This window comes from Rhamphochromis sp. 'chilingali' (genome assembly GCF_963969265.1).
Source record: "Rhamphochromis sp. 'chilingali' genome assembly, chromosome: 22".
In the NCBI taxonomy this organism is placed as follows: domain Eukaryota; kingdom Metazoa; phylum Chordata; class Actinopteri; order Cichliformes; family Cichlidae; genus Rhamphochromis; species Rhamphochromis sp. 'chilingali'.
The window spans coordinates 17967170-18254631 of record NC_137950.1 but is presented as its reverse complement, the minus strand read 5'-3'; the positions used below and the strand labels follow the sequence as shown (position 1 = coordinate 18254631).

The 287462-nt window shown below is 40.1% G+C and overlaps 14 protein-coding genes across 29 annotated transcripts; 10 read left to right on the top strand and 4 right to left on the bottom strand.

Moving 5' to 3' along the window:
• Positions 1-14646: 14646 nt before the first annotated feature.
• On the top strand, positions 14647-20963 carry ghdc (GH3 domain containing). Its single transcript, XM_080873445.1, has 11 exons — positions 14647-14860; positions 15041-15316; positions 16599-16795; positions 16889-17083; positions 17158-17277; positions 17667-17964; positions 18085-18274; positions 19744-19815; positions 20005-20138; positions 20250-20338; positions 20447-20963. The coding sequence occupies exons 1-11, from the start codon at positions 14767-14769 to the stop codon at positions 20666-20668; spliced, it is 1887 nt and encodes a 628-aa protein (XP_080729571.1). The 5' UTR covers positions 14647-14766; the 3' UTR covers positions 20669-20963.
• A 3083-nt stretch (positions 20964-24046) lies between these two features.
• On the top strand, positions 24047-62496 carry LOC308390913 (voltage-gated delayed rectifier potassium channel KCNH4-like). The gene is made up of 16 exons (XM_080873274.1): positions 24047-25253; positions 35299-35532; positions 37800-37931; positions 38409-38542; positions 47642-47882; positions 49425-49582; positions 49841-50042; positions 50701-50895; positions 51751-51950; positions 52240-52489; positions 52598-52812; positions 56196-56234; positions 57564-57946; positions 58588-58682; positions 60282-60358; positions 61241-62496. Exons 1-16 carry the CDS (start codon positions 25178-25180, stop codon positions 62276-62278), a joined length of 3669 nt encoding a protein of 1222 aa, XP_080729400.1. The 5' UTR covers positions 24047-25177; the 3' UTR covers positions 62279-62496.
• A 7755-nt stretch (positions 62497-70251) lies between these two features.
• Positions 70252-78903, top strand: LOC308391216 (ras-related protein Rab-5C-like). 3 transcript variants are annotated; one of them, XM_080873737.1, is made up of 6 exons: positions 70252-70365; positions 71207-71507; positions 72321-72472; positions 77066-77188; positions 77293-77386; positions 77559-78903. In XM_080873737.1, the coding sequence occupies exons 2-6, from the start codon at positions 71336-71338 to the stop codon at positions 77684-77686; spliced, it is 669 nt and encodes a 222-aa protein (XP_080729863.1). In that variant the 5' UTR covers positions 70252-70365; positions 71207-71335; the 3' UTR covers positions 77687-78903. The 3 variants fall into 3 exon arrangements, with proteins under 3 accessions (XP_080729863.1, XP_080729864.1, XP_080729862.1); XM_080873738.1 differs by having other exon boundaries at positions 70259-70394; positions 71312-71507; XM_080873736.1 differs by having other exon boundaries at positions 70259-70394.
• A 4730-nt stretch (positions 78904-83633) lies between these two features.
• Positions 83634-88760, top strand: LOC308391148 (uncharacterized protein; the record flags this gene model as incomplete). Its single annotated transcript, XM_080873616.1, has 5 exons — positions 83634-83637; positions 84076-84580; positions 85343-85387; positions 85555-85647; positions 87088-88760. The coding sequence occupies 5 exons, from the start codon at positions 83634-83636 to the stop codon at positions 87158-87160; spliced, it is 720 nt and encodes a 239-aa protein (XP_080729742.1). The 3' UTR covers positions 87161-88760.
• A 379-nt stretch (positions 88761-89139) lies between these two features.
• On the top strand, positions 89140-176411 carry LOC308390957 (zinc finger protein 385B-like). 10 transcript variants are annotated; one of them, XM_080873346.1, is made up of 12 exons: positions 89240-89282; positions 113494-113526; positions 113982-114050; positions 114959-115043; positions 128290-128565; positions 163740-163894; positions 165993-166100; positions 170276-170459; positions 173152-173523; positions 173632-173840; positions 174025-174123; positions 174402-176411. In XM_080873346.1, the coding sequence occupies exons 5-12, from the start codon at positions 128292-128294 to the stop codon at positions 174630-174632; spliced, it is 1632 nt and encodes a 543-aa protein (XP_080729472.1). In that variant the 5' UTR covers positions 89240-89282; positions 113494-113526; positions 113982-114050; positions 114959-115043; positions 128290-128291; the 3' UTR covers positions 174633-176411. The 10 variants fall into 10 exon arrangements, with proteins under 10 accessions (XP_080729465.1, XP_080729469.1, XP_080729466.1 ...); XM_080873338.1 differs by having other exon boundaries at positions 89260-89282; positions 113497-113526; positions 174402-176410; XM_080873340.1 differs by lacking the exons at positions 113494-113526; positions 113982-114050 and having other exon boundaries at positions 89172-89282; positions 174402-176409.
• A 1123-nt stretch (positions 176412-177534) lies between these two features.
• Positions 177535-188354, top strand: LOC308391397 (dnaJ homolog subfamily C member 7-like). Its single transcript, XM_080874024.1, has 14 exons — positions 177535-177635; positions 180609-180697; positions 181109-181233; positions 181343-181456; positions 181583-181657; positions 182706-182824; positions 182907-183060; positions 183769-183933; positions 184071-184162; positions 184257-184330; positions 184418-184564; positions 184845-185000; positions 186922-186996; positions 187083-188354. Exons 1-14 carry the CDS (start codon positions 177565-177567, stop codon positions 187118-187120), a joined length of 1494 nt encoding a protein of 497 aa, XP_080730150.1. The 5' UTR covers positions 177535-177564; the 3' UTR covers positions 187121-188354.
• A 676-nt stretch (positions 188355-189030) lies between these two features.
• On the top strand, positions 189031-206279 carry aclyb (ATP citrate lyase b). Of its 3 annotated transcripts, XM_080873851.1 has the most exons (30): positions 189031-189187; positions 190731-190912; positions 191465-191587; positions 192398-192460; positions 193761-193951; positions 194549-194628; positions 194790-194920; positions 195119-195237; positions 195429-195565; positions 195857-195918; positions 196375-196492; positions 196618-196772; positions 197218-197311; positions 197544-197600; positions 198215-198244; positions 199171-199312; positions 200151-200319; positions 200402-200506; positions 201107-201303; positions 201441-201522; positions 201613-201723; positions 201819-201946; positions 202036-202129; positions 202223-202377; positions 202465-202615; positions 202813-202956; positions 203113-203226; positions 203983-204065; positions 204871-204947; positions 205029-206279. In XM_080873851.1, exons 2-30 carry the CDS (start codon positions 190754-190756, stop codon positions 205121-205123), a joined length of 3366 nt encoding a protein of 1121 aa, XP_080729977.1. In that variant the 5' UTR covers positions 189031-189187; positions 190731-190753; the 3' UTR covers positions 205124-206279. The 3 variants fall into 3 exon arrangements, with proteins under 3 accessions (XP_080729977.1, XP_080729978.1, XP_080729979.1); XM_080873852.1 differs by lacking the exon at positions 197544-197600; XM_080873853.1 differs by lacking the exons at positions 197544-197600; positions 198215-198244.
• Positions 206280-208444: 2165 nt separating this feature from the next.
• klhl11 (kelch-like family member 11) lies at positions 208445-213976 on the top strand. Its single transcript, XM_080872935.1, has 2 exons — positions 208445-209214; positions 211299-213976. The coding sequence occupies exons 1-2, from the start codon at positions 208655-208657 to the stop codon at positions 212881-212883; spliced, it is 2145 nt and encodes a 714-aa protein (XP_080729061.1). The 5' UTR covers positions 208445-208654; the 3' UTR covers positions 212884-213976.
• A 1252-nt stretch (positions 213977-215228) lies between these two features.
• LOC308390956 (7-methylguanosine phosphate-specific 5'-nucleotidase-like) lies at positions 215229-223393 on the top strand. Its single transcript, XM_080873336.1, has 10 exons — positions 215229-215416; positions 216808-216882; positions 217118-217216; positions 217785-217854; positions 217971-218017; positions 218124-218209; positions 218359-218448; positions 218835-218997; positions 221540-221740; positions 221826-223393. The coding sequence occupies exons 1-10, from the start codon at positions 215414-215416 to the stop codon at positions 221943-221945; spliced, it is 954 nt and encodes a 317-aa protein (XP_080729462.1). The 5' UTR covers positions 215229-215413; the 3' UTR covers positions 221946-223393.
• A 141-nt stretch (positions 223394-223534) lies between these two features.
• Positions 223535-229275, bottom strand: fkbp10b (FKBP prolyl isomerase 10b). Its single transcript, XM_080873333.1, has 10 exons — positions 228933-229275; positions 228534-228679; positions 227152-227341; positions 226771-226916; positions 226222-226411; positions 225939-226084; positions 225451-225640; positions 225201-225343; positions 224935-225098; positions 223535-224003 (listed from the first exon to the last, which is right to left on the bottom strand). The coding sequence occupies exons 1-10, from the start codon at positions 229127-229129 to the stop codon at positions 223809-223811; spliced, it is 1707 nt and encodes a 568-aa protein (XP_080729459.1). The 5' UTR covers positions 229130-229275; the 3' UTR covers positions 223535-223808.
• A 620-nt stretch (positions 229276-229895) lies between these two features.
• LOC308390954 (cartilage-associated protein-like) lies at positions 229896-237163 on the top strand. Its single transcript, XM_080873334.1, has 8 exons — positions 229896-229950; positions 231565-232254; positions 232650-232799; positions 233396-233567; positions 233773-233901; positions 233998-234143; positions 234230-234313; positions 234520-237163. The coding sequence occupies exons 2-8, from the start codon at positions 231793-231795 to the stop codon at positions 234664-234666; spliced, it is 1290 nt and encodes a 429-aa protein (XP_080729460.1). The 5' UTR covers positions 229896-229950; positions 231565-231792; the 3' UTR covers positions 234667-237163.
• Positions 237164-237167: 4 nt separating this feature from the next.
• Positions 237168-263424, bottom strand: adam11 (ADAM metallopeptidase domain 11). Of its 2 annotated transcripts, XM_080873332.1 has the most exons (27): positions 263085-263424; positions 262781-262932; positions 259091-259167; positions 258609-258675; positions 251560-251642; positions 250104-250161; positions 248016-248079; positions 247247-247386; positions 246120-246194; positions 245939-246010; positions 243419-243585; positions 243257-243341; positions 243074-243164; positions 242714-242765; positions 242484-242583; positions 242253-242324; positions 242029-242121; positions 241561-241641; positions 241424-241474; positions 241267-241330; positions 240988-241093; positions 240752-240871; positions 240430-240598; positions 240199-240313; positions 239251-239341; positions 238197-238214; positions 237168-237471 (listed from the first exon to the last, which is right to left on the bottom strand). In XM_080873332.1, exons 1-27 carry the CDS (start codon positions 263140-263142, stop codon positions 237456-237458), a joined length of 2337 nt encoding a protein of 778 aa, XP_080729458.1. In that variant the 5' UTR covers positions 263143-263424; the 3' UTR covers positions 237168-237455. The 2 variants fall into 2 exon arrangements, with proteins under 2 accessions (XP_080729458.1, XP_080729457.1); XM_080873331.1 differs by having other exon boundaries at positions 237169-238214.
• Positions 263425-264025: 601 nt separating this feature from the next.
• On the bottom strand, positions 264026-270507 carry dbf4b (DBF4B-CDC7 kinase regulatory subunit). Its single transcript, XM_080873086.1, has 12 exons — positions 270357-270507; positions 269834-270028; positions 269210-269383; positions 268946-268996; positions 268778-268847; positions 268314-268378; positions 268084-268123; positions 267946-267991; positions 266968-267099; positions 266521-266662; positions 266278-266405; positions 264026-266187 (listed from the first exon to the last, which is right to left on the bottom strand). Exons 1-12 carry the CDS (start codon positions 270474-270476, stop codon positions 264762-264764), a joined length of 2589 nt encoding a protein of 862 aa, XP_080729212.1. The 5' UTR covers positions 270477-270507; the 3' UTR covers positions 264026-264761.
• Positions 270508-271200: 693 nt separating this feature from the next.
• LOC308390490 (gap junction gamma-1 protein-like) lies at positions 271201-282951 on the bottom strand. Of its 2 annotated transcripts, XM_080872554.1 has the most exons (4): positions 282885-282951; positions 282723-282785; positions 281882-281962; positions 271201-273867 (listed from the first exon to the last, which is right to left on the bottom strand). In XM_080872554.1, the coding sequence occupies exon 4, from the start codon at positions 273813-273815 to the stop codon at positions 272445-272447; it is 1371 nt and encodes a 456-aa protein (XP_080728680.1). In that variant the 5' UTR covers positions 273816-273867; positions 281882-281962; positions 282723-282785; positions 282885-282951; the 3' UTR covers positions 271201-272444. The 2 variants fall into 2 exon arrangements, with proteins under 2 accessions (XP_080728680.1, XP_080728681.1); XM_080872555.1 differs by having other exon boundaries at positions 282723-282940.
• Between the last annotated feature and the right edge of the window lie 4511 nt (positions 282952-287462).

Here is a 287462-nt window from a genome sequence, read left to right as displayed (position 1 = left end):
TAAGATGGTGGGAAGCCGAGTTAGCTTAAAGCACATTGGCTACTAGCATATTAGCTAAATAAATAACGGAGGCTTGTATTTTTTGTATATACTTCTATGGTGCTGTAACCAATGACTGTATACAGTCATTGGCTGTAACCCAGTGTTAAGTTACTTGTTTAGCTAAACAAATAACGGAGGACTTAACGGCAGCGACTTTGTCGCTACATCTAGCGAGTTTTCAGACCCCCTTATTGACTTTTTTCTCTAAAAAGCAACAAATCTGGTGACTTTTTCTGGTGTTATTGGAGTCTTATTACGACTTTTTTGACGTGAAAGCACGTATCGCTCTTACAAGCAGCGGGAGCTGCCGTGGGCACCTCGCCCGTGCCAAAGCACTCACAGGCGGCGGTCCTAACGCAGCAGTTGCCCCCAGCTGCTGTCAGAGCAGGTGTTTACACCTACGCGTCCAAACTGCAAATTAATTGCGCATGAGCGAAGCCGCTGCTCCCGCACTGACTATAACGCAGGTCGGGAGAAGCGGTAGTTGTACATTGCTTTGTTTAAAATAAATCAATGCACTAAAATACACCATTCCAATCATCTGTTCAACCTGAGCCTGTCGCTGGGGAAAAATCCACAGCTGTGGAAGACCTCCTGTGTGGTACTGGTACCAAAGACCTCCCATCCTAAGGACCTCAGCAGCTTCAGGTAGGTAGCCCTGACATCACATCTGATGAAGACCCTCCAGAGGCTGCTTCTAAGCCATCTGCACCCCCTGGTGAGGTCTTCATTGGATCCGCTGCAGTTTTCTTACCAGCTTGGCATTGGGGTGGAGGACGCCATCATCTACCTCCTGCACCGAGCTCTGACTTACCTGGAGAAGCCTGGAAGCACTGTAAGGATCATGTTCTTTGATTTCTCCAGTGCTTTCAACACCAGCCAGCCACGACTTCTGAGGGACAAGCTGGAGCTATCGGGAGTGGACCACCACATGTCCCAGTGGATACTGGAGTACCTCACAGAACACCCACAGTATGTGAGGACACAGGGCTGTGTCTCTGATACGCTGGTCTGCAGTATGAAGGCCCCACAGGGAACTGTGCTAGCCACTTACAGAAGTTCTCTGACGACTGCCATAGCTGGCCTCATCACAGGTGAGGACGACTCAGAGTACAGACAGTACACTCTGGACTTTGCGGACTGGTGCCAGCAGAACCACCTGCTGATCAATGCCGGGAAAACCAAGGAGTTGGTGGTGGACTTCCGGAGACGCAGACCCACCACACTGACACCGGTGAACATCCAGGGAGTGGACATTGAGATAGTGGACTCTTATAGTGTTAAAAGTCTGCTTGTTTACTGTAGCTGTTTTATACTACGTTACCCATGATGCACCTCGGTATCTGTACTTCCGGTTGGGAACGTGTTCAGCGCAGTTCTGCACAGATGAGAGGGGTGTCGGAGGAGTAACGTATTTACTTGCATTCCCGTGTGAGTTAATACTGTGTGCGTGCTTACCATGTGAGTATTGTAAGATGAGAGTGATGCTTGTTTGACTTTATTTGTGTAATTTGCTACGTAAGAAGCTAGTCCCGTTGCTATCGCTAAGATGCGTTTTTTTGGCCTACTACAGGCAGCCTTGTGTTCAGCCCATATTTCATTCCATATACGACTTACTGTCAAGCATTGTGGTTGTAGGTGGATGTAACTATTTACTATGTTTATTCTCTGAATCGTTGTAATCTGCAGAGGTCTGGTTTGCCAATGTATATACGAGCCAGAAATTCATTTATGGTCTTAGGGTGCCATCTAGTGGCCATGAGGTTATGGCAGATTGTATAACATTACGCTGGAAACCCACAGTACTGTATAAGGGGTACACTGCTATCCATAGTGGTTAATACAAATGTTTGTTCTTTCTGTTTACAGATGACCACACACACCCATATACATACTCACACCCCCTTTACCTGCATGTGAATACTGTGATGCAATTGCCTCCCTACCAACGCTGTACATCCTGTTGATGTCATCTGCCACCTCCTTATTAAAGTTATTTGAACTACATCACTGTGGAGTACCATTCCTTCTGACCGAGGAGGACTCAGTTGAAGCGTGATCGGCAATCAGTGCAAACATACATTACAATTGGTCCTTCGAGCCGGATTCGCCTTGGCTGAGTTAATGAGATGGCAAACCCTCAGGATAGAGGTGCATCGAGTAGCCCCCGTCCAACGCGGGAGAAGAAACTTCCAGGACATCTGGTGGACTATGAGCACAACCTAACTGAGCCACCCGAGCCATCTAGAGCTCCAAGTAGTTCAAGCAGCTCCGACTATGAAGAGGATGAGAGATTGCAGAAGATGGAATCAGTTTGGAGCAGTGTCCTCCAACACATGACTCAACTGCAAGTGTCTGTGGAGGAAACTCGTGGGTCATTACTAAAGCGGGTGGAGCGTTTGGAGCAAGCTTCTAAACCTGGCAGTCCTCTTCCCCCAGAAACAGGAGCGTTAGAACAACCCCAACATATTTCCTCCATAACAGAAGTTGCACCACTACAACCTAGCAGTGAGGTGTTACATGATACCACAGAGCCACTAACTGTGCCAGTAATACCCTCAGAGCAGGGCACCACAACACCTGCGAACATGCCAACGCCAGTGGAAACATCTGCTCCATCACCTCCCCGTAAAGTGAGCCTTCACATTCAGCCAGTGCTGCACCCTGCCACTTATGTAGCTGCATCGACGCCACTCAGGAGACCTGGACGATGCACTGCTGAACCCTTCTCATATCAGCGATCGGAACATCAGCTCCTGATAAACAGGCCAGGCCAGGTGCAGCTATTACATCCTGCATCCCTAGCTGATCAGCCACTACAACATGCTCATCTTTCAGTGCACCAGCTATCACAGGCTGTGGACCCAATGAGTCTGCAGCAGATGTCACCTCCCGCTGCTCCTGTCTTCCAAGTCAGACATCCAGCTAATCCTGTGTACTTGCAGCAACCTTCACGTCCACCAGCGCCTGTGACCCAGCCATCACAGTGGGCAGAAGCTCATCGCCCTGTGCCCACCATACTGCATCCAGAAGCTTTGCCTGATCCAGCTGGCAAGTACTATGTTCCTTATCCCTCAGGAAGTAACTATTCATCATCTTCTTCTGCTGAACACCATAATCCACAGGTTGCCACAACTTACCCAGCAGGAACGCCTCTACCAAACCTGATAGAGATGATGGTGGCGTCTTCATATGGCATCCGAAAGCCTAAGCTGGTGATCTTATGGTCGGGGAGAGAGAGTGACTTCGCCTTATTAAAGAAAGGGCTGGACAGCACCTTAGGGCCACATTCTCATCTGGGAGAAGATTACAAGTATCAGGTCCTACTAGATCATCTAGAGCATCCCAGCGCCTTACAGGTAGCCAAGCGCTACATTCACGACCACACTCCCTACACTAGTGCGATGAGGGCGCTAGAGCAGAGGTATGGACAGCCAAGGCAGTTAGTCCAAAGTGAGCTTAACACTATATTAAACTGCCCCCCTATTAGAGCCGGAGACTCTCAAGCTATTGAAGACCTCTCCCTGTCGGTGTCCAGCCTGGTCGGGGTTCTCAGTACCATGGATGAAGTAGCAGCCAGTGAGCTTCATTGTGGTTCATATGTGGACAGACTGATTACCAAGCTCCCTCTGAACTACAGGGACAACTTCATCGAGTACTGTATCACCCGGGGGATCATCCGCAGTGGCAGCAGCCGAACATGCAATATGTACGACTTCTCAGAATCGCTCGAACGGAAATCCCAAGTCTTTCAGCTATCCAGACAAGCCTCTCAAATTCCCCCGGACAAGCCACGTCCAGAGAAGAACCTACTCAAAGCCTCAGCAGGGCTCAAGCCACACAACAGATCTGCTTCCATCTACTACCGCCCAAATCCAGCTAAAGCCAAGCTAAAACAGGAGGGAGAATCTACAGCTCCAGATCCGACAGTCCAACCTAAGAAGAAACAGAAGTTCAAACCTTATTGTCCATACTGCGAAGGGACAGAGCATTAACTGAATGGCTGTGATGGATTCAAAAGGCTAGACCTCAAAGCTATGGCTACCTGGATTACCGAGAAGGCCAAATGCTGGCGCTGTGGCCGTAAACATTCTCCAGAGCAGTGTACTCTGAAGAAGCCGTGCAGCACCTGTGGTGACCAGCATTTGTCGGTGCTCCATGACCTGGTTGAGGCCAAGAAGCGGGACCCTAACATACTAACTGTGAGTACTAGTATGGTCTACCTAGACTATTCAAGTCACTCAGGTCGTGTTATGCTTAAGGTAGTACCAATCCAACTACATCATGGAGGCAAATCACTGGATACATTTGCTGTGCTCGATGACGGCTCAGAGAAGACTGTTGTGCTTCCAGCGGCAGTTAAATCTCTAGGTTTGGAACAGGAGGAAGCAACACTCTCACTGAGAACTATCCGTCGAGATGTAATCCAGATGAAGGGAGGCTTTGTCTCATTTCAGGTGTCACCAAGGGCTAAGCCCAAAGTGAGGTACAAAGTAACACATGCCTTCACAGCCCAACAACTGAGCCTAGCTACACAATCATGTCCAGCTGAACAGCTAAAGAAGAAGTATCTTCACTTACAGAAAGTCCAGATTGAGGGATTTAATCAGATCCAACCTTTGGTGCTGATTGGCTCACATAACGCTCATCTCATCACCCCTGTCCGCCCTGTCCTTCGGGGGTCGTCCAAAGGGCCAGTAGCTATCTGCACCAAGCTCGGATGGGCCATCCAGGGGCCGGCCAGTAGTATGCCTACATCTGAGGGGGACCTGCAGTGCCTGAACATGTGCCTTTCTCCTGCAGAGGCCCTGCATCAAGATGTGAAGCGTTTGTGGCAACTAGATGCTCCCCCCTACAGGACAGAGAAGGAGGTCACACGGTCAAAGGAGGACAGAGAGGCGGTAGCTATGTTGGAAACAAAGACCATCAGAGTCCCAGTAGACGGTGTCGAGAGATACGCCTCTCCGCTGCTGAGAAGGGACTTTCCGCGGATGTGTCTCTCCTGAAGCAGTAAAAGGCCTCCTCAGATCTACCGAACGTAAGCTGGCCAAGAATCCTGATCTGACCCTCACGTACAGCCAGGAGATCCACAGGTTAGTAGATTCTGGTTATGTTGTTAAGCTGAGCCCAGATGAGATACATAGCTCTTCCGAGTCATGGTATGTACCCCACCACATGGTACATCACAATAATAAGGCTAGGGTGGTCTTCAACTGTTCGTTTGAGTTTCAGGGGGCCGTCCTGAACCACTACCTCTTACCAGGACCTCCCTTGGGGCCCACTCTGCTGGGGCTATTACTCCGCTTCCGCCAACACCCTGTAGCAGTGAGTGGAGATATCAAAGCCATGTTTCACCACATTCGGCTGCTCCCAGAGGATTGTCCTCTGCTACGGTTTCTGTGGAGGGATTGTGAAACTGACCGGCCACCAGACGTATATGAGTGGAGAGTTTTGCCCTTCGGAACAACATGTAGCCCCTGTTGTGCTATTTTCGCCCTACAGAGACATGCAAGGGAGCACGAAGACACCCACAAGGACATCTGTGACTCTGTCCACACAGCCTTCTATGTGGATAACTGTTTACAGTCCCTGTCCAACCCAGAAGAGGCAAAGCAGCTCATTGACCGAATGAGAGATTTACTCATTCAAGGAGGATTCGAGATACGTCAGTGGGCGAGCAACGTGCCCGAAGTAGTTGCTCACCTGCCCGCTTCAGCTAGATCAGAGAGCTGCGAGCTTTGGCTGAACTTCAAATGTCTCGACCCACAAGAGTCAATATTAGGACTCAGCTGGCAGTGCCCGACAGATGTCCTGGGATATAAGCACCGCCCTATAACCTACTCCACGGTCATGCTGCGCAACGTGTACAAGGTACTAGCTACCCAGTATGACCCCCTAGGTTATATTTGTCCCTACACTACAAGGGCCAAGCTGATTGTACAGGCCCTGTGGAGCACAGAGAGAGGATGGGATGAACCCATCGAAGGGAATCTACTTCAGTCCTGGCTTGAGTGGGAAGGTGAACTGTCACACCTTCAGCATGTCACCATTCCCCGCTGCTACGCTCCTCCTCACAACTCCAGCAATGTGACATATGAGGCTCACATATTCTGTGACGCATCAGAAAAGGCGTATGGGGCTGTGGCTTATGTCCGAGTAATCGAGCAGCAACTGCCCATCGCCACATCATTCCTGATGGCTTGCTCCAGAGTGGCCCCACGCAAACAGGTGTCAATGCCCCGGCTGGAGCTTTGCGCAGCACTCACAGGAGCCCAATTGGCCAAATTACTCCAGACAGCGCTCACCATTCTCCTGCAATCGATCTACCTGTGGACAGACTCTACAACGGTGCTGCAGTGGATCCAGTCTAGTTCCTGTCGCTATAAGGTATTTGTGGGGACTAGAATCTGTGAAATACAGGAGCTGACATCTCCTGAACAGTGGCGGTATGTGACCTCTGACCTCAATCCCGCTGATGACATCACCAGAGGGAAACATCTCGCTGACCTAACTGTCCGCAATCGTTGGTCACATGGTCCACCCTTTCTGTCACAAACTGCTGACACTTGGCCTAAGTTGCCAACAGAGTTCTCGGCATGCAGTGAGGCAGAGCTCAGGAAGACTGCATTCTGTGGGTACGCTTCTGCATCCCCGACCTTACTGGATCCAACACAGTATGCCACGCTAGATGAGCTGATTGCTGCTACATACCAGACCCAACACGGGCCGGCTGACGCTCCTATTACAGCAGCGGAGCAACTAGAAACCAAGACCATGCTGCTTCGCTCGGCTCAGACTGACAGCTTCCCAGAGGAGGCCCGAGCCCTCCAGATTGGTCACCCAGTCCGCTCAGACAGCCGTCTTAGCGTGCTGTCCCCTGAATATGACAGTCTTACCGGTCTCATCAGAGTCGGAGGCCGCCTCCGTTGAGCCGCCGACTTAGATCCAGACAGTATTCATCCCATCGTATTAGCAGCTGAACATCCCCTGACCAAGCTCATCATAAAAACTTATGATGACCAGCTCCTTCATCCAGGTGCAGAGAGGCTGTTTGCGGAAATACGGCGCACCTATTGGATTCTCAGAGGACGTCAAGCCATTAAGAAGCATCAGCACCAGTGTGTGGACTGTAGGAGATGGCGCGCCTCACCTTCTACACCCAAAATGGCTCACTTACCTTCATCACGGCTGAGACTCTATAAGCCGCTGTTCTGGTCAACGGGCGTAGACTGTTTTGGGCCATACACGATAAAGATAGGTCGTAGAAGAGAGAAACACTGGGGAATTATCTACAAGTGTCTTACAACCAGATGCGTGCACCTTGATCTCCTCCCTAGTCTTGACACCGATTCCTTCCTTATGTCATTACGCAGATTTATTGCACGCCGAGGAAAGCCATACGAGATGTGGTCTGATCGAGGGACCAATTTCAGAGGTGGGCACAGAGAACTCCAAACGGCGTTTGAAAACATGGAGCCGGACCTCAAGCAGCAACTGGCCAAGCAGACTATCAATTTCTGCTTCAATCCCCCACACTCTCCTCATTTCGGAGGAGCCTGGGAAAGGGAAATCAGAGCAGTGAAGTCAGCTCTGCAAGTAGTCCTGAAGGACCAAGTTGTGGCGGAAGAAGTCCTACTCACTGCCCTCATAGAGGTTGAGGGCATTTTGAACTCAAAGCCGCTCGGCTATGCATCGGCTGACATAGCTGACCCAGATCCCATCACACCAAATCTTCTCTTGATGGGGCGGCATGATTCGGCACTACCCCAGGCAGTTTACGGCCCCTCAGGCACTCTTTCAAACAGAAGATGGAGGCACAGTCAGGTCATCAGCGACCACTTCTGGAAGCGGTTCATACAGAACTACCTCCCAGGACTGCAACTCCGACAGAAATGGAGGAAGTCCACTGACAACATGGCTGTGGGACGGGCTGTTATGATTGTGGACTGTAACTTGCCTAGAGGCCTTTGGCCTGTGGGTACCATTGCCAAAGTTTTCCCAGGGATTGATGGCATTGTTCGAGCTGCCGAGGTCAAAGTTAAAGACAGTACCTATGTTCGCCCGGTAACTAAGCTAGTGGAACTTCCCAAAGTTCCTGAGGACTCAAATGACACTGTTTCAAAATAGACGGACTTTAGCGGGAGTGTATTTGCCTACAAATGCAGGGGCGGCTGTTAAAAGTCCGCTTGTTCACTGTAGCTGTTTTATACTACGTTACCCATGATGCACCTCGGTATATGTACTTCCGGTTGGGAACGTGTTCAGCGCAGTTCTGCACAGATGAGAGGTGTCAAATCAAATCAAATCAAATCACTTTTATTGTCACATCACATGTGCAGGTACATTGGTACAGCACATGTGAGTGAAATTCTTGTGTGCGAGCTTCACAAGCAACAGAGTTGTGCAAAATACAATAATGTAAACAAAAAATACAAGAATGGCTACATCTGAAACTAATAAATATATGTACAATATATAATAGTATATGCATTTCTGGATGTGTATACTAAATATTTTTCTACGTGTGTGTGTGTGTGTGTGTGTGTGTGTGTGTGTGTACACATATTTTACAAATTAAATAGAGTAAACAATAAATAAAATATATAAAATAAAATATACAGAGTGAGACATGTGCAAAACAGTGGCATTACTGTACAGTATGGAGTGCATAATGTTAAAGTTCCAGTAGTGAAGCTGAGGTGTCTATGACGTGTTCAGCAGTCTGATGGCCTGATGGAAGAAGCTGTCTCTCAGTCTGCTGGTACGGGACCGGATGCTGCAGAACCTCCTTCCTGATGGAAGTAGTCTGAACAGTTTATGGCTGGGGTGACTGGAGTCCTTGATGATCCTCCCCGCTTTCCTCAGGCACCGCTTCCTGTAGATGTCTTGGAGGGAGGGAAGCTCACCTCCAATTATCCGTTCAGAGCACCGCACTACTCGCTGGAGAGCTTTGCAGTTGTAGGCGGTGCTGTTGCCATACCAGGTGGTGATGCATCCAGTGAGGATGCTCTCAATGGCACAGTGATAGAAGGTCCTGAGGATGCGGGGGCTCATGCCGAATCTTTTCAGTCTCCTGAGAAAGAAGAGGCGCTGCTGCGCCTTCTTCACTGTTTTGTTTGTGTGTACTGACCACGTAAGATCCTCAGCCAGATGTACACCAAGGAACCGGAAGCTGCTCACTCTCTCCACAGCAGCGCCGTTGATGGTGATGGGGGTGTGTACTTCTCTGCACCTCCGGAAGTCCACTATCAACTCCTTTGTCTTTGCGACGTTGAGGGTGAGATGGTTGTCTTGACACCAGTGGGTCAGGGCGCTGACCTCCTCCCTGTAAGCTGTCTCATCACTGTTGGTGATAAGACCCACCACTGTAGTGTCGTCCGCAAACTTCATAATGATGTTGGAGTTGTTAGTGGCCGTGCAGTCGTAGGTGTAGAGTGAGTACAGGAGAGGGCTCAGTACACACCCCTGTGGAGCGCCAGTGTTCAGTGTGACGGGGGATGAGGTGATGCTGCCCAGTCTGACCACTTGGCGTCTGTCAGACAGGAAGCTAAGGATCCAGCTGCAGAGGGAGCTGCTCAGTCCTAGATCCTGCAGTTTCCTGTCCAGCTTCGAGGGAACGATGGTATTGAATGCTGAGCTGTAATCTACAAACAGCATCCTCACATACGTGTCTCTCTTCTCCAGGTGTGACAGGGCAGTGTGTAGTGTCAGGGCTATGGCATCATCAGTGGACCTGTTGTGGCGGTATGCGAACTGTAGAGGGTCCAGTGAGTCGGGTAGTGCAGAGCAGATGAAGTCCCTGACCAGCTTCTCGAAGCATTTGCTTACGATGGTGGTCAGGGCTACAGGTCGCCAGTCGTTCAATGAGGAGATGGTGGAGGATTTGGGTACAGGGACGATGGTGGCCATTTTGAAGCAGGCTGGGACTACAGACAGAGAGAGGGAAAGGTTGAAGATGTGCGTGAACACTCCAGCCAGCTGAGCCGCGCATGACTTGAGGACGCGGCCGGGAATCCCGTCCGGACCAGTAGCTTTGCGTGCGTTCACCTTCCTGAAGCACTTCCGCACATCCTCCTCAGACACAGTGTGCGCACTGACGTCATCCGCGGTGCGCACACTGTCCGGTCTCATGGTGTTCGCTGTGTCGAATCTAGCGTAGAATACGTTTAGATCCTCACACAGAGAGGCCGTGGTCTGCGGTGTGCTGGTTTTCCCTCTAAAGTCTGTGATCGTGTTTAGTCCCTGCCACATACTCCGAGGGTTGTCAAACTGTTGCTCCACCCTGTCCCTGTACTCACGTTTGGCTGCTTTGATCGGCTTCCGGAGTTGGTAATGTGCGTGTTTGTAGTCCGATGTGTTCGCGGAGGCAAAGGCGGTGCTCCGTGCCGCCAGTGCCGCGCGAACATCTCCGTTAATCCAGGGTTTTTGATTTGGGAAGGATTTAACTGTTCTGGATGGGACGACATCTTCCACGCATTTCCTGATAAATCCGCAGACTGAGTCTGTGTATTCATCAATGTCCCTAGCAGCCACGTGAAACATTTCCCAGTCCGCGTGATCAAAACAGTTCCGCAGCGCAGACTCCGAATGGTCCGTCCAACAGTGCACCGCCCTCCGGGTTGGAGCTTCCTGTTTCAGCTTCTGCCTGTAGGCGGGCAGGAGCAGGATGGAGCGGTGATCTGATTGGCCGAATGGGGTGCAGGGGAGGGCTTTGTACGCATCCCGGAAAGAGGTGTAGCAGTGGTCGAGTAGCCGATCTCCACGAGTGTTAAAATGGATGTGTTGGTGGAGTTTGGGTGAGACTTTCTTCAGGTTTCCCTTATTAAAGTCTCCGGCTGTGATAAACGCCGCCTCTGGGTGTGCGGTTTCCTCGCTGCTGATCGTGCTGTACAGTTCCCTGAGTGCTCGGTCAGTGTCGGCTTGTGGGGGAATGTAAACAGCCGTAATAATCACTGCTGTAAATTCCCTCGGTAGCCAGAATGGCCGGCACTTAATCATCAGGTACTCCAGGTCCGGTGAGCAGAAGGATTTGACCGGGTGCACGTTCGCATAATCACACCAGCTGTTGTTGATCATGAAACACACACCACCGCCTCTGCTTTTCCCAGTAAGATCCTGTGACCTGTCTGCGCGATGCATGGAGAACCCCGGTAGTTGTATTGCGGAGTCCGGTACCTTGTCCGATAGCCAGGTTTCTGTGAGGCAGATCACGCAGCAGTCCCGCATCTCTCGCTGGAATGAGATCCGTGCCCGAAGCTCGCACAGCTTGTTCTCCAGAGACTGCACATTAGCCAGTAATAAACTGGGTAACGGTGGTCTGTTAGTGCGCCGTCTCAGTCGAACCAGAACGCCAGATCTTCTCCCTCTGCGTCGGCGTTTGCGGCCTCCAGGGCCAGAGAACAAAGGCGTCTCAGGTGAGATGAATGGGGGGTCTGCAAACGGAGCGTCCGTGTTGCAAAACTTGAACTCCGGAAAGTTATAAGAAAGACCGTCTTTTATGTCCAGTAAGGTTTGTCGGTCGTACACAAGGAGACATGTGCTACTCGCGAAAAAATGAAGGAAAAGTAAAATTAAACACAGAAAAAAGCTGTTGCTTGGGGGAGCTCGCGACAAGGCTGCCATACTCGGCGCCATCTTGTTCCTCTTTTGGTGTGTCGGAGGAGTAACGTATTTACTTGCATTCCTGTGTGAGTTAATACTGTGTGCGTGCTTACCATGTGAGTATTGTAAGATGAGAGTGATGCTTGTTTGACTTTATCTGTGTAATTTGCTACGTGAGAAGCTAGTCCCGTTGCTATCGCTAAGATGCGTTTTTTTGGCCTACTACAGGCAGCCTTGTGTTCAGCCCATATTTCATTCCATATACGACTTACTGTCAAGCATTGTGGTTGTAGGTGGATGTAACTATTTACTATGTTTATTCTCTGAATCGTTGTAATCTGTAGAGGTCTGGTTTGCCAATGTATATACGAGCCAGAAATTCATTTATGGTCTTAGGGTGCCATCTAGTGGCCATGAGGTTATGGCAGATTGTATAACATTACGCTGGAAACCCACAGTACTGTATAAGGGGTACACTGCTATCCATAGTGGTTAATACAAATGTTTGTTCTTTCTGTTTACAGATGACCACACACACCCATATACATACTCACACCCCCTTTACCTGCATGTGAATACTGTGATGCAATTGCCTCCCTACCGTAATGAGGTGGCAGATGACATCAACAGGATGTACAGCGTTGTACATCCTGTTGATGTCATCTGCCACCTCCTTATTAAAGTTATTTGAACTACATCACTGTGGAGTACCATTCCTTCTGACCGAGGAGGACTCAGTTGAAGCGTGATCGGCAATCAGTGCAAACATACATTACATATAGGTACCTGGGTGTTCACCTGAATAATAAACTAGACTGGAGCCACAACACTGATGCTCTCTACAGGAAGGGACAGACCAGACTCTACCTGCTGAGGCGGCTGAGGTCATTTGGAGTCCAGCTAGCGCTTTTAAAGACCTTCTATGACTCTGTGGTGGCATCTGTCATTTTTTACAGTGTTATATGTTGGAGCAGCAGTTTATCGGCAGCTGAGAGGAAGAGGTTGGATAAACTCATTTGGAAGACCAGCTCTGTTCTGGGACCCAGTGCAGTTGGTGGGAGACAGAAGGACTCTGGCCAAAATAACATCTCTGATGGACAGAGTCTCCCACCCCATGCATGTAAATGTTGCTGAACTGCAGAGCTCCTTCAGTGACAGACTGCTACATCCTAGATGCATGAAGGAGCGTTTCCGCAGGTCCTTCCTCCCTGCAGCTGTCAGACTGTACAATCAAAACTGCTCCCAACAAACATAGAGTTTTACATCAGCGCTGTAACTTGCTCTATTTTATCAACCCATTCACACTATAAGCAGGGTTTGCCTCTTATCTGTATTTAATTTTATTTAATTTAATAACGGTACAGTACTCTGTTTTTGGTAACCCTTGTCCTTGATGTAAATATGTAAAAATTGTGTATGTTTCTGTTCTGTGTCTTGTGTACTGTTTGTTTGTATGTGTCTTTCTTGCTGCTGTTACACCCAAATTTCCCCTTGTGGGACAATTAAAGGATTATTCTATTCTATTCTATTCTATTCTATTCTATTCTATTCTATTGCTAACTTAGAAATCGGATGTCCTTGCAGAGCCTTACCTCCATCTTCTACATCCAAAATCGACTGAAGCTGTCTGGTGATGCTTGCTATGTCCATTTTTGATTAATGTAGTTTGTTAACAACGTTAAGTCCGGATAAAGAAATTTAATGTGTGGTTTTAAATATATACTAAATGGTTTTAGGGTGTTTTTACTGACTTTATGTCTCTTCCATGATGTTATTTCTCTCTCCTACAGGGTCCTTTATAATTACATGACCAATTATGCAAATTAGGCGAAGACGTCATCTAGCGACTGAGTCCTCCAGCTTCACTGTTTATATTATGCTAACATAGCTGTGTCGCTAGCGATCACATAGCACAGGGGTGTCAAACTCAAATACACAGTGGGCCAAAATTCAAAAATGGAACAAAGTCGCGGGCTAACGTTAATATTTATTTAAAAAAATACTTCCTCCAGATATAAGAATGAATCTTTTCTTATGAACTCAAACACGTTTTGCTGAAAAACTGAATATGGAACAAGCAAAGCTTAATACTAAACAATATATATATTAGCTGTGTAATACCAGTAGGCCAGCTCTGATAGTAATTTGGCATGGCTTCGCGGGCCAAATGTAATTAAGCTGCGGGCCAAATTTGGCCCACGGGCCAGAGTTTGACACCTATGACATAGCACATCATTATATACCAGCTAACCAAACTTCAGTAACCCCACAAACCTCACTGCTGTTTACGTTCCTGTACGACGTTGGGCACTGGAACCAGCAGGAGGCAGACACCTGACATTGGGGTGTCATCCCAGGGTCCTTTTTTTGTATATTTTTTGTGTAACATATCTGACATACATAAGCACGTTAGACTGAAAGATGCAAAATCCTGACAGTCAGAAAATGCTGTTTTATGCTGAAGCACAGATAAGACATTTTTGAAAATCATGGACTTCTTCACAGTTTTCTGAAACTATTTTACAGTGTGTAGGTGTGCCCCCCTTCCCCCATGTGACTGTTTCAGGGACTGAAACAGTGGTGGCTGTTTGGAAGAATCTAAAATATAAAACAGTTTTTTGTTTACTACATAGTTCTATATGTGTTCATTCATAGTTTGATGCCTTAAGTGAGAATCTACAATGTAAATAGCCATGAAAATAAAGAAAAACATTAAATGAGGTGTGGTCAAACTTTTGACTGGTAGTATATATGTCCACAAACCCTCACACTTCCGTGTTTTATGTAAGAAATATTTAATAAGAATCGAACTTGCAGATTGATTGTCTTTGTTGTGCAATCACAACCACGGACGCTATAGCATTATCCAGGCAGTGGTGCTACATTTAAAGCAAAAACAGATAAATAAAATATAAGTTGTTGTTTTTTTTAGTTGGTATTTCCAGGTTTATTACGTCATTATTTAGTCAAACCAATCAGCGTCTAGTTCTGACCCAAATACGGAAGCAGCACAGACAGCGGCGAAAGTAAAAGTTGACATGCTTTCTTGGGCGTGGAAATGCAGTCCAAAGGCTTTTTATAGACATTAATTATTATAACCACGGGGACGTCACATCTTATTTAATGCTCAAGATGTCTTCCTCTTGGTTTCGCGTTGCACTTCCGCTTTGTTTTGCGGTTTCATCGGTCGCCCTGGCCATCAGCGGACAGATTCCCGGTAAGCGGTGAATGAGTGCGCGAAATAGCGAAATAAAAACCATCTTGTCTCGACAGGATTGCGCACTTTCACGGTAGACTGCGTACTCTTGTTTGTAAATGAGAGGAAAAGTAACGGTCTAATGCTGACTAACAGCGCCCCACCTGGCTCCTCTGTGTTTTTGTGTGTCTTGTGTAACAGCCATGCCGACCCCTCTCCCCGCTGTCATCGGTTTGTGCTCTGTGGCCGGGATGGCATTAATCTTGAAGATAAAGGTTGAAAACCGGACGTTAAGCAGCCTTCTGAGCCAGCATGTAGCGGTGAAGGTTGTAGGCTGGCTGGGCAGGCGGCAGAGAAGGAAACTTGAAGCAGACACACTCAAAGTCAAAGAAGTCCAACAGGAGACTCTGCTGAAGCGCTTGCGTAAAAGCGCAGATACGTATTATGGAAGACAGTACGACTTCAGCTCAATAAAAGGTAAGCAGCGAAGTAGATGGCGTTAGTTTAGCAAGCAGGTAGTGTGAAGACATTTGTGCTTATTCAGTGTTAACGCTTGGGAAGACCGGGGTGACACATTAAAGGAAAAAACTCGTGCCACCAGCTGCCACCAGACCCCAGAGTCCTTAAATAACGGCAACAAATCACAATTTCATATTGATTTGATTCCTATTTTAAACGTGTTGCTTTCCAAATATAATCAAAGCTGCATTTATCTGTTCACAATTTTTATTGTTTTGTGAGCAAGTCAAGCTTTTTTAAAATTTCTTTTTATTTTGTTTTAAACCTGTGTCATCAAATTTATTGTTTTCAATGAACAAATGTCCCCGAGACATTTTCAGCGTACAGGTGACTGAAACAGCATTTCATGCATTGAGTGGAATTTGGCTCGTTTTGTAGACTTAACTCCATGTGCTGATTTGTTATTTAGTTGTGCCAAAGGGTTTCCAAATGAATTCATTTTATGTTATTACAGTAATATTTGTAGGAAATATTGGAGGGAAGAATAATAATGCTGTAAGTCAAAATCTGTTTATTTTTCTCATGTTTTTTTCATTTTTTTGTCAGATAATTGACACTGAAAACACATGTAGCCTGTACACCTGTAGCCAGATGCAATCAAATACAACTACCATCATTTATGTTTATATGTGTATTATTAACGTTACATTCATATTTTTTTTAGTATCACTCCTTTCATTCCTGTACTACAACACCTTTAGTATAGATGTAAAAAGTACTACACTATTTCTATGATCATCTGAGATGAAAATTATCCTGACTACCACAGAGTTAAGATGCTTCCTTGTGACTTTCTCTTTCTCTTCCCCTCCACAATTTCATTGCTTCACTTAAATAGTTTTGATATAGAAGCTGCTGCGTGCTGTGTGTCTTGCTGGAGTGTGCATTTACTTGTGTCCATGGTTCACCTGCCTATGCCCTGTGCACATATAGCAGCAGTATCATATAGTCTGTGGATGAGAATGTGGTTTCTGAGAGTACCACCAACTCATTTCTGCTTGTTGTAATGTTGCTGTTTAAACTATTCACAGCAGGCCAGGGTATTAAATGACCCTGAGTATACTGGGAAATGTCCCAGTGTTCCTGATGGGCACGGACAATGCAGCAGGTCCTGAGAATTGCGATGCTGAAATTGGGGACTGTTTGATACTTGTGCTTAAAATAAGCTCAAATGATGAAAGATAAATTAGAGGTGTCAATACAGTTTTGATTTAAATCATGAAATCTGTTTATTTTCTAGATATTAAAGAATTTCAGGCATACCATCCTATTACTACATACACGCACTATCAAGACCTAATCAACCGCATCGCAGCTGGAGAAGAGAAGCTCATCATTGCAGAGAAGCCATTAATTCTGGCCATGACCTCCGGGACATCAGGATCCAGTGCCATGCTGCTCAGCACTAAGGACACCAACACTGAGTTCTTCCTGCAGGTGAAGTCACTGCTTGATGATGATGATGACGGTGTAGCCCATGCGCTGCGCAAGGAAATTTTACTAATAATACTCGCTGTGTGTTTCCATCAGGGAGTGACTGTGTGCTTAGATGCCATGCAGCAGGCATTCCCTGAGACCAAGAGCCTTCAACGCACCACCAAGTTCTTTTACACTCCTACTTTTCGGCAGTCTGAGGCTGGAATTCCCATCGGACCAAACTCCTCGACACCAGCCTCCTCACGCCACATCCTAAACCTGTACACGACTCCAGCACCTGCCTTCAAGGTACAATCAGCAAGCCTAACAAGTGGTCAGCCTTTGTGTGACCGATTCGGTAATAAAATCTTATGTTTCTTCAGGTTCCCGGTGAGAAGGACACGCTCTATTTGCATCTTCTTTTTGCGCTGAAAGATCCTAATGTGGGAACTCTGGAGTCCAACTTCGCCTCCACAGTTTTCTATGCCTTCAGTGCCCTACAGGTACCCAGTTGTTTGTCAGGAATGAGTTACTTTTGTTGTTTTTGTGTTTTTCTTTCTTTTTTATGTGAGTAGAGGCATAAAAACAGGACTTAATGGGAAACCGTAAAGTATGTAAAGTAATTCATCCATTCCATCCTTCAAAGAAAAGCATTAGCAATGTTATTTCTTGTCTATTTTAAGAGACAACATTTCATTGAGCAGTAGCAGGCTGTTGTTGTCCTTCACATGTGCCTCATTTCGTTCTCACTGGGACATCATTTAGTAAAACAAGATGAAATCTTGAGTCAGGTGTTTAGCTCCCACTGACTGATTAAAACATTTGTGTTAATTGCTTTATGAATAAAGGCTTGGGCAAGTCATTTCTCCCTAATATGCTCTCGATCTCATAGGAGCGTTGGCAGGAACTTGTGGAGGACATTGAACGGGGGAAAATCAGCACTGCTCTGTCTCTGGAGCCCAAAGTGAGGGCCAAGCTTGAAGCGCTAATGAAGCCAGACCCACAGAGAGCTGCCCAGCTCCGGGCCCACTTCCAGGACGGCTTCAGGGGGATTGCCAAGCGCCTGTGGCCTCATCTGAACCTGGTCCTGGCAGTGGACTCAGGCTCCAATCAGATCTACGGTGAAATGTTGAGGGAGAGTTACTGCAAAGGAGTGCCTTTCTACTCGCCCTTCTATGCTGCTACTGAAGGTAAGAGCCTTCATTTACATTTTTAAGCTGTTTAATTAAAAACCGTTGCAGTTGGGCATTTGTAGGGTTTCTATATGTGGATGAGGTCAGCATTTGCTCTCATTATCTGTGCCCCTGCAGGTTTAATTGGGGTGAACCTGTGGCCTCAGGAGTCAGAAAGACGTTACTTGCTGTGCCCTCGCTCAATGTTCTGCGAGTTCCTCCCAGAGAGCAGCCTGGATGAGGAGGCCCCTCACACTCTGCTGATGGAGGAGGTGAAGGAGGGAGAAAACTATGAGCTGCTTGTCACAAATGCTTCAGGACTTTACAGGTTCGATTTCATCTACAAACAAATATAAATAACTGCAGCTGTATGTTTACGTCCTCATGATTGTGATGGGTCACACTGCATTTTAACATGTTCTAAATCTGTTTAAGAATCAAATGGAAGTGTTCATGTTTGATATGTAACACTTTATTAGGTACACTTCACTACTTTTAGGTTGGACATCCTTTTTTCTTAATTCTTCACAGCAAAGATTCAACACGGTACTGGAAACATTCCAGAGAGAATTTGGTCAGTGTTGACATGATGGGAATCTCCCGTTCCACAAATGCTCTATTGGACTGAGACTTCTGTGACTGTGGAGGTCATCTGAGTACAATGAACTCATTGGTCAAGAAACCATTTTGAGACTTGATTGAGCTTTGTGACATGGTGTGGTATCCTACCGGAAGCAACCATCAGAAGATGGGTACACTGTGGTCATAAAGGGATGGACATGGTCAGCATCACTATTCAGTTGGAGGCTGTGGAGTTTAAAAGGATCTTGGTACCAAGGAAACAAAGAAAATATCCCTGACACCATTATGCTACCACCACCATCTGCCTGAACGATTGTTACAACAAGGCTTTCATGTTGTTTATGCCAAATTCTGATCCTCTCTCCAAATGGTGGAGCAAAAAATGAAACTCTAGGCAACTTTTTCCAATCTTGTCCAAATTTGGTGACCCTATGTGAATCAGAATCAGATTACTTGTGGGAATAAATGTGGATTACAGTTGCTCCAAGTCGGTAACAGTAACAGACTAAACAATACAGTATGTTACAGATTTTACAAATTTAAGAAACAGCACTAATATATACAAATCACTCAATTATAAATATCAAGAATTAACAGAGGTGATTCTAAATAAATATCAAGAATATTGCAGAGTATGAGTGGCAGCTGATGTGGTCTTCTGCTGCTGTACCCATCTGCTTCATAGTTCAATGCACTGTGATTATAGAAATGCTCTTCTTGATAATTTGGTTGCAACAAGTCATTATCTGAGTTTCTGTTGCCTTCCTATAGGCTCAACTCAGTCTGGCCACCCTCCTTTGAGCTCTGACATCAGCAAAGCATTTCTACCAGAGATCTGCCGCTCACTGGATATTTTCTCTTTTCCGTGCCATTCTCTGGAAACCCTAGACATGATTGTGTGGTGAAATCCCAGCAGACACCAACAACCATGCCACATTTAGTCACTTAGATCAACTTTCTGACCCATTTTAACACCTGGTATGAACTTCAGTGGGTTATCTTGACCATGGCTACATCTCTGTGTGCACCAAGTTTCTGAGTGGCTCATTAGATATTTGTGTTAATGAGCAGTTGAACAGGTGTACTTAACAAAGTTGCTAATGAGTGTAAAATCAGATTTGTCCGATGGCTCTTTATGACCATCACTGCAATTAAAATGTGATATTACAACTATAACAAACTCTCATATTTACCTGTATATTTCCCTTGTTACAGATATCGCATCGGAGACATTGTAAAAGTTGTTGGATTTCACAACCAGTGTCCCATCGTGGAGTTTCAGTACAGGTACAGCACTGGACAGCAGTACAGTTTTTCTTATGCTGTGTGTGTGTGTGTGTGTGTGTGTGTGTGTGTGTGTGTGTGTGTGTGTGTGTGTGTGTGTGTGTGTGTGTGTGTGTGTGTGTGTGTGTGTGTGTGTGTGTGTGTGTATAAAGCATGACACGATACTTTCTCCTTGCTTCCATGCTCCATTAGACGAGGTCAGATGCTGAATGTTCGAGGAGAGAAAGTGTCAGAAGCGTTGTTCCTCAGTGCTTTGAAGAAGGCCGTCGCTCAGTGGCCAGGAGCTCAGCTGGTTGACTACTGCTGTGCTGAGAGCGGCATCCTGGGTAATATTTGTTCTTGTTTATACCCTTAAATCATAGAAGAAAGTTGAATATGATGCGAAAACTATTGAACCCTTTGCAGCATATTTTATTTTATTTATTGTGGCATTGCAGGAGATACAATTGGTGGCTCGGACCCTCACTACCAGGTGTTCTTAGAGCTGAAAGGTGTGAGGAGGCTTACAGAGGAACAACGACATAAGGTAAGAGAAATCCTAATGAAGGTTCACCAACAGGCAGCATGTTTACAGTCTGTCATTAAATCACTCTACCTTGTCTTTTTGTTTGGTGTTTCCTCTCTTGCTTCCCAGCTGGACATTTCTCTCCAGCAGGATTCGGCCGTCTACAAATCCTTCCGTATCAAAGGCAGCATCGGGCCAATGAGAGTGCAGCTGGTGGCAGAGGGAGCGTTTAACAAACTTCGTAAGCAGATGATGGCGTACTCGAGCACCTCACCCAATACGTTCAAAATGCAGCGAGTGCTGCGCAGGAAAGAATATGCTGAATTCCTTCTGGGCAAAACGATTTCCTGAGATCACTTACAGACTGATGATATTGGATGTTTTTTATTTATGACTGACTTAATGAAGTGTGCCTGTGGGAGATGTTAACCACGATGCATTAACTCTTATTTTTAAACAATAAAAATGCACTTTTGACTTTTGACAAAATATCCCCGAAGTCTCATCTGTACAAAACCCCCAATTTAGAAGTTTCCCGAGTATTTCCAGTGGAAATTTTCTGGTGACACCAGCACGAGAAAATCTTTGAGCTGTATTTAAATGTAAGCTTCAGTTGCCATTCCTCAATAAATTTCACTTTACTTTTCTCCAATGTTTTTTTTTTTTTCTGGGCAGTTAAAGGAAAAGCAAAAGAACATGCTGTTAATATCTTGCATTTTTTAATGGAGTTGCTTAAGCTTTCATTTTATACCATCTGTTACTAAATGTTGCACCATCTAATGATCCCATTTTGTGAAATTACCTGTGATGACTAAAGCAGCATTTGGCAAGATTTAAATCTAGTACGCTACTGTTATGTGGCTGAATTTTGTGTTTTTGGTCCCTTTAGTATTGTTAGACAGCAGTCACAGCATGTCCTGGTGAAGGTAATTATGCTATTTTTAGCTTAGTTAATTATCTGACATCATATGGTTGTTGGTGGAAGTCGTGTTTTTTAGCTGGTTCTCTTTCAGATTGTGCAGATTTGGCCAGCTTCTAGTTTCATCTTAGAGTCAAGTGGATCCATCAGACCAGAAGAGCTGATTACTGGTAAGCATCCTTGGCCTCTAGACTGTAACTGATGATGCTTATGAAATCAAGATAGCCTTCAGTATCTGCCTGCTCGCATTGTTCACCACCTGTACAGCTTATTTCTTCAGTTACATCATAAACAATAGTGCAATAGGAGTGTCAGGACTTTGTTGTTACCACCAGAGGGAGCTAGTCTAATATTTAAGACATGCAGCATAATGCTATCTCCCACAGGTCCAGCATTTAACTGCTTGTCAGCCTTGACTGAAGCAGTGAATTCTTGTTGATAGCTCTGACTGTGAGGGCTCTCGTCTGAATTAATATCATCTTCTTATAAATAATCAAGGTTTTGGAAAAAAGGGGAGCAGACAAAGAAGACGGAGAAAGCGCATATTTATATGTATGTTGACTAGACTAATCCTCACATCCTTATTTGATTCTGTGAGATTTTCCTGTTGCCATCTTTAGCCTCAAAGAAAGTCTGAGTCTGAATAAGCCCCGGTCTGAGCCGACTGCTTCTCTCCTGTAGGTCGATTCGTTCACAAAGTGGGCTAATATTTTTAGAAACGCCCCATTTCAGCAGAGATTTGACATCGTTCTCGCTTTATTTTGGCTTCATAATGCCTCAACTGTATATACAAGTGTTACATTTTGGCTTAAGAAAGCTGGCAAACAGCACTGCATGGAAGAACTTAAAACAATATGGCACTAGTTTGATTTCAGGCCTTTTTCTTAAGTATCCACCTAAAAAAAAAAAAAAAAAAAAGGTTAGTTTGTTTGTATTTCACAGTTGTGTATATGAACAGCATTATTGGGGTGGTTTCACATTAAAATGTATTTCTTGGCAGGTACTTTCATTCTTCCCTTTGCTGTTTATTCATTCCAGATTGCCTTCTATCTCTTCTTGGTTGTTTAGTTAGATGGCTTGTGTCTTCCTCTGCCTGCCGTCCTCATACGCCCAGAGGATTTACAGACACACAAACGCTCAGAGCCCGCGATCACACATCTGTTCTCTCACAAGTTAATTCATTGTAAACAGACAGATTTGAGAAAGGCAGGCTTGACTTCTCAATGGGATGCAGGGGGGAAGTGTGTTGAAGTGAGAGAAGGGATGCTGCGGGATGTGTGAATCGGCCTGGCTGCTGAGTTTATCTGGCATACAATTTAAATCAGGATTAGGGTTGTGGATTTTCATTCAAGTTTAGTAAATTACAGTCAGTTCAATCAGCAGAATATTCAAGGAATTGATTTTCAGATGTTATTATGTGCATAATTAAGGGGCCAAAGTGAATTTTACAAGCACGCCAGCAGTTCCCTTAAAACTGAGAACTATGGGAAATGTAGTTGGGGATAATATTTCACCTGACCCTGTGTGCGTCACTCTGTCACATTAGACCGAGGAGATGATCGTGAGCATGTTTAATGTATTAGCCTCTTTATTAGTGACAAGCAGCGACGGATGAACTACAAGAAGAAGGGACAATGAGATGTCATTAAAAATAGAAAACAGTGAATGGCTGCCAAGGCTTGAATAGGATCCGAGAGAGGAAACAATCCTCTCTTAAAAGCCTCCAAGCTTCTCTTTTACTTTCACTGTCTTTTTTTTTCTCCACCTTTTTTGTTTCTCCTCCAAATCCAGCTCACCTCTGCTCCCAGCAATTAACATTTAATGTGTTTGTGGTTTTGTTTAATTATCCCCTAAAATACCCACCTTCGGTGGACGTAACAGCTTTCATCTCTTCTCTGAGGTGGCTATTCTCAGAAGTCTGCAGCTGCTTTCAGAAATGTTAGTCAAGATAAAAACAAATGTACTTTTTTTTTTCACTGAGAAGATTAAAAATGCAATTTCTGGTGAGAGGAAACACCCACACTGCTGCTGAATCTGCTAAATCTTTCCAAGATTACCAACCCCCACAAGAAATTTCTATTATATTTCTTTCCTCATCATTTTTGTTTACTTGACTCCCAATCTGCATAGAGACACATTTGATGGATGGAACAGAAAATATGTAGGGAAGATCTCATTCTTTTTATCTTATTTTGCTATATTAGTGGGTATTATCGTGTGTGTTGTACGTCTTTTGAGTCACAAAACAGCCATAATAAAACATTCTTGAGGCCTATTGACTTCTAATTGGAATATGGAGGATTGTAGGATTTATTCTAGGTCTTTCTCTTACTTCTTGACAAAACAAAGCAACTGTAGGTTTTCATTCAGCACCTCATACATATACCAGTGATTTAAAATGTACTGATGAATGTGCTAGTTAAGTAAAAATGCTGAAAACCTCCTTCTAAATTAATAACATACCGATCAAAATACAATAATACAGGCTTATAATATTAGCTGCATGACCCCCCAAATAACCCCTAATATTAGGTTTCACGTTCAACATTTAATATTGATCACATTAATTAATAGCAATGGATCGTCTTTCCCCGATTACTACAATTTTAATGAGATTGATTTTGACAGGATTCTTCGAACACGGAGGGGAGATGATTTATCTTCCCGATGAGAACGTTCACTGTCTAGAGGTATTTCCCCTCGTTGGCTAAGCCGTATTGCTTTCTTGGGTCAAAGTGAGTTAGGTTTGGGGGTTTTGTCCTTCGCGTTGTCACGAAAAACATCTCCAGGCTTATCCTTTTAATCCGCTCTTAGCGGCTTTTATCCCAGAGTCTTAACTCGCTCATTGATACTCCACAGGGGGTGACAGGGCAAAGGCAACCAGCCTCATTTTTAATAGTCAAGATGGAAATTAACAAAAAAAAAAAAAAAACTCTAGGAACGGTGTTTTGAAGCTGTGCCTCCTTTACTCTGCAACTTGGATAAAATAAATAAATTAGAGGACTTTGACAGTCTCCCTTTAGCCAGGCTCCTTTGACAATACAGCACACAGTCCAACAGAATACAAAAGGCTTCGTTAACCGATGTGCAGGTAATCCATCTTTCCTTGCTTTGCAGACATGCCCACAAAAGCCATGTGCTGATAGTACCACTGCTGGGTGTGATGGTGCTGTCAGATGCTCCCAAAGCCTCACCCCTCCCTCTTTCCTCTACCTCTCCCTTTCTTCCCTTACTCTCTTTCTCCCCCTCTCTCTCTCTATACCCCCACCACAGATGAAAACAGGTCCCTACAGAGGATGCCTGTATCTCATTGGCTGATGTATCACCGGCGCGGATGGGAGCAGGAGTGAGGGAGAGGGAGAGTAGCGAGGAGGGGAGAACGCTCAAGAAGATGCAACTACTCCCCCACAGCATCCTGACACATCACTGAGCATCACTGAAAAGAGGTGTAGACACATGCTGTTATTTTTCGTCGCACAGATTTGCGGTCCTCTTTTAAATGGAAAGCGCAGCGCACTTGGAGGATAACTTCCTCCACACTGCTGCCGGGATCGGCGCTCCGACTGAAAGGTGCAGACAAGCAACAGCTGGGCTCACTGTTTTGAAGCTCTTTGGATCTCAGAGTCAGTTGCACTTGATCCCTTCTTCAGCTGCTCGTGACCGTGACTCTTAATTTCTCCTTTTCGAGACTGCACCCAAACCTCTGCATTGTTGGAGTGAGCTATTTTAGTCCTCCCAAAGCCACGCTGTTGATTTACTGAGAAGGCATCGCTCGGGGAAGGGTGGCAGCATTTACTGTAAATGTGCATCCCTGCGGCTGGTGCCAGAGAGTCACCCTCAAAGTCTCACGCACCTGCTGAGACTCCCTGGAAGCTACCTGCTGTGCCTTTGGGATGGTGTGACCTCAAGCTAGCAGGTGACCTTCCTAAATCGGGGTCAAGATGCCGGTGATGAAGGGCCTCCTGGCCCCACAGAACACCTTTCTAGACACCATCGCCACACGCTTCGATGGCACACGTAAGTGTCCTGTGAGGCTGAGCTTCTCTGATAAATCCTCACTCAGTGAAAAAAAAAAAAACCTGGTAGTTTAGGTTGCTGACTTGGACTTTGCCTCATTTAAATCTATTGTGTGGTCATTTGTCTCCTCTTTTCTTGTCAGTTTTTAAAATACAGCTAATAAACTAAAGTAATGGAAGTTTTGTGGCTGGCATCAAATCAAATACAGACTCCTGTGCTGTGTTTTCACTGTGAGAGACCCCACTGCCTGAATTAAAATTTGTTTCTCTTCATCCTCTGCTTTAAACTTGGGCAGAACTTGGATTCAGCTCTTCTCAGGTCATCACAATCAGTACAAATGTCCTGACTAAAATAGCATCTGCTGCTGGTTCCACTTGAATAAAAAAAAAGAAAAGAAAAAGTTCTCTTGCACTCAACATCTCACATTTGTTTCACACATTTAGCCTCACAGTAGCCGAGCAGCCATTAGGCAGCACTGCCATTTTTGCTTAGCTCGTGCCTCTTGTTTTGCACCTTGTGCCCCTCTCAGGGGAGGTTGCGGCTCGTTGTAAATAAATGCCACGGGGACGTCTGTGTTTTGTTTGTTTGTCGATTCAGCCTGTCCTCCCTCGCCTGGTTTCAGCAGCCAGATTGAACGGATGGCTCGCTGTGATTCTTAGAGCTCGGTCTCCGTTCCACTTGGGGAAATATAAACACAGTGGAATGGGAGACATTACCGTGTAAGTGATGTGCAGGGTATGCAATTATAGCTTCAATTTGCGAGCCGGGTATTCTAATGAGATATCTCTCAATTTCTTAAAGCACACTTGCACTCACCTCGTCGCGAATTGTTCTTGTATCTGGGCACTAAAGGAGCTGAAAATACAAAAGTGGAGTTTTGTGAGCCGAGAGGATTCGCACTCAGTCTAGAGATGATGTGACTACTGCACAGTTCAGCTGGAGGGCCAGGAGGTCAGACAGGTCCCTGTGTGCCCTTGAGCTAAACATTTCAATGTTGACAGTAATGTTGAGAAACATTCAGTGCTCTTTAGGGTGTTTCAGGGTGTCATAGGACTCTTCCACATTTACTTGTTGTATTTTGGTCGTACAGCCATTAGATCTGGAGCTGAGCCCACTTCTAAAACTTCAGAATAAAATACAAATGACAGTAAACAGGTGACAAATTAAAGGAAAAATATTGTCTTAGTAGGATGGTGGACCACTGAGTGCCCTCAGATCAACCTCATTGTTCATTAGCTTTAATTCTACAAGTCTTACAGTCGCCCTATAGATTTTTCTCATTTAATAGATATTTCCTTACTTGCTGAGAGTACAACAACTTTGTATTGATTTGACACTTCTTTCTAAGTCAGCAGCCACATACAGCTCATTTTGATCTTAAGTGGGCTGGATCAGTGAAACTTCCCTTTCTGTGAGCGTGAAGAAGTTTAGCTACAACTTTAATCCCTGAGATGTATAAAAATAAGAAAAAGAAGTGCAATTTCCACAGCACGTCTCTAATTTACTTTAAAATAGTATGAATAGCCATAGGAAAGGACTTTATCAGTAGCCAGAGCTGTGAAACGTATGAAAATATGGTTAAAAGCCCAAACTTTATGCACTTCACATTTTCCAAAGCCGTTCAGTGAACCAGAATGAAGTCTGTGTTGGGCTGAATCTAATCCCCAGGCCTTATTTATGATCACCCTTTCTCTAAGTGAACCCAAACCACTCAAGAGGATACCTCCCATGGGTTAACTAACCCACCAGATGCCCTTGCTGTTAGTTAAGTGTTCAGGTTTTCCTTTAATTTGTCATTTGTTTATATATACTGTAGTGCCGGTTTTGAGTGTGTAACGTTCATTCAGAATAAAAGATAAATCAATAAAAACATGTAGCCATTAGCGAGACGTGCATCTAAAAAATTTTTTCCCCAACTCATTCTCATCCCTGCCATAAGGCTGTGGCTCCTACAGGAGTGGCAGAGTGCCCACTGCTCAAAATAGCTTCCTTCCTGTTGCCCGGGTGACAGGGTCCTGCCACTTGACATGGATGATGCTCGAACACTTTGGACTCGGAGAAAAAGATGGTCGACTAAAGAGAAAACACTTGAACTTGCTTTCTAATTAAGGACTTGTAAGCAGCTGGTCTCTTGTTCCAGGAAAGAGCATCTTAAAACAAGTGGCATTGTGGGTCGTGCACCTGCAGTCTCTCTTCTGTGTCGCCCCCAACTGCCGTCGGTCTGGTGCATGCAGCATTCATTAGAGTGTTTGTTTTTGTGGGTTTCACTTGGATGTTTGAGCTTCACTGGATAGAATTTAGACACAGGGAACCTGCATTCATATTTTCAGGATGGAAGAAAAAAATTGTCTGATTTGTGATACTCCAGTTCGCTTTGCTGGAAAATCAGTATTAGGAGTCCTAAAATATGCCTGGAGAAGATTCTTAATTATTTTTACAAGACTTATTTTAATGTTAAATTACTGCAAATTAATTGTATTAATTAAAAAAATTAAGTCAAGTCAAACTCAAGATTCAGTTAAATTTGAAAATGAATCTTCATGCGCAGGAAACATGTAAAAAGTAGCAGGTCTCAGTTTAAATCAGCCAACACATCATCACTAAATGTGCAGTTACACAAAGACAACAGACCATCAATTAAACCTGCTACATCATTTACTAACTGTTCAATATTGAAAATAAAGTCAAAGAAGTTCAATTAGATCACAAAAAAAAACTCTTCATGAAAACATAACCCTTGGCTTGACTCACCAATTACAGTTTATATTAGCTCATCAGCCACTTCAATAGGTACACGTTGCTAGTTCCAGGTTGGACTCCCTGCTGCTGGAAACCTTGTTTGAATATTTTGGTCCATATTGATGTGGCAGCTGCGCATCCATGATGAGAATCTGACGTTCTACGGCATCCCAAAGGTGCTCATTTGACTGTGATCTGATGACTGTGGAGACCCTCTGAGTACAGTGAACTCATCGTCATGTTCAAGAAGCCAATTAGAGAGTTGTGAGATGGTGCGTTATCCTCTGGAAGAAGAAAGTCAGAAAATGGGTACGCTGTGGTCATAAAGAAATAGACATGGTCAGCATCAATAATCAGGTAGATTGTGGAGTTCAAATTATGCTCAGGTAGTATTAAGGGACCAAACTATGCCAAGAAAATATTCCCCACACCATTACATCACCACTGCCAGCCTGAAACTTTGATACAAGGCAGGATGAATCCATATTTTCATGTCGTTTACGTCAAAGTCTGACCCTACCATCTGAATGCTCCAGCAGAATCAGCACTCATCAGACCAGGCAGTGTTTTTCCAGTCTTATGATCCAGTTTTTGTGACCCTGTGTGAAGTGCAGCCTTAGTTTCCTGTTTTTAGCTGACAGAGGTGGCTACAGGTGTGGTCTTCTGCTGCTACAGCTCATCTGCTTCGAGGTTCATTTAGAGATGCTCTTCTGCATACCCTGGTTACAGCGAGTGGTATTTAAGTTTCTGTTGCCTTCCTATCAGCTCAAACCACTCTGGCCATTCTTCTCATTTCCTTTAGAGAACTACTGCACAATGGATACTTTCTCTTTTTCACACCATTATCTGTAAAACTGTAGAGATGAATTTCTGAACAATTCAAATCAGCCCGTCTTTCACCAGCACCATGTCACATTCAAAGTCCCCTTTAATCCCTATTCTGATGCTCAGTTTAACCTTCAGCAGGTTGTCTTGAACATGTCTGCACAAAATGCTTTGAGTTGCTGCTAATGAATTGGCTGGCTAGATATTTGCCCTAACAAGCAGTTGAACAGTTGTGCTTAATGATGTGACTGATTGTATTATGTGTTATTTATGCATTATTTACACAAGGAAAATTATTTGTAGATTTCTATATGAAACCTGTGCAGTCTTTTACTTTTACAATTTCTATTATGTTAAATAAGTTAATAGTATCACATCATTGTACACTGAACACCAGTTTCTTCTCAAATCTAATATTTTTACAAGCAATATGCAATGCAGTTTAAAACATAAACTGATGACGAGGTAAAAGTTTCTTACAGCAAAAATGGCTAAGTCCATCAGTCTGAGTAAAGAATGTATTTAGATCAGCGGAACCAAAAGAAGCTCCCCTGCTGAGTGAGCAGCCTCGCAGTCAAACATTGTCCAAAAATTTTATTTAATGTGCCACTCCAACTAAGCCCCTGCCTTGACTGCCATATATAATAAGAGCAGCATCTGAGACAGTTATTTCATCATTACATTCCTGCATGTCCATGTAATTATTTCCACTATGCAAAACAAGGCTACGTTGTGCTTTTGTGCATCTGTTTGCTCTGACGGACCAAATAATACATTATCTTAAAAGCCCCAAATCTTACAGTCATTATCTATTGTGCAGCTTCACGTTGAGCATTTTCCGGGTGTTTCAGGGTAATTTCTCCACCAAGAGTTTTTTTTGCGTGTTTATCCTCGTAAATATTGATGTGGCTGTGCTTGACCTTAAGAATAACAGTTATTAAAGCGAAAGCAATTTTAAGTTGCTTATAATTTAACGGTTCCTGGTCTGAGACAATTACCCAGCTGAACAGCCCTGCGGTAAGCAAAATGTCAGGGCAGCTTAGGTCGGATAACCTTTGACACACACAGCACAGTATTTGGCTCACAGCAATGTCAGCGTCCATGTTTCCCAAAAGGAGATGTCTCCCTGTGTGTATCTGAGTGCCTGTGCTCAAGGCAACAAAACCACATCACGCTCTTTCAAAAAAAAAAAAAATCTCTTTGTTGGTTTGAATAGTCTTTCTTTTTTTATTATTATTATTATTTCTGAAGGGCAATTATAAAGGATCAAAGGTCAGGGTGAAGTTACAATTGCAGTTCTGGCTGTAGATTTGTTTTGCACGTCAGCAGTCTGGATGCTCATCCTCAACACTGCCTAAAAACCAGAGTTTCCATTATACTGGTGGCACTGTGCTCTGCCTGTGTGTGTTACAGTATAGCTGCCCATCCTTTATACCCAACTCCACCTCCCTGAGCTCTTGTACACGACCTCCCCAGCAGCATTTTTACACTGACAGCAGTGCTCACCCTGCAGGGCAGCGTAACCACGGGGCAGCTGCCGGCAAAGATAAGAAGTGGGTTTATTTTCCCCCTAAACACTTTTCTAATAAAAGGCAGCTAAAGAACCAAAGAGGAGCCAGGAAAGAATGTCAGGCTGACGCTCACGGAGCTCATTGTTACCCAGCTGATGAGCGGGTCTTAATAGGCAGCTGCAGAAACCAACACCAAATAGAAGCCAGATAATAGCTGAGACTCTTTTGTGGCTGTATCCTTTGCTGCTCTTTTTGTTTTGTTTTTTTAAAAGTCAGTGGTAACAGCTGGCAAAGTTTGATCTGTACATTTGGAATAGGCTCTGCTGTAATTGTTCAGGTTGGTGGTTGAGTCCCCAGGTGGCTTACTCCATGCATGTCGGTGTTTTCAAGCAAGACACCGAAATAAATCTGCTTCTAATGTGCAGGTCTGCACCTTACATTGCAGCTCCGCCTCCATCGGTGTGTGAATTTAGGTGTGAGTGGGTGTGAGGCTTTGTAAAGCACTTTGCACTGTTCTTGATATAAAGGCGCTACGGAGCTGCAGTCTTTTTACCTTTAACGGGAGTTAGATCATGACTGCACAGATACTTTTTTCTGTCTTTGCGTTTAATTCAAACATCTTTATTAATCGTTGACATCAAAGTGACTGATTTTCCCACGTGCCTCTTTGTCAAACCAGTGACCCTTTCCCCCTGCAAGCCCACTCCTTCTTGTGCTCTCACCCATCTGCCCCAATAAGTAATTACATGCTACTGAGTGGTAATTAGCTTCTGAGGAAGTGGCCAGGCCTCTTGGGTTTCATCAGTCTTTTATGCACAGAAGAACTCTTATATGGACACGAGGCCGGCTGCTTGATGTTAGCAGTAGCATGTAGTGTCATCATGTCAGATTACAGTTGTAGCGAGTCAGCACACAGATGTGTAATTAAGGAAGCCGGAGCAGCTGAGCGGCTACTGGAAGCAATATCCCTCAGAGGATTACAGACTAAGAATTGAGGCATTGTCACAGCCACACAAACGCATGCACAGACAAAACTGTTTACAGTGCGGTTCATGTGGTTGCTGTATAGCTTAACTTATTAATGAAGAAATAAACATGCGACTGTAGAACTGAAATAAATAAGGTGAAAGGTCTTTATTCAGGAAATAAAATGGTTATCGTTGACCAAAAGCCAGTAGGATTTTGGATTAATTTGCATAAAATAATATCTGTGGGAAATAAAAGTTTATGAGACTTGCACATGTTATTCAGCAAGTTAGTCCTTTTCACCTGCAGTAACAAAATAATTTCCCAAATTTAGGATAAATAAAGCATATATTTTCTTAATGAAGGTGACAGCACCTCATTTAAAAATCATTTAAAACATCTTTGACAGCTGTAAATATTTAAAACCTTTTACCACATGACTACTCTGCAGTGGGTTATTTATGATTATTTGACATTTTAAATGACAAGAACGTCATATTTTTATTTTGTTTGGTTTGGTTTTTTTGCATTTGTGAAATAGCTATTTTTTAAATTACAAACAAAACTGGACAATAATGAAGTGGAGGAAAAACTATCCAATAGCATGTATAGTATACAACTACTTAGTAAAGCAGCTTTGAAGGTCTGCACCTCTCAGAGCCTACTTTGATAATAAAATAAAATAATTAGCAGCCTATTAGCTTTATACAGTAAAAGTAAACAAAAAATAGTAAAGTTTCAATTTGATTTTGACAAAAGTCCAGCAGCAGATCAAACATACCAGGAAGCCAGCAGCGTTGGTGGTGAAAGCAAACAAATCTGTCCACACGCTGTTAAATTCTCCATTTTCTTCTGTGTTTTTAATTTTTAAAAATTTTGAAATCCATAACTAGATACTGTACTTTTTTTGTTCTATATCACTGCATACCACCTTAACTGAGGTTCACAGGGAGTCAGTAGAGATGGGCAAAAGCCACAGGTTCAACACCCCTTATCTCACACCACCAGCAACAACAATTGCTTGACTTAATCATCAATTAGTGAATGAATACAAAAACCTACATGATGACTGAAAGAGTGGAACTTGAAATAAAATGCTAACTCATTTAAAAGTTTTAGTGCACTTTAAGAAAACCTTTCCATTTGCCCATCCATGAAACTTTGCACACCTCCAAACACAGCATAAAAGTTTTTCCCTTCATGGCCCGTTGGTTCTAATGTTTCCTTATAAAGTGATTAATGACTACCCCTGCCCTTGACCTATTTAGAGGACCGATTTAGGGATGCTGAGTAGAGATGTACCTATTCTTAGGTAAACATTACATAAACCAGAGATGAATGCGGTTGCTCTCTGACACTTGCTGGCTCACTGAGTTAGAGTGTTAGGAATTTATAGAACATGAAAAACAGGCCATGTTTCTTTTTTTTTCCAGCTGGATAGGCAATCACATCTTGTTCCGCCATTGTTTCTCAGGTGAAGGGTTTTTTTAAGATGTGAAACCGGGTGTGTGTGTGTGTGGGGGGGGGGGGGGGGACGACTGAGTTTTTTAGGATGCTTTCTATTCAGAGTTGTGACTTTACCTGCAGAAAAAAAACCTGAATATACAGTATCATAAAAAAATAACAGGTGTGAATCTTTGTTCACAAAGATCTGCAGCAGAATATGGAACAGAAATAGTACAATTTCTCCTTGCTGAGCACCATCAAGCCATAGCATAGACTGGCATAAAACTTCCTCTGCCTGCTGATGGATCAGACTAATGCCTGTCTCCTTCTATAATTCCACAGTGACAGTTTAGTTGCTGCTCGCTGCACACCCAAGAAAGGTTGTCACCGCTCAGAAAAGACATCCCCTGTGGACTGCTTTCTGTTCAGCCCGGCCAATTAAAGTGCTAGATTGTGGAAAGTGCAGCAGCAGCTGTTTAATACTCCTTCTTAGACTTTCTCTCTGTGGAATCGTGAGCATACAGAGCAGTCTATCGGTCTGTCTGTCTGTCTGTGTGCTGCCTCTTACTCTCTGGGCACAAATTCTGCAGTCTGATGTTTTCAATTTGACAGCAGAGACAAGTCAGTTACTTTGCTGAGGCCTCAATGGTAACTTGTTCAAAGAAATAATGAGCAAATATGCATAAATACTTCCTGGATTATTACAGCAAATTCAGTATAAAGATGAATGACCTTTTCAGTAAAGCAGATTTCAAACCACAAATATTTTTACATACCCTTAAAGTCAAAGTAGTGTGTTTTCTAACATCTGAAGCATCTATTCTATGAGATCCACGCTGTATCTACTGCTTATGAACAACATAATGCAATCTAAAGTAGTAAAGCCATACTTTTTGTGCTGACAGGTTCAGCTACAGTATCTGTTAATGTTTCTAGCTTCAGGCTGTTTATTTTGTCTGCAGAAGTCATTTTCTACCAGACTATGTTTCACTCACCACATTCTGCCTGGAAGCCTGTAGGTGAGGAGTCACAAATCTAGTGTAAGCTGGTGGTTGTTTGACACTCGCTGAGCATTTGTAAGGATACAAAAACTGGAGACTGATGATTGTTTTCTCTTCTTTGTTGCAAAGTTGTGAAAAGAGACTGAAATATGGGTTTGACTGTGTGTCCTAAAGAGGAAATGAATCAGGAAAACAAAGTGGTAATATCAGCTCAGTGACTGAAAATACCCAGCATTATCCAGATTAAATAAACATTATATAATATGGTTACTTTTTTATCATCGCAACAATGTGTATGCTTCTATGTATTGCATTTAGAAAATGTGGGATGTAATGCAACACACTAAAAAAAAACCCAAGTCATTCTGGTATACACATAACCAAAATGTTTGCCATACAAAGGAACCTCACTGCAGCAAGGTCACATGCTTGTAGCAAGCGAGGGAACATGTGACATCAAACTCTATCCTGTCATCAAGATTAACATATGTAGATATGCAGAAGAAATGTAGAGCCTTTGAATACTACAGCCTTGAGTTACTGGGATAAGATCTCAGACCGACGAACGTGCTTTGTGGCTTTATGTCCTGCAGAAATAACTAAACAAGAGCTGTCCGTGGTGCTGAAATGGAACCAAAGCAAAGCTGTTTTGTTGCAGAATTAAACAAGTGCAGAGGCAATAACCACATCATACGATCCACATGTAAACTAAAGCAAATATTCCACCACGTCAATGTCACATTTGCATGCTTAGATGTTCTGCAGCTTTCACTGAAGTACACTGTATTTTCTAATCTGCAGCTCCATAAATGTGGCATCACATCAGTCAAACATAGAACAAACAGGTAAATGAACCTGTTCAGTCAAATTAAACTGAGTCACTCACTCTGGCACCTTATGAGATGAAATTGAAAAGGTGAAATTGAGTGTGGTTTTATACTGGTCATTCTTAAAGCATTTGCTTGCTTTCTCCAGTCATACTTCATATTTATGTTTATATTCCACTGGCACATTTCCATTTTCCTCCATCTCTCTATTATCCACTCGATTTTTAAATTGAAGAGTCAAGACTCTTCGCGGTTCATATCCTCAAATTAGCAGTAAGCCTAAAGCTCAGTGGGAAAATCGGTCACTAACCTTTGTGGTGCTCATAAACCCCAGTCGACTGTTTTATGTCATACTGTCTGCAGTGCATGATGCCAATTTCTTTCAGTATCATTCAACATTCCTAATAACCACCATCAAAGATCTGAAATGACCTGATGAAGGCTTGGGGAAATAAATTTCAGCTGAAAATGAATCCACACTAAACTCTGATTCATGTTTTCTTTGAAAAGCTTTGACGTAAATTCAAAGAACTAACTGGACTTTGATTCCCTGTGTGAAGAAGAGATAATGTATTAAACACCAGGCTAAACATGATGCATGAAGCTCGGCCTTGCTTGTTACTGACATTCATATCAAAAACCTCTCTGTTTCACAAACGCATGTAAAAAAAATCTACCTCTGCTTCTATACTTCTAACACATCTTTACCTTCTCATGTTCCACATCACAGACAGTAATTTCCTGCTGGGTAATGCCCAGGGTCACCGTGGGTACCCCATTGTGTACTGCTCAGATGGCTTCTGCGAATTGACGGGCTTTACAAGAACTGAGGTGATGCAGAAGAACTGCAGCTGCCGCTTCCTGTACGGGGCCGACACCAGCGAGCAAGTGGCCCAACAGATGGAGAAGGCTCTGGAGAGCCGAGAAGAGTACCAGGCTGAGGTCCACTTTTACAAGAAGAACGGTGGGTGCATACTGCAGAAGCTGTAGAAATAAAGTAGATCCCAGCTGCTCCAATATTATTAACTACATTATTTTGTTTTGATCAACCAGCAGCCTGATCAAAATGAAAAAAACATTTTTTTCAACATTTTGAAGAGTGCATTTATTTTTAGATGAGAGCTCAATGTTCTGGTTGAATTATGAATGCAGAATTTAAAAGAGCGGTTAAGCAGTGCCCTACGTGCTTTTTAGAGAGTTGGTGTTCCTCAATTTTCATTATAATTAATACAAAACAATAAGATTAAGGCAGAGTAAGAGGTTCTGAGAGGAGTTGTGTACCCTATTTCCACAGCTAATGCAGGATAAGGTACTGTACGTAGTGTCTTGAATTACCTCCTTCCTTCTAACTTCTGGCTAATCCTTCTGACTCAGAATATGATGTCATGCATTAGGAGAGAACATACAACACTGTTTAAGCCTCATTGATTGGCACGCAGGATTATACTCATTCGACAGAGGCTCAAACCTGCTTCCTCAGGGTGTGTGAACTGCTTATTATACAATTGGATTGTCAAATCTGGACTTTAACAAAAACACGACTGCTTTTAATCTTTTTATTTCTTATTTTTTTAGAGTAAAGCAAGTAAAAGTAAGGAACTGCTGCTAAAACTGATTTTTAATTCACCACAGTTAATAAAAAGTAGACACCAAAAAAGCAGAAGGCTAGAACAAAGACTGTGAAAGTTAAAAAGGAAAATGCAGTTTGAAAGCTAGAATCTCACTTGGCAAATGTTCACGACTGGTAGAGTATATAAAGAAGTCTGTCACCGAAGGAATTCACTACACGTAAACTCCTCTAGTGTGTACAATTTGCAAGCACAAACACTCACAAATGGCTTGCTGCCTGTTGTATTTACACTGACAGGCTTGCACTAAAACACCACCATCTACAATGTTTTCTTCCCCCTTCTTTCCTCCCTGTCTGTGTTTGACACACGAACAAGCACACTATAAAGACACTAAAGAAGATGTGAAACATCTGTTTGGTGGCAGAGCACAATTTCTACAGAGTCTGCTAATGAGCATACTGGTTTCTGGTGGGGTCTTGGATCTGTGCTGTTCCTTCCCTCTCTTACTTGTTATATCCAACCCTCTAACTTTCTCTTTCACTTTGTGTTCTATCCTGCAGATCACTGTCTACAGCTAATTTGGGGCATATTTATAGAAAGGCTATGCCATATGCCAAGGATATGACAAGTAGCCACAGTTCAGCGATGGTGACATGATGTGAAATTGCACAACCTTGGCTTGAGAAACTGATGCCATTAAGGCAATGGGGTGCACAAGACCCCACGTGAATTTGATTGCCAATCAGGACCTCTAGACCACAAAGGTTTGGCGTAATTAAATTCAAATCAACCAGAGAATCACCACAAAACAACCAACAGGATACAAAGGGATCACAAATATAGAAAAAACCAGTGTGATGAGCCATAAAGAGATTTTAAAGAAAGACAGGAAGAATGCACACTTTCCAAAATAAATAAATAAATACCAAGGACACAGTGACTAAATAAGGCCCCAAATACACAGAAAACAATCAGTTGTGAGCCTCACTGAGACTGAAAACAAGTACAAAGAGAAAGTCCACAGAGAGTCTAACCACACAAATGCCACAAAGTAAAGACAACCAGCAAAAACAACTCAACTAATCTCAGGGAATACAACATATAAAGAGTATGCCAACATCTTTCAGTTTACCAATGGGACTCAAACTGATATCTGGTCTGGATTAAAGTCATCAAAAGGTGGAAGGAGTCTGGGTCAGCTACACAATAGGCTGTACGACATTAAATCAATAAAGAGAACGAAAACTAAACAAGCAAAGCTTCAATAAACAGGACAACTATCCCCCCAAATGAAATAAATAAAAGGGAAGCAGGGACCCGAGGATGCTGGAGAGTAAAGGAAGGAGAGAGGGTGGAGCAGAACAAAGAAGGAAGCAGGAAAGAGGAATTAAAGACAAACAGCCAAACAAACTCTCCAACTAAATGTTGTACCTCTTCCATCTCTTTTCTCCAGTGGGCACATTGTTTCATAAAGTTTATTTGGAGGTACAAACAGGTTTTTTCTTTAATTAATATGCCATCATATTATTCAAATCCCTTTTTATGCTACACCAGCTTTTCTTTAAAGCTCTACACGGCACAGGATGAGCATTTGTCTCCATTCTCCAAATGAGGTGAAAGGAAAACTATTACTAAATGATCATTTCTGCTTCTGTTGCAGGTGTGGCCTTCTGGTGTCTGTTGGACATTGTGCCCATAAAAAACGAGAAGGGCGAAATGGTTCTCTTTCTCTTCTCATTCAAAGACATCACTGACACCTACGAAAAGGGCCGCCTCAACAGCAAGAAGGAATGTAAGTTGAAAGGTTTGTTTTTAGGGGGGGGGAAAAACTGCTTTTATTTGCTTACTAAGAGCATGATTTACGAGCGGGTCATGCTCGAGCCCCTAGCTTTCATTTTCTCTGTGTGTTCTTGTTCATCACTGTCACATCCTACACAGCAGTTTTGTTTGGGCTGGCAGTTGTTCATTGAACTCAGACAGTTGTTTCTAATTGGGAGTTTGATTCAAGCCGCAATGTGTCTTCAAGTGGAACCTGAACACAGTCTGCCACAAATACCAATGCCAGGGGAAATACGCCCTTGTTTTGGCAACATGAATTTGGATAAGAGTCTTAGGATAGTGGAGCTTGTGTTTTTGTGTCTTAGTTGTGTAACTACACCAGAGAAAAACTTCAGATATTGAGTTGGATGGCACTGGGTTTTTTTTCTCATATATCGCCATCTCACAACAAAGTTTACAGCCTTGCGACTTAACTGAATCTGTGTGACAGTTTCAGAGGACAAGATGCACAGGGGGAAGAGTACTTCTCACTTCAGTGAGGCCAGGAAGCATGGACACACCATGCTGTACCAGCTGACCAGCCAATTCTCCAGTGGAGGCAAAGGAGAGGTCAACCTGGGTGGAGTGAGTATACCTCTATCACTCATATTTGACTGGATGTGATGGGGTTTTTTTCTATTTTTCCCTGCATGTCATCTAAAAAGATAAGCAGAAGTTGCTTAGACATGCAGCACCTTCACACCTGAGCTTAAATTATTAATTCTGACATCTAAAACATGAGATTTTAAGAGGACATTATCAGGGAAGTCTTGGTCCAGATTCCAAGAGTGTGGCCTAGCTCTGTTAAAAATTAAACTTATGACTTTGCTATTTTTGGTGCTGTTTTAATCCTACTTTTTTGTATGCAAGCTGTTGTTTGGTGGATTTAAATGGACAAAGAGCAAGGTCAGTGCAACAACTGTGGTTGATTGCAAGATGGCTCTCACTGCTGGTGAGGGGCTATTGGTCATAGATTAAGCTGAATGCATCGTTCTAATAATTTTTTTAAAAACATGCCGACACCTCCCAAACCTTTGGGTTATAGGTTATTATGGCAAAGGTCTGTTCTCATAAATAACCTCTACTCTCAGCTTCAAATAAGGCTGCTCTGTGTAACACTAAAGTATCATACAGAGTCCTGGGAAAGTTATTTTCACATTTATTTAACTACCTAAAGTTGGGTAGCTGACCCTCTAATTCATTTATTAGCAGGTTCTAGCAATGCACAGTCAATTGTATTCTCACCTGTAGTCTTTTTAGTCGCTCACCTGAAAGTTTGTTGTGCGCCCCATCCTCTTCATATCACCAGCAGTTACTTCCACTCATTTTTGCTTCACGTCACCAGATATAATTCACTTTCAAAGGTTTCATGTTGCCACAAATCACTTTCAGTGTCATGATTTTTTTCCCCTTCCTTTTATTTCTCATAATATCAAGTGGACAAAATTATACAATTCTATGTGAATTTATGTTTTGTTTTTTTGTTTTGTTTTTTTAACTTTGGTTTCTTTATTCGAAGTAATCTGTCAGTTGAAAGCAGCATCAGGAAAGGCACTCTATACCTTCTCTGTTCTCCAAAGCATTAAATAAATGAAAAATAGCTACATAACAATTACATAAAGGTTAAGTAATCAACAGAGAATAAGCTTCATACATATATACAATACTGGAAATAAATAATTAGTTAAAAATAGTCAAAAAATGTCTGCAGGTGGAAAATCTTTAACAGTTTAGTGGTTAGACAGCAAGCTAGCTATTATGTCTAAGATGCTAATAAGCTTAGCAAAAGCCACAACTTTTAATTTTCCTGGTTCCAGTTTGTGTCATACTTTTCACACTTACAGTCCATCTACAGTAGCTGCCAGTAGTTTGTAGATTAGTCCATCACTTCCAGGAAAATACAGTTAGCAATATTATCTGCCAACATTAGCCATTAGAAATATGGCGATCACTGACTGGTCACTAGAGCTGTGTGACTAAGGCCTTATTCACTTGATTCTTTCATTGTCACCATGATTGTGACGTACAAAATGTCACTTGACTGAAAAACCTTAATGTGGGTGAGTGCTCACCAAGCTGACCAGCTAAGCTAGGTTAGAAAGCTGCATTCACAAACTATACAGGTGCACTGCACATAGCCACAAATGAAGGCTACGTATTGCACAAATTTGTTGGACAACAAGCCATAATATGATCAGGTAATCCATTAAAAATGCTTCAGTATGCTCCAACAGGATCCAGAGTAAGGCCCAGCAGATCGCTGTGGGCTTCAGCTGCCTGTTCACAACACCTGTCAATCAATGTGGCACAGCCTAATTCAGCTGGATAAAAAAAAAACCCCAGTCAGAGTTTGGTTGGCCAGATCCCAGTAAACTAAATGTGGGCCAAACACTGTCTTTCTGTATGACAAAACAGGCCATGTCAACAACAGTGAGAGGCTGAATTCAAATTTTTATATGTAACTTAAAGATAAAAATACAACAAATAATTAATGTTCTCTGATTTTCTTTTAGCATGTACATCCCAAATATATTACTTGTCCAATTCTCAGTCTAAACAAATAAGGATTAAAGGATGCTTAAGTTTGCTTCGTTAGCTTAATTTTTGGTGATTTCACAGTGCCTACATCCATTTTTAATTTAAAGTCTATGGAGGCTGCTATACACCAGCATGCATTCACTTAAATTGCAACTAGGCCATTAATGTAATCTATAAATTTAAATAGAATGTAAATGGATTAGAAGAGCAACCTGGCTGATATGTTAATGTAACTAAATAAATTCCCTGTTTTCTGTTTTAGGATAATTTTGGATCATTTGGATATCATATGTTTTGCCAGCCCTTTGTAGATAGGAATACCACTATTTTGTCTATTTTTTTTTTCCGTGTATGTGTGTGTTTCAAGGGCCTTTAGAGACCTTTAGCTGTGGTTATTATTTCTACATAAAAAAGGCTTTTATAGGCTTGAATAAAAAGTCATGCCTCGCTCCATGCTGTGATATTCATGAGAACAAGCTTCTGTTTTGCCCTCAGATCCAAACGGGAGCAGTTTTTCTGACAGAGCACCATTTTGAGATAATCCCACTCATTCCCCACAGAGGTTCGGTTACTGACCGAGTCTGCACTCAAACCTGTCCTTCAAATATGTGTTTGATCACAAGGGACTAAAAGCAATTCAAAACTTTTCAGGGATAAAGGTTTTGGTTTTTTTCGAGTGAACCTGTGAGACATCTGCGTCTGGTTCAGGCAGAAAACATTCAAAATACATTTTTTGAATAAAAAGTGGTGCGTGTTTTTAGAGGATCATTTAGCTGTTAAGTGCCTGAAACCAAAGCACTTGTTAATTTTAGTCCAGAAATTGAGTGGCCCAGTAAAACTTTACAGCTGAATATCATTATTTTTAAAGTGTTTCTGCCATTTTTACACTATGTCGCTCACCTGACACTGAATTTTAAGCTCCCACAGCAGTGACACACGGCCAACCTTTAAAAGAAACGAGAATCTCACACAGGATTGCCCTTTTTTAATTTCACCGCACATAATTTTGCAGGTATATACTGCTCAAATATAAGAAGTTACAGTAAAAGTCAGAATAACTGACTACTGAAAGCTCATTTATATTAGAAAATAAAATAAACTGTTACTAAGAACCCAAGAGACAAGACATTTACTTCACATTGCAGGTAGTAGTGTCGACTTTTAAATAATTATGACCAATCAGAGCGTGGATAAGACAATGCCAGCACTTTGAAAGGGTCACATTGGTATTTAATTGAGAAATCAAGCATGTTTACACTCAGTTGAAACAGCACCAAAACTGCGGGCTTTAAGAAAAATAGGAAAAAACGAAGTGATAATACTCTGCTGCATGCAGCTGACCCGCATCTTGTTAATACTTCCAAAATCAAAATCTCGACTGCTGCTTTCAAACCTGACCTGCGGGTGCCTTCATTGGAATCGGTGTGCTACACCTCCCTCCATCTGCCAAGCCTCCTGCTGCACTCCTTTTCCACCTACTTACAGATGCCAGTGCTGATACCATACGCGCACCGATCACACACACATTTGAAAGTGCACACACATTTCACAAAAACATCCAAACAAAGGAAGAGAGCAACATATGACCATAAAATCAACATTCAGATTCTATGCCAGCTCTCGAGGATGTATTTTTAAGTCATTTCTCAGGGATATTAATACAAATTCAACACATTTCTGTCTCTCATGTCCTCCCCTTCTCACACATGCACACACTTTTTACAAACCTCCGTTATTCCCCTACTCCACCTCTACTACCAGAATAATCGTTTTAAAGTGTTGAGCAAATTCCCAGAGAGATTAGATTATTCTTTTCCTATGAACACCGAGCCAAGGGCAACTTCACTAGGGACAAAATAGTTGCAGAGAAACAATCGATAGCTCACGATCTGATATGTAACTCCTATTGCAGCGAAGGGAAGACAGGTGTGTATGAAAAGTAGCACATCAGCAGACCAGTGAATGCAACACGTTTAAAATCCACAGCAAAGCCAAAGACGGAGGCTGAATTTTAGTTTATTTTTTTTAAACTTTTGAGTTAAAATGTGACTTCAGTGCACAATAAAAGCCCACACAAGCCAGTGCTCTTGCCTAATTTATTCGTGACCTCAGGGACTGATAGTTGCATAAAAAGGCAATTTCTAGCAGCATCATATCTTTCTGAGCCAACATGTGATGATGCAGTCTTATAAACGCGGAAGCAACGAGCATGTGTTGATGCAAAGCAGAAACATCTGCTGTTTAGAATAAAAGCGACATTTTATTTGTTTTGTGTTTCTTTGACAGCTCATTGGATGGTGTCTGCGCGAGTCTTTCAGTCACTTTTATCTTTCAGACATCACCAGTGTCAAAAACAAAGCAAAAAAGCAGTTTGTAAAGGGATTATTTTCAAAGCAGTAATAATAAAATGCAACAGACCAGATGAAATGTGTCTGCTTGTTTATTTGCATGAGCAGACTTTTTTCATCTCAGCATTGAGTGCATGTTCGGTTAATTTTATTTGGGTTTTGCACAGTTTGGCACATATTGTATTTGTATGTAAGTTTTATTAATTGACTGGCTTCACAAACAGACTTTATAACTACAATTTTGTAGGCACTGGGGTTCATTTTAGAGACCTGTTAATGCACCCGCCTGAACATTTACATAACACTGCTGCACATTAACTAACATTTTAATAAGTGAATGTGCTTCTCTGAATGACAAAATAAACAAATAATACATTAAGAAGTGATTGGATGGAATATTCTAGATGCTGCTTTCTGTTTTGTTCATGCAGTTATTTTAGTGTTTGGCAATGCTTAATTTTAAAACCCAAGTGCTGTCAAATTTTTTGTTTGTTTCTTTTTTCTTTTTGTACTTTCGTACTTATTTTTTTTACGTACATTTGCCTGATGGTAAATGTTAGAAAAATAAATTTAAAAATGGGAGAAAAATATATGAAAAAAACAATACAGAAGATTATTTAATACACTGTACTGTATTTTCTTACAGTCCTGTTTCCTAAATAGCTAAATGTTCTATCTATCTATCTATCTATCTATCTATCTATCTATCTATCTATCTATCTATCTATCTATCTATCTATCTATCTTAAATATATATTTTATATATATGTTTTGGAGGCAGTGTTTTTGGCCTCAGCTACATTTGAATATGTGCTAAAAGGAAAAAATGGAAAAGGTGGGAAACAAAATCCAAAACATAACCACTGATGAGTACAGCGAACTCTACATTTGTGCAGATGTTATGTGAAAATTCAGGCACCATAGCAAAAGTACTTAAGGGCAGTGAATTCACTATAAAAGAAAAAAGTTTAAAAAAAAATGAAGACACTGAAACCAGTTTTGCTTGACTTGAAAAAGTCAACATAACATAGCCGTGTGAACTACATCGGTTCATTTATATTGAATAAGTGGATCAAATGCACGTCTTACCCCAAACCATCACCCATCCTACTCCCCCTTCTTTTTTAGCTTTAACCACCGTTCTCTGCATTTCTTCTTCCTCTCCATCTGTCACTCTAACCCATGCTCTAACCTCATCTCGTTTTGGCTTCATCCTGCTGTCTTTCTGCATATACTCCCATTTTCTTCTACTTAAATTGTCTCGCCCTTCTTTGCTAGTGCAGCTTACATACTGAACTTTGCTTTTAAAACTTTTTTTTATGTAATGCTTACATTTTGAGTATGTACACTTAACTCAAACACTTCCATTTTCTGTGAGGTTAGCAGCAGTTTAAAGGGCACTATTCCAGAATGATACAACAGCTGAAATAACAGAAAAATGTGATTTATAATACTAATGAAGTCTAATAATAATAAGATATATTTTTTTGATATTGGCTCCTTTTTCACTAATTTTCAGCCCAGCTCTTGTACTGGACCATTTTCAGAGTAATGTTAACATTTACCTTTAGCTCATTCAAGCATCAAAAAGGCACCGAAACCAAGGGATACACCAGTGTTGTGAGTACAGCTAACAAACAACTTAGCAAACAAACAATTTTAAATTGAATTCTTAGGCACTTTATTAGAAAACACATTTAAAAATTTTCATTTTAATTTGTTTAGTCAAATCTATGAAAAGGACCAAATGTAGCACAGGCATAAAACAGTTTTTCTGCTCTATCAAGATTAGCTATTAGCCAAAAGAGTTGGCGTTTTTCAGAATACATGAGGAAACCGGACAAGTGCCAGGACTTCAGTTGATCCATCTACTATTCACTAAGGCTTAATCAAAAAAGCCATTCTTAAGGAAGAGAAATGAGGAGAAAAGACTGAGGTGTGCTAAATTACACTAGAAGTAAACAACAGCTCTTATAGAGTAATGGATCCAAATGTGAAATTCTGGGTTCAAAGGACTTCAGAAAAGTAAAGGAACCATCTTTAATACACAGTGGAGACTCTGTCATGTTTTGGGTCTGCATTTCAGCCAGTGGTGTTAGGGATCTGATGATATGATGAATGCAAAAAACCCACATCCCAAACACACTGCCAATGCAGTAAAAGCATAGCTGGATTGAAAAACACACACAGTGGAACACAATCAGTCATGGACTGGCCTCCCCAGAGTTCAGACCTCAATAGCAGTGTGAGATCATCTTGACAGAGAACAGAACAAAAGGTCGCCAGCATCCACAGAAGAGCTTTGAATGTCCTTCAAGAAGCCTGGAGAACTAATCCTGAAGACTACTTAAAGAAATTACAAGAAAGCTTGACTAAGAGAGTTGAGTATGTGTAGAAGAATAACTAATAATAATTCCATGTGTGTTTGCACATTTCACCAAACAAAGTTTAAAGAAATGAGGAGTGGGTCAAGACTTTTGCACAGTCCTGTATTTCTGCGTATGGTACTGTTGATCCTTAAGGCATGTTGATACTTTTCATATTTTGAATGCAGGGCTTACTTATTGTGATATTGATGTTTCTCCTTAAGTAAAGAATCAATATCCTTCCTCCACTGCTTTACTCTGACTATTAATACATTTTCTTTTTTTTCCTCCTTCACTGTCTGTATCTTAGTAGCTGTTAGCTAACAATGGTGTGCTCTGCCTCCACATCAAGCCAGCCATATCTATTTTGACTAGATCTCTATTTGTAGCTCATCGACCTGTCAGGCAAGGATCCGTAGCTTTGCTCAAACACACTCCAGATCTTTAAATGGGACCACAGCCAGAAAGCCGAAGCAGAGGTGGCAACTTGCTGCTTAAAGAATTGTGATTTTGAAACAGAAAGTTTACAAATCTGTTATATTTGTAGTGTGTAATAAAACTGAAGCACACTGACAAGCAAATCAGACTTGATTTCAGGCAGCTCCACGTCCCAGGGGAGAGATGTTGCCACTTTTCACATAATTGGAAAAATAGTGCCGTCTGGAGCCTCCTGAAGTTGTGAAGCAAACACAAAAACTGACCTGAGCTTTCACATCTTACTTTCTCTCTTTCTTTTTTTACTTATTATTTCTTTACTCACCGTGAATGTTTATCTCCAGTCTCTTGTTGTTACACAGTTAAGTAGACGACACCTTGATTGCTGATTTTGCCAAGCTGAACATAATATTGCAAAGTCCATTACGCGCAGTTATCCAGGATTTGCACAATAAGTTCAGACTCAATCAGAATGCATAATCTAGACAGTATAATGCCCTGTTGTGACATTTGAATTATGTTTGTGGCCATTTCAACACTAAGTTTGCTATGTAGTAGTTTGTGGTTGAGGGTGAAGGGGGTTGCATATTAAGCCATGTGTATCTCCTAAGCCCAAAGACCTCTGGGAGATGTAGTTGGAACAGTAGCCCCAACGGCTACAGTTTGAGTTAATGATGTGTGAAGACCAGCTGTAGCTGTGTGACATGCACTCCCATGCGTGCCTGCAAATGCTAGGCTTTTCTTTCCTAATCACTGCGATGTGGCTCGACTCCCTGCATCGAGAACCAAAAGTCTGGTGGGCTTTGCGACCTCTGTGATGTAAGGCAAATGAAAAAAAAGAAAAAAGGAAACAGTCAGGGTTTCGCTGACATTGCTTGAACTGTCATCAGAGTGGACACAGCTGTTGATGATAGAAAAGGATTTAGACAGAGACCAGAAAACCCACTGATAGTGTGATAATAAAATCTTTTGCACAATCTTTTAATACGTGGTTTCTGAGGGAACACTTGGATCATCCTTTTTTTCCTTGGAAACACTGGAGTATGTCATCTCTCTGATGTTTCTCCTTTTTTTTTTAAGTAAACGTTGCCTGTTGTCTTCCAATTACTCAAATAGAATCTGTCATTTTCCTCTGAGGTGCCCAGGCAGCATCAGGGCCCAAACACGAAATCTCCCATTAAGCCTTAATTAACCAGCTTCTTCTTTTGGGTTCACCTGTTCCCAAAGTGCTCACACTGTTTTTAGATGGGATTACTGCTCATTTATCTCGCCTTTTCTTTCCCCTCTCACCGCTGTCATAGGTAACAGCTTCTCCTCATGTCTCCCAAACACGGTTAAGGCTATTATGTGGCAAGTGCATGGCCCCATTTGGAGAGTTGCAGTCTCATTATGCTTTGAATGGCTTCCCATTTCATCTGCAATACTTTTCACCACTGGATTTTCAAAATGTGAGAAAAGATAACTGCAATGCACGGTCAATCTAGTGGTATGCCGCGTTTTTCTCATAACAACATAACTACCACGACACTTGGATACCTGAGATTTGAAGCATGAATGACATTTGGAAGTGTGAAGCCGAGCCACGTGTGAAATTATAGACACTCACTGTGTTGTTACTGCCCAGACATTGTAGAGGTCTTATCACTGGGTACAGGAGAAGAGATAACCAGCAGCATTACCATATCTGTTTCACTTGAGTTGCCTACCACGGTGAATCATCAGCGGTCAGCGCACAAGAGAGGGTGTTGACATTTACATTGTCTGTTTCTGCTAAATCTTGGCACCGTGGTGTCCATCACAATACTCCACCTCGTGACCATCTGGTTATCCAGTTATTCATTTATGCAGCTCCTCAAGTGCACTTTGTGTGTTTTGGTTATTTATCAAGTAAAGCTTCAAATTCATGAGGCTGTGGTTTCCCTTTATCGTACATGTTTGAAGGAATATTAGAGGTTGTGCTTGAAAGTTTGAAACTTTATTCACCTGTTTGTTTACAGAGAATGATGGACAAACCTGCAATACCGGAGTACAAGGTGGCAGCGGTGCAGAAGTCACGCTTCATCCTGCTCCACTACAGTGTTTCGAAAGCGCTGTGGGACTGGCTCATTCTGCTGGCTACCTTCTACGTGGCTGTCACCGTGCCCTACAATGTCAGCTTCACGCCACACGATGATGCCATCACAGCTGCACGCTCCACTATTGTCAGTGACATTGCAGTGGAAATGCTTTTTATTATAGGTAAGTTTTTAAAGACGTAATTGGGAAAGATGATTAGATTAAAAACATATCAATTATGAAACTCTAGAGAGATTCCAGTGTAACAATTTGGTCAATATCTAATGACAGTATTGATGTTTTTTTTTGTCCTTTTTGGTGTTTTGTTATTATTTACTCTCCTTTTCTTCCAGGAAAACAAATAAATATTCTTTATTAAACATAACTAACATGTTTTAAAGGCTTTTAGGTATTCTTAACACTGTTTTTCAACATTTACCCAATGCAAAATTGATGTGACACAACAAATATTGGTCCATAACACTGGTTTGTCAAAATTAGACTTTATCAGTATTCCAAAGATGTCCCCGTATCCCTGCTCAAGATAAAACATGATCACATTTCGGTGTTTTCGAAGCATTTTTCAACATGCTGACGTAAGGTTTTACTCCAACATCTATCCATTTGTGCCATCTATGGCACCATGGAAACCAAAACAATCCAAGCAGCCTTTTCTTAGAAATGTCCCCTCTTATTCAGGTTACCTGGGTTTAGGAGTCCCTTCAGGATGTACTTGGTCTCTTTGAGGGACTCTTCTTAGTTCAATAAAGCACCCAAGGGATAAATTAAGGTGGCTGGCTTGCAACACGCTCCTCTGAGCATGGGTTTGGAGTTTATGTCAGATTCCTGATGCCATCAACTTGGCACAAACGGGCATGAGATTGCTTGTTTCTGAAAGCTCATTTACTTAGAGTCTACCCATTTCTAGTTAAATGAATAATTAATGAATTCCATATTAAAGCTGAAAGGGGCATGAAAGGGGCTCAATTCGCTCCAGGAACATGGTGTAATGAAACATCTTTTTAATGCTGATGTATTTGTTTGTGTTTTTTTTTTTAAATTATTTAATTATTTATTGTGTTCCCATAAATGCTAAATATTCAATGAAAAATAAAATGTGCATCCAACGATGAGCTTTCATCTCAACTGAGGTGTTGCTAATTCAAATAGTTTGCATGTTACATGCTTGCCATGTGGTGACGTCAAGGTTATATGTTTCTTGCATACAGACCCTGAAATTGTAAAGTAACTATGAAGCATCCCAGATGTTTAATAATTTTCCCACCGTTTCGTTTAGACCTGCCTTAATTCTTTGTGGCATAGATTAAACAAGGAACTTTAGACATTCCTGAAAGATTTCGCTCAACATTGACACGATAGGATCACACAGTTACTGCAGATTTGTTCCACCAGGTAGGTTCTCTGTTGGATTGAGATCTTAGGACTGTGGAGGCCATTTGAGCACATGTTCAAGAAATCAGTTTGTGATGATTCCAGTTTTGAGACATGGTGTGTTATTGTATCAGAAGATGGGTACATTGTGGTCATACGGGGACCGACATGGTCAGCAGCAGTGTTCACGTAGGCTGTGGTGCTTGACTTTTTACCCCTTGAAAGGCTTCTAGTGGCAATCCTTGAAGCTCTTTATGAACTGAGTGTTTTCTGTCATATTTCAGGCCTGCTTATTTGTTTTATTTTATTTTTTTTATAATTACATATTTTCAGACATCATCATGAACTTTCGCACAACCTATGTGAGCCAGTCAGGCCAGGTGGTGTATGAGCCACGCTCTATTTGCATCCACTACGCCACCACCTGGTTCTTTGTGGATCTGGTGGCTGCCCTGCCCTTTGACCTGCTGTACGCATTCAATATCACAGTGGTGAGTACTACTGGACAATCATATGTCCAGCCTTCTTTTTTGTCCCCGCATCCATCTGTGGCTGTCAGCATTACCATTAAACTGATAACTTGCTGCCCTGTTGTTGCAGTTTGGCTGCCTATGTGACAAGTAAACCATATGTACTACATTTCACAAACAATACAAAGTGTTTGAGTGTTGATATTTTGATATTTAGCTTTCTACTCTCTTTCCTTTCTCTCCTTTTCTCTGTCACCTCTCCTCCCATATTTGCCTCAGACCTCCTTAGTCCACCTGCTTAAGACAGTACGCCTCCTGCGCCTCCTTCGTCTGCTCCAGAAGCTTGACCGCTACTCCCAGTACAGCGCCATGGTGCTAACCTTGCTGATGTCTGTGTTTGCCCTGCTGGCTCACTGGATGGCCTGCATCTGGTACATGATTGGGCGCAAAGAACTAGAGACCAATGATAATTGGGACATAGGTGAGTCTAGTTGTGGCCTTGCTGAAGTCCGATCTGTTGAATTTTTGGTGTTTCATCTAGCAAGGGCGAAACATTAAGACATTTCAACATTTTCTCAGAACATAAGCGAAGCCTGTTCTGATTTGATTCAGTTTTAATAGGTGTGTAAGTCGGCTGTTTCCTGCAAAAACTGAGTAGGCATTTGTTTTGTCCCTACTATGCTATAAATAGTAATTGCTTACTTATTGGGTGTCTAGCTCTGCTCTGTGGTGAGACAGTACTCTGCTGCTCTAATAAGAACAGCCTGAAACCAGATCAAAAGCTTTTACAAAAAAGTGGCTGGTAGCAAGCAGCACGCTGATGTGTCAATGAATGATGCATGCTTTTGTATGTACATTTTGGCTGAAGGGAGGTGAAGTCACAGCTGCTAATTAAGGCTTAGCACTATTTATCCCTGGAGGAGTAGGTCTAATTATAGCCAACATACCTGGCTCCTGACGCTGTTGATCATCTCTTTCTAATACACAGAAAGACACCCACATGCAGGCACAAACATACATTTCTGTATTTCTCTCACATTGCACTCCGATCTTGCCACTACCATCCACATAAAAATAACAAGAGGTTAAACTTCTGGACGTTGCTCTGTCAACGCTACTCTCTAACCTTCTCTTTCAAGGGTGGCTCCATGAGCTGGGCAAACGTCTGGAGACGCCCTACGTTAACAGCACAGTGGGCGGCCCAACAGTGCACAGCTCCTACATCGCTGCCCTCTATTTTACCCTCAGCAGCCTGACCAGTGTGGGCTTTGGCAACGTCTGTGCCAACACCGATGCTGAGAAGATCTTCTCCATCTGCATCATGCTCATCGGCGGTACGTCTGACACCGGGCTACATTCTCCCTCTGGCATCCTGGCATAACGCTGCTTCTGTTTGGCATGCAAGTACAACAAATTCAGCAGGAATCGAGTTGAATGGCTTGGCTGGCCTTTAAGACACAGCTTGCCGTCGTCTTCATAACCCAGAAACAGCTGAAATGGCAATTATTGGTGCAGCATATCAGAAGATACATAATAAGTGTTTGTTTTACTGCTTTTCTGATCGGTGATGAAAGCAGAATTGTAACTTGTGGCTTCTTTGTGGATCAAAAGTAGATCATGACTGGGCAATGAGCCATATAATATACACTTTATGAGAAAAAAACAAAGTATTAAACCACATGTTTCTATCCTTGAATTCAGTTTTTTCAGTCTCATTGCCACATGTGTATAAACTCAAGCATGTAGTAATGCAGTCTGCCTTTACAAATGTGTGAAAGAATGGGGATCATGGAATATTAGATGTGTAAAAGTCACCAATGCTCTGCAAACCTCTTCATCTGGCATTAACATCAACACAAAACTGTGCAGTGGGAGCTTCATTGCATGGGTATCCATGACCAAGAAACTCATGTAGGTATAATCTGTAGGTAACCCTGTGCTTTTATCCACTTAATGTATTTCAATATGTTAAAAAACAAACATTTTATAAAGGATCAATAGACTTAAATCTTTTATTTCTTTCGTTTTTATTTAATATTGTTAACCTTTTTTGTAATCAGGAGGTAAAACTTAAGAATTTAAGAATATCTTTGGGCCCACACTTCAAAATAGGATTTGAAATTGTAATATGTTACATCTTTACACATCCCACCTTTATATTTACACCTTTGTTTCTGTCCTTATTACAGCACTGATGCATGCGCTGGTCTTTGGTAATGTTACCGCCATCATCCAGCGTATGTACTCGCGCCGCTCTCTCTACCACACACGTATGAAGGACCTGAAGGACTTTATTCGTGTCCACCGTCTGTCCCAGCAGCTTAAACAGCGCATGCTGGAGTACTTCCAGACCACATGGTCTGTCAACAATGGTATAGATGCCAACGAGGTAGGAGTCCCTTTCTTGTTGCTGTCATGTAATATCTTTGTACATGCTGTTATCTGCCTTCAAGGAACTTCACAGCACTGTTTTCGATGGCAATTGAACAATGAACTCTGCTCTAAAATTCATTGCCAGCCCTTTGAAGCTGTAATTGTTTGTGCACAGCACATGGTTCCCTATACTCCATCAATTGATATCCTATTGAAATTCAAAAGCGGGTGACTGGTGGCAACACAGTCCATTCACTAATTACTTATCAGTGTCACACCTCGTTACATCTGTCACAAATCCCCAGCTCCTGCATGACTTCCCTGATGAGCTGCGGGCCGATATCGCCATGCATCTGAATAAGGACATCCTCCAGCTGCCGGTCTTTAAGGGGGCCAGCCGCGGCTGCCTGCGCTCACTCTCTCTTCATATAAAAACCTCATTCTGTGTCCCGGGAGAGTATCTCATCCGTCAGGGTGATGCGCTGCATGCCAACTACTTCGTCTGCTCTGGCTCTCTAGAGGTGCTGAAGGATGGCATGGTGCTGGCTATATTAGGTCTGTATTGTTGTCAGATTGCATTTTTTGCATCATGTTTTTTCTATTTATTTGATATTTTTTGTACTTTAAAGTGTAACAGGGAATTTATCATCTTTTGGATTTTAGGGAAAGGAGATTTGATTGGCTCCGACCTGCCTGGAACAGACCAGGTAATCAAAACCAATGCTGATGTGAAGGCGCTTACCTACTGCGATCTCCAGTACATCAGTGTGCGTGGCCTGAAGGAGGTGCTGGAACTATACCCCGAGTATGGCAGCGTGTTTACCTCCGACATCCACAACAACCTCACCTATAACCTTCGTGAAGGCAGCCAGGACGAGGTACCAAATACACACAACATACTGGTGTTGATTCGGTGCCTTCAAACCTGAAAAACCAGCATGCCTAAATTGGGATGTCATTCTATGCCATGAAGAATTAAGACATTAATGAAGATAAAAGCAGCTACAAGTTGGAACTAGCAAGTAGCAAATGCTGCCATTGCCAATCCACATGGGTCCATATCTTCAGCTACTATTCTGTAATCGTTTTAACAATCCAAACTTAAGCATTGAACGATTTTAACCTTGGAGAAAAAAGTAATTGGCTTCATTGGATATTTAATTGAACTCTACAAACAAAACTGATTTAGTTTTTCATGTGTGACTGACAAAACTGACAAAGATCTCCAAGGACATCCGCAACCTCCCCCTCTCAAACATTATGTTTTTTGCTTCAAGCATTTCTCTTTTTCGAATCTGACTTTTCTCGTTGGCCTTAATCATTTCTTTTTCTCTTTTTTCTTAGGTTGATTTGTTTAGTTTGGGACGCGATAGGCATCTGTGCTGGTTGTGTTAATTAGCAGATGTCTTTTTGTCAGTCAGGCTCAGGGAAAACAACTTTAATTGTATTAATCAGCACTTCAAAGCAGACTGATTGTGTTTGGTAGACTTGTTCCATGAGGCAACATCAAAGAGCAAAATCCCACCTTTAAGTAACCATTGCATATATTGGTATATATATATATATATATATATATATATATATATATATATATATATATATATATATATATATATATATATATATATATATATATATATATATATATATATATATATATATATATATATATATATATATATATATATATATATATAGCAGAAGTACCTGTGACCTAAGAATGAATGTTTAGTTATGCAGAAACTGTGTATGTGTTTAAACATAAGTTATGTTTTCTAAATTAGATAGGCTTCTCTGAAGCATGGCTGATCGTGAGTACTAGCACTTCTCTCATGCCATCTGTTCAGGGTTTTTGCTCAAACACAAAGCCAGGGGACAGCCACCCCCCTGCAAGGATGAAGGAATTATTTTGCTACCTGATTTCCAGACCACACACACACACACACACACACACACACTCACAGTTGTACTGGTCTCATCGGCATCCTCACAGTGGGTCTTTTTAAGATGGGAATTCCTCTAGGAAGGGAAGTCCTTTAACTCCTGAGACTAACTTGAGTATTATATACTGACAGCACAGTAATCAGTCAGTCGCAGTGAAACAGTGCCAAAGAAACAGATTGTAGGAATACTTATTACAATATAAGGTATCCACAAGGGACTACTTTATCTTCTGTAAATGGAGAAAAAGCAGAATGCCAGATGGAAAAAGACTTTTCTTTTTCTGTCAATTCTATAATTTAATTTCAGCTTTTGTTGCTTTGCTGTCAGTGAAATTATTTTTAGCAGTTTGGGGAGAAAATGTAACATTTTTTTACTCAGCAAACCAAGCTGAGTGTCTCAGCTGGAGAAACTAAAAACATCAACTGCAAGTCAGATACACTGAAATTGTAAGCATCAGCCAATTATGTAAAAAACACTCTATACTGGTATTATTATAAGTTTGCTATTACATAAATCACTCCAAAGCACTCGCTGTGAACCCGCAGCTCTCACTGGCTTTATGGAGGATTACACTGCGTAGTTACTTTAGTTACTTAAAGCTCATCAGTTATTTGTCCAGCCTGGATCTTGCTTCACTTCATAGCAAATGCTGTGCACTCTACCAACTCAACACCCAATGGCAGACTTACTTTCAAAACATTAACAGTAAAAGTAATGATGTGTCAGAGTTGTCAGGTTTAAGGTCACGTTGAATGGTTTGTTGTAATTGGGGTCTAGGACCCAGGAGTGTTGCTTATTTCTTAAGGGAGGTGAGCTTTGAAAGATCAGGGATGATTGCGCTGTACTGGGCAGAGTGGGAAGGTCACTCCACCACCAGGGATCCAGCAGAGTGTCAAAATTTGTTGGGCTATAATGACCGTGTCGCCACAGGGAGGGTTAAGTAGTCTGTAGTCATGGCGTGTGAAGAACAAGCCGGTCGGTCTGAGTTATGGGGATGTGGCTCCCTTTGGAGCCTCAAATTGACAAAAACAGTTTAACAAAGTTGACAAAGATACCCGCTGCTAAGCAGTGATGACAGTATACAAAAATGATATTAGTTATATATAGCTACCACAGCTTTATTTGCCACCCGAACTTTGAGTTTTTAGCATGACGATTCTAACCTGGAGAGTGCAGCTCGCAGAGACGACTACTATCTCAGATGACCCGCCCACAGACCACATTAATGTCTCTGGAAGTGCATCTTCCACTGTGAGAGCTCATAGACAGCTCTATTTGGGATAACTCTGTTTCAACTTGTTGGACCCAGTAGATCCAGTTTGAGATTTTCTAGACTCTAGAAGTAAAAAGAAAAGCTCTCTACTATGCAAAACCCTCTCTACTTACTTGATAATCAGATACGGTGTGTAATTTTATAAGTCAGTCAGGCATAATTTGCTGCTTCCGTCCCTTTTTGTGCAAGATAGCATACTTGTGACTGAAATTCCCAGAATCCCCTGTCCCTGCAAACCTACTTTGCTATGTGGGACACTTGTTGCATTAGTGCTCCTTTAATTGACTTGACATTTAATGTAAGTTGAAACCAATGTTTCTCACTGGCTGGTTAATCATCCCATTTTGCTCCAGGGTTAGTTTCCTTATGAGGAGTGTTTGCCCCTGTTTTCAACAGATTCATGCACGTTTTCCCTTCGCCTCCCACATAGCACCACTTTTTTTTTTTAACCTCAGCATTGTGCTTTAACAAAAGATTAAATTTAATTCACGTCCTCGCTGGTTTCCCTCGTCAAAGTGCATCGCTGGCATGATGTTGCTAGAATGGCAGGCTGTGGCTTGTGCTGTCACATTAGCCATGTTGTCAGAAGCACATTTTTGACACACAAGGGAAGGACTCACGCTACCACAGCTTTATTTGCCACCCAGCTGGTGATTGCTAAGTTGCTAAAACTTTCTAGCCATAGACACACACACATACACACATACATACACACACACACACCAGGGAAAGACAAACTTCCCCTGGAATTCTGGCGCAATCGAGCGTAGAAAGAAGATTGAGCATGTAATTCAGCTCATGTGGCTGCATCGCTGGCCAAGTTCATTTAATTAGTGGCACCAGTGGATGAAAGAGAGACTAACAAATTTGAATTTAGACACTTTTGCTACAGAAAAGGAACCAGTGAAATGTATTCATTTTTTGGGATTTCACGGCAACAGTTAATCTAAAATGTTCAGGGTTTGATACACAGGAGGCTGAATGAATAAATTAAGGTATTATGCCTTACTTTCTTTCTTGTGTCTTTCTTTTTTGTCAACGCAGGGCCTCCGAAGATTTTCAAAGTCACCGAGGCTTCCACACGTGAGTTCAGTGCAAATTCAGTATCCTTCTAGTCAGGTTTCACATTTTCAGATTTCCTTAACATACTGCTGGTATTGAATTTTAATCTACAGCTGGCAGTGCCTTGGAACAGCTGTTGTCATTACGTGTGCTGTGTATTTTTGAGATTTCATCCACCATTTTTTTCTGGAACTTACTGCAATGCTAGTGAGTACTTTGGGGGGACTTGTGTAAGGACTTCCCCTACATGAAAGCAGCTCAGTCTCTCAAGCTGGCACACTAACTGGGTCAATAGCTCCTTTAATGGGAACTCTTATGAGCTACTTTGCTTACTGTGTACTGAACTTATCAGTCTGCTTTATTGCTGTATCATTAAAACACTATTTACAGTGCTCACTTTGTCTGTTTTAAACGGCTGTGTAATACAGTTCTGTTGGCAGAAGCACAGCACATTTCTAACATTAGTAAATTAATGATGGACATACTGTCAGCTGTAAATACATAATTGTCCTCATCGGCAGCTTTAAACCATATTAGATGTTTTAAACTTGACAGATAGTTTGAACAGAACAGTTTTTAAGATATGTTTTAGTTCTTTTTTGTTTTTTCATTAAAAAAGATAAAACAAAAAAGTCTTCTTTGGTGTTTGTTATGCATAAATATATAAAGAGATAAATATAAGAGCTGAATCTTAAGTCTGGATCTGAATTTATTCTTGCTTTAATTTAAGATGAATTTTCCAAGATATGCACATTTTATCTATATTACATACAGTAGAAGCTTTTTTTCCTCTCACTGAGAAAAAAATAAATTCTTATGGGTCTGAAAAAAGTTTTTTTTTTCCCCCCATTCTCAAGTTACAATTTTTAATTATTATCTCAAAATCTGGTAATGTGAAATTTCAAGATTTTTGTCAATTTTTAGTTATTTTCTAACACCATCTGTAGCCCAGACCCTGACCCTTACCCTAAACCTACCCCTAAGGTCAAATTATTGACTTGACTTAAAAATAAACTGAGATTTTGACTCACAAGTAGCAGATTTTTTTTTCCAGTTGCAAAAATAAGCTCCTATAATCTTTCAATAGTTAAGAAGCCTTCGAAAAAGTTCATGGATCCAGATCCAGATGTGACTCAAAGAGTTAACCATTTAACTAAATCAAGACAAAGTCCCATTTCAGTTAAAATTATAATGCAAGTCCAAATACACCATCCAAAAGCAAATAGGTCTTCTTACTGATCTTGCTAACAAGCAGAGCTAACTATCATCACTTTACTGTTTTTATCTTACTATTTTGAGAGTGTACAGTTTAGTTGCTAACTCTCCATACTGTACTTTCTTTTTGTGCAGCAATCCAGGCTTCCTTCTATTGTGGAAACCAAGACTGATGACCCTGACGACTCCTTCCACCTGTCGCCAGCCACGCGCTCCCGCCGCAACCTCCTGCTGCCCAACTTCACCAGCCCCGTTCGCCGCACCTCCCTGGGGAACCTCCTGGGGGACGAGTTACGGCAGTTCAACGCCCTGCGACGCTGCCGTTCGCCGAACCTTAGCCGTGGCTTCCTAGGACAGAGCTCCCCTCAGCCACCTTCGAAAAAAGAGCACACGACTCCTGTCTCAGCCCCGAGCACGGCATCAACTGCAGCTGAGGGAGAGTCAGGAGCTGAGCAAAAGCCTACAAAGCTGCTCATTCCAACTGTCACTTGTTTTGGGCCACCGGATCTTAGTCCCAGGTAGTCATATTTAATTTCAGGCCTCAGCCAGAACATAAGTAAAAACGCAAAGGCTAAATTAATGTCATACAATTCCATGCGGTTTAATAATAATATGTACTCAGGAACTATAATACTAACTAAAGTACTTTACGGCTGTTCTATGTGTGTTTTGATGATACATAAGGAGCATAATTTTTTCTTTCTACTTCAAAACAATTTCACACGTATTTCTTGAATGTTTATATAGTCACCTTGATTTTAATACAGTCATAGTATCTCCAAGAGCATCTGAATGAGGCTTTGCAGTAATGGACTGAGCAGAAAGCTGCAGATGGAGTGTATTTGCATTGCATATTTCAACAGATGTTACTGCATTTCATAACCATCATACCTTATACTCCCGATCCCGCTATCTGTATTCATAATGCATCCCTAAGTCACCCAGTAAGTTCTAGGTATGGGTAAGTGCTGGTTCACAGAGCTCAGGTGTCTGCCCCTCCAGACTTGTGCTGCTGTCTTCATGTTCAAACCCACATGGGCGTCTGCCAGCAGCAGCTCTCATGGCACATCGCTCGGTCGTCTCTTGGCTCCAGTGATAATTGAAAAAGCTCTACTGTTACATTAACTCCGGTCTCCCTCCTCTTCACCCCTCTCGCCAGGGTTGTAGATGGCATCGAAGACAACGGGAGTACGTTCCATTTCAACGTTGAGCACAGCAGGCCTAATGCCAGCTCAGAGAGCAGCAGCACCCAAGGTAAGTCAAACCACCCACGAGCTGCTAGGGTCACCTGGGTGCCAGATGGCTGGAGGTAAACTCAGGAGTTCAAATAGTGGATACCACAAGGCAGGTCTGCCTGCTTTAGGGGGAATATGAGAGCGCAGCAGAATGAAATGACAGCCAGGTGTCCACAGAGTCAGAGAACATGTTAAAGGACAACTGAGGTCAAAGCAGGGCTCTGGCCATCTGACCTCAATCTCCACGCATGGTTGCTTTCCTCCTAGGATTACTATCAGTTTCAGTTCAGTAGAGATTCAGCTAATTTGCTTATTAAGGGGAGTGCTTTGGTAGCATAGTCTTGCAACTTGCATCTCTTTAGCTCCTCTCTGGCGATCTCCAGTTTCTGTTTTGATTGCAGACAGTTATTCCTGTCTGCCTATCATCATCTGCTTGCTTGTGGACACTATGATACTAGACCAAGGTTATATAGAAAGCCAAAGCACTTTCTACAAAGACTGCAAAACCAGTCTTTGTAAAGTTAAACACTATGTAACACAGTGCAATGTGCAGCTGTATTAGATTGCATAATATAAAGAAATTTTCAAATATGTGTTGCATTATGCACTCCAGCAGAAAAGCAAATTAAACTCTCTATACAGCTCACAAAACTGCTGTTACAACTAACACATCCCACCCACCTCAGACAGATAAATTAATGCATGTACAGTTTGTGAATTTTCTGTATTTGTGTAAAACTATAGCCTAAAATATCATCCTTTTTTCTTGCAAGTCATAAAAGAAGAAAAGAAGGACTAAATTAAATGAAAAATAAATCACGTGGTCTCTTTTTTTTAGGAAGAATAAGGAAACGTTAGATACCTGTTGACGGGAAAATGTGAACCTCTAAGAATAGTTGGAAATTTGCATGTGAAATTAGAGTGAGGTTCTTTCAGTCAGTAGAATGACAATCATGACTCGGCTCCCCTTTAGTATTTTTTAAAAAGAGATTTAGAGCTCTGTCCTCCCCGGTGTTTCAGTCTCAACATGGGAACAACGAGGAGCCACTGGTCAGTCGAGTCGAGATCTTTGTCCGGTGTACAGATAGAGGATGCTCACAAAGAAACCATGGGTAACATCTAAGTAGCTGAAGTCCCTTCTAATAATGATGTTCATGTTTATGAGCCCACCATCAAGAGAACAGTGAACAACAACGGTGTGCATGCAGGACTGTAAGGAAAGAGAACTGTCTGTGTGCACCACAAAGCTGTTTAAAACTATGTTTTGTGGATGAAAGAAAAGCTTAAATTTCCTCCAGGTAGATTCCTCATCAAAAGTTACCAAAAGCATTGAATGGCAATGACTCCTGGGAGTCAGAGGGTCACACCAGACACTCAAAGCGAAGGATCACTTATTTTTGTCCATCATAAAAAAATATGTTTCTATTTTGGGGATTTAAGTGAAATTTGGATGACGTTTCATTTATAGAGAAATTTAAACATACATAGTTACACATGCATGTATAACTTCTATCGGCACATACTGGGGTCATGCAACATAATTTTTCTTTATATTAAAATTGATCAATCCTCCTGGGAGCTAAAACTCCTCCTATTTTTCTTCCCCTCGTTTCCCAAGACACCACACAAAATAATCCTGCTCTGCTCCTGGAGACGGAGGAGGTCAGGCAGAGCATCAGTCAACTCAACCTTCAGGTGAGCTACAGCCCCTTAGCCCAAATTAAAATTGATAGCACAGAGGATAATGTAGCCCTGAGTGTGAATTCTCACAGATCCAGAGCAGTTTGCTCAGTGCTCTCCTTCTTATTATCATACATTCTGTCTTTGGTAGTGACTGAATATGAAACACAGGAATAATTAAGAAACAAAAATCCATCTTATTCTATGTTGTATGTAAAAAGCAAAAATATAGAATCACAAGCTTCACTTTTTTTTGTCACACAGATAAATTTGTAGCATCTCATCTACTATCGGCCTGCTTGGTGTATGTAAAGGGAAAATATAAAGTGAGATGAAGCAGACTTGATGCCGGCCTATACCTCAGTCTCCCCCTGCTCTCTTAATCTGAATGTAAATAGAGAGAAAGCAGGTGCAGCAGGAGTATCCAGATGGGTGCTGTCTGAAGTCAATATTAATTAATCAGCAGGGCACTTCTGCAATGCAGAGGATGGCTGGTAGTGCTGACTCTGCAATTTAAAAAATAGTTGACAACCTCTCTCTACTTGTGGCCCTTTTGGCCCCCATCTGCATTTTGTATATCCTTAGCTTTCTGTCTGCTTTATTCTCTGCTAGGGTCACTTACCTGCTCTTCTTCCTTGATTTCACAAGTGCTTTAGAAGACATCTCTTCAAGAGGGGATTTCAACTTTTTTACAGTCCTCGGAAGGTCATCAGAAAGTTATAGCTGGACATCAGCCCGAGAGTAAACTTTAAAGAGAGAAGCTGATTAATTCATTAATTAAGCAGCGATAGAACCTTATCATTTGTTACCTTAATGTTTCCCTTGAAAATTTACCTACATTGAATATGTTGGAAGTCTTTAAATGTCACATGTAAACTGTAAGTGCTCTCTCCACAGATGGGCACGTTAAACCAGGAAGTCTCTGAGCTCACCAAGAGCCTTCACCACATGATGCACATCCTCCAGGCTCACGCATCTTTTCATCACTACAATGCCTCTTTCCCCTCCCATCCGTGTGGTGTCCAAATGGCGTCCAACTCTCCCAGAGCCTCCAACAGCGGCATGCCTTTTAGTCATAGTTCAGCTTTCCACCTCCATAATGTTCCCGGGAGCCACTATTCCCACCAAAGTGCCCCAGCCGCTGGCCACTGGAGCTGCAGTGGAACTACTGAAACCCCAACAGAGAGCCACCAGCGGCCTCAGTCCTGTAGTCCGCCTGCTAACCACTGTCCAACACTCTCTCCAAAATCTTCTCCTAAATCTGTCCCGTGTCATAGCTCTGAGAGCATGACTGCACATCTGTGGACCAGCCCATCACTTCTTAGCATCAGCCCAGGCTTCCATGGAGGAAGTCCAGGCCTTCCACCTCATGCTGGACATGAAGACAACAGACCCCTCGGTGCTAGCTCAATTACCATCAGTCAGTCCCAGCCCACTTTGTGCCTGCAGCCTCCCAGTGATAATGATGAATACTCTTGCCTTTTGTCCAGTGTCCCTACAGGAATGTCCACACACAGCCTGCTGGACACATCACCCAGTCATTATGCCAACCTTAATCCTTTAAAAGCCTCAAATGAGGCCATGTGTGTCCTGATGTCCACCCCGCCATCTCACCCTCTGATCCAGGATACCTCAATCTTCCAAATTAAGGATTCAAACTCCTCTCTCCACCCTGTCTCTTCCTCTCCACCCACATTACCATGCCAGCCTTTTGGGAGTTCTGTGGATTCAGGATCATTACAATCTGATGTTATTGAGCCCCATCTCCCACTAGGTGACCCATCTGCGGTGGAGCACACCAGTCTGGAATGCCTACTGGGAAACACAGGCTCTTTGGAAAGCAGGGACAGTGGAAGTGCATCTTCACGACGGTCCAGCATCGGCGTTCAGACTCAGAGCACAGAGCAGTCGTGGTGCCTGGACCTCACGGATTAATATTTCCACATCTCAGCAGCAGACTGGAACAAAGCAGAACCCAACACGAAATTTCTAACATGCAACTTCTTCATGCAACAGTGTTTTCTGAGACTCTGGCAGAGACTGTCGATGTGTGCTCTGTTTCCCCACCTTTTACTTCCCATGCTCCCTTATTACTCAAACTCCACGCAATTTACACTATTTCTATGCAAAAGCATGTATTTTGTGCTTCATTTTGGCTTTACTGAAGTGTGTCTAAAAAAGAAAAAAGCTCACGACAGTGGGTTCCAGTATATATATTGTATATTTTTTCCAACATCTTCAGAACAACTTGCAGTTGATAATACCTGTTACCTCCTTGCATGGTAAAGTAATTTATTCTTTTTCCTACGGAAAAGGTTTCCAAATTAATGTGTAAGCATTCTACATGACAACCAGTTGATTGTGTACACAGGCGCTGTATTTATGTGCAGACAGGTGAGGATGATTTGCTGTTTTAAGAATACAGAGGAACAAAAATGAAACATGCCTCACTTTGCATGTAGAAAGTAGAGTATGTGCATCACACGGCATAGATTGTTTATTGTTTTTAATTGAATGTCTTTCTCAGTTCAGCCTTCTGGGTTGTTTTGTGAATATTTGGACAATAAATATCTAATATTTAAACTCCACCAACCAGTACACAGTACTTACTTATGATTTCAGTTATAATTATGTTAGTATCTCCTTTTAAAGCAGTCTTAAAACATCAAAATTTCCTATTTTTCCTCACTAAAGCGTTAAATAGAGCAAAACAATGCAAAAGAAAATCTTCCTCAAGCATTTATAATAAACACACCATAGCTGCTCATAATTTAAACATAAATAAAAAGATTTAGCTTCAAAGAAAAAAAATAAAGTGGGTCCCATTAAATATTTAAACTGGTCTTAATTTATGAAATAAAAATGCCTCCGAGGGACAAAAAGATGAACTTATGACACTTATAGAATTTTCAGAGTATTCAGGAACTTTTGAATGATTTCTCTCTGGCTGACAAAATAAATATGCAGAAAATGTGCAACTGTGTCCTTTGCTGTTGTGTCACACTTACCACTGTTTATGCAAATGATATTTCAGAGACAGAAAACATGTCAGAATAACCAGCATACTGTGTGCTATATATGACTGCTTAGTTGCAATAAGCCATCAGCAGTCAGGAGACCGGCATAAGCTTTGGAAAATTGCTTTGGAATTATTTAAGGAGAAAATGCAGTTACCGGTTATTTGTGTCAAAGCTTGAGAAAAAAGAAAAAGACAGAAACTGGATTATTTTTCACTGAGGCAAAGCTCTGAATTTTCTTGGATTTGGATTACGATGCTTTGCTGTTATTTGACAGGTTATTTGTGGTTTTCAAATCTCATGGTATTGCTTACATATATCAGTATAAAGACTTTTATATGCCAAGAAAAGTCGTGTTTTTGCGTTTTTTCCTAAAACGTTTTCTGTTTAGTTATTAGGTGATTAGTACTGATGCCTGAAAAAGACCAAAACTCACAATTATTAGACATCACTGTATTTGTTTAGTTTACTTTATTATTACTCTGGAAATTTGATGATTGTCTTGTCTGATTATTTCTTAATAATTAAGTTAAATTTGCAACCCCGAGTTTAACAAAATGAGAAACGAGAGGGCTGCAGCAGTTCAGCTTTGAAATAAATGGCTTCATTTTTGATATCTTTGAAGAAAGGATTAAAGAGGAAAAAAGATGTTTTTTAGAAACATGAATGTGTCCACAAGTTGAATAAAATTTCAGACGACCACAGAAGAACACAAAGTCAGCACCGTGCTTTCTTAAATGAAGAGGATTTGCAGCTGCTCTGCGTCTCATTAGGGCCTTTGAATGCAACGGGTTTTTGGTGAGCGCTGGTTTATCCTCGTCCTTACTCGCCACTCAATCTGATTATATAAGTCAATGTACAATAATTGTGTTTTTTTAAAAGCTGTTGATGAAACTTCCCAGACAAGAAAATAAGCAAACAAATGATCTTCTTTGCTGATTGGAACAGAGTAATTCTTCATATCTACATTTTTATGTAAATTTGGTTCATTATTAACTCATTATTTACACTTTCTAACAGAAGCAAAGGTTGTTTAACTGGAAAATCTGTTGGAAAACATCGGAATATGACGCTATTCCTTCAACAGCATATTGTGCATTCCCTGTAAGTTGTGTCAGTGTGTGTTTTCCAAGACCCACCATGTGGGTGTTTCAGGTGTTCAAGGTAATATTACACTGAGCATGCAAAAGCAATGCAAATATTACACAACAGGTCAGAAGAATTGGTTGATTGCGCTTTATACGTGTCCTCACATCATGTTGTTACTTTGTGCTGCATATGTTGCTTATACAAACAGAACAACTGGTGTGCAAATATATTTGCACATTCTCTTGATGAGTCAAGTGGTGTCACGGTGTGTTTTTGCAGCATCACAGTCTGATCTTGATATTTCACTCTGTGTTTGTGCAAAAACCCACATGAAGTTTTGAGTTAATGATACACTAGATTCGCATCAATTGCACAAGACCAAATTAAAAAAAAGGAGGATGGAAACCAAGCTGACACACATTTGAGGAATCACTCTCCAGAAGGATCGTTCATCAGGTGGGATGTGTTTGTCCTTCAATATGTGGATTATGGTGGAGCTTAAAGAGTTTGATCTTCTCACATTTATTCCCTTTTTTCATGCAGAGATTGGTGCAGTGAGGCGAGGCATCCTGAAGACATGAAGACTGTGATTGTTGCTGTTTTGGTTTTGCTGGTCATCAGCCAGAGTGAGTTAAGCTGCAGCCTGTTTATATATGCATCATTTTCCATATCTGTCAATGAGGCACATTTGGGAGACTCTGCTACTGTTCTATTTACTGTATTTAAATTATTGGCTGTGAAAATGCTTTGCTACAGTGATTAAACCTGATTTATTTTTTTTCCCAGGTGATGCTCTGAAGTGTTACTGTGGAGGTCTGCGACACTGCCCAAACTCTGTGGAGACCTGCCATGGCTTTAACAATGTCTGCACCAGTGCCATCATTTATGCAGGATCTAGTAAGTCAAAACCCTCATTTGGTTTAGTGTGCAGGAAAAAAAAAAGAACAAAATTAAATCAGTTACAACAGATGATTTCATACCACCTTGTTTTCCTTGTTTCCACAGCTCCCAGATATTTCAAAGGTTGCATGAAGTCAAATGACTGCAGGATAATGAATCAGCCCAGTGTATCATCTGCCACTTGCTGCTCAGCTGATCTGTGCAACAGATACTAATGCCTGTAAACATGTTTACTGTCATGTAGTGTGCATTCTGGTGTTCTCATAATAAAGAGCAGTTTATTTTATCTTTGGCTTTTATATCAGTTCTTATTTGTATTATTTTCTATTCTCTAGAGAATTAATTGGGGGTTTTTCTTAAATGACAACATCACTTCATTACATTAATGTTTTTGAACTATTAGTTATTTATTGAACACTAACTAGGTTTGTTATGGCCAATTTAGAAAGGTGCTCATCATGAAATATGGTTTGTCAGTGGTTTGTTAAAGTAATAATTTCTGATTTTACATACAAAAAGCTGTTATAGGAAACTAACCAAAAAACTGAAACACTGAGGACATTAAAATGTGACTTAAAATTGTCAGTCAGTCAAAAGGTTATGCTTTAGCCAGAAACGGAAGCTATATTTAGATTATTATTAATATCCTTTTGTTATTCATTTATTGGGAAAATGCATCAAAGCGTTGTTACATGGGTGTTAGAAAATTAAATAATCCGCAGCCCTCTGAAAGGCTGGAACGACTAAACAAAGAAAATGATCAAAACAGACACAAACACAAAGAGACTGTTTACAGATGTTTGTATATATGTTTTTAAATAAATACATACAAAAAAAAACACTGATATAAAAGATCTGATATTTACAGTGCAACATAATGAGTTGGTATGATGTACTGACCCCAATACTATACCTCATGCACAGTATGTTATATTCCTGAATTAGTCTTATGTGTAAGAGGTATGGTAAAAGTAAGGACACAGGTTATATGTTTGTATTTAATTAGCCAACACTAGAGGATTTCATTTGGTTTCATTACTTGACAGAAATTACATTATGAGTTAAGTGGGATAGAAATTGCAAAGAACAGACAAGACCAGATGTAAGCTTGTACTTAATGCTGACTATGAATCATAAAAAGGCAGTATACCTAACAGACAACTTACCAAAAAATCCATTTCACACAAACATAGAATTTGTTCCCATTTCTTTAGTAGAATCTATGAAAAATGTCAAAGTTAATGCAAACTAACTAGAATTTTCCCATCAACAAAGCAAATCCCAAAGAGCTATTAGCTGAAAACGTGACATATCTCAGCACGGTGTCCAGTGTGTCCTTAAAATAGAGGGAAATTGGACAAATAGAGAAGACCGAACAAGTTCCAGGCCTAAAAAATATCTACAGCAGGTGAACAGTATCTGAAGGACATTAAGAAGTAAGAAAAAATCCAGCAGACCTGACACATACATCAGGCCCTTCAGTTGATCCATCTACTGTTTGCTGAGACCTTGTCAGAAATGGTCCCAGTGGATGGTTGGCTGTCAAAAAGCCTTTCTTAACCAAGGCAAACAGGAAGAACAGGTTGAGGTGTGCCACGTTACATAAGAACTGGACTGAAAATCAACAAATCCAGATGAATCCAAATTACAAATTTTTTTGTTCAAATCATCATCACTATGCCCAGAGGAGGTCAGGGGAGATGTGTTGTAGTGAGAGTGTCTACAGCAATCTTTAAACCTTTGAAACTCAGTCGAGACTCTGTCATGGTTTGTGGCTGCAATTCAGCCAGTGGTGTTGGGAAGTGTAACACTGTCAGTCATTGATTGAGCTCCCCAGAGTCTGCACCTCAATATTTTTGAAGCAGTTTTGGATCATTTTAACAGAGAAAAGAACAAAAGGCAACCAACATCCAAAGAAAAGCTTTGAATGTCCTTCAAGAAGCCTGGAGAGCTAGACTATTTAAAGAAATTACAAGAACGCTTGCCTAAAAGAGTTCAGAATGTGTTAAAGAATAAAGGTGATCATACCAAATATTGATTTTCAAGCTCGTTAGAATTGTACAAACTCTGTTTTTCCCTTAAATGCTGCATTTTAATTTATCTTTTCAGATGTTTCAATAAATCGCTGCACCAAATTCCAATTTTCCAAGAAAACATAAAGTAATGAGGGGTGACGTGACACTGCTTCTATTTTTCATTTTATATTATGCCAACACTCAGTAAATAAACGCTCTGTTTTTTTAGTGACACCAGCCTTTGAGAAGTGGTTCCATGGTGTAATGGTTAGCACTCTGGACTTTGAATCCAGTGATCTGAGTTCGAATCTCAGTGGAACCTGCTGTCAAATTAAACTCTTTATAAATGGATACTGGATTTCCATATATGTCTGCATTTATTTCACATTTTCCTGACAAAACATAAACAAAGAGAAGTGACTTGAGACTTTTGCACAGCTCTATATGTATGCTAAGACCTTTTGGGTTTATGCTGATTGTCTTGTTACAAAGACTCCATGGGCTTATTTGGCAGTTTTCAACTTTGATGTTCGTGTTTTAAAAGGTTATGTTTTTTTTTTAAATCTCTTCTCAGTTCTACATTAACACTTTATGATTATTTTTAAAACCCTTTTTTGTTATTTTTCAGGGTTTTTTTTTATTAGTATTCAAAAGATTGGTTTTTCAGACATTTTTCATCTGTTTGTTTATGTTGTAAAACAGCTTCTCTTCTTGATTTCTTACTGGAAATCTTCAGGGACACACTGATCTGAAAATGTCCCTTATGATTGCACTCTGGTATTTCCAAGATCAATAACAAATCTTCAAACTAAACAATTCTCTGTATTTGACGAGGTTTTATCATGTTCTTTATACCCTGTTACAATTTGCTCACCTATTTATTTATTTATTTGCAGTGTTGGTCCAAATTGGCTGATTGCGCTTTATACGTGTCCTCACATCATGTTGTTACTTTGCGCTGCATATGTTGCTTATACAAACAGAACAATTGGTGTGCAAATATATTTACACATTCTCTTGATGAGTCAAGTGGTGTCACGGTGTGTTTTTGCAGCATCACAGTCTGATCTTGATATTTCACTCTGCACGCTTGCACAACAAGACCAAATAAAAAAGGAGGATGGAAACCCAGCTGTCACACATTTGAGGAATCACTCTCCAGAAGAATCATTCATCAGGTGGGATGTGTTTGTCCTTCAATATGTGGATTATGGTGGAGCTTAAAGAGTTTGATCTTCTCACATTTATTCCCTTTTTTCATACAGAGATTGGTGCAGTGAGGCGGGGCATCCTGAAGACATGAAGACTGTGATTGTTGCTGTTTTGGTTTTGCTGGTCATCAGCCAGAGTGAGTTAAGCTGCAGCCTGTTTCTATATGCATCATTTTCCATATCTGTCAATGAGGCACATTTGGGAGACTCTGCTACTGTTCTATTTACTGTATTTAAATTATTGGCTGTGAAAATGCTTTGCTACAGTGATTAAACCTGATTTATTTTTTTTCCCAGGTGATGCTCTGAAGTGTTACTGTGGAGGTCTGCGACACTGCCCAAACTCTGTGGAGACCTGCCATGGCTTTAACAATGTCTGCACCAGTGCCATCATTTATGCAGGATCTAGTAAGTCAAAACCCTCATTTGGTTTAGTGTGCAGGGAAAAAAAAGAACAAAATTAAATCAGTTACAACAGATGATTTCATACCACCTTGTTTTCCTTGTTTCCACAGCTCCCAGATATTTCAAAGGTTGCATGAAGTCAAATGACTGCAGGATAATGAATCAGCCCGGTGTATCATCTGCCACTTGCTGCTCAGCTGATCTGTGCAACAGATAAATGGCTATCATACACAATATTTTCCAGCGAATAAATAATCCAATCCCACACATTGTGTAATACAATTTTCACAATAAAATCAACTAATTATACACATACAATGTTTTATGGCCATCAATAACTGCAAATCCTTTGTTAGTCTGGTGTTCCTTAGAATAGATTACTTCACTTTATTGTAATACAACTATAATTCAGGGGAGAAAAGAAAGCAAAATCAGACAATAACTTACATTTTCTGCAAAACAAAATACGGTTGTATCTTTGAGTGTGTTCCAAATCCCTCCGAATGTTATTTGCTTTCCAATTGCACCACCATGTGGCATTTAACCATGTGTTGTTTCTGCATAGAGATGACCTTTGTTACTAAAGAGTCACAGGAAAAATGTTTTTGTTTTTCAAAATGTGAGAAAGGTTTTGGAGTGACTGAGTCAAAGTCTGGACATAAATCCGACTGAAATGATTTGGCATGACTTTAAAGGCCATTCATGCTCAAGAAACCGCCAGTGTAGCTGAATTAAAACAATTCTGCAAAGCAGAGTTGGCCAAAATTTCTCTACGGAGTTGTGAAAGAATCATTACCAGTTATTGCAAAAGCTTGACTGCAATTTGTGCTGCCAAGGGTGGCACAACCAGTTATTAGGAAAGAAGAAAATACTTCGTTAATTGTGTAAGTATCTCTGAAAATATAAATAGAATTAATGAATCCCTTGGCTACACAAATGTGTCTTTTAAATCGCATAACATCTAATTGTATTTCTAGCTTACTAAACATCCAGAAGGATATAATAATAATAATAATAAATAATGTCAATTATGTCATGAAAAGTTGGATCAAGTCTTTTTTTTTTGGAGTATGAGTTTTTGAATTTAAACCTTTGTTGCAAATTACCCAAGCACTGCGAAATAATCTTCCTCTAAAAGTCATTGCAAGTGTTTCTGTCATTGATCATTTTAAAAATAGTACAGGACTGAGCTAGCTCCTGCTGACGTTCTGCAATCTCCGTATTTGATTGGCTGTGACATCACATCACATGACAAGCGAATCCAGGAAGTATTTTTGTTACTGAAGGCGGAAGCATATATTCCACAGAAGCTGGAAGTCTTTTAGTGGAACGGGAGAAAACGCTGTTAACGATAAATAACATCGTTATAAGTCACTCTACACACGGTACAGCGAATCTTGTTTTTTCGTTTTCGGTAAGAAACCCAAAACTTCCTGTTAGCTGATTAGCATTATGAACTGATTTGATCGTCGTTAATACAGACGAGCTTTAGCTTCCGAGCTAACTGTCTGACTGATGGTGTTTTTGTCCGTATAGACGGTCAAAGTTAAACGACTAGCGGGTTCACCCGGTGCTTTTGGACTTATAACTACAAATACGCACACTTAAATTGTTTGTTAGTGTCCTGTTGACTACAGAAGCATTTCAGCTTGTGAGACAGCATTAAAAACAGAATGGAGCCATTTCTAGGTTGTTTTAGCTTAACTCGTCAGCTGTTACTAACATGCCAGACTAGGTCTTTCAGGCCGATATCGATATCAGTGTTTGAGAGTTCAAGGCTGTATGTGGTGCCCTTTTCCATTTTATCATTTAAGTGTTTATTTTTTTTAACCAAACAACATTTGCTGCTGCTAACAAATAATTTCAGATAACTGTGGCGGAGACCTGCTCAGCTGTACTTTTAGCAGTTAAAAAAGTGAACAGACTGCATGTAGAGCTATGGTTATGAACTTCACATGACAGCGACTGATCTGAATCTTTTGTGTCAGTTCGGTATTGTCTGATAGAAGAGCTGACAGGCTTTATAACGTAATTAATAATAACTTATATGATGGATACTGCGTTGTTTCTACGCTATAATCGGGGATAAACAAACGTTAGTCTAGCAGAGATATGAAAAAACAAGTGTTATCTACAAGCTAACGTAAAAATCAGTCACTTATAGATATGTATTCCTAAAATGTACCCACAAAAAAGGTTCAGTTTATTTTTCTAAAAATGTTTCAGGCTTGCCTGGATCGCCGCTGTTTTTGTCGCCCCGGAGTGTGATTTCTGACCTCGCTCACAATCGGTGCGTGGACTTCCAACCCTTCTCAAACTCCGAGTATTTAGTTTGTTTCCTAACAGTCTCTGTCAATGGCTGGACGTGGTGGTGGAGGAGCAAACAGGCCTAATGGTGCTGCAGCAGCAAATAAAATCTGCCAGTTCAAGCTGGTCCTGCTGGGGGAGTCAGCGGTGGGGAAGTCGAGCTTAGTGCTGCGCTTTGTCAAAGGGCAGTTCCACGAATTCCAGGAGAGCACCATTGGAGGTGAGAAACACGTTTCTAAATGAAGGAAACTGATTTTGTTTGGAAGCTGTAGGTGTTTCTCTAGGTAGATTATGTTGCTGTCTGCATGTTAAGTGAATATTGTTTGAAATTTAGGAATCTTAGTGCTGTATCAGGTTTGATAACTCACATGGGTAAATGTGCCTTTCATATTCCTCTCAAGTATTCCCAAATGTTAAATGTCATTTAAAAACAAGCATCTGTAGAAGAGCTTTCCTTAAATAACATTGCTGACATTTGGCAAATGTTTCATCAAAATAAAAGCTGTTCACATAAAGAACATGCATTCACTGGTCAGTATGTTAGGCGCATCTTGCTAGTACCAAGTTGGGCCTCGTTTTACCTTCAGAACTGTCTTAGTTCTTCATGGCATAGATTCTACTAGTGCCGAAAACATTACTCTGAGATTTTGGTCCATATTGACATGATAGTATCACACAGGTGATGCATATTTCTCAGCTGCATATGTATGATGCAAACCCCTGTTCAGCCACATCCAGAAGGTGCCCTGTTGAATTCAGATTTGTGACTGTGATGACCATTTAAGTACAGTGAACTGATCGTTGAAGAAACCAGTTTGAGATGATACGAGTCTTGTGATGTGGCGTGTTATCCTACACAGAGGTCATGCACCTATAGATGTGGCATTTAGAATTATATAAATTTGTGCCCAAGCTAATCTGAAGTGATGCAATGCCTCCTAACTTATCTTCAGATCAGATGTGAACAGGATAGTCTTCTAGGAAGATTGAGTGTTTCATTTATTTATTGTTTACGTTTTCATTCTCTCTGCAGCTGCTTTCCTCACTCAGACTGTCTGCCTTGACGACACCACTGTGAAGTTTGAGATCTGGGACACAGCGGGTCAGGAGCGCTACCACAGCCTGGCTCCAATGTACTACAGAGGGGCTCAAGCAGCGATTGTGGTCTATGACATTACCAACACAGTAGGTTTCACCCACAGGGTAACAGTTACAGTATCTCAGAAAACTGAGTACACCCCTCCAATTTTTGTAAATATTTAGTTATATCTTTTCATGGGACAACACTGAAGATATGACACTTTGATACAATGTACAGCTTATACAACAGTGAAAATTTGCTGTCCCCTCTAAATGACTCAACACACAGCCATTATTGCTTAAACCGCTGGCAACAAAAGTGAGTACGCCCCTAAGTGAAAATGTCCAAATTGTGCCCAATTAGCCATTTTCCCTCCCTGGTGTCATGTGACTCATTAGTTTCACAAGGTCTCAGGTGTAAATGGGAAACAGGTTGTTGAATTTGGTGTTATTGTTCTCACACTCTCTCATACTGGTCACTGGAAGTTTATTAGGCACCTCATGGTAAAGAACTGTCTGGGGATCTGAAAAAAAGAATTGTTACTCTACATAAAGATGGCTCAGGCTATAAGAATATTGCCAATAGGGCTGGGCCATATTATACCGTTCACGGTAATACCGGTATAATGTTAGGCAACGATAGGAAAATGAAATATCGCGATAGAATGGGAGTAAAACGCGCATGCGCAGTGCCTTTGTTTTCATACGCACATGGCCGATTGTTGAGTGAAACAGATGAACCAGAATTGGTTTGTAAAAATGGTGCAACTTCCGTGATGTGGAACTGGTTTGGTGTTTGTCCGTCAGATACACAACAAAGCACATTTTTTTGCAGAACATGCAAGCGGGCCGTCGTTATTGTCGTATTTGTCGGACTAAGATGCTCTTAAATCTGAGAGTAATCTGGGTCCTAAACTCCGTATGCTTCAGGTCAAACAACACTGCAGCATCACTTAGAGTTAAAAACTGTCTAAATTCTTTCATCTTTAATAAAACGATCAGCATTGCTGCTTTACCAGGTGTAACTATAAAGTTTAACTTCCAGGCATCCATGAAAACAAAAGTTATTACATTTAACGGAGTTAGAAGTTAGCAGGAAGCTAGCGGAAGTTAGCTCGCTAGTTTCGCTAGTTACCTAAGCATGATATTGCATGTTCTGACTGAGAGATTTCTGAAAAAAATCAAACGTACAGCTCTACTATCACTTCCAACATAAATGAAGACAGGAAACTAAACAGCAGTGACGTTTGTAGGGTTACTGAAGTTGGGCTAGCTGGTATATAATGATGTGCTACGTGATCGCTAGCGACACAGCTATGTTAGCATAACATAAACAGTGAAGCTGGAGGACGAACACTAACACTTTTCCACTTATAAAAGTTAACGTGAAGGTTCTTCATGGTTAGAGACAAATGCAATCGCATGGCAGGATGCTGTAAACGGACCAAACTTCAGTCAGGAGAACAACTGAGATAATCCATCCACAATACGAGGTTAGTCATTAATATACTGCAACAACATGGGAATAGAGCAGCTGCCAGAGAATTCAACATTAATGAATCAATGGTACAGAAGTGGAGGAAGCAAGAAGAATGAGTTTAATAAAGTTTGATTTATCTGACTGCTTTGTTTCGCTTAATGTGCCTTATAATCCTGTGCACCTTATGGTCCGAAAAATACGTACTGCACACTGCAGTTTAATGTTACAAAGCACCTCTTTTTAACTTCAGTGGATATTATACATGGTTATGCTCAGGATGTGTCAGCCCATTTCTACTGGAAATGCCTTTTGGTTAAACTTTCAGCAAGGAATTTGCATTTGCACTGTTACATTTTTATAAAGCTTTAATGTACATAAAAACCAGCTTCTTGTTTAAGTGAAAATAAATGGAAGGTTGTCTTTTTGCGCTAGTAATGTTGTGGAGTTGTATTTTGTCTCGCATCAATTATATCGTCGGTTATATCGTTATCGCAAATTTTCAAATATATATCGTGATAAATATTTTTGGCCATATCGCCCTGCTCTAATTGCCAACACCCTGAAACTGAGCTGCAGCACGGTGGCCAAGACCATACATCAGTTTAACAGGACAGGTTCCACTCATAACAAACCTCGCCATGGTTGATCAAAGAAGTTGAGTGCACATGCTCAACGTCATACCCAGTGGTCTTTTGAAAATAGATGTACGAGTGCTGCCAGAATTGCTGGAGAAGTTGAAGGCATTAAGGCCTGTCAGTGCTTAGACCATACGCCTCACACTGCATCAAATGGATGTCCTCACAGAAGGAAGCTTCTTCTTCTTCTAAAGATAATGCATAAGAAAGTCGGCAAACAGTTTGCTGAAGACAAGCAGACTAAGGACAAGGATAAGACCAAGATTAAGTTATTTGGTTCAGATTGTGTCAAGGGTGTGTGGCAGCAACCAGGTGAGGAGTACAAAGACAAGTTTGTCTTGCCTACAGTCAAGCATGGTGGATGGTGGTGGGAGTGTCATTGTTTGGGGCTGTATCAGTGCTGCTGGCACTGAGGAACGCATAATTGAGGGAACCCTGAATGCCAACATGTACTGTGACATACTGAAGCAGAGCATGATCCCCTCCCTTCAGAAACTATCCCACAGGGCAGGATTCCAACATGATAACAAACCCAAACACACCTCCAAAAACTGAGGGTAAAGCTGCTTGACAGACCTAGCATGTCTCCAGACTTAAACCCTATTGAGCATCTGTGGGGCATCCTCTAATGGAAAGTGGAGGAGCGCAAGGTCTCTAACATCCACCTGCTCCATGATGTCATTATGAAGGAGTGGAAGAGGATTTCCATGGCAACCTGTGAAGCTCTAGTGAACTCCACGCTCAATAGAGTTAAGGCAGTGTTAGTGCCACACAAAATCTATCTTGACACTTTGGGCACAGTTTGGACATTTTCACTTAGGGGTTTACTCATTTTTGTTGCCAGTGGTTTAGGTAATAATGGCAAAAATGTGAGGGGTGTACTCAGTTTCGTGACATACTGTATGATGCTTGCAGATACTGCTTTGTTTAATTCATTTGTTTCATTGTTTTGTTGCTCCCAAAAGTGGAAGAATGCAAAATATGCTGATAATCAGTGATCATTTTTAAAAAATCACTGAAAAAACAGTTACAATTGTTAAGGTGTGTTTTGGCTTTTACTGAAGGATTCAAGATCCTCACTTATTTTTGTTTGGTTTTTTGCAATTAACCTGTAACTATGATTTAGATACAACCTCAGATAAATAGCAAAACATGATACATTCATTTAACTAAAACTAAGCCAAAATGAAAAAGCAATGTGTGAAAAACTAAGTACATCCTCACTGTTTCCATAGGAATTAAGAGTGTAAATAGCGGCACTTTAGTTGATCATTAGTAAGTGTGAGCACGTCTGTAAAAGCAGGTGCTTTTCAATTTTCTGGTCTGGAGCATTCGGGTGTGTGTTTACAATGCCAAGGAGGAAAGACATCAGCGATGATTTTAAAGGGTCATAATGTCATTTCCAAACAAATTACATTTATTATTCTCAGTAAAACTAATATTCACATGTGGAAAACATTAAACACAGTTTCTAATCTTCCAGCAAATGCACTGAACAAACCACAAGATGTGTGGAACAATGTCCTTTGAATAGATAAAACCAAAGTGGAGATGCTTGTCCATAATGCACAGCACCACTTTTGTGAAAACCAAACACAGCATATCAGCAGAAACGTCTCATACCAAGTGAGAGCACAGGGGTGATTTGGGCTTTTGGCGGCTACAGGAGCTGGACACCTTGCGGTTCTTTATTCAACTATGATCTCATCAGTATACCAAATTATTCTAGAGCAGGGGTCCCCAATCCCAGTCCACGAGGGCCGGCGTTCCTGCAGGTTTTAGGTGTGTCCTTGATCCACCACAGCTGATTTAAATGGATAAATTACCTTCTCAACATGTCTTGAAGTTCTCTAGAGGCCTGATAATGAACTAATCATGTGATTCAGGTGTGTTGACCCAGGGTGAGATCTAAAACCTGCAGGGACACCGTCCCTCGTGGACTGGGATTGGGGACCCCTGTTCTAGAGTCCTATGTGAGGCCATCTTTCTGACAGTTAAAAAAATAGCTAAAATTGGGTCATGGAACAGGACAATGATTCCCAGCACAACAGCAGATCTATAATAATGATGTCTGGAAAAAGAAAAGAACTCAGATGCCTCGATGGCCCAGTCAAAGTCAGGACCTCAACCTCATTGAATGTTGTGGTAGGGGCTTAAAAAGCATTGCATATGCAAAGCAATATAGACTGGGCCAGAATTCCTCCACAGTGATGTGAGAGACTGATAACATCATAGAGAAGATGAGGTGTGCTTAATTTTTTTACACACTGCTTCTGCATTTTAGTTAAATAAATAATAACACGGTGTAACATGTTGTGTGTTGTTTCTCACCTGCAGTTGTATTTACCTAATATTTAAGATTATTTTTACATACATGACAGAGGGTGTGCTTTGACTCAGTGTAAGTTAATTTTAAACATATGCGTGTGTGTGTGTGTGTTCATGGGCTTGTGGGCTTTTTGAGGTCACATCAGCTATGCTAGTATGAAATTTAAAAAAAGAAAACATGTTTGACCAACATTAAAGATAGCTGTAGTGCTAAATACTTTGGGGAAATGCAAATTAAGTTTGTTGGTTTTTCAGGACACTTTTGATCGTGCGAAAAATTGGGTGAAGGAGCTTCAAAGGCAGGCCAGTCCCAACATAGTGATCGCTCTGGCTGGCAACAAAGCGGACATCGCAAACAAAAGAGCTGTCGAGTTTCAGGTATAAAGATGCATATAGAGGACTTAATATAAGCAAAAAATCTGATATTTAGAGGTTTCATTTGAATTTGTTGATTAACTTTTATATCTAAATCGTGTTCTCAGGAGGCACAAGCCTATGCCGATGACAACAGTCTGCTTTTTATGGAGACCTCAGCCAAGACCGCTATGAATGTCAATGAAATTTTCATGGCTATAGGTAAGTAATGCATTTAGTCACATATTCCAGTTGACCAGTTTGGAATCACAAATTAACCTAACATATGTGATAGATTAAAAAAACAAACCTGTATTGTTTTATTGTCACCTTTTGGTGCTGTTTTGGTGTTTCGTAGCTTTATTTTGAAATATCTGTTCCCCTGTCCCTGTAGCGAAGAAGCTACCAAAGAGCGAGCCCCAGGGTACAGCTGGACAAGGTGGGCGGACAAGGACAGGAGTAGATCTAGAACAAACTAACCCTCAGGGCAGCAGCAGCAGCCGGTGCTGCGGCGGCAACTAAGAAGCAAGAAAAAACGAACTTGGTGAACGAGCCCTGAACATCATTTTAAGGACAGCATGTAGCAAAAAGCCAGAGAGGCAGGAGAGGGCAGAACCACTCGCCACTTCCACACTGAGATTACAGATGAGATTATCTGCATCCCGTTTGATTAAAGGAACTTTTGTAAAGCAAATCATAAGCTAGAGGGAATTCCCAAGATCCCTCACTACTTCTTCTCTGTCTTTCCCTTCTGTGTCTGTCCGCCTCCCTGTTGATCTTTAGCATCTCTCTGATGATCGAATGCTGTTATAAATGATTTTGAAGCATGATGCTGAGGTTGTTGGAATTGTTGGAGTGTGTGTGTGCGCGCGTGTGTTTGTGTGTGTGTGTAGAATATGTATATTTATATATGCACACACGTTTTCTACTCCTGTCATTTGCCTATATTCAGTGGGGGAAAAAAAAGTACCCAAAAATATTAATCCTTAAATTACAAATGGTAGAGCGATTTAATCTTTTTGTCGTAATGCAGCATAAGCACCTGACATTAGCATGTGTAAGTTATCTTGATAGTGACAGGTGACATTTTGGAGTTAGCAGTTAGCCCTTGTATAAAATCATCTGACCGTGTCCTGACGTTGTCTCTATATGCAGGTTGGTTGGTTAGTTCCCAAGTTAAAGATGGATCTTTTATCTTTGCAAGTTGGCCATCTTTGTGTCCAGAAATTAATATTATCTATTTCTGGAAAGAGGAGATAGAAGACTTTGAAGGTTCTGCTTAACATTTCAGTTTAATGATGTGAGCAGGAAGAGGCAGAACTTGAAGGGTAGATGATTTTGTTTAACTTAATGTTGTTAGGCTGCTCTAACTGCATTTACACTAACAGATCTAATCAGAGTGCAAGCCAAGCACCTCTAAATGTGCCCTGGATTGTCTGATTACATACCAATCACAGTGCATAAAATTACACCTGCATTCCTTATACTTTCCCATCATTAAATTATCTAGTTGCAGATCACATTGTAATGCCAGGTGTAGAGGTGGCTTTGGTTATTCTTAATAGGGAGTTGGGTGAGACTGTTATAATAAAAGCTCAAGACTTTGCTTGCTGAGGGTGGTCGTGATTGGAGAGGCTACACTTCTGAAGAGGCTGTACCATAAATGCAGTTGTTTTCTTGCATTGTTTTATTGCTAACTGTAACACCGGAGAGTTGCTAGCCTTTTTTTTTTTTTTTTTTTAAAGAAATGTGAAATAACTTGTAAATCTGAAATGAAATAAATAACATACAAGATTCACTTTGTTTTGAGTTGTTTTGGAGTGTACTTCTCCCCCACCCCCAAAATACAGACCGGCCAGTAAGTTGTTGTTTTTTGTTTTTTTTCTCCCAATACTTTGTGCCGTGTGACCTGAATAGCACAAGTGGTTAATAAAATGGATCGATTGTGCTGGAGTTACAGTGAAAAGTATTCGCAGCGCTTCACTTGTTCCACATTTGCCTTAATTTTTGTTACATTTATTCCATTTTTGGAATAAGAATGTATTATTTTATCTCAAAACTCCTACACAAAATATATACCATAATAACAAAGTGAAAAAAAAGTTTGACTGAGATCCTTGCAAATGTATTAAAAAGAAAGTTGGTTTGACATAGTTTGGAAAGGCCTATACCTGTCTATATGACCTCCCATAGCAAACAGTGGATATCAGAGCACAACCCAAGACATGAAGTCCAAGGAATTGTCAGTAGACCTCCAAGACAGGATTGTATCAAGGAACAGATTCAGTGGGAAAGGGTACAGAAAAACCTGTGCAGCATTGAAGGTTCCAAAGACCACAAATGCCTCCATCATCTGTAAATCGAAGAAGTTTAAAACAAACAGGACTCTTCCTACATCTGAGTGACTGAGGTAGAAGGGATCAGGGAGGTGATCAACAACAGAGCTCCAGTGTTGCTCTGTGAAGACAGGAGGACCTTCCAGAAGTACAACCAGTTCTGAAGCACTCCACCAATCAGGCCTGTATGGTAAACTAGTGAGATGAAAGAGCACACCTGGGGTTTGCCAAATGGCAGCTGAAGGACTCTCAGACCATGAGAAACAACATTCTCTGGTCGGTTGAAACAAAGATTGAACTCTTTGACCTGAATCCCAAGCGTCATGTCTGGAAGAAACCAGGCACAGCTCATCCATTGGCCAATACTTTCCCTACAGTGAAGCGGGGTGGTGGAAGCATCATCTTGTGGGATGTTCTTCGCCAGCAGGAAGCGGTAGATGAGTCAGAGTTGAGGGAAAGATAAATGCAGCAATGCACAAAGACATCCTTGATGATAACCTGCCACACAGACCGGACCTTGAACTAGGGTGATTGTTCAACTTCCTACATGACACTGACCCTAAGCAAGCAGCCAAGATAACAAAGGAGTGGCTTCGCAACCACTCTGTCAATGTCCTTGAGTGGAGTGGAGTGCCCACTCTGGGTCAGAGACCAGTTACTGACCCAAGTGGAAGAGTTTAAGTATCTAGGTCTTGTTCATGAGTGAGGGGAGAAGGGAGGAGGAGATTGACAGACAGATTGGTACAGCATCTGCAGTGATGCAGATGCTGTACTTGTCCATCGTGGTGAAGAGAGAGCTGAGCATAAAAGTGAAGCTCTCAATTTACCGGTCAATCTACATCCCTACCCTCACCAATGGTCACGAGCTTTGGGTAGTGACCAAAAGAACGAGATCGCAGATACAAGCAACAGAAAGGCGCTTTCTCAGAAGGCTGGCTGGCCTCTCCCTTAGAAATAGGTTGAGGGGTTTGGACAACCGGTAGGGGCTCAGAGTGGAGCTGCTGCTCCTCCACATCCCAAGTAGTTGAGAGGGTTTTGGGCATCTGACAAGGATGCCTCCTGGGTGAGGTGTCCTAGCCATGTCCCACCAGGAGGACGCCCCGGGGCAGAGCCAGAACACAGTGGAAGGATTATATTTCTCGACTGGCCTGGGAATGCAGGTGGACACGGAGAGGGAGATCTGGGCTTGTTTGATCTGGGCTTGTTTGCTTAGTCTGCTGCCCCTGTGACCTGGCCCTGGATAGGCAGAAGAAACTGGATTGTTTTTTATTTTTAACAAATTTACAAGAATCTCAAGCAAACTTTTTCTGTTTTGTAATTATGGGGTATTGTATGTAGAATTTCGAGGTGAAACATTTATTTAATCCACTTTGGAATAAGGTTTTAAAAAAGCATATGCAGTATACTTTTTCAAAACAAATATAAAAACCTCCTCATGGGCCACATTTTGCAATGCAAAGAGAGTTTTAAAAATGATTAGAAGTCTAAAAAATACACCTGTAAAAACTTCACCACAGACATGGCATAGTAAAGATTTCTGAACACTAGATGGCAGCATTGCACTTAAAAAAAAGCTAAACTATCTTTAAACAATCAGAATTAAAGAACTATTGTTAAAATCTATTCAATATTAACGTAATATTTCTTGCAGAGCTACTAAGTTTACCTGAAGGAAAGGATGAACTCTCACCTGCTGTTCACAAGGTGAAGAAATTTGCCATTGTCTGCATTTGTCTGCATATTATACAGTATATATATCGGCCATGCAAAAAGCCATTAATGGCAAAGTGAGGAAAAGTCTGTCCTGCAGAGGAAGGGCACAGTATTGGTCTGCTTTAGCTGTGTTCACCTCTTTACTCCACAGCTACTTCAAAGCTTTGGGTTAATGCTGCAGTTCACTTTGTTGTTATGATTTCTGCCCTTTAACAGGGGGTGCCTAGTGCTCTTTGAGGTTTTAAAACTATTAGCAAAATATAGATGCAGTAAATGGAACAAGCAGGTCAGAACATATGACACTATAATATCTGATAAAATAAATTTTTTTGTTATTTTTATTTTATCCCAAAAAAGTACTGTCATAGTCTAGAGCCAATATGTACTAAAGCATTGACTGAAATGTTGTGTTCAGTTGCTGTCAGCTGAGCACAACACAGATTTTTTGTTTTTGTTTTTTTAGCTGTAGAGTTTTGATTCTTGAATTCGAAGCTTTTATTTTGATAGGACAGTAGAAAGGAAAATCGGGGGAGAGTGAGGATGTTGTGAGATATTGTTCTGACGCAAGTCAGAGCAATATCTCATGCTGGGTCAAAGGCCAAATCAGTATAATTGAGTTTTAAAATGACTTTTTTAAATGGACAATGTAGGGGACTGTCTAGCATGCAAAGGTAACTCAGACAGTATTGCAGGGGTAAAGCAGCTCAGAGGTAAGGTGGGGTAAGATCATTTCAGGATTTAAAAACAACAAGTGAAGCCAGAATAGGTGTATAATTATAATAAAATGCATCCTTTATCAGGTAAATATTTTGAGGGCACTGGCTAGCAGGTGACTTTGTTGGTTTGTAGCTAATTATCTATTATTAAAATATATTTTAATAATTCCTGCATTTTTTCTGCTGTCACCTTTTCAGTTTTTCTAATTATCTTCTAAATATCCTTCTGTCAGCACAGAAATTGTGACGATGGCATCTTTGTTGTCCTCTCACACAACGTTAAACTACAGCTATGTAAAGAATTGTATTGTAAAGTGTCTTTTTTGTTCCCTGACCTGCTATTGTGGTTTTGATGCCAGTGAGAACCTTACATAAAATGTACTTTCAAGCTCGTGTGCACACACACACACGCAGTCGTGCACTCGCCTCAGCATTTCTGCCAAAAGCAGGCGTCTGCTCTGTTCACAGTAAATGATTTCTCATTTGTTGAGCTGTCAGTCAAGATGTGTCTGTCAAAAAAGAAACTAATTTCATGCTCGGCCTCTGTGAATCATAATGGCCTGAGAGCCGGGCTGAAATTGACTGTGTTTATAGGAGGAGATTCACAGAATAAAGGAAATGTGCCCTGAAAATAAATTCCCCCCCCCCTCGTATCTGTTATGTTTGCACAACAAATGAAAACAGGTAATGTGTCCAAAAAGGTGTGGTTGTCATAACAACATTTTTTGGTAGGTTTCCCCCCCCCCCCCCTTTTTTTTTTAAATAATAAAAAAAAACAGTGCCCCAAATCTATAGCAGAGCCCAGCTTAAAAAATACAGAAAACATTCACTCTGATGGATCCCCTCTATCTCCGTGGACAGAGAGAAATGTCATTAAATACCAAGGGCACGGGGATGTGGTATCTGGACTGCATTCTGTGGTGAGGTTTGAGATTTTAGGTGATAGCGATAGTGCGTGTGATGTGCTACAATAATTGTGTCTTATCTAAAATGGAGCATCTAGCTGTGTTGCCACTGGAAAGGATGCTAGTGAGGAGATGACTTAGGAAAGCACAGAAAATGCCCTATAATAGGGTGATTTTTAAATGATCTTTGTGTTGCATTATTTAACATGCTGAACATTCACATTTTCTCAGTAACACCCATGTATTTTTAGATTACTGCTTTCAAAGTATAAATACAACAATTTCAGTTGGGCATTTGATTCCTTATCAGCTAGGAGCTGTGTCTCCCCAATGGTTCCCAACCAAAAAGTAAAGTGTAAATGTAAAGTGCCTTATTTCTTTGTATGTCTAAAACAATCAAGATATACAGTGGTATTTTGTGAGTTCAGGCTGGTGGTTTAGATTGATTTTGTTCCATTTGGATAGAAGCAGGTTAGCTGTTTCACCCTGGTTGTAGTCATTATGCTAAGCTTTGCTAATGGCATGCTGGCTGTAGCTTCAGCCAAGGGACGACCTCCAGGGCTGAAAAATGAAGCCAGTGTGGGAGTGAAAAATCTGAAACTTCCTCTAATGGCCACTTCTCTGCTGGAGTAAGTCCTCATAGAGTCCAGTGTTAAAATGCCCAGCATTACAATGTAAAAAATAAGAATAAAATAAAAACAATTCTGGACAGTGTGGAATTTTTATATTACTCAAGCATTCAAATGGGCTTTAAGAGACCTAAATTTATAGTGGTTAGTTCAGGGCGTTTACATGGCACATGGGTAAAATTTTATAATCTAAAACAGCATAAAGCAGGAGTGGGCAATTAACTACCTAAATAAATAAATAAACTGTAAAAATAAATGTACATGCTTTTGAAAATGCATCTCAAACTTCAATGCTAGTATATCTTTGGTGGCTAGCGTGTTGAGCCGCCATTGTGGTTACAAAAAAGGGGGGAAAGAGTCAGTTGGAGTGAACGGAGATGAGGGGACTCTTCCGTTCAATGGTTCTGGCTATGACAAGCAAGAATTAACTTTCCTTTTAAGTTAACAGTAAATTATGACTTGCTAACCGTCGTGGTGGGCCTGATCTCTGATAACAATGAGACGGCCTACCTGAAGGAGATTAGGAATCTGGAGAACTGGTGCCAGAGGAACAACCTCCTTCTAAACGTTAGTAAGACAAAGGAGCTGATAGTGGACTTCAGCACTAAGCAGGAGAGGAACTACCAGACCCCGTCATCAACGAGTGCCCAGTGGAGAGAGTGGACAGCTTCAAATACCTCGGAGTTCACATCACGCAGGACCTGTCATGGTCCTGTCACATCAACACCGTGGTGAAAAAGGCCCGTCAGCGTCTCTACCACCTCAGACGCTTGAGAGACTTCCAACTGCCCTCCAAGGTGCTCAGGAACTTTTATTCGTGCACCATAGAGAGCATCCTGGCGGGAAACATCTTAACCTGGTTCGGGAACAGCACCATGCAGGACAGACGAGCTCTACAGAGGGTTGTGCGGTCAGCTGAGCGCACCATCCGCTCCGAGCTCCCTGACCTGCACTCAATCTACAGCAGGCGGTGCTGGACCAAAGCCAGGAAGATCGTGAAGGACCTCAGCCATCCCAACAACAGACTGTTCTCTCTGTTGAGGTCAGGAAAGCGATTCCGCTCCCTGAAGACCAACACAGAGAGACTGAGGAGGAGCTTCTTCCCGCAGGCAATACGGTCTCTCAATCACACCACCACACAGTACTGACCCACACATATAGTTCTTACACACACACTGGACTTTCTGGACATTGTTTTCACTTCATCACTTAAATCACTTTAAGCATATTTGCACTGCACAAGACATAATGTCGATTGCACAACACTGGTCACTATATTCTTCATTTCCAGTTAATACTTGTACAGCTGCTGTTATTGTGTATATATTTATTTATTTAGATTTCTTCATACATTCTTATATAGTTCTATACTGTGTATTGTGTATTTTGTTGTACAGTTATTTTATTTTCAACTTTAATTTATATATTTTATCTTATTCTTTCCCAGTTAAATTTACCCTTCATTCTAATTTGTGTTGTACAGTTATTTCATTTTTAACCTTAATTTATATTTCATTCCTTCCTAGTTAAATTTACCCTTTTTAATTTTTCATATTTATTTCCTATCTTATTCATAGCCTTTTCCTTTTTTTTTTTCTTTAGGTCATGAGCAGTTGTCCAAGCATTTCACTGCATATCGTACTGTGTATGACTGTGTACGTAACAAATAAAATTTGAATTTGAATTGAATTTGAACCAAGCTAGTCCGTAATAGCATTAGCTAACAGCTAATCGATTTTACCTTTTTCTTCAAATATGGTCTTAAATAGGCTACTAAAAAAATAATAATAATAATCTTGAAATCAATGGATGACATCACTTATCTAAATTGGATATATATGGTTAAATAGCCTTAATAGTAATTATTTCCTTTTAATAGATCATCCTCACAATTCTCCAGGGATCAGGAGGACAAAGGAAGACGGTATAAAAACATATTGATGCACATATTCTTGGTTCACATTTCTATACCGAGACCTTCAAATCTTCACAACATTGTCTGTGGTGTTTCCATTAACCATGAAATCAACATACTAACTTTTGTATTACTCCAGCAGTGAATATCTTGTCTTCTCTTTTGCACTCCTTCAGTAAATCATCACCATCAAGACTCAAGTGGACTTCAAGGCAGTGTGTACAAGAAAAAACGGTCACAAGTCGCAGCCACATGCAGTCATCGGGTGGGTAAGATTTGCTCCTCTTACCCAGAATGCACCCTGATCTAATTTTTGATTGGACTCTTTTCTAAAAGGATTTCACCATCTTTCATTCTCAGTTTAAATGCTCCAATCTCTCCCTGAAAATGTTTATGTATGATGTGGGAGAGGAGTGAAGCCATGCCTATTAAATTAGCACTGGGACATACATGTCTTTAATGCCTAGATAGGAGGTTTTCAAAGTAAAAGAAGAAAATACAGTAAGTCAAAGTCAAAGAAATGCTTATAATCAAGTGAACTAAATTAATTTCTTCTGATATACATTTTTTTTTAAAGTAAATATATACTGCATGTGAAGTAGCTTTACACTGAAGCCAAGTTTGAAATGACCAGCTTAAGCCTAAATCTCCAAAATAAATAAATAAATAAATAAAAAGATTAAGATAAGATTTTAAATGAATAGAGCAAAAACCACAAGGGGGAATTGTACATAATAATTCTAAGTTTGGATAATATTGGCTACCCTCCAGCTCAAAGTAAACTCAATACCCACTCTCCTTCCTTTTGTGGGTCATAGTTTTACACACACACCCCAGCACACATTCAAATAGGCCATTAATCTATTTGAAAGCGTGATGGATCCTTTCATACTTTTGTAAGATATCAGCAGTGACGATCTCATAAAAAGTCATTTAAGAAGACTCATGTCTTTTTCATTTGTCTCACATTTGTCACATAGTTTACATTTATAGCTGGCTTCAGGCCAACAGCTGACATGAATTCATGTTTGAATTCATATTTTCAGTAAGTCACATGCAAAGACAAAAAAAAAAAATCACTTACATGGTTGGAAAAATGATCAAAACGCTACTTGCTGCAGCTGCAGCATTGGATTAATAACTAGACCTGCTGAGTGTCAAATTGAGTCAGAGGGTGGATATTGTTGTCACGCTCAAATACTCCTCACCGCTGAGGGTTACACTGTGAACTGCAGCCTTTATGTGACTCGAGCCTTCACAATGATGCCATTCTTTTCAATCGCATTTTCCCTCCCATCTTTTTTAAACCAACTACTCACGTCTGTCAATTCCAATATTTCAATGAGACTTTAAAGTCAAAAGTCAAAGTCGAGTTTTTCTTTTTAAACGCATTGCCATGGTGACCAGGTTCAGCCAAAACATGTGGCTGCGACTTGTGGCCAGTTTTTCTCTGTGATTCTGGACGCAGCAGAATAAAAATGTCCTTTAATGAAAGCACTCAAGATAATGATGGAGCTGAGCACTGGCATTAACTTTGATGCTGGGAGCATGTTGATTGGGCTTGAGCTTCATGGAAATCGAGGACCTGAATATAACTTTCTTGTAATCCAACAGGCTGTGTATTGTTTTCCTTTGTATTTGCACGCAGATATGAAGACACGAGAAGCATGATATCTTACACCCTTGTTTCTGCGTCTATGTGCATCAAGCACATGTGCTTCTTTATTTTTAGAGCGGCTGACTTGCGCTGGGGTCAAGCAGGGTGTCAAAGGACTTCAGTGAGAAGGACATACCTTGAACATGCATCCATCACCCTCCAGCTGACAGCTGATCCGAACGCACACAGCGAGGACGGCCACAGCGCACGAAGGCATGTGCCTGTGTCACTATATGCTCAAATTCATCTGCAGGGATCTGCTTTTGAACAAAGCCCAACTATGTTAATGAAAGGGTCTACAGGGGGAAAGATTGGGGGATGATGCCTGATGATAGGCCCTGCTGCACACAGAGGTAGTGATGATTTGACATGTCAGAGGGTTACAAGATTTTCCTTTGACCTCTCAAACATTTAATCTTATTATAAGTGGCCATTATGTGGAAGCAGGTTTTTTAATAGAAGTGTTTATGGAAATACATTATCGTTGTTTCAAGGCTGTAAAAACACCAGCAGGTGTCTCAGTGTTGCAAAATATGACTTTTCTCTTTTAATTTCATCATACCGAAGCTGCCTTTAGGTAAAATGCACAACATTGAATTGATTTGTCTTTTATGTATGTTGTGCCAAATCACAAAAGCAGTCTTTATGGTAGTTTCTACTGGCATTGGCTTTATACTGTAAGGTAAGAAAACCCCAACAATCAGGAGACCCCATATAAGCAAGCACTTAGCAACTGTGGGAAGGAAAAACTCAATTTTACAGGAAGAAACCCCAGAAGAACCACACTCAGGGAGGTGCAGCCATCTGTTACAACTGGTTGGAGAGTAAGACATACTCATTCATTGCAGCCTTGAACTTTGACCTTCTTTTCTGCTCTACATATAGATGACACAGGCTTGAGGGTTAGCATGATCTCCAAAGTATGCTTGGTTGCATGTTACAAATTTCAATGCAATACAATAGGATATGGTCATGTTTTAACATGCTGCTTTTGAGTGCAGTATATTCGGATATGGTAAATCGTTTTGTGTATTGAAAGTCCATCTTTATTTTAAATGTCCTCAATGATGATATAAGATCTTTTATGAGTGCACTTCTGTATGACAGTCACACCGGCCTCTGTGAAAATAAAACAAATTAACTTGTAAAAGCAATTTGCAATGCAGAAAATACCACACTAATGAGACATTTCATTAGTTTTATTGTCTGCTCTTATTTCCACTTTTATAGAGCAAAGTCTCTGTCACGATTTAAAAGTTACATTTTTGACTACACACTATGATGTAGGCCACATGTATAAGACTATTGTATTTACATTTTATATATAAAGAAGGTGCTTATTCATGTAAATACAATTAATGAACATAACCAACTATTTCTACTACTCTGATATGATTCATAAATCCAACTAAAAGCTCAGGATATGCCCCCTATAAGCTCTTCTCTCTCAGTACACCATTAATCACAACCACTGGACAGGTTACCAGACTTCTGTTAAATAATAAAACAATGCAAATACAGCTGTTGGCCCCAAGTTTTGTTATGTAACTGTATACTGCTATAATGTAAGGGTTGTCTAATTGTCCTATGAAGACACATTAAACATCAAGTGTATAGTGTATTACTATGGTGTACCTTCTCTTATGGTTGTCTGATGTAAGCGTTACAGTTGTGCACATGTATTTGCTGATGTTTATGTTTACATTTGATTTATTCTTGACTTTGTATCTTGTAGGACAACTTGAGGAAAGTTTTTGTTGTGGTTGTGTAAAAAGATGGCTATACTGAGTTTGTTTGAATAAGGCCCTATTAAATAAAATCTGTTATCAGCCAATCAGTTAAGCTAATCAGTCACAGAGTAGAATAAGTAGAAATGTCTGGGGAAAAAAACGCTCTACACTTTCATTGAAATTCTTTGGGTTGCTTCATAAAGTAATAAGAGTAGCCCGCTCTTATTAACATTTTACATTTCAAACAGTCCCGTGCCACTGCTGCTCCAACCCTGTTTTCACGTCGACTGATTTCATATGGCCCTTTTTTCTTTTCCCTCACATCCTCGCGCGCAGTGATTCGGTATCTCTGTCGCGCAGGCGGCGGTGCCACAGCGCGCGCGCATTACCCTCGTGGTTTTATCTTTTCTGGACTCGGTCGCGGGACTGAAACGCCTGCTGCTGAGCTCGCGCTGTAATCTGTGACAGCTGGAAATGGACAGTAGCGACACAGGAGCTGTGCAACCGTCTTACACAGGTAGGAATGTTGTTTAAATGTTGTATTCCGAGGCTGTTTGTGTGTGAACGTCGCTTTGGACACCTGCGGACTGCGCTTTCATGTCGACTAAATGTTTCTACAGTGTCTTTCTTTTGCGTTTGATAGAAATGCATTTGCTATTTTTTCTATTTAAAATTATAGTAAGTAAGTAAGTAAGTAAGTAAGTAAGTAAGTAAGTAGTAGTTAAAACATTCTATATCAATTTAAAAAAACATGGATATTTTATTTCTTTTCCTGGTGGATAAGGGTTCCAGTTTTGTGTTTGGTTTGTCGGTGTGTATGAAAAAGTGCTAGTATTTGACAAAAAAAATCATGTTCTAACTTTTAAAATCTGAGTGTTTTGGAGGCACAAATATCACATGTATTAATTGTCGTTGGTTATAGTAGTTGCCTTAGTCATATTTAAGAAGAAATAATATCCTGACACATACCTGGTGGTGTTGATGGAGGTCAGAGGCATACCTGGGTTTGTGAATAAAGTTATTTAAACCCTGGAGCTCAGGGATTTTTTTTTAGGCATTTCGAGTGTCTCAGTGCACATCGCTGAATCCCTGTGTGTGTGTTTCATACCGTAGTTGTGTGTGTGCAGACCCTTAAGGATGTCGGCCACTATTCTGTGGAATAATTTTAACATTAAATGAAGATGTATATGAAAGAAAAAAGAGTCAACCCCATATGCGTCTTTTCTTCCTATGCCCTATGGCTATCCTATATTTGGAGCTAACCCAAATATGCTTTCTCTTTTCAAACTTTTTTCTTTTAGTACTAGCAGGTGTAGTGCAGGTGGTCCTGGCTCAATCATCTTTGAATAAGACTGAACCCCAAATCTAAAATCTCCATCTGTTAGTATATGTGGAGGGGCCAAAAACGCAAATCACTGTGGATGAAAGGTTCTGGAAAATACATGTGTTGTATTGTTTTCCCAAGATGAAAATTGAATTCGCTGATTACTGGCTGTTTTCTCAATCAGTGGACTCATTTTTTCTTGTGTGAAATACAAAAAAAACTAGTTTTCAAAATGCCATTTGCTGTTTTTTGTTTTTCATCCAAAGCATTATCACAAGTGGCGAATATTCATCTGCAGCTGACACCAAAACAGATGATTTTTATTTATTTATTTTTGAGTACTCCCTGTTAAATTTAGGGTCTAATCAAACGATAAACTTGCTGGCTCTATACTGACACGTGTGTGTGCTCATCGTGTCATTTACTGTGTTGAAACCTCAGCTGTGCTGCTTGAGGTTCACTTCAGTCTTCCTATAGATGTGAGCGTCTCACTCCATCATTACCGTGAGTGCGGCCCTGGCATACTCAGCTGCTGCTCAATTCAAGCAGAGTAGACACACTTAAACACCCAGCACTGGCCACATCATCACGTTCTGCATCCTCTTTCAGTGACCTTGCGCGCCTCCGTCCCCCTCTGCGTCAGCTTCAAACATAAATGGCTCCAAATGACGCTGCATCCCTGCCAAGCTCTGGCGAGGAGATGCTCTTTCCAACTGCATGGAAGCCAGTCATTTTCGCTGTGAACAAAAGGTCCTTGATTCATCAAATCCCACACCTTCTACTGCCCGCTCCCCTGAGTGATGCTGTAATTTTCACTAGCACTCCTCCGGTGTGAGGCTGGTAGAGTTTCTTTTTTTTAAACTTTTTTTTAACACCAAGTGCGATTCTGTTGGGTTCTTAGGTGTGTATACAGCTGGGCCAGACTCGCTCTCTCCAGTCTCAGCATGAAAGCAGTCATTTAGCTAAATTTGTATGTAGGTTAGTTCATCCAGAGACAAACTCAGTGCACATTATGTTAAATATACATGTGGGAAATGGACTGGCAGCAGTTTCTAATGACAAGCAGTACTTACAGTACAGAAAGGCAAAAGGGTAATTGTTATTCGATTTCTTTTAGAAAAGAAGAAAGTCTGAAATTATCATAAGGGTAATTTCAGTAATGAGGAGCAAAGGTAATGAGAAGTTTGGTAAGTTAGCAGCTTTTAAGACAATTCAACATATTATGGTGCAAGGCCTCCCAATGCAAAAGCCATTTGTGGAAGAGGGGAAAAGTGTTTTGCACAATAAATGTGGTAAGCTTGGAGAGAAGAGCTGCTCTTTAATTCACCTTTTGTTTGTCTTATATGATGGTAAACTCAATAATTTGGAGTTTTGGATCTTAATTGCTTAATTGAAATAATAATAAAAAGCTATTAATAAATAATTGAACTCATTATAAGCTAATTTTAACAAAACAACATGTGCAACTAGGGACAAATGCTGCTCTATGAATTTAATAGATGGGGTAAAGATTTTTTAGATTCCCACAGAATCTTCATTTCTTTGGTCTCTACCTGCACTGGCACCTCATCACTAGTGCATGTTTCCCCCTCGCTTCTTCAGGTTCAGATTAGCACCCCGTCTGTATATTCAAACCCAAGAGCATCTACCGAGACACCACATCTCTCACCATCCTGCACGGTGGAGAAAGGTCACATTCACAGATTGCTACCATTCCAAACATTGGTGATGAAGTTGAGTGACCAGCTTATCTCCCTACCCCCTTCTTTAACTTTTTCTCCTACCTCGGAGCTTTCTCTTCTGTACTTTGGCATTTGGCCGGCGCCATCTGTCTCAGTAAAAACCATCAGCTGTGAAATTGAGAATAATCATGTGGAACGAGATTGGGATGGGAGCAGCTTGAGCTCCAGCCCTTAGCTGTCAATGGACTCATGGCTCCTGCTGATAAAGTCCAACAAAGATTGAACACTCATCCACAAATCATTCTTTGTTGATATGTTGGCAATATTGCTTTTCTTTTTTCTTCCCGTTGGTGTGACAGAAGATTTTTTTAATGCAGGGAGACGCCACTCTCGGGCCTTTAGAGTCAGGGTGGTAAAATGAACAGTGTTTTTCCCTGTGCTGTAAACAGAGATTGATGAGATATCCCATTGGTACTCCTGAATACTATACAGCTGCCATGGGGTGTGGCTTTCCTAATGTGTTTTATGACTAATGGCTTTGACAGCCAACTGACAGGCAGAGCTCGCTGCCTTTATTTGAAGAGCCTCTGGAGCCTGAGAGTTAAAATGCAAATAAAGTAGGAGAAGACACTAGCATCAACATGAAACAGTTCCTCGTACACTCTAATGAAATGCATTAAAGCATATAAAAATGACTGGTGAGTAGCTACAACAGAGGTACTGTCAGAATACGGTGATGTGTAATTCCACAGTCTGGACTGAGAAACATCAGTCATCACAGAATATTTATAGTATAAAGTATGTAGTATAAAGTACATAAAAGAGCTTTTCAGAGAAAAAAAAAGTTAGGAGTATTGTGTTGATATTATTAACATGTCACCAAACTCCTTGTAAGGATAATGCGGTAAGAATATGACTCATAAAACCTTTTTGTTTTAATTAAATTATTTCAGTGCTTCTGACAATTTTTCCCCAATGAAACTAAATAATTAGGGCGTCAGGTCTATTTAAGAAACAAACATGGTTTCTTATTTTGACAATAAACATTAAGATAAAAAAAAAAATCCAAAATAATAACAAACAGACAAAGGTTAAATTGTCAATGCGAGAATTTTAATTTCAAAACATTTCAGCCATAGACAGTATAAATATGGATGACATCATTCACTGATTGTGGAGTGAGCATTCTGAAGCCTCAGCGTTAGCATGTTGACTATTTCAAGTTGTCAGCTATTGCTAACTAGTGTAGCTGGCAGGCTGCGGTCATAACTGACTGCATGGGTGCAATGCAGGGAGGTGTTGTGTGAAGCTGTGTGTCAACTGGAGGACAAGAAGACAGGACTGTTGGTATCAATACTACTGTAAGTCAATACCTAATGAGATAGTATTTTTTTTATTGCTACCAATTATTACCAATTGCTATCACAGTAACAAGTTTTTTAGCCTACTCTGTACATTGTCCAAATCTTGTAAAATATTTAAATAAACAAACAGAACCTTATTATTAGTCTAATTAAATAAGTAATTAATAAAAAGTAGGATACAATGTCACCATTACATTATGCTTTTGTTCAGAAGAGGTGCAAATAATGATTGGTTTTGTTAATAATCTTTTCAGATTTTCTCAGTAACGCTTAGAAAATAAAAAATTTTTGAAAAACTATTAATAATAACGAAATTAAACAACTGTTTTTTTAAAGCAGTTTTTTCTGTGAACTACATCTTAAGGATGTTTATAATTAAAGGGAGTATACATCAAATTGAAAGGTGAGTATTGTAGTAACATCATATAGTTTTTGCTGCTTTTGTTTGGAATTGCTTAAGAAAATTTAAACGGGGAGTACTAATGTGGAGAAAAGCGCTGTATGCAGTCCACATTGCCAAAGCCACAACACTATAGTCTATCAGCTGTGTGGCAGCCATTTTCTGCCCTGGATTTCATTGTTGCAGCGGCTGCTTGTGGTGTTAACACACATTCTCCCTGCAGATGTCCAATAGCAGCATGAAAAAAGACTGCAAATGTTTAAACAAAACACTTCTGTCTTCATTCGGTGTGACTAATCGCACAGAAAAAAAACCCTCTGTGAAGCATCGGTAATAATTTGAAATGGACTGTCGCTGAAATGACTAACCACAGTTATCGTCAAAACGAAGCTTCCACTAGCAAATTGCAGGTGCAGTCTACACCTTATCACAATAGACTCACAATAGATTGCTCTTCCCAACCCCCAACCCCCCTCCCATCCGAGCCTGCTTTTCCTCAGACCCTCCGAAATGGATTTCTGCTTAAATCTCCCATCAAAGACGTAATGGCTCTTTGGCTGTGTCATTACAAATCAGATGACAGTCTCCTTCACAGACTGGCAGCTTAAACCTGCCTCTGGACTGATAACAGTGATCTTTATTTGGCTGCTCAGAGGTGAAGACAGGGCAGAGCCACCTCCCCGATTGTCGAGCGAACCCCATAACAAATTTCTATCTGGGTGAAAATGCAGTCCTTCAGAGCTTGTACAAAATGTCAAAACACCCACAAATGATCGATAGAAGGCACATTATGACAACAAGGTGGTCAATACTCTTGTGATAAACTGAAAGCTGAAAAAAGATAAACCCTGTGCTTACGATGAAGTCAAATGGTCGGTACATCTTAAATTGTTTGCAGCTCATATAGAGCATTACCACATGTATACTATGGTATGCATTTTCTTGCATGTGGCTGGATCATCTGCTTCCCTGGTGTTTAAAAAAAATTGAATCGCTGTCAGAAACATTCACTGAAAAACAAGGTGCAAACTTTCCTCTTTTTCACATGGAGCAGGCTAGTTTTTAACAAAAATGCCTCCTGTCATCATGTCATGTAATCACATGGCAAGGTGTACACAGAAAGTGTGAATAGTGATTTCTTAGCGTCCCCTCCTTGTTTTTGAAAGCAAACACGCTGCTGCCGCAGTGCTTAAAAAATGTTCTTTGAGCAATTTTGCCTCCACATGCACCTTTTATTTCCATTTAAAAACACAAACATGTGTTTCTAGACGCAAACGGAGCCAAATGTTAAACCAGCTCAGATGGATAGTAGCTCCTCGAGTCCCCTTCATCTGGACAGAGGGATGCACAGACATATTAAGGGCTGTGTGGGAAGTTGAATTTTCGCACGGCCCATTACCTCTCCATTCCCCCGTGGCTGCATTGCAGGTACAGATTCAGCACAGCAAGAAGCTGTGTGAAAACGCTTTTCTTTGTGTGTGTGTGTGTGTGTGTGTGTGTGTGTGTGTGTGTGTGTGTGTGTGTGTGTGTGTGTGTGTGTGTGTGTGTGTGTGTGCTTTGTGTATATGTGGGTGTTTACGCCCATATGTGTGTGATGACAGAAATTATTCTTCATAATGGGCTGAAGGTCATTCACAAGAAAGACTGGTCTCCATGTTTGAATAATTTTGCACCATTTAATCCATAAAAGGTTACACTTGGTCATGTTGCCGATCGTCACATAAAATTCATCAGGATGTGGCCTTCAGTTGACTTTTTACTAAAACTGTGTGGATTTTGGTTACATTTTATTTATATAATGCTAGATCACAACAAGAGTCAGATTTTTTGTTTTCAGTACCGATATTGGTATAGTCCAGTTTTTAGTGTCATGGTTTAATTCAGAGTTAATAATCTGTTGAATTAACAGTAAATGACAAAAATTTATATTTAATCTAACTGCAGCTAGCTGTGTTATGTTGCAGTTGCAGGTTAGACCTGAGATTTGAAGTTTAAGACAGTGTATTGATTGGGTAGTTTTCAGGTTTACTGGAATTGGCTGTGGCTAAGTTGGCCTGTGGCACACAAATCATTCACAAATATTTTGCAGAGCTAATTCCCAAGGTTCCCAAGTTCCTGCCTGAATTGAATGACAACATGAAACAAACCTTGAGTTTATGTGTTGGTGTGTGTCCTTGTGGGGGAGCACATTTGTTGATGAAATACAAATGTTACTGACTACTCCTACGTGCAGAGCAGTGTCGTTGGTTTGTCTTCTTATACTGTAGTTCTCAGAACTAAACCCCAGTTACCAGTGTGGGAAATTGAACTTAAAGAATAAACATGAAATGCATTTTCTCCTTTTGTGTTTCTTACTTACATCACGTTTTGTGTGTGTGTGTGTCTACGTGTGTGTTTTTGTCACTACACTGTAAGCTGGGATAATTACTAAAGGCACCATCTGACCAAACAGCTTGATTTTAGGTATTGTCATGTCTAAGATTCTCTATAGTTCAGCTCAGAATCGACTACATTTTTGCTGTCATACATTCTCTGCAGTCCCTCTGTGCTGTTTTACTGTATGTGTGTGTGTGTGTGTGTGTGTGTGTGTGTGTGGCAGTGAATGGACAGAGCGAAGACAATGTTAGATGAGCTGACAACAAATCGTTATGTTACTGTAAGTGCAATTAAAGCTGCTGATAGTAGTGAAGCTAGTCCTGGCCAGAGCACTTGGAGCCCTCCTGCTGATAATGTTACAGCTGCACCCCCCCTCTTACATGCACAGGGGGACATGACTTGATCCAACACTCCTCCTGGCATTACAAGGCCAATATTGGTAGGGTTAGATGCAAGAGTAAACACTCTGTACAACCTTGTAGCACTCAATCAGACTCAATTTTTATGGTAAATTGAACTGTTTTTTATGGTGCTTTTCTAATCTTACTAACTACTTAGAGTGCTTTTACAATACAAACCACCTTCACTCATACAAACACATTTATAAAGGCTTTCTCTATCAAGCACAGACACAGTTATGGACCTCTAAGGGGCAAATTGTGACTCACTATCTTGCCTAAGGAAACTTGGACATGCGGACTATACGAGTTGGGATCAAACCATGCTGTATCTCTGAATGTATTTGTATGGAATGACCAAACTAAGCAAAACACAATAAAGAGAAAAAGCAGATAAGGAAAATTGCCACCGTTGTTCTAGCTTTGGCCTGTCCAGATCCTCAACGCAGTCTGCAGATGTGTTTTTAGTCTAGTTGGTACATTTATCCTTTCTATAGGAATGCACGAGGACAGCCTCTGCTCTATACAGCCTGACAAAATATAGGCTTTGAATAATCGTGTTAATGAGAAAATGCCCCGGCCTTACAACTCTTGTAGTTGTAGTAGATTCAGTCGGAAAATAAAGCTGATGAAATTTTTGCCAAGGAGGTAGCACTTCATCCATTTGAAATAGGGCTGAACGATATATCGCATTTGCGATAATATCGCGACATGATCAAGTGCAATTTTCTAACCGCAAAGGCTGCGATTATACTGCGATTATATTATACAATTCATGGGCTGCATCCTCCTGAGGCCGCATTTGTAGACCGATTACGTCACAGCGACGCGCCGAAGGCTGTCCAAATTACTACCATATCCCAGAATTCATAGCGCGGCCCAGCCAAACTCCAGTTTCCAGCAATGGCGGCCGCTACTAAGTTTTAAAATTACTCATACTAATCTTTCTGGGTCACAAAATAAACTTTTAACATATTTTCAGGCGAGAAAGTAGTTGTGTAAACATCAAATATCTGCTCGGTTTATCAAGATATCCCATATTTGCAAAAGTGCTTCGACGTTTTCAGAGGCGTCTGCTACCCACCAGCTCGACAGCTAGCCGGGAGCTCGAGGGTTACTGATGCGGCCGAGAACGGCACAACTCCCGGCACATCATTTTCAGATCACCGCGGAGTTTCGCTGCTCGGGTTAAACGTAATATATAAGTCACTTAGACAACCTAAAAATGTTATTGTTGGGCTTTTTTCAGTGTTTTGTTTGTTCGTGAGTAAATCGGTTTGGCTGAGATTAAAGTTATTAGATTAGATAAAATAAAACTTTATTAATCCCCCGGGTGGGTTCCTCCTTGGTTTTCACACAGCTGACTAAACGTCAAACAGAAAACTTATTAAACAGAAGTATGAGACAGTCGAGAATTTACACCAGTGTCTGGTTATATTTTAGATAGCAAGAAGCAGACGGCCGAGTTTATTAAACTCCACCGAGACAGCGGTGACGCTAATCAGAACTAGACCGTCCAATTTCACGCCTTTAAATTTTAAAGGCGTGTTTGTGTGTGTGTTTATACAATTGCTATTATGTTTGCACTTTATGTGTAATGTTACTGACTGCAGAGATCAGTAAGATGTGTGTATTTTTTATTTATTAGTTTTATTTATTTAATATTATTTTTTAATTGAATGACTGTCTAGTAGTTCACAGATGTCGAAAAACTGAGTGTGGTAAAGCCACTGATTTTTTTTATGTATATTTCTGCAATCTGCACATTGTACTGACTTTCATTTTAATGTTTACACCAGGGTTCCTTGTCAGCACTTTATGCTCAGATGTTTGTAAGCTAAAAATAAACTATTGTGTATGTTCAAATATACTGTTGTGATTGAAGAAGTTAAATAAAAATGTCAGTCATCAATTCATGCATCACCTCATGTCATCATAACAGAGGTCTGTCTTCCAGGAAAGAACAGTTTAAAATTAATGTAATATAGTATTGGCCATACTATATGATGTATTGCTTGTCTTTGTTTAATAATACAGAAGACAAATACCTTAAAAAATAATCGCATATCGCATCGCAATCGCAATATTGGGGCAAAAAATCGCAATTAGATTATTTTCCATAATCGTTCAGCCCTAATTTGAAACATTTTCGGTCTTTGCTGTTTCTCCTGAGATCAAAGGGCTTTTGCTTCTCGCCTGACTTGTCATGCAGCTTCTTATACTGAAATAATTTTGCTCTTTGTTCCTCTATTAAATGCCGTGTTATATTCTCTCCAATGGCTATTGCTACTGTGCACAAAAGACCACTCAAGCAGCCAAAATTAAATGGCCGTTAATTGAAAGAGGGCATGTCTCTGCTGCTCGGGCTGTCTGGTTTCAATCATGACTGAATCATAGAGAGTTGATAGTGAAGCTCTTGGGCTGTTATGTCTACTAAGTTATGATCATTAGGCTCATGTGACTCAATTTCATGATGATAAATTACTCTTGTTTACAGGTTTTATGGAGTGAATAGTAGAGGAAGAATGCTTTGCACTCTACTGCTCAATCTCATGTGGAGAATTTAGCTCAGGTGACAGATGAATATTTCAGAGTAACAGCTGATGAACATGTTTCATAACGTAAGTGGTCACAGTTACATGGTCAAGGCAATTTTTTGAAAATTATTTGGTTGCAGTGATCAGTTCAGAGTCATTTATGAAAAAGAAATCTGTAATTTATCTTGAATTATCATCTATAATTAATAAAGTAGCAACTAATAGGTAACGTGTTGCGTGCTCAGTCTTAACAAATACAACACAAACTGCATATGGGAGCAGGCACAGACTGGATACATTAACACTAGCATCCCCAGGCTTCTACCTTTCTACCTATAAAACCCGAGAGCAGTCAAATGGTGGAAGTGGAAGCTAAATTGGCTAAATTGACCGCGGAGTCATCATTTTGCGTTTCTACCTTTAAAAGCCGGAGAGCAGTCAGTCAAATGCTGGAGTCGTTCATATGTATATTAGGTCGTTACCTAGGAATTCTGGAGGGAGGGGAGTGGGGGTGAGTGATTGAGGGGGTGGGGGAGTGGAGTGTTTCAGTTTGCCATCTTAGGGAGAAATCAACACATGTCCTTTGTATGTCCTTTGTTGCTGACATTTATTGATGAAAACAGTACAAAAAACCAACCATTTGTACACATATTTACAAATAATGATAAAAAGTGAGTGAGTACATTTCAACATTTTCAGCAATCACTCACAATCCTGGCACTGCCACGGTATCTGTCGTCTGCATTTACCACATGTGTACCTGTAGCAGTGAACACATCGCACAGTGGCCTGATTTTTTTTGCATCTGTGTACTTGGATTTTAGGTCGCAAGCCACCCAAAACTTGCTCCATGCACCACTCAGCAGGCCATTTGTAAATATGTGTACAAATGGTTGGTTTTTTGTACTGTTTTTATCAATAAATGTCAGCAACAAAGGACATACACCCATGTGTTGATTTCTCCCTAAGATGGCAAACTGAAACACTCCAAGTTGGTGACTTTTGGAGATTTGTTTCCCTGGATGATTGAGAATGCATCAAGATGAAACACAAAAGGAAGCTCACCGCTTTTAGCAGCTCCCCCACCCCCTCAATCACTCAGTGAGTGATTGAGGGGGTGGGGGAGTGGAGTGTTGCATGATGTCTTGGAAGCGGTTTCGTGCCATAGTTCCAATTATCTGTGGGTTTCCCAGGTTTGCTGACCAGCAGTCATTTACCGATGGAACCCTGTAAACCCCCCGCAAGATGACAATTGCAATAAATGCCATTAGTTCAGGGAGGTCCATGAACCAATGAACATGCTCCATGCACCACTCAGCAGGCCATTTGTAAATATGTGTACAAATGGTTGGTTTTTTGTACTGTTTTCATCAATAAATGTCAGCAACAAAGGACATACACCCATGTGTGTTGATTTCTCCCTAAGACGGCAAACTGAAACACTCCAAGTTGGTGACTTTTGGAGATTTGTTTCCCTGGATGATTGAGAATGCATCAAGATGAAACACAAAAGGAAGCTCACCGCTTTTAGCAGCTCCCCCACCCCCTCAATCACTCAGTGAGTGATTGAGGGGGTGGGGGAGTGGAGTGTTTCAGTGTTTCAGTTTGCCATCTTAGGGAGAAATCAACACATGTCCTTTGTATGTCCTTTGTTGCTGACATTTATTGATAAAAACAGTACAAAAAACCAACCATTTGTACACATATTTACAAATGGCCTGCTGAGTGGTGCATGGAGCATGTTCATTGGTTCATGGACCTCCCTGAACTAATGGCATTTATGGCAGCAACAAAAGCGGTGAGCTTCCTTTTGTGTTTCATCTTGATGCATTCTCAATCATCCAGGGAAACAAATCTCCAAAAGTCACCAACTTGGAGTGTTTCAGTTTGCCATCTTAGGGAGAAATCAACACACATGGGTGTATGTCCTTTGTTGCTGACATTTATTGATGAAAACAGTACAAAAAACCAACCATTTGTACACATATTTACAAATGGCCTGCTGAGTGGTGCATGGAGCATGTTCATTGGTTCATGGACCTCCCTGAACTAATGGCATTTATTGCAATTGTCATCTTGCGGGGGGTTTACAGGGTTCCATCGGTAAATGACTGCTGGTCAGCAAACCTGGGAAACCCACAGATAATTGGAACTATGGCACGAAACCGCTTCCAAGACATCATGCAACACTCCACTCCCCCACCCCCTCAATCACTCACCCCCACTCCCCTCCCTCCAGAATTCCTAGGTAACGACCTAATATACATATGAACGACTCCAGCATTTGACTGACTGCTCTCCGGCTTTTAAAGGTAGAAACGCAAAATGATGACTCCGCAGGGGTCTAAGGTAGAAAACCAAAATGACTGCTCTCCGGGGGTCTAAAAACCACCAAAATTACCTGCCTTTTCAGTGACACATATACGCATGGACAACTTAGCCAAATGAGTAGATGTAAGAGTGTATGCCTGACAATGCAACTGTGTTGGGGGTTTTCTCACTGACCTTTCTTACATTAATGAAAATAACATCAAGCAAACCTACTCAGTGTGGTCTCCTAGTTAGGACTGAGCAAAAATGCAATGTTTCATAAATACTTCAGCATTATTTCATTGGGTTTTAGAGGTAGGTGAACACCTTTACCTCAACTGGCTTACGCCTCTTAGACTTTTCGTAAACATAATTTTTTAGACCAAACTTGTGAGACTTTTAAAGTTCTATAAAATGAGAAAAGTGAGATCTAATGGTGCAAAGGGTTAAGCCCATAGCTGTCATCTGGAATGATGGCATTACAATCACATGTGAATCCAAAACAGTGACTTGTTCTTAGCTCCTATGTATTCTTTTTGTTTTTCTGTATGGTTTTTCTCACTTTGAGTAGATTTCCCCTACTGGGCTCATCACATTATATGAGCAACATACTAAGCCGCATACAGATAACAACTACAGGAGTTCTCGGCACACAGTTTTTATGCTGATGTTAATGCCAGAGGAGGTGCTGCAATTACTGAGTCAGCAGAGGCAAGGCAAGGCAAGTTTATTTATATAGCACAATTCAACAACAAGGTGATTCAAAGTGCTTTACAGAGACATTAAAAAACAAAAACAAATAAAAAGCATGTTTTAAAATTGATTAAAAAACAGTAGATAAAATCAGAACAGTAGATAAAATCAGAACAGTAGATAAAATCAGTAGTTAAAATGTAAGTTTTGAAATTTAAGCTTAAAAGTGTGGATTTGGTGTTTTATTCAAATGCAGCTGAGAATAGGTGAGTCTTCAACCTGGATTTAAATAAACTGAGTGTTTCAGCTGATCTGAGGCTTTCTGGGAGTTTGTTCCAGATATAAGGAGCATAAAAGCTGAATGCAGCTTCTCCGTGTCTGGTTCTGACTCTGGGAACTGATAAAAAACCGGATCCAGATGACCTGAGGGATCTGGAAGGTTCATACTGGGTCAGGAGGTCACTGATGTATTTTGGTCCTAAACCATTCAGAGCTATCTATCAAGTCTATCCTTTGACAGACAGGCAGCCACTGTAAAGACCTCAGAGCTGGACTGATGTGGTCCACTTTTTTGGTTTTAGTGAGGACTCGAGCAGCAGAGTTCTGAATTCACGCACGATGCCCCTCAGAAACTTGGCAGTCTGTAACTTTATGTGGTCTCGCACTTAGCTGTGTTGCTTTGTGTCTTAAACACTTAAATTCTGTAATAATACCATTTATGATTGATCAGAAATATATTTTTTCCCATGTTGCAACAGTCACACCCTACACTACCACACTCGTATTCAGTGAGCTCTGAAGATCCACTCATTTTTTTTCACTAATGTTTGTAATGACAGACTGCATGGCTAAGTAGCGCGGATCAAAACACCTGAATTCAAATATTAAGAGGTGTGGCCCAATACTTTTTGTCAGCAGGTGAAATCTGCAGATGATATCAGAACATTCAGGGCTAAGCCCTGGGGCAGAACTGCCACATTTGTAAATGTAGCTTATTCTAGTAATCATAATCCTCTGGTAAGCACAATTATTGACTTATTCATCAATTAAAGCCATGAATGACATTGTGTTTGCTATATTGTATCAGCCTATTTAGAGAATGTGATTAAAACTAGATTTAGCTAGCTGGTTTATTTGTCAGAATGAACAAGTCTAGACGAGTTTCCTAACCAGACAGCATTAATGGGATAACAGGATCATTCAGCGAATCAAACCCATTTTACCTAGGGAGTGCTTCTAATTAAAAGTCAATCCAATTTGGTCTGTCAGGCTTCCAGCATGAGTCAACACAGATAGTAACTTGGAGGATGGATGATTAGAGCAGAAAGGGAACAGTGATCTTATCTGCAGTCATCTGTCAACATTGGACAGTGGGCTCTAGAAATTAAACACTGCTCAATTCCTGCAGTCTGCGTTTAGATTTACATCATCCATTCTAGCCGATGACTCAAGGTTATTTAACCTAAAGTTTGGCTGGATAGTTATTTATGCAGGTAGCTATTTTGTTCATTTATTTTGATGGTGGTTATGGATTCGCCAGTCAAATCTGATAAAAGCAACTTCAAAAGTTTGGTAATTTTTACCCTAAAAGAAAGTTTTAAAAAGCCACCAACCACCATCTTTGCTTTGCTGAAATTAGTCTTATAGAATCTCTGATATTACAAATTATTTACATTATAAACTCTAATTTGCTACTTCTGTGCCAACTGCTGCACATTTGATTAGCACTTGGATTTTTTTTTATCCATCTTATTTTATGTTCATTTTTTGTAAGTTATAACATACAGGCTATTTAATAATAGTTTAAATTAAATGCCTATGACATTCAGATCTACTTTGAGTTAAATGATGACCTAGCTTTGTCCTTGAATTTTTTTCGAGAGTGCATGTGTGAGGTCAAGCAATGGCTCCTGGCAAATACTCTTATCCTCAATGATAAGAAAACTGAAATTGTGGTCTTTGGCAGTAACGCTCTCCGTGCCAAACTTCGTGATGCTTTTGGTTTTCTCACTAGTTCCTTTTCCGACACTATTAGGAATCTGGGCGTGTTACTTGACAGCTCTTTTAAACTTGATAAACAAGTGTCTGCTGTTGTTAGATCCAGTTTTTACCAACTCCGCCTTATTTCTAAGGCCAGGCAGTATATCCCACATAAAGACCTGGAAAAGCTCATCCATGCCTTTGTAACTTCGAGACTGGATTACTGCAATTCACTCTATTTTGGTCTCCACTCTGCCCTCCTTCATAGATTACAGACAGTCCAAAATGCTGCTGCACGCATTCTAACCAAAACTAGGAAGTTTGCCCACATTACTCCCGTCCTAGCTGATTTGCACTGGTTGCCTGTGAAATACCGTATCCAATTTAAAATTCTGCTGTTTACTTTTAAAATCACTAACAACATAGCACCGAGCTATCTTAAGGAACTCCTAGGCTCATATGTTCCTGCTAGGGCTTTAAGATCATCCTCACAGTTACTGTTGGTGCAGCCTAGATCTCGGCTGAAGTCTAGAGGTGATCGAGCGTTTGCTCTGGCTGCACCAGAGTTGTGGAACAACCTTCCGATTGGCATCCGGGCGTCTGACTCTATTCAATCTTTTAAATCACGGCTCAAAGCGTATTTGTTTAATCTTGCTTTTTCTACTGGTTAAATGCTGGCCTTGTTTGCAGTGATTTATTCTATTAATTTTCCTATCATGCTTTTATTTGCGCTGTGCATGTCATATCGCCATTGTGTTTTGATGGCATAGTTATATTGTGCTATAGTTATGTGCTATAGTTATACTTTTTTCTATTGGTGGGTTTTTCCTGTGAACATAATTTTACACTTTTATTTTTTGTTTTTATGACTTTGATTATACTTGTGTTAATTTGTTTTATGTTAAGCACTTTGGCATGCCGTTGGTTTTTAAATGTGCTCTATAAATAAAGATTGTTGTTGTTGTTGTTGTTGTTGTTGTTGTAAATTTACAATATGAGATGATTGTAGAGATAATTCTTTGTCAACCATAAGTGCTAATGTGCGCATTTTAAATATCTCCTGCATATTTTGAATCAGCAGTTGTTACACAGGGGTCTCACGATCGACTCCACTCAGTGTATATTTATCAACTTATGGGCCAGACATGGGCTAGACAAATGAAACGGAAAACCACCCTGAAAACATCTTAGTCATCCTCATTAGTCATCCATACATCCCTCCTCCCACCCTCTGCTATTACTCCACATGGAAAGCATATGTCACTCCTACGAATGGAAGTATTTTATTTGCTTGGCAGGCGATCAGTTAGCATAAACATTTTTTTTAATGTTTGCTCAAGTTCTAAAAGCACTGAGTGTGTAACTTGGAGCCAAAGATAAAAAGATAGAAATAAGGTGCATGTGTCTATGATTTTTAATGTTCTTAGTCGCAGCTTCGGCCTGCATTACCATTGTTGTGAGAAATTCCTGGAACACAAAGTGAAAACTGTTCAGGGGTCTTTTCCAAATGTAAACTTGTGAAAAGTTAATTTAATTTTGCTCTTCCCCAAGTCGCTTTTTGTTACTTTTAATCCTACACCTCTATCCTAGTTTATTTTCAGAATTTAAAATGTGAAAGTAATAATCCAGCCAGCTTCAACCTACAGATCAAAACACACATTTGGCATGCCAAACCGATTCCTGGAGGAGTTGAGCTAAGTTGGAAATCTAAGTTAAAGGTGAAACGGTTACTTAAAGACTAGATACACTTGTAGGGCAGAGTGTTGTAAAGCCTGAAGGCAGATTGAATCTTTGAAGACAGTGTATCAGACATTGAAACCTTTAAATGATTGAAGACAGTTCCTCCTCCTCCATGAAGACTGCACGGGTTATAGAAAAGTGCTTTTAATTTTAGACTCCAAAAACATTTGCTGGAGTCAGAAAAAACAAAAAGGCTACCAGCTGAAACTGGCCACAGACATTTTATTCTCTAAGCCTCCCGAATATCTCCCTTAAATCAGGCAAAACTGCAGGAGCTTGCCATTGGCTGCTGCAAGACTCAGCAACTGGGATCTGTGTATCCAGAGCTTAATAACGAAAGTAAATGATACGTTGAGGAAAAGTGTCGCCCGTCAGTCCTGTTATAAAACATCCACAGCATCTTTAGTCAAGTACAGTACTTATGATACTGATCTCACACATTTCATATAAAATAAGAGCTCATAAAATCTTTTGGATTCACTTGCAGTAAGTAAGCGTGCAGGGTTTTTTTGGGGTTTTTTTTATATCGGAGATACATTCATCTTGGCTGCACTGCTAAGCAAGTTAGCCAAGTGTTATGCAGAAAAAAACACAGTGATGTCGGCATTCCATTAATATCTTCCAACAATTCTTTATAAATTCCCACTTTGTTGGCATCGTGCAGTAGGCGCCCATGGTTAAACATATCTAAAACTGTTAACGAGAATTTAGGTCAAGTCTTGTTTTGAGTGTGAAGGGAAGGAAGAGGCGGATTTACAGTTGACTGCAGGCCAATCCCTTCCAACAGCCCACATCTAACACAGTTGTCCAAACTAATCTATCTCTTTATAATCAGCAGTTCCTCTCCACATTTTACTGGATGCCTCTCAATCTGCCAAAAATAAGCGGTTAAATATATGGTGACATGTTAGTTAGTAAATGTCAACTCGTCAAAATTATTTTAATTTAGCATCAGATTTTAACCTGAAGCATTTTAAAGATTCTTTTTGAGTTCATGCAGTCTTATAAAATATGCTTATTATTTATTATATCTGGATTTAGTGGTTTGTGTGTAGGAACTGTACCAAGTAGCATCATATTTGGAAAAAATACATAACAAAAACAAAATAGTTTAACTCTTTAAAGTCGGAACCATGAAACAATTGCCAGAAAAATATTGAAACTTATTGTTTCAAAATGCTGTGTTTATTGAACCTGTAATTAATGTTAATTTGCACTATATTTGCTACATCTGGTGTGTTCTTTAAAAATGTATTATGCAAATCATTTAGCTTTTTCAGGTGCAGAAGTCTCAAAAACTCACAAAAAGGGATACAAATATCATCAAATATGACGCATTTGGCTTTAAAGGGTTAAAGGAATATTCTGTATTGTTTCTATTGAGAATAAGAAGAACAATAACATCATCTCACCTGTAATCTTATTGCCCTATACATTAAATGTAATTATGATTAGGTCTGCGTTTAACTTTTTCAGTCAAAACTGAGATATAGAATTTTAATTCTCACACTTTATAAGATAAAAAGGACTTCATGTTTCTTCTGTTCCCTGTCCAAAGTAAAGAGTGTGTTATCAAGTCTTACATCCAGCTCTCTTCATGAAAGCTGTTCCTCTCAGAAACTAAACAACCATAAACAGTATTTTAAAAACACCTCATGAATTGTTTAATTTACTTGGTACATTTTCATCATGATTTGAATGCTGCAACATATTTTTGCATCAAATGTTTTGACTCATTGGATTGTTACCAAGTTCTAATTTTGTACTTAAAAAAAAAAAAATCCCTGTTTGCAGTGCGACTGCATTTTCTGTACTCTGCCTTCGTGGTCAGGTCACATTTGCTTTGGTGCCTACAGTAGCCTTGGGGCTCTCCCAGATGGCCCATGACAGATGCCCACAATTGCTGTTGCCCTTGGTTGAAGAGCGGTCCCTCCCCCAGATTTAAAAAAAAAAAAAAAAAAAAAAAAGTTATTCCTAAGTTCCCAAACATCACAGTTTTCCCATTTGGCTTACCCTGCTTTTACTCATGATTTACTTCCCATTATATTCTGTCATTTACTGTCTGCTGCCCTTATTTTTATTTAAATAGCTCTGTTTGTTTGACCTCCCATTTAGGGTTTCACATCTCCTCTCCTCTCCTCTCACTGCACCATTCTTTGTCCTTAACTTAATCCCATGTCCTCTGCTGCTTTTTCATAGAATACCTGAATGCATACGAAACATGTCAATGAGATTTTTATATCCATTATTGTCGCTCATGATTATGTACATACCAAAAACATTTTTAACCTTTCATGCAGATGTGGCAATAAATGACCTGATAAATCTCTGCAACAAAGTAATACTAATGCTTTATACACTGGGTTGCATTATATGGTTAAGCTGTAACATTTTGCTTTACATATATATTTCTAGTAAGTTTTTCGTCAGATCCATATACTCAAATGTAGCTCCAAAAGCCGTTAATGGATAAAACAAAATAATACACAAAACAGTGAATACATTTGGGGTCTGAAAGCACCAAAAAGGCAACAATAAAGTAGGAAAATGACTCACAATAGTTTAACACTTTGCCGCTATCAGGAATTTAACTGGTAAAATCATAAAACAAATGTACATCTGCTGGATTACTATTGTTGGGAACAAGCATCCCATTTGTTCTCTTATCCATATTTGGCCAGGAACACATCGTCACTCTATCAATTATGTTTCCTGGAAGTATTACCGGTGTTGACATTAACTCTGTCTAAAATCTAAGATGAACAGACTAAAAGGAGAGAGGAATAAAGGAAAAACTCAGTGGTACCCACAGCCGATTCCTCTCCACTGTCTTTTTTTCAATGAACACCTTGATCTGTTTTCCCTTTACAAGCTCAACTTAGCTTAGGCCTCGGTCACACAGGCCTAGACCCAAGTTGGGGACAGCATGGCAACCTGTGGTCACTAGGAATGTGCAAACCCAACCAGTTTTGATGCCTGGAGATGTGCAATTAGTTGCAAAGATGGTACTACACCAAAACCCTCATTGTCATTGCTTTGTTTGTTAGCAGATTGGCACACTTGCCTGGAGTTTGCATGAAAGATCCTGACTTATCTGCAAACACTTGCCAACTACTGGCTGAGTGTTGACACTTGAAAAGCTGGACAGAAATGTAAAATATTTGCCTTGAAAGTAGAATTTATGCCTTAATGCTGAAACCAACATGCTGCAAAAGGCACAGTTGTTTCTTTACTGGTCATTTGGCCAGTGGTTGCCAAGTGGTTGGCAACTGGCCTCATGGCTCGTGCGACTGGGGCCTAAGACAGCTACTGTCATATCTTTATGACACACCCTCTATAACCTGTAGATCTGTTCAAAGGGCAGATCTGCAGATATCTTGTAGGTGATGGAAGAAAGATGTAGAGTCTACATTTAAGTTAATAGTAAATGTATTGAAAGATACAATAAACTTGTGTACTACCTTGAGGACAAAACACTGTAACTGTGAAATATAGTAGGGCACATGGAAAAGAATACATTTTTCTGTGCTAATTGGGTTCTCTGGCCCGTCACAGTTTCTCCGTATTACAGGAAACACACACGCGCGCACGCGCGCGCGCGCACACACACACACACTGACTGCCTGGCCATGTACTGGTAAGCACTTCAGTTTGAGAGACTCCACCTTGGCGACAGAGATTACATTTTGTCATTCCTGGCTGTGGCCTACCTCAGCAGTATTTGCACAGAGCACAAATGATCTTTGTGTGAATGTGTCAAGGCTGAAGGAAGATTAAGTGCAAGGACGGGGATTTGTTGTAATAGGCATGGGCACTGGGTCCCTCCGATTATGGAAATCTTTAAGAGTTTGTGCCAAGATGTGGATTATATTTACATTGCTTCTGTTTCCCTCCCACAAAGTAAACGTATTTAAGAAAATTGGCAAAATGCTAAAAATTTAAACAGTGCAGTATTCAAAAATTATTAAAGTTTAAAACAGTTACATTTTTATGATGGATATGTTATAAATCAAATAACCAAAAAGTCAGTAATAACAGACTTCCAAATCTTGTTCTACCATACTGAGAACAGGATCTTTGCTTTCCAGTGAGCTACTTTTCTAAAGTTCACAGGTCACAGAAGGACACCTGCTCGCTTGCACGATTCTTTAGTAAAGTGTTGACATAGTGTCTATGTCACTGCATAGACAGTTGCCCACACCTCATCAATCAAATCCGTCGTGTATGGAAGTTAAAACAGGCAGAAGTGTGATATGATTAGGCTGAGCATGTTGAGTGTCCAGCAGTAGTGTGTTTTTATTTTTCTGGTGGGTAAATAATGCACAATTTAGGTGATTGAGAAGCTAAATTGGCTACAGATGAGGATGTGTGTCATCCTTCTGACTGAACAAGTAACCAGTAAATGTAGAGATTGATTACATTACCTATTGCATAACTTCTCACATACCCACAACCACAATTTCACTTTGTAATCCAATACTAAAACCATACCAGATTATCTTAATTTAATGGCTTACGGCACAGAAAAAGCTAAGGAAAAAAAAAGACATTTCCAAGCAACTACAGCTATTTCTTTTCTTCTTTTTTTCACAGTTATGCTCTGGAACCTGTAAGGTTTGTCTTCAACAGCTCCGTGCAAAAGATCCAAGGGTTTTTATATCAGCAGCATTTTTACAGAGAATGTGGATACCATTGCTATATCTGCGACTATTGCAGATATTCAATCCAAACAGATTTTTTTTAAAGAGAGCTGCAAGATCAAGGATTTGCCACAGCTTGTGAGTTACTTTGAATTAGGAGAGGAGACTGAAAACCTGACGACTCTACTTTTGTAGGCCTAGTCATTTATGTTCTTTGTAAATCTGAATGCTTTCTAAGAACGAGCAGTGGGCAGCTCCTATTGTGACGATATAGAAAATGACCTCACAGCTCAGTTGATGTGTGACCCAATAACTATTTCCCTGAAGATTTTGTGGTGTTGATTGTTAGTTTCAAATCTTGTATTTTTGTTTTGTTTTGTTATGTTTGTTTTTTTTTAAGAAAAGTGCTTAAAATAAGGTATGCTTTGGGGCGACCAATACCATATGGTGTGCAGTGTTCCTCAGTCAGATACATATGTAACTCATCCTGTCCAGTTTCAAAATGCCAGAATGGAAATGATAAAAATATTAATCTCGAGGCTTTGAAGCTTTTTTTTTTATACCCCTGTCCTTTATGCCCCAGTTTATCAGTGACTCATTATTTTCACTAACCGTAAACATTTTAGTAAATTTTATGAGTCAGAGTCCACTCAAGGAGAACATTTCAACAGTGGAAAATTAAGTACTGACCCCAGATCTAAACATTTTTTTAGTGTTCTCTAGATGCTACTGCACTATACTGGATGATGTGACCGATTCGTAGATTTCAAGAAACAATAGAGTCACACACAAAGGGTTGTTCATCTGGACGTAGCGTTTTCAGTGGCAGAAATGTTTTGTCACTCATCTAAATAACCCAAAATGTGATGTCCACATAGCTGGACGCCAGGTCCTAGGAGGTTAATATGCAAATTGTCATGACCATTGATCAACAACCACTGATCAAACCCCATTGATCAAAGACCAATGATCAGTGATCACAGAATCACGCCACCAACTCAATACACATTACCAAATATTTATTACATTATTTTTGTAAGTCTGTATCAGTGATGTAAAGGGGTGCATTGATGAGTTGGCAAGGGTATGTCAGAAACAAATTATGATAACTAAAAAACAAAAACAAATGGGGATGCTGTGACAAAGAGATGAAGCAAAGGTACGATTTAAATGGCTCTGGAGAACACTGGCCGGTCTTTTGCATTTCCTACAATTTCCTGTATAGACAGGTAACCACAACACAAAGTACACCCACACACAGCAAACCCTGCAACAAGGCCTGGGATAAAATTTTGTTGATAAAAATAAATGAAGCACAATTTTCAACATTTTCTGCCCAGCATTACTTCTGTTTATATAAAATCATGTTTTGTTTTGTTTTGTTTTTTTTAAAGGAAAAAGCTCATGTGTTTTAAATTCTCCATGAAGGAATATCTCCTGATCTGTTGGCTTTGTTATTAAACCCGTAACAGTGTGCTATGCTGAGATGAAATTTAATATACTACAGTATGTGGATGATAATGCTTTAAAGTTTATACATTTTTGTTGTTGACCATCTTATGAATTTAAGATGTGTTAAATCTTAAATTCATAAGATTTAGATAGTTAGTTGAATTGGCCATGTCTTCAAATGCGGTGCAATACTTGGATAAAGAGATGGCATGCCGGGCTGTCTAGTCACTTGGAGCCTCTGAATACATCAGTGAAGGTGACAGCTGATTGGCTCATATCTCTTCGTGGCAGTGTTTCACTGTGAGAAACACTAGACAGACAACTCTGATTACATTTAACACATAACGTGTGTGTGTGTGTGTGTGTATAATTCTTATCTTGTGGGGACATAAATACATTTATATTTACACTGTGGGGACCCACCTTCCTTGAAGGAAGTCGTCATCAATCATTAAGTTTTTGTGCAGACTTGCAACAAAGGTTAGAATAAGGTAAAAGATGCATTTTGGATTGGTTTTTGGTTAACCTTCTGTAAGTCAGTGTAATGTCCTCTAAAATTATGGCTGAGTGCAAGTTTGTGTGTCTGTGTGCGTGTGTGTGTGCGTGTGTGTGTGTGTGTGCGTGCGTGCGTGTGTGTGTGTGTGTGTGTGTGTGAGTGAGTGAGTATATCCTCAGATACCAGTGGTCTAATTAAAGAGCTGGCATGTCAGAAACCTGCTCTGCCTCTTTGTTTAACACTGAACCTAATCTCGCACCACAGACAGTAGCATGTGGGCGCATGTGTATGTGTGTGTGGTCCTTGCTGTGAGGTGTGAACAAGATCGATGCCAAACACGTACATTTGTTGGGAATCTGGCAAAGCCGCCTTAGAGAAGCATGTGTTTTTATTTGTTTCTATTTAATTCTCTCTGACTTTATAGTTTGACTACGTCTAATGATGCTGTTATATTCATTAATACTTCATACTTCATAAATACTTACCCATCCATCAGTTTTCTTCCCCTTATCCAATTCAGGGTCATGGAGTGGCTAGCACCTATACCAGCTGTCACAGGGCAACAGACAGTGTAAACGCTGGTCCAGGCTTTATTCCATTACTATTATTTCACACTCTATTGATACCCAGAAAAGTAGTTAATGTTATTTTGATATCGCAGCAGAAAATGGTGCTGATAGACTGCTCTCAGTTTCAATCTGGGACTGTGAGGGGAAAAAATGTCATACTGTTAAACATTGTCTAACATAACAGATGAGCAAGACTGATGGCAGTGTATGCTGCTTAGCTTCTGCACTGACATTATGATTTCATTATTACCTGCTGCCCACTACCTTAACCCTTGTGTGGTGTTCGTATTTTTGTTACTCAGCCAGTGTTCATGGGTCTGGTGGACCCGCTAGAGTTTTGGCTTTCCAAATTAACACTATCAAACAATTTTATGTTAAATTACTCAACAGATGTTTACTTCATCCCAATAACAAGACATATGAACAGCAAACATGGTTAATTTTTTCCCTTTACCTTTGTTAGATCACATTTATGAATTAATGTGCTTCTCGTTTTTCTTTTATATAAAATGTTATAAATAAATCAGTTATAATCAAGTGGAGTGAGTGGAAAGACACAACACATTTACACGTGAAAAAATAATTAATTGTTTAATTTTTCTTTTGAAAAAAACTGAACACGGGTCTCACAGACCCGAACACCATACAAGGGTTAATAATAGCATATGGCTAATGTGATTATCAGATAATTGCTAATATATAAATAACTAATAATAATGTTTGTGCAAGTCAGATTACAACGCTTATGATAACCTTTTTAATACTAGCAGAGGTGTGGACTCGAGTCACATGACTTGGACTCGAGTCAGACTCGAGTCATTAATTTTATGACTTTAGACTTGACTTGAAAAAATGTTCTAAGACTTGTGACTTGACTTGGACTTTTACACCAATGACTTGGGACTTGAATTGGACTTGAACCGGTTTACTTGAAAAGACTTGATATTTTACCCCAAATATAAAATTTAACATGCATATTATATAGAGATTGAAAATGTGACGTCATTCACGGGTAGAACCGCAAAGGATTCTGGGAACTCGTGGCAAGCGGTACTAGCGCACGCAGGCTTTCAATTGAAATCAGTCACACAGCGATAAAAAGAAACACAAAAATGTCAAGAAGCTGTTGTATTATTAACTGCAATAGCCGGTCACATGACAGCCACGGGAAGCCGACGGGTAAAGAGATCGGTTGTTATCGGATTACGTCGTTGAAGAGAAATTGTTCGAGCCATGTTTCCGAAGTAACAAAGACGCGACGGATGGCCTGGATTGCAGCCATTCAAAGATCAAATATAACATCCCAGAACACTCCAGCTCACAGGTTAGTCTGCTCCAAGCATTTACACAAAGGTCAGTGTCTTTTAGTAGTTAATACGTCATTTTCATAACATAATTAGTGATATAGGTTACAAGCAAGTCTGGCGCTGAACAGAAATTGTCGCGCTATGCTCCTTTATTTATTGTGCATAAATAGTGAATTGTCCTGACACAATATTGCGTTTCGCTTCTGTTATTATGGTACATTGACAAAAACATATACTTTTATTCACAGGATAAAACAGGTTTTTTGTATCACTAATTGCCCAGTACGATTACAGCATACAATATTGTTGTCACTGCTACATTTCTGTGATGGGTACTGTTAGGTATTTTAGTACCATGGGAGCATTTACTGGATATTGTTTTATAGTGACATTATACAGGAAAACTCTGTCATTCAATAAGGCCCCTTTGTTTTAGTTATTTTTCTCTTTGACCCAAGAATTGATGTGTGAGAATCACAGGCTGGTACAAGGTTGAAATACCACAGAGATCACTCCCTCAGCTACATTAGTTTCTTAATCTTTTAGACGCCTGTTGAAGGCCAAATGGTTTGTTTCAGATTTCACTAATGAAAGAACTCTTCGTTTTGTGCCTTGAAAATATGTCGCTGAGATAATCACAATTGTAGCTGAACTGATACACTACACAAAGGATGCTTCTTCACCCAAGGGCAGGAAGACGCTGCCTTATCTTGGTCTGTACTGGTTTAAACTGATAAATCTGCTGTCTCATGAATTTTACCCTCTATATAAACTGTTGTACTTGTGAATAAAGTTGAGTCACTTTGGGAAGACAATCTAAAGCAGTCTCTGTTTTCTTGTTCTCCCAAGCTGCTCCCGAGCTCGTACTAACACGCTGAATGGCATGCTTGAATATTACTTGAGAATATATTTGACTGTGTTACAGACTAAGGTACATTCTCTGCTGATAGACGTCCACGCCTCGAAGGAAGTCGATCCACGGATTAGGCCCTGGAAACCGTTTCCTTCAGGTACCAGAAATTATTTCCACTACAAATTAATTACCGTTGATCTCAAAGGTCCTATTAATAAACGGTTAAGGAATGTGTATTTATGACGACGATTTGTGAGACTGGTAAACTTATGATACGTACGATGGTCTTTCGTTCTACACGGTGCATTTCAAGGTCCTGCACCCATCCGTCGGTAAACTGTACCTGGGCTTGTTGCAGTGACCGGAAGTTACTAAACTTCATGAGTGTATGCACTCACTCCAAGAACCGTATGATTATAAATATGCATATAAATATGCTACGATGAGATAGCTGACTTCATCTAACTAGCAAATGTTGTCCAGGCTACGTTGGTGATTCAGTTTTTTTTAATATGTATGATATTTTTGTCATGCGATTTTTAAAGCCGGTCCTACAACCGCATCCAAGAATAACATGCAGCTTATCTCAGAACTGTCGGTGAAAATTATTCTTGGAGCTAGGTTTAATTGAGCTGCATTTTAAAGAGGTGCAATTTCACAATTTGTGTATATTTTCTAAGTTCACTATTTTGTCATGTGTTGAGAAAAACACAGATTTTAAAATTACATGGTCTAATATTTACATTTAGCATAACTGCAACATTATTTTTTCGTTTTTTTTTTTTAAAGACTCGAAAGGACTTGAAATTCAAAGTTTCAGACTTGTGACTTGACTCGGACTTTTACACCAGTGACTTGAGACTCGACTCTGACTTGCCTGACATTACTTGAGACTTGACTTGAGACTTGAGGATAAAGACTTGAGACTTACTTGAGACTTGCAAAACAATGACTTGGTCCCACCTCTGAATACTAAAATGTTGAAACGGGAGCTTTACTGACTGCTCATAATTGCTCTTAAGAGTGGAGTGTCAGTCCTTTAGACACTTGGGCAAGTTTGTTATTCTACTGTTCAGCTGCTAGTGTGGGTGCGCGGCTGTGTTTAGCTGCCAGTGAGGGGAGGGGCTGTGTTCAGCTAAAGCTGGGCATACACTGTGCAATTTTCTTATTCAGCTCCTGCTCAAACTGTACGATTGAATCTCAGGGGTGAGAAGTTCATAGGTCACGATCCAGGGTCTCACACTATACAGGCCTCACAAAATTATTATACTGATAATTTTGTGAGGCCACATCGAGCTTGCCAAAGTTCTACAAGTTGTGCCTCCATCGCTTGTGTCCAGATCACACGCTGCACTTCCATGCTACTCCATCTTTCTACTTCCATTTCTGTTTGAGTGTGCGCTTTGTGAGAGGCTGCGTTGACACCCTCACGACGGCCGACAGGATTTCAAACAGGTTTGATTTTCTTGCGACCATACAATTGATGATTGGGAGCTGGTCGTGAAGTGTTAATCGCTTCTCGTTACCCCATGTATACTACACGATGCACGCCATAGATTAAGGCGAAACTTGGGCCGATCCCCAAAACGGTCGCACAACTGAAAAATCTCCTCAAAATGGGCCAAAAATCGCACAGTGTATGCCCAGCTTAACAGAGAGGGGAGGGGCAGTGTACCTGTCTATGTGCAGCAGTACCGTGTGAAGCTGTGGAGGCAAAGATAGCACTGTTGGTATCAATTCAATTTTAAATAAGTATCCAATATTTATTTATTTATTTTTTTGTGCAACCTTATGTTGGACAGACCGCAGTTCTGTTGCATTAGCATTCACATCTATGGCCAATTTAGAATCACCCATTAACCTAAAATTCATGTCTTTGGACTGTGGGAGAACCATAGCTGAGAACCCACATGCACAGGCAACACATGTGAAGACACAGAAACATAGAAAGGTCCCAGTCAGGATTAGAAACCAAAAAACTTTGAAACATTTGTATATTTTGTTAATAATCAGACTTCACATGCGGTACACTAAAATATTTTGTGTTGCATCAAAATTTGGGTGGGAACAACACTGTCAATTACACTTAACCTGAGTCTTAGTAAGTAAGTATCTTCCTGTAAAAATAATAAGTTAAATGTTTGATGATGATTTTTGAAGTCAACAGATTTTATTCAGATGATATATACTGTTTAAATCTGTTCTTATAATTTACTGCGTGTCATCTCCTGCCAAGAGTAGGGAAACGGTATGATGAGGTAACCATTTTTCTGTAAGTTAAACTGAAACCAAAATTTGGAAAAATTTAAATTTTGAATTCATATTACAACCAAAATACTACATTTATATTTTTATCCACACAAAAAAAGTTTATGGCTTCATTTTGGTTGAAGTGCGATAAGAGATCCGTTCCAGTTTTATTACATCATAGTTGTCCCCAGTAGAACATTATATTTTACAGTTTTAATGTTGCGTACAGCAATATGCACGTGCTCATCATCAGTGTCCCAAGTTCCCAGTACCAGCTGAGTCTAAAGGGAAATGTAGAGACTAAAAATATGCATCCTACTAACAGCTCCCACTCACTTACCTAACAGAGTGAATCACTGCATTATATGAGTGGAACATTTGCAAATGACCTTGTCACAGAGATCTGACACATACCACTCATGCTCTGGGATTATGTACGCCAACACAGTTGTGTCTGTATGGCATACATACATACATACATATGGTAAATGGTGTGTACACTTTGCTGGTGTTTCTTTGTGTGCGATGCCCACTGTGTTTTTTCAGTGGTGTGTTTGTGTAACTTCACTGCATTTAAACTTTGAGTCTACCAGGTGAGTCATGTATATCTTTAGACTCCTTTCTTAATAAAGACCTCACTGTCAAGGTTTGTTATATTTTATGATAAATGTATCATTTTATTAACCTTTTTAACTTTTATTCTAATCGCAAACCTTAACTAATTTGTTAGTTGACTTGTAATTGGTTCAGCTTTGACATAAACTGATATACTGACTACAAGTAGTTATAATTTATTAGATCCCTTACTTTACCATCATACTGAGGTCAGTTAGTTCATCCTTCGTCTTCATCTACTTACCATAAACAAAATTTAAAATACCTTTTTTTTTTTTTAACTTACTCTCCCTACCTTGGTCTCAAATCAGTTGGTTAAGATTAGATTGGGGAATTGGTTTAATATATAAAAATAAATACAAATATTGACTTAGAGGGAGGGGTAATCGAGCTAAAACTACTCGCTTCAGGCAGGTGAACTAAGGGACAATGTAAGTAAAATAAGCAGTTTGAACCATCAGTCATTGAAAGGTACTCTATTAGAATCCTACAAAAAAATACACAGAGCTGAAAATCAGCATGATAACTTCCCTTTAGTCTGTCTAGACAGTAAGCAAATCCTGGTCCTCAGCATCATGTCCTTTAATGCACCTTTAATGCCCATAGTACAAAGCAATTACCACACAAGGACCACAATACAGTTAACAGTTTCATTCCTCTATTAAACAGTTAGTATTATATAAATGCAATTCTGAAAAGACTGCACTGGTTCCTGAGTTTAGGTTTTGAGGTTCAGCTTACAAAAAACAGTTGACAGCTTCCTTCCACAGACTTCAACAGCACTGAATTAAAATACTGATCCCACTATTTTGACTCAGTATCTCAGTTTTCTCTTTATCTTTTGGGGCACAAACTGGAACCAGAAGATGGACTTTCAGTGTCAGAGTTGTAAGATGTAAGGGGAAACTGGCTGAAAGTGGTGACCAATCATAAAATTTCCCCATTGTACCAAAGCTGAGGTAATGTTGTTTTGTAATCTGATGTATCCAGATTCAGCACAGTGATCAATAGATTGCATGCAATCAACGGCTCCCCTCTGACTCCAGCTGGATTCTGAGTGTGGGTTACATTTGGTTTCTCACTCCTCGTTCAGAAAGTCCTCTCTAAATCTTTCATCCTCAGTCTCAAAGCTACAGTTTGCTGGAAGGTATGCAAAGATATGGTAGCTCAGTCATCCGTGAGTGTAGCTCACTAGAGCTATCATAGCAAAATAAAATCACTACATATTTCTTTGAGCAAATAAAAACCAGATCTCTGATAATAGATGTGTCTGTGGTTTGCAAGAATAAATAATTGACAGCCTCTCAATGTTGCATTATCCATGCTATTTAAGCATATGTTGCATGAACATTTCTACCAATTTATTTTAATACATTCAACAGGAAAATCCTGCTGCTTTCCAACGCTTTAGTGTTTGTGGTTGCATTTGTTTTTAATTCTTATTTATTTTATTATTACCTCTTGATTCAGTCCAGCTGATACCAATTCCAAACTGGATTCAGATTCATGAAAATCCCATTCCTACCTCCAGCTCTTGGAAAAATTTACTGTGTTGCTCATGCTTTTTCATGTGCTTTTCTGCAGAATGTGGGTTTTTACCAATTTTTTTTTTTTTTTGGCCTTTTCAGCACAAATTACAGCATAATTGACCTGCACTTTGTGTGGAAATGGTTCAAAGTCATATTCACACAGGATGAGCATGGTTGCCTAGCGACACAACTGTAATTGTAGTCCCTCTGTTATTCATTTACTTAATATTTATTCTGAGTGTCAGGACTGAAAAAATGTGTCTGATGGTAGAAGTAAGTTATGAGAAAGCTGTGTAGCTCTGGAGGCTTCACAGGGTACAGTACACACCCCTGAAAATGATTCTCTCATCAGATATATTGTATGTAGTGATTATTAGAAACATCATATTCCGCCACGGTCCAATTTTTCCATTGCAGGCCAAGTGCTTCGTCTGCTGACGTCTGCTTTTGATGTAATGGAACAGTGACAGGTGCTGCAGTGAGAGAAGGCATCTTGGCATCAGTGTCTGGTTTAATGCCATTTTTAAAGAGCATATGCATGCACCAAAACATCCCATTCACAGCTGCCTTGCGTAAAATAGCTAAAGGCCTTTGTCCACCTCTCAACACATCTCGGTTAGGTTGCTTATTCCAAGAAGTTTCCTTGATCGCAGACTAAAAAGAGTGCCCAGAAGTTCAGGAGGATTAGCTGCCTGGAGGGGTGTTGCATTTGTTCTGTCTTAATGTTTAAAGGCCAGTCTAAATAGGGGACTTAGTTCCCTGGAAGATATTCCTATGCCACCTTGTAGTTCTATGCGATTATTATAGATTTAGCTGTATATTGACAGATATGTGGAGGATACAGTCGAGGAATAAAAGCATATCACCACATAGCCTTTATAATGTAATAGATATACAGCATAATTGCAGGGAATTAAGTGCAGCTTTATAGAGAGAATAGCCACGCTATACAGTGACACACTGGGAAAACACGCTGTTATAACACACATGCTGATGATGAACTCTTTTAAAAAAATTAAACATTAGTCAAAATGAAAAATTGTTCTCTGCAAGCTAACTGAAAAGCCCTCATTTGTCAGAGCTCAGTAATAAACATGTTCACCCCTGGTGTGAAACAACGGCACATCATACAGACGGAGAGAGCAGCTTGAGGGAAACAGGCTTAACAGGTTGCCAGTTTTATAGCAGTCTGTCAGCTCGGGATCCACCTGGCCGGAGTTTGTACAAATGCTGCTGTTAGCTTTTAGGCTCTGTGTAACACCCCACAAAGCCCCTTTAACCTTTCAGAAGCACTGATACTATACTATATTTTCCATAAAAAATAAGTCAAATATACTAAAATTGTGTCTTACGTATACTTTTAGCACTCTTTTGGATTTGTCACAAATAAGAGCTTCAAGCAGGGACTTGTAAAGAGCCATTTACATGTCAGGTTGAAATGAATGATCCCTTGTTTATGTAGGCACCCATGTGGAGAACGTTACATTGCAGCTACAAGTGTGTCCCTTGATGGAGTAGTTTATGAACCTGACAGGTCATTTCCATGCAGCTGTCTCAGGCCATAAAACAAAGACACTAAGCATGAGTGTTAGACAAAGGGATGCAGGGGAACTATTTTTTACATGTGGTCTATTGATTGAGTGGTGACAGAAGTCATTAGGTGGAATTCTTTAACAACAGTCAGGCATGACAGCAATGTAGTATTTAATATTTGAGATTATGTTTTTTATCCTTTATTTAAATAAGTTAGCCAAGCAAAGTTGTTCCGGGTGGCCACATCAAGTCAGGGTCAAACGAATAAAACATTCATCCATTAATATTCTTAACTGCTTACTCAGGATGCAGTTGTTGTGGTCAGAGGTTTATATACACCCATGTGTCACCCATTGTCCTGTTGAAACACCCAGCTGTGTTCAAGTTTTAACCATTTAGCTTTTGATTTTAGGTAAATGTGAAGAATGTATTGGTGGTCCTCCTCCTTCATTATTCCATCAGATTTGTGCAGTGTACCAGTGTCATTGGCAGCAAAACAGCCTCAGAGCATGATGGTACCACCACCATGATTGACAACTGGCACACTCTTCTCAGGTTTGAAAGCCTCAGCATTACTCATTCAAACATACCTCATCCCATTGTGGCAACAGCATCTCAATGTTTGTCTCGTCTGACCATAAAACCTTTATCCAAAAGGTATTTGGCTTGTCCATGTGGGCAGCTGCAAATTTCGGTTGAGCTTGAAGGTGTCGATTTTGGAGCAGAGGCTTTTTTTTTTATTGGTCAGCGTCCTCTTGGTCCATGGCAAAGTATAACTCATTTTACTGTGAACAGTAATGCTGGTGTTCCTGCAGTTTCCAGTTTATGACCATCTTGAGCTTTGGTGGTTCCTAGATTGTTTCTGAACATCCTAACCACGTTCCTCTCATCTGAGGGTGACAGTTTGTGTCCTCTTTCATAACTTAGCAAAATGGTGCCACATCCAAATAACTTGTACTTTCATAACATTATTTGAACAGATGTTTAGAAATTGCCCATTAAGCTTCTGGAATGACCTTGCCAAAGCCCTCACCTCAGCCCTTTTGAAATCTCTGGACTATTGGTCCTTGCCAGAAAACCAGCCGATTTAAATGAACTTGTGACAAGAACAGTCGTCTAATATTCAGCTATAATTGTGCCAGAAAGTTGATGGTGTCTACCAAGAAGGGACATGTAACCAATTATTAGTTTGGATGTATATATGTGAGCCTGTATATGTACGTTTGTGGATCTGAAAAAAATGAAGACGCAGATGGTGAAGCAGGTGATGAATGATAAATGGAAAAACAACTCTCAGTATTGAGAAAGCTAAAATGAGCTAAAAATCAGGAGAATACAGGCTAAGAGAAAATACAATAGCCTGGGTTACCAACAGTTACTTCATTTATTTCCCTCTTTCAGAGTATTGGTTAGAACACAAAAATGAAGGCCCTTTTTTTTTTTTTTTTTTTAACCTCAGGGACATTTGAGGTCCTAATAACTTCAAACTGCAGCTTGCAGCTATTTAGCATCAACTTAAGAGTATAAAATGGCTTTTATGATCAGCCATGACATTAAAACCACTGACAGGTGAGATGGATAATGTTGAACATCTCATTATAATGCAGTGTTCCCGCCAATGAGGATGGTGCTCCCTTCTATGCGTCAAAAAGTACTTGGGAGTTGTTCAGGGAACAAAGTGCACAAACCACTGACCTGACCTCCAAACTTCCCAGACTCCAACCTGACCAAGCAGCCATGAGATCTGACCCCACATTTCACAGAGACCACTGGAAACCCTCTGGACCTGCTGCCAATATCCTGGTGCCAGACACCACAGGACACCCCCAGAGGCCCTGTATCCACGCCCTGGCAGGTCCGATACACCCCCAGAGGTCCTGTATCCACGCCCTGGCAGGTCCGATAGCCGTTTTATTATTTCGTTTTTAATGGTGTGGCTGATCGGTGTGTATTCTTGGCTTCTATTAAATCCTCATCCTGGAACAACAACCAAGCAAGCTGATGAGTGCTGGTATGTAAAGAGCTGTTGGGGGAGATAGTTTACACTGCTAAAAGGATAACAGATACTATGATCATAGATAAAAGGACTAAGTTTCGGGTGCTTAAACTCCTCTCAGGGTACAGTGATACTCTAAGATGATGCTATTGGCTCCCTGGGACTTATCAGTAGCTTCTAGAGTACTACCGGAAAGTCAGCCCCAAGTGTCCAAGTGCTTAAAAATATGTTAAGAAGCCTAATAAATATGGCTATTTATTGCTATGCCAGAATGGGAAAGAAATTTCTTTATGATTTCTATTTATAATGTTACGTTGACTTTTATCATCACACCTCCCACTCATTTAAATCTGTTCTTAAATCACAGGGTCTCAGCCATAGTGTGGATTTTTAAGTAAATGTCAACATAACTTAGTAATAGACATAATACATATAATCTATGTAGTGGATCCAAATGAACATCTACAGGACAGTGAACTTTGCATCCTTTTTACAGCTCCATCATGAAAGGGCAGGAAATCCAACACGTTTTATTTGGCTCAGAAGTTTTAATCTTTTAGCAGTAGTGGAGTTTTGCTAAATCACATCATAGCACATCATAAATGTCTTTTATTATTTTTAGAGTAAATATTATGGAAAGTGATGTGATGCAATGTTGTTTAGTGCTCTGACATTAATTAATGTTGTAATGTCATAGAAATGTATGCAACAATCGTATCCCTGTTGAAGGGACGCTATTCTGTTTTCTATGCTAAGACCAACTATTACAGTCTTTATTAATTCACTAATCAGATAAGAATTTGTAAAAGTAGTCTGCTGAGTTTGTAAACTTTCTATAAAATAGGTTTTAAATCAGTTGTCCCAATTGTTTGTTCTTTCATGAATCATAAAGGACTTAGAGTGAGTGAAAGGTGATTCAATTGTAGAATGAATCATTTATACGTGATGTTGTAATAATAGCTACCACATGTATCTAATCAGGCCCACAGGTGTAACAACTCTATGACAGAACCCGAGGCAGATATTTCGGGTTTACCATCTAAGATTCTGTCTTTGTCTCTCTGTAACACAGAGACAAGTGGAACAGATAATATCATATAACAATAATCAATACCAATATAATCATCCCAGCTTTTGACCAGAACTACAGACAATAACTGCAGTCAGAGGTTGGGGGAAGAGACATATTTATTTGACCTTATGCTATAAACACTCGTTTTCATCTTTAGCTAGCATAACTACCACAAGCCCAAAACAGATTAATCCTTGTTAAAGGAGCCCGCTAACCACAGGTGCTCACAGATTGACTGGATGAAACTGTATAAAAAACAAAACAAAAAACCCAACCACACTGTTGAATGAACAATTTACAGAATTCTTCATCTAACACTCATTTCCAACTGACCAGCTTCTAGATGTGTCACATACACATATATATGGCAGTAGTCATATTTACAGTATAGAAGCTGTAACAGTGTTTCAGTACTTTACAAAAACTTGCACATACTACTACTACGTCATCTTTCGTGCACTTGGCAAAGTCACTGTCCTTTCTCTCCTTGCTATGTTTGCTAAAAACTAATTTAAAATGCTCATTTACCGATACTCTCTGATAAACTGTTGCACTGTTGACCGTCAGAAAGTACAAGTAATGTATGGAAACATGCCTTTTTCAATCACAACTTTCCAAGAGGTGCCTTTTCTTGCACCAATTTTTGCACTTAACACTCAGTTCATAAGGAAAATAAAGCTGGACTTCTAGGATTTAATGTAGCACATCAGACGTACATTCTGTATGAGGGGTCATCTGATGCTCTGGGATTTTGTCCCAACTGTCCCATTCCAAGTTACATCTTTGATGGGGCTTAACCACATCGCCAGAAATTAGTATTTTATGGTAAATAGCAGCTCAAAGTTTTTATGTTGGGTTGCCACTTTCAGCTGCAGGTGCCACAGCTTGTGCTGTGGAGCACTGGTCACTTCAGCCATTTGGTCCCCAGTAGAAGACTGGGCTGTTTGTAGCTGCCATCTCTGGTGCCAGACAGGCAGAGCAGCCCAAACTCAAGTGCCAGCAGGAACCAGCAGCTGCTGGCCGGCAGGCAACCTGTTCAAAGTTGTTTGTTTTAATGGGGCTGTTGGTGCTAAGTCCAGCTGACCACATCAAGTTGAGTAAGAGGAACTGCTAATGTAGTTCCAGGGTCCTGGAGGGTAAAAACACAGACTAGTGGCATCAGTGTACACTATTAGACATTAGCAAACATGAGCATCTGAGCCATGCTTGACTTGTGTCAGTACTTTAAACCAGCAGTTTGAATAGCATTCCCATTCAGCTTTTTGGTAAATGACCCTCTAGGGGACTGTAATTTATGAATCTTTTGTATGACCTTTTGTATATATTAGGAAGGAGTATGAAAAATGTTAGAGTTCACTTTAAATGTTGTTTGTTTTTAGACAACTCATTTATCATTACTGACACTAAGTGTACCATTGTAAATGTGCTGTGGTTAGCTCAGCAGCCTAAAGAAGTAGCAAAGTGACTTCTGGCGCTTGCGTTTTGCTTTTAATTCCTGTATTTGACAAAACAAAACCATTAAAGTGACTTAGCTGGTGCAGCCCTCCCCCGGACTGACCGCGTCAAATGTCGTCATGTCAGTACTGACTTTCAAGGTGAAACTAACATCTGAGCGCTTATCCAGCAGCACTCAGAACAGTAGAGACATATTGTACCTCAGACACGCAGAGAACAGCAACTATGTACCTGAGGTTAGGTGAAAGCAAACAAGTACTACATCATGACATTTTTAACGTGATGCATTTAGTGTTATAAACAAATAGAAATTTAAAAAAGCTGAATAATTAAATAAAATCTATATGTAGAGTTTCCATTTTATAAATCACTTTTTGGGGGGAAGAGTCATTCTAGTGTCTCACTTTGCACAGTTCAATTTTAGTCCCCACCTAAATTTCTGGATCTAAAATTAAAGGACTGAAAGTGGGAAATTTAAATATTTGGCTGTGCCAATTATGCAGGGTGGGTTTTTTTAGTTTTTAGTTTTTTTTTCCCAGAACAAGCTTTTTTCTTTGTTTATCTTTATGTCCATTATTTGCATCTCTGTATTTTATGGCTTTTTAGCCCATCAAGCAGCAGCAGGAGGTCTGATTGGCCTGCTGCTTTTTGGCAGGAGTCTGGTCCTGTCAGCACACTGGTGAATTATTATTCAAACTGCTCTAAAATGCTATGAAGGGGTTGTTCTCAGTCCCTCTGTTTTAATTTATGCACATACCTTTTTCAATTTGAAATGTCCTTCTGTCTTTTGCAGGCGAGTAAAGTAAAACCAGAGTAAAACACAATTACTGGACAATTCAGCAAAGCCAGGACTTGTTTTGAAATACATAGTTTAACACTTAAAATATGAAACCAACAAGAATAAGAATAATCATTATCATGTTTTCTTTTGCATGAATTTTTTTGTTCTTTATTATTAAAAAATATTACCTCTGTATTGTTTATGCTATGATCTTTTTTTTCTTTTTCTTTTTTTGGAAGTAATCCAAGTGCTGTGGTTAGTTGAGCTCAAAGAAGTAGTAAACTGACTTCTGGTGCTTTTACTTTCCTTTTAATTCCTGTATTGGTAAATAAAATGCCCTTACAGTGAGTTAGCTGGTGCATCCTCTGATGACTCTTATTTTAATTACTCCTATTGTCGTCATATCAGTGCTGATTTTCAAGGTGAAAACAAGAGTCTGAGCACTTATCCAGCAGCACTCAGAGCAGAATAGTTCATCATTTTTACTAAAAAATAATCTTTGTTTAGTTTATATTCATATTTTATGCTCTCTTTTTTTTGGAATAACTTAAGTCCTTCACCAGATTTGCAGAGTTGGGAGGTATACACTTAACCTAATGCAAAGTGCTGCTGCTGTATAAACAAAAGCAAAACAATTGTTTGGCTACGTTATAGTCACTGTAAGTAGATACTGTATCATATAAGCAGACATTAAGAAGAAAGGAAGCATTTCTCTGATTAATTTCTCCATTACAACACCAGCAGACAAGAGCAGATAGATTTATTCTATAGTTTTATATATATATATATGTATGTATGTATGTATGTATGTATGTATGTATGTATGTATGTATGTATGTATGTATGTATGTATGTATGTATGTATGTATGTATGTATATATATGTATGTATGTATATATATATGTATATATATATGTATATATATATGTATGTCCTTCATCAACCCTATGACGAATAGGGCTGTTTCCGATTACCATGTCAGTTAGGATGAAAATTTCCCTCAGAAGTCTAAATCAAGCTTCAGACTGACTTCAGAGGGTCAGAGTGTTTGGAACAGTTTTGCATAACAAACTGTGTAAAATATACATATAAATGCATATTTTGTTGTGAGGAGGGAGAAATAAAACACTTTAACAGCCTGGCCAGAAATCACACGGCATTCCTGTTCTACATGTTCCCTTTTTTAAAATCAGTCTGTGCGTGCCGTTTAGCGATTGTAATGGCACTGAGTGTAACGCTTTCTATGTTTTAATCGTGTTTTGAGACACTTTATTCTAGTCACCGTCTTCACCAGTTACTCATGTGCCAGCCCGTTGTCACACTTTTATTCAAATAATTGCGGTGATGGGCTGCAGCTTTGAAGTCCGTGTTGCTGGTTGGAAACTGATGACTTCCACTCAACGCATTTCCATTCCACTTTCATGTTGTCAAGTTGAATTTTTAGTGGGGCAGCTACCATTTTTATTGCAAATGGTAGCTGCCTTGGGGGGTGGGGTAGATTCAGGCAAGGCAGCGGATAAAATGCCTGACATCACGAGGGCTTAATTGATGCCATTAACATATGAACAGAGGCAAAACAAAGAATTCACTCAGGCTTTGGGTGACATTTCCACATTCATAGCATGGCTTGTGTTTAGCTGCAGCTTGATTTATGCTGTCAGTCTGTCATAATCGCTAAGCCATTACAGGTATTAGGGCTGCGTGCTCTCACAAAGCAGCATGTCGCTTTGTGTTTCCCCTGGGAATCTGCTTTTATTATCTGATAAATAGAGAGATGTTGGAACAAGATACTTATCTACGGAGTGTTTTGAGTCCTTTAATGCGATGTCAAAGATTTTTAACACATGCATCTGTTCATATTGACAAATTGTACAAAGGATGTAGATAAGTCCAAGTGAAAAGTGTCCTTTGTAAGCTGGAAAAATCCCTTTGTGCATTTAAGAATCAACCAGTACAATAGCAATGCACATAAAATTGCATAAAACTGAAAAAGATCACTAGTCATCTCCTCTGATGAAGTCACGCTGCTCTGTTGCCCCCCTGTGGAGGCTTGTACAACATACACATAAAAAGAAAAATATTTAAGCATTTCACATTCAGACAATTGTTTCTAATTTATATAAGTCATTACCTCTTTTGATTAATTACCTCAAATCTTTATTCTATTGCCAGATATGAAGCGTCCAAAAACCAGTGACTGGATGGAGAGCAGCCCTCCTCCGAAGAGCCATGAGGGACAGGAGGAGGAAGAAGACGAAGAAGACGAAGAAGAGAGGAGGATGGGGGCTGGGCTCAAGGCCAAACGGGAGCGGCGACAGGGCAGCGGCAGTGCCACTGTGTGTCAGGTGTGCAACATACAGCTGAACTCCAGTGCCCAGGCACAGATCCACTACAGAGGGAAGACTCATCAGAGAAGACTCCGCCGACTGGCAAAAGCTGTCAGTGCAGGTAGGAAAGATTCAAGACTCGAAGAAAACACTGACATGTCCTTTTTGAGGCCATTACAGAATATCTAAATTTCACATTTGAAAAGCAAATATCTACCCAGCTCGGTATTTGAATGGTAAATTGTAAGGGCCCAGCCTTTTCAGTTTAAAAGTTAGCTCAGACTTTTATACATCAGCATTTCAGTGTTTAGCTTCAAAAATGGGCTCATGCAGCTCACACAGGTTGTCTCCACAGCAATAGACCACAACAGAGATTCTAACTTTGTCATAGCAGGAAAGCCACAGGTTCGGCTAATGAAATGAATGATGACTTTATTACATTTAATGGTCCCAGCAAGCCATGCCAGTGGGACATCATGCAGAAAACCACAGCCCTGGAACTGGAGCACCTAAATAGGACAGAGCCATCAACAGTTTCAGTTACACTTGAGGTTGTTTTTTTTGTTTTTCAATGACAGGTTGAAATGTGCTTTATTTTTTTATTTATTTTTTTTAAAAAGGGTAATTTCACAATTGTGAGAAAGTGACTGAAAATTTTGATTAAAGAGGATAATAATGGATTGCATTTATATAGCGCTTTTCGAGAACCTCAAAGCGCTGTACAATTCCACTATTCATTCACTCTCACATTCACACACTGGTGGAGGCAAGCTGCAGTTGTAGCCACAGCTGCCCTGGGGCAGACTGACAGAAGCAAGGCTGCCATATCGCACCATCGGCCCCTCTGGCCAACACCAGTAGGTGAAGTCTCTTGCCCAAGGACACAACGACCGAGGCTGTCCAAGCTGGGGCTCGAACCGGCAACCTTCCGATTGCAGGACGAACTGCCAACTCTTGAGCCACGCTCGCCCTTAGCGCCCTTAGGATTAGCATGTAGACGCTGCAAAACTATGAAAAACTGAGTGAAAATCTCATATCTTCCACCTGCACGACAAACTCTTTTAAATTTATTACACTTTGATCACCAACTGTTAAACAAAAACAGTAAAGAAAATCATTTTTTAATCCATTTTTACTGCAAGGCTGTTGTATTTCCAGTGATTATTTTCTTTCAATCAGATCTCCCAGTGTAGTGCGTCTGGCTAACAGAAAAGAAGGCACGGCTTAGTTTGTGAGTCTTATGCATTGTTTTTCTTTGACAAGTATCTGCTAACACGATACTGTTGCATCTCCTGGCATAATAAGTTTGATATAGTTTTCTTTCTTTTGCAGTTCATTGCTAATTATGAGGTTTTGAGCTACTCTGATGTTCAGCATCTTTTCCATAAAAGTTGCTCTGTTTGGTGCTTTGTGGTTAATGTTCACATCTGCAAACCATGAGCTGCTTTGCATTGAGAAATATATTTATTATTCCAGTGGAGCTCCCCACCATTTCCAAGTATTTTCTCCACACCTGTTTTGATGAAGGGCCATTAATCACCTTCACTCACCAACACCTGTGTCACTCTGCTGCGCTGACCAGCTTGATCAATCAGTACTCAGCCTCTAATGAACAACTGGCCAATAAAATGACGCTTTTATATGTTGATTTATGAGACTCGTTCTGGCTGGTGGCATGTCACACACATTTAACTGTACCAGTCTAATACAGAATATTAAATTTAAAAAAATTATATCCATTGTTCCATCAGAACGGTATTGACTTTTTCTATATCAGATAATAGCCTCTGCAGGTCATCATTCATACTTAAGAGTGTGTGACTGATCCAGTGCAAAAGGTGATTATGAAACATTTCTTGGCCTCTTCTATTTTCTGTAGTTTCTTTTTCTTTACTTTCCAGTGTCCAGAAACAAACTATTATTTCCTGATTCACTCAGGAATCAGTTAAACCTCCAACTTGGTTGCTTAACAGCCTCTGACGTGACTTGTATGATAAGGACTTGGGACAAGTGCCTTTCCTCAGTGTTTGTCTTCTGCTCCCAGAGTTGAACAACACTGTGTAATATTAGCTTAAAAACTGAGTGCACTAATCATTATTGTCAACAAATGACTGGTTCAGAACACACAGGCTGCACATAAGGACAATAAACAATGAAATGTTGTGACTTTAGGTATATCTTTTTGAGGGACAACTGCAGCAAGAACATAAACTAAGGTTAGCCAGCTTGCTTCTAAGCTAGGTATCAAGCATCTTATCTAGCAATTTTCATTACTAGCAAAGTCAGTTTTATTAAAGGACCCAGTCTCACAGACCTAGAGACTGGTTAGTGATCATCCGTAAAAGTGTTTATTCCAGGACTGGCCTGCAAATCATTTTTGGAAGTTGCTGGGTGATATTGGTCACAAAAAAGGTGCTAAGCTAAAAACCTTGCAGTTGTTTGCTATGTTTTCTGATGGAAAGAAACACGTGCAAACAACTCACAAGGTGGCAGTGAAAGTGTGAAGAGTACGATGCAAACCAGCAACAGAGACTGCCAACTTTCAAAGTAAAAGTTGCAACTTTGAAAAAGTTGGGCATGTTGGTTACAATGGGAAGGCACAACTTTTACTGTGAAGACAAATATTCCAGTTTATGTGACACTTTTTCCAGACAACCAGAGGTTGCCAGGATATCGCCAGTCATAGTATGCATTTGTGACTGAGGCCTAAAAAAGCCCAACTGGCCAAGCAGCTATCAGGGGGAAATGGACTTAATGTCAGCAGGGCGTTCAGTTATCGTTGATTTTTTATTTTTTTTTGGATTCAGATTTGATTCTGAGCTCTCTTTCTTCTGACTAATGTTGCCTAATGTTCACCGTCCTGCTAACACTGAAGAACTGCAACTCAATTCATTCATTCAACATCATCTTACTTGCTACGGTTTAACTACACAACGTGTATCTGGTGAAGTGGTTGCTTTGTTGGATTATCAAACAGGGATGTCTGTCTGGCCAAAACTTATGAAGGATTCAAATTTGGCCCAGTGGATAGTTTTGCACAGTGTAGAATTTTTGGGATTTGCAGATTAAAGATACATTTAACTTTGATATTGTTTACTATGACAGATGATGAATGCTGAGTCATTATTGGTAAATGTTTTGTGCTTTTCCTGTAAAGATAAATCAACTATTTTAAAACGTGAACAAGAGGCTTGTTTGTGGTGCACTATTAGATGTGGTTTGTCGTTTTGTCACAACCATCTCATCCACTAATTGATGGATAAGATGAGAGTCACTCATCAGTCCCTCCGGGTAGAGGCCCTCTCGATTTTTCACAAGGGGCACAGGCTGATTTCACACCTGCCATGTTTGAACGACTTAAATGAACCCCACAGCATCTGACCTCATTTTGTTTGAGCTGCTGTGAATTGAGCAGTAAACAGCGAACAGTTTCTCCACCTAAAATTATTTATGAAACTGTTTATTTAGGACAAATCTGCAGGATCTTTTAATGTTTTAAGTTGAACTTAAACCATTAAAAGATCCTGCAGATTAAAATATATAGCAATTAATGTCTTCCATTGCCAATTTTCCCCTCAGATAATTGATATTGTATGGTCAATAAAATGTCTGAAAACAATTAAAAAATGCAATCTGTATTCAAAAGGCATCGTCTCCAACTGCTTTGCAATGTCCAGTGAACCAAGTTATATTTAATGTATCCTCAGAAGACAAGGAAAAGCAAAAATGTTTGTATTTAAAATGCTACAAGCAAAATATATGAACAATAACGAACACAAAAAATCCATCATAAGAATAGTTGATATTCTGTGGATGAAACAACTGATCATTGGAGTTTTACTACAAAATAAATGTGGCACATGCACATACCTTAAAAATAATAGCAAAAAAGAATAGTGAAAAATTAGTGAAGCAATAAAAATTCAACCCCATAAAGGGATTTGTATGATCTCTCTCACACACCTGTGTCAGGAAGCCATTCTCTCTGTTGCCTTTCCTGCAGAAAAGAGGAGAAAAAGAGGACGGTCGAGTCAATTAAGGTGACTGTTACTATAATTCGGTCTGCACTGCAATGAAACCAACCTAATAATACCCGTTCCCTTCTCGCAGCTGAACTGTCTTTGCCTTTATTTAGCTTCATGAAGCGATTTGCTCAAATGAAAAGAGATTTTAATCGGGTGTTTCTCACTGGGGGCCGTTTGAAAAGGGAACAGAGCAAAGCACTTTCCACTTGCTACACTGAACTACAGGACAACAGTGGACTCGTTTCAATTCAAGGTTATCGTTTTAGGATTTCCGATATAACGTGTGTGCTGGTGAGATATAAGTCCCTTCAGACAAGCTCATTATGTTAATCTGACAGCAATTTACATGTCGGCCTCAAGCAAAAATATGCACAATGGTCAGTTTGAGGTGTTGTGACAGTCTTACCAGGTCAGGTTAAATGTGAAGGAAGAGAAAACTGTGGGCATCTTGTGCTATTAGTTATTACTTCTTATGCATCATATCTGTTAAATACACCAGCAAAACTGAGGAAAGGTGCTGCAGAGCATTGATCTTGTTATATCAGATCTGTCTGTCCCCCCACCACGATGTTGCCATAAAGGACCAAGGGCGTTCAGTTTCTGTTTGCATATTTTCAAGCCAGCTGTGGGGACGAATCAGCAAAGGTTCCCCAAAACACTTTAAATGCAGCATGTGAATCCTGACTTTACAGGGATTGTGCACTGTTGGATATTTAAAGAAAAAAAACCATGCAGCATAGACAGAACATCCTGAAATTGAATAGAAAATTGATTTGTACATTTAAGATGTGGAAGGAAGCATTTCTGCTACAAAGGTTTGTCTGTGTTTAGAGGTAAATGGTACAAAACAGCGTTTATACTGCTCTTTAAAATTTCAACATGAATTATTCTGCTTTATTGCTTTCACACACAGCTCACAGAGTTTGGTGCTTGATCACTTTGGTTGTTCAAAAAGTTTCTCTCATTTTCTCCCCACTGTCATTTTTTGTCATTTTATCTTTGTTGAGAAAAACAAGAATAAAAGAATTCAAACTATGTTCAGTTTATCTGCCTCATGTTTATAGTTGCAGATGGAGGCAGGAATGGTCAGGTACAGACCAAAACAACCACAACGAGACCCTTTGACTTTGTTTATGATGACAACTTGATTTAACCCTGATCTGAATCAACTATGTGGTGTTTCTGGAATATTGTAGCGTACCAAACTATAGCCACTAGCAGCTGTTAGGAGTAAACGCTCCATCTTATCCACTAGACTGGAGCACAGCACCTTCTTCTTGTATTTACTTTTGTTGTCCCACCTCCGAGACATGATTTACAATGATGCATTTTGGTTCTGCTGTTTGGAGTTTTCTCTGTTAAAAGAAACCAAACCACAGGAAGAAGCTACAAGTTTACAATATCAACAACTGATTTGGGCTGGATTAAATTAACTCTAGTCCTGAAAACAAACCCAAATGACACCCTAAGTCAGAAATCTAAAAGAAAAACACATAAAAAATGTATGTGCACTGGCTCATATATTACCTGTATATAAATGTCCCTTCTGTGTGTAAGCTAAATTGCACCTTTTGCTAAAAAGTTACTGTTTCAAACTGTACATGGATTTCTAGTCTAATTTATTAAAAATCTTTTCAAGTATGTGTGTTTAAAGCAAAGACAAATGATTTTCAGAGTTTTTCAGAGACGTGACCTCCAACATTTCCTGCACCGTTTATAACAATTTAGCCAGTGAAAGGAAAGATGAAGCTTTTTGTCTTCCATGAGCAAAATTCCCCCTCACTAATGGAAAATCTCTAATTTTCTCAGACGGGGCTCCACTGGGGATTGACTTGGCTTAATGCTTTTCTGAAGGTTGAATTATTCCTGTTATTGTATACCAACATATGTTAGAGACACCATCACAATAAATACAGGGAGTATCATCTATATTTACTACACACAGTCTGCTGAAACAAGCTTTATCACCTGCAGTTTTTCACGGTTTGACCTCATTTCTTACAAAAGAGGCTGCTGAGCAAATGCAGCCATTTTTTTCAGATGTCACTTGATCTGTCGTAAGCTACTATTCGCCACGCCGTGAAAGCCTGGACAGGCAGCAGGGGAGGGGGGCATTTTGGCTTGGTTTTTGACTCGGTGTCTGGCAGATGAAGCATCACAACCCTCAGGGACTGATAGTGTTAGAGGAGACACCTGTTTTACAGTATTCCCAATAGCTTTGAGGTTCCAAACCCGAATAAAACAAGTGAGTAGTTTCCTGTTTGATATTCTAGATGGTAGTAGATTGGTGTGTTTGCGAATGCATGAGTCATTTTTCTGCATGTGTTGAATAGTCAGTGAATATATCTGAATAAATGAAATTCAATATAAGGCATGCTGAATTTGTGTTATTTGAACAACTGTCACTATTTCAGATAGCTTGGATTGATAAATAAGTATAAGCTAGTAATTAAATGGTATTATAGAAATTACAACCTGTGTATGTGGTGAGCTTTGCTGTTTTGTAAACCTTTTGTTTCTCTCCCCTGCTTCCCCCCAAACCCTTTCCAAGTCTATGATTTCCATAAGTAACGTGGCATGTCAGTCACACACACTGAGACCATAAATAGAGGCATACACAGCCAATGTTCAGTAGGTCCATGGCGAGCTGAAAGCATAATGCGCGTAGCCGACATACGATCATTGTGCTCGAGGCCGTCTCCCTGCACTTTCATTTGAATGCTGCAGCCTGAAATCAAGTGTAAAACTGTCAGGATTTGTCAGTGTTGTGCTTCCACGCCACACTTATTTGAGTGGACAAGGAGCCAGCAAGGAGCACACGGGGCAGACACAAGCTCTGTGTGTGTGGTTGTAATACTCATGTTGTGGGGACATAGATCTGTTCACACACTGACATTGTGATGACCCAGAGACAAAAAGCAGGACATCGTAATGTTTTCATTAACCCGAAGACTGAAAATTTGATTCAAGGCTAGATATAGTTTTGGGTAGACAGGTAGTGGTTATGGTCAGGTTTAGAGTAAGTCTATAGGACATGAATGCAAGCCACTGAGGTGATGGAAGTGTGTGTGTGTGTGTGTGTGTGTGTGTGTGTGTGTGTGTGTGTGTGTGTGTGTGTGTGTGTGTTTTAACACTTGTGTAACACTGGAGGCCACAGTTTCAGGCTAGAGACTGTGAGAATAATCGTGTTTATCTGAAGTGATTGTGGTGACTGCTGAATGAATAACAATGCAGTGTGTACAAGCCATTGTGTTGCTTCTGCAAACATTCAGTAGAGTCAGATTTTCACTGAAACGACGCCCCTCTGTCCAACTTAAATCACTCAGTGGCCAAACTTAAGGCTAATGCATACTCTCTAAAGAGGGATTAATATTTAAAATCACAGTAAAACATCCCAGCAACATGGATAGTTCTTACAGCCTATTGAAAGCTGTTATAGGTACCTAGAGTGGGATGGAATTTGCAGTGCCATATTCAAAGGTGCTGTTACAAGTATTATTTCATTTATTGCTGCAGAGGTACTATATAGGTTGGTGTAGTAAAAGTTGCAATATTATTAAGAGATGTAATGAAAGAAAAGGCACTTGAGGACAAGTTCAAGTAGAGACAGGACGTATTATGCAGACATAAACAGACTTTAGAAGTGTGAAATAGAATAGGAGATAAAAATAAGCTCAGCTAGACGAAAGGCAGATTTAACCGAAGAACGAAAACTACTATTCACCAGTGTCGACAGTGGTAATGCCAAGATTGGGCTGTGGCTGATACAGCGCAACTCAAAAGAACCATTTGAGGTAAATATCGCATAGAAAGCATATAAAGTGCTTCATTCAAGCTATAAGAATCGCAGCGGAGCATGACAGAGCAGCGCTGGATTCAGCTCTGCTCTACAGTGTGTCAATAGAGTAATCATCAGAAGATTAGGCAGGAAAATTAGCCAGCTATTCGTTGAGCAATAATCTATCCCACCTGCTCATTAAAATAAACACTGAATCTCAAATAGTTTAAATCAGCGCTGAGTGGAGAAAGAGCTGCACCATCAATATGCTAAGTGAGCATCTCGACTTCTCAAGCAGAGTTTTAAGTCGTTTTGGAAAACTGGGGTGTTTTTTGTAATGGATCAAAATATGCAAATGAATTATACCTTTGCATAATTATATTGAAATACAGTACATTTGCATGGCTACAATTTATTATCCCTCATATCGTCATTTACCCCGTCTCAATTTTCTGAAGAAATTTGCATTAACTCATGCTTAATTTTTTTCTGTCTTTCAAATTAATAACTTTATTTGTAAAGCAGTTAAACATGGCTTTGCTCAGTTCGCCAGGGTGTTCGCTGCAATAGTATTTGTTATGGTAAGTCAAACGAAGTAGCATGTGGTGGCTAATGTTGATGTGTCGATTTTAGATGAGATTCGATTTTTAGATTTGGCTGCGGAGCTGTTTGTGTAGTGTTGTGAAGCAGCGTCCTGTCACACACACACAAGTGCAGGGATGTCAACTCATACAGCCTACCTTTATCTTAAGTGTGACCAACCAATAAAACTCCCCTTTCTGTCAGTGTAAAAAAAATAACTTTACATTTACTCCATGAGATATTTTAATGTAAGAAAAGAAGTGTCACGGCTGCCGAGGCGAGCCGTGTGGATTTAGAAGGAGGACCCAAGATGCAGGCAGTGGATGAGATACCGGTGGTTTTATTTACAGAGGTGTAGTGGCAAACAAACAGTGGGGCATAACAAACAACTAAAGACACCTAAACTAAAAATAACAGACCTGGGAGCATATGACAACGGATGATGAATAGCAGAGAGACGCAGACGAGGAACAGGACACCGTGGAACACAGGGTAACAGACTGACACGGAGGAACACAGACGAACCGGCAACAGGCAGGAGAACACACAGGGCTTAAATACACACACCAGTAATCAGGGGATGAGAGACAGGAGGGCAACACAGCTGGGAGGAATCTGGGCTGACGGGACAGGGGAAACGTAAACTGATCACACTCGCATACGACACGGACCTTCACAATAAAACAGGAAACTCAGATACATGGAACCAGACAAGACATTGAACTAAACAGACAGATTCACAAACAGATGGGGAGACACCATAGACAGACAGATACAGACGCAGACTCAGAGGCAGATCGAAAATAACACAGAACTTAAACAATCATCATCTAGAAAATGATAACAAACTAAAAGCGCTGGGTCACCGACCCAGGACCATGACAAGAAGTGTCATTTCAGCAGGACGTCACAGTTTTTGTACATTATAAAAACAAAATGCTGTTGTAGTAAATTAAAGAAACCCGTCAGCATGACTCTTTGGGCTCAAGTTGTAAGAAATAAATGTGTAAAATTACAGAAAAAGCTCTGGCTTGTGGTTATTATAAAACCGAACATTTTTGTTAATTCACAGAAACCTCCCTTTTTTCTTTTGCTCTGAAATTAATGTAAAAATTTGTAAATACTGTAAACTCTAATAAATTTCGATCTATTCAACAGTGAAAATAAAACGACAGCAACTTTTCTGTCATCACTTAATTACATTGGTTTAGTATGAGTGGCTATGGGGGAGGTCTGTATCATTAGGAAAAGCTGCAAACTTGTTCAAATGCAGTTGAAAGTCCAAAGTATATGCTGTCCTTCATATTTTTCAAAGGAGTCCAATGGCCCAGATTGGTGTTTTTGCTGGGTCCTCAGGCCTTATGTTTGACAACCCTGCTCTAGCGCAACGTTATAGTATCAGATGCAGTAGATACATGTGTAAAAGCTGATTAAGAACACTTAAAAAAAAAAAAAAAGTAGAAAATTGTAACACAAGGTGGTTTGAATGCTTCTGAAGCATGTTTGAGCTGAGCTCGGCTGTTTAATTATGATTGTGATCATATCAGTCATGCCTTAGTAGCGGTGAAAAAATAATGAGTTTGTGCTGCGTGAAGTCTGTGTTTAATTGAATCCTCTCCACGTACAACCTCTTGGAAATGTAAAGCTAGAGTGAAGGACTAATTTACTCTGATAAACCGGACTGCACTCTGCACATAAACACTGTATCATCTGGATATGGATGCACATTTTTAAAATATTTTACCCACAATGGTAACTTACGAACAACATAGCAGGGCTGCATTTTAAGCAGACTGAAAAGGACCAATGATAAATGACGCCTATTGTTGTCAAGTAATGCCAGGAAGGAAACTGCCTTTGAGTGCCCTTAAGGGAGCATGCAGGTGTGAACCTTGAATAGAAAACGCTGCTGAGAAGAAGAAGAAGAAGCAAGGAAAGGGGGGAGATGTGGGAAGTTCATGTTGTTAACAGCCAGTCCTCTCCCAGCTCCCCCATCTCTCTCTCTCCCCTCTTTCGCTCTCCCTTACATACTCATACTGGTAAAAGAATACACACTTGCTCTTCAGACACTCTCAGCCTCCTTTCTTTCTCCTCCGCTCCTCAATCTGCCTCGCTTCTGTCTCTCCTTTCGTCTCATAAAGGGCAGCGCGATCAGCAGAGCATGACACTTTTAATTGAAGCACACATGTGCCGTGCTTTCGCTGCGGCACTTTGGATCATAGCCAAGACGTGTCACTGACTGCGAAAGGATCGTCACAATCAAAGTGGAGAGAAGAAAGATACAGTAAAGAGACGGAGAAAATTATCTGCGACTTTGTTGGGGTTTTTTTGGACAACTTCTGTGATGGGAGATCAGCTAGCAGGAGAAGCCTGAATCAAGAGCAGAAGAAAGTGGCAAACAGAGGAAGCTTAAAACACGTGGAGATGCTGTTAGGTAAGGCTGTTACTTTTAAGATTCGTGCCAATACTCCTAATTTGTGGGAAAGTAACTGAGGACTTATCTTTTTTCTTTTGTGCCTCCATTTGCCTAAATGCATGCGAGCGCTCTGCTGTCAATGTGTGTTTTACAACAATGACTTCACATCACAGCTCAAGGGCAGGCTCGGTCTCCTGCCTACCATCTGCCCTCATTCAGTTCCTCTGCATCCAAAATGAGTCCCCGGCCTGTTTGTTTTCATAATTGACCCCTTTTGATGGAGCCAAGTGTGGAGTTCAGACCAATACAAACCTGCCGTTCCCAGATGTGTCAAGTCATTTTAAAGCCACACAAGAACATTGCTGATATCACGGTGCAGATTGCTGGCAATTATGTCTTTGCGTCCCCAGGGAAATATGCCCAGATTAGCTTGCATAATTGGAGCCTGTTAAAGATAAAGGCAGTGTGGGGATTTTTAGTCATTTGTGTTTGGGGTTTTTGTTTTTTGTTTAGATAAGGCATCAAATTTATTGCATTTAAAGTATTTGAATTCAGGATCTGTTTGGTGCGATGTTAAAGTCCATCTGATTTACCATCTGATTTTTAAGTAGGCAGAGGAACTTACTTTCTCACGTTTTACTTGACCTGTTAATAAATGTGTTTATTTTTTTTAATCTACCTTAGAGCTTATTATTTCAGTTAAAACCAAATTGATTTGCAAGTCTGTCTGCGACACGAGGCTCACTCATTTGTGGGTTTCCCCGCAGCACAGAATGCCAACACAGTCCTTCACAAACTGTTTATTTTAACGCACACACTTGCAACACATTCACAGAGCTGCCACTTTACAAGCCCAGCTCTGCACAAGCTTTCTTAGCAGTCCCCTTTCTCCATGCCGAATTCTCCCTTTGCCGTGTTGTGCACTCCTGTTACTGTCCCCCCACACCCCAGCATTCTGCTAAAATAAAGAGAGAGGAAGTGATTAACCCATGCACAATAGGTGCACCATTCACCCCAATTGACAATGCCTTCTGAGCCATCAGCTCCACCTCTTCCATCTGTACCCCTTACTACTTTTCTCTTGGTTATTTCTGGGCAGTTTGAGGTAGTTTACACTATTTTCTCACAAGTAACATAACTCATTTCCTGCCTTTTGTGTTTATAATAGCTTTCTTATCAGGATGAGACATAATTCTTTAGCCAATAGAATTACCAGGAAGGCTACGTTTAAAATTATGTGTATCCACGTATTTTGGAATTTCTGCAGCTTATGGATACACACAACTCCGTGGATGAAAATGCAGAGCATGTCTATGTGGTTGCTTTAGGCTCTTTCGCTTTTAAACAGCAGATTAAGGGGATCAAAGGGAAACAGCTGAAGAGACGATAACTATGAGAGTTTTGCCTGGTGGCCATACTGCATCTGTTCTTGCCTCTCCACCACTTGTCAAAAGCTCAGATTTGAGCTTGCAGTGACATCCTGTATGTGTAAATCTGATCTCTGTGCACCATTACATCAGTCTGATACAAAATCCTAGAATAAATTTTTTGAATTTTTCTCAGCTTTCAATTTTATGATTATTACTTTTCTCTGAGAGTAGTAGAATATATATAGAATATAAAATAATCATTTTATCATTGCAATAAGAACTTGTGTAATAAATATACAAATGCAATGAGTAAAATTTTTTAACTTTTTACCTTTTAAATAAAGAGGATTCTACTGATACATCCAGCAAGCTTCACCCTGACCATCGTTATGATTTTAGAGGATCCAACATCCGACTGATACAATCTCATGTTTAAAACCTTCATGGAAAAAATAACATAGTGTGAGCTCAATAGCTAATATGTACAATTCAATATTTGGTTATTTAGTGCGCATCATATCATAAATGCTAAACTGAACAATATTTTCACACATTAAGATTTTATTGATTTCCCTTAGGCAGGATTGACATACTCTATATGGACAGACATACTGGGCCACTTACAGATTACAACTGCAGGAACTGTTGAGCCATGGAAGTCCAGGCACACAATTTTTGTGCTGATGTAAATACCAGAGTGGGTTTCCTGTGGTTTCTAAACAATAGTTTAGTCATAATACCACTTAGAGTTGATTGTGGAATATCTAAGAGGGAAGAAATGTCATGATCTCACTTGTTGCAGCTGTGGCATCTATTACAATACCGCACTCAACTTCAGTGAGATCTTTACAGAAGTGTTTACAAAGGCAGATTTCATGGCTAGCTTCTTTATTTTATACAACTGTGGTAATGTGGCTGAAAACACCTGAATTAAATGGGTAAGTTATGACCTATATCGTCTACTTATGGTATCACCCTGCAACAATCCAGTGCAATAGCACTGGTCCTTGTTTCATACCATATAATGCAGTTGTTCACATACTTCTTATAGTAGAAAACACAAGACAATCAACTAATGAGCTACTCAGGTCATGCAATAAAAAGGCTGATAAATCTTTGGTAGAATTAGGGGTGCACATTGCACATACCAGTTTATATTATTGCACTGCCAGAAAGTAGTCCTGTGACAGTGAAACTATTGTATTATTAGTAGGGCTGGGTATCGTCACTGATTTCTAGAATCGATTCAATTCCGATTCACAAGGTCCCGAATCGATTCGATTTAATTCGATTTAATTCGATTCGATTCGATTTAAATCTGGGAAATTTTGACAGTCAGAAATATTATAATTCAGATCAGTACATTTACATATTTTTGTATCAATAAAAAGGAAGCTGACACTCGCAAGACTTTATCAAAGGTGTGAGCGTCACAGCAGATGCTTTTGTGTCAAAGTAGCTGAAGATAAAACACAGAAAAACATGAAGGTGATTTTCCTGGCCTGGGATTTTATAAAAATATTCTGCAGTACATCAAAAACGAAAGAAAACCATTAATCAACATATGAACATTACCTCTGAAGTTACAGCGGTTTTATTAGAGACACGGTTAAGCGTTTTGCATTTTGAATAATTTTAAAAAGTTTAAATTTATTCAGTATTGAACAGCAGAAATGAGGTTTTCTTTTCGGAAGAATGTAAAAGGGAAAAAAACAGCGGCTGACAGCGCTGTAAACAACAGTAGACTTGTGTAACAAGCAAGCGAATAATGAAGAAAGGGAAACTGTTCTTGAAGTACAGAGAGAGAGAGAGGGAGAGAGAGAGAGCTGTGCATCGCGGTGGAAGCAAAACAGTAAAAGTCAGAGTGAATTCATGACGATGTTTATGTGAAGCGTTTGGATCTTCTTTTGCTGCTGGTTCGGTCAATATTGTTTGGAGAGAGATCAAACTAACAGCTTTAGAATCGGCTCATAAAGGGCGTGAACACAAAGCGCCGACCCGCCGACAGATCAGAGTCAGCGAGCTGTCGGCTTTCAGCCCCGACCGTGAGAAAGGCGACATCTCACTGATTCTGATCCGCGGGTCGCGCTGTGTGTTTAAGTCTATGTGCAGAATCCGTGTACCTGCTCTCATTTACTGTCTTAACTGTTTGGTGGTTCTTGAAATTTTGTGAGATGTCACCAGAGATTCTGGCATTTCGGGCAAAATAAATTTATATTAAAAAAATCGATTCAGGATTTTAATGAATCGATTTTACGTTATCCAAGCCAGAATCGATTTTAATCGATGAATCGATTATAAAAACCCACCCCTAATTATTAGGTTTGTCCCCTACATAAAGTGTTGGAACACAATAATCAAAGTGAGAAAAGAGTCCCTGTGGTGTTTAGTCTGCACCTGAGAGCAATGACTGTTTTGCTGCATGTGCTGAAAAGTTTCTTGAGCATCTTCCCATTAGACTCACCTCCACCAGCTCCCAGAACAGAACTTGGGATCCTAATCAGTTTAAGTCTGGGGTTTGCTGCCTTTACCCTGCTGATGCAACTCAAAAAGACCACGCTCACAACCCCACTGTGTCACATGCTGTTGAAGGACCTTTATCAGTAAATGGAGTCGATTCTGCTTCTTTTTGAATCAGTGTCTGTCTCCAAGTACGTCTCCTCCCAGCTTAACTTTATACAGCCAACAATTGCTGTGTCTTCACAGAATTACTGCAAATATAACAACTGTGATCATTCCTTGATGCTCGACACACACACAGTGAAAAGGAAGGGCGTTAAAGCAGGCCCCTGCGGTGCTGCTCACTGTGCTGTCAGAAGGGCACCTCTGCAGCCGGACGTACTGTGCTCTACCCTCAAGGAAATTTGGAATCAAGGCTAAAAGTATAGCACCCACCTTCATGTCTGAGCTTTATAAGAAGTCAGATGGTATTTGAAGTATTGTAGAAGTTGCAAAATTTGACGCTCGCAGTATTGCCTGCCACACGTTTTTGTTTTTAATGTACTCTTAATTTGATCTGTTATTGTATATTTTACACATGTTGGTATGGGATATTGTATTTGTTTTAACTGTTATATACTTATGTGGCATGTGTATTTTGACTTTTGTCGCCATGATGCCAGGTCTTTCTTGGAAATGAGATTTTTAATCTCAATGAGATTTTTTTTACCTGGATAAATAAAGGACTAATAAATTCAGATGGTGAATGATGCTCAGCCATAGCCTTGTAGTCATAGAGGGTGGAGAGATTCTTTAATTCTTTAAGCCCGGTTAGTTCTGATATTTTATTGTCTCAATTAAAATGGTTAAATATGTTTATTAATAAAGTTTTTTTTATGTGTAGAGTAGTTTGGCTACAAGCTACCATGATGCAAATTGGACTGCTCTACGTCTGCACAGCTAAAGAAGTTTCTCACTTCACCTTTCCTTTTAATCACTGGAACAGAGAAATTCCCATTCATGCAAATTAAGCGTGATTTTACGACGCATCATATTAGCTACGAGACATTAATCTGTGTTCTGTGTGGGTGGCGAGATTCAAAATAAGCTAGTCAGTGTTTCTTTATGTTACAGGAAAAAGTTTCTCAGTATGTTTGCAAAGCTCGGCGTTCGTGAGTCAGTTTAAAGGGATCATTAATTTTCCTGTTGGGGGACATATTCAGAATCCAGCAGTGATAATGACCTATTATTATAATCGAAGGGTAATGAGTATGGAACAGTAAGGTTTTAACTGCAGTATAGATTGTCTTAGAGAACAAATTTAATTAGTCTACTGTACTGACTTGATACCTTTTGCCATTGAGAGCATTTTAATTTGCTGTAGCTGATTCACAGCAATATTTGAAGCACTGTTTAGAGCATAAACAGCTTGATTTTTATATTTTTATATTTTGATTTCTTTGATTTTACTTTTATGTGTGTGAAAAAACTCTGCCAAATCATATGTAGCACATGAAAGCAGTTTTAGACATGGTCAGGATGGTGTGCTGAAGTTCAAACTGGCATAATTTGGCATGGTTGTGGGTGCCACACAGGCTGGTTTGAGTGTCTCAGGATCTGTTGATCTACTGGGATGTCCCTACACAAACGTCTCTCAGGCACAGAGGCTGCTCTAAGATAAAATATCCATTGAGCTGTGGTTCTCTGGGTAAAAATGCCTTGTCAGAGGACAATGGCCAGACTACTTGAGCTGATAAAAGGGCAGCCTTAAGTTGAAGAACCACTCGTTACAACCCAGGTGTACAGAAGAGCATCTCTGAATGCACAACATGTTGAACGTTGAGGCAGATGAGCTACAGCAACAGAAGAAGAGCACATCTGTGCCACTCCTGTCAGCTGAGAACAGTAAACCGAGGCTATAATTCACATGGGCTCACCAAAATTGGAAAGTAGAAGATTTGAGAAACACTGCCTTGTCTGAGTGTTGACTTCTGTTGCGTTATTCAGATGGTAGTGTCACAATTGGGCATTAACAAGAAAGGATTTGATCCTTCCTGCTTTGTATCAACAGTTCAGGGTGGTGGTGTTGTGATGATGTGGAGGATATTTTCTTTAGGGCACCTGTCACTATTCTTCTTTGTTTTCTTTTGCCTGACCTTGTTTGAGTCAGTTAAATTTGGTTCAAGAGGAATACAGTGTAGTATTCATCCTAATGTTTTCAGGGTTAAATTGGAATCTGTGTGTTACACAGAATAAAAAAAAAGTGTTCTGCTTTAGTAACAGTGCATGCGTGTTATTTTGCATGTGGTCACACTGGATCTGTTTTTCTGTTGTTACTAAAGAATCTTGCCACGTAAATGTGGCAGGTTGTCTAAATCTGTGTCAACTTCTGCATGCGTGTACATTTCATGTTTTGGAGGGGCAAAGCATGAAATGGACACGGTGGATCGGCGTGTTTATTACACGCTTTGTCGTGATACTGGGTTAGCTAAATCACAGGCTGGTGCAGTAAAAAAAAAAAAAAACTGGCACGCATCACAGTGACTGACAGCCCCAATCAGTCATTGTGGTTTGCTGACAGTGTGAGTTTGATTAGCCAGACTGGTAATGATTGCAGGAGTGCAGACACTCACATGTTCACTTGTGAAAGCATTGCACTGTTTCCTTCACCAAATCTAATGTAAATCAAAAGATTAGCAATTAAAACTTTATATTAAGTCTTGTGAGGACCTTTTTTAAGTATAGTTCTTGATTCTTGGAGCATTCAGTCTCCCAGACCTATTGTACAGTCGGTGGGGTGTTGTAAAAGGCATGTTGTGAGGTTGAATGATGGCTGATTTTAAATTGTAGGTCTCTCTCTAGATATATAATTTTGTAACCGATCACATCAGTAAAATGTGAGTGAGACACTTTATGTTTGAATGATTATCTATGAGGGCTGATTAATGTTAATTTGATAGGCTATATGTACAAATCTGTATTAAGCATCTTGATAATGGCACAATTATTATGCATTGGGGAAAAGCATTTAAATGATGATGAATTACACATTAATTTCCTCCTTCATATAATATTGGACTTTTAGCTGTACATGAAGAAGCTTAGGGTGACTCACATCCTGCATCATCAGGAGGGCAATTTTTTCCAGATGTATCCTGGGAATGGTGCTGCATGCCAAGACCAACTACATTAAGGCATTTTAATGGCTTAGGCACATGCCACGGATTTCTGTCATATTCTGGATTTGCCAAAAAGTCATGCACCCTCAGGATATCTGCTTCTGCAACCAGGCTGTGAGAAGGGGACGTGTGCGACACACATCACAGGACTCCTGAAGGCCTTCTACTGCATTACATCACCTGCTGCGTGACTCCTGTGATTCAAGTAAAATCATATTTTTTAATTTTTTCAAATAATTACCTTCAGATTAAAAGTGACATTTAAATCCCATAGTGTGTGTGTGTGTGTGTGTGTGTGTGTGTGTGTGTGTGTGTGTGTGTGTGTGTGTGTGTGTGTGTGTGTGTCATCAGAAATAGCATGAGTGACGCAGGAACTGTTTTCTAACCGTCGGCTACCAATACATCAGTGAGGCTTGAGAGTGATTAATCATGTTCTTTTGATTTGAGCCTATTCTTGTGTAATCTAAGGAACATTTTTTATTGCTGTCAGCTTTATTGAAAATTCACTGGAAACGATTACTGCTTACCTACGTAATTTCTATTGGAACTACACCAACTACAGATTACTGGTTACTGCCCGTCTTCAGACAGTCAACAGACAAAACATGACAGCGATTCCTGGGTTTTCCATTTAATTTTTTTATCTGCATTTATTGGGTTATATTTAAATAGAAGTATTTACAAAATATGGATTTTTTTTTTTGTGAAAAATGAGTGAAATTTAATGAGTTCTACATTTTGGTTATGCTGCCCCTATGAATAGAACCAGGTTATCTGAGGGTCTCTGGTACTGTCTGACATGACATAATTGGTAGTGTAACAGCTGGGCCTACTCCAAACAAGGACCCATGGGTTGGTGAATAAACATATAACTAATTGGTGAAGGGGAACAGGTGTGAAAGGCACCACAGGTGAAACTGATCAGGCGGTAAGCAGTTAACAAGAGAAACCTCCAAAGCAAGTAAAACTAACAACAATCGACAAGAGCCAAAGATTACAAAATTTATCAGGAATTAACCAAAACAAAACAGCAATCCAGTAATTATGTTTGTTTTGTTTTGTTCCTTTAGCCAGTTTTAGTTTCCCTTTATTTGACACGATAGTATAGAGCAGGGGTTCCCTATTGATCGTTTATTGGCATGCAACACTAAGTTGAACTCAGTTCTGCTCAATATTCATTTTATCTATTTATAAACTGCTACTGGTAAGAACTGACATTTCTATTTTGTCCAATTTCAGCCCGGCCTTTCCAAGCATGCATTTAGCATTTAGCTTGAACAAATCACTGTCATACACGCTTTCATTCAGCGCATCGCAGCCAACTCCTCCATAATCTCAAACTCTTTTGCTATCCCACTTAAAGAGATTAGTAACTGGGGTGTGTCATGCACATCACAGCTTTCATCCAGGGACATATCCCCAAATGCTTCTTTTCTTTCAGGGCAGAGTCCAGCAAGCACCGTTTGATAAACTCCTGATCAGAGAAATGCTTACTGTTTTTTGTGATTTTTGTGGGAAATAACAAATCTGGTCTTTACTGTGTTTTACTGTGTCTTGGATGTGTAAAGCTTGAAAAAGTCTGTTTTTTTGCACCGTTGTTAGCAAAGATTCAGATGTCCCACTCTGCATCAGTTAAATTCTTGTGTTACTCTGCGTGTTTAGTTTCATAAAAGCGATTCAAATTGTAATCCTTAAATGCAGCATTCTGCTCTTTAAAAACTATGTGCACCACTTTACCTGTGACCAGTAAATGAATGAAATTTGTGATTTCCCATTGACGCACAGGCCAGTTGTGAACAACCAATGGGCTACTTTGGCTCCAAATCTGTTATAGAGAGTAGACATGCACCAGGAGCAGGGGCAAGGTGGACACACCAGAAATGGTCTCAGTGGGGCTCAAACTGAGGCCCCCCTGCCGTAACCATAGCGGTCCCCAACCCCTGGTCCACGGACCCATGCCGCTCCGTGAGTCGTTTGGTACCGGGCTGCGAGAGTTGAGGCTCAGGTGTGAAATTTTTGGTTTTCAGGGTTTTTATGGTTAACTCTGTTTCCCTGGGTCTTTTCCCGTGTTGTAGTTGTGTGTCTTATTTTGAAAGAAATATTTAAGCGTTACCATAGCAACCAGAGAGCATTAAGGGGCAGAGAGGAGGGTGTTACTCTTAATGTTGTTGGTGCATTTCAGGAGGACGCTGCTAATAAAGTTACACAATTACACAGTGAATTCGCGTTTATTATTATATTTACAAAATACCACTGTTTTTGTCTTGGTTGTATCATTTTATTTTTTGTATTTATCCACGACACCTTAAAGGCCTGTCAGTGAAAATATTGTTTGACATTAAACCGGTCTGTGGCGCAAAAAAGGTTGGGGACCGCTGCCGTAGCCTTTTGGTTTCCTACTCCTGTTTTTGCTCAGGCCGTGTGCTGGTGCTATTGGTCTACATTCATGTTTACGTGGGTGGTATGTTCACATGCACCCGATTTTTTTTTTTTTTTTTTCCCCAGCAGAATATTGGGTTATTTACTTCACCAAACAATGGGTCTACTTTTGTTGCTGATTTGCATAATTTGATATTTGTTGTAGCTTGAAAATATTAATGAAATTCTGAATGCAATATTTACAATTTAAGGCCTTTTTTAAATTTAATTTGTGGTGGATATTCATGCTCCAACAAGGACAATTGATTAGTGGTACTGTATCACAGCTGTTTGGTTTTCATTTACTGGCAAAGTCTGGTATTCTGCCAAATCAAGAAATGCAGACAGTCGGTCTCAGAGTTATCCAGCACTCTGAAGCTAAAGAATAGTGCACTCTGTTTTCTTCTCTGTTGTCCGTGACTCTTGAGGACATTTGCATTAATACACCTTCCGTGCCCTCAACACAGCAGTTGGTATTATGTGGTTATGCCTTTGTCTGAGACCTACATAAACTCTAAGGAAATATATTTTAATTATTTTTAAGCTACTGCTTGGGTGTGAAACTAGAACAACCTTTTCTACCACCCACTGGCTACTGCTCATGTCTGGTTGCTGTCTGAAGACATTTTCTGTTTGTCTGTCATTGGGTTTTTTTTAAACACTTCATTTAAAGATACAGCACACATGAGCGCACAGTAGCAAGTGAACACACATACACACACTCCAGGCATTTTGTCAGCAAAATGGATTAACGTTTTGGTATTTTGCTGAAATGCTGACAGGAATGAAAATATTGTGTCTCCAGTTCTGACAACGTGCCTTGGAAATCAAGCAGTGAAATGCAAAACTTGCTAAAATATGCAGCTGCCAGGAGACATGACATTGCCCAAGAAAAAAGGTTGACTGCAAATTAAGATACTCTCTATCTGAATTCATGTAATAAACTGGTACAATTTGTGCATGATTAGGTCAACTGCAGTGAAATGTAGTGGGGGAAAAAAAGCATCACATTGTTTTGAAGCATCAAGTTGAGCTGAGAAGCAGCCATGCAACCTTCATAGGGATAGGCCGCAACTCCCCTTCATAGATATTCTATTAATGAAGTCGGGTACAACATAAAAGGAGGGGCTGGATTAGAGACTGGTAGCAAAGCTGTCTGCAAGTCAAAGCAGTATGAATAGTGGACCCCAAATGAGAGTCATCCACACATTCACACACTGGTGATGGCAAGCTACATTGTAGCCACAGCTGTCCTGGGGCGCACTGACAGAGGCGAGGCTGCCAGACACTGGCGCCACCGGGCCCTCTGACCACCACCAGTAGGCAACGGGTGAAGTGTCTTGCCCAAGGACACAACAACTGAGACTGTCGGAGCCGGGGCTCGAACCGGCAACTTACTGATTACAAGACGAACTGCCAGCTCTTGAGCCACGATCGTCCCATGTTTATATTTTTTACCTCAGCCACTGTGCATGTGTGTTATTTAGTGTTACTGAGCTGCAGCCCAGGAGGTAGAGCAGGTCATCTACTGTTCAGAAGGTTGCCGATTCAATCCCTGGTTCCTCTAGTCTCTATGCCAAAGTAGAGGTGGGACCAAGTCATTGTTTTGCAAGTCTCAAGTAAGTCTCAAGTCTTTATCCTCAAGTCTCAAGTCAAGTCTCAAGTAATGTCAGGCAAGTCAGAGTCGAGTCTCAAGTCACTGGTGTAAAAGTCCGAGTCAAGTCACAAGTCTGAAACTTTGAATTTCAAGTCCTTTCGAGTCTTTAAAAAAAAAAGAAGAAAAAATAATGTTGCAGTTATGCTAAATGTAAATATTAGACCATGTAATTTTAAAATCTGTGTTTTTCTCAACACATGACAAAATAGTGAACTTAGAAAATATACACAAATTGTGAAATTGCACCTCTTTAAAATGCAGCTCAATTAAACCTAGCTCCAAGAATAATTTTCACCGACAGTTCTGAGATAAGCTGCATGTTATTCTTGGATGCGGTTGTAGGACCAGCTTTAAAATCGCATGACAAAAATATCATACACATTAAAAAAAACTGCATCAACTACGTAGCCTGGACAACATTTGCTAGTTAGATGAAGTCAGCTATCTCATCTTAGCATATTTATATGCATATTTATAATCATACGGTTCTTGGAGTGAGTGCACACACTCATGAAGTTTAGTAACTTCCGGTCACTGCAACAAGCCCAGGTACAGTTTACCGACGGATGGGTACAGGACCTTGAAATGCACCGTGTAGAAAGTAAAGACCATCGTACGTATCATAAGTTTACCAGTCTCACAAATTGTCGTCATAAATACACATTCCTTAACCGTTTATTAATAGGACCTTTGAGCTCAACGGTAATTAATTAGTAGTGGAAATAATTTCTGGTACCCATCACAGAAATGTAGCAGTGACAACAATATTGTATGCTGTAATCGTACTGGGCAATTAGTGATACAAAACAACTGTTTTATCCTGTGAATAAAAGTATATGTTTTTGTCAATGTACCATAATAACAGAAGCGAAACGCAATATTGTGTCAGGACAATTCACTATTTATGCACAATAAACAAAGGAGCATAGCGCGACAATTTCTGTTCAGCGCCAGACTTGCTTGTAACCTATATCACTAATTATGTTATGAAAATGACGCATTAACTACAACAGCAGACTGACCTTCGTGTAAATGCTTGGAGCAGACTAACCTGTGAGCTGGAGTGTTCTGGGACGTTATATTTGATCTTTGAATGGCTGCAATCCAGGCCATCCGTCGCCTCTTTGTTACTTCGGAAACATGGCTCGAACAATTTCTCTTCAACGACGTAATCCGATAACAACCGATCTCTTTACCCGTCAGCTTCCCGTGGCTGTCATGCGACCGGCTATTGCAGTTAATAATACAACGGCTTCTTGACATTTTTGTGTTTCTTTTTATCGCTGTATAACTGATTTCAATTGAAAGCCTGCGTGCGCTAGTACCGCTTGCCACGAGTTCCCAGAATCCTTTGCGGTTCTACCCGTGAATGACGTCACATTTTCAATCTCTATATAATATGCATGTTAAATTTTATATTTGGGGTAAAATATCAAGTCTTTTCAAGTAAACCGGTTCAAGTCCAATTCAAGTCCCAAGTCATTGGTGTAAAAGTCCAAGTCAAGTCACAAGTCTTAGAACATTTTTTCAAGTCAAGTCTAAAGTCATAAAATTAATGACTCGAGTGTCCAAGTCATGTGACTCGAGTCCACACCTCTGTGCCAAAGTATCAATGGGCACGATACTGAATCATAGATTCCCCCCTGATGTGAATGTTGGATACAAAAAGTGCTTGTATGAATGGGTGCTTTGAGAGCTCAAAGAGAGTAGAAAAGTGCTAAGAACCAGTCCATTTATTCACTGGACCTGAGCTAGATAAATTTCAGTAAAAATCATAAAATGGTGGCTTTGTAAAAGTTTTGGCAGGTAGTTTTCACATTCTCTCATTTTTCAGCTGTTCTTATGTGTAGCATTACATATGGATCTTTTGCAAAGTGGTAAAATACTACAGAAGTACTGTAAATGTGTATTTTGAGCATTTGTTTTTAGCTTTCACGTAAGCAGATTTGCTCTCTTGTTTTTGTGTTTTGGGAAGGCTAAAGAAAATACATCAACCTTTACATTGCCAACTGAAGAAAGCCAAAGCTTGTCTGCTGCAGTTATCAAGTTGTGACTCTACAATGACTGTTTAGTTGCAGGGACTCATTTTCTGTGACAGTTAACTTTGCAGCATTGTTGTAAACCTATTTCCTTTTAATTAAAATAAACAGCAAAACCATAAAAAATATTACAATAGATCTGTAATAAATTCAGCTGCCGTCTTTAATGCAACATTGATGAAGATCTCTCGAAGTTAGATTGTCCTCTCTGAAGCCACTAAGGCATCAGCCTTCAGACTCACTCCATCAGGCAGACACCCACATTTACTGCAGCTCAGAGAGGAGCATCGAGATAGAAAGCTGCTAATTACTAAGTTCATGAGGCGGATAAAGCTGCGCGCAGGCTTTAAATATCAATAAGTATGTGCTACACATTTGCTAACTGCTATTCAGCTGGTCTGATTGGACGGAAGCTTATCTCAATTCAAGCAGATGGTGGCAGTTTATTTGATAATGATGTGCAGAATGCATTGTAAAGGGCAGAGGGTCAGTGAAGGAAACAAAACACACTGAGCAGCCCTGATAGTGCAATCATGTTAATTTCCCTGTAGATTAGCTTTATCTCCTGGTGCCTATTTATCTTTCGTGGTTATTTTGTAGAATACATCATTTAAACAAAGTCTGTGACGTAAAGATAGCAATTCAAATAATCTGTCACCAAAAATCAAACCTGTAATAGTCAAAATAATACCCACAATTCACCAGAGACCCTGATTAGTTATATGTTGCTGTAGTATTAACATTATACCAAATAAGATGCAAAAAATCTCAGGAAGTGAATCAGCTTCAGTTAAGTTGTCTGATGAAATTTGCTTGCTGGTTTGCTGCTTTGTGGATTAAAAGGTTAAAAAGGTTATGGAGACATTCTTTTTCTTTTTTCTTTTCCACATGCGGATTTTACATGCTGTTGAAGCTTCTGTGATTTTCCTTTGACCAGAGGACACTAGTCCCGAATTTCACCTTGAACAAATTCAATAAGAGTTTACGGACCCTGGGGTGAAAATGGGCCCACAGTGGTTTAGCTGAAAGTAGGACAGATTACCACGGGGAGCCTGATCTGGGTTGGATGGTGCCCTGCAGGTAGAAACTCACATGAAGCCGCTGGCTCTGCCAGCTGCGTCTGTATGACTTTAAATAGACGTTGACAGCCAGCAGGAGAACTTGCCTGTTGGCTGCCAGTTGTGGCCTAAATGTACTTTGTCACAATAAAGATGATTTATTTAAAAACCACACAGAGCATGGCGGGGGCAGTATTTCAAGCCATCATGGAAATTAGGCCTTCACTTTCCACTTTTTGTTTCCAGCGGCGAGAGCTTAACGGAGCTGTCAATGGCAGTCCTAATGGATGCTAATTCATCCTCCAGAGCTCATCATAAATACCGAGCTCTCTGCCCGTTGTGTAAGCAACGAATGGCATCATCATTACTGCAAAAGCGCAGTGCACTAACCACTTCTGTTTTATGACTCAGAAAAGCTGTGTGCTTCGTGCCATTATGGACTGGAAAACATACCATTCAATTTTCATTATTTGACAATATGTTTTGCAGGCTTGCAGCAAACCTATCAACAGAGGATACTTTTTTTTTTTTTGCCTTTTTAGCTACACATTCCTAATCCTGCCTTTTTGATTAAACTAATGTAATGACAGAGTTAACTCAAAGATTAATGTTAAGTATAGGAAATGTCTGTGATTTTAAGATCCCACCATATAGAATATGAAGCACAGCTGTGACTGTAATGTTTGATTATATGTATAAAAGGGGCCATAGTGACATAGTTAATTATGCTCAAAGATTTTGTGTTACACAGGAGATGGTGGTCACCATAAAAGTGTTTTAAGTACATTCATTTAAATGTAATATGTTTGCAAATGCTCATGTTATGGTGTCAAACACTCTGCATAACAACGTACAAAGTGTTTTAAAATGCTTAATGTCCTAAATAATAAAATGTTATATTATTTTAAATTATTAACTGAAGCACATTAAGTAGTGCGCCTGTCATCCTGCTCAACAGTGTGTTAAAATTTAACTCGGGTAATTCAGATTTATGATGTGGCGAGGTACCGATGTCTGGAACAGGTATTTGGAAAAAAATGAGAGATCAGGCCAAAAGACACAGATGTATCAATTTAAAACAGACAAATAACAGATGTGCAGCAGAAACTCACTCCTTGTACCAGTTCAGAAAGTGGACCTGAACGCAGAATATGAGTCAGAAATGTGTAGCCATTTTTTTCTTGTTTATTTTTTTTTAAGAGAATAAAGATGAGATAAAATTTCAAGCTCACCTTTAAAAAAAAAAAAATTCTCTGTGTTTTTTTTTCTGTTTACAGACACAACTATGTTAATATGGATGATGTGTTAGGAACAAAAAGATAACAGAAATAAAAATTATCATCCCACAGCGGGCTGAATTCAAAGACACCCCAAAAACCATAGTGAAAAAATGATGTGCAAGGCTACTCACAATGGTACTTAATAGTTTGTATGGCCCCCACGTGTTTGTATGTATGCCTGAAAAGTCTGAGATGCAACCTGATGGTGTTGGACAAAGCGAAACATAAAGTCCCAGAGGTGGATTTAGGTGGATTTAGGTCAGGCGAGCGTGGGACACACTGCACCAGGGAAAGGTTTGACAATGGGCCCAAGAATTTCATACCAATTCCTAATGGCAGCCAGGGTGCTGTTGTTTAGCCTGTAGAGGTCAGTCCATGCTACCTGTAGTGACACTGACCCTAGCTAAATGCATAACTAGTGAAAAAACAACAATTTCTTTTCAAAAATGTAGGTGTTTTGGAAACTGGAAGTGCAAAGCAAAAGATGGATCTATCTGAGAAACTAAGTGAGACTGCACTCTCATATGGTAGTGAATTCTAGGAAGCCCCAATCTAAATCTCAGTTTTCCTCCATTTTGGCTCTAATTGGGGTCATAATTAACAAAAACAACATTGTTTCATTCAATAATCTACAACTCTATAATTTGTATAATCTAGCAACTGAGATCTTAAATTCAAACGTAGATTAAAAGAACAGTGGGTTAATTTTCCTATAGACTTAGGTAGTTGGCCCTACTCTTCAAACAAAAAAGACTATTCCACTACTAGGATAGGACATACAAAGAATAAAGCTACACAAAGAAAGTGTTTACCACAAGAAGACACAAAATGATCCAGCAGACACAAACACCGAGGGGAAAATGGACAAAGGAAACACAAAGAAAATAGGAGGGAGGAGATCTTACAATAATAAGAATAAGAATGAGAACAACAACAAATTCCTGAAAACCACGGCAATGCTCAGTTCAAAAATATCTCCAATTGAATTTTCAGATAAATGAAGGGATTGAGTGAGATTTTCAGAGCTAAGACAAATGACTATTCTGTTTAGCTTTTAAAATGTTTACATTTTTGAGATGCATAGTACTTGATAATTGTTTAAACACCACAGCTGCATACTGTAAACTACATTTATCCAACTTAGAAATAATAAAGATCACCAAGAAAGCCAATCTGATTCATCATGACCCCATTAATTTAAGGGGTGAAGATGACTTTAAGCTCATACCTGCAAGCTGACGTCAGGACAGTTCAAGTTTAAATTTTCAGCAGTTTATTCCAGTTTTCATACCTCTTTAGATTCAGCTCACAACAATGACTCTGGTCTCCCTAACCAAATCAGATGAAAACAGTCTAAAAGCCTCCATAATCCATTAAATGTAGTTTGAGAGTGGTAAAACAAAGAAATCTGTGCTTTTTGAATTAAATGTTGCTAAATTAGGAAACAGCCCTAATTCAGCCGTTAATGTCACAAACCATTAATGGCACGCAGAGAAGGGATGTTTTTTTTTTTTGGTGTCAGGAATGAGAGCGTGCCTGCACTCCACCATGTTGGTTCAGAGTGAACACAGAGAGTCTGGCTCAGACAGATAATCCCAGGAAATGCGTTTGCCATGAAAAGAGCAAAGAAGCCTTTCCTCTGATGCTTTTACTGTGATTTGCCTCTATGGAAGTCTCTCACCCCTTCCCCCCTTTTCCTCCACTCTTCATGAAAAGATGCCATTCCCCCCCCCTCTGTGATTGCTGTGATATTGAGTCACCCAGAGACTAATCTTGGAAATAATAGAGATTAAGCTTTTCCTCGTTTTTTTTCTTACCGTGCTGTAATTTCTTCAGCTCATAATCTTTTATCCTGTCTCAGTATGGGTTGGTTGGCTGCTGTGACCTACACTTTTAGCTTTCCTGCATAGAAAAAGAATGTGAATGCTGATTAGCGAGCAGGGATTGGTTCATTTCGAAAGGTGGATTTACATTTATAGTATCAAGAAAGGAGTGAACAATACTTGTGTCAGTGTTGAGCTTTGAATTTCTCCACATGCTGCAGTGTATGTGTGCACAAGGCTATAGGAGTGAGGCCCTTCATTTAAGGATTTAATTTGGGGAAAGGAGAAATGCATACCAAGATGCTGCCCGACTCCCAAGAACAATGCTGGGCTGTTTGATGCAACAACTGCTGCTGTCATTAGATGATATGCACTCACCCAAGAAGCATTTTAACTAACCACAATGATAGGAAAAGGGTTTAAATGAGGGAAAATGTTCTTTTGAGTGTTGCAAATGAAGCAAGTTAGTTATCAAATTTGACCAAAATGTTCTAGTAACACTCGAAAAGCTGTGAAGAGCAATATCGTCACTTTATTTCACTCCATTCATGTGTAAACACAAAGATGGCTCATTTGTTTTCTGCCTTGCATGTTCCCGATGCTCTTGGCCAATAAGATGCCAATCCTCTATGGTCCTCTTTATGCCTAGAATTGCGAAAGCATGAGGAAAATACACAGGGGAAGCTCATAAAGCTTGTCTGCATACATGCTGCTGATCAGCTTTCATTTGAATGAATTCAATTTTTACTCAGTATATCCATGATCAAGTTTAAGGGTATATTCCCCTTACTCATAGGTGTGATAAAATAATTTAATCATGTTTTTTGGTTTATGTAAAATCTTTTGAAAGCTTTCCTGTGGTGTTTGTCCAGGCAGACAGTACCACCCTCTTCCATTCTGTCAAACAATTCAATTTAATTTAGTTTTATTTATATAGGACCAAATCAGTCATCTCAAGATTTATATTGTAACAGTAACAGTATATTGTAACAGTAATAGAGAGAAAACCTCAACAATCAGACGACCCCCAGTGAGCAACCACTAGGTGAGAAGGAAAAACTCCCTTTTAACAGGAAGAGACCTCCAGCAGAAACAGGTGCAGGGAGGGGGCGGCTATCTGCTATGACCCGTTGAAAGTGAAGAGGGGGTGCCAGAATTTAATAATAACAAATGATTTAAAGCAAAGTGGTGTATGAACACAGAAACGGTGAAAAGAAAGATTCCTGAAAATCAGAATCTGAATATTTTGTTAATCCCAAGGGGAAATTGCTACATAATAGCCTCCAAATTTAAATATGACCGATAGAAAAAAATATGTTAGAAAACGGTAGTATAAATATGAAACCCAGAAAAATATCAACTGTAATATTTTGAAATAAAAACTGCAAAACTGTATAAAGTTAAGCAATTTTATATGCAAAACATACAAGATAATGTAAATGAAAATAATTCAGGTGTCAGTCTGTAATCATGACTGGAGGACTTTTAGAGTTTGACAGCTACACGGTATCCTGTGGCTTCGTGGTGGCATGAGTCTTCTGCTTAATGTGCTCACAGCACAGCATGGAGATGTTGTGAAGGGTTTTCCAATATTGTCTGCAAGCTCCACCCCCAGTATGTCACTGGCCTTTTGTTGAGTTTGTCAAGTCTGTTGGTGTCTGCTGCCCCAGCACACCACAGCATAGAAATACTGGCCACCAGAGACTCCTGCGGATCCTCAGGAGCTGGCAGATTATTAAGTATCTCGGCAGCCTCAGAAAGAGACCCCTATGCCCCTGCTTGTACAGGGCTTCTGTGTTTTTTATGAAGGCCAGTTTATTGCCCATGTGAACACTGAGGTATTTGTAATCCTCTACTGTCTCCACACAGACCCCATGAATGGAAATAGGTGTCACTGGTGTTCTGGTCCACCTCATCCTCACAACCAGTTAACAACAAGGTCATCAGTGCAATAACTGCACATCTTAAAATCTGCTAATAAGTTGTATGTTCTTCAGACCAGAAATGCAGACTTTGGGGTCGATCTCGAGTCTGGCTACCTGGTTTGTAAAACACAGAGCTGATAGGGTTTTAAAAAAAAATGCTGTTTAGATATCAAAAGACTTATTTTGTATCATGTAAGGGATATATGAATATTAATAGCATATTAGTGCCAATGTAAACATAGTCACTGGTAATGATGCTTTAACTGTGTTTATTAGAAGTGTTTCATAAACTAAATTCTTCTCTGCCCAACCTAATTACACAGTAATTGAGTTCACGAGTTTAGGGTTGTAATTTTAAAGTTACGGTGTTTTATTTCTTAACGCTTACAGAGCCATACTGTTTAACACATTCCCATTATGACCGGATGAAACAATGTGAACATGGCATTCGTTTGTTTTGTCCAGTCTGCCAGAGTGAATCTTTTGAGATGCTCTCTGGACGTAAATGAGATGGGTAATTTTGAAACAGACAGGTCCCGTCAAAAGCACGTTCTTCTTGTCGGCAGATGTTGTACAGATTCTCACAGCTGATGGCAGTTTCTAGCTTGTTCAGCACCAAACGCAGTTAATTAAACGTCTCGCCCTGATGTGTTTTGTGAATATATGCATAGGAGATTAATAAGATCAATTACAGATTTGTGTAGGAGAGGGAATCGTTGTCCCCAAAAGTCATACTGACAGGGAGATTAAGCACATCAGTCTACTGGAGGGGGGGAAAGGGTCTGTCCTCTGCCTGTGATTGCCTGTTACTGTTCTTCTTTCGCTCTCTCATTTGTTGCTACTTTGTCATTCACTCTCAATACGGTGTTAATTCAGTTCAAATCACTTTATTGACACCAGTGACACAAACAGTCCTGGTGGAGCATGTAAATGAATTTGGAATTAGAAAACAAAAGTGTGTGTTTTATGCATGCATGATATTCAGGGAGATTAGCACATTAAAATCGCAGGATCAAGTAAATAGTGACAATCAGCTCTAATCACTCCTTATTTCAAATTCTAATTCCAACAAATACCTGGCGCAGTGGAGTGGCTGCAAAGCATCAAATAAACAGAGGGTGTGGTTGGTGGTCGTTGTCAAATTGTATGTTCGTTTGTTGGCTTATTGTTGATTTTTTATTTTTTATTGCTAATTCAGTGCTAATTTGTGCTGCACCTCTATATTTGTCTCAACACGTGGAGTCATTTGGTAGCCAAGACTTGCTATTCTCTGCATCTTTACTGAGTTTATTGTGTTCACTTCTCTTTATGTTTATCAGTTTCAGTTTGTTTAGTTGTGTTTCTGTCCAGCTTGATATTGCATAAGCATCTGAGTACCTCAGTAGCTGCTGATAAGATGTGGGAATTTAATCTTTAAGCAATGTGGTTATCATTTTCATTTCAACTTCATCCAGGCGGGGTCCACCTTGACAGGTCGCCATTGTGTTACAGGGCTAACACAGAGAAACCATTCACATTCACACCTGTGGGCAATTTTCAGATTAATCATCAATTAATCTAACTGTGTGTCTTTGGACGGTGGAAGTTAGAGTAACTGGCCAGATGGTGGATTCAAACCCAGGATATTTATGCTGTAAGGCGACAGTGCTGCCCCATTTTTAATTTTATTTGTTATTATGATAATAATTTCAGTTTGATGCTTCAAGAGGGGAAAAAAGTTGAGATTTTCTCAACTTTAAGGCAAACAATTGAAGCAACTACCAATGAGAATGAAGGACAATATTGATTGACATGTGATGGGGCAGTAAATACATTAGTGTTATTTAATGAGCCATACAACTCTTCACTAGCAGCCAAGCAGCATGTGATGACTGGATTGCCTTCTGTGTGAACGCAGTTTATCAAATGGGTACAAATATGCACATCATTTCATGCTCTGCTAAGATCATGAACAAAGACAGTGTTTACATTGTCACTGTGAGCAGCTGACTTTTTAATTTGATAGGTGGTACCTGCACTACATGACACACCAACATAAGCAAGAATTATTGTCATTATTGGAGTATTGTTGCATTGTTGCAACACCCGCCAGCCATCGAAATTTGCAAATAAATGTTCTGATAGTTTTGTTTGGTTTGTTTTGGGGACTGGAAACTTTGTGGTTTCTGTGATCTGTTTGAAGTCTGAGTTTGAGTGAACAGTCATGTTTGAGCTGGCTTTGGCTGAAAAGGGTAAAAAGTCTGTATGGTGAGCGAAACAGAGATTGCCAAATTGATATGATCTGAGAACGATTTAGTTGAGATTGCGCGGTCTCTAACTAGGCACCGATTATCCAGCGCACAAAAGATTTCCATGAAGTCTTAATATGGTTTTACATTTGCAGATCCTGTTGTGTGCAGCACTAGCTGGCCCATTTTATCATGCTTCTGTTTAGGGCTGCCACAAACGATTATTTTGATAGTCGACTAGTCACCGATTATTTATGCGATTAGTCGACTAATCAGATCATCATCCACTGGACGTAAAACTACAGCTTATTGCACCAGCAGCATCTGCTCTTCTATAACTATCATTAGCTTACAGCTTTAAGCTTTTAAGGTGCTAACTAAAAATAAAGACAAGATGATAGTTTATTCAATTTTAATGAAATTTGCAGATTGTTTCGGTAAAGTTGAATAAACTCCTTGCTATCTAAAATATAACAGGACACCGGAGTATATTCTCCAGCATCTCACACTTCTGATAATCAGCTGTCTGCTTGACGTTTATTCAGCTGTGTAAAAACTATAACTTTAATCTCAGCCAAACCGATTTACTCAGGAACAAATAAAATACTAAAAAAAAAAAAAAAAAAAAAAAAAAGCCAAACAACAACATTTTTAATTTATCTAAGTGACTCATATATATTTAACCTGAGTCGCGAAAGACGGGGGTGGGTTTGAAAACAATTTGCCGGGAGTCTGGTGTTCTCACGGCGCTAGTGACCTAGCCCCCGGCTAGCTATCGAGCTAGTGGGTAACAGACGTCTCCGAAAACGTCGGAGCGCTTTTGAAAATATGTGGTGTCCTGCTAAACTGAGCCGATATTTGAGGTTTACACAGCTACATTCTCGCCTGAAAATATGTTAAACGTTTATTTTGTGACCCAGAAAGAATAATAAGAGTAATATTAAAACTAACTAGCTACCGCCATTGTTGGAAACTAAGCTGGGCCGCGCTATGAATTCTGGGACACAGCTGCTTCTTCTTCTTCGGGGTTTAACGGCAGCTGGCATCCTTGTACATGCAGTGCTGCCATCTTCTGTTTCAGTCCGTTATTACACTCTTAAATCCTGCTATTATTCCTGCGTCTTTTGCGATCTTACAAAGCTTCAAACGACACGTCGACTATTAAATCAGTCGTCGACGATTTTGATAGTCGACGTAATCGTGACTAGTCGACAAATCGTGGCAGCCCTACTTCTGTTACTGTCCAGTCTTCATAGAAACTACTGCTTCCACAGTACCACAGAACAAGTACAGTGCATTATTAGAATTATAGTATCATCTTGGGCCTCAAGGATTTCTTCATGAGACCTCCCTGCAGCATGCAGTGTATGTGCAAGCATGAACTTTACTCTTTCACGTGTTTATAGCCTTCATTACTTTCCTATAAAGTATCTAATTATATCCAAACAAATTCTGGCAGGTTTCTTTACTTTAACATTTTCACAGTAAGAAGAAGGTGCCCCGAGGCTTTTGCAGTGGCAGGCAATGATAAAATAAGACAGGCTGTGGTGTCCACTGCTTCTTTATTTTCTGCCGTCTTCATTAAACACTTGGGCACCTGTGCAGGACAATAAATCACTCCCTAAACTCTCTTTACATGCCTACTAAAAGCTTTCCTTCTGCAGTATTAGTCATATCATTTCTTTTCACATATCATTCTCCAGTTTGTTTCTCTTTCCAGTCTCCCCTTTGGTTTCCTCTGCTCTTCTCAAATACTTTAGAAAATAGGACCAGATTAGTAAAAGCATGCTAATGCTCAAGGACTCTCAAACCGCCTCATCCCCAGAGATAAATCCTGAAATTTAGACTTAAAAGAAGCAGAAAATTGAGGAAAATTGCCTTCTGGTTGCTAAGCTTTTACTGAAATATAACATCATTAAACTCCAACATTATGATTGCATCTATTTAGAGAAAATGTTTAGGTGTTTATGAATAAGAAATTTTAAGGAAGTTTCTTTTGGCGTTATGTCACAACAGTCACTCACATTACATTTTATATAATTGCCATTTATTTAATTCCTTTCTTCAGATTCTCTGTCATTCAAAAAGTTATGCTTAATATGTGTTATCATCATGTGCTGGAGATAAGCCTAATGTACATTATATTTTACTTTATCTTCTCTAAATCCATAATTAGTCATTTCTCTTAATCCTCCATCCTCAGTCGTGCAGGTTGATCATTTTCAGTCCTACACAGGCAAAGCTCTCCTTTTTTCTTACGCTATATATAAAAATATTGTGTTTTTAATTTTGCCTTTTTTAAACCTCTTTGTCAATAACATGGTTTATTTTCATCACAGGGTAAAGTTTCTGTAACAAAGTTCTGAAGCCAGTTTTATATTACATTCTAATATTTTACACACAACCTTTTTAGCCGAACAACCTCCGGACTTTCCATACACAGCCACGACAAACGATCTGTAATCACCATGCTTATGTAAGAAACTGTGGCTTTTAATGCGAACACACTAATGTTACTCTGGGGCTAGACAAAGGTCACTGCCATGTTGCTCTTTAAAGAATGTGCAGTCTTAAAGCATTTAGGCCAACTACAGTTAAGTGTGTTGAGACAAGAGGTCACGTGGAAGGAGATTTTAAAGCAGAAAGTGCTGGTGAAATTCCAGTGAGATGTAAAGTAATGTATGCATAAGATGGTGAACATGTACATCAAACCTCATTACGATTCTTTTTCTCTGTATGTTGACTGAGCTGTTTGCTTGTTCAGACAAAGAACCGAGACAATCACAGATACTAAAGGGCAAAGACATTTGTCAGGATAAACTATAGACTTGTAAAGCAGGAAAAGGCCACACAAAGCATTTCATCATTTGTCCCTCACTATTACTAAAGTCATTAAAGCTTTACCGAGTGAATCATTCACTGTGGATAAGCGTCTCAGTCTCAGATATGTGCTAAAATCACTCTTTATCCTAGTTTGTGTAGAACGATGTGCAGCTTTGGGGGCCTAAAATGAAAAAGGCTGAAATAGAAATTTGTGTCTTTTCAGAATTTATTCTGATTTAATCATCCCTGCTTTAGGAGCACTATCCCAGAACCAAGTCCACCCTCTCTTGGGCTCCCTGCCCATGCCAGGTCGATCCCTTCAGCAGCACACTCATGCCCAGCTGGAGCACTTCTTGCCGCTCAGGGTCAACGGCTCCTCGCCGCTTAGCCTCTTCCCCAATTTTAACACGGTAAGAACCCATTCTGCTTTTCTCTCTTACATGTATCACATACTGCAACTTTGGCTCCTTGACCATTTACATCTTTAGGTTTATCATTTACCATGCATTTGTTATAGAAACAGTCATTAGTCACAGTTTGCACATTATATTTTATGATGTTGTAGACAGTGCTGGACATATGCTTATTTGCCTTCTTGCCAAAAGTTGCCTGTACACCACCACAGTGGATTTGAAATCACTATGTGATTGAAGTGCAAGCTTTAAGCTTTAGCTCAACGAGGTTAACAAAAAAAAACTGAAATCATTTTCAGGAATCGACTCAAACGAATATTTAAATATAAAGATTATTTTGAATATTTAAATGATAATCCCCGCAGTTAATGACTGCATGAAGTCTAGAACCCCTGGACATCATCAAAGGCTTTTCTCTTCTCATCACTGCAAGTTTCTACAAGGTGCAAGTTAATTTTGATTTTATATAACCGAAATAATCATTTTTACAACTGTGCGGGCTCTTTTAGAGAATTTTGGAATAAGTCTAATCCGACCAGTGCTCTGCACCTTGCTGTAAACCCTCTGTATGTCCATTCTTGCATTTTTGCTGTCTTCTGTGGTCTTTCTGATTTTGGTTCTTCAGCCTAATGATGATGATGGCCTCCCTTATTTACACTGATATCAATTTGAGCCTTATATTAAAAATGACTATTTAAAGCTATAAAATACAAATTCAGTACTTTGAATCAACTTCAGATATTGTGTTTGTTTTATTTGTTACTAAATAACAACGGGACAGGCCTCACATGAGTATGAAGCTGCTTGCTGAGCAATTGTAAGATTATTTTTAAGGTTCTGAAAATGTTGGACTATTTATAAAAAGTTAATGCTAAATTTTTGTAAAAACCCTTTGAAATAACGGTGAGAGTCTGCACTTCAGCCACACTGAAATCATGTGTACAGAAGCACTACAGAAAATGTTTTTTCTTTCTTGGATCTAACTTTAGGTGGATTTAATATCTTTGCTGCAGACAAATAAAAGGGATGAACTTTTATGTAATTATTCACAAGAAAGTGAAAAAGTGTATTTTTTCTACAAGGTCTGAATATAACTTTTATACTTTAAGTAAAAGTCTGCAAAAATTTAGAAACTCAGGACAGCCACTTGTGATGTCAGCATACAGGAAAAAAGCACCAAAATTAAGATGAACAAATACATTCGGATTATTTTTTATTTACCATGTTATCATTTTCTATGTGAAATACTTAACATTTTTTAACAGTTTAAACAGCTATGTGAAAGCTCATGTCATCATCAGGTCAAATCATCAAACATAACTCAGAATTCTAACTAAATTTTGCTTGAGCTTCACAGCCACGTTATACTTTATTTTTAACTTGCAATCATAAACATACATGAGAAATTCCAAATATAAAACCTCTGTCTGGCACATAAAACACGTGTTTTTTGGGGGCGGCTTTTATAGTCACAGCTTAAACCTGTAATGAGTAAAGTCTGAGGAAAGTGCTAAATGTATCAGGCAGGTGGGAGGCTGGATAAATATTCATCTCTGACAACTAAAGCTAAAAATATGGCTGAAATATCACAGCTTTACTGTGGGGATTTAAAAACATGCTTATATTCAGCTCGTATTTAGAAAAATATACACAGTTTGCTGCCTTTACATAATTTACACAGAATGTTAAAAACAGACTTACAGCTCTTTCTATCAGAAATCTACGTTTATCACACGCGGCACAGTATTTTTTTCAATCACAGGAGGACGCTAAGCAAAAATCTACAACCTTATTTAATCAAAGTAATCAGCAAAATCAGCACTGATTCATAGTTAATCTGAAATACGGAGGTAGAAATGTGGGTAGTTATTTTGTACATCTGTGCAGATTTAAATCCTTGTTAAAGGAACACATTTTAACAACAAATAAATATGCTCCATTTTGCAAATAAGATCATTAGGAATGCCACCTTTTAAAGGAAATATGCAAAAACATATTTATTTATATTTAATTATTGCACATACAAAACAAAATCTCAGGTCCTGGATTATAAAATTCAATAATTTGGTGTATATGTGTATGTTTCACCTTATAGATGGACCCAGTGCAGAAGGCAGTGATCAACCACACTTTTGGCATGACTCCACCCAAGAAAAAACCCATTATCTCCTGTAACATCTGCCACCTGCGCTTCAACTCTACTGTAAGTGCTGTAACTCTACTTTTCCTCGATGTCACAAAGGAAAGTTTGTTAGCATCTAGAATGCAACCTTAAAATAACCTGAAATCATCTCTCGTGCACCACAAGAAGATAGAAAATCTCCTCTGACCACATAGCTGGAGGTTTTTTTTAGCCATTAAAGATAGTAAATCATATAATTTTTTGCAGCACGAAAATACATTTATGCCCATAGCTTTTCCAAACACTCCTCTGAAGTTCTTCTTTTTACCATTTTTTGCAGTCAACACAACATCTACATATTTTCAAATAATGTAATATTTTTTGCATCCCAAAAATGATCTTATTCCTGCCTATCTGTCTTATCACTCTGCTTGTTACATTTCTATCCTCTCTATTTTCAAATCACAGGCCACTTTAAAGGAAACCAGTCTGCTAGTTCTATTGCCTTTTATTCCTTATCACATTTTATTCATATTCATTTGACTCCAATGCCTATGGAGTTCATTTATACATATTTGCATTTATATTGTTAAGCGGTAACAGGGAGAATGACAATGACTCTGCTTTTTTGTGAAACTTTAAAGAAGCAGGACACTGGTCCAGGCTGATTATCCTACTACTCTTGCTTCCTAATCTCCTTTTTCTGTCTCTGCTCTTTACTTTTGGGTGCACAGTGATGGAGTCTGTTTTCTAGCTAACAGGCTCTCTCCTCCCTTTGTGGTACCTGCAGCTGTGCTGAGAGTGCTGGTTGACCCAGGAGTTGGATGCCAGGTTGCAGGCAGGTACCGGATCCCAACAGGGGGCAGAACAGTCCAGCAGGAATTTGCACTTCACAATTAAAGAGAAAGTCCAGAATAGCTGTGTAGCACTTTTTATGCTCATTGTTTGTGTAGTGCTTAAAAAAGTTACAGCTGAATAATTTTTTGCAGTTTTACATCCTACTTTTCATGCTGGACACACAGCTTCAACTTGCCATCGGAAAATGGGATTTAGCCACACCCAGTTATGCTGGTTAAACTGTTATTTTTACTTGCAGTTGAATTTCTATTGTTTTACTGATTAGATGTTGCAGTAAATTGATAACATCTGCTAAGCTTTGTAGCTTTTCATTACCTGTGCACGTCTTAGCATCTTTTAGCCCATTGTTTTGGTTTTCTAGCATTTTGGATTGCTCTTAACAGTTTCATATTGTTTTTTTCATACAATAACCTTTTTTAGTTAACAAAGAGGCTTAAAGGTCAAGATCTGCAACTAGCTTGTGGACATGGCGGTGTATTCAAATGCTAGAGAGCTTTCTCAGGAGTTGGTGGAGAGAATTCAGTGTCTTATGGTTCCTATGTCCTTCTTTTGCACACATTTCATGGTAAGGTCTTGCTAGTAGAGCGGCTTTTTAGCACTAATGAGGATGTGAATGTATCCCTAATGGGAAGCTCAAGCAGTTTGTCCAGTATGAAGTCAAATAAGGATGACTGTGAAAGTAAAACCTTTGTGGGATTGGTGTAAAAATTCCAGATTATTCCTTTAAAGCTGCTGAACTCACTAAAAAGCATGAAGGTCTGACAGATCAGCAGATCATATATGATATGACCTAATTTTTCTGCTCCGTAGACAGTTGCTTGTTGTGTGTGAAGAGCATCACTGATGTGACAAATGCATAAAGCAGCTTGAATGAAGGTCATCGGTCTCCTTCAGGTGTCTCTAACTGAAGATCTTGGTCTTGCAGTCCTGGGATTCTTATTCCATGCGTTTTTCTTTCAACGATGCTATGGTGGAACATGGTGAACTCATACTACACTGGCATGCCAGATAGTATGGCAGTATGCAGATGACAGCAGAGTCGTCCGCCTGACTCAGTGGAAAATCACGCTGAATGGTTGGTGTGCACTGACATTCAACGTAGCCAAAGGGCTTGTATACCCTTTGCTCAGCCCTCCATTCCCAACCACACACTTTGACCCATGGTGCCACCCTTTCTGTTTGTGTAGGAGTCCAAGCTTTATGCAAAGTGTTGACAGGGAGACCTCTACCCCACCACTCTATGCACAATCTGTGCTCACCTAAAGATCATGTCTGCGCACTATGAATTTGAATGTGCATTAGCAAGGGATGTACAGTGTGTGCCTTGAAACTGGTATGGATAATTTGAGCAATTACAAATTATCTAACAGCCTTGTGTGAAGCCAGATACTTGAAGTCTTGTCTCACTGATTCTCCGTTCTTTAGGAAGTGCACTCGTGTCTTTCTTATACAGAAAGGCACTGGGGTTGCAAAAAAATATGTGCTCTTAAAGGATAAGTGTGGTTATGTCATCATATTTTTCTTATTGTTATATAAGTCAATGCCATGAAAAGAACAAAACCATTAAAGGTTATTTAACTCCAATATCTCAGCACTGACCCATGCAGTTTCATTCTGTCCTTTTTAGAAAAGGTTACTTAAACAGCTTTTATTTTATAGAGTCTATTTTTATTTGTTGTATTAGGTATATTGTATTTAAAACACATGGTATGCATACATAAAGAGAGAAAAAAGGATTTTATGTCTCATATTATCATTTACTCATCTAAATGCCAACTTTTAGTATATTCTTATGCAGTATAATTATAAGAATTAAGTATGAATCATGTAACTATTATGCTGCATGAGGAAAATGGCAAATGCAGACATTTAACCTGTTGAAAGCCTACTAGAAGTAACCCTTGAAGCTCTTCTCTGAACTGAGAGGTTTCGGTCATATTTCAGGCCTGCTTAAGGAACAAAATGACTCCATTTGCATCAGAAGTTAGTGAGGGTGGTCCCTGCCTATGCAGCTACCCTTGGAAAAACCCAAGAAACTATTCTAACTGTGGTCAAACCATGTCTTTATTGATATATACTCAAGTGTCAACACATGGGAAAAGGGGAGGTCGTCAAATGTCATCTTTATCAGGGGAAGAGGTAACAATTAAATCACATAATTATTCCGTTCATTTTCTTCCACTTATTCAATTCAAGGTTGTTGGCTGAGGGGATGAAGGGGTGAGCCTGTCCCACCTGTCATGTGACCAAAGGCAGGTACACCCTGGACAGGTCCCTAGTCTATCAAAGGGCTAAATTAAATTACACGTTTTTAATTTGACATGTCAAGAAAAGTATCGGCTGTCACCAACTTATCCTTTGAGTACTGCTTGTTCTGTATTCATGATGTTTTGGATTGTTTGGTTAAGTTGCTGAAGCAATATTTTGCCAACTAATCTTTGGTAATTTACCATCATATATATATTTCACAATCTATGTAAATGACTCACAGTTATATTCATAAATAAATAAAATCGAATGAAGTTTCTTTTGTCTCTATTCAAAAAATAAAGTTTGCAAATCAGTCGTCATGGAGACGGCTTGGTTATAAAAGATGTCATGTAAATATTCAGCAGGACACCTATATAAGATTTATTGTATTTATTAATGAAATAATTAGCAAAATTGTTTTTTTTCCCTTTATTTTGTTTCCTAAAGATAATTCTTGTATATTAAATACTAAAATTTAATGTTGTTTGGACGTACAAGTTTTTTTATCCTGCTTCGGCTGTTTTCACTGTTGGTATACTCTGACATGAAGCTGGAAGCAGATCTTCTTCCGTAGAGCTTTGTCTACAGATATCCAGAGTCATATGGGGATCACACATATCTGCATGTGTCTGCTGTCTCGTTGCCACAAATGTGTTTTCTCTTACAGAGGGAGGCACAGAGGTCATTTTGTGTCACAGTGTAACGGACACGGGCCATTTTGTGTCAGAACGAATCAGTGGAAAGATGAGCCAGTGAGCTCAGAGGATGCTCATGAGATGCCATTAGTCCAACTGATGCTCATTTGTGCATCATCATGACAATGATGATTATCAAAATGGTGATGTGATTCTCCCTCAGAGTCAAATGCTTAAACGCATATTTTTTCCCCTAAATTTATAAGAGCATGTGAAGTCAAAGCAGTGGAACAGATGGAACTATTACAGTTTACTGATTTCGTGCTGTCCTTCACTAATTTAATCAGTCATTCTGTGCATATACTCTACGCTGACTTTCCCCTTTGCTTGTTTTGCCCTTGTGTGAACATTCCTCTGTGTGTGTGTGTGTGTGTGTGTGTGTGTGTGTGTGTGTGTGTGTGTGTGTGTGTGTGTGTGTTTGCGTGCGCCTCTGTGTGTATGTGTGATTGCTAGACCCAGGCAGAGGCCCACTACAAAGGTCACAAGCATGCTCGCAAGCTAAAGGCCTTGGAGACCCAGAGGAATCGGCAGAAGAACGGACAGAGTCAATCAATATCAAGCAAAGACAGAGATAGGGACAAGGGTGTGATGGGAGGAGTAACTGGGCCAACAGACTCGCAATCGAAAGACAAAACAGGTATACATTTTTCTTTTCTAAAGCCAGTCCTCTTGCCACGCTCTGAGTAATTAGATGTAATTGGGGAGACGTAAGCACTAAGGCTTGGTAGCTGCCACTCAGCTGGTTAATTACCAGCTATTACCTGTCCTACTATCATTGGATCCGTCAGACAAGTAATTACTCCCATCAAGCTAAGACATTCGGCAAGATGAGGAGCCTTAAAGCACCTCAGCAGAGATTCCATCTACAGAGAGATGTGGTAGTGTTACTGTCAGCTTTTTATTCAACAGTGATACGAGTCCCACATCCAAGTTCCTTATTCCTGTTATTTAATGAGGTGCTGTCACTTTGGACATGTCAAACAGTGTAGAAAATTATGGAAAATCGGTCAGAAGTACGGGTAATATTTGCCCACGAGTATTCTTTTCAAAATCAAACAATGGTCTGGATGTAGCCAGCAGTGGTGGCTAATGGATGTAGCAAAGAATAGCATAGCAGGGTTTCATTTCTTTCCAGCTGCTTTTTTTTTTTTTTAAGATTTACTGCATAGATGGTAGAATTGAAATGTGTCTTTTAGAAAATATTTTTTTTTTGTTTTGTTTTGTTTTGTTTTTCATATTTTTGCACTGAAAATGGGTTCTGATCTGATTAATTAACTTATTTGTGCTTCAGTAGATCTTGGAGTTCTTCAATGAGAAGGCCAGCAGAAATCATTACCAATTGATCTTTTTTTCCCCCTGTTAATTTTTCACTTATTTCTTCAATGAAATCCACAGACCACAAATCCCCAGAAAAAATATGGGGACATTAGTGCTTACCATTACTGACCCATGTCCTTTCCATACTGTTAACTTTATAGCTATTGGCTGTATAGTTGCATTAACAGCAAAGACTAATGACTTTGCTATTTGCTTTTTTACTTCTTTCTAGTCATTAGTCACTCAACTTCTCATTCTTCCTGACTAAAAACGCACCATCTTTTTTTCTCTCCTCTGTCGGTTTTCCTTTTCATTACTGATCCTCTCTCTTCCATTTTCTTCCAGCGCCTATCAATTTCCCTCTAACCACATAATGATAAGCTTGTTACATTCGGTGGTTGCCATGGTTGTTGATTGATGGTGACAGAGGGAGCTTCGGCAGAGAGAGCGAACGAATGACAGCGAGACGCAGGGACAAAGGAAGAATGATTGAGATGGCAGGGGGGAAAAGCAGAAAAGATATGAAAATTAAAGAGAGATGAGTGTAATATAAGTATAATAGCAGGATTATATGAAAGGATGAGAACAAAGAAAAAGTTGCACAGGGAGGTCAGGGCCTGGTTCTTTTCTAAAGAAATAACTTAAGTCAAGAAAATGCATTATTCATACTTTGACTGTGAAGAAATCATGTTTCATGTAAATCAAATAATTATGTAAGTTTAAAAATTACACGAGGTGTGGCCATAAATGCATAAATAAATTTACAAAAACATCTAAAATGTATTTGAAATTTAAAAACAGTGAGTCTAAGCATGAAACCCTCATGAAAATGGGATTTTAGTGATACCTTTACAGACTGGTCTCAGTCTGTAGCTTAATCTGCTGCATTTAGTCTCTTATATTACAATAAAAATATATCTTAGCATTTGCATTCTTTGTAATTAGTGGTAATATACTCTATTTTTCATACCCCTCAGAAAAAGTCTGGACTTTCTGTTAACTGTCTGTTTAAAATCAGATTAACATTCAATTAACATTGGATCAAGTTTAATTTAACATTACAGTATGTGTTATCTTATAATTATTTTGCTACTTCTATGTAAAATTGATGGTCATAATGAGAAACCAACAGAGACGAGAGAGTAATCACCTGCCCCTGCGTGATAGCAGTGCAGCTCTTTGAAACATTTTGACTTCTGGCATCAAAAAGGGGATTGACCCCTCATTTATCCTTTCAGCATCTCAGTTTACAGCTTTATGGACTCTATAGGAAAGTATTAGTGCCAAACAACAAAAGATGTGCTGCAGAGAAGAACTTACATTTTCCTCTATAAAATACATTATGCTTGCGGTCTAAACCAGTATTATTTTCATTTGCATGCAACCTTGAGGCCTTTGGGAACAATTATGTGATGCTTTCACTGATAGGAACTTGAATATAAGAATCAGCGCCAGTATTTCTGGTTTTCATGTTTCTGAATTTTGGGGTGTACAAAATCCACTGTAGTCCTACAGCAGTTTGCTGGATAATTGCAGAACTCACATTTGTATTCTCATAACAAGGTCAGCAGTTGTCGCCTGGCAGTTTGGCCCAAATATTAATTTAAATAGTGTGACATAAGTCAGGGAATTGTATTTAGTCAAAATGCTACTGTACTTCCATTTGTATCATTAATGCATAATGAAGGGGTGAATCTACATAATAATATTCACCCCTTTGCCGTTCTTAACTTCCCCTTCAGTCACCTTGTCGTGGTACCTTGACTGCTCTCAACGGATTGTTTTTGCCACATTAGGCAGCTGTAGCCTCGTAATTAATGACTCTCCACTGGAAAGCAAATTAGATTCTAGTATTTCCTTAAAAAGGCTAGTTTGGTCAGTATACCCATGATGAAAGGCTTTCTTCTTATGTTTATGTTCATTTTGTATAACCTGTGCAGCACTTTGGTGAATTAAAGTTGTTTAAAATGTGCTATAAAAATAAGCCTTGGCACGACTTGATGTGTTAACAGGCCCAGTCACGTCATCCACTTCTGCACAGCAGCAAATGGAAATCAGCAAAGGGAGCTCACTGGCTGCCACTCCCTCTTCACAAACTTCATCCACGGACTGTTCGTTGCTAGCCTCTCCTCACCTATCCCCCCATGTTTCCCCGGGCTCTCAGTCTTCTGACCTTCCCTCAAACGTTCCACATGTGGAAGGGTGCAGCTCAGCCACCAGTTCAGCACCACAGTCTGAGCCTCAGGGAAGCTCCACAGGAGGTGAGGAGGAAACAGTGAAGGTGGAAGAGGTTAAAGAGTCCAAGAGCAACAAAAAACATCTCCACTGCCCTACATGCAAAGTGACGGTCAATTCTAGCTCCCAGCTGGAGGCTCATTGTAGCGGTAGGTAGTTCATCTCTTTGTTTTTTGCCCTTTCAATCTTTTTATTCTTTATTAATAATATTATTTAACATTCTGTTCTTCCGGTCTGATTGGTACTGATTGAATCAGGCTCTAAGCACAAGCAGATGCTGGACGGTCAGAATACCAGCCAGCCACAACGTAGGGTCAAGATGACATCATCATCCAGACCCGCCTGTCGAATTAAGCAGCGAATGGGCAGCAAAGCCAGACCAGCAAGACCAGTTGGTGTAAACAATCAGCCTTTTCACTGTGAACTGTGCCAAGTGTCTGTCAACTCAGAGTCACAGCTGAAACAGGTACGAATGCTTATCCTACTATTTTACTTTGCTAATTTTACTGCTGCATAAACCACCTGTCAATGTCCAAATGCTAAAAATGCAGGATGACTACTCTTTATACTCTACAAGGTAACTCTTTGGGAGTTTGTGTGAGCTGTCTTGACAAAATGACTTTATTCCTTCCTTTCTGTCCTTTTTTTAGCACATGAACAGCAGGAGACACAAAGAGCGTTTGGCTGGGAAGCCTGTCAAGGCGAAGTTCACCCCCTATAATAAACTACAGCCCAGTGCTGTCTTAGCGGTGAGAATTTCTCTCTCACACAGACACATACAGACACACACACACATTTGTCCACTTTTATTTTTGTCTAAATCACAGATGGCCATCCAAGATCACTTACAGCACAAACAAAACATACACAAACTTGTCAGATGCAAATTAAGTGCTGTCTCTTGCACCTGTCAGCATTTTTTGCAACAATGCTGACATGTGCATTTAACTCTGAGCATCACTGTGTGTAAGTACAGCTTTACAGATGCTTGTTCAGGCTGAACACTTTTTCTTGTCTTTGATTTCAGACTAAACTGGCCCTACAGAAGCAGCTATCCAAGGCCCTGCCACCGGGCTTCCTGACCAGCCCCCTTAATCCAGCTGCCCTGTGCGCCATGGCGTCTGGACCGTTGGCACTACGGCTGCCACCGGGCCCTACAGCCATAATCCAGGGTCCCCTGATCAGCCCCACGCTCTTCAGGCCTGCCCCAGGACCGCTGAGGGCCACACATGCTCCTATTATCTTCTCTCCTTACTAGCAGGGAGCATGATGCTGAAGGACCAACAGCAGAGCTGACCTAACCTAGCCAAAACTGGGAGAAAAGATTAAACTGGTCTTCTGAGAACAAATCACAGCCCCCTCTGAGTGACAAGGACACTACACAGAGAGAGTGGGGACAACATATTATGTCAAGTTTGCCAAGTCATAAGAGCAAAAGGCACAATCCCCTGGTGTGGATTGAGATTTTGGCGCTGACTGACCAGCGTCTCATACTTAAAAATGGAAGGACCATTGCTCAGCTGTCTCCTGTCAGCAAACTGTTGAGTGCATGTTCCCCGGGGTCTGGACCCCTCTGGAAGCCATAAGAATAAGCATCCTCTAGTTTTATTTATAAAATGATAAGAAACTAATACACTAGGGTGTTTAAGTGTTACACAGTGTTTGTTGCCAAAAAAATTCTTTAATTTTGGGAAGTTGTACTCTGGGAGAAGAAGAAAAACACTTTATCTTTGCTTAAGTTTTCATAACTAAATCTGAAACTCCCAGGAAAACTGTTGATTTCCATATGCCAACATATGACAAAAAAAGTGCACATCTGTAACTTGTCAGGCTGAGACGACGACAATGACGACAACGAACCCTGACAAATGTTACAATTTTACAGCCATCAACAAATACAAAATGCCTTTTTTTTATAATTTATTTGATACTGAAGGTTGTAAGAGTGCTGTGCTTGAAAGCATTTTACATGGAAAGTGTGCACTACTACCGTCCATGTCTTACCATTATACATCAGAGCAAAGGATCAAGGGAATGTTTCTTTAATTGAAACTCTGTTCTGGCCATACTAGAAGAATAAATCTTCATAACACTGACAAATACCAATAGTTTAAAAGTTCTAAACCAGTTAACCACCATCCTTTGAATATACACATAAGTGTTACAAGTGTTTGACACGTCGGTCTTTACTGTGCGACCCTCAATCATAGATTGGCTCCCTAAATTGGAACTCGGTAATCCAAAACTCTGATGACAGGAGCCACTATGATGCATGTTTTTTAGGAGAATTTTAGATGGCTTCATAGACATTAACACTTAAAGTCCCCAGAATTACGGTAGCGGGTATAAGCACTATTTAAACATAAATGGTTTAAAACACACTATAATGTAGTTGTATTTAGATATAAGAGTGTTTTGTTTTAACAATAGTGCAGTGTATTTGTAATAATCAAAAATCAAAATTAGAAATCTTGATAAATACAATCCATTGAACAACACACTCCTTATATCTAGCAACTTATCTAATGTTTTTTTTATGCTGCCTTAGAAAAGCTAAAGAAGGGGACTTCAAGTATTTCCAGTGAATTAACAAACTGTAGCAGCTTGATGCTGTTTGTGCAATATGAACAGATGGATGGATGTGTGTTATTCATCATATCAAAAGGCTTTATCCACAAGTTTTTAAAGTGTCTTTAACATTATATTATAATTATTATTTATAGAGTGTATTTAAAAGAAAAACAGTGTCCTCTCATTATAGAAATCTCTATCCTACATGGCTGTGCTGAATCACCCTAAGCAATATGTATTTTTAAGTGTCACCCAATACAATTAATGACTAGTGTAACTGTGCATCAATTGCAATAATGTAAATTATTATGTGGTAAAAAAAAATGTTGATACTGTATTCTATATGAACTTATAAATAGCCCTGGTTTTTAAACCGTTGTTCTTGTGTTTTCTTTACAGGCAAACAAGTGTCTTTTTCTTCTTTTTATAATTTCATAGTGGATACATGTCATAAAATAACACAGTCGATTGATACAAAACGGGGTTCAGAATTATTGTATTTATAATCAAATAAAATGAATGTGTCATATGACATGAGTCTACGGGTTGTAGAAGAAATTACACATGTGGTGAATTATTGACCACTGAGGATTTGAAATATTTTTACCAGATTAAGTCGCAGCTGATCTGTTCCTTGTGCCTGTATTTTAATAGCTTAGTGCCCTCTAGTGGTAGGCAAAAAAGTATAAAATAGTGTAACCTAAGAGTACACAGATGTTGGTACCTTTTTTTGACATAGAGATTGGTTTAAAAAAGATTACAAAGAACTGTGGCTATCGGGATTTTTATAATGATGGCATATAATATTTAGAAACGACATCTAATTACTGGTGCAATAAAGTATTTACAGTCATTCTTGTTACCTAGACCTTATAGTCTGGAATAAATGCTATTGTTTGCATATTGAGCACTTTCATAAGCAGATTTATAAGATAGGAAAATCCATATCCACACGTACAGTTGTGGGTTATTTTATCTGGAAAAGTCTGCATGCTCCCGGGTGAACACAAAGAAATAAATTAATAAGTAAAATACAAGTGAAGGTATATAGATGATTTGAAGGTTTAAAGCTAACAGCATCATATTACTGGTTAATTTATTTTTCTTTTTCTTTTCTTTTTTTACTTTTGGTAACATAAAAAGACTATTTTACTTTTAGTATTGCCAGAAAATAACCTACATTTAGACACATTGATATGTATGAATGTTTTTTCGGCACTTCCTAGGAATATTAACGAGCCCACTCCTGGAAAGTGTGTAGGGATGTGTATATATTGTAAATACAAATAAGAGAATTAACACTGATAACAGCAGGGAAGCAAATAATGAAGTTATGAAACCTAGAATAGGACGTGCCTATATACATCCTTCAAAATAAAAGTCCAAACCACCAATCGCACCGAATTCTCATAAATCTATAACATTTTGTTCATGAAATAAATGGACATCATTACTACTACTACTGCTACAGACACGTATCCCGCTATAAGAACTAATAAAACCTCGTGTTGTACATTTTACTGTTTTCTTTTCTTTTTATGGTGACCTATTTTTTTTAATTGACACAAATAGCCATTTCCGGAAATTACGTCAATTCACAGCAGTATTTTCCAGAAAAAATGGCAGCTGTTGACATCGACGTGCCGGTAGAAACAGAGCCACAAATCTGCAACCAGGAGGACCTTGAACGGTAAAAGTATACCTACTCGTCGGGTTTCACTGTGATGCGTGTGTGGAGTGAAAATAACCCGAGTGATATTAGCCGGTTAGCTGACAGAGCTCGGAAACATCAGTTCGGTCACCCCGAAGCCAAGCTAACCGTGCTAGCTTAACGCGACAGCGTTCTTAAATCTTGCTTTTTAGAAATTTCGGGTATTTGCTTTGTTATTGTTTGGGGAATTTACATTAAAAATAAAATTGTGAACTCAAATTAGACAGCCGGGCAGCTCGCCAGATTGTTCGTTAAGAGAACAAAACAAAACCAGGTGAACTGGCGTGCTTTGCCATGGTCAATGTGAGGTATCCGATAATTCACGTGCGCCTAACCCCTTTGGGCGTCATTGAGCTGTATGTCAATATGTGTTTAAGTCTCATCCTTAAAGCATCTTATTTATTGCACACTAGCAGTTCCAGCTTTCATATTCGAGAAACTTCCATAAGAGACTGTCAGGTATGATCAGCAAAAGCCTTCATAACCTTAATTTGAAGTGATTACTTGTTTTCAATACTTTCCCGAGAGGTTTCATGCCATTTTACTGTATTCAAACGGTAACGAGACTATGCCGAAGGTTCTGCACCTAAAGGGAATTGAGCATGAGCGCCTCGCACCCTCAGCTCACCCGGGTGAATCGCATCGGAAACGAGTCATCAACGTGCGCTTTGCACGCAAACATGTTTTTTTTTTTTGGTCTCCTTTCGTGCAAGCGGCCTTTGTTGCATTTCCGCTTAAATACACCGTAACGCACCTGCGTGGGATAACAAAAGTACTGTTAGGTGTTATACCTTGTCTGGCTTACGTAACGATGGACTTGAAAGATTAAAATGTAGGATTGAGTGAGACCTGGATTAATCGTACCGTAAATGTAAAATGTGACTTCAGTGTGCGGGAGGAAATTATTTTCAGGATTGTAATAGAAATATTTTTGACCTGTTTTTAAGTTGGGTTTCTTTAACTAAAACTTGTAACGCATTATTGTTATCAAATGGTCGCAAGAGGAAGCTCCGTGGACTTTATATCGAACACAGTAAAGCCACCTGATTCCCTTAATGATTTGCGGGCATATTAATGAGCAAAGTCACTCCGCAAAGCCTAATTTTGCTTTAGTAGAATTATCCTAATATTAAAGTTTGATAGGAAGAAAACCGATTGGGCAAGTAATCCTTGGAAAATCATTTATAACTCTTGTGGCTAAAAAAGTTAAACAAAAAAATAACTAACTGTTGCCCATCGTGTCTTTTTCAGAAATCTAAAATTAATTATTTGGAATTTCAAAATCGGGGATCAAAGTAACCAAAATATTTGGAGCAGTGAAAAAGAGTGCTGGAAGGGTGGAGCAGTGACAACAAAATGGTAGTGAGACAGTGATGATGTGTGGTTTGGAGGCGGTGGCACAAACAAAAAGAAAGGAGGCAAACTTAAAGCTGGCAAGATTTTCACTGAGAATGATCAGAATGTACAGGAATGAGTACACAGGGACAGTTTAGGTTGAGCGATTTGAAGTTAGACACCAGGTTTATTCACGTAATTTAAAATTTTGAGTTGATTCCATTTTCACTGTTAAACTGCAAAAATCCATAGCTCAATTGAAATGGATCAAATTATTCCATTGTTGTTGTATGCCTCCAAGCTTCTTTTTTTTTTCTCACAATTGCAAAACTGTGACGTCAAACTCGGAAAGAATTCAAGCTTTTTCTACATTGTGTAGACTCAGAGATAATACAACTTTTATGTTTTTCCCTATATACAGACCATTGTCCAAAAATAAATCAGGAAATCCATTTAAAAAGTAGGTTCTATAAACATCTATATGGTCTTATTAGTATCCATCGCTATGTTGGACTGTTGTTCACAGTTAAGGCATGCAGGTTTTCACAGGAAGATAGAAACGCCACAGGTAGAACTTAAACATAACTCTGGTTTGGTGGGATCCTGGCTTTAACACATCACATACTTCTAAAGAATTTTTTATATTTCATGAAGACATTTAATGGCTTTGCATTATTTCTTTTTTAAAATATAATGCTATCCTTTTTCTAAATGAAGAATAGAATACAGATAATTGATTTTATTTTGAATTTACACCAAATAAGAATTCTCATTTGTGTTTGTTCACTTTAAGTGAAACAACAAACTGCAGACACTATCACTTAAAAAAAAAAAAAAAGACTAAACCCTAACCCCTAACTTAAAAATAATATAGTAACTATAGCAGGCCGTTTGAAAGTAATTATTAGTTTCTGATTCCTCATGAAACTTAGTTCATTCAGGTATGTGTGATTTGTGGTTGATCCACTTGTGAGTCACCTGGACTTGTTTCATCTCAGTTAAAGTGGTTTAATATTGTTTGCTTGAGTTTGTTGCATGTTGGGTTTTTTGTGTCTGCATTCTTAGGTGTGGCTAACAAGTGTCGCAACAGCACCCACATTTACTGTATCGGAAAAGTACTTTTATTGTACCTGGGTACATTTTGGGCTACATAAAAACTGCTACATTAAGTCATACATGAGAATCAGTATTGAGTTCTCCTTTAACACTTGGCACTTATGAAAAGACTGCAGCCGGTGAATTTCATGGCTATGTTTAGTACTTGAGCTATCAGTAGTCAGGACTGTATGTACCCAGATCTGCTGTCCTAGTTCTAGGTGAAGCACAGTCGAGTCCTTGTGGACACTTTGCAGGCTGGAAATTCCCTGAAAAGTGAAAACTGGTACTAGAAGAAGTATCACTGTTTTATAGTCAAGGTCATTCATTCAGTTACAGTCAGGAATTTCAGCCATCAGTGGAAACTACAATAAAAAGGTTTATAGGGGGGTTCGGGGGGACAGTAGTTTGTTTAAACGCTTCCTGTATATCTCCACCTTCAAGGGGGAAATTAAGTGGTTTATTAGTTTTCTGGTTTATTGAGTAGTTTTAATTAATTATGTCTTTTTCTCCACTCTCCAGTCTGGCTGAAAGTTTCAAAGAGCAAGGCAATGCATACTACAGCAAGAAGGATTACTCTCAGGCTTTCAACTATTACACCAAGGCCATTGGTGAGTATACTCGGTGGCTTGATTTTAAGTTGTCACATTGTTGACTCTAAACACCCAACGACGCCCACTCGACATTTCTTCATACTTTGCTGTTGAGAAATGCTGCCAGTGAACAGTCCCAATAAAGGCCTGCGGTACAGTCATGCACTGATTGTTGGCACATGATTTTAGTTTGGCAGTGGCTGATTCAGCTGCACACCATCCTGTAATCATATAAGTTGGGACAAAAGAAAAACAAAAAATGGGGAAGTCAGAGTTTACCTTCTTATTTTTATTTTCTGATGATGCTGAAACACTCCAGTTGTCAGTGATGGCAAGCCCAGATGTTGGTCTCTGATATGCACCTGTATCATTTTGTTTTTGTCACATAAATGATTCTTTTTTTTTTCTTTTCTTTTTTTAAATCTGAAGATGCATGCCCCAAAAATGCCAGTTATTATGGGAACAGGGCAGCCACCCTCATGATGCTCTGCCGCTTTCGGGAGGCTCTAGAAGATTCCCAGCAGGCTGTGCGTCTGGATGACTGTTTCATGAAGGTGAGTTTGAACTGCTTGTGACATATCGAACATCACTTGTATTGTCCGCTTCGCACATCATGCAGTGCACGGTAATGATGTTCTGAGAAATGTCCGTTCCATCTCATAGGGGCATCTACGTGAGGGCAAGTGCCACCTGTCTTTGGGAAATGCCATGGCAGCCAATCGCTGCTTTCAGAAGGTTTTGGAACTGGAGCCGAGCAATAGAGAGGCCCAGCAGGAGGTGGGAAGCTTTAATCATTTTATTTAATTACTATATAAAAACAAGCATTGAGTAGGATCACATGCTGAGCTAAATATTTGAGTGAATCCATTGGTTAGTAATTATTGTTGTTTTTATTAATTTTAGAAAAATAATGCAGCAACACTGTTGGAATATCAGCGGATGGCAGATTTTGGCTTTGAAAAGCGGGATTTCAGAAAGGTAATTTATGCACTTTCTCTTGTTTTTTAGCATTCTTGTAAATTATAAATTGAGTTTTGTTTGCCACTGTATGAGTGTGTGGTTGTCACCAAAACATAAATATGCTGGAAAAGGATTTTGTCATATGTCTGTGTGATTAGATAAAATTTTAGCGTTTACATGTTGGACTTTGCTATTACTCATATTTATATGAAAAGTACAATTTTGACATTAAATGATTATGAAAACAAGAAAATGGGCTCTCATCACAAAGCCTGTGCGTGCGTGCGAGTTTGTGTAAATCCTTTCCTTTTCAGCTCTCCCTAAACACTCAAACTCACTCGCTGTTGAGTACAATATGATTCTAACAGAAAGCCTTCAGGCAACAAAATCTTTGTAGAAGAAACAACTGTCACAGTTTCTGAGGTGAACCCGTGGAAGTATTAACAGTTGCCTCTGTCTCTAGATTACTCAGTGTCACATGCAGACCGATATCGGTGGAATGCGACAATTGGCTGGCGACTCCGGCTAGCTACCTTGCTGGTCGCTGAGGCACGCAAGTCTGCTGCCGCCGGGCCCCTCTCTACGTTCCCATCTCCACTGCAGAAATCCCGCGGTGGTGGCAAGCCAGCAGGGACCGGCAGTTGCACTTGCGAGATGTGCTATAGTGCCAAATCTCAGAGTCAGAGCCTAACTCCGACCGGACGAACCTGCGTCCTCCACCACCTCCACATCGCTTTGTTTTTATTCATTTATTAGATTTTTTTCATATAAATTTTAAAGTTAAAGAAAATCCCTCAGTCTTAAAGTTAAATAACTTGTTTCTTCAGGTAATTAAATCAAATATTGAGCAAAAGAAATTGCTGTTTTTTTTGTTTTCTTTTTTATTTGCCATAATGTTAGCTTATTACAAAGACAACAGCCACTGCGCGCTGTGATGGATGGTGACCTATCCAGTGGATGCATGGATTGTTAGTTTTCACAAAGCTCCAAATATTTCAGTTTTTCCAGTTTCTGAATGTAATATGGGGGTATAACTGTGTAGTATTTGGTTGTGGCCCTGATTCAGGTGGTGTACTGCATGGACCGGGCCTTAGCTTTGGCTTCTGCCTGCCACCGCTTCAAAATCCTCAAAGCAGAATGTCTCGCTCTGCTTGGACGCTATCCAGAAGCTCAGTCTGTAGCAAGGTAAGAGCAGCTGTGATGGACAGTCATTATTTTTTATTCCACTTCTTTGTGCCATTCTTTAAAGCCAGCCTTTTCTTTACAGTGACATCCTGCGAATGGATTCTACAAATGCAGACGCGCTGTACGTTCGAGGCCTGTGTCTTTATTATGAGGACTGCATCGATAAAGCGGTGCAGTTCTTTGTCCAGGCTCTGAAAATGGCACCTGACCATGAAAAAGCCCGACTGGCCTGCAGGGTAAGATTGTTGATAATGCCACCTACAACTCAATGTTTGCAAGTTCTTTTTGTATTGAAGTTCCACAGTTGCAAACCAAGAATGCAAGACAAAGTTAGAGAGGCAAGCTGAGATGGTCTGGACTTGTGCAGAGGAGGTATACCGGATAAAGGATGTTGCCAGGCAGGAGGAAAAAGGGAAGACCTCAGTGGAAGCTTGTGATTGTAGTGAAGGGGGACAACCAGATGGTTGATGTGACAGAGTAGGATGCTAGTCATAGGGTGAGATGGAGGCAGATGATCAAAAGAAGATGATTGATTAAATTCAAGGAGCTTTGCTTTAAGGTAAAACACCATATGACCTTTTTCAAGGTCCTTCTAAATGGGTCCCCATATTTCTTTCTATGTGTGTACAAGCACAAATGTTGTTGACACTATAGACACTTCAGGTGATTATTTTGCAGTCATTTGTGACAAGATAAGCAACCTTGGCCGTGTGTTTACACGGCAGAAGAACAAGGGTACAGAGTAAAGTAGTCGGTGCTAAATTTAAAATATAATCCAAAAATCAGCTTTCAAAGGATAAAAAATGATCTGAGATGTTTTTAGACTTCAAGTTTGCACACAATATGTTTTGAAAAAAACATTGAAAATACAAATAGATTAAAGGATTTTTAAGAATGTTAAAACAAAAGGCCTGAAAAGTATCGGTGCCTTCTTTGCTCACCAGAATGCCAAAGCATTAAAAGCTAAGAAGGAGGAAGGAAACCAGGCGTTTAAGAACAACAACTATGAAGCTGCCTATCAGCTTTACACCGAGGCACTCGCAATAGACCCCAACAACATTAAGACCAACGCTAAACTCTACTGCAACAGAGCCACAGCAGGAGCAAAGGTAAAAGCTTGTTTCATTATACCACAGTTTCCTCTCGTTGTTAGCTATAATTTGCTTAATATTAGTAATCGTAGTATTCTGGGTCTTCTGGTTCTTTGTATCCTGTCAGCTCACTGTCATTATCTCTTCATCAACAGCTGAAGAAAGTTGATCAAGCCATTGAAGACTGTACCAGTGCAATCAAACTAGATGACACTTACATCAAGGCATACTTAAGAAGAGCTCAGTGGTATGTTACAGGCATTCTGAGTCAGTTTTCCATGCTTTGTGTGTTTCGTTGTTCAGCATTGTAAAGTTTGTGTCTGACCTTGTGTTACCTGTAGCTACATGGACACAGAGCAATATGAAGAGGCCGTACGGGACTATGAAAAAGTTTATCAGACAGAGAAAACCTCAGGTGAGCTGCTCTCCTTGTTTTCCTAAGCTCTGATTGAATTTAATGTTCAGTTTTTCTCACATGGCTTGCATTTCTCTTTCCCTCCAGATCACAAGCAAATGCTGAAGAAGGCACAGATGGAGCTGAAGAAGAGCAAAAGGAAAGATTACTACAAGGTGCTCGGGGTCGGGAAGAATGCTACTGAGGACGAGATCAAGAAAGCGTATCGCAAACGAGCCCTCATGCATCACCCAGGTAGCTGTCCTAGTCTTTCCACACAGTTCACACTAGTACAGCTCACAGTAATCAGGGCTCTGCCTAGAGTATTGGTCAGATTTAAGTGCAGTGTGCACACAGTAGGTCAAGGCCTACCAATGACAAGACAACGCATCACTTTTTCTCTGTGCTTTACACATTACAATAACCAGTGAATTAGGTTAGGATCATGAGCCAGCTGAGCTACAACATCACTTAACAGTTGAGTCTCACTTATCTCGAGGATTTATTTTAGACAACCGTTGAAATTGTCTTGCAGACCGTCACAGTTCAGCAACACCAGAGGTGCAAAAGGAGGAGGAAAAGAAATTCAAAGAAGTGGGTGAGGCCTTCACTGTCCTCTCCGACCCGAAGAAGAAGGTCCGCTATGACAACGGGCACGACCTGGAGGATGACGGCTGTTTTGATGGCGGAGGTACATTTATATTCCCTCTGTGCTCTATCGGCTTTTGAAACGGGTGCATCTAAAGAGAAGAGTAACCCAGAAGATATTTTGACCTGTCATAGTGGGAAATAGCAGTGGCTTTGTCATTTATTATAGGGCATTTGTTTGTACTTGGGTAATTAATAAGACCAATAGATCTTTTAGACCTAGTAGGAAACCCAGGAGATCATGATTGTCTGAACGATGGTCGTGTTTACATTTGAAAAAGGGCAAAAACCTTTTTAAGGGTTTTGGGTTTTCTGTAGACTTCATATATGATTATTGCCCAGTTTTACATGAGAAAGTTCCAAGATTTTTTGGGATCTCATTTAAATTAAACACTGAGACATGTCAACACAGAAAAAAAGTACAAAGTACAATTTAATTTCCATAATTTAGTTTCTAGAAACTCATTCCATGTTTCCATGCAGCAAGTCCCCGTGTCCCTGACTTGCTGTCAAACTGTCAAGACCTAATGGGACGCTTTAACAGAACACGGGCAAATTTTCATACATTATTAACCATTTTCTGCAATGTCAGTTAAAATGTCTGCTTGTGTAAGAAGGCCTTTTATAATGTGGCATCCCATGACAGTCCCTACAAAATCAAGTGTCAGTCGCCTTTAGGTGATGGGACTGAGTGATATGGCTAAAAAAAACAAAAACTTTGTATCTCAAAACTAATATCTGTGTGCCTAAGAGAAACTATAATATATACTACAAAATAAAATCGTTAAGTTTATTGTTAAAGTTTTACTACTAATTTTTATCATAAAAACCTTGTTTCTCAACTAAAATGAACAAAATATTTAAATAATTAAAAGAAATGGTGTAAAATATGTGAGAAGATGTGCGGAGACGGTGGAGTGCTGGCGAAGTCCCTTGGCTTTGTTGGCCGTTGTTATTGGAAGTGAATGACATACTCTCCATCGCCAGTTTATAAGAAGCTGCAGCTGTCAGCAGTGATTGAGTCGCTGAAATCAGCCGCAAAGCATCAGTAAAGTAGTAAAGCTGATTGGTCCAACTCACGCAAAAATTTTCAACCTTTTCTCCTCCAGAAAAGGAAATAAGATGCATTTATAGCCAAAATGCAGACAATTACAACATGTACGTGCTAATCCACATAGAAACTATGAATCAGCTTTTACAAACACGGTTATTATATATATCTTCCACCTCAAATAGGTTCCACTGTTTCTAAGTCTCATCTTAGAGCATCACTGTATGTGATTAGAAAGCTGTGATCCAGAAAGCTGGCTGTAAAGTTTCAGAAGATATTAATTGTTTTGAATATTTCTCACAGAATACAACAAAGAGCAACATACCTTGTGAAAAAAGCAGAAGTCCAATTCATACTGTGACGTACACGATTTATCAGCAGGCTGAAATTACTGGCTGATACTGGCTAATTGCTGATCAGCTGGTATCACATATATAACAGCTGAGATGGAAGAAACCCTTTGACAAGGTTAGGAGTGTTGATGTTGCAGTTTGTCCACCAGAGGGCGCTTTGCAACTTCAAAAGAGCAACAACCAGCTGATCAAAGTAGAACTAAACAAGTAAATGTTTGGGAATTTTTTTGCATTGTGTGTCTGAAAAGGAAAAATATTGGCTGATATCTGATTTTTAAATCGACAAATATCTGTACTGTTCTAATACTGGTTTGCCAGTATGAGGCTGTACATTTAAGTCCAGTTATCTGTTACAGATTGGACCTGTACTAAAAAAATAAATAAATAAATAATAATTTAAAAAAACCCAAAAAAAACCCACTTGTAGTTCCTGTTTCTCTTTAAATTATATGTGCAATATATCACATAAATTGTTTTCCTTCCTGTATTTCCATTCTTTTCCCATCTTTGGCTTCCTTTTATCCTCCATGTTAACCTTGCTCTACTTCCTGTTTCTACAGATTTTGATGCAAACAACATCTTCAGGGCTTTCTTTGGTGGCCACAGTGGAGGATTCACTTTCGATTCCAGCCCAGGTACGTTTTCTCTTCACTCCATGGTTTTTATATATACATAGGTTTATTGAACACTAACTGAATATTTGTTTTGTGATTTATTACAGACTCTGGACCTGGAAATTTCTTTTTCCAGTTTGGCTAAAGCAGTGGAGCATACACTGGACAAAGTCAAGTCGGACCCACAGTCACCTCATGATGCTCATACTTATGAGTGTCCTGTTAAAATCTCACTTAAAAAAAATCTTCTTTTGAAATACCGCATACATTCCTAAATTAACTCCCTTGCATTGATGCTCAGCCTTTGAGAAGGATTCAAACATTGATGAAGTCTTTAAAAAGTCTTTTAGATGCAGTTTGCATCAGCTGGGCAGAGCTTGTCTCTATTGCCAAAATTGACATTTATGTTCTATGAAATTTCATGTTGTTAAACTGCCTCAGTCTCTATGAAGGGGATGAACAGTGAGGACATACTGGCCATCATGTCTTGATTATTTTGAGAAGCGTAACGATGCATACGTGTTTAAAGTTCTCCTTGGACTGCACGTCTCTAGTGGAAGAGCTGATGTTCTGTGGAAGTTCAGTGACAAATCTGACCTCAGGACAGCCTGTTAATGACAACGCTGTTCTCTTATGAGTGTGCGTCCAGATTTTACCGGCTCTCTTGCCAAATACAGAATCCAGTTGCAGGGTTTTTATTTCCTCTCCATTCTTCATTGTATATTTGACTCGAATGTAAAACATTATGTGTCCACACATTGTCCTTCAGTCTTCCCTGAGTCTATTTATATTTATTGTACTGTATATCCTAAAGTGTATGCAGCAAAATCCCAGTGATGTTCGTCTTCCTTTGTTTGTAAATGTTTTTGACCCCATCCTTTTCACTCATTTTTCACCTGTCTGAAACGGACCCACATAGGAATACATCCACACTTTGTTTTTGTTTTGTTCTTTTCAAAGCAACTTCACAAACGTCATCCACATGTTGCACTGCCCCATTCAAATTCAAGTGGTGCCTTACTAGAATCAGTGAAGCGTCCTAAATAAATCCACATACTAGTTCAAAAAAAAAGGCAGATGTTACACTTGTATAGCAATTTTTTGGTTTTATGATAATCTGGAGGAAAATCTTTTCATCTTGGACCCGTGTCATCAGTCACACTTTGCTGTCATTCATCCATTCATCAGTACAACCCTTCCCCTACTTGTTCCACCTGTTTAAAGGGGCACTGATAGCTTCCACTGTTAACTGTTCTGTCACTGATGTGTACATTACGTTTAAAAACTTGCTACGGTATTAACAAGACCTTTTTTTTTTTTTTTCTTCCTTTTTTTTGGACTTTTCTTTTTTAACTGGTAAAATAAAGGCTTGTCTTTTACTGTAATGAGTTTTGTCTTTGACTTTGTTCCTGATGATTACTTTTAAAAGACAGGATATCATCTTGTCCAGCAGGTATATGTAATCACTTTGATCACTTACAGATTCATATCACACTGCATATGAATAACGATTCACTGCGAAAATGACTTTGTTTACAACTCTGGTTTCACTGAGTGCTGAAGTGAAGCTCTGAAAAAAGGAGTGGTGTTAAGAAAGTTCCTCTTTCTTTTATAAGTTTCACAGGGACTTCTTTTTATAACGATCTATAAAAATTGGAGACATTCAAGCTTGTTGAAAGCTCCTCGGCACATTTTAAATCAAATAACCAGCTATAGAATGACTCGAATAAAACCCCCTTTTGGGTTTTTCTTTGTAAACTTTAACCAACGTGCTTTTCACCTTTGTTATTGATTTCAGACTTCCCTGGTAACTCCAAAGGAAGTAATTTTTAAAATCAATATTTATAAATATTGGCAAATTCTGATTTTTTTTTACTATAACTATTTGTAGTGCAGGACCTAAAATAAGAGTTGTTTAAAGAGAAGCGGGGAGGGGGCGTCAATAACATTTTCTAGGTTGGCCAATTTTTAAAAAAAAATTTTTTTTAACAATGCCTTGGTCGTGACTGACGTCACCACGTGACCTGTTTTAAGCCAATCAGGCAATCGTAGAGACGTGTAATCGGTCGCCAGATTATGGTTCGACAGGAGCGGAGTGAGGTGGCAGGGACTGGCAGCAGTTGACTCCGGTATAATAAGAGCTGGCTGTTTAGCTGTGTCATTTTTTGGCCTGGACACGATCCTTCAAGAAGGTGTGATTGTCACTGACAAGGTAACAGCTTTCACTCAGCTACTTTCTACTCCAGCGTTAGCCAGCTCTTCTTTGTAGCCTTTAACTGGCAAGTGTCCGCACCAATGCGAGGCTACAGCAGTTAGCCGTAGTGTTAGTCTTCAGGGTAGCGGATGTGAGATGATGTGAGGGCTGTCTGCCAAAACTGCAGCAAAGTGCTAGCTCGGCAGAGCAAGAACAAGTATGGTCTTTATTGAAATTTTGCCCAATTGTTTTGCTTGAAAACAGCATATCTGAAGTGATGTGCTTTACTTTTTCAGTGATAAAAGCAAGCTAGCTTATCCTTGCATCATCCGCAGAGAGGGAGCATCCTCCTGTTTTATTCCTTATCGTGAAGGTTTTCGTACTGCATTTATTTCTTCTCTCCCGGAAGTTCTTTCTCTATTTACCCAGAGTGAGCTAGCTAAAGTTGTTGTCAGGCTTGCCTGGCTGGCTGGTTCAGGAGTGGGTGTGGTGGCTGCAACAGGAGCTTCATTCATAGGATAAGTGATGCTAACCCCTGAGTTCGTCTGACAGCAGCTGTGTCTGAAGCAGCACCCAACCCCCCTTGGTTGCCACTCTAACAGCTGCCATCAGGTCCAGCTTCTTCATCCCACAAGCCTGGACAGCACAACTAATTGCACGGCAAGGTAGCTTCATATAATACACTGGACCGGTGGATTAATCTGGCTAAATTCTGGACATCCGTCTCTAAAAGTGGAAGGATAGCCTGCTGTGATGAAGCTGTTAGATTTCTTGATTTCTCTAAGCGCTGCCCCTCCTTAGGTTACCAGAAGCTCAAATATAAACCACCATAAAATGTTATCAGTGACCCGGAGGTAGAGGCGATAAGATCCACGTAATCAAGGCTCATTACTGCTCATTACAACTTTGCTTGGTTGGTGGGTGACTTGGTAAATGTACAATTTTTAGGCTTATTAATGCATTTCTTTTTTATACACCATAGTGTGCTGCATCTTATTATACTGAACTTTAGGCTATGAACCCAAAAAAACAGTCACCTAAATATTCATGATTGTGTATATTTGTGGTGAGGCAAAGTTGGTTGAGCACGCCCAACAACTTCCTGGGATGTTAAAACAGGAATGACAAGGTCATCAGTGCAGGCTGTTGTGATAATCCGTCACGTGTTTACTGTAAGATTGAGAAACGAGTTTGACTGAGAGCTTGTTTAGTATTTGGTTTATATACATTTTTGATTTTCTAATAACTTGGTTCTCTACTTTTGTGTTTAAGTGCACTTAATCTGCAAAATAAGTCTTTTTAGATGTGTGCATACAGAATTTGACACTTATCATGGGCATGAAGGTCATGGGCTTTTAATGGTTTATTTGAACTGCTCCTTCTCCACAGTGGAATTGTTTCTTTATTGACATACACCCCTACCAATATTTGGCTAAATGTCCTTTTGCAAGTTTTACCTAAACACTTTTGGTATCCATCAAAATGCACCTGTGCATTGTTTTAATTTTTAACTTAAGTTTGGACTCTATTCCCAGTTATCAGTTTTCGTCCTTTCCCAAAGGTCCTGCTCTATCCAGCGCTGCCATGTCGGCGAAGGCCATCTCAGAGCAGACAGGGAAAGAGCTGTTGTATAAGAACATCTGCACCTCGGCGGCCGTGCAGAACCGTTTCCATTATGCTAGTGTAACAGCTGAGACTGACTGGGCCCGCCTCACACAGGACCATTCATGGCTGCTGACAGAGGTAAGACTGTTTTTGTCCAGCTCATGAAGCCTGATTACAACCTTCAAAAGTTAATTTACCTACATGTGCTGTATTATAACAATCAGAGTGATTTGCATAGACTGTATAAAAGATGCACACAGCTTTCAGGTCTGAAAGGTGAAGCCATTTTGCACTGCCTTTAATGGTCACCAGGGACACATTAAAAACAATGCAGGTTTTAGACATTTTGCTATCACAGATTACAAAAGATTTAAAGTCCTAACCCTCGTTCTCAGTGTTTCAAAACAGGACTTTCACTCCAACCAGTGGGTTATGTCACATCAATCTTTTATAGTATCAGTGGTGACTGACTGGACACATCTGAAATGTGTCTGAACCTTTGCTGTGCCCATGTGTCAGTGCAACAACATGTCTGGCTCATGCGCTTCCGGTTTCGGCAGTTGATTGGCTCTCTCACAGCAGGGCTGGGAAACCCTACCCATCTTTATTGTTTCTACCATAGTCATACCACACTATCATACCAAAAAAAAACAAAACAAGTGTGTCCTGTTTCTTTGCTCATCCCAAAAGAGGCTGGTGGTGAAGCCAGATCAACTGATAAAGCGGCGCGGGAAGCTCGGCCTAGTGGGCATCAACAAGGACCTGCAGGGCGTCCGGGAGTGGCTCAAAGACCACCTAATGAAGGAGACAACTGTGAGTTAACTGTACTCTCTCTTAGTGAGCATAAAACCCAGCCATGACTGTCTTTGTGGCAATAAAGCAAATCCACGTGCTGCAGTAGTTGGAACCACGAGAAACACATTGCATCATTTTCTGAGGAGGTATTTGATTCGAATGCAGTGACTGTTGCTAAGTAGAACATGACTGACGTGCTGTTCATGTTTAAAACGTCATCAACCAGAACCATATGTGAGGATGACTTTGCTTTGCTAATACAGGGCTGTTGTTGAGCAAGTTAGTTCAACATTTTTGTGAGATGATCAAGTGTCTTTTTTTTTTTTTTTTTTTTCTTTCCCTGCTCTGTGTGTCTAAATACACTTGCTGCATTGTCCTCACACAGTAAAGTTACTCTGAACCTAGATTAACTGGTTATTTATCTGTCTTGAACAGCCAGAGCTGGCAAGTCTTTAAATAAATCAACATTTAAAAAAGTAATCCTCACAGAAACTGTAGTATTAATACTATATTTGGTCTCTGAAACACCACAAAGGATCCTCATTTTGATATGAGAAGCACATGGAGGATTTTGCCTCAGTTGCCCTGCTGCTGCCTGTTTTTATTTGATATTATTTGCCCTTCTCTACTCGTAATAAGCTATTTGGATGTGAAATGGATGAACTAGAACTTTGAAGGTAGTTTGTAACGATGACAAGACCTAGTAAATGACAGGTCAATTTACATTTTTTTTATGTTATTCTTAAAGTTTTACTTTCACTTTAATATATAATACATGTAGTTTTCCTCTCAGTGTAGTGTTTGTGACCAGGTGTTTTTCTTGAATAGGTGGGAAAGGCAAAGGGTGTGCTGAAGAACTTCCTCATTGAGCCATTTGTCCCACACACACAGGTAATGTATGCCAGTATCTTGTCTTTCAGTCTAACACTCTCTAAGCTCCTCAGTTTGGAGAAGTTTTGTGGAGCAGTTCAATTTGTGTCATCAGTGGTTATTTCTTCTGTTGTAACTTGAATTTGCTGAATGGTCTACGGTTTCTGTGGTCTCAACTTCACAGCTAATCCCTTCTTGTCGTGTCTTGTGTCTTGTCAGCAGGACAGATCCTGTATTTACATAAATGTTTTATTTTAATTAAGATTTGGTATCATTCTGAATTTCCCTGTTCAAACCAGGTTGTCACAGCAATATATAGTTAAGCTCAAAAGTTACGGTTATTTTTAGTTTAAAGTATTGTGTAATGGTAACTTTTAGTGTCCCTTTACACTTTCGTAGAGGTAGCCTTAAACTTCTATCATAGGGTATAATTCACACGTGTACTTTGCACCTTTGTATTAAGAGCCAATGTGATATTTCCTGCAGCTGCCCTCAAAGAATTCTGAGCAGAATGAAAGTATTGCATCACAGGACCTCTGATGTGAGAAGAATTTGTAAAAAATAGCTTCCTTTATTTTAAATGAAGCACACTGCTGCATCCTGTCAGACTGAAAGAGGAAAATGGGAATCAAATTCTTATACAAATCTGCTGACGATGTTGGCAGGTCATCAGCTGGGGTCATGTCTGACCCGGATTATCCTCCCCCCAGATGATTAATTAAATTACCTTGTGGCGTTTAAAAAAAAAAAAAAAATTGGTCTGTAGGAAAACCCTTCATACCTACTTTAGAGAGTATTTCTTGATTTTTTTTTTTTTTTTTTTTTTTTTTTTTTCCCCTTGGTGTGCTGTGCTTCTTTAAATATATAGTAATAATTGATAAGCCCCAAGTCTGATAAAACTTAATTGCAGTGGAAAGTCAAGTTGTTGTTGTTGTTGTTGTTGTGGTAATAAATAATAAACCAAACTACAAGAATCAGTTCCTCAGACTGGGATCTCCGTTGCCTCAGCCATTCTCATCAAATCCTCTCAGAAAAATGAAAAGGAGTAGAATGACTTAACCAGGATCAGTGCTTCCTGGTTGACCCAGTCGATCTAGGACCTTATAAGTGAGAACAAGCTCCAAGTTATGTGTGTTCTGTCTGTAGGTCAGTGTGCATTTGATTAGTTTGTTGATTTTTCTTAATAATTTCTCGCAGAGAACTGAATGTTGAAACCACTTGTTGGCCTTATGTAAATATTGCGCAGCATTTCCAAACAAAATCAGTAAAGACGTATTTGCGTGTCCTTGCATGTGGCTGAACTCCCTGTTTACTCACTCAGGAGGAAGAGTTTTATGTATGCATCTATGCCACACGTGAGGGCGACCACGTGCTTTTCCACCACGAGGGAGGAGTGGAGGTGGGTGACGTGGATGCCAAGGCCCAGAAGCTGATGGTTCCAGTGGATGGCAAGCTCACTGAGGACCTAGTCAAAGAGCAACTGCTTACACAAGTTCCCGACGACAAGAAGGAGTACGGAAACCTTTTTCTAAAATTGTCTTTATTATTTAAAGACATATAAATTTCATTATTTAAATATTCTTTTTAAGTATAAAACAAATGGTGACATTTGAATCTGAGTCATTTTGTGCTTTGAACCTAATTGGATCACTTAGTAGTTCACAGTAGTAGTAGTTAGTGATCAGGCTCTCTGTTAAAACACAGAGACATTTGAGCAGAGATGTGATTAGCCAGATATTGAATGAAATATAGAAAATAATACAGGAATAACTGTAAAATCGCAGTATATTTAGTTTTCGCACCTTCTTGTTGCTTTTTATTTTCTTTCTTAACCAAAGAGGCTCTCTGTATTCAGAAAATCTTTTATCCTTTGCTGTTTTGACCTTGACTGTTTAGCTTCTTTTATGTAAACTTAGCAGTGTGCTAAGTAAATACTCTTATCTCTTTTAAACAATACAAACTAGAAAGAAACATAAAAGATACTCTCTAAGTATTCAGCGTGGCTGCTTAGCAATACTCTACCATTTTGTTCTTGCCTAGTGAGACACAAAGCTTCACAAAAGTTCTCTTATGTGCTGATTAAGTCTAATTTTGTTTCCCTTCTCACAGTGTTTTGGCCAGTTTTATAGTCGGCCTCTTCAACTTGTATGAGGACCTCTACTTTACCTACCTTGAAATCAACCCTCTTGGTAAAGCTCTTTTATTCTGAAATATTACACTCTGCTCATTATGTATTGCAGAAACAAAAATGCTGATATAAAAAATAAAAATCTAGATTGCTACCATGCTATGTTAGTAATTCATTGGTGGAAAACATACAAATTAACTCAAAATTTCTGCCTTTTCACAGTCGTCAATCAAGACGGAGTATATGTCCTTGACATGGCAGCCAAGATTGATGGCACAGCGGATTATATCTGCAAGGCTAAATGGGGGGACCTTGAGTTTCCTCCACCCTTTGGCAGAGAGGCGTACCCTGAGGTGAGATTTGAAGAGCTGTAATTGGACAGGCTGTTTGTTTATAGTTCTCTGGATCCTTTAATTTTCACTGATTTGATTTAAAATGTGACTTTAACTTAGATCTACTCATATGTACAATGATTGGTCAGTCCATTTCTCCATCCTTGTGCACTTACTGACCACAGTTTGGTATTCACCACTCTGTCTTGTTACTTGTAGGAGGCCTACATAGCTGATCTGGATGCAAAGAGTGGTGCAAGTCTGAAGCTGACCCTGCTGAATCCCCGAGGCAGGATCTGGACCATGGTGGCCGGAGGAGGTGCTTCTGTTGTCTACAGGTAGTCCATCACATACAGCATACATTTGAACTCTATACCACTTCTTTGCCTTTATGGCTTGAAGTTTCAAAGCTTGTTAGACTGAAGTTTTGCTTTCTAACAAACCCCAGCTTGACTTTTCTGTTGCCAGCTTAATATTTTTTTTTAAGGTTAATTACAGCTGATAGAATCGCATCATTTCTCTTCTTCAGCGACACCATCTGCGATCTGGGTGGGGTGGACGAGCTGGCTAATTATGGCGAGTACTCAGGCGCACCCAGTGAACAGCAGACCTACGACTACGCAAAAACCATCTTGTCTCTCATGACACGTGAAAAACATCCTCTAGGTGGGTGAAGCCTGGACTTGATTACATTAGAGCTTATTTTCCTGAACGGGATGAAAAGCTGGTGGGAGGAGGAGGCTACAACTGTCAGATAAAGTCTGCGTTTGTTTGCTGTGTCCTTGAAGTGTAGAAATACTTGGTGGATCCTTCCTCTGCTGTGTGAGCTAATTGTGCTGCTTCGGTGTGACACACTGTTCACTATGTGGGGAGTTGCCAGCAATAGACTTCATGTATGTTACTCGGGTGTTGAATTTCAGTCATGAGCATTTCGTAACACCTTTCCTTATCCTACAGGGAAAGTGCTGATCATTGGAGGAAGCATTGCAAACTTCACCAACGTAGCAGCCACATTCAAGGTGAAACGCACTGATATTTATGATATTTATCTGAAAATCTTCTGCACAGTTATAAAGAATCACTGTAGTGTTTAAAGAGGAAAAAATGGCTTATACACAATATTTAATTTCTTAAACTTTGAAAGAATGATGTCACTGTATTTTCAGCAAGTCCTGAATTAGCAGAGATTTGTGTTATGTGTAATATCAAAACATTTATACCCATAGCTGCTCATACATGCAATACACAAACTAGACTGGTTCCTAATTTATGTTCAGAAACATGTTAAGGCAGTGTTAGCCCTACCTGCCTTAACATGTTTTCTCAGATTACTTTAAAATCTGAAGGCAGGTCAGAGTAGAAAGCCATACTAATGCTTTGAATTATTAAATGGTCTCAATAAAATTTCACTCTTCCTGGTTGATATACTTGTACTTTTTGTGCATAACAAAGCTGATCTGCTTGTCCTTCCTCAGGGCATTGTCAGGGCCATTAAAGATTACCAAGGCCCTCTGAAGGAACACGAGGTCACCATTTTTGTTCGACGTGGCGGTCCAAACTACCAAGAGGGACTCAGGGTGATGGGGGAAGTAGGTGAGTAAGACTGGACTAATACTCGGGCCTAACTCGTGAAATACATGACATCCATCCAGTATACATCCAAGTCGAGTTCTTGGATCTAGATTAAGGAGCTTTTTTTCTTTTTTTTTTCTATGCAGGGAAGACCACAGGGATCCCCATTCATGTGTTTGGAACTGAAACCCATATGACTGCCATTGTTGGGATGGCACTGGGCCACCGACCAATCCCTAACCAGCCCCCGATGGACGCCCATACAGCCAACTTTCTCCTCAATGCTAGCAACAGTGCAGCGGTATAATTATTCACTAATTCTTGGGTCAATATCGGATGGTGTGTCAGTCAGTGCCCACTCTCTTAAACAAATTAGATGTTAGATGGGGTTTTGTTATAAGTTAAACAGTAAGTGGTTCACACAAGTACATTTCAGTGTTTGAGAAAGGAGAAGAAAAGGGTTATTGCTCAAAATGACATGTATTTATACTGTAGTTGTCTCCATAATGCAGGGTCATGACTAGCAAAAGGGTGTAACCTAAATTGGATTTATTTACTTTATATGCAATTGAGAGTGACGTGTTTAAACACAGTTTAAGCTCGTTTAGCGCCTCTATAGTGTGTGTGTTAGCTGTATGAACTTATGACCTCGTTGGGGGTGAAGCCACTGTTTCTAACTATGCTATGCATGCTCTTTGGTAACCTCTGTCAGCCTGTCCTGTAAATCTTTCCCTTTTCTTTGCCAGACTCCAGCTACAACAAGGACTGCTTCATTCTCCGAGCCCAAGTCGCCCACTGATACCTCCCCGGCCAAGAAGTGTAAAGCAGGGCTTCCAACAGGTAACGAACAGTCATTCATGCTGAACTGCTTCCTATCAGCAAGAGCCCATATTTACTCATGCACCTCTGCTTTTTTTTTTTTTTTTTTTCCTTTTTTCCCCTCTCATCCTGGCTTCTCCTTTCCTGCTGAAATACCACCACCAATATTCTGCAATTTATTTTCCTTCTCTTTTCCTCCTTTTCTTATTTCACACCAACTTACATCCGCCCTTTTCATGCTTGTTTCTCTAAGACTCGCTCCATTCTATACTGTGGCCTCTGAAGAATGTGGTCACAGGCGATTGGAAAGGTAAGTGATAGGTGTGCCATGGCCTCACTGCTCTGGGCTTCCTACACATTCATCACTGGTTTGAACTTTTCCCCCCTTGTTTGCTGCTCACCTTTCTAGTCTTGGTGTATATGAAGGACGTATGTTCACATCACATCAGGGCATCATATTCTTATGAATGCTGCATACTTTTTTTAATATGCTTTTTTTTTTTTAACTTTTTATAATGAATAAGTATGGTTTGTAATAAAAACTAGAAATTAAGTTTAAGCATATTGGGGGTTTTTTGTTTTTTTCTAAGGCCTCTTCACACTGGATTTTGTGTTCTTTAGGATTAGTAGTGTTGAAGTCAAAAGCAGCCATGCAAACATGAAGTTTTGATTACTTAACTAAACTGTTCATATTGCCTTTTACAGCAGTACAGTAAAGGCATGCTCCATAGCAGCTGAGCACTGCATGGTCTCTTCCTCTGCTGTGCTTCTAACGCAGTGTTTTCAGTGATGACACATGGTTGCAAAAATGCGGTGAAGTGTGTTGAGTGAATAACTTGCAGCAAAGACTCAATTTTTGTTCTCTTCTTGTGTTTGTGCCTGTTTTTTGTTGTATTTTGTGTTTCCGTCCTGTGGGTGTCACAGAAGCTCAAGCCTCTTCAGGCTGCAGCGGAGGTATGGAAGGGTGTGAAAAACCTGTTTTCCTGCCCTCTCCGTCCTTTGTCCCTCTGCTTTCCCCTCTAACGTTTATCTTCTTTACACTCTTATGGCTTACTCGTTTGGCACTGCCTTGTAATCATTATTTTAAAAAACGTAAAGCAAAAACCTTGAGCTATAACTGTTAGTAGAAGTTCAAGACGCAGGCGCAAGAATCAGTTCTGTATTTAAAATATTCTGCACATCTCAGAGATGTAACGACAGAAGGCAGAGAGAGAGACTTGGAAGGACTGGAATAAGTTTGAGAATGTATTTTTACTAAACAGTAAGAGTTTTAAAGCACATGCACTAACGTGATCTCTGCTTTCAAGAATTTGTTTTTCAAATTTTTCAGATGCTCTGAACCTTTCTTTGTAATGTAATCATTACAAAAAATTTGATCTTTATCGGCAGTCAAGGATCTGTCAGACAGTATTTTATATTTCCATGTGGCAACATACCACAGATAGCACTCTAGTCTTTTGCCGAATACTTCACTTTGAAAATGATGGCCGTATACTGCCAGCAATGGAGGAAGTGAAGTTGCTGGTTTTCTTATCCGGGGTAAAAAATGGCAGCTGCATATGTGGTGTCCATATTCTTTTCATGCAAATGTCCTAGTTTTTAATGATGTTACATTGCAAATTAATGTTGTTAACGCTGTGGCTTGGAGAGAGCGGACAAAATAAATCGTGCAGATCCTGTGTGGGGTGGTATTTTTCTCTTCCTGGTCCATCTGTCCTCAGTGAATCCTGTCTTTATTCTAATTCTTACCATCCCCATTCCTGCTGTTTCCCTGAGCCAGAATTCCCTCTTCATCTGTGAATGGGTTTTAGTTCAGTTTCCACTTCTGACTTGTCTCTGTGTAATTTTTTTTTTTTCTTCTTTTTTTTTCTTCCTCTCAGCTAAAGCAACCACTCTTTTCAGAAAAAACACCAAGACCATTGTTTGGGGCATGCAGACACGCGCCGTGCAAGGCATGCTGGACTTTGACTACGTATGCTCCCGGGAAGAACCCTCTGTGGCAGCCATGGTCTACCCCTTCACGTAGGTTGCGCTATTTCCCTCTGAATTAAATTAGAAGAGTGTGACTGTAGAATACTAAATAGAGTTAACTGCACAAATCAAATGATTTTTTTTTTTTTTCTCTCTCTGCTCGAAATCTCTAAATCTACTCTTGCTGGTGTTTAGTTGTTTCTGTTTTTATCTTTGTCATATTTGTAAAATACTGAGCCTTTTTCTAAAAGCGTATTATCAGTTTAGGCAGATTGTAAGTCGTGTACACATACAATAAAGGCTTATAACCTTCCATGTTTCCAAGTGGCAAATTCTTGTAGAACATCTTAAGCTGCTTAAGTCTTCCCAATGTTCCTCTGTATCTGTAAGCCACTTTGCAACCCACTTTAAGCCCAGCTCTTCCTTCTGATCTGTCAGAGTTTGTCAGTGTTGTCCGTTGCCATTGTCTGATCTGTGCTGCATGGGCATCGCCTTTCCTCACCTATAGAGGTGTCCATATAGTAAGTGATTCACAGTGATGCAGCAACCAAAAACCAGACTTATCAATTGAGCTGAATTTGAGTTAAACTTCTGTTTTCAATAGGAAGCCCCAAACACAAATGATAAACCTTTAATTGACAGGGTTTAAGGAACTGACAAGAATTCATTTTGCAGTTGCAAAGTATCCATTAGTTGTACTGAATGGAGTTGGGGAGTGTTATTGAATTTTATTGTTTTATTTATATTTTGATATTGCTAGGGATGATGCAATGATCGGGGACCATTCTTAATTTTGTTGTTCCTGTGACAATGACAAAGTTTCTGATTTTACTGCTGTGTTTCGAAAAGTTCTTCATATTTTGCTGATATGTTTCTGTTTGTTGCTCAGCGGAGATCACAAGCAGAAGTTTTACTGGGGCCACAAAGAGATCCTGCTGCCGGTCTATAAGAACATGGCCGATGCCATGAAGAAGCACCCCGAGGTAGACGTCCTGATCAGCTTTGCTTCGCTGCGCTCTGCCTTTGACAGCACAGTGGAAGCCATGCAGTACCCACAGGTATGAAGAGCGACTGTACAGTGTGTTGAGCTTCCACTAAAATTTTTCAGAGTGGACCCAGTTTATTTAATTGTGTTTTCAGATTCACACCATCGCCATCATAGCCGAGGGCATCCCCGAAGCTCTGACTAGGAAGGTGATAAAGATGGCCGACGAGAAAGGAGTCACCATCATTGGCCCTGCCACGGTACAGAGCTTCATCCCCCTGAACATCTTTGTTAAAAACATTTACACTCCTGCAGTCCTGCGTGCTGCACAACAACATTGAATATTTAGTATTTACTGCTGTTTACACTTAGCTAGATTAATGTGATGGTGTTGTGTTTAGTATGTTGCTTTGTTTTTTGTTTTTTTTTGCTTGTTTTCTATTCTTCTCTCAACAGGTGATCCAGGAGATTTTTATTTTTATTTTTCTCCCCCCCCTTTCTCACTGTCCCTCTCCCTTTCCTATCCCTCACTCATGTCTGTCCCGTCTGTAACATCTGAAAATAAAATATAATAAATAATAAAAACAAAGATGGACCAATACGGCAATGCCACGATGATCCATTTGGCAAAGTAAATCCATTGGGTATCCTTGTTGGTCTTCAGACAACAATTCTGATGGCTAAAGAACCAAATGGGACAGGCAAAAAAAGGGAAAAAAAAACCCAAACATTTACACTCATCATTAACACGGCTATAAGTTTATAGACTGTAGTGTGGTATTTAATAGCCCAGCTAAAAGGGCTATTAAATCTTTCTGGTAAACATGGTGGATTAAATGCAGATTATTCTTGTTAAATAGGTTGGTGGCATCAAGCCAGGCTGTTTTAAGATTGGCAACACAGGCGGTATGCTGGACAACATCCTGGCTTCTAAACTTTACCGTCCCGGAAGTGTGGCGTATGTGTCGCGCTCTGGGGGAATGTCCAACGAGCTGAACAACATCATCTCACGCACTACAGATGGCGTCTATGAAGGGGTGGCCATCGGAGGAGACAGGTACAAAAACTTAATTGCAGATCATTTACTTGAGAGAATTTTTTCATTTAAAAAAAAAAAAAAAATGCATAAATCAATTCTTGACCAAAAAAAGATTCTAGTTCCAGAAATGAGTGCTTACGTTTCTCTCTGTCCAGATATCCAGGCTCGACCTTCATGGACCACGTCCTACGTTATCAGGACACTCCAGGAATTAAGATGATTGTTGTACTGGGAGAGGTGGGAAGCATTTAATATCTAAATTATTTGGTGTGTGCTACTTGTACTAAATAGAATCTTGTTTTTAATATGTCCTTTACTTTGACACAGATTGGTGGAACAGAGGAGTACAAGATCTGCCAGGGCATCAAGGAAGGCAGGATAACAAAACCTGTGGTCTGCTGGTGCATTGGAACCTGCGCCACCATGTTTGCCTCAGAGGTCAGTTAGCTCTGGAAATCCTGGCTTTGGATTTTATTGCTGCTCTTACCTGGAAGAAATTTTTTTCCAGTAATATGTTTTACTGCCATCTTCAGGTTCAGTTTGGCCATGCAGGAGCTTGTGCCAACCAGGCTTCAGAGACAGCGGTGGCCAAGAACCAGGCTCTGAGGGATGCTGGAGCTTATGTACCAAAGAGCTTTGATGAGCTGGGTGACGTCATCAAGTGAGAAATACTTTTCATGCTAATTTCCTAAAGTTTGGAACTGACAGGTTTCCGGGTTCCTCACTGTTATTGTGTTTGTGGTGAAACAGGACTGTGTATGATGAATTAGTGGCCAATGGTACCATCGTTCCTGCCCAGGAGGTTCCTCCCCCAACAGTACCTATGGATTATTCCTGGGCCCGGGTAAGAACTTTATAATAGTCCTTTGTAAACTTAGAAGCCAAGAAATACTGGATATAATGGTTATTTGTGGAATTTGTTGGGGTTTTTTTCCAGGAGTTGGGCCTGATTCGTAAGCCAGCCTCATTCATGACAAGCATCTGTGACGAGCGAGGCCAGGAGCTCATCTATGCTGGCATGTCCATCACTGAGGTCTTCAGAGAAGAGATTGGTATAGGAGGAGTGCTAGGATTGCTCTGGTTCCAGCGCAGGTCAGTATGATGTCAAGAACACTGTTAGTTGTTAAGAATGTAGGATCAATTTCACACTTTTTTTTTTTTTTTTTTTCCTCTGTTTAGGTTACCACGCTACGCCTGCCAGTTCATTGAAATGTGCCTGATGGTGACTGCTGATCATGGGCCTGCAGTCTCCGGCGCTCACAACACGATTGTCTGTGCTCGTGCGGGCAAAGACCTTATCTCAAGCCTCACATCCGGCCTGCTCACCATCGTCAGTACTGCTCACATATTGATCAGTCATTGATCATGTCATCTTTTGTTGTTGTAGTTTTGTTTGTTTTTTTGTTTTTTCCCCCCCCCCCCCCAAATCTATCTTGTATTTTATGAGCTGCTCAGCTGACAGCATGATTTCTGACAAACTGGCCATAATGTTACGGAATTGAAACGCAATTTATTCCTAAAAATCAGGGGGACCGTTTCGGAGGTGCTCTGGATGCGGCTGCAAAGCAGTTCAGCAAGGCATTTGACAGCGGCATGATCCCCATGGAGTTTGTCAACAAGATGAAGAAGGATGGCAAGCTGATTATGGGTATCGGCCACAGGGTCAAATCAGTAAGCAACACTCTTTATACAATAAACAGTGCTCTAATCTGTAAATGAGCCTTTTATTTATCAGTGTTTTGACTCGTATTTGTTAATTGCTTCTTCTGAGTTTGATTAAGATGGACACGCAGCCATTGTTTTAAATGGAGTTTGATTCGGTTTCAGATCAACAACCCAGACATGCGAGTGCAGATTCTGAAGGACTTTGTGAAGCAGAATTTCCCTTCCACCCAGCTGCTTGACTACGCCCTCGATGTAGAAAAGATCACCACCTCTAAGGTATTTTACACAGAGTGAAGTAGACGATGGAAACTTGTGTGTACAAGCAAAACAGTGAAATGATGAAATGAAATGGCAACAGAAAGCTGCTACATCTAAAGAACCTGATGACTGCTTTGACATTCAGGATTCAGAGATTGGGCTTTGCTGTCAAATAATTTGGTTAAACACTTTGAACAGAAGATTTTTCATTTATTTTTACAGCAGGCAAGCAATTATTCTCAGTTTTCTGCACAGGTGACCACACCTGCAGATTCCATGATTGACAGTGGAATGTAACCAGAACGAAGACCTGGATTTTATAGTTCTATAAATAATATTAAACATTAATCAGGCTTTTTAATCTCATTTAACACTTTTTGTTCTAATTTGTGCTGTTATTCAGGGATGTGTGTCAGAACCCACACCCAATGAAAACTTGTTATATATTTTTTTTAATTCAATTTAACCAGGAAATTCAACTGTTGAGCTTTTAGACTCTGCCAAGATGGAGAGAAATAACTTTTTTTTTTTTTTGATAGTGGGTGAAGCTGCAGCTACCAGAGAAAACCTGTGACATACAAACACCATAGCAGAAGGTCCTGAACATTCTTTGTGAGGCAACAGCGATAACCTCTGAGCCACTATTAGATCCAATAAAAAGATTGATAAGATCTAGAAGAGGCTGTGTGCTCTCTGCAGCTTTGGACTGCAAGTCCTTTCCTCAATTTCATGTTAAAATAACATTCAAGCATTTTGATTTATTTTTTTTCCCAGAAACCCAACCTGATCCTAAATGTAGATGGCTTTATTGGTGTTGCCTTCGTGGACATGCTTAGAACTTGTGGAGGCTTCACACGGTAAGAATACGAGACGGCATCGTGAGGTGTTACTTCTGTAAGCTTTGGTGCGTGTGCTTTGATTGGATGGATCTTATCACCAATATCTGTTTGGGGTTTTTTTGTTTTAATTACAGCATTACAAAAAAGAGAAATACTGTATAAAGAAATGGAAGCCAATAATAAAAGGGGCAGACAAAATGTGCATGGATTTGCACTTTTAATATCCCTTCATTTCCCTTCCCCCCCCCCCCCCCCCCCCCCCTCCCTTTTCTTATCTCCCTCTCCTCCTCCTTTCCTTCCCTCCCTCCGGCCATCTTTCCCTTCCTTAGATGGAATTACGCAAAAGTGTTATATGAGCATGTAAACACATGGCCAGGGATGATTCAAGTATTACACTTATTAAATTTGTCAAAATGAATATGCAGTGGGGAGAAATAGAACAGTAAGAAAATCAGATAAATAGATGAATAAATAGAGACACCACTACAGGGGCCACGTGTTGTTAGTATTCCTGCTCTTTTAGATTGGCACTCTAAGGTAGTGTAAACGAAATGTAATGAGTAAAAAGAGAAGAATACTACGAAATATTATCGGTGTCAATATTATCACTGGGTGTTACAGGAAGCCTGTAGTTGTTAACAGAAACCATAATAAACACTCTGATATGCTTACAGCTACATTATTTAGATTTAACCAAAAGTGCATGTTATTCGATGGCTTGTGGAGAATTCAGATGGCTGAGATGCAATGTCTGCACTGTTGCTGTGTGTCGTGGGGACACTGTCCAGTATTGTTTCTCACATGAATGTTGAACTGTCTCCAGAGACGAGGCTGACGAGTTTGTGGAGATCGGTGCACTAAATGGGATCTTTGTCCTCGGCCGTAGCATGGGCTTCATTGGTGAGTTCCCTTTAAAATGGAGCCATGATATTCTCTGTGACAACCTTTAAAACGGTCTCTAACCTGAGTTTGTTTTGTTAGGCCATTACCTGGATCAGAAGAGGCTGAAACAGGGTCTGTACCGCCACCCATGGGATGACATCTCCTACGTGCTCCCTGAACACATGTCCATGTAATTCCCTTGTCACAGAATGGAAATCGCTTCCAGACGAAGATGTCAGGCGGTATTACACATCTCATGTAACTTGTATCTCCTCTCTAGTTATGATAGCAGCTGCCAAGGGGGGTGGAACTGGGCAGGGTTACTTTGGAAAGTGGGAAGTACTGTTTATCTGAGGAACCTGGGTAGAAGTTTTCAATCTAGTTTTTATGGAGGAAAAAGGGGAAGTATATTTCTAGGCTCAGTTTTTGAGAACTAATTTAAAAGGTCTGAGATGTAACTTGTTTAGTTTTTAACAAAGAGCCACACCAATGCAAATCTTAGCTGCAGGAGCACAAAATCACTTGGTACACAGAGTCAAAATTGAGAGATGGTTATGCTTAGTTGGGTATAGGAGCAAGATCCAAGCAAAATTTCAGTCCTTAATCCTGCAATGCATAGTCCGCATAGTAACCTCTGTTAATGGCTGCAAAGCATTTTTTAAAAATACTTAATCTGCCTGGTTTAGACCACAAGAAAAGGTGCTTAAATGTGCTTTCTGGCTTTCCGAGTGCTGCAAATTAGTTTAAACACTAGATCTCTTTTTAAACTCCTTCACCATGATTCACTCCTAACAAAAAATAGTCAATCTCATCCCAAATTAAACCAAAGTTATTTTAGGGTGTTTTGTTTATTTAATTAAAAAAAAGAAAGGGGGAAAAAAAAGCAAGATGCAGTGGTAGATGGTACAAATGTCATGAAAAGGATACATCATTATGGAAATGAGAGGAATTAGACACAAGTCAGGAGTCTCTCCACCATTTGCCTTTCATGAAACCAGCCCGGGTTATAGTTAAGTTAATCAGTTTGTTAGTATTCTAATAACTGTAGAAAAAAGGAAGCTGTAGACTCATCAAGAAGAGGCGAACAAATGCTTCATGAATGAGCCCTGTGAGTCTGGAAAGCCTCTTTTGGTGAGGGACCATGAAAGCAGTTTGCTTTACTTTGGAAACTTACAGCACATAATCCGGATGTTCTCCAACTTCCAGTAAAAACTCACAACACTCTGTAACAGCCCACTGTAATGTCTGCTGTGCTTAATCTGTTTTTATTTAAATGTGAAAAAAGCTTTTTTTGTTTTGTAATATGCTGTCATAAAGTAGTAAAATAAAGAACTTATTGTTTTTCTTTTATTTTGTCATCTTTTATTTATTTATTTTTATTTTATTTATTTTTTTACTTAGAAGAAAGTTTACTTTCCTCTTGAATGGAAAATCCTTAAACTTAATTCTGAACATTTATCTCTAACATGGGCAGTAATTACATTTAAATACAAAGCAAAAAACTAAACACCCGCCTTTACCAGCATCACTGTCCATCGGCTGTATCCTGAGCTGCTGATGAGGAATTGTTTGCTCTTCTGGACTTTAAAACTTCATTCTTCAGGTCATACCACAGTATATCAATAAAAAGGTAAATTGGATGTAAATGTGTATTCACATATAGATATATAGAGAAAGATGGATATATTGGGATGTCATTCAGACTGCAGAAGTGTAGTCGAATGGTAACGAGAGGGCAGCATTACAGACATTGAGGATGGCTACAAGTACCTGGGAATCCCACAGGCAACTGGAAATCATGAATCTCCAAATACCTGTAAAGAGGAGGAGTCAGCTCCTTTGGCCAGCTTATCTGGTGATTGGATAAGCTGGCCAAAGGAGGAAATGGAAGGCACAGACATCAAGACAGGAAATGTACTGACCATGCATGGAGGGTTTCACCCCAAATCCAGCACCCTGTGACTGTACAGTAAGCGGAAAGAAGGAAGCCAGGGACTACTGAGTGTCAGAACCACTGTCCAGGATGAGACAACGAACATCCATGAATACATCAAGAAGATGGCCACAAGCAACCGTGTGCTTAGTGAATACCTCAGGCGACAGAAACCCAAGAAAGAAAAGCTCCAGGAAGAGAAACCATCATGGAAGGACAGGCCCCTGCACCTTACATCAAGAAATCCTACCAGTGGCTGGACTGAAAGACAGCACAGAGGCACTAATCATGGCAGTGGATGAACAAGCTCTGAGCATAAGATCCATAGAGGCTGGGGTTTATCACACCAGATGAGACCCCAGGTGCAGAGATGCCTCTCAAACAATCCACCCGCCAGGATAACGACCTTTCGCAAGGCAAGAGGGGGGGAAAAAAAAAAAATATATATATATATATATATATATATATATATATATATATATATATATATATATATATATATATATATATATATATATATATATATATATATATATATATATATATATATATATATATATATATCAGTTGATTAATGATTTGTGTTCCTCTCACTTTTGTCATGGTCAATGCAAAGGTGTGTTTTTGCTGTTACCCTTGGATTCTTTTTCACTTCTGTCACTGCTGCATGTTATGATCTCTCCGAGGGAAAGTGATGGAAATAATCCTGAATTTCCATCCTTTTTTAAATAATTTGTTTCTAAGACCCAGGAATAATTTGCACCAGTTAGTTTTTCCTTGAGGCGATAACACCTTCTCAGTAAGCAGACTGTGTGGGCTTTTATTTTTAAGGGAGGGGCACATACAGAATTCACTTTGTTTAATTAGATATGTTTGTCTGACTTGGGTCAACTAAATGAAAAAAAGACACAATTTTACTTTTGGGTGCACAGACACTTGTTTTTTCTGCAGTGACTGTAGGTTTGTTTGTTTGTTTTTTCATTTGGACTCTTTAGATTTCATTTCAGTTTAGCGTCAGTTAGTTTCCAGAGTGTATTTTCGTATTTTAGATTAGTTTTCGTTGTTTGAAAATGTTTAGTTTTATTTGCTTCAGTGTTAGTTTTAGACCTTTTAATTATTAGTGTATGGAGAGCATATGTCAGAGGCAAGATTTTGCAAAATCTCAAACACTTCCATCAGGCAGGTTGTGCTACAATTTAGAAACAGATACTTAAACTGAGGAAATTTCCTCTGTATTTTTATTTGACTTTATTTATTCCAGGTTCACTGAAACGATTCAGTTATCCCCAACCCCAAAGACTAGTTTTAGTTAACCAAAATGTTTTTTCCACCATCTCGTTAACTATAAAAACCTGGTTTTGTTGTTACTCAAGCTGAAACACAGTTTTATTATTTTATCATCCATGTATAGCCTAACTCAGGCATGAATTCTTATTACCAGTTTAAAGCGTTATACAGTTATGACCCTGATGTTACCTCATCACAAGATGCCAAAGTGCACATCACCGGCAGACGGATAACGGGCAACACGCATGCGCGCAACAGCCTTAAACAAAGGTAAACTTATCTTGAAAAAATAAAAATAAATAAAGACCCTTCAATACGTTATAACGCCACATCAATTAAATACGTCACACATTGCACGGTTTGCGTCAGAGATGTGGATGTGTTAGCTTGAATCTGAGGACCTCTCCCTGACAGCCAGCTAAAAATCACCGCACCTTTGGAATATTCCTGAAGACGGAAGTGAGCGCTCCTGTTTTCTCACCAAGCCTCTGAACGCAGCGCATGCATGTCAGTCTCCGAATGCTTGTTTACATGTGTTGGGTACACCTGTGAGTTATTCCCGAAGATAGTTCGGAGCTGTCATTTGCCTCTGAGTATCACCCCGTGCGGTATGGCAGCAGCAGCGGAGGATACGGAGGAGCGTGGCCGCAGCAACAGCACCAGCGGCGGGGCTGTGCAAGGAGCGCTAACAGGTGACGGCGAACCTGAGGAGGCCGAGGAGTTCACCTGTTCGGCCTACTGCTCGGAGCTCTCCCGGCGGCAGAACGAGCAGAGGAAAGCCGGGCTGTTCTGCGACGTGACTCTGGTGTTCAGCTCGGGAGCCGTGCCCGGGGTCCAGACGGTATCCGCGCACCGCTCGGTTTTATCCGCGGCGTCGCAGTACTTCATGCTGCTGCTGTCCGGACAGTTTTCAGAGTCCCGATCCGGGCGAGTGGAGCTAAAGGAGTGGAGCTCGGGCACGAGACCCGACACAGACACTGTGGAAAGTGTCGTACAGTTCATGTACACGGGAGAAGTCAGGGTGACCACTGCCAATGTGCATGAAGTGTTGGAACTTGCAGACAGGTGATTTATTCATTTATTTTTAAATTATTCCGCAGGTGAATCAGATTGTGGATTTCACTTTGCTTATATGCGGAAGTATGTAAGTCACACCAGGTGGCGTGACTTTGTATGCTGTCATTACAAGAATTAGTTAGCAGGGTCATATTAAAAACTGACGTCCAGTGAGGGGGCAAACAACGACCCAGTTCTCATCAACAGAGGAGTATCTAATAGGCTCCACAAACTGCGACCCTGAATTAGAAAAGCGGAAGAAAATAGATTAATGGATGGATGGATTGATTGATTTGAAATTTTCCCTAAAAAATAAAACAAAAAACAAAACAAGGATCAAACTGATATATTTAAATTTGTTTTGTACAACCAATAAGCGGATATATACAGCAGTTTGTTATAATAGAGGGTCAAGAAAATTAGTAACAATCATTCTCGTGAAGCTGGATGTGAGTTTTGGCATTTTGCTCAGTAATAGATGACAAATTAAATTCTGTTTCATTAAGAGGAAAAGCAAGAAACCAGCTTATCTCTTTATAGTAGATGTGGTCCACACAAGCATCTCTTGCACTGTTTTTTGGCCTTCGGGTGTGGTGGACATATTATTACTGTTATTATCAGGGTTAAGTGTTTAGAAGTTGCATGGTTGACAACTCCTATGTCGATGGACTTGTAAGGGTGTGGCAGCTTGCGTGGTTACATCTTTGCTATTATTATTTACTCTTCATTAGAGCTATTATATCCACAAAAAATGTAAATGTAACAATTTTTAACCTTCAGATTACAAAAATCATCATTGTAAAAGAACTATTGGCTTAATTTTGTTATCTGCTTCAGTTTCAAGGTCCTGATGTGGTTTATGGTGGCTCCTTGGCGCTGTGTTATAGCTTACCAGACAGCTGAATAGAACAGTGTATCGTGGTATTGATTTTATCCTGGGAGTCTGTCTCAGCGAGGCTGTTTGAACAGGTTGTCATATTGCTATCTAACAAAAAATAATTTAAGATACATTCACAGAACTCCACAGGCATGAAGCTTGAGTTTAAAGTTGCAGGTGTGGTTTGATCCAATAGTGCTGAGTAATTAGACCACACCTTTCTATTCAAAGTGCTTCCATCACAAGTCAGGACTTAAACTATTATCTTTGATTGTTACACTTGCTTGTCAGGAGTGGGATTTGAACCCACGCCTCCAGAGGAGACTGCGACCTGAACGTAGCGCCTTAGACCACTCAGCCATCCTGACACTTAAGAGTTATTCTCGTTCAACCCGCAGATTTTATTGCCTGTGCAAATTTTTATACTGTCATAAAATGCTTTACATAGAGAGTCAGTATTTTTTAATTAATTCAATGAAATTCATCCATCCATCCATCCATTCGCTACCGCTTATCCTTTTCAGGGTCGTGGGGGGTGCTGGAGCCAATCCCAGCTGTCATAGGGCGAGAGGCGGGGTACACCATGGACAGGTCGCCAGTCTGTCGCAGGGCTAACACACAAGGACAGACAACCATTCATACTCACATTCACACCTAGTGGCAATTTGGATTATCCAATTAACCTATCCCCACAAACTGCATGTCTTTGGACATGCAGCACGGTGGCACGGTGGTTAGCACTGTTGCCGCACAGCAAGAAGGTCCTGAGTTCAATTCCACCATCAGGCCGGGGTCTTTCTGTGTGGAGTTTGCATGTTCTCCCCGTGTCTGCGTGGGTTCCCTCCGGGTACTCCGGCTTCCTCCCACCGTCAATGAAATTCAATTCACTTTTATTTATACACCAAATCATAACAACAATCGCCTCGAGGCACTTTGTATTGTAAAGTAAAGAGCCTAAAATAATACAGAGAAAACCACAACAATCAAAGGATCCTCTTTAAGTAAGCACTTGGTGACAGTGGGAAAGAAAAATTCCCTTTTATAGCAGGAAGAACGGGAACGGGCAGCTATCTGCCACGACCGGTTGGGAGGTGGTGGGAGGAAGACGGGATAAAAGACACATTGTGGAAGAGAGCCAGAGATTAATAATAAGTTAATGTGGCAAGGAAATATAACATTTTTCGTATGCTGTAACTTTGATATCTCACTCTGTCAGGTTTCTGCTGGGGCAGCTGAAGACCTTCTGCGGAGAGTTCCTGATGAGGAAGTTGAGCATGTCCAACTGCGTAGCCGTGCACAGCCTTGCACACATGTACACGCTGAACCAGCTCGCTCAGAGAGCCGCCGAGACGATCAGGAGAAACTTTCACAAAGTCATTCACAACGAGGAATTCTTCACACTGCCCTTTCACTTGGTGCGAGACTGGCTGTGTGATGCAGAAATCACCGTGGAGTCTGAGCAGGAGTTGTTTGAGGCAATCGTGAAATGGGTCCACCACAACCCAGAGGAGCGAGAGAAGCATTTTGAGGACCTGTTCAAACTTTTAAGGCTGCCACAGATCGCTCCTACTTACCTGACGCGTGTCGTGAGGAAGGAGCCCTTAGTGGCAAACAGCGCGGCTTGTCTGGAGCTGGTGTCCAGTGCGCTCGAGGTCCACGCTGTTCGTTATGAGAGCCCCAAGAAGGCTGATTCAGATCTCGGTGACTCCTACGAGGCGACGATCCAGCCTCGATATGGTCAGAACATGGATGTGATCATGGTAGTGGGTGGTGTTTCGGAAGGAGGAGATTATTTGAGCGAATGTGTGGGCTACTTTGTTGCTGAGGATCGCTGGGTCAGTTTGCCACACATCCACAACCACCTCGATGGACATGCTATTGCTGTCACCGAGAATCACCTTTATGTGGCGGGCTCAATGGAGCCCAGCTTCGCCAAGATGGTGGAGCGCTACAATCCTAACCTTAACTGCTGGGAGTCGGTCAGCAGCCTGACCACACGCAAGCATTCGTTTGGCCTCACGTGCATCAAAGACACACTCTACATCATCGGCGGCCATGGCAACTTCAGTCCAGGTTTCAAGGATGTCTCCATTTATGAACCTGAGCAGGACATGTGGCTCAATCTGGAGCCAGCGCCAAAGATCCTGCGAGATGTAAAAACAGTGAGCGTGGAGGATCGCTATGTGTACGTAATGGCCAGGACCCCCGTAGATATAGACAGCGATGATGGGCTGAGCACGGTGACCACCTGCTACGATACAGAAAGCCGCAAGTGGCAGGAAGTGGACTCGTTACCGCTTATTGATACCTATTGTAGTTTTCAAATGGCTGTTGCATCCAGCAACTTCTATCACACAGCTTCCTGTTGCCCCAAGAACTACACGGTAACACATGAGGCCGCCCAGCAGAAAATAAGCAGAAACATCTCAGAGGACATCCTCGACAGCCTCCCGTCAGAGGTCCTCAGCCTGGAGGGCGCAGCCATTTGCTACCTGGGTGAAGACATCTTCATCATTGGCGGGTGGAGGAACAGCAACCACGTAGAAAAGCAGTACCGCAAGGAGGCCTACCGCTACTGCGCCAAGAGGAAGCGCTGGATGCTGCTGCCGCCCTTGCCCCAGCCACGCTGCCGTGCGGCGGCCTGCCACGTTCGCATCCCGTACCAGTACCTCTATGGCTCCCAGCGTTACCCCGTCCCCCACAACCTGGCTCGCCAGCGAGACCGCATGCAACAGATGCAGCAGCTCCATCGGCGCACCCTCAGCCTGCGGAGGCAAATGCAGTCTCAGATTGAATGTTAAGAATCAGATATTCTGCTTTAAGTCATTAGCACTTCATCTGCTGATAAATGCCTTGCTGTCATCTCAAGACTTTGTTTCAGTTATTTTATTTTATTTTACCTTAATTGAGGTGAAATGTTTGCGCCATTTTTTCTTGAAGCGGGTTTGCAGTGAAGGAAGCAATGAGTCTAATCATTTTTGGCCTCATGCCTTACTTTCTATCGTGCCAGCAAATAAGACTGCTGTTGGTTTTGTTTGCGAAACAAATCACAGCTCAGCTTTTTAAACCGCGGCCTTTGTTAGCATCTTAGATAAAGGATGTCAATGTTTCCTGTGTGTGCAAAACAAAAACAACAAAACTGTCATGAGAAAACTTTGTGTCAGGAAGCATACTTGGCAAAGTAAATGATGTCTATTTATTGTGATGTATGTTAGAAGGAAATCATGAATTACAAAAACTAATTCAATAGCTAACTTAGAAAAGAAGTATCAGCTGCTTTAACTGTTTGCTTTCCTTTCCGTTGTTGTCATTGAGGGGTTTTTTTGCACAGTATGCATTGGAATAGTGATGATCGTATACTCTGTGCCTAAACAGACAATCACAATTTCGTAGCAAGGACTGAATGTTGACAAAAAGCACACGCTGTGCGACAGCTTGACTTTGGATGTGTGTGTGTGATTTATTTTAAGCTGGTCAAAAAAACAAAACTCTATTTCATATATACGATTTCTGGAAAGATGGACTAAATACCACAATGATAATCCAAGTATCGGATTTTGTGTTTAAATACGACGCTTTCCCATTTCACATCGCAAGGACAACCGCTAACAGATCCAGCCACTGACAGCAGTAACTTTGTGAAAATGTTTGGTTTGTGGGTTTTAATGGATTTGTTTGGTGTTTGCTCTGCATTTACGCTTCTGGCAGAATCTGTTTAGTGTTTTTGTCTCGGTGAATGAAAGCACATATGAACATTGCACTGTGGAAAGATTTTTAAATGTGCTTAATACACTAAACCAGCAAGACGATGTGTTATTTTTGTGAATGGTTATCATTTCCCCACTGTGCCAATAAAAATAAGACCTGTTCCTTAGTGACACCATTGATTTATTGTTCTTACTGCATTAAAGGACCTTGAATGTTAGCTTTACTTCTGAAGAGCGTTCCTTTGAGTTTAGTGACCCCCTCAAACATACCATGCTGGGTGTAGTGAATAAAGAGAAACTCATTCAGTATTTTTGAAGCTGTGTTTAGATTTTTGTACCAGTTTGGTCAATTTTAGATCAAATGTAATAATAATGGATTGCATTTATATAGCGCTTTTCGAGAACCTCAAAGTGCTGCACAATTCCATTATTCATTCACTCTCACAGTCACACACTGGTGGAGGCAAGCTACAGTTGTAGCCACAGCTGCGCTGGGGCAGACTGACAGAAGCGAGGCTGCTATATCGCACCACCGGCCCCTCTGGCCATCACCAGTAGGTGGTGGGTGAAGTGTCTTGCCCAAGGACACAACGACCGAGACTGTCCAAGCTGGGGCTCAAACCGGCAACCTTCCGATTACAAGACAAACTGCCAACTCTTGAGCCACGATCGCCCTGTGTGACATGTGACACATTTAGCTGTCGTGTACTCTTGTGTAAAATGTCTAAAAACAGCACACTTTTATTCTGAAGATCTCCAAATGTTCTAAATATGGAAGAGTGCTCAAATACTTGTCATGTACTTTCAAGTCTTTTTTTCTTATAAGTGAACTATATTTACACTTCAGGAACTCTTAATATCCAGTCCCTGCGATCAAAGTACTTTGATTGTAGAATTTTGCACCTTTTTAAAATGTAAAGCAAAAGTCTTGAGGCACCCCTCATTTCTTTATATTTTGCTTCTCAGGTCCTTCAGAAGAAATTTTCTCTGGCCGCTGGCTGATTTTTTTAATTTATATTTATTTTTTTACTCTTCTTCCGTCCAGCTCTCGAACCTGACCATTTCCAGAGGAATGGTATTTATGATCTATGAATCTGTGATCTATGAAAAACCTTCCTAAGTCAGTGGATGAAAAATTATGTGTCTGCACATAGCAGATAACTTGGCAAACAACAGATGTCTGCTTAAAGAAATTACAGAAAAGCTTGACTAAGACAGCAGATGGTTCAATAAATAAATCGCTAATATGTTTCCCATTTTCCTAGCAAAATATAAAGATTTTTTCTTCTATCGTCACAGTATCTCTACCATTAATAACTTGGCCTCGATATTCGTCTAGTGAAATTCTAGTACTGTGACAGCTCCCTCAGTATATCCTCACCATCAAGTAGGAACAAATGCATGTCGGAACCATGGTTAGTGTGGCGTAGACGCGGGGGAGCTCTATGTCTGTGACAAGCAGAAATGTAAACAATTGAAAGCAGCAGCGGAGTGTAAACTGCATATAATTTGATTTTGAAATATTTTCACATAGATATTCAGACGTTTTTAACACAATGTGCTCTTAACGGTCCCTCTGAATAGTCGATAAAACGTCGCTGACGCATGAGCTCTCCGTGAGAAGATGGTAAGTTGTAACTGTCAGCGGTTACGTAATCGCGTCGGTAGTCGCTGAATCGGCTGTTAAAGTTTAACCGGTTGTGTTATGATAACCTGTTTTTGCTGGCAGCATAAAAGAAGTCTATTCATTCAGATGCAGCTCATATTTGTACGGCATTGTCAGCAGGCTGGTTATGAGCTGTAACCACAGTCTGAAGTGCAGTTTGGAAACCAATATTTAGACCCAATTTATGCTTTTATTTTGAAAGAAAATAGGTACATAAGGTGTATGAGCTGCTTGAAAGGAAAACAGGAGTTTTATCGACTACTAAAACTGAGGGCTGCTCGGTTAAATCAGCTTGCAGCCACTGTTCGCTTGTTATGAATAAGCCCGAATGACAACTTTCCAATACAATGTTTAGTAAATAGCGCTATGATGGTGGGAAGCATGACTAAGAACAAAGGGGTGTTTCCACCTCACATTTCCTCCTCCATCATCTCGGTTTTGTCTAAAGGTAGTATGGTCCAAAGTTTAAACTGCTGTGAAATTTTCGCTTCACATATCAAACACTTTGCCTTGGACTGACTTTCAGCATATTTGTTTGTTTGTTTGTTTGTTTGTTTGTTTAAATCTGAGGGCATGCTTAATTCACATCAAGTATAAAATATCGAAAGGGGTACCATGTGGTCAAAACAACTTAACCTTGCAAGGCTACTCCCATGGAACAAATGACCTGTTTCATTACTCTTAATTGTCTGAGATATATACACCGTCCACTGTGCTCAACTTGGGGTGATACCATGCATGGATGGTCAGGACCTTCTGGGTCATGATTTCACTGGCTTCTACTCTCCTCCTTTGGCCAGCTTATTATCCTAGCAGCATACCTGATGACCCTCTGCAGGTACTTAGTGGTTGCAGCTTTCGTCTGTGGGATCCCCAGATACTTGTAACTCTTCGTTATCATACTACTACGCCTCTCTGAACAACACTTTGTATATCCTGGTGGAGTGAAGCGATCCTATTGGCTTGAAGTTGTTGTATCTTATATACTATCTATGAAGTTGGGCCTAAAAAAAAACTTTTGAAAATTGTAGAGTTTTCTCTCATCAGTGGGTGATGATATCTGTCATCCTGGCTCCCCCTTGCCATAGCATGTGTGTTTTACCTCTTCAATATCTTTCATATTTATCTCTCTCACTCATGTCTGTGGTGTCTTACTGGATGCAGACATCCCCAGGCAGGAATCAAACTTGCAACTCCCACTCCAAAGACGTATAGTCTTACCACTACGCTGGGTACACTATAAACTGATTGACTTCTCCAGAAATTAAACACTTTATCTTATCCAAAACCATAAACAAAGTAACTCACTAGGTGTTTTAGGTAAAAGTAACCTCTTATGGCTCTGCTTGCAGATATATCACGTTCCCTGGATCTATACGCCAGTGCGGACCGTTCTGGCAATTTGGCACCAGCTGACGAAAACTGAGGTGAGGAAGCTCCTCTGAAAATTACCATGTGATGGCTGAAATTATACGGAGCAAAATAAATAGTTTTCTTTCTTTTGTTTGTTTTTTATCATAAATAACCTCCTGTGTGTGGGTGTTGGCTTTTCACTGAACTAAAGAGTAATGCCTCAGTGTAGAAATGGGTCCGCATTGCAAAATAAAAGAAGCTTAATTTATAGTGAGTGTAAATTGTAAGTCCAGAATCTTTTCTGTTCAGATCCCGGAGCTGGCCAAGTGCTCGGTGCTGATGAGGGAACGCAGCAGAGTGGAGGAAACGATCCACTGCATGCAGCGAGCAGGTGCAGGAAACCTGCAGGTAAGTGCGCTGAGTGCAGGTTATACACACAAACACTCGTTTGTAAATGCTCATTTGAAGAGTTTTGATTTCTTATGTGAAGATTGCAAACTCACTACAAGAGTCTTACAGGATCGAAAAGCCTTCACTGCTAAAATCATAGACTTTTGCACTATGCTGTAGGTGTTCTTGACTTAGTGAGATGTTATGAAGTTTTTCTTAAAAAGTGAACGTACCAGATTGTAGACCTCTAAAGTTTTTGCGATTCCACTCATAGGTTTATTTTGGTTCAACACTTGGAATCAACTCGAGATCCTTTAATAATAAGGGAACAGGTCTCACCTGACCATGAAGCTGCTTACCTGCCAATTGTCCAATTACTGAAAATGGGGAATTATGTCTAAGAATGGCTGTAAATCCTAAACACTTAATGTAATACCTAAAAGCTGAAGGTCTGCACTTCAATCACATCTTAATTGTTTGATTTTAAAATCCTGTATGATGGTGTACAGAGGTAGAATTACAGTGATTCCCTAAAAGCACATGGAGCTACTGTAACTGTGCATTTATGTGTCTGCTGTTTTCACAGGTAATCTCAGACTTTGACATGACACTGACCAGATTCGCTCACAACAGCAAGAGAGTTCCCACCACTCACAGTGAGCACAAAGACACTGAAAGTGTTCCCATGATGTATTCCAGTATGTATATACAAATTACTGGATGGATAATGCAAGTTTTACCTGTGTGGTTTTTGTTTGTGTCTTCTTTTTAGACATCTTGGATAACAGGCTGCTGATTAATGAAGACTGCACTAAAAAGGTAAGAGCTTTACAAACACATGGGTTAATGTGTTAACTTTAACTATGTTTGTTGCCATGTGGATTGGATATAATATTAATGAGTGTTCTGTTGTTGTTCTGTGTAGATGAGGGAGCTGTTAAACACTTATTATCCCATAGAGATCGATGCTAGCCGGAGTGCTGAGGAGAAACTTCCTCTCATGGTTGAGTGGTAAGAAATAAATGTGTCAGATATTAACTCATTTGATTCCAGTGCCTCCTCAGAGCATACTGAATAATATACAGTGAATTGTAATTTATATACACACTGATGTATGTTGTTAAATGGTTGATATCTTGTATTTATTCTGCTCTCTAAAGGTGGACAAAAGTCCACGAGCTGCTGATTCAGCAGAAGATCAGAAAAGACATGCTGGCCCGGGCTGTGAAGGAATCCAGTGCCATGCTCAGGTACGCACAGCTCAAATTACACAGAACTGATTTATACAGAGAAGAATGTGTTTACAGTTACAGCTCTGTTTACAGTTATGAAGCTTTTTGTCATTTAAAATATTCTTCGAGGCAGGTGATGTCTATACTAATCAATTTATTACACTGTCACAACAAAGCTAATACATTACAGCTGCTCTGCAATGAAAACATTCATTTAGAGGCGAAAATACTTATTAAAAATGAGGTGGGAACCAGTAACATCAGCTGTGTTTGGGTTTCAGATACTTTCAAAAGCAATGTTTAACACTGTAAAGATTATATGAAACATTTCTATTTAACCTCTGTGGTGTTTCTTCATGTTTCATGGTCTAATTTAGTCATGTTTGGTGTGTTTCTGTCTTAAGGGAAGGGTACAAAGTATTTTTTGACCATCTGGCTGAGCACCAGGTCCCTCTGCTGATCCTCTCCGCCGGGGTCGGTGATGTCTTGGAGGAGGTGATTCGACAGAACCACGTCTTCCATCCAAATGTCCACATCATCTCCAACTACATGGACTTTGACCACACTGTGAGTTTAACCACACTCAGCCTCACACACGTGTCATGTGATGGACATGACTGTATACATTTGTAATTTTACGTCATATAATTACTAATATATTACATACATATTAGTGCACAAGTCCATGTTTTTTTGTTTTGTTTTTAAACACAAAACATGATTCGCGGCTAACTGAGAAGAACAAACTTGTCTTTATATTTAACAAAAGCTTTTCACGCACATTGTTTTCCTTTTAACTTCTCTAATAAACATTAATCATCATGCATTAATAGGCATGCAGGAAATATAAGATTTATTATTAATATTTTCTTAAATCTATGCTCTTATAATTGCTTATTTTTGCACGTTAGCTGACTTCTGTCACATCTTGTAAAGTCTCATCATCAGTTTGTCAGTCGTCTGTGAAACACCTTGAACTGCATGTAGTTTGCCTTTACAATGGATGTAAAAGCTTGGATCACAAGCTTAAAAAAAAGAATCATTTTGCCAGGTTTAAAAGCTTTAAGCTTCTAGCCAAACCAGTCAGTTTAGACGAACCAGCATCGCACGAGGAATTACTGGCAAGTAAGTTTGCAGTTTGATACGTTTGAGAGGTGTGACAATACACACCTGGTTAATTGAACCACCTGCCACGTAGTTTTTTGAAAGGAATTTTCAGTTTTTGTTTTGTTTTTTGTACAAATTTTCCTTACAAAGAAAGAAACTGTTACAGCTTTTTAGAAAGGATCCTTTCTGTGTTTCTTACTTTTTACTGAAAAACGTGTCATATTTCTCAACTGTTACGTGTAGTCAGTACATTCATGTTCAAGTTTCGCTCTGCTTTTTGCTAAATGCTTGCTGAAGTTGGATCCAGCCAGTGCTGTGCAATTAAGCAAACTACAGTTGTACAATAATTTACAATAATTCAAATTCAAATTCAAATTTTATTTGTCACACACACACAACCATACACAGTATGACATGGGGGTGAAATGCTTGTAGCTGTACAATGCCCGACCATTAAATGACAGAAGAAAAGTTTTACAATATTTACAATTTACTACAAAAATTTACAAATTAACTTAGGAATTTACAGTAAAGAATGTGCCAATAGCAGAAGAGATTATAAAGATAAGGATTATAAATTATAGGAATTATAGGATTATAGGAAATGTGTGGTGGTGCGTGTGGTGACGTGTGTGAGAGTCCAGTCTTATAGTGACGTGTTTGGGAGAGTCCAGTCCTACACCTGGTTCAGGGCCCGAATAGCCTGGGGGAAGAAGCTCCTCCTCATTCTCTCTGTTTTGGCCTTAAGGGAGCGGAAGCGCTTCCCAGACCTCAACAGTGAGAAGAGTCCATTGTTGGGATGGGAGAGGTCCATCATAATCTTCCTAGCTTTGGACTTGCACCGCTTGGTGTAGATGGACAGCAGGTCAGGGAGCTCTGATTGAATGATGCGTTCTGCCGAGCGCACCACCCTTTGCAGATCTCGTCTGTCCTGCTTGGTGTTGTTCCCAAACCAGGTGCAGATGTTTGACGTCAGGACGCTCTCGATGGTGCAGGAGTAGAAGTTCTTGAGCACCTTCAGTGGCAGATGGAAGTCTCTAAGTCTTCTGAGGAAGAAGAGACGCTGACGGGCTTTCTTAACCAGGGTGTTGATGTGACAGGACCATGACAGGTCCTGAGTGATGTGGACACCCAGGTATCGGAAACTGTCCACTCTCTCCACTGGCGTGCCACTGATGATGAGGGGTTTGTAATTCCTCGCCTGCTTTGTAGTGAAGTCCACGATCAGCTCCTTAGTCTTGCTGATGTTTAGGAGGAGGTTATTCTCCTGGCACCAGGTCTCCAGGTTCCTAATCTCCTCCAGGTAGGCCGTCTCGATGTTGTCGGAGATCAGGCCCACAACAGCAGTGTCGTCAGCAAACTTGACAATGGAGGTGGTGTCGGATGTGGCTACACAGTCATAAGTGTACAGTGAGTACAGCAGGGGGCTTAAAACACAGCCCTGAGGCACTCCAGTGCTGAGTGAGATGGAGGGGGAGACTTGTTTTCCTACCCTCACTGATTGGGGTCTGTCTGTGAGGAAGTTGAGGATCCACTGACACAGTGATGAGCTGAGTCCTAGATCCGTCAACTTGGTGAAAAGCTTAGAGGGAATTATTGTGTTGAATGCTGAACTGTAGTCCACGAACAGCATCCTAACATAATTCCCTCTGCCAGTGTCCAGGTGACTCAGGGGTGTGTGGAGCAGGTGAGATATGGCATCGTCTGTGGAACGATTAGTCCGGTAAGCAAACTGAAGTGAGTCGATGGTGGGAGGAAGTGAAGAAGAAGAAGTGTCTTGAATTCTCTTGTTTTGCATTTTTAGCACATTTCATACCTTTATAAAAGTCCAAATTCACACTTGCAAGGTGGTCGTCTATCTTGCTGGTCAAGTTATTCATTTCCCAGCCTTCCTCTGTAACTGTTGTCATGAGCTGTCATGCATCTTTGTTGTATTGGTCTTTTGAATAGATGTGTGATAGCTTACTTACCTTATTGTAACGCAGCATTTCTTGCTATTAAGGGGGTGCTGCAAGCCTTTAAAGGTCAACTGATTCACACCTTTAACAAGCGAGAAGGCGCTCTGTCACATGCAGCCGGCCTCAGAGAGCTGCGGGGTCGACCCAACGTGCTGCTGCTAGGAGACTCACTGGGAGATCTGACCATGGCCGACGGGGTCTCTGAGCCCCAGAACGTCCTCACCGTTGGCTTCCTCAACGACCAGGTCAGACCGGTGTAGTGCTGTCCTGGGATTTGTTACTTCGACACGGATCAGTTTTAAAAGCTCACTTGTCTGTTTGGTGTTTCAGGTGGAGGAGAGGAAGGAGTCTTACATCAACTCTTTCGACATCGTCCTGGTGAAGGACGAGACGATGGACGTTCCAAACGCCATCCTCAGGTACATTACCTCGTCGAGAGACAACAAGTAAGACGCACAAAAGGATCCAGACTGAAAAATGCACGGATTACCTCATTTACTGCATTCACCCTGTCGCATGCTGGACAATCTCACAGCCTCACTGACCTCATGACTGAATATTTGAACATCAAATCACTCTCTGGACCCGTGTTCACTGTAACGCGGTGCAGATGTTTAAAAACGTACCGTTCTGGTTTCACAGGCACGGGCTGGGCTCCGATTCAAACTGTTTTCTAGTGTTGCATCTAACTGGCCACGTGTTACCTCAGCTTAACTCACCGAGCTGCCAGAACATTAAAACCACAGACAGGTGAAGTTGATAACACAGGACTCCGCATTCTCAGAGCAGGACTATGCACTCCACTAAACACTCCACTCAAGAACCAAGCCTACAAACACCCAAGATCCCAATCCACTGAGGTGCTAACTCCATAACCCACAGGATCCAAACGATCCGCTTTATCAGCACATCCTGTTTTTATTTGCAGGCTGCCCTGCGGGTAAAAACAACAACAAAAAGAAAAATCAGTCTGAACCATTAGCCTGCCAGCCCATTTTACAAGTGTTCTTTAAATGACTAACTTTGTAACCATTTGTGCTAGAGACAAAATTCAGACTGTGCCAGAAAGACGAGAAGACAGATTACACTGGGATATTTGGTCTGAACACAGACAGCACTTCACATTACCGCAATTCCTCAGTCATGTTGGGATACAGAAAATTGGGATATAGAAAATTCAAATGATTCCTGAAAGATAAGAATTTTTTTTTTTTTTAATTTTACATCTAAAGTTACAAAATAAGTCCAGGCAGCCTGTTTTTCAATCCTAATAATTACCCTGTGATTTATTTGTTTTTTTAGGAAGAAGCTGTGTTTTATGTGTACTGCGTGTTACCTTTGTGTACGCTGTGAGTACTTGAAGTTCAAGTCTAAACATACTGTGCACATGAGTTTCTTCATAGCATGCCGCTATGACAGTGCAGCGAACAGCCTTTTACCTCTGTGTTTTAAACGTTTTGGGTCTGTGACAGTGGACACAGACACATTAATCCTGCTATGCTATGGCAGTACTTCACAGCGGGTTGTTGCTGTATGTTAAATGCAGTAAGCTTGTTGAGCTTTCTCAAACATATCGTGCTCAAAGATAAGAAGATGTACATGGACTAGCAAGCGTTTATATTTAAATGTACTGTATATTCTTTTTCTTAAATCCAAAGACAAAAAGGATTTCCTCTTGATTTTCTATGCTTATTAACTATCATAAAGCAATAATAAGACCCTGTAAGTCTAATAATAACAACAAATGCAGTTTTATGTTGTGAATCAGTCCTGCTGTAGCATTTCTTTCTATTAGGTGTCTAATAACTCCTTTATTAATATATATTTTTAAATTGTTAACAATAGTTTGCAAGAAATTGAAACTAAATCGGTGCATTTTAGTCTTAACACGTATGCTGGTGCTTTTCAAACAACGTTTTTACTGTTTTCTTGTCTGTTTCAAAGATTCCCATTAAGGTTACATCTATTATCTGGTGCAGAAAGCAGAGATGCGAGATCACAGTGAGGAAAGAAACAACAGATTGTAAGAAAAAAGGAAATGGTTTTTCTACAAACATTTTAATGAATGTGGTGTTCAGGGACAAATAAAGGTGCTTGTTTGTTTACAGCAATCAAACAGACATTTGTAACACACACAAAAAATGATAGTGAAAAAGATCTTCTGCGCTTTGTCATTTCAAAACTTGAAACCACTAAACCATGACTCCGTGTGGGGGAAAAAGTCTCTTGTTGCCTGTTTGTTGGTTGTTGCGGTTTTTTTTGTACTGTGTTGGAGGTTTATCCCTGAGAGAGAACCAAACACTTTTGTCCTCATCACAACTCCTCGTGCCTTGCCTGTTCCCGCTCTTTGTCCTCATCCACTTTAAGTTTTAGCTCGTTGGCTGTGATCACGCCGTCTTTATTTCGGTCCTGGTTTTGGAACATGTCGGTGACGACCTGCTCCATGGTCAGCCCGGGCTTTATGCGACCTTTGCCCTCTGCCACCTGCAGCTTGATGAACTCCGCAAACTAAAGTTACAGAGATCGAGAACCATCAGTCACAAATTAGTCAGTGATCACCGTTCACTCGCCTGTTCTAACGCCAAAGAAAAACCCTTGTTTCACTATGTGAAAACAATATCGAACATGAATAATAATTATTTAAAATTACAATTTAAAAAAAAAATCAGCGTTGTTCTTAGTCTCACCTCCAGATGGCAGTAAAGTAAGTTGGGTACGTTTCCGTGAGTCGTCGTTTATCGTTAAGAAAAATCACGATTTCACAAGAAAAAAAAAAAATCTTACAAAGTACAAGAATCAGTATTTTGATACATAAAACATTAACAGTAACTAATTGTATAGTGTGGGAAACAAATGCAGGCTTATACAGCCTAGTAAGTGCAGGCTAAACTGGCTTGCTTGCATCTTGCCATATACAGAGGTGTGCCAGTCCGTGCAGTCGGGGGCGGAAAAAAGTTATTAGGTTTAGGAAATTGCTTTTTCACTAGGATCAGGTAGATGTGGACATTTTCCCCCTTAAGAAATAAGTTCAACTTTTAAAAACGGCATTTTCTATTTACTTGCAGCGTCTTTGTCTAATGCTAAAATTTGTTTGATAGATCTCAAATATGTTAGTGTGAGAACTATGCAAAAGACTAAGAAATCAATAAGAGGGTCGAATACTTTTTCACAACACTGTAGTTTGCGTAAAGAAAATTCAGTAAATACTTCATAAATCATATCATGTTCAGTGAGCCTGCAGACTAAAAAAAACAGAACAGAGTTGACAAGCATGAATTAAACTAATGTTAAATAATAATGTGATTATAAAGGAGGAACTCAGACATGATGTCAGTAGACATATTTTAAAAAATCCAACGGTTACTTGGACTACTGATGTTGCTTTTCCTCACTGCCTTTTTTTAAATCCTACTATGTGAAATGACAGTTGTCTACGTACCTCCTCCTGTGGCACCTCTGCATTCTTGTTTATGTCCAAGGCTTCAAACAGGTCTGTAGGAGTGTCCTCCAGCCACACAAACAGGTAACCAGGCGGCACGCCCTTCTCAAAGCTCAGCAGCTCTATGTCAAAGACCAACACGGCGCTGCTCGGCACACCAGCAGCTGGCAGAAAGTTAAAAACACAACTGTCAACATCTGTAAGATGGCAACTTTTACTGGTGCTATGGCCATAAACAAGCATCAGTCATACAGCAGAAATCTCACCTCCCCTTTCCCCATGGCCAAGGTGAGGTGGCACCGTTATCACCCTCCTCTCTCCCACACACATGCCCTGCAGGCCCTGATCCAGCCCGTCGATCACTTTGTCTGAGCCCAGGACGACGTCCTGAAGGCTGCCATAGTTGTGTCTGAGTACAAGGCCAGTTAGGAGACAAAACAAAAAGATGACTTATGCTGATCTAAAATTTGAATCGCTGTTAAAAGAGATGAGGATGTGCGTATTTGTGTGACCCACGAGGAAAAGAGCAGCGTCCCGTCCATGAGGGAGCAGTTGTAGTGGTAGCGGACGAGGTCGTTCACTTCTGTGGTCTCGTTACACACTTCGGGTCTGTGGATGACCTGGACAGCCACAGTGTCGTTGGGGTTGTGGAAGTCGATGACGTGGATGTCAAAAACGAGCACAGCAGAAGGAGGGATCACATCACCTGGTGAGACCATAGAGAGGTTTCATTTAACGAAAAACGCACATCAACTATGACCGTCCATGAGCCAATGATGTGATTTGTTATTGGTGTCTAGTTTTTGTGTCGTACTATAATCTATACATAAGCCAGGATAGGATTTATTAGGTATTATGTAGTAGCTTAACACTGCCATTTTACATTTTTATTATGCACTGCATTGACACCCTTAAGACATAATAAGATTTCTGTCAGTTTGAGTTGGTTTTATTTTCTGGAGGAGAGAACTTCCCTGACGCTTGGAAACTTTACACTGACTCACCTGCTCCGTTCTCTCCATAAGCCAGATGTGGAGGAATAGTGATCTTCCTCTTCTCCCCAATGCAGAGTCCCAGCAGGCCCTGATCCATCCCCATTATTACGTACCCCATCCCAATGTAGGTGTTGTAAGTGCTGTTCCTCTGGTAGCTGGGGACAATAAAAAGGCCAAAAATGAAAGTTTATGTTTAAACCTTAAGCTGTATTGGCAGTGATGCGACAGCAGTATTATTTCACATATAAAATGAAAATTAAGCTGCAGCCAAATCAGCAGAGCATGAGCTGACCTGGTATCAAAGGTGACTCCATTCAGGAAGGTGCCGTTATAGTGGTACCGAATGTAATCTCCGACCACGGACCTGCGAGTGCATGACTCCGGCACCACCTGGTTCTCAACAGTGATGTTATCCTTCGGGTTGTGGATGTCCACCAGCAGGACGTCGAACACCAGAGTCGCCTGAGGGGGAATCTCGTTACCTGGCAGACAGAAAAGTGGAGAATTTTGGATGTCACATCTACTAGTTGCAACATGCAAGTGGTTGGATATAAAGAAGAGTTTCATTTTTATTCATCTTTGATTTATTCAAAACTGCAAAGAATAAAAAGGTTTGTGATACACCACAAAAAACGTTTAACTTCTGGTTTCACAGAGTATTTTGCAGCATCCTTAAGCATCAAAATCACGTTGCCTACCTCGGCTTTAATGTTACCGTCTCAATTATTTGACTTATTCTGTTTGTAAAAATGATTTCCCTTCACAAATACATTGATCAGCCACAATCGGTCCCTTCTTGAATCAACATTTCAATCTCTTTATGAAATTCGGAGTTCCTCACCTGATCCCTTTTCTCCGTAGGCTTTGAACGGCGGGATGACGATTTTTCTGATCTCTCCCACACACATGCCCAGCAGGCCCTCATCCATGCCCTTGATCATCCAACCCTCACCTACTAGGGAGTTGTGTGTCTGTTTCCTGGTGTAGCTGCGTGGGGCTCATACAAGCGCAAAGTCAAACACACAACTTCACACAGACAACATACCTGGATGACACAACACAGACAAATTAGAGCTGTGATTTGGATTAAAGATTTGATGACTTAGACTTAGGGATAAAATTGCCTAAAAATATTGGTCCCATTCAACTCATGCTGGTTTGAAGAAAGAGTCAATAAACATCTTATCTTCTTCAGAAAACGGTCACCAAAGTCAGAATTCACCTGGAGTCAAAGACTGTGCCGACGAGCAGAGTGCCGTTGAAATGGTAACGCACAAAGTCAGTACGCATCACGGAGCGCTTGCAGTCTTTCGGAGTGGTGATGGTTGTGGTTACAACCAGGTCGGCCGTGTTCCACAGATCGAGCAGGTGGATGTCAAACACGAGGGTGGCGTCTGGAGGAACAACGTCACCTGAAAATAAGGTTGGATGACAGTTAGGTGGAAGCTGCCGACAGATATGGGTGGAAGCAAAACAAACAAATAACTTATGGTCACTAAGGCTTTCACACTGTGCTCCAAAATCCACACAAGCATTGATTTTACATGCATTTCTGTAAGTGATACATTACAGTTGAAATGGGATGTTGGTAATTTAGTTTCCGGTACGTTAACGACTACAAATACAGAAGAATAACTCTTGTTTAGATACATTTTGAGTGCCATTAAGTTTGCATTTCAACACTTAATGATGATATTATTATTATCAAGTGTTGTATGACCCTCAAGCTGTTATTTTTGACTTTTCTAAATGTCATTTTGCTGCTACAGCAAGCCTTTGCATTTTTTATTTTATTTTATTATTTTTTAGGGCCTTTTGCAGCCGAACCACCACAGAACAGTGAAGCCACCTTAACTCTTTACCCCTTGAAAGCCTACTAGGAATAACCCTCTCCTGGCCCTAGTTCAAAATGTTAGTGAGAGTGGTCTCTGCCTATGCAACCACCCTTAAAAAAACAAAACAAATAAACACAGAAACTATATAATGGTACAATGGGTTGCCAAATAGTGTCTTTAAGGGGGGAAAGTTAGTAAGCCTGCTAAAGAAGCAACAGGCCTGTCTACAAAAACCAGAAAGCATTTCTATGCTGGACAACTGTCAGTTTGTGAAAACGTGATTACACAAGTTTGTTTGTAGATTTGAATCACATACGCATGACATCTGAAATGCAAACAGCCCACCTAGGGTAGCCAGGAAAACTATAGGCTATTTATGCACACTCTAAAACAGAAGAGCCACAAAGTAGCTGCTACGGAGCCAAGTTGAAATCCTGGATATGAGCTGTTGGTTAGAGTGGAAACTCTCTTGTGTGCTATAAAAACATTTTAAAACGATCTAACTAAACAAGCCCAAATCATTATCATCTATGCAGTACATTGTTTTCTCTAGATTCACAGCTGCAAACTCTTTAATCATCCCACAGCCATATTGCAGTCCAAATTATTGTATGTGTCTACCCCCGTCTGCTGTGGGTTGCATTGAGTTGAGTTGAGTTGGGGCATTTTTGCGCTGTACAAGTCTACAATGGGTATCAATAATCTATTGATAAAAACGTCCTTTGCAAATTAGTGCCTAATAATGTTCACACATGACCTCTGCACTCACCTGCCCCGGTGTTTCCATAGGCCAGCTGTGGCGGGACGGTGATTTTCCTGCGCTCATTCACACACATGCCCTGCAGACCTTTGTCCATCCCCGCAATGAGCCGACCCTCCCCGATCAGGCCGACTTTAGCTGCTCCTTTCTGATGGCTGTGAAGGAAACAAAGGAACGTCACAAGTGGGTCAAGAGAGGGCTGCCTCTGCGGAATGTGCATGTAGAGCCTCATTAACGGAATCTGCAAACTTGCTTGAACTTGTAAATCATTATCTCGGTATTTTTGACATTTCTAAATGTCATTTTGCTGCTACAGCCAGCCTTTGCATTTTGGGGATTTTTTTTAGGGCCTCTGCAGCCGACAATGAAGTAAAAACGTAAATTATAGCGTAATGTGGACCGACTCACCTCGAATCAAAAGTTTTTCCATCGATAAATGTTGCGTTATAGTGATAGCGGACGTAATCTCCGCTTTTCACTTCTCTGGCGCAGTCTTTGGGGATGAAGTATCTGTCCACGACTACATCTCCAAGCACAGGACTGGGGTTACACTCCACGAAAGAGCCGGAGATGAGAAGGAAAAGGGCAATGCAAAAGGAAAACATTGTTTGCAGAATAACTTAAAATGGATTTCAAATAAAAACGCCAAAAAATTAAAAACATAAATCAGTTTAAGCCCTGCGTTGGAGTGCGCTCTTCACAGCGCAGAGGGGCCGGGCTGCAGATGTGGAGCTGGGCAGCGGTGTCTGAATGCTGTAAACGTGGACAACCTCCAGCTCGCTGTACAAACTTTTTTTCTTACCATGGTGGAAGGAATGTGGGAGCTGGGAGAGGCAAGCCCCTCCGTCAAACTTACCACAATAAGAAAAGAAAAGGAAAAAAAACATGAACTCCTTCAAAATAAGATATAGCGGTAACTGGGTCATTCTTACTATTCGGTGCCATTTGAGTCCTAATGACATAATATGGTATATTTAGTGTAAAACTTGTCTAATGCTTATTTCTAAACCATTTTCTTGTATGTTTAACCCCCATCTACCATAGAACACATTGATATATACACAGGATAAATACATTAAAAGTAAATTACTTTTATTTTAGCACAAGTCACTAAAGTACTATGTCCCCAGTCATGCTTGCTCGACTTCAGTTACAAATATAACTTAAAAAAAAAAAAAAGAAAATCTAAATTTTTCATCATTTCTGGATTGGCTTATTTCTAATGTTCCTCATCAAATGTTCTTTTTTATTATTAATGCATGTTTAATACTTAAAATCTTTAAAAAATGTTGTGTCCCTGAATCAACTGTCACCCCTGTTACTCTGATAAGAATTCCATAGAACACATCACCTGATTATTCTTTTAGTCACATGACACTCCCGGATGTAACATATTTTGGAGGGAAAACTTTCAAGAAGAAGACGAGTAAGTACCACTCTTTAATCAACCCTTTTTTCAATGTTTTAGCAAGATTTTGTAATGTGGCAAAGCATAACACGTCCAACCTGTTACGCTTATTAATAGTGGAAACAATTTTTTTTTTGTAATTTTTATAATATGGCTAATAAACATGTTAAAAATGGTTCTTAGTGGTCACCATGTACTAGCTTGTTGTTCATCATACTAGTAGTAATGGCTAAGTTTAGCATAAAATCTCCCCCCTGTTACCGTCACCCCTGTTATTGCTATGCACTGTAACATGAAATTTCCTTGCAGATTTTAAAAAGGGACATTGTAGCTTTTAGAAAATGTAAATATTACTATAACTGTGTATTCAAAACAGTTATTAATAGAAAATTGAATGTCCTGTAACAGGGTGGACATTTGGCACGTCATGGGTAAAGACTTTGATTTTAAAAAATATTATAATATAATATCCTTAGCTGGACCAATACATTTTTCTTATAGGTTGAAAATCCCTCTTTTAGATGAAATGTTAAAATAATTCAAAATTTTGTATTTTTTGATGAAGAGTGATCACACTGAAATGGCACCGAATAGTAGGAATGACTCAACTGTGTTTTACTGGGGAAACCACAAAGTAAAAAACAGTAATGATAAACATAACAGTACACAAGTCCCCGGTCATCACGTGCTTTTTGAAATACAAATCACTCCAATCGCTTCCCACTGAATGTTTTCCTCACATTGGTTTATAATTTAACCAAACACAGGCTTTGAAAATTGTTCTAAATCTCCTCATTCTGGCCTTTGCTTAAACATTATCTCTAATGCACAAAATGTCATCTTTTCAGCATATAACCACTTTGAAGTCTGTCAGTGCGTCTGGATACCTAAAAAATGTAACGTTTGCTTTTTATTTTGAAATTAACGGTGCCTTCTAGTGTGCTTTGACTCCTCAGCACCGCTGCACACAGCTGTGGGAAAACCGAATCGCCTCTTTGAGCCGTAAAGTAGCCCGAGAGCCTCAAATGTTTCAGCTTTTCATTAATGCCGTGAAGTTCTGGATCAGTCCAACTCATCTGGTGCTCACTTCCTTTACGTTGTCAAAAAAATCTCAAAGAAACACCAACAATATAGCTCTTATGTTTTGAAAACAAAAAAGATGTCACGTGTAGTGAAGTTTTATTTATCTGTACAAATGAAAACGAGCTCTCTATAGATTATATGTACTGCTTATTGCGTGATATTACTTCAATTTGAAAACATTAAATGGAACTAAAATGAATGACTTATGAAAACGTCACCTTGGTACAACACAGAGTAATCGATGGAAGTGATTTCAGATGTTTCTGTGTAGTCAACAGGATCTATGACGCATCCGTACCTACATTATAATTAAGTATTTTCGGCTCGCAAACATTATTTTCTAGAACTGTGATGTTGTATTTGTTGCAATTTCTTCTGCCCTCTTGGCCAGCTCTCTTGAAAAAGATCGTTTCAAAGATCGGAATGATCTCGAATTGATATCGGTATAAGACATGTTAGACAGATTATAGGCCAATAAGTCATTCACAACAGTTTCAGTATTGACAATCATTTCATAACCAATGCTGGAAGGGATTGTTTTTTTGGCAGAACGCTTTTGGGTATGGCAGGCGCCGAGGGCACACTGGAAATCCCTTTTACGCACGCGGCGACTATAGGGACAGCTGTGGGCCTACATTGAGAAACTTGAGACAGCCGCGGCTGAAAGGCCCAATCCATGAATTCCAACAGACCCCTAAGCGGTTCAGCAGACCACCACCACACAGTAAACGGTAAAGCATTAAGACAGAAGACGGAGGACTGCGATGTGACCTCACCATGGTGACATTATGCGCAAAAGTAGACTCGCTGGTAACACTGCTTTGTGTGACCTTTGTTTTAATGACAAAGGCACAATATGAAAACTACAATTTTCGAAATTTTTCCGGAGAGGACCTCATGCCCCTCACCGCTGCGTACGGGAAGGCGCTGGATTATTACGCAGCGGGAAACTGGACGGAATCGATCCAGTACTTGGAATTAAGCCTACGTTTGCACCGGCTTCTGAAGGACAGCGTGAGACACTGCGCGAGCCACTGTAACTCGAGCAAGCATGACGACGAGTCTTTTGCTGGATACCCGGATCTCCGCGTCTACTGGAACGTTATGATGAAGGCGACCTGTCGGAAGAAGTGCAGGGCGCTTTTCCCCGCGTTCCAGCTGCCTCCTCCCGGCCGAGAGATCCTGGAGGATTTCAGCAGAAGATCTCCCTACAGATACCTGCACTTTGCTCACTCACAGGTCAGACAACCTCCAATAAATTCACCACACCCATTTATCTAGAGGTATTTGCAATATGTTAAACTACTATGTTTTTTTTAAATACTTCCGTCTGGTTTGGATCAATATATACATTCTGCGTGTAGACTAATGACAAATTAAAGAAAAATAATAGGTTGATTTCACTTGGACGCGCAATAGAGCAGAAAACTTTAAACGGAGCCATGTGTAATATACCTCCAAATATTCCACTCTGTTGACTTTCAAATGTCGGACAAAAATAAATAATTCTAACTCCTGCAGCGATTTTTGCGGTGATTTTTAGTTTGTGCGATAGAAAAAACAAAACAAAAACAAAAAACCCCACAGACCTCTGTGCGCTATTTCACAACATCCAAAGTAATTTGTGTGCACAGCTGAATGACCTGCAGAGGGCGGTACCATGCGCCCACACCTTCCTCCAGAGGAACCCTGAGGACCAGCAAATGCAGCAGTTGATGGAGGAATACAAGAGCAAGTATGACCTGAGCGGCTACCTCATTGACCACGAAGAACGACCCTACGAGGTGAGAAGCGCTCAGCCATTGTTCTTAAAGTCTGGAAAAGCCTCACTTGCAATCTCTTAAAAAAAAGAAAAAAGAAAAAAAAAAGGAGTATGAAGTCTGCAAAGCAACATCTGCTTAAGTCAAAAACAGTTTGGAAATTGTTTAGATAAAGCAAAGAATGGGTTCTACTAAACACTGACTGTATTTACTACATTGATTGAGTCAGTCCAAAAACTGTCCTGATGGAAAAGTCATTATGTTTTCAGTTTCAATGCCCCAAAGCAGATCCAAACTCCACTTGGAAAAAACCCCAGAAATACAAGCCAAAGCTTTTGTGTTGGCTCACACAGACTCCTGACCCAAACATGAAATCTTGACACGCTGCAAGGACGAGTGGGTGCAAAATTTGTATAAAGCTTCCCAAACTTATGCATTCATGTGTTATTGGGGCTAACACATACAAATCAGAAAACAATGAAATACTTCAATGAGACTGAACTGCTTGAGATGTAGAAGGTGCTGTATTGGGCCTTTCTTTTATAAGTAATAGAGTGAACAGACTCTTTACTTGGATTATTTACAATTTGCCAGATAATGGTTTCTAATTTTGTTTCCAGACGTCATTTCTGAGAGGAGTGAAACTTGTGGGTTCGGGCGACTACAGCAGCGGTGTTCAAGAGTTGGAGGAAGCTCTGTGGCTCTACTTCCAGGAATATGACCTGTGTCAGGCCGAATGTGAAGGGATCACTCAACTTTTACCAGACAGAGACTTCTATGCAGTCATAGCAGGTTGGTGTGTCATATTTTAAAATGTCCAGATTATCAATATACTCACTAATGAGCATCTAAACGACACTAAAATCTTCTTTAAAAATAAATCTAAATGTAAAAGCTGTGATTTTAGAATCAGAAATGATTCTGGATCCAGTGTTTCTTCTGTTTTTCAGCACACTTCTAGTTTCATGTAATCTGAATTCTTTCTGCTTGTCAACAGATGCCTACATTGACACATTAAGGTGCAAACTGAGGTGCGAAGAAAACCTGACACCGAATATTGGGGGTTATTTTGTAGTGAAATTTGTGCCCACTGTTTACCACTACCTCCAGTATGCCTATTATAAGTGTAAGTTCAGCATCATCACAGATTCTGAATATTCTTTCTCAACACTTTCTGCTGTTGAATCTCTGAGTGTTTGTGGTCTGTGTATTCTCTGCACAGTGAACGATGGACGCAGTGCCGTGCCCTGTGCGCACAGCTACTTCCTGTTCGAGCCTGAGGACCCAGTCATGAAGCAGAACCTGCTATATTATAAAGCCTACAGTCAACAGTGGGGGCTTCAGTCCAACCACTTTACCCCCAGGATGGTAAGATGAAAATTGGAAAAGTTTGTTGCAGAATAAAGTTGAATATCGCTCTATAATAATCATGCCACCAATCTTTGTCTTAACAGGAAGCTTTCAAACACTACAACCAGACAATAATGCAAAAAAAGATGTTGGCATTTGCAGAAACATACTTCGGTCTGTCTGATGAGGTGAGCTTCATACAAAAACAGCTCATTCTTTGGCCACATAAGAGCTTAGATTGCCTGAAATGCTGAATGAAATCCCTTATAAACATTGATTATCCAATATAATCCAGTATAATCAATCTGATGTTTATTGAACATTCAGGGAGAAGTTTTGTGGCTGCATGTTTTAGCACTTTGTAATGTAATTGCGATCTGGATGGTTCTTCCAGGACTTTCTAGGACCAGAGGAAGTTGCACGGTCGGCCCCAGACTCTCCTGATGCTGAGTTTGAAGGTATTGGAGATTATGAGGAGTCAATTTATGCAAACTGGAAGCAACTGAAGGGCAAAGGGGATGCTGGCGAGTCAGACATCTGACGACTTTCTGGAGTTTACAGAGAATAGTCTGACTATAAGACTATAAATAACCACTTGTTACAACCAAGGTATGCAGAAGAGCGTCTGTGAATGTGCAACATAGTGCCACTCCTGTCATTAAGAACAAGAAACTGAGGCTACAATTCACACAGGATCACCAGAACTGGACAACAGAAGCTAGACTGGAAAACTATTGTAGTCTGATGATTCCCACAATCCGGGTTTCTGCTGTGACATTCAGACAGTGGGGTCATAATTTGGCATTAACAACATAAAAGCGTGGATCCATCCTCCCTTGTAGCTACGGATCTGGGTTAGGATTATGGTTAACACATCATGTCACAAAGCTCAAATCATCTCAAACGTTTCTTGAACAAGACGATGAGTTCACTGTACTCAAATGGTCTTCACAGTCACCAGATCTCAGTCAAACAGATCACCTTTGGGATGTGGTGGAATGGGAGATTCCCATCATAGATGTGCAGCAACTGTGTGACAATATGTTGATAGACCAAACTCTGTGATAAATGTTTCCTGCACCTTGTTGAATCTATGCCACAAAGAATTAAGCATAAGCAGTCCTGAAGGTAAAAAGAGACCCAACCCTGTGCTAGCAGTACCTAATAAAGTGGCTGATCAGTGTAATTAGACTTTAAAACTAGTAATATTGTAGCTGTCACAACAAACCGGGTCATTATGAATTATGAACATGAAACTGAAGTAGCAAGTTAGTCAGCGTTGCACAGATGGTCAACCAAATATTTACAAATTATCAAATACTTTCAAGCCAGATTCAGTACAGTTTAATACAGTATATTATTAAGCAAGTTGGTAACATTGTATTAAAATTGTTTAGCTGTAAACTTCATCTAATGTAACACAAACAATCAGCAACAAAAGTTTAATTATATCTGGATTCATAGCAGCAGACACTCATGCAGTGGATCACAGAGTCACTCGAGTTCAGGTAGGTTTTATTATGGGTTTTAATATACAGTAATATGAGTATTTACACTGAGAGCCAGGTTACCTAAAACTAGACAATGTTGGCTTTTAATAGTGAGTAGTGCCAAAGTCCTTTTAATAAGTCAAACTACAGTATGCGATCACAGCTACAGTAAACATGGTGTGACCTGAGCTTCCAGCACACTCAAGGACAGACATGTCCTAGAGATTTTTTCATGTTTCTACAGCGTTTATGGGTGAAAGAGTCCAACTGTAATTTTAACAGATATGTTAACCCTTTAAATGAAGCCTGTGGTGACAAATATTGAGCACGTGTGACGTTATATACTGTTAAAAGTCTTTTTCTTGTCTACAAAAACAATTTATTAAAGTTATTTTCAGGAGGCAGGAACCCCTTGTGTGATGGACTTCAACTCAACGTATCAACACTCCTTTAACGCTCCTGTAGGTTGGCTGGCAGTGTAACTCGGATAATTTCTTCTGGCACCTGTGCCAACGACTCTTAATGCTATTAATGATAAAATACAGCTTTGTGTGACAATCACAGGAGTATAAGCCTCTTAACCTGATCGACACGCTCTGATACTCAATTTTTTAATGCACTTATATACTGCTCATTATGTGGATCTGTTCAGTCAGAAGTATATAACCTGTAACCATTTAGAGACAAAGCATAATCAGCTAACCTTCAGAAGCCAAATTAATAATTCATGTACATTTCTGGACTTGAGGGAGATCCTGCGAGACATCTGTGTTGTCTCGTTATCATTTTTCAGTATGAAAGTCTAATACTGGCATGTATAAAACACACGGCCGTAGCCTGAGTGAGAGCCAGTGACATTTCTGAGCATTCAGAGAAGCTGAGATTTCCCCTAAGATGCAAAGATTTACATCTCTTCTCGCTGATTAAATCATCCAAAACAAGCAGTTTCAGGCGGTAAGACTGTTCTCTCTTCAGGCTTGTGCTTCCAGTCAGAGCGGCAGTGAGTCACTGCTGTCTAAAGGGTCAGTACATTATATATAAACAGCACCCATGTTCAGCATACATGTATGCATACAGTATAGTTTGTATGCGGATTACAGGATCATACAGCGGGATGAAACATTGGGTGCATACATGTGCAGCTGGCCATCCAACACCATCCCTCGCAGGTTGGAACTACACGTTCATACATTAGCAATTATTATGTAGAAGCATTGATTTAGGATTAGGAAAGGAAGCATAAGGGGAGAAATTATGGCTATTACTCTGGAATGTAAAGGTCTACAAAACAAAACCCTCATCTAGACAGACAAGATGTCAGCAGCCTGATATTTTTACACTTCTATTACAGCTAAAGTCACACTTCTGAGAGGAGGTGGTTGTGCTCTCCACGAGGTTAAATATGTAACTGTTCTCTAATACAAGGCTTCATTAAACAAGTCAAGACTGAGCGAGGTGCATGGCCTACCTTCTGTGAAATCATTTAAAGGGGTGAAGCTTTTTAACAGTCAGTACAGCAGAAGACCTGCTGTGACCTGTCGAAGCGAAAAAAAAAAAGCTTCTGTGTGTGTCCCAGACAAAAAGAAACAAAGATGTGGCAAAATGAAACAGGAGGAGGTGACGGCAGCAAAAGTGACTCAGACAGCTACAGCCAGACTTTATGGTCTGTAGGAGTGCCCTCAGAGCTTCCATACTCCTGATTTATTTTTCCAGGTGGCTTGAGTACCAACATAAGAAACAGGAAAAATCTGAGGGCCAGTAATGGAAGACATCTTTGTTTTGTCTCCTCAGAGTGGACTGCACACAGTGTAAGGAAGATAGGACAGCAGAGAGATATGACTCAAACTCCCTTAGATCTGGAAAGAGAAGAGGAATGGGGTGGAGAAAAAAAACAAGAGGAGAGGATAAGGAAGATAAAGAGGTGGGAGAAGAAGATAAAGATTGAGTCCCAAACTGAAAAGCCAAAGACGAGCCTTTCAGTTTTCTACAATGTAAATGACACAGAGGCAAAAACTGAGGAGAAGCAATCAGCAAAGGTTTATCTTTGCTCGAAAAACTGCTTTAATGACTAATTTAAAAACAGCTGCCAATTAATTTTCTGTTTACTAATCACTAAAGCAGACAGAAGATCAAAATATTTTTTTTAAAAAAAACTTCATTAATAAAAAGTGAACCTTTTATTAATGAAATGATACAAATCAACACAGAAGCTATATGCTAGGAATGGCAACCAACTCTGAAGCGGCACGCAGCACAAATAAAAATGAAGCAAACTAGGATAACACAGTGAATAGGAGTTTGTATATTTTATGAATGGGTACTGCAATATGCACAGGCTATATAAAGACTGTAGTATGTGGCATTGCTTTATGCCATTGTTTCTATACAAATACACATTAATAAAAAAAAGGATCATAAATGAGGAAAAATAAGAATAAAGAAGCAGGTAACAGATACAAGTGAGAGTCCTTAGAAAAAGGTCAGATGATTCTTACAAAACAGATGGCAATACAGTGATATAATCATCAGTGGTTTAATGATGTCCCAGCTTTGGGATCAGCTCTGAAAGGTGGGATCGTACCTTCCTTTCCGGATATTTCTGGAAGTGATGCAGGAAAAAGATAAACAGGGACAGCAATATTATCAACTTTGGTGTTCAAGGAGCAGTGTGATAAAAAAACAAACCACGCAGTGCAGAAAAACTGGCATTTACTTCAAATCTCACATCTTCATCTTTTGCTATCAACAAAGTAAACTCTACTGCCTGCCGGTGCAGGATCTGTCCGGGTAGATACAAGCTATAGTTATGAGATGAAGGCAAAAGATTATGACGAGCGCATCCGTTCCTCTGCATACTGCAGGCGTGCCACGGCAAAGCTAGCATGAGACAAGACAAAGCGGATAAAGCAGGCAGAAGAAAGACAATTGGGAGTCAAATCCAGCTGTGCACACTGAACTATGGAGAGACGTGCTTTCTAATAAGGGATTCTAATATGTGCACCAGTATGCCAGAGAAAACTTCAAAGTGAGCTGTTGGTGCCATGCAGAGAGGAGGAGAGGGCTGCAGAGGTCTGAGCATACCCAAACACACCCATTGAATTGCTGAGGTCAGTCTGACATGGGAGCTTACAGCAGTTTCACTATCTTGGACAAATTTACCCGAGAGAATAGCAACTAACTGTTGATTAATAAACTGGGGTTTTTTCTTGAATTAACTGTATTAAGTAGAAAAACATGCCCTCAACAAGTTCCTGTCCTCAAAAAGCTCAGCCAACAAGCCCAACCCTAATTTTGTTACTCTTCTTCAAATAGGAGTCAAATTCTAATCATCATCATCTCATGCCATGATGCAAGTTTCAGGGAAGATTTTATGTAAACAAAGCAAAACAAAACAAAACAGCAAGCTACTGAAATGCTTTCATTCGTGCCAAATCCCTCGACATACCCACAGATGGTGAACCATCTACTGCACATCCACCCGCTTTAAGAAGAAACCCACATGCTCTCTTGTGGTGAGTATGGATCAGGCTGCAAGCAGAGAAGCGTTCAGCAGCGAGCTGCAGGCAGGCATCTACGTTAGCTGACAGAAGGAACACGGCAGGCACACACAGACGGAGGTATGCCAGAGCTCTTACTTAAATCCCCAACCAGTTCCCCCCAGGATTATCGCCGCCAGCAGAATAGCCCCAGCAACCGAGCCTATGATGATATTGGTACCACTGGGACCTGTGGGAGCGAAGGAAGAGGCATATAGGCGTGCTGAGAACCAATAAGTCACTTTTTGGGTAGTTAATATACGCATTATGTACATATGGAAAATAAAATAGGCTTCATGTTCTGCACCACATACAGTCAGGTCCTTAACTATTTGGACAATTACACATTTTTTCCTCCTCTTGAAAATGAGGTGCTGCATAAAAATGGCTCCAATTTCCAAACAGTAAATCCAATAGTTTGCTAAAGTTGACAGTCGGCACTTCAATTAAATCTTGATGATTTAATTTAAATTAATCTGGTAGTGCACAGAGGTTATAAATTACAGAAAGGGTAAGGGTGTAGGTGTGTATGTATTTGATTTTCTGTTTTAAAACATTTTAGTTCATGTTCATAGATCAAAAATGAAACTTTAGAAAATCCTAGTACAACTCCAACCAAAGCTTAATTTTTCTGTTTGTTTATTTTTTAAAAATTAAATAAGTCTATTATTACTCCTCCAAGTTTTATTTTGAATTTTTTTTCTTTGTTCTGTCTCCTTTTTTGCAACCACATGTTGTTAAGCTCTGCTGGATTCACTGTAGCTGCCGTTTGTTGTTGAAGAGAAAACAAATGCACTAATTATTTATAAAAAAATTTTTAAATTAATTGTCGCATCTTTTCAATAAATTATTAAACAACTAAATATTATAAAAAGCACATCATTTTAAACAGCATGAAAGGTATGAACTTAAGATACGGACTTCAGATACGAAACCGACTTCTGCAAATGATTAGATGATCAAAAAGCAAATGAGCTCTGTTACTTTAGTGGAGCTGGCGGTGCGGAGTCTGTCTGATGAAAGGACTAAACTGCTCTGTGAGGTTACCTTTGTACTTCTCTGGGCCATCTGGCGAGGTGGGGGTTGGGATCGGGTCAAACACACTGCAGTCCTTCCCGGTGTAGTCTGGATCACAGATACACTTCACCTCGTTACTGCACGTCTGCAGGACACAGAGGACGAACATAGTCAAAGCTTTATAAATGAGATGACGTTCTAAAGTCCAAATTTGAAACAAAGGAAGCTCCGAGGTGGGACAGATGGCGGTTGTGGACTCACCCCGTGGTGGGAGCAGATACGCAAGGATGAGGATCCAGGGCAGGTGCTGAGGTTGAAGGTGGTAACGGGGAGGCAGCGACGCTCCAAACACATCATGTTCGGCCCACATGGTGTCCCATCTTCCACATAGCCCAGATCCAAGCCATCATCCAGCACTGCGTGACCACCCCTGTGGGTCAGACAGTTATGTCAAATCATGCTTACCTAATATAATAATGTTTTCATGTGCAATCTTTTCCAAAAGGCTAATTTTCTGAGTGCAAAATAGATGAAGCTGATATTTTTTCATGCCGAGGTTTTGAATTTCATCAGGCTGCCTCACCTGCAGTCCAGGTATCTGCTCTGATGGTGGATGGTCAGGCTGGTGACCTTTCCCTGCAGCTCGCCAAATCTCGGCCTGTCTGTCAGATTGGTGCAAAGCAGCAAACCACACAGAACATCCCTGATACAGGAAACCGAGAGAAGATGGAACAATAAAAGCTTAAAAATATTCCAGATAATCTAATTAATTATAGGTCACAGTTCTGTTGTTATACACAGAAAGTTATATTCACTGACTGTTTATTGCACGGCACCCATCCCTGGCCACTGGAGTGTGGACCACAGTTTCCTCTCTCTGTGCCCTCAGAGTTCAGCTTTTCATAGCAAAATCTGTCAGCTGAGTCTGGGAAAAGAGAACAAACTCGCATTTATTACAGTGAGTGTTACAATTAACTTATTAAGAAGATGTAAAACCACAGAGGTTATGGCCAAAGAAAAGCGTTAGCATGAATAGCTATTAAAGGGCAATAAAAAAATAAATCAAGAAATAAAGCTCATTATCAAATCCAAACCTACTGAAGCCCCACAGAGTCTTGCACTGGCTATCTCTGGTCTTGCAGCGACCTCCATAACAGCGACCCTGGCAGGGAAAAAGAGAGGAATTAAAGATGCAGAGCAGATAAGAGAGGGGGGGAAGAATGTGCTATTAAATATAACTGTAATTGAACTTTACTTGGCCATCTTCACACGTGTAGCCATCCAGTTTGTGGACATTATGGGGACACTGGAAGAGAAATAACATCATCTGCCTTTTTAGAGTCACTGTGGGTGTTAGATCTCTGAATTTCTCTGCAGGGTGCTCTTTTTCACCTGGCTCGAGTCTCCCGTGCAGGTCTCAGGAATGTCACAGTCATTCACAGCACTGCGGCACGTCACCCCTCTCAGCTCATACTGCAGCAGCAGAGGAGAACACAAATGTGAGACATGTGGAGGAATGGTGCACGGAAAATGAGATGGACACACAGTCAATCTGTGCTATCTAGTTAGCTCCTCCAAGTCCAAAGCTGGTCTACAGCTGTGAGCTCTGTCAGCCTCCCCACAGAATTCGAGCTCCATTTAAATATTTAATTTTGCCTCAGTTATGGAGGAAATAACAGTCCTCTGTTAATGAACCAGCAACACTGGCTGCACCTCTACCAAGATTTTATATCAGTTTGCACCATCGTAGCATTTCCAATCAGCCTGACGGAAATGCAACCTTATATTCTCAGATAAGGTATCAGCACAGGGATCTTGGGGATGGAAAGAATTATGGTTTAATGCATTAAAACAGCTTACCTTACAATCCCTGCAGCAGAGCCCATTGCTGCACATGGCATTATGGGTAAGAGTGCACTTTTTGCAGCAGTTGGCTCCACTCAGGGTGCACTCCTGCAGGGAAAGAGTGTTTTCTTTTAGGTCCTCACATCCCAAACTCATAACTAATACCTACACTTACAATCTAACACAGTATAAAGACAAAACTAGTTAAACCATCGTTGAATTAATTAGTTTATGCTCACCACCAGTGATCCACAGTCGCATTCCTCTCCAAGCTCTACATACCCATTGCCACACTCTGATGGGTCTAGGAGCTACGTGGGAAACAGACGGTAAAAACACATTTCTAAAAGGCACAATGTGAATCCATTCAGTCTATAGCAAGAGATGAGAGTTTTTCTTATATTTCTATCCCTACAAAAGAGATTAATCTTGACCTTAAGAGCCTCTGATAGTAACTGACTATCTCTCACCTTTGTGGGCTTGTTGAAGAGGCAGCTGCCTCCACCCTGCTGGAGGAAACGCAGATACTCATCTATACTACAGCGAGAGAACTTCCTTGGCAGGTAGTAGCTGATTAACACAAGAAACAGAAAATATTTAGCAATTTATCAATTAACTGAAAAATCTGTTGAAAATCAAAAGACATCTGTTTTTGCTCAGAATTCTTACTAAATGTACAGAAAGCTTAATTTATTGTTACCCTGTATCCTCCATGATACAGCCCAGCCACGGATCTGGACACCTGCAGTCACCTGGAGAAAAGAAAAACAAGCCTGTGCTGAAACTGAGGATGTGCTTGTTATACCTGAAACAGTGAGATGATGCGTTTGCTCAGTGATAAATGTATAAGAATAAGCTCAGTGGGCAAATTAAATGAGTGCTGTTTATTAGATTTCTTATGGTGGTGGAGGGATGATGATTTGGGCTCGTTTTAAAGCCACAGGATCTGATTATCTTGCAGTCACTGAGTCTAACATGATCTCCTCTGTATGCCAAAGTATTCTAATCTCAAATGTGAGTCCTGTGCAAGACTTTAGTTCAGCTCTACACTGAGTTTTACCAGCAGCTGTTCGCTCTTTGTTCCTTAGCATGCCGATGTTCTGACCAAGACTCTGAGACAATGTGATGGCCATAGGACCCACACTGCCAAACTGAAGAAACACACAATCAAACACGCTAATAATTATCCTCACAAATATCAATATTTAGAAGTTTAGTAGACAGTAGAGAGCACAAATGTCACCTCATTGATCCCTCCACCCCGAGTCAACGAGCAGATGCCCCCAATGTAGGCTGCCTCGCTGCGGCTGCTCATGAACGTCCTCCCACTGTGGCAAAGACAAGACTGTTAGGAGAGAAGGAGAGCAAGCCGGAGGAGGATGAGGACAAGAAAAGGAAGACTCACGAGAAGAGATGCACAGCATCAACGCGCTCCTTGATGCTCTCCTTCCTGTACTTCATGAAGTCACGCAGGGTGAGCAACGGGTCATCGCCGACAGCGACCCTGTTTTCAGACGACCAGGTTTCCATGGCTACCAGGACGATGCGAGTGTTGAGCTGCTCCTTGTAGATCTAAAAGAGATAATCAGCACGTGATTGTGCATCCTCACCTGGTATGTAATCAATCATTTAAGTGTCCAATTTCTGTGAACAGTTGCAGTAGACCCCTCTGAAAGGAAGAGGGTGCTGTGGGATAAGGCTGTGGACTAGTTCCTTCTTTATAATAGAGTACAACAGCTCAGTCTCAAAGAAAAATAGCTCGTCTTAGATGGTTCTGTCTATTCTTTTAATGACAGCTTCATGAAGCTGTGTAAATTAAATTTCCATATAAAATCTTTTGTCAAAGCTAAATTTGTCATGGTTTAGGTAGGAGGTCATTCAGTATTCATACATATTGGAGGAATATGCAAATCACTAATATTCCCAGTGCAGCTGGTTAAAGATGCTTCAGCTAGACCGTAACATGTAAACCATCTTTCACTCATCCTGGCAACGTTTCCAATGTAACCTTTTGCCGTCTACCTAAAAATCCCTGTCAGAGCTGGTTAACTCCAGATAATTCCATCTGAAATCTTTGGATACAATCTGTTACGCTTAAATGTGCTATATTAATTCATATTTATGAATAATAATGATTTAAATTGTGCAATATTGCATATAATGGAGACAGTTGTATCCATCTACTTCAGTGGTGAAGAAGGAAGGCAACAGCTGGTTGCCACAGAAACCGTCACTGTTCCCAGCCAGTGAAGGGTTTCACAAGCTGAGGACAAAAGCATGGAGTGATTTTTTTTTTGCTCTTCAATTGGCTGTTTTAGAGGATAATCATATGCAATCAGCTCCATTCCACACACAGCAGGAAAAAGGTTTTTATATAAATGATACAAAAGGCTCACAGTGAGTGCTCTGAGGTTTCTGACTGTAAAGGTTCATCGCTTTACTCCGTTCATAATAAACATCTCCAAAATAATTCATCCTCCACTATAAGCACCATTTGTCCTACTTAAAATCTAAACATGCAACATTTTCACTTCTGTTTGATGTGCAATACTCTGCAAAAGTCTTGGCTCAGCCCTCATTTCTTCATATTTTAACAGGAAAATGGGAAATAAATGGGCCATTTATTGAAACATGTGCAAATACACATGCAAAAATAGTATAAAAGGTAAAAATAAAGTTTGAGAGTGAATATGATTATCTTAACTCTTCAACACAGGCTGAACTCTACTAGTCAAGCTTTCCTGTGATTTCTTTAAGTAGCCTTCAGAAATATATCACCAGGCTCATTGAGGACAAAAAAAAAAAGCTCCTCTTTGGATGTTGGCTGCTTTTTGTTCTATTCTGTCAAAAAAATTCCCATATTGCTTAAATAATGTTGAGGCCCACTCTGTGGAGGCCAGTCCATGACTGATGGTGCTCCTTTGTTTGCTTTTTCTATCCAGGTATGCTTTTGCTGCACTGACAGTATGTTTGGGATCATTGTTATGCTAAGAATTTAGGCCACTGTCAATCAGAGTAAAAAAAAAAAAAAAAAAAAAAAAAAAGCTACAAATGGCTGTAGACACTCACTGTTGTAGCTCTCTCCACCTCCTCCGTACATACTGATCATATTTTTGGTTCAAATTAACAAGATTGAATTCATCCCATTTCTTAAAGACATGACTTCCACATACTGTGGCTACTTCTTTTGTCCTCCACTTTTCCATGCCAATCCCATTTTTCAGTTGGCAGCTCTTTGAGAATCACCTTGTTGGTGCAAAAATACTATTTTATGTCTGTCAAACTGATATTTTTGACACTTTTAATAGATTAAACTAAAGAAATTATAACAAATTATGTGCTTTAGCAACAGACTGCTAGTAACAACATGCCTAAAGACACCATTTAAGATACCTCTTTGGTTTTTTGCTAAGCTGTCATGTGTGTAGACACATCCCTTGATTAAGGTGCCATTTTTTATGCTTGAATGATTTATGGGTGTTAAACATTCCTCTCAAAAAGGTCAGATACATGAAAAAGAGTGAAAAAGCAGCCAATGTCCAAAGAAAACCTATTGCATTTGAGAAAAAGAAATAATAATGGACATGGCTTAAAAACAAAGTCACAGTAAAATGGCTTGTAGGACTTTCCCCAAATACAAAACGGCAGCTGTCCAACTCAGAAATGTTTCATCTGCCAGAAAAGCCTCTGAAATGTGGCAGCAGCCATAAAGAAAGCTTGAGAGCCCCTGATTCAATATGAGGGAAGCCATGCTTAAAGAGAAAACAATCAAAACATCAAGAACTCAAAAACATTTAAAAACTTACAGATTTTTTGTTACATTTATACCATCTACGCCTGTCCTTTAAGCACTGAACATCAAAGGTTTTATCTGCTGCAGGGCTTAAAACTATTCTTATTAAAAATATAAAAATAAACTCCTCACCAAATCTGCCATGTTCACCACCGATTTAGAAAAAATCTTCGTCTGCGTGGTTGACCGGCGTAACTGCACAAACTAAAAAGAGAAGACCATGTTACTGCAAGACTCACAATCAATTATTATCACTCCTGTTACTCAAACAAGGCAAAAGAGAACTTGTGGGAGCTGCCGGGTTCACAGATACCAGTTCATAATCGTTGACCACCATCAGCTCGATGTACTTGGTCTCAATCTGGACGGTGCGTTGGCCTCGCCTCACCTGGAAGAGGGCAAAATAAAATCCACAGAGCCAGACGTTTGAGCGTGCTGTCACTTTAACCTTGATACAAGATAAACAGACAGAACACCACAACACACACACATCACAAAACCAGCAGGTGGAACTATTACTCACACTGCATGCGTGCACACATGCTGACACTGATGAAACTCTAGAGTGTGTCCTTGAAAAGGCAACACAACATGGAGATCATTCATTCATAAGCAGATTTTAGTTACTTGTGCCTGAAAAGATCGACTTCAGCGTGAGCATGATTGCTTTAGATGTTTGATAGAAAGAAAAAAAAATGGCTCTGAAAAATAAATGTGCTCAGGTGGGTTTTCTTTGTTTTTTGTTTTTTTTTAAATACTCAGACCTAAGTACAGCATGTTGAGCAAACAACTGTCATCACATTTAGATTCTAACTTTATTATAGTGTGATTAGTCCAGAGAGCACGAGACTGACTTATCTCAACTGAAACCAGCTTTGCACTCATGAAAGAGCCCATTGATCACAGGTAAAAATGGGGTTTGCTGCCACTGAAGGTCATTTTTTAATTTGTAGTACTTTGGATAATGTTGAAAGATGAAAAGTTACAGGCAAAAAATCATTTTATTACAGTTGTTTTTAAGTCTGCTCTGAGTTAGCCTGAAGGATGCATACAGACATCTGTGCAAAGCCAAACATTCACCCTGTGAAGGTAAAATTAATGAGGAACCATAAAGGCTGTCGCCCAGACAGACATCTCTTCAACTTCACACCTTCACTTCTTTGTACGAGTCTACAAGTCAAAACAGAGTTCAAATTTATTCCAGAGGTGTTGCCTCAGAATTTCTCTCTCTTTTTTTTTTCCTAGGACTGTTTTTAATCAGAATTAAAAATGAGTCATATCATCATCTGACTTATTTGTAAAATATTAATTTCTCCTCACTGATGATTCTCTGTTGGTGACTCTCTCAGCATTGCTGCTGCCAACATGATCCCAGCGGGCCAACTGTGTGTTTGGAGGTGTGTGTGCAGATGAAGAATCAGAGCTTGAAGGAAAACTGACTTGTCTTCTTGAGCGTCGAAGACCTTCTGTGAGTATCGGCTTTTCTTCGGTAGACCAGTTGACTTCATCGCTTAGCTCGCCATCCTCTTCGCTTTGCCTGCGTGACTGCATCTTAGCCTCTGTGCTGTTCATGGAGCATCCTGCAACACATAAGCAGACACCACTGAGAGGGAAAAGTGGCTGTTATCATTCCAGTGATGGATGCAACCATGTATTTTAGTCCAGTGATCTGCAGGAGAAATCAATATCAGAGCCCGTGGTAGGGAGAGCAGAAAAAAGGGGAGCGCATGAGCACAAATGGAGAGAGTTAGGGGTGAAGAGGCACAGAGGAACAGGAATGAGCGGGGAGGTGACTCCAGAGAGGAAGAGTAAGGGACAAATGGGCGAGGTGGAGAAGGAACGCAGCCAAATGAGACGTTTAGGAAGGGCGTGGAGGACAGATGGACAACCTGAGGACTCTGAACGTGAAGGGAGTGAAGAAGCAGAACCAAACAGGGGCTTGCATTACAGAACATTTGACTGCATTAGATAACTGTCAAGGACAAAAGTGTCGTCTCCAAACAAGGAATAGCACCAGCCTTTGAGGTTTAGTAACAAACTGCGTCTCGTCAGGGTTTCATCAAAATAAGATCCAGATTTTTAAATGTATCTTTTTCCCCACCACTAACAGCTCCTCATAGTGAATTTCTCTATCATTAAACCAATGAGAGCTTATATGAATACTGACATTTGGAAATTACTGTACGAGAAAAAAAACGAGAGGACTTACCTGGACAGGGAGGTGGAAAAAGGTCAGTGTTAGGCATTCGAAACACAACGTGGTCATTTTTCTCCTGGAGGGCGACAGGGAAGAACACAGAGGGAGAGGAAGATGGAAACAATTTAATGAATGTCAATTTTTTTCTGTAGCTGAAATGCAGCAAGGGAAGCCAACAAAGAACAAAGAACCACACACAAGCAGCCAGTCTTTTTCTTGTTTTGTCTAGTTTACTTTTTTCACTAATCAGCAAAATCCTTATTTTAAAAGAAAAAAAAATATTATCGAGGGCTGAAAAACTGCCTGAATCTTCTTTGCAGAGCCAACTGGTCTCAAAAAAAGAGGAGACGTAGAAACAAAAGGTGCAAAAGTAAATGATGCTAAGTCATTAAATGATTCTAAAAATCTGGAGAAATCTGTGGGGAAGTTTCCCACCCCACAATTAGTCCTGGATGCCTGTGATCTTCATACCCTCAACCAGCACTGCATTAAAAACAGATATGAGTCAGTTAAAGAAATCACTGCATGGGCTCAGGAACTCTTCCAGAAATAATTGTGAGTACAGTTCATTGTGCCATCCACAAATGCACAAATGCATATTAACACAGTCCTCAGGACTAAAGAGGAGCGGGACCTCTTTAGTTGTTATTAGTCCTCAGTTCAAAAGCCTGCATCCCTGATGCTATAGGAGTGCATTAGTACCTATGGATTTGGCAGCTTGTACACCTAAAAAGGTATATATAGGGTTTAGAGCAACATATGCTCCCATCCAAATGGCGTCTGTTTCAGTGAATGTCTTGCATATTTCAGCAAGACAATACTAAATCACATACTGCATCCATTAAAACAGCATGTCTTTTCAGTAGAAGGCCTAACTGCAGCCCAGACTGCTGAGCAGCTAGAATCCCATGTCAGGCAAATATTTGATCTCATTACTCTTCCAAAACTCCAGCAACTGCTCTCCTCAGTTCCCAGATGTTTATGGGATGCTGCACAGAAGTAAACATGTTCTTTTATGACCAGGGAGGAATTGAGCTTCAATCAGGTACTCAGAGGACCTGTGCTTATGTGTATATGTCACTCATCTTGGGATTTATGTGTCATAATTTTTAATGTTAAAAAAAAAAAGCAAAAAAAAAAAATTCAAAGTGAACCAGCAGCCGGTAGAGATTTGGAATAAGTGGAAATCTAAGCCTTGAAAACCTGTACTGGGATTTGATCGACAGACGTGAAACTGCAGAAAGCATTCAGTTAATGGATCTTAATGCTGCTGAAGTATTAAATATAGTTTAGAAAAACATATGCTTAAATCATAGGAAACATGAATGGACTTCTCATTGTGAACTTAAAGCTTCTGTGTGGAAAAAAAAAAAAAGTAGAAAGTGCTGATGCATATTTAATCAATCACAGGGCTGTCATAATGGCAGCAACTCCACTGGACACAGTGGTACACTTGAGCTGGGGATAAATACTTTATGAAAATGACCCATTTGAGAGAGAGCTGAGGAGAGAGGAAGAGAGAGAGTGAGGGAGTTTGAAGATGAGCTGAGAGGCTATTGATTCATCTCTCCAGTCTATGTAATTGAGCTGTACTGCGATCACTGAGCCTTAATGGAAAAAAATTAAAAAAAAGGCTCAGCCTCTTCCTCTCTAAACACTTTTATCCCACTCACATCAGTCACTCTGTTGAATCTCCATTTATTTTAAATGCAACTCTTTTAAGATCAAAATCTGAATATTTGTAAAGGGCCAAACTTTCTTTTTGTCAACTTTTCCTTCGCTCACCTGCCTCCAGCAGATAATCTGCTTCTTTTCAGACACTGGAAATGTTTCCGTGGTGGTGGATTGTGTGTATATTCAACACTTTCCACTCAGAAACTCAGAGATAGAGTAACACTGACGGTAAGTTATGGAGAGCGGAGATACTGTGAGAAAGTGAGACCTGACAAAGCAGCTCCCAAACATGATTCAAAGTCCTCTACTGAAAGAGAGTCTATTACATGTGGCCTGCTTAAATAAATATATAAATAAAAGTGAAAGAAAAAATATGAACGCATTGTCTTTTCACATCTTTTCATGGCGTCGCCGGAAGTTACTTACCGCTCCAGTGCCAAGAGGTTCGATCCCGTAAGAGAAGTTCCCGTCAGAAAACATCCCCCTAAATAAAACAAAACGATCATGTATGATAATTGCTTCACCACTTCTTTTCTAAAATGTGTTTCTATTTATCAGAAAACAAATAGAAAGGTGGATCGGAGGAAGGTGAGACTTATTTATTTTATTTTAAACATAAATGACCCTTCAGTCTTTAATCTTGGTTCAATAATGTTGAGCTCCAGGCTCTGGGGAAGCAAATCCATAACTGCTAATGTTCTACTGTAGATCTATGTTTTTATTTGTGGTATTGCATTGTGGATAAAAATCCAATCACACTTTTCTGCTTTCATAATTAGTTAAAATTATGAAAGCAGAAATGATGAAGCCTCCAAAACCCCAGCAGAGCCTCTACCGTGTTTTATAGATGGCTGTAGAACAATGTTCCCTCTAATTTTTCATGTGTCTGAGCAAACACACAAACTCCCTGAGCAGACACTTGGACCACTGTGAGCAACAGCAGACGTGTGCACTGTGGTCACGCCAGCATTGAATCCATCCAAGTTACATGGTTTATTAAAATAATCAAATTACAGCATTTACATTTATGTTAGACTACTTTTAATTAACTGCTTTAGCCCACTTACAATGAAAATTTAAAAAAAAAAAAATCTTGTTCATGACCTGTGTAGTATGTTAACACTACTGAAGGTAAAAATAACTCAAACTCCAATTCAGCAGTCGCCTCATTGTTCTGACACACACAAAACTATTGACTACACTACACACTAACTACACAAGATTTGCGCAAATCTCTCACATCTCAAAACACGCCGTCATTCCTACAATTTCCCCCTTCCTAAACAATAAATGCCATGTTGCCATACCATTTTTTGATTGGTCGACATGGTACATTTTTCGACCAATAGGAAAGGGTGGGGGTTTTTTGGTTTTGTCTTTGCTCACAGGCTTTCGAGCGTTTTCCTTATAAAACGCCGTTTTTACCGTTTCTTCCTGCAGTAAATATGAACAACGATCGTATTCAGGAAGAAAACCAAACATTGCATATATTTATATCATAACTCTGGTTTTACATGACCTATCAACACAATTTAAAAACTGGTATAAAGTCCACTCTTTTTCCGTCAATTGTTCCGTTTTTCCTGCTCACACCTCCAGTGGTTGTACACGTTGTCATTAACGTGGCTTCACTCTTTTTTAATTTGCATTTATCACTCAATAAGATTAGTTTCCACTGATTTTCAGGGCGTTTCGTGCATAATTTGGCATAGAAAGTCTGGCTCATTCGAAGCAAATATAAAGAAATGTGGCTCAAGACTTTTGCACAGTATACTGGTGTGTGTGCAGTTGGGTTTGATTTTAAACAATTAAAATCATTGCTTGGGTTCTCATTTGTTGTAGTGACTTAATCTGAAATGTAGCCCCACAGCGTTGGACTCACTGCAGGCCGTGGCAGGTTGACAAAGCAGCCCAGGACCCCGGCACTCCTCGTATTCGCCCGTGGTAGAAGCAGTGCTCCCCTCCCTGAAACCAAACAAGAGGTAATAGTGAGACACTGATACTGTCATCATCCAGTAACATGTACATGTCAAATTTCAGAAAATGAAGCCAACACCGTCTGCGAAGCCCTCGATGCCACTGATCTTTTGGCCCATATATACATAGGTAGGTATTTTCTGTCAGCGTGAGGCCTATGATCAACCAGGAGGGTTGTCTGAAGGAGATCAGTGACTACTGTATGATTTGGTGTCTGGGGAAACCTACACCTGCTGCAGCTGCTACAGCTGAGTAGAGTTTCAGCAAGGGAAAGGAAGTGTGCATAACAGAGTGTGAGTGGGTATGCATCAGAATTTCCTAATTCACTGGAAGATAGCGTCAACTACAGCTATCTGAAGCACAAAATTCATTAAAGTCAAGGTTGAACCCATTTAAGTTGAAAATGAACAGGTGTTTTATAAGGAACTGCTCAAGTCCATCAGCTGGGAAGTACACAGGATCTCAAACTGTACCCATCACTCACACAGACACCTGACATGGGCATATTAGACAGACACAACGTCAATGATGTATTAGTTCACATGCCTCTTGATCCATTACATTTCACAGGTTACTGTAATGTGTAAAATACAGAAAGAAAGTGATATGCTTTTCTGTCATTTTGTGGCTGTAATGTACAAATTACCGTAATGAGAATTAAAATCCACCAAGAAGACTTAAGACTTACAAGCGATCCTATCCAGAACAAATGAATCTTGTCGATCACCAAATGATGAACTCCTTCCGTTCAGGAGTATCATGACTTAGCACTTTGCTAATGGTAAATGGACTCAAAGCACTTCCTACTACAAGTCTTATTCACACTAAGCACACATATATTCATACAGTGTTTAAATAAATGCTTAAGCAGTTTAGCTCAAATTCACATGCACACTCTCTGATGGATGCATCAGGGGCAACTCGGGGTTCAGTATCCTGCTCAAGGATAGTTTAACACATAGACCGGAGGAGCTGGGGATCAATTCGCTGACCTTCCGATTGTCAAACAACCCGCTGCACCACCTGAGCCACAGCTGCCATGAATATGGAAGTTAATATTGTTCAGTACATCAGGCACAAGTCTTAATAAAGGTTACACCGTGAAAACATGCTTTTAGTACTGATGGTTTAAGTTTTAAGTTGACTTTGTGCTAAGCTAGCCGTTATGCTAGTTGTTTGAGACAACTATGAAAAGTATTTTTTCCCTTTTTGGCTCCGTATAAATGTCAGTGATTGCAGATGTCCTGGACATGTGCTGTGGTTGTGAGCAGAGCAGCCCCACCAACCGTTCTGTTTGCAAGCGGCATACAATGAGAAGAAAGTTTAAAGGAAGGGACAGTAGCAGGGTATGCAGCAGAGGGTATTTTAATGAGGAGAAAAGCGGTCACTTCATGGAGCTGCTTTGAAATGCAACTCTGGAAAGAGAATTAATGAACTTGTCATTTTAAATCATGTGTATACATTTTTTTTCTGCTAAAAATAATTATAAAAAAGCTATTTTGAATTGACCCTAAAAATCACAAGAACCTTTTTACCCCATTGTAAAGAATGCAATGATTTAATAAACTGAAGATAATAATGTCTCTAATTTCTTAATGCATGTTCATAAAATTAGAGACTTCAAATTTGGAGCTTGCAAGAGAGATGGAAAAAAAGGTTATATTAACACAACAGAAGCAGAGATATCTGATTTTCAGTCACTGGATCCTACATATTCAAACATGCAACTTTAAAGTGTTTCTCCAGACAGTCTGCCTGATAGACCTATACATTACACACCATCTATCAGTCAGCTGACACCACTTAATTTTGTTGATTCATCTGGAAAAATTCCCCCCAAAACTACAGACAGAATCTACAAGAGCTACAAAATAAAAAAGGTTCTAAAGGCTGATGAACTGCTTGTATGCCCCTCTAATAAAGGATAAAATTAGCTCTGATAATGAGTGACTGTCTCAATCCATAGCCAAGTTGGCAGAACCACTGGAAGGAGCAACCTGTACACCTCACTGCCAGGTAACTCCACCTGATTATTCATAATCGCCTAAAAGGATCCAACTGAACGATCATGTTTTGGACGTAGTGTTTGTAATCTGCGTCTCGCAGTACAGGAACGATCAGATTACGACAATCTGAGAGGAGACTGGCTACTGTCAGTCAAGTGACACGAGCATGGTTTTAAATGTGCGAGCTCAAAAAAGTTGAAGGAACAAAGAATTTCACAAATAATAATCATGCATGCTTTAACAGAGACAATGGAAATTAAAGTTATGTGTTTTGTTTGCAAATACCTGGAACTCAGGTGTGCGTGTGTGCGCGCGTATGCATGCATGTGACTGCGAGAGAGTCAGTTTCAGGTGTTTGTAATGAACCCCAATAAGTCATGTCTGCTACCCGATCCTGTTGTCATCCAGCACGGCCGACAGATCAAAAAGAAAAAGGGGCAACTTGGAGCTGCTGTTCTTCATGCTTGGCCGACCTTTATCTGAGCTCCAGCTCAAAGCTGAAAGCTCACAGAGAGATCCTGTCATGTCTAAGTTATCTCTCAGACACATGACATCCTTGTTACTTTTCAAAGACAAAGGGCATGTGTAATGTATTTTAACTGACACCGAGTATTACTTTCACTGCAAGGTCATTTCAACTGATCTTCTCGAAGGTGGATTAAATCTTCACAGGTACATCTGCACACACAGTCGGGCTACTGTTGATGACAAATTAATGATCAGTCTGGTTGTCTGTCAGCTACAAAATCATCATTCAGTCCAAAGTCAGTCACACGTGTCTCTTTTATCCCTCGCCACACATGAGCTTTATATGAGGCTCGCTCTCTTGGAGCAGAATGCTGTCTGGCATTTTATTCTGATTCAATTAAACCAAAGAAGGAATGGAAACTGCTAACTCTTAAAGGCCAACAGTTACGTGTGATTAAACTAAGATGAGGTCTCCATGTAAAAAGTTGTAATCTCATAGTGTTCTGACCAGATTTATTCAAGGCTTCAGAAAAGACATTAGCTTAGAAAAGTTCTGCATCAACGTAACTAAACTATCTCGGCGTTGTCTTCACGAAACCATAGAAACACTATATATAAATAAAATTTAAAGGAAAGAACATGTCTAGGGTGGGTCCACAAGGTTAGCCATTTTATTATACTGCATGAAATGATCCTCCCACAGTCCAAATACATGCATTTAATAGGGTATGGTCAGCTGGTGATTCTACATTGCTGGGACTCTTATTCAGATTGAGTTCAGCCCTCCACAACAGTCACAGTTTCTCATGCAGATCACTACAACCGCCCCATGAAAGACTGGGACTGCACCAATAAGCTTAAAAAAGGCAAATAATTAATTTTAATATTGAGCGAAAGTGAATCCAGGTTATTAGAGAGGGATTTCACAACAGCCACAGTTTCTCATGTGGCCTGCTGGGAAAAATTACGGCCTAACTCCTCCCCTATTTACAACACCATAAAAAAATCAGTCAGTCAATCATTTTCATTCGACAGCCAACAGCACGAAGAGGCCAAATAATGCTGTAGCATGGGCATGTACTAAGCGCAACTTGGGCGTTTCACTCACATGTAAACATCATGGTAGTGCTAAAAGGAAACATGAGAAATTCCGACTTCACTGGCAATAATAAGCTAATAAGGAACAGCAGCTTGCTATATAGATTTATATCCAAAATTAAGGCTGTGAAAATCAACATTAAACTTTTACACTGATATATAATTTCAGAGATCAGCTCAAAGCTAACAACAATAAATTAAACAGTGCTTCCTTCCAGACATTAGAGTAAGTCCCAGTATTTTTATGAAGCTTATTTACATGCGGCATCAGTTCTAGTCTGTCGAGGACTAAAAGAACATTCATCATTCATACCGAATAGTGAAGCAACTCACAGCACTTAGCAAGTTAATAAATAAATAAAAGGTAGGATTACGAGACTAAATGGAGGAAATCAAATTGCCTGACACAGCAGGCACACACTGACTGTCAGGGACTGAGGATGCTTTTCAGAGTTGCACTTCACGTGATGTCCACTCACTCTTCCATTTAAACCACACTGAAATTTTATTAGTGCTGGAAGGACAGCGACAAGTGAACTATGACGTTAAAACCGAGAAATTGTATGAATGAAAAAGGAAAAGAAAAAAAACAAAACTGCTTGCACTCACAAATTGAGACAGTCATGTCCTGCAGAAACAACCGTACTGAACTTGACATAATCAGCTGTAACAGAATTAGAAAAGCTGGAGTGCTTGATGTCTGGACTCAGCATTGTTCAGAGTCTGAGAGCAGTGGGTGGGTGGCGGGGTATGAAATAATAGGTACTAATGTAAAGTGAAAAAGAGGACTGGAAAGAACAAAAGCATTACGTTTTAGAGTATTTAAAATCATGAGGAAAAACAATTTCCTCCAGATACGTTAAGCATCTGGTGCTGGCAAGAAGAGACAATTTTACAGTATTAGGAGAAACATTAACCGACTTAAGAAGAAGGAATGCAAATCAATCTAAAAGACTCCCCATTTCTCCCTGTGTTTCAGAGAAGCTAATTCATCAGTCTTCAGGGTTCATTTCACATGCAGTGTTGCTAGCTGATAGTCTGTCGTAGCCCGTTGTGCATTAATCAGTCTGGCAATTATATCACCATTTTATTACGACAATTAGAGTAAAACAGCACATATCAGAGTGAAGTTAAATGAAATTTCCCATTGACAACCCATTTGTTTTCAGGTGAACACACTAACCCAGCACAAGGAAAAAAAAACCTTTAGTAATGGTTGATAATAAGTTTTATTTAAAAAAAAAAAAAAAAAAAAAATCTGCTGGCAATGTTAGAACTCAAAAACGCAGCTCATGTCAATTCCAACCATCGTTATTCATAATTTAATTTCTCTGTTAGCTGTGTGTCACTGAGATTACATCTGAATGAGACAGTCACCAGCTCAGCAGAATAACCAGGATCCACAGGGGCCAATGAGAAAAAGGTGACACACAAGGACAGGCAATTTACTGGCTTCCCTGTAAAACTAAATAAATCAGTATAGAGCAGATGGAAAGGGGAGGGGCCTGCATGAACGTTCTTAGTGCTGCTTGGAGGCAAAAAAATGAAGCAGTTAAGACATAGAAATCTAGTGACTAAATTAATCTGACAAAAGTACTAATTAAATTAACATTTTAGATGTTTTTTTTAACATTTCATAACATTTATTGACTACAGACCAGACGACTACTACTACTACTACTAATAATAATAATCCCGCCTTATGTATTATAATTTATAAAGGGTACCAAAAAAAAAATGGTGGAGCCGCTGGACAAAATAAGAAAAAACAAAACAAAACAAAAAACGAATACATTTTTTACCATATTCATAACTCTTTTATGGGCTTTTCAATAACAATAAATGGCATTAAACCTGTTTTTAATCTAAGTGTATTTCTAGATTAAATTCTAATGTGATTATTTTACGGTGTTCCCCAGGGATCTATTACCGGGCCACTATTAATCAAATTAGTGCAGTAATTATTCAACTCCATTTCTCTCATTCCGTGCTCAAATTGGATTATTATTATAAGAATTGTAATTTTAACATAGTTGGTAGGAAAAAAAAAAAGTGTAAACATGTAAGGTCTGTCAGACTTTGTATCTTTGGGGTCAGCAACATTACCAAAACTCAATTATTAATATTATTATTTTTAATAAAGTCAAAATCAAAATTATAAATTGAATCTTTAAAAAAAACCCAAAACACTTAGAGTATGACATAAATTTATTTATGGAATACTGAGTCATTTAAAAAGTGATAAATGACATCAAACTAAGAGAGACATTGGTCTGGCTGTGTGGTTAATTTAATGATCTTACTTCATTTTGATTAGTGAATAGTGTTTCATATTGAGACCATTGATAAATCTTTATGCCTCCTTCCTGCACTATTTAATTATTTGGCCTTTTTATTTCTTTGATTTTAACCCGTTGAAATAATCTTCAAATGTAATGTCTGTGCCCGGATTATCCAAAGGTCATGGCAGAAGGTGGCTGTAAAATCTGATTTAATCCTTTCTGGAAATGCACATGATTTGAATTCCCCTCATGACACAAAGTAGGCCCACACTGGTACTGCTGCTGTCTGCTGGTTTCCATGGCAACCGTCTACCAATTGGTCAGGTGGTTCTTTGGCAGAGAGGATACAGACAGAGAGACACCGTCTCGCAGAGGCTGTCGAGAGTCAAGCTGTCTGCCCGTCTTGGATTTATTAAAGGCCATTTTGCTCAAATTTATAATTCATGACAGAGAGGGCCATGTCAACAATCTAACCATCAGGGCTCATGCAGCTGTAGCCAGAAAGGTGTTTTTGGACACCTTTCCACAGGTCCAGGATAACGTGTGGACCTGATAAGCTGAAGAGTTGTTATGGAACAACACATCTGGGCTAGCACATATTTTGCAGTCATTTACACTTATTTCTAGACGTTCAAACACATGCTTTTTAGGCATTTCTGGACTGGACAAAAAAAAAAATAACGTTGTGTCACTCAATTACTGATTCTGCTTGGTTTAATTCAGGTGGAATACTCAAAACTGGGATGGAGAACCATAATGTTTCTACAAACAGCCACAAAAATCATTTTCAGCCTCAATTGTTTGATGTGAGAGCGTTTACTGTCAAAGCCATTGTCAGCAGGATGTTACTTTGCTAGGTTGCAGGAGGTTGAAGTCAATCCCAGCTGACACTAGGCAGTCAGTCACATGGCCGACACAAAGACAGAAAAGAGTCATGCTCACATTCACACCTAGTACCAATTTGGAGCCATCAAAAAACCCAACCTCCAACTCCTTGGACTGTTTTTTTTTTTTTTTTAATTTCAGGGCAGGTGTAACTACGATTATTATTAATTATGAACACATTTGCCACGGTGTTAAAACTGTTTCTGTAAACCTACCATATTCTGTGACAGCTGGCCATCTTCCTCAAAGTGACGCTCGACATAGTCTGTAGACAGCAGATTGCTGGAGTGTACAGATTGAGAAATATTAGGAGCAAAAACAACAAAAAGTGCTTAGAAATGCTTAAAAAAAAGGACCTAGTACTGAAGTAATTCTTTTACAAGGGTTTCGATTTTTGCTTACTGGTCCTTTCATAGAAATAAATAAAATCAGTGTCACAATAAGTATTAAAAGAGGTGTGATGTGACTTGTTGTGACTTAAACCTCACTACAATATTAGGACACTTTACTTCAGTGTATTGCTTGACTAGGTCTGAATATGGCTACACCATCTGTTATTTATCAATGTTTAGCCAGCACCCACTTCGTGTAATATGATGTGTGAGTCTGAACATAGTTATGTCAGTAATTGCAGTGAACCACTTAAAGTGATGTTTAATGGACCTGAGGTAAGCTTTGCAGGTGTGCGGTGACTTACTGGTTGAGCTCCAGGTCGAGTATGAAGGCTGTACCAAAGGCTTTTACCAAGAAGCTGCTCTGGGCCAAATGGATGGGCTAAAAGAGAGTGAGGGAAGGGGAAGGAGGAAGGAGTGAACACCAAAGAAGACATAAATACTGTAAAGAAAATGACGGCTGCAGTTAATAACTGAATTTAAAATCATTTCTCATTTATGGTGCCTTAAAGAGAAACAGTCTGGAACACTGCAAACATTTGATCTTAATTTCATCACTCTCAACATACATACATAATACTCTGTACACAATTTGTGCTGCCCTGTAACCAAAACAGAACAAACCCAAATGCAATGTTGCTAAGATCTTAAAGATCTAATTGCTCTCATAAACATAATTCTGCTCGTTCAGGAGAGCCTCTCGAGTCACAAATGTACTCCTTTGGATGAGGGAACGTTCTCAACACCGCAGAGCGGTGGCAGCATCTGAGCCAGTGTAGCACATGTGCACATTATTCTACCCAATTAGGAGAATTGGATGAATATTGGATCTGATCCGACCAACTAATTAGCTGACCTCTACATTTGCTGATCTTTTAGTAACGTGTGCTGATGTCAAATTTAGTGTGCAGTATGGGCATTTTTCTTCTTTTTAACTTTAAAAATATGGTCAAAATCTAACGCAGACACTTTTTGCTGTTTCACAAATTCACCTCGGAGGGTTTTACATTTCAAACGAAAGATGATACCTTATAGACCCTGGATAGAGACTAAAACTTGCTTACAATAAAAGGATTATCCTTATAAGTAGAGCGGATATGCAGCAGAAGCTATAGGTGGCAGAGGAAATATAAGCAGCAAAATTACAATACGAATATCCTTTTTTACGAATGTTTTCCCAGAGGAGACATCTTATCCACCCAGCGGCGTTTGGATAAAATTCTGTGCTGAGGGCTCACTGTCTCCGTCTAACCTTGCTCCAAGGTGAGCCCAATCCATATTAAAAGAGAGCTCTGTAGTAGCTCCCGTCAGTGCTCACTGGCCAGCAGCAAGGCAGGTCTCATTAGTAATACCCTGCACTCTCAGCAAACCACTTAGTATCAATCTAAACCTCCACTGGGTCCATATACCATACAATAAAAGACCACAACGGGGCTTGTGAGCAGCAATACAAATGCTCCATTAGCACTCTCACTATTATATTTTTCTTATTTAAATTTTGATCATAATTCAGGCCACACTACAGTTTAGTTTCACACGTTACATTGTTGTCCACAGATACAAATGGACCCACAGTTTTTTAAAACTCAGTACTTGCACCAGACTATACAGTCATACTAAAAAGGTTTTACGTACAAGGGAATAACAAAAAAAAACAAAACTAAAATAACTTAGCAGGTCTAAAAATTCAGTAACTACAACCTCAGATGAACTGAGAAAAACAAAACAAAAAACATAACATTAGACTAGAGTGGAGACGTTTGGCCGTAATGCACAAAAACCAAACACAGCATATCAACACTAACACCACATACCACAAGCACAGTGGTGGAGGGGTGATGATTTGAGCTTGGACATGAGGCAATGAGTCGACCGTGAACTCCTCCGTATACCAAAATATTCTGGAGTCAAATATAAGGCCATCGGTCTGGCAGCTAAAACTTGACTGAAATTGCATCAAATGACAATGACCCCAAGCACAGCAACAAATCTACAATAGAATGGTGAAAGAGATCAACACTGAAGGTGTTACAGAGATCCAGACCTCAAGCATGACCTTAGGAAAGCCGTGCATAAATGAATGCCTGAACTTCAATGGACTGACCTACCATTGTAAAGTTAGGTCAGTTAAGTTATTGCATCTAAAGGTGATTCTACAGCAACTGAATCCTGGGGTGCACCTGGTCTTTCCACACACTGCTTCTCCATTTTGGCTTAGTGTTTCTAAACTGGTTTTATTATGTCCTCATACGCAAAACCTTAGAACTGAGAATGACTGTGTGTACTGTTACTTAAAGTGGAGCTTTACTCATTAAAAATATTCTCATACTTTCACTGGATATGAGCACTGGATTTCATAGCTATGACTCACAGATCAAATAAGAGTTTTTCATTAGGAAGGCCCACATTGTCCAAAGTCAAACTCAGAGCATCAGGTCACAAGTGCGATCAGCACTTTTAAGACTTATTTTTGGCTTTTATTGGCAGCACAATAGCAGACAGGGAAGCAGAGGAAATAACATACAGCAATTGTAGCTACATTTTGTACCCACAATTGAAAACCGCCCTATTGTAAGTTTTAAACCGGCCACTTGATCTGAACGCCAGCATTAACGTTTTTCTAAACTGGGAGAAATCCCAGACTAAAATCTTTTTTCCAGTTCGTAATTACAAATTTAAAGCTGGGGACAGTTTTACAGCAACATTAAGGGGAGTCTGCAAAGCTTTTCCTTGTTTTTGGTTTTTTTATGCTGTGTATATACTTCAAATACTCACGTCAATGTGTGTACAGGTAAGAGACTAAAGGTCAGACTTCACACGGGTCTAAACATAGCAGCCCCGTCCACCTGGTGTTCAAACCTTCTATTTGAGAAGGGCAACCAGCTCAAAGTGTGGAGCTACACCTGCACGATTCAGACAGATGAACTAAAGGGATGCACAGCTGCCTGGTATAAGTTAAATAAAGATTATTTTGAACTGAGAATCATGCAAAGCTACTTTGGTAGAGCCCAAGACTGAAAATATGAAGCTGGATACAGGAATAATAGGCCCACTTTAAATCCTTACGATGCATAATCACAAAAAACAATCACTGTGCAGCGATCGGCAGCTAGCACAGTGTAAAGTAAGCCTGCTGATTGCATCTCATATCTAAATTCAAGTCTAAGGGCACCTCTGGTATCAGCAGAAAGAGATCACGAGACAACACGCTGACCACAAGGGGCACATCAAGGTCAAACCCATGTCATATCCACTGACCTGACAGCCGCTGACTGACAGCGTTTACAGCAAAGGCAACAAAAGAGGACAGGTAGAGGTGTGAAATATCATCTGATGAGGCCGAAAGGAGCAAAAGGCTGAAGTTGAGGGGGTGGGATGTGTTTTATCTGCCTTTTTAATGCCCTGGTGTGTGTGTGGGGGGTGGTGTAAATGTGACAGACAGATGACTTCAGGAGAGAAGGCATAGAGGGAAAAACAAGCTTGACAGAGAGCAGATTTATTACACAGTTTCCATCTTTTCTCTGTAGCAAATAGCAAAGGTTGGTTTACACTGTCAGTGTCCAGCTTTATGCACAGTAAACTAATCTGAAATTAATACAGCCTGGTTACATATCATGAAGATGACCCACATCAGCAAAACTATAACTAAAAATGTGAAAATTTTAATTTCAGTCTGCTAAGAGCAGTTAACAGACACGCTTTCTACTCTACATTTTTAAGATTTTCTGCATCATTGATGAAACTGTTCCTGCTGGATGTTTGACTAAAGGCAGTGTTAGAAAACATCTTGGTGGGGGGGGGGGGGGGGGGGGGGTCTACAAGGTCTACTCTTGATGTCTTTCTTGTCTTAATCTGATCTCAATGTGGGGAAAATGTAGAAACTAATATTTATGGAAATCTAATGACGATAAATGACGTGTTCAGTTCTGATGGTTTGGACAACAGGTGTAAAAACAACAACAAAAAAGGCGGTAACAAAAGCAGGCAAAGCTCACCTGCTCACCGGCTGGGTGGTTCTTGACCCGGGTGTCCAGTCGGCTGTGCAGGAGCTCTTCCTCAGTGTGGATCTGCTGCAGGAGTCGCTTGGGCTGAACGACCTCCTCCGCGGGCGGCAGCCTTCCCTCCGGACTCCCCCATTCTCTCAGAGCTGCAGAGGACACGCACACAGGTGGGGCGAAAAGGTCATTTATAAGTTTTACTTACCAGAATCAACAACTGGCCGTGAGCTTCTTGATGTCCCTACTTATTTATTACATCGCGAGTATTTGGCTCTGTGTTTGAAGCGTGGGAACCTCTTACCTGTCTCGGCGTACCGTGCGTACACTGTAGCGAACAGCAGGCATCTCACCGCGAGCATGATGCTCACATAGTCCCAGTGATTTCTTCCGTGCAGCGCCGTTAAATGAACCGACACCAGCCGTGAGCGGAGCTGTAGCAGGACTCTTGTTGTTGTTGTTGACAGTGAAAACAAACACAGCAGCTTGGTGCCTTCACGTTGTACGCCCGCATTTCTCACTCCCTGTCCGCCTGCGGCGCTTACAAACACCTTGAAGGGGCTCCTCCTCCTCTAGGCTGGGGTAACATGGTGTTTGTGTGTCCGTGTTGCCCTGAGCTGCTTGGCTTCACACACCTGTCTGCCGGCCTCGTTACTGAGTGAGGCTGCGCGAGGAAACAAGCGGCACGTGGGGCGTGACGGGACCACCCACACACTAATGGATCCAGCACTCGGGCCCGGGAGCCCGAAGGGAAACACCTGATATCACCGTCAAGATTCAGGCATTATTTTAAGGACTTCAAATGCATGCCATCCATCTAATGCACTTCAAACAGTGGTTTATTATTTATAATGCAGATGAGCTAAGTGTATTTTCTTTGCCCTGTCGATTAGAATAATAAATACATTTTCTTATAATTAATATTGAATTAAAGCCATTATCCCGAAAGAATTATGTAAATGAATATATTTGAATTATATATACGCAATAATATGATTCACTTATCGGTTGGGTGAAAACTGGGCAGTTAGTATTAATGAAAACTGGGATGAGGAGAACATATCAAATACTGTTCATATCAGCTGGTCTGATGAGCCAAACGGGACACATCGACTTGCTGCTGCCCTTGCTTCATCCATCACTTATTTAAGTTTGACATACAGTCAGCATTTATAAAGTCTTCACCACACATGGAAAAAAAAAAGCTTTTTAAAGCACACAGAGGGGGGATATTTATGAATAAAAACATTTATTAAAAAAAAAAAAAAAACACTGTACAAGGTTTCAATTCACATTCCCAGAGACAACTGACATACCTCCATATGCAAAAATCATGTTGCATTCCCTTTGTCACATTGTGACCTTTTTTTCATGTTTAGAAGCAGCAGTGAGTTCTGGACTTTATAGACCATTTCATCATATCAAAGATGTCCAAAAATGGTATTTATTGGTAGATGACCTCATACTGTATATCTAATAAACCTGACTTGCTTCTCCTTGACAAAGCCAGTCCTCTGGCCCACCCTCAAAATGCAGGAAGAGCTTTTTGACATTAATCAGGTGATTTGGCTCACAGTTCGTCAGTCCTCCACCCTGTGAACGCCTCGTCTGTTTGACCATCAACACCAGCATATGTGGGACCTGATCCAGGCGCAGCACTTACAGTAATTGAATAATGCCCCCTTTCAGGAAGGCCTCATTAAATTCTCAGTATCGCCACAAGTTCCCGAACAGAGCTGCCTGAGCGACTGCAGTCAGCACAACACACAATACTATTAAGAGGACTATGCACAATGAGGGTTCAAGAGGAACATGATCATCAACAGGATTCAAATTCTTGGGAAGATGCAGGATAAATTAATCAGCATGTAATGCAGAAGACAATTAAATCTGAAATTAAGCCCTAATTTTAAATATTTATTCAGTGTACAAAGGGCTTTTGTGCTTCGCATCTTTCACAAAAAAGTCAAGAAAATAGCTGTCAGTGCTGAACCTCTACAATCTGTACCACAGTCCTGCTAAAAGGGTCCCTTTCTTCCCCGCACATTGAGGCGGATGGGGTTGATGGCTTAAGGACAGTATGCAGGTGTGACTCGTAGCTGGTGTTGTGCATCCAGGGACACGGCCTGTGGAGTAGTTCCTTGTCGAGCTCACAGTTCTGTTCAGTGGAAGCCAGAGGTGTAGCTGAGGTCGGGCCCAGCTGTGACAGCAGGTCACAGTCCCAGTCTGACTCTGAGGATGATGGAGAGAGCTTTGCCAGGTCTGGGATGAGGCCTGGCTCGATACAGATTGAGGTAGAGTGAGATACTGAACGCTGAGATTCTTGACTAGAAATCCCACTGTGACATTTATCAGTGTGGAAGTCGACTGGTTGAGTGGCAACCGGGTCAATTTTGACAGAGGATCGAGCTAAATTCTGTGCACTCGGAAAACAAAACGTACTACAAGTCTGTTTTAAAACAAACATATCCACAGTAGTAAATGTTGAAGAGACAGTTGAACTGAGACAAGACTGAGAGATTTCATAACGGAGCTTGTCCAAGAGTAAAGCGCATTCACTCTTTGCTGTATTGTCACTTTGTGGTTTTGGTGGTTTAATATTTTGTCCCGTCCAGCTATCACTGTTACCAGTCTTTGTTGTCCTCATCCTTTTACTGTTGCTACATTCAGGGCTGGCAGATCGACTGCGCTTTTTGGAGTTTACTGCGATTTCTGACTGACGAGGAAGGGAACGAGATCTACCAGAAGATCGCGTGGTGCACTCCAAATCTCTGTTAGAACACACAAGCCCAGCAAACTCAACAACGTTGTCCGTTTTTGCTCTTCCTGCATTGGTCACAGCCCCAGAGGTAATTGGTGGGGTGGAGAGAAAATCTCTGAATGCTGAGGCAAATGTAAACACACCATCCTCAGTTGATCCTTCCACAGGCTCCTCTGTGATGTATGGTTGGGGACTGAGGACAGGGGGGTCTGAGTAAGGACTTTGAGGATTTATAATGTAGGAATAGGGGACTTGGGGGCTGAGGACTGGAGGCAGGGAGAAAGGGTCAGAGAGGGGACATGGAGAGAGACGCTGAATTTCAGGCAGTTGATTGACTGAGTCCTGGGCTTCTACTTCAGGTTTTAATACAGGCATGACTGGACTCAAAGCCTGAGGATGCATATCAGGCAGCTGGCAGTTTGTCACATGATTGAAAGACTGAGCGCCTGGATTTGGGACGGTAAACTGAACTCCTGGTGATGGACTGGCAGGGCCTGGACAGGAAAGAGGACCCCTGGTAGGGCTGGAAAGGTGAGTATTTAATGATGAACCTCGTCTCCGCAGGGCCTGAACAGTATGCTCCGTCTCGGCATCAGAAAGAGGCTCCAGTTCACAGACATCATGGATAGGCAAAGGAGTTGGAAGTCTAGAGAAGGATACAGACAATCAGTTGAAAACAGAAAAAAATATATATATAAATAAATCTATATCAAAATATTTCATAATCCAAGCTGACCTGCTCAGTTCTTCTTGCTGGGGTGGATTGGGATCAAATTCTGGAAGCATATCAACCACAAGCTCATCCACCAAGCTGTAATTCAAAGGATCCAGCACAAATGTGCGGTGCTGATTGGACTGCAAGTGCTTCAAGGACAAAAAAAACAAAAACAAAAACCCACACCATGAAAATGAACAAAATCACCCAAAGGAACCAACTTCTATTTGCTTTAAATAATAATTAAAAAAAAATAATTCCTACCTCTTCCAGATTTGTGAATGATTGTTGGCAGCATTCACAGTAAGAAGGGTCCTTTTTGCGTGGTCGCCAAGGTGAAGGGTTACAACTAAGTGGGGATTTACTTTGGGATTTTTCTTGAATGCTACTTTCAACTTTCTTGACCCTAATTAAGAAAAATACAAATATTATGAACCCTCAAAATACTTTTTACACAATAAAACACTTTCTTCATGGAGTGCAATTTATTTCCACCATCATTTCAACCATTTATTCAAAAATGAAAAATAATCAAACAGTTTGTTATAATATATATATATATATATATATATATATATATATATATATATATATATATATATATATATATATATATATATATATATATATATATATATATATATATATATATATATATATATATATAAATCAGTATTATTCAAACAGTTAGCCAACCACATGTGAACAAACCTTGTTTTGGTTTCCTCCATCTCTGTCTTCTTTTCAAACCGAGGAGGAGGAGGACATTCAAAGGGACTGAATCGACCAGCGTAGTACAGATCTGGGAAGGTCATAGACTGCATGTGCAAAGGCTTGTATTTCCTGTTTACATGGCAGAATAACAGAGGGAGGAACAATAGAAAAAATGAAAAACCAAATAAAAATGTCTGTATCAATGTTTCAACATTACAACACTAAGAATATAAAGACTGACTCAGTAATACAGTAATTATATAACTGAAGCATTTTGAAGCTATATTAACCACTTTTCAAAAACTTATTTGAGATAGACTGTATCTAGCAGTCCAGATGCCATGGGTTCTATGTCATAGCAATGGCCCATACACATTAGCCAGATCACATCAATTAACTGAAATGAGAGCGCAAATGATGGGCTCTGTTAGCACACAGAGATCCCCTGCAGGAAGGGGCAGTGGAGCTTGCAAAGCCTCATCAAATAGAAATCGTATCCAGTTGAGCTCTGGCCTCCTGGGGAGCTGCCTCAGTGGGAGGGGAGCTCTCACATTACAAGAAATTCAACTGGGCTGAAATACACACCTCCAGAACCAGCACCCAGTGGGGCAAGACGGGCAGAAACAATGGGATAGATCACTGCCCCCCACTGCTGCTTCACTGTCAGTATGCTTAACCCTCTAAAAAAGGCTCGAATCTGACACCGAACCATTAAATGAGGCTTTGCAGGCCTTGGGGGAGAAAGAAAAACCTTCCTTTGCCTTGCTAAATCCCAACTTGTCTATCTTTACTGACTAGGATTTAATTTGGGGAAGAAAAAAAATTAACTTAAAACATCGGAGTATCTTGTTATTTTAAGCTATTCTAAAACTAGGCGTGACTGATTTCTTTTTTTTTTTGACTGATTTCTAAAGGAAAGAAATAAACTTTCTCTTCCTTAAATATAAACTGAACTCCTCAAAAGAGGGAACTCACCTGCTCAAGTCTTCAATTTTAAGATACGGGGATCTCAAAGCCAAAGCTGTTGACAGCAGATTTGAGAAGGAAAAGACAAATAAATTAGCCAAAGTACAAATGTGAGGAAATTGAATCAAAACATAACCACAGACTTACCCTTGACAGCAGGAGAGCCTTGATGTTTAGTGCCAGTCTTCTGCAGTAAAAATAAAAATCATCAATATGAAACCAACATCAACTATATCTTTTACTTCATTCAGTTTTAATTGGTCTCCATCATGTGTTTGCTCGCTATCGTTACCATTTTCCAGCCCTAAAATCTAAAAACCGCTACAACAGGAAATCTGTCAAATGATGTGAAAAGATAAACAGCTCAAACACCTCACCTCTGCCCTCTTGTGTTTAGTACTGAAGCTCTCTCGAGTTAAATGTTTCAGATAACAGAGGACATCTGATAACACATTAAGGAACAACTTTCAATGTGCAAAACACAAATAATGTTTATTTAATCTGGGCACTGAGTTTAAAACAAAGTACAAAGGACACTGTAGACATCTCTCCTAAAAAGATACTTTTGAGTACTGAAAATAACACAATAGTTCAAGTCCAGCCACTTTAGGAACAGTCTGGATTTGATGTAGCGCTTTGCCAAGTTTCTGATTGTTCCTTGGACAAGATAAACAGCCACAAACTGGTACACAGCAGACAACTCCAATTAAAAGCCGCATTAAAATAGCAGCATACAAGAAAACATGAGCAATCACACAATGCCATCTGCTGTGAGCATAGGCTCACTGCATGTTAATCATGGTGTGTTGTGAAATTCCATTAAATTTAGTCAAAAGGATACCATCCACATGCAAAATCTTGACTCCCCATGATCGAGCACTGGACAAAACACTGCTTCCCTGCAGTCGTTCCTACAAGGCAGATTCATCAAAAAAGAGACAGTGAAGAATTAAAATATCAAAATACATCATCAGTACTTATAAAGAGAATTTTGTCTTCATTGACTTACATTGTTGCGAATGGCTTTTTCGAGCAGCGCTTTCCCTCGACTGCTGCAAGCCTATAGACACAAATGCAGTGCAGTTATACAGTGTAGTTCATTTTAACTTACACTAATGCCTAATGAGTTTGATCTTTTTAGTGATCTTGTGTTAGAATGTTTTCAGAGTAGCTTTCCAGGTTTCAGGGCAGTAAATCATCTGCCAAAATAGATTTGTGGTATTTGATAGCTAACCAAAAGCCTGACTGAAAGTGATAAAAGGAGATAAAGTACCATTGGCCTGGGAGTTCCAGGTCGCTGCTTGATGAGGCCGTTGTCCCACTGCTTAATCAGTTGTTGGGCTGATTGACTTGCCCCACCCTTGGAAACAATACTCTTCTTGTCCAGGCCTTCTTTGTTTCCAGTCACAACAAAGTTTACATCCTTGTGTAGAAAACTCTCGACCCTCTTCAAAAAAAAAAAAAAAAATGAAAACAATATCCATGTGAGTTTCTGATGAATGCAAAATCTAACCTCAGTCCAGTGGATGTACTGTAAGTGTTCACTGACCATTTGGACTTATCAAGTGTTTATCAACAGTAATAATACTTTGTTTTCTAAAGAAAACAGACACAAGTACAGGCAATGACATACAAAAGAAAAGATCAGATCAGTGAGGACGATCAATATATTCGTTATTAGGGTTGTATGCGTGCAGAATTCAAGACTAAATCCATTATTCAAAGGTTTAAAAGACTCAAGATTGATGCTTTTGTCATCTATATCAAAAAGTGTCTGTCTTCTTACAGACACTTTTGAAGATATATTTTAAATACAATGCGACAGCCTTTAAACAACAGCCTTTTAAGCGTCTGTAAAAAAAGGTTCCACTGGCAGGCTATCTTAACATATGCTTACCCCTCCAAAAAGAGAGATGGATTCCAAAAGCAGGACTGTTGGCTGTTTCTTCACATTGTCCAGGTAGAAGGTCTTTCCCTCCAGCTTTTTTGGCCCAAGACACAGCTTCCCCAGGAGCCCATATCCACGTTCTTTTGAATACTGCTGCTGTTGCATGATCCTGGTGCAGTAAAGGCTGTCACAAGCACCAGGAGCCTACAAAAATTAAAGGAACATCTGTCAAGATCCAAATAAGCTTTTAAGTTACAAAACCGGCAAGAGTATAAATTAGCTTTCTAGCAACTATGTTTACGATTTTTTTTTTTTTTTTGAAGTGCAGCAGTTTAAATTTCGGTCACGTAAGATAACCACCAAAACGCAACTGCGCAGTTCAAGTTTCAGCCTAGCCACTCTGCTAGTTAGCTTTAGCCGACTTGAGCGAGGTTAGCTCTCTCTAACAACAGCCAGAAACCATTCAATGTCGGCTAATTTAACCCATGTTCTGCTTCTTTGTGACAAAAAAGAGAAAAGAAACACGGCTTACTTGTGTTTTGTTCCTGTGCTGGAGAGAAGCGAAAAAAAACCCCACTGCTATCGCTTCGTCAACAAGCCGGCGAAGCTGTAACCGCCGCTTTTTCAAAAACACTGGAGGACGTGCGGACATGAAGACGGCGTAACATCCGGTCTGACGCTGCCTTCAGGTGCTTTTCAATCAGTGTGAAATCAAAAGTTGAAACGCCTTCCCATTTTAATTTAGCACTGACGTCAAAAAAGAAAAGACTGTTTGCTCCTGACGCTGCCCTCCACATAACCTGTTGACTGAAACGTGAGCCCTGGCTTTCATTTTCAAATATACCTTTTAATATATATGAAATATATAATGAGTTAATGGTAAGGTTCTTACAGTCACTGGTACAGTATCCTGAACCCAACACAAAAGCACCCTGGTTATCAATTTTGGCCCTTGAAAAAGAAAATAAGACAAATAACTTATGAAATTCAAGAAAACAGACAATAACAATTAATGAAAAGCAACTTAGCTGTTTAGTTGATGCTTGATCTGACACTTATTGCAACTGATTATCAGCATATCAGCGGGTCAAACACAATGACTACAGAAAACTACAATCACTGGTTAAACACATTTCCAGAGAGAATCCCCAAGATTCATTTTTGACTACGGTATGTTAAATTCTACTTGCCATGTTAGTTTTAAGGAGCCATAAACTAAATATTTCACCACAAAATATATTAGATTTCTCAGTGATGAGTTTTTCTTTCAATAAAACTTCCAACATATGACAGATTTCAAATATAGACACAGAAAGATTTTGGTAAGTTTTATCTACAGGGATCCCACTGAAAGAGACATAGAACTATTATATTATTCCCTCTTTGTGCCCAGCAGAGGGCAATGCAAGCTTAAGCTGACTACCAGTGTAAATTACCCACATGCTCAAATATTCAGCATTAAATTAATAATATAGTTTTCATTCTAGACTGACAATCAAACCATTGAAAACAAGACAAAGATTATGAGACAAATACAAACTCTTTATTCAAAACATGCACTTTTTGTTCCTAAAAATATTTTTTAACAAAACCAAACACAGTAACAACAAATGACAAATGGCCTTTCAGACTGAAAATATGGAAATCCAAGTAAAAGATTGATAAAAGAAAGAAACAAATGAAGCATATAAAAAGCTTGATACACTCGTTCTTTTTAATGTATACTACTGGATGAATGGTTGAAAAAATAAAGTATGTTAAAAAAAAGGTAATACCTGTACTATAATATATGACTTTTTTTTAAACTTGCCTCTCGAAACAATAACGAAAACTTCTCTTTTCTTTCTAAAAAAAATAGTGGGAATGCTTTTAAAATACCAAAAGAAAATATGGTGAAATTACCAGCTGAAACATACTGTCTGTTATTTTTTTGTCAGCTGTTTTCAAACACAACTTCTAAAAACAAATCATCAGAATTAGACCAGGACATTGTTGTTTTAACTTACATAAAACAGACAGCAGGACATTCCAGTCAGCTGCATTTAGACTATCGGAAAAACTCCCTGTGGTCGTGAGGAGGGCACTGCCTGACTATAGCGTGCAGGAGGCAGGAAACAGGATGACCACTCATTACCTGTGAACTCAGCAGAATATTCGCTTCTCTATTCTTGATTTTGCACAATTAAACATCATGCATTTTTTACTAGAGAACTGGCATGTTAAAGACAATATCTAATGATTGATACGGTTTAGGGCTGCAGTACATATGTGAAAACAGCCTTTTTGTTGCTTGTGGGAAAACGATCTACACCAAAAAGAAACTGAAGAACAATTTTGAATATTCATGAGCAAAATTATTCAAATCTTTAACTGTGGATGGCAATGAAAAAAACATTAACTCTGTAACATAAAGGGTTGCTCAGTTTGAATGAAGCTGCTTTTAGATGGTTTAAGTAAGGCACTTTCAATTGCAGCATTAAAGTCTCTGCTTAAAGAAGGTAAACAAAAACAGGGTACCAAAATCTTAGCGCAAAAGGTATTCAAGATATTATTTTCCTGCTATACAAAGCTTTTCCACTGAACTGAGCTAAATAGGTAAGCTGTTTTACATAGTCGTGTTTCAAATCCACTCTGAACCCTTTATGACTCCATATTTGCTGCTACTGCTGGTGCTGCTGCTGCCTCTGTCTGTATCTGCCCTGCTGGAGGCGTGTCTGTTGGTCTGCCGGTGTTTACGTTCACGGTGGGGCTTGCTGCGGTTGTTAGTGTGGCTCTGCAGCTGGATGTAGGTCTGATTATCACCCTCCAGGATTTTCTGAGGTCTACCGCTGTCCTTATGAACAGCCCTGGGTGCATCTCCCTTCCCAACTCTGCACTGGTTTTCATCATTAATGCCGTTCTGTTGACGCTCCTCTTGGGGAATGTTCACGTGATTCTGCTGACATGCCAGCTTGGCATTAGTGAGATCAGTGATGGGTAGTGGTTGGTTGTGGTTCCCTAGAGAAGGTTTGACGGCGATGTTGTACCCAGGTGGAGGCGCTGGTGCATTCCAAGAAAATGGGTAAGAGCTGTAGTCTTCCTCACTCAATCTCACCTCGTTAAGACGGCCTTGTCCTCTTGCCAGCCCGTAGAGCTCCTCATTGGGGAGCTCCGTCTTGCGGGAGTGTATTATCTCATACATGGTACCAATGCCCAGGTGAAGCATCTCCCATATATTGAGTGCTAGACAGAGCAGGGAGACTGTGTACATGATGAGGAGAAAGATTGTCTTCTCAGTTGGTCGCGACACAAAGCAGTCCACCTTATGAGGACAGGGCTGGTCTTTGCATACATAGGTGGCAGGAACGGAAAAGCCATAGAGGGCATACTGACCACAGAGGAAAGCAACCTCCAGCAAGGAGCGCAACAGGAGTTGGACGACGTAAAGGCGCATCAATCCATCCTCTTTGATACGATGACGCCCATCATGGCGTACTTTGGCTTTTTCTTTTCTATCACAGCTGCCTCCCTTTTCTGCTTCACAATCGTCGTTCTCCACCTCTGCCACTTCATAGATCATCGGGTCTTCCTCGTCGTCATCCTCAGCCTCTTCAATGCCCCTGTGCTGCTTTCTGCCTGCAAGATAGTGCTTCTTGGGTTTCTTCTGGGTAAATCCATTCACTCCCCCACTTTCTGCCTTCTCCTCTGCCCGAGCAATTTTGTTGACAGCGTAGCCCAGGTACATAACTGAAGGGGTGGCCACCAGGATAATTTGAAAGACCCAGAAGCGGACGTGTGAGAGTGGAGCGAAGGCGTCGTAGCATACGTTCTCACAGCCTGGCTGTGCTGAGTTGCAGACGAACTTGCTTTGTTCATCGTAGTAGATTGACTCTCCTCCTACGGCTGTTAGCACAATGCGGAAAACAATGAGAGTGGTGAGCCAGATCTTGCCCACAAATGTAGAATGGTTGTGGATTTCTTCCAGCAGGCGAGTCAGAAAACTCCAGCTCATGGTAGTGGTGGAAAAACTACAGCAAGAGGCAACATACACGTCCTCTTACTCCCTGTGGAGAGAACAGAAAGCTTTGGGTCATGCATGCAAACTTAAAAGGCAAATATCTACATTGATTCATTGAACACTAAGGTGGTTATGTCATCTCTTTTCGAGCTGCCAAGGGTAACAAATGAAGTCAGAGACAAAAGAAGAAACTAAAGGTTTACTCCCTCCAGGATTCGCTGCTTCTACCATAACCGAGTATGGCTGCCCCCATTCCCCTGCTGGCCTGTGCTCCAGTTTGTCTCTTTTGCTCCCCTTTTAATCCTTCTCCCTGTCTTTTCTATGTCCTAAACTAAAAAGAAACATCATTACTTCTACTTCTATCAAACATGGTTTAGGGAGTGACGGCACACTGTCTTCTCACATAGATTTATCGGTTGGTTAACTTGGCATTTTTCATTAGTGCTACAGGTCACATGAAAAGCCATTACAGGGATCTTCTAAAAGGAGGTGGAATTGCTCAGAAAATTAAACATTGTGCATGCCATATATATATTACACTTTGGCCTGAATAAGGCCACAAAGGTTTTTTACACATTCCTTATAACCTTTACTTCAATTTAGCTTATTGTTCTATTTGAAAACATATAGTCAACCATGGTGCTACTGACATAATACAACCACAATATGTGCATTAAAGATAAAATGAGCTTCCTGAAACAAAAAAAGCAAATAAAAAAGTTCCAAAACTTTGTATAATGCAAGCAAATTCGTTTAACTCACTGCTGTACATCCACCTGAAGGACAAAAGGATACTCTGAGGAACAGGACTTGACACATATGCTCTTGACATGCCCTCCAGGATTACAAATGTACATAACTAACACACTTTTTCCTGCCTTTGACATATTATTTTCAATTTGAAGACAAACTAAGTTCAGCACAGAGCTCTTCTTGCCAGAATCTGATAATACAGAGTAGGAAAAAAATGATTTCTTACTCTTTCCATTTTTGTATATCTCTCAATTTGTCTCTCTTTTTCCTGACACGCAGAATGAATTGCTCAGCTTTTATTTTACATATAAAGACGCCACACACTCTTCTACTGTACTCACTATGTGTTTTGTTTAGCTCCATTTGTTTGCACAGATGGGTATGAGCACTTAGCTCTTCTGCAGAATGCACACCTACCTCCTGATTCGAAATAAATCACAGGCAAGTACTTTGTCTTTCCTATACATGGTAATCAAATAGTGTATTTCTTCACAATAACAACACTTTCATCCTTCAATGATAGCTGTGCCTTGTAGCTCATGTCCAAACACATCCTCAATATTAGTACACAAAGGGAAGAGTAATGAAGCAGATGGAACGCCTAAGTGTAATTGCCATCGTAATTTATATTACACCTTAAAAACGAAAAGCCATTCAACGTTGATTTGTTAATTTACAACAATATACAATATATTTATTTGCCTATTATGGTAATGAATGCACTCCGCATTAAAGTCTGATTGATATATTGGCTATCTGATATTACTAGCTGCATGAAATACATAACACAATGCAGAAAAAGATGCATATAAAAATGCTGTTCTCACACAGAAAACTGCCATTCACCTGTTTGCTATTTAAGGTAGGACCTGACCTTCAGAATTCACCTGAGTGTTATCTAACTGTGGTATTCTTCATCTTGTCTCTTTGTAAGGCTCTGTGAACTGGCCGAAGACCTCTAATGTGCTTCTTTATGTGCTTAGGACGTCCCAGCGGAGTTCCGAGACTGTTTGTTACTTGGCGGAGTTAGGAGATTCTGTTCGGGGATTTTGATTCACAGAACCTTCCTTCCATTAGATTTTGTACATATTGGACTCTTAAACCGAGCACTTCAAAAAGACTTTGTATATAGCACTATCTACACCAGCACTGTAAATAAACTCACCGCACTTTCATTCCTGAGTCCTGCATTTGAGTCCGGCCAGACAAATCATGACAGCAGAGTGTGGATCACAGAGCAGTAAGTGCTGCTTAGGCATTCAAAGTAAGCAAAGTAGTTTTTAAATATGTGTTAGAAATGGATAAAAACACTGACTTATCATTTTCTTAAATCTAATTGCTAGAAATTAATGTTGGCGTAAGTGCTGAAAATCAAGTATATGTGCATTAACCTTTTATCCCTAATCCAATGATAATTTACATTTAAGTTTAGCTGAAGTAAAGCCATTCATTGATGTTCAATAATGGCACCATTTTATCATATTAATGTAAGCTGTTGAGACCCAAATGTACTAAGCAGTACATATCAGCATGATATTGCAATTAAAAAATGTTTTGATGGGTACGGAAAAAGAACACAGTTCATTTCAATGGTGATCAGCAATTGGCAGAGAGTAGAACAAATTAATGAGCCAAAAACAGGCAGACCTGTCGCATGGGATTTATGTAAGAAGTTTTGAAATAGCATGACGTTTCATGAGATTTCAGTCAATGAGAGGCAACTGAATTCCAAGATCTAAAGAGAAGCTCTAAAGGGAAGAGGGGGGGGGGAAGGAAGGGAGAAAAAAGACTACAACAAAGTTATTTTTTGTGTGCGCACTTCTGAGATAAAATACACAGACATGTGTACTGATCTCTGTGTAGAAATGTGACTAACAGCCTGAAAAAAATGCAAACGTCTGTGCTCACGGTAACTTGGTCACTTGTAACCCGGCTGCCTATGAAGATGCAAGTTATATCCTCGTACGCATCTTTTATTGAGATTTTTCTTGTCCCTCCCTCCAATACCCCACGTCAAGTTCAGTTCAGTCAGTTCTGCTACATTAATATACCAGTATTACTGAAGACCAGAAATATGTGGGACTCGGCTCCAAACTCCGTGAAGAGCTACAGGAGAGAGCTCACAGCTTTGAGTCATCCACAATCGGCAATTACCCACTAGTTCTGATAACATCTCCAATTTCAAAACCCCCACCGGCAGCTATCACAACCACATAAGGCGAAAAAACTAAGACAGGCCTTTTTGTGTTAAAGTTGGTGCAAATTATAGTAAACTGTGTGCCGCAAACCTTAGTAAATCCTGTTTGTGTGAGTCATTTAAATATTTTCCTCCTAAAATTTCTGGAAGGCTGCAATAAAGCTAGCCATAAAAATACCTGTGTCCACGCCTTTCAGTCACAAAACTGACAGTGCAACTTGTAAATACCAAAGGCAGCTTTTTTAAGAGGTTTTAATATAAATCTAAAATTTTATTTTCAATTAAATTAATTTCAGTTTTGTGTATATAGTGCCAGCAATACAAACTTTGTCTCAAAGTGGTTTCTATCGTGAAGTAAAGAGCCTACAATATTAGAGAGAAAACACAATAGATCAGACAATCCCCTGTGAGTAAACACCTGGTGACAACAGTGAGGAAGAGCTTCCTGTTACAGGAAGAGATGTCTGGTTAAACCAGGCTCAGGGACGCCATCTAACTCCAGGACATGTGGGTAAAGAGAAGAAAAGGAGAAGAGCACTTTTTTTCACTTATGCACTACTACTAAATACTCTACCTAACCCCAAAAAACCTCTAAGCCGAAGACACCCATTTGCTCAAATCTAGGGCTGCAGACGCCTAAAGTAAGTAAAGTTTTAAAGATCTAGACTTCTGTGGGGCAAACTTTGCATGTGATGTGCCTGACTTTAGAGGCTTCCTAAGAAGAGTTTGTATTCAAACAATCTAGCTCCTGCTCTACTACTTGTAACTGTACATGACAAGAGGAGACAGAGATGTGACACGGGAACATGACTGAGATTGTGCTGGAACTGCTGATATATGGAATAATTTATTTTACCTCGCTGAATAGAGCATTCATCAAAAAAGCAATTCTTTAAAGCTTTATCTTTACTTGGTTCATTTATGTCACAAGAAAATAAATTACAAAAAAATCAATCAATCAAAAGACAAATCAAATGGGTTAAGGCACTATATCTTTCATCTGTAATCTTCAGGACACCACGCTGCAAGTGACTATTACATGCTTCATACATAATTTGAATATAATAATTGATTGAGGCGACTGTTGTTGTGATTTGGCGCTAGGGCTGTGCGATATGACCAAATTCTCATATCCTGATATAAGACATCTATCGTCCCGATAGCAATATAAATCACAAAAATTTAACATTTTCTGTAAATTCTGTGAATCTCAGGCAGCTCGTCTTGCGGGAAGTGTTTCCAGCTGTGTGTCATGTAGCTCGAGTCGAGTGTTTTAACCGATGCATGAAACTATACATTTTTAGACATAAGTTGTAAAGGCCGCTGTTTTCTTTGTGAGTATTTATTACACGGCGTGCTGCGGGGAAAAGCCTGTTCTAACGTTTGAGTCTAAGGTCTATTTTTTAGCACCTGGCGACTCTTTTTTAATTCTCATCCGTAAATAATCTGCTCTTTCACGTGATTCGGTTTATTTTGAAAAGTCTCAACAGGATATTGAGCTTTATTGTGAAAGGTTTATGTGGACCATAAACAAGCGGACACGCGACGGTGTTACCGTCGTTGTTGCTAACCACAACGCATAAAAACAGGCGCTTGTCCATCCGTAGTGTGGTTATATTAAATATAAGAGAAAGAGAGAACTTTAAGAAATTAATATAGCCACTACAGTGACCATCAAAATGATGAAAAAGTATTGCTGTAAACAGTTTATTTTGCGACACCACAAAACAAACGATAGCATAAAATGAAACGATAGACGTTTTTATATCGTCATCCGATATATATCGTTATATCGAACAGCCCTATTTAGCGCTATATAAATAAAATTGAATTGAATTGTCAGTGTATTTTGAGTGTGTGTAACTGAATATAAACAATACCTCATCAGCCTTTTACAACTGAGGGGTAAAAACTTCCAAGTATGACGAACTATGTCAATTTCAACTTTACATAGTTCTAATTTAATCAGCTTTTAGTTTTGATGTTGATATAATCTTAGAAATGGATTCTGACATGGTATTTGTTATAGGTAGTTCTCAGAAAAGATTATTAATTAAGAATATTCTTTTTAGAAAGCTGCCAAAGCTTTTGGCTGTTTTATATCATTGTACACTGAATGACACAGCAATTCACTCACAAATATGCTGATAACTGAGACAATTAGAGGTTTTCTATATTTTTCAGAATGCGTCACTTCAACAGCCCAGATAAAATGTGATATAATATACACCACCTATTATACAAGTTCAAATGCAGGGCTCTATACGCACACACACATACTGATTCCATGCCAGAAGAATTTCCCACTAACGCTATGTAATAATAAACACAGTGACACACTGTCACATTCAGTAAGTATGACACATTAAAAAAATGTCCAGCTGCTAACATAAGACTCAATATTCTTCCTTCCTAATGTCTCACCATGAAGAAAAGAAGTTCTGAATGTCTCATTAAGAGTCACGTGCCCTCCAAACCTGCACATCTGGCCATGTTGTGTAATGTACCATTTGGAGGCCCAGTAGCACAGTATCACCACTACCCAAACACGAACCTTACCGACGGCATGAAACTGGGACAATCCTTCACATTGCTCATTTTTTAACTCATGATCAGCCAGGATACGCATGCAGTGTACAGCAAATTTAAACATAAAAACAACAACCTAATGTAATTAATGTAGGCACACGTCTCACTTAAGCATAGCAAGATACATATACAATAGTTTTAACTGATCTTCTTGACTCAAAGCAAAGAATGAAGCAAAAATAACTCAAAATATTCCGAATATTTTAAGCTTGAGAGTTCCGTTTTGATGAGAGGTTCCCAATATTATTTGCATTTTGCATCAAATCCATGTGTTTTTCTGCACTAAATCAAACACTCAAGCACAATAGACATTTCAGTATATTACATGATCAAAATCACAAGGAAAACTGTAGATTCTTGTCAAACAGAGTAATGTGGACTCAGTGCCGCTTCAACACAGACTCATTATGCTTACTTGTATCACAGCCCTAATCTGAACAGAGAACCTGGGTCTTTATATTTAAGCTTTATTCCCACGGGTCTTGATAAAAGGTTCCTCAGCAAAAGATTTTTAAGGAGCATATTTGGGTCTGATGATCAGCAATCCTCCAATCCGAAAATATTTATTTCAAAATAAAAAACAGAGCCGTATTTTCACACTTAAAGAAAGGTGTGAATGAACATCTGTTTAGATAATTACCTTTCTGTGATTATGGCCAGACTTTGTGATAAACACGCCATCCACATTTGTTAAACACATATGCACCAGACCAGAGCCTGCTGTCAACACTTTTTTGCTTCCATAAAATCTCTTAATTCTATGGTGGGAGGACAAGAAAATAAACCTCACAGTTATGTCTTCATGTAAAGCCACCTAGTCCCTAAATGTACAGCTCCACGCCCCCGGTTACTTATAGTGCCACACTGAAAGCTTTCCCCAGATGTCTCCCAGACCCAGACCCGCCGCCTCCTGCTTCCTACACAGCTAGTAAAAGAACTGGGGTTGTACATGCCTATCTGAGAAGGCTTCAAGCTGTGGATGTGAAGGTTAGTGGTTTCCTTCAAAGCTGTAAAAGTGATGCTCAACCCAAAATCTAACTTTGAGCATGAAACAGTCAACAGCTATTAACTTAAACGGGAACTGTTAAAAGTTTGTAGATTGCTGAGACTGCTCTTATTTTTGGAGCGCGTTTCTTCTTGATGAGATACACGTTATATACACAGTAGAAAGCTGAATTAAAGGAGGGAAAGCATGCATCCCATGCTCCCTGCCTGGACTCAAACCAGGCATTATCTTAAATGTAACTAACAACCCCTTGCCCTGGCATTTAGACAGAAGAACGAGAATTGCTTCCACGCTGTGTCCCAGAGCGAATAAGTCAACAACAAACAAGAATTCATAAGATCAAAGAAGCAAGAGGCAGGTTTGTCGGGGCACTACACCAACGCTAATGAGGATGGAATAAAAAAGAAGAAAACAGTGACAACAGCCGGCAGAAAAAAACCATGTCTAAGCTAACGTACATAAATAAAATAATGACCACGTATTTTTCCCAAGGAAAACAACAGCGGTGTAGTTAAACTAAATTAAACCATCAGCATTTCTTATCTCTGTACCTTGCCTTTACGAGGCAAAGCCCACGGGGTATTTCCAGGGTCACTTTATGAGCCATCCACTCAAAGATGTCAAAACACTCACTATGACACAGCATGAAGCGCACAGTTTGATATGGACACGAGCCTCTAGCTTAAAGAGTTTGTTTGCCTACCTTGAAAAAGTCAAGACAGGTACATTATGGTTATATAATCCTGAGATATAGCTGGAAATACCTTGTGTAATAGGCGTAGCAATATTTCTCTTAACATTCAAAATTTACGACATGCTATTATCTATGCAGGCGTTCTCATAGTTATTAAAAATTTTGAGGCCAAGTAAAGAGGTTTGGACTTCCACGAAGGGAAAATGAGAAGTACTGTGATAAAAAAGATATTTTAACTGTTTTTTTTACGAGTGGGAAAAGTCCCCAAATTGGATAAACTGAAGAAAATTAATGGAGAAATATATAAAATACCTTAAGGTAATAAGGTAACACAGACCCTCTGTCTTAAAAATATGCTGAGCATTTGTGGTTATTCACATAATTAAATGTGAGGGGAAAACGTAGGTTTGTATATTTTCAAAAAAGATAAAGAATAAAATTATATCGCTTATATTAATATTGTGTAACATTGCATACATAATCAATTTCATTCATAAACTCATGCTTGTGTACCTGCAGTGCTGCATATGTGGCATTAGTTCATGTGAACAGATGATTAAGAAATTCCTGAACCAACAGCAGCTGCCGTTTTGCACATTTTGTTACGAGTCTGAGTAAAAAACAGCTTGAACAGTAAAATTGCTCTAATTTTAAAAGACGACTTATGAATGATCTTTATGTCATATCACTCAGCCGTCATATCATCCAAACTATGATCTAGGATTTTAGTATTTTACTTGGTTGAGTAATTTAAACAGCCTTAGAGCACAGGATCAAATTCATTTAAAAAACATTCTCAGTATTGTGATGAATCTTATTACCCCCTTGCTTTGTGCTTTGATTCCTTTCGATCCTTCCTGTTATTCCAACCAGAACTCAGAGAGACTTCAAACCCCATGTGCCTGTAAAATAAATAGAAATATATATTTTTTAAAACTATGTAGTTAAAGAAAATCTGACAGGTTTTTAGTCTTTTTAAAAAATATTTTCACATATCTGTGTTTATGTTTTTAGCTCCTATAACTGTGCCTTGCCTAGCTAGAGAACTAAACTGTCTTTCATTAAACAAAAGAATTTAAATTAAAATAGTAATATTTGGACCCACACAGCATGCTCTTCCAACTACTAATTTGGTTCTTAGTTGCTGAAGAAGATCCACATGTTAGAAAAAAAAACTTATTCAGGAAAAAGAAAATATTTTTGCTGCATACAGACTAAAATAAAAATTTCCTAACAGGAGTTTAAGGGATTTATGCTAACTTTATGCTAATGCTAAAATAAGATGTCAAAGTTTCAGATAGGGTTTTCTTTTTTGGGGGGGGGAGGGGGAGTCACCAAATATATTGTACACACTTTTTAAATATTTGAATTATTACAAACAACATTTGTGAAATTACGGTAGTGTAATAACCTACAAAATAGTCGGCTAACTAAATCTGCAACCAGGTAACCGAACTTGCTAGCAAAGCTGAGTAACTTGCTAAACAGGCTAATCTAACATTATAGCTTCTTAATCAAAACACAACAAAATTGTAAGAAAAAACAGGAGAAAGTCAAGTCTCGTGGTCTTTCTAGTGCCCTAATGATTCATTCCAATCTTTTAGTAATAATTCCCTCAAAACAATTTTCACAGTTACTCATCTTTTATTGTAGCCACCTCACCTTTTTTGGCAGACTTTTGCTGGATCAGCATTTGAATCATCAACCAGCAAGATGTGGTACTCCCTGTATGCAGAGAAATACAGTCTTCACCACAAAATTACACCACAGTGGTTAATAATCATCTCCATTCACATAAAAGCTGAGGGTGAGTTTAGCTCTTACTGTTTTAAATGTAAAAGTAGCTCCAGCAGGCTGAACCAAAGACGGAGGGAGCTTGGTTAGAGCAGAGGAAGGCAAACTGGCTGAAGCGGGAAGGAGGGGTTTCTGGGCATGTGTGTGTGTGTAGGAGAGAGAGAGTATGTGATGCATTATAAGGCAATTTTCCTTCTTGATTTTTCTGTTAAAATCAAAAAGATGACAGTTAAATGCCAGGGTTCTGGTTTATCTGCCTTTAAAGCCTGACAGCATCATTACCATTTTAATTTACACATTGCCTTTTTCTGTCTACATAAATTAGCTGGATGATCACTGGCTCTGATTTTAAGTACTGTATAGTGTAGTCTTTTATTTTCCCCCAGTCAGGATCTGATGTCAGATCTCGGCCAAATCAAACAGGAAGATCAGAAGTGAGAATCAGGAGCTGATGTATGAGTACCAGGACAGGTATGCAGGGGAGAGAAGGAGAATGAGAGTCAGTAGAGGGAAGACAGAATACGTGTGTGTGAATGAGAGGGAGATAAATGGAAAGATGAAGATGTGAGGAGTAAATGTAGTGAAGGTGGATGAGGTCAAATATCTAGGGTCAGCTATATAATGCACAAGCGAAGTGAAGAAGTGAGTGCAGGGAGTGGGTGGAGATGAATGCAAGGGTTGATTAGTGACAGGAAAAGCTTTCAAAATGGTGGAGAGACCTGCAACAATGTATGGTGTGGAGACAGTGGCAATGACAAAAAGACAAGAGGCAGCTGAATGTGTTAACATTTTCACTAGGAGTGACCAGGATGGACAAGATTAGGAATGAATACATTAGAGGAACAGAGGTGTGTGAGGACATGGGCAGAGGAAGGATAGTGGCTATATTAGACAAAGGATATTGTAGACCACGGTGCCAGGCAGGAGGAAAAGAGGAAGCCCACAGAGGACATTCATGAATGTAGTTAAGAAGGACATGCAGAGGGTTGGTGTGACAGGATGCTAGGGATAGGGGGAGATGGAGGCAGCGATCCTTTGTGGCCACTCCTTTATTAGGAGCAGCTGAAAAAAGCAGAAGGAGAGAAAAAAACAGAGTAAATGAAGAAGTAAAGTGAAGAAGTAATGCCTTGTTAAATCACAAATTCACTGTAATTAACTAAATTTTTTTGGAATGCGTGATGTAATTGATAGAGCCATGAATTCTAATCTCCTCCAGAATATCCGAAAGGATAATCTCCGGCCATTAGTTTGTGCCCTGAAGCTTAAGATCACTCAGAATACGCAACAGGACAATGACCTGAAGCATACTTGAAAGTCCATCAGCAAGTCTGAATGATTCAAAAAACAGAATGAAAGTTCTGGAGTGATTTAGTCAAAGTCTTTACTTTGATTAAGATCCTTTGGTACGACATTAGACAGGCTGCGTATGCTGGGAAACCCTCCAGTCTGGCTGAATTTACATTTCTGCAAAGACGAGTAGGCCAAAATTCCTCTACAGCGATGTGAAAGACTCACTGCCAGTTATTGATGGCAGTTCTTACTGCCAAGAATAGCACAACTAGTTGTTAAGTTTGGAGGGCAATTACTCTTTCACACAAGGGATCGTTTATTTTATCTTAACAATTTAAATTATTATTTAAAAACTGTATTTAGTATTTACTCTGGTTATCTTTGTGTAGTATTAAAATTTGTTTATTGGCAAAATCAAAGAAATCATGAAGGAGGCAAATACTTCTTCACAGCCCTCAAAAGCCATGGTGATGTGCTGCAGACCATTTTCTATCCCTTGTCCCATCTGTCCCATGTTTATAAAAGTAAATGTAAGAAACATGCGGCTAAAAAAGAAGATGTGCTGATCTTTAAATGCAAACCCACAGATGATGATCAGACAGATTAGCAGTTGAAATAATAGCTTTAACAGTAATCAGGATGGAAAAGGGAATATGCAAGTGTGCAAAGACTATAACATAAGACTACAAAAACACACTTTTAGCTTTAAGTCTGGAAATGCAAATACAAGACATGATCAATGCCAGACCCTTACCCACAGTTTGCACGTATTTAACTACTAAATGTCAAAATCTGAGACCATCCCACCTTGGATTTCTTACTTCTTGTTTGTAGGAATCTGGTGACCCTGCTCAACCATACTTATGTTACCTTTTATATCTTAAAAAATACTAAAGGAACAACTGCAAGTTCTGCTGATATTATAAACATCACACAGTCTCAGTCCTTTGTTTTGTCATGTTTTTATAGGGTTATAGGTATTTCTCGCTTATCTTTGTCTTTTTCTTCTCATGGAAGATCGGCAGCGATGAAGGACTTTACTCGGTTTTAATGCGCATGATGGATTAGGTGCGAAATATTCAGCTCAGCAATGAACGGGAATGAATGTGAAAAATGTGCAGCTAACAGATCTGTCACCTCCACTGATATGTGGAAAAGGTTAATCGCAAACTGTCTGGGTTCATCCTTCTCTTCTTGCTGCACAAATGAAGTCATGAGCCAGGGCTTCATGAAAAGGGCAAAGGCAAGTGTTTTCAGACACATGCTGTATATGGTGCAGTCTGAGACTGAACAGACACCCACTGTTTGTTTCAACTTTGTCCGCTGGGCTTTGGTTACACAGGATAAAAGCTTCCTTAAAGAGCCACTGAATGTATTTCACACATAAAGGTCTGTTTGCTGCACTTCTGGAAGAGAAGACCACCCATACTTGAAAAATAGGTGTGTAATGCCATCTACACCTTTGGTAAGGTGATACTACGATCAGATTACAAAGTAAAAGGAGGTTTGAAAGATGGGGGACAGTTAAGCTGTAATTAGGGGTGCTGTGAAGTTGCGGTGAGGGAGTCCAGGGTGGAAACTATAGATTACAAAATAGGATATTTCAATTGCTGCTATGAAAGTACACTTTCTTATATTGCAAACACTGCCTGGCTTCTTGTCAGCTTCCCTCACACTGGCACACATTCAGCAGATAACTGAAAGCTTCTCAGTGCAGAGAAGATTTTTTTTGTGATTTTTAGCATCTTCAAGGACACGCAGACACAATTCAGACATTGTTTTTTCTCTGTGGCTGACGGTCTGCAATGAAGGACTCTTGTTTTTATCTCTACAGCTCATCTCAAGGACGTTAGATAAACGTCAGCTCAGACGGCCCACAGTTCCCACTCCTTTCCTTTTCTTTCTGTTGCTAACTTTCTTTTTAGGGAGGGCCACCGCCTAACGCTATTAGCATGACTTTTTGGCTCCCAGTGTTCTCTTAAACTATCACTAGAAGAATCAAACGCAGAGCAGTCAAAATGCTTACAAGTCAAATCTGCCTGATAGCACTTTGGCATAGAAAGCTCACATCCTAATTCAGAGTGACCTCTTACAAGGCCGGAGCCTCTTAACTGAGTTATCTCTCACCTCTGAGGGAGTAATTGAATGGAGAACAATCAATGAGGTTATCCATAAACGCAATCATCTGGCAGCACTGGCCGTTTAAAGCACTTCAACAGTTGAGTGTCATCTCTTACTGGTGGGAGGAAGGGCTGTATCAGCTGATGTATGGAGCTACAACAGGAGGTTGTCATTGACCAGTTTGAGATCCTCAAATACGATTTGTCATCATTCTCCTCAAACTGATGCTAATTGTGTTTTCTATCCATTTATTTACCTCTGGAGGTCAACCAAAATGGGCTTGGACTACAGGCTGTCTTTTGTTAATTTGACTATACAGACAATACATGTCGTCTCTCCTTAATACCAGCTCAATATGACCTCTATTGAAGAATCAATTCTGGTAGGATCATTTGTGCTGAGAGTTGGAAAAGCCCAGAGCTGGCAGACATGTTTTTCAAAGTGTGATGGATAGATCATACAGAAAAAGGAACTGCAGAACAACATATAGGCAGTGATAGTGAGGGCTACAAGTGTCCTGTACAGTCAGCTTTTTGTTGTGTCATTATCATCGGGGTCCTGGACTGACAACAGAAAATATGACGGTAGACAACAACAATGACACGGAATCACCCGAGGCACGGAGTGACAGGATAAATCAGAGAGAAGAAATCAGATGTGGGGAGAACAATGTCCAAGAGAGTGGGTAAAAAGATTGATCACACAGACTCGTCTTTATGTAATCTGACAGAAGTCAATCCACAGAAGAAGAATGGAGCGTAGAGAGACAAGAGAAGAAGCACTGGTTAAAAGGCAGCAACAAGGTTACAGCAGATTAAATATGAACAAAACAGGCCATACAAGCAAGAGAGCTGAATCAACGAATTACTTGGCAGACTTCAGCATCATCTTAAACTAACGTGGTGACATGGAGCGCCTCATACGCCATCTCCATCACTGCAGCCTAGAGCCTTTACTGTCATATCCTGTGAGCCATGTTTCATGAATTCACATCAGCACTGCTGTTTGTGCCAGAGGAACCCTGCTTCCATTGATGTCACTTTGTTTTCTTATTAATCTGTGTTGGCTTAAATAATTGGGATAATGTAAGGACTTGCCAAAGTCACATTCACACTGGAGGGCACTCCTGAGCTGATTTAACAGCGACACAATAACTTGGCGCCATCTTCTGGTGAAAAGGTGCCTTTTCATATGTGA

Excerpts from the sequence above, each read along its gene's own strand:
- ghdc (XM_080873445.1), top strand. The coding sequence starts at position 14,767 with ATGCTCAAGATGTCTTCCTCTTGGTTTCGCGTTGCACTTCCGCTTTGT. Across the intron at positions 15,317-16,598 it reads CGACTTCAGCTCAATAAAAG|ATATTAAAGAATTTCAGGCA; the intron begins GTAAGCAGCGAA and ends TTTATTTTCTAG. Across the intron at positions 16,796-16,888 it reads ACACTGAGTTCTTCCTGCAG|GGAGTGACTGTGTGCTTAGA; the intron begins GTGAAGTCACTG and ends TGTTTCCATCAG.
- LOC308390913 (XM_080873274.1), top strand. The coding sequence starts at position 25,178 with ATGCCGGTGATGAAGGGCCTCCTGGCCCCACAGAACACCTTTCTAGAC. Across the intron at positions 37,932-38,408 it reads CCTCAACAGCAAGAAGGAAT|TTTCAGAGGACAAGATGCAC; the intron begins GTAAGTTGAAAG and ends TCTGTGTGACAG. Across the intron at positions 52,813-56,195 it reads GTGAAGGCAGCCAGGACGAG|GGCCTCCGAAGATTTTCAAA; the intron begins GTACCAAATACA and ends TTGTCAACGCAG.
- LOC308391216 (XM_080873737.1), top strand. The coding sequence starts at position 71,336 with ATGGCTGGACGTGGTGGTGGAGGAGCAAACAGGCCTAATGGTGCTGCA. Across the intron at positions 77,189-77,292 it reads AAAGAGCTGTCGAGTTTCAG|GAGGCACAAGCCTATGCCGA; the intron begins GTATAAAGATGC and ends TCGTGTTCTCAG. Across the intron at positions 77,387-77,558 it reads TGAAATTTTCATGGCTATAG|CGAAGAAGCTACCAAAGAGC; the intron begins GTAAGTAATGCA and ends CTGTCCCTGTAG.
- LOC308390957 (XM_080873337.1), top strand. The coding sequence starts at position 89,240 with ATGGACAGTAGCGACACAGGAGCTGTGCAACCGTCTTACACAG. Across the intron at positions 163,895-165,992 it reads TCTTCCCCAATTTTAACACG|ATGGACCCAGTGCAGAAGGC; the intron begins GTAAGAACCCAT and ends TTCACCTTATAG. Across the intron at positions 173,524-173,631 it reads GCTGGAGGCTCATTGTAGCG|GCTCTAAGCACAAGCAGATG; the intron begins GTAGGTAGTTCA and ends TGATTGAATCAG.
- LOC308391397 (XM_080874024.1), top strand. The coding sequence starts at position 177,565 with ATGGCAGCTGTTGACATCGACGTGCCGGTAGAAACAGAGCCACAAATC. Across the intron at positions 177,636-180,608 it reads AACCAGGAGGACCTTGAACG|TCTGGCTGAAAGTTTCAAAG; the intron begins GTAAAAGTATAC and ends TCCACTCTCCAG. Across the intron at positions 181,457-181,582 it reads ATAGAGAGGCCCAGCAGGAG|AAAAATAATGCAGCAACACT; the intron begins GTGGGAAGCTTT and ends TATTAATTTTAG.
- aclyb (XM_080873851.1), top strand. The coding sequence starts at position 190,754 with ATGTCGGCGAAGGCCATCTCAGAGCAGACAGGGAAAGAGCTGTTGTAT. Across the intron at positions 196,493-196,617 it reads CAGGGTGATGGGGGAAGTAG|GGAAGACCACAGGGATCCCC; the intron begins GTGAGTAAGACT and ends TTTTCTATGCAG. Across the intron at positions 199,313-200,150 it reads GCCATGGTCTACCCCTTCAC|CGGAGATCACAAGCAGAAGT; the intron begins GTAGGTTGCGCT and ends TTTGTTGCTCAG.
- klhl11 (XM_080872935.1), top strand. The coding sequence starts at position 208,655 with ATGTCAGTCTCCGAATGCTTGTTTACATGTGTTGGGTACACCTGTGAG. Across the intron at positions 209,215-211,298 it reads GTGTTGGAACTTGCAGACAG|GTTTCTGCTGGGGCAGCTGA; the intron begins GTGATTTATTCA and ends TCACTCTGTCAG.
- LOC308390956 (XM_080873336.1), top strand. Across the intron at positions 218,449-218,834 it reads GAATCCAGTGCCATGCTCAG|GGAAGGGTACAAAGTATTTT; the intron begins GTACGCACAGCT and ends TTCTGTCTTAAG. Across the intron at positions 218,998-221,539 it reads ACATGGACTTTGACCACACT|GGGGTGCTGCAAGCCTTTAA; the intron begins GTGAGTTTAACC and ends CTTGCTATTAAG.
- fkbp10b (XM_080873333.1), bottom strand. The coding sequence starts at position 229,129 with ATGTTTTCCTTTTGCATTGCCCTTTTCCTTCTCATCTCCGGCTCTTTC. Across the intron at positions 226,917-227,151 it reads GGCACAGTCTTTGACTCCAG|CTACACCAGGAAACAGACAC; the intron begins GTGAATTCTGAC and ends AGCCCCACGCAG. Across the intron at positions 225,641-225,938 it reads TTATGGAGAGAACGGAGCAG|GTGATGTGATCCCTCCTTCT; the intron begins GTGAGTCAGTGT and ends TGGTCTCACCAG.
- LOC308390954 (XM_080873334.1), top strand. The coding sequence starts at position 231,793 with ATGGTGACATTATGCGCAAAAGTAGACTCGCTGGTAACACTGCTTTGT. Across the intron at positions 233,568-233,772 it reads CTTCTATGCAGTCATAGCAG|ATGCCTACATTGACACATTA; the intron begins GTTGGTGTGTCA and ends GCTTGTCAACAG. Across the intron at positions 234,144-234,229 it reads ACCACTTTACCCCCAGGATG|GAAGCTTTCAAACACTACAA; the intron begins GTAAGATGAAAA and ends TTGTCTTAACAG.
- adam11 (XM_080873331.1), bottom strand. The coding sequence starts at position 263,142 with ATGCTCGCGGTGAGATGCCTGCTGTTCGCTACAGTGTACGCACGGTAC. Across the intron at positions 258,676-259,090 it reads CTCGACCTGGAGCTCAACCA|CAATCTGCTGTCTACAGACT; the intron begins GTAAGTCACCGC and ends TGTACACTCCAG. Across the intron at positions 241,475-241,560 it reads GCACGGGAGACTCGAGCCAG|TGTCCCCATAATGTCCACAA; the intron begins GTGAAAAAGAGC and ends TTTCTCTTCCAG.
- dbf4b (XM_080873086.1), bottom strand. The coding sequence starts at position 270,476 with ATGTCCGCACGTCCTCCAGTGTTTTTGAAAAAGCGGCGGTTACAGCTT. Across the intron at positions 270,029-270,356 it reads AGCACAGGAACAAAACACAA|GCTCCTGGTGCTTGTGACAG; the intron begins GTAAGCCGTGTT and ends TAATTTTTGTAG. Across the intron at positions 268,997-269,209 it reads CTGGAACTCCCAGGCCAATG|GCTTGCAGCAGTCGAGGGAA; the intron begins GTACTTTATCTC and ends TTGTGTCTATAG.
- LOC308390490 (XM_080872554.1), bottom strand. The coding sequence starts at position 273,815 with ATGAGCTGGAGTTTTCTGACTCGCCTGCTGGAAGAAATCCACAACCAT.